A 288,358-nucleotide genomic window follows, 5' to 3' on the forward strand; every position below is an offset into this window, starting at 1 on the left:
AAATAATGGTTAAACAGAAGCAAAACCTCGCCAGACAGTGTGATTTAAAATACTGCCTGTCAGCTGAAGCTTTCTCAGGCATCATGTGGATTGGTTGAGTGATTTTTCTTCATGAACAGATGTTTTAGGTTGGGACACCCATTATAAAAGGTATGGTCCCATCCTCATTTATTCTAATGAAAGTGAAATAGCAATTAAAAAGCCACCTATGGATAGGTGGTGTTTTAATTGCTGTTCCATTTTAGTGCCTTTTGGGGCTGGAGGGGAGGGTTCTTCTGGGAAACTGTAGAGTTGATGCTCCTTTTGTAGAGGCTATTGCAAGTGGCCACACTGGGACTACTGAAGGAACAGCTTCTCGCCCAAACATTTCAGTTTGGAATGGGCTGTCAGATGGTCACTGCCTGTGCCCCAGAGTGATGGCCACACGCTTGCCTGTGGGCTTCACTGTTATTAAACACACAATGGCAGCACACAGGTATTGTCCCATGGTCAGGATGGGAGCAGTCAAAACAAAGCTAAACCCCATACCAAGCAAGCTGAGTGGGACACTTTTATTCAGTTCTGATTCTTTAGGAGGGGTTTGGTATCAGTTTAAAATGAAGCCCTTTGGAGAAGGGTACTTCAGCCTTCTAGGAAGAATATCTAACTTGGCTTACGTGGTCACCTTGCATCAGTCAGAGCTGCTTGGCTCATGCCACCTAACAGCTCTGCAACTGACTATCGCTCATACATCAGTGAGAAACCCACAGAAGTGTCATCACCCCAGAGGCAGAGGCATGCTGGAGGAGAGGGTTGTTTGTGTGGGAACTTCCCCCCTCTTGCTAGATGAATGAAAATGGCACTTGGTTGGTGTGAGCCATGTCTTGCTGTGTACTTGAGTCCCCACGTTCTGCAGGGGAGATGTAGCTGAGCTGGGCCTGTTTGGGTGTGTCTGGGGATAGGGGTGGTTTAGTGGGGTTTTATATGTGGCAATGCAACAGATTGGGTCAGCAAACCTAGCAGAATGATACAGAATACAGAATTAACCAGGTTGGAAAAGACCGTTGAGATCATCGAGTACAACCTATCACCCAACACCAGCTAATCAACTAAACCAAGGCACAAAGTGCCTCATCCAGTCTGTTTTTTAAACACTTCCAGTGATGGTGACTCCACCACCTCCCTGGGCAGCACATCCTCTTCTCCAGGCTAAGCAACCCCAGCTCCCTCAGCCTCTCCTCATAGGGCTAGTGCTCCAAACCCCTCCCCAGCTTTGTTGCCCTTCTCTGGACACGTTCCAGCAACTCAACATCTTCCCTAAACTGAGGGGCCCAGAACTGGACATAGTATTCAAGGTGTGGCCTAACCAGTGCTGAGTACAGGGGCAGAACGACTTCCCTGCTCCTGCTGGCCACACTGTTCCTGATGTAGGCCAGGATGCCAATGGCCTTCTTGGCCACCTGGGCACACTGCTGGTTCATGTTCAGCTGCTGTCAACTAGTACCCCCAGGTCCCTTTCTGCCTGGCTGCCCTCCAGCCACCCTGACCCCAGGCTGTAGCGCTGCATGGGGTTGTTGTGGCCAATGTGTAGAACCTGGCACTTAGATGTGTTAAATCTCATGCCATTGGACTCTGCCCATCTGTCTAGCCTGTCAGGGTCCCTCTGCAGAGCTCTCCTACCCTCTCACAAATCAACACCTGCCCCCAGCTTGGTGTCATCTGCAAATTTACTGATGATGGACTCAATCTCCTTGTCCAGATCATCAACAAAGATATTAAACAGGATGATGAAGCAGAAGATAGCCCAGGAACTTGGATGAAAAGAATGGATGAGGGACTGCTAAATGGGACAAAATGAGAAGTTGAAACAGATATGGAAAAGTCTAGTCTCAGTGGCTGCCATTTATATGGTTCTGTTAGCACAGCAATGTGGTGTGGAGGAAACCTGGAGCCAAGGATGGAAGTTAGCAGTGTTGGGTAAGAGCAGGGAGCACACTGAGGTCCAGCAGTCACAGGAGATGTTACCAGAACAACATGAGTCTCTTCTGGAAAGGTAAATGTCGGGGTGGGGTATTATGAGAAACTGAGCCCCCATGAAGAGCACCTCTGTCTCCAAGGCATGGCAGGAACCAAGCCCTGCATGCCCAAGAAAGAATGACTTCCCTTTCAGTTGTGCACACTAAATACAAGTCCAGCAACATGCTGCTTGGCTGCCAACACCTCTTCACCTTGCGTAGCAGTCCCTGATGAGGGCCAGTCTGCACCCTTCCCTCACTACCGCTGTGGAGCAGAGGGGCTTGTACCTTGCCAAAACCCCCTTCTGTCCAGGGAAGAGAGCAGGTGGTGGGGTTAGTTACACCCTGGGCCATGACCCACATGTGATGGTGTCTCATTACCTCCCTGCACTTGCCCTTGCTGTGACATGCAGGCAGTGCTTCCTATCAGATACACAGCCTTCATTTCTGGTGGGCAGCCCTCTGGATCTGTCACTGTGCCTGTAGATCCTATTCCTGATGCCTAACAAGGAATTTCATGATGCTGTTTCATATAAAAGTTCTGGCTGATGGCCAGCTGGGTGGGAGGGAAGGCTGGGACAGGACACAGGTTCTTGGGAGTTGAACAGGGTGAAGCAAATGTCCAGTCATCCTATATTAAAAAAAACAACAAAAAACAAGGGAGAAATTGTGCAGCATCTGTAGCCCTCTCTCCTGTGTGTGCAGCAGACAAGGCCCACCTGTCACAGCCCACGGCCCAGAGAGCACTAGTAGTGGGATTGCTTTAAAAATAAAAATCCCAGGAGGACAATGCAATCATGAATTTTTGCCTGAACACTGCAAATTTGCTTAATAGAAACAAGTGCTGGAGAGCAGACCTGCTGTTGAATAATCACTTCCACTCTGCGGAGCAGAGCACGGAAACCTTTTGATGGTGTTATAGTCATCACTTGGCATAAATATTCATTCAAGGAATCAGAGCAGAGTAAATGGCATTTTAGACTCTAATCATCTAGTATTAGCAGACAGCCTTTTTACTGCTAAAGATAACCACTGCTTAATCAGTTTAGTGACCACTGGCATATAGCATGACATTTAAGCTTGTGCCTCAGTCCCTGTGTTGAGGACACGGCTGCCTGTGACCCCTCTGCTCGAGTCTTCATCCTTCCCAAAGTTGGTCCCCATGCCACCAGCTGCCAGCCACACGCAACTGGCGTCAACTTCTGCACAATCTGCCACTTGCCCTCTTTATCTTAGATCAAAGTGATATTTAAAATTCTTATTACAACTTTCAGAATCTAGGATATTTTCTCGCTCCCTCTTAGTATTTTTTTCTTTCTTTTTGGTAGTTGGGGCTAATGGCTGATCACAGCACAGTCTGATTTTGAGATTAAAAACAAGCCAGTATTTAAAGGCAATCAAAATCTCAGGCTTCTTCTCCATTCATCTTTAATGCTGGTGTAATTGCTGCACAGATTCTGGCTCTTCTTCCAGTCTTAATTTCTTTTTTTTTTTTCTTCTTTTTATTTTTAGTGCGTGCCTCTGTCTGTCAGAGGGATGTTACACTTCCCTGAGCAGCATTAGCGCTGTGGAGCACTCTGCTATCAGCAATCCAGCTCACCCCATTTCATATCTTGCCAAACAAGTTAATCTAATATTAACAGCGGTTTGTTACCTTGTTGTTAGCTTAATTTCCTTTACAAGAAATGCTATATTTGCATTTCATCCCTCTGCCATTGGCTTGCAATCCCTGCTTCCCAATGCCAAGGAGGGGTGGCTCGCACTGCTCGGTGCCAGTCTTCTCGGCGTGGCCTTGCCACGTGGCGGGGGTGGAGGGGGGAACCACCCCGACCAGGCACGTTCCCTAATTGGCTGGGGGGGTGGGGATGTGAGGAGTTGAAAGAAGGATTTCAGAAGACATAGAGCAGGTCCTGGAAATGCAATATTCACAACAGCACAAACATGCTGCTGCTCTTCCAGTAATCGAGTTGAGTCGTAGACAGTAGTTTTCCCTGGTGGCAAAGAGCTACAGTAAATGTCTGGAGTATGGAAATCAGCAGACATATGGGCACAGCAGCAGACATTTGCACCACCAACAGGTTCCTCAGGCTTTTAGGGAGTGCTCCCATGCCAAGACGTGCTGGTATCTCTCTGCTGTCATTGTAAGGCCCTGCACCTCACAAATTGCTGCAGTGGTGGGGGTGGGGAACTGTGAGTAAAGTCCTCCAAGCAGTCACTCCAAGGGTGCTCCCCAAAATGATCCAGCTCCTCAGCAGCTCTTAGATGGGAAGGCTTTTTCCCAATAGCCACATGGAGCCATGCTGGCTGCTGGGCTGGGAGGGGTGGTGGGACAGGACCGGGAAATGCTGGCTTTCACCCCGGGTGGGTGCCTGGCAGCCCTTGTTCTCAGTGCTGTAAAATGCATGCAAGTCACACCTCTTATCACTAAGCTGTGTCAAAGCAAGACCACTTGGGCAAACCAGTTCTCCCAGTGCAGGCAGGCCAGGCCAGTGCTGGCTGGGCAAGTGCTGCCCACCATCTGCCTGAGGACGGGCAGCTGGAGCTTGCATCTCTTTCTCTCCCTCGCTGGCAATACTGCTGGAAAGAGCTCTTGCTGATGCAGCCTGAGCTTTCATGGGTGGTGTTACTAAGAATGTGACCTTGGGAAGAGCTTTATTGTTAGTAAATACGGAATACAGAATTAACCAGGTTGGAAAATACCTTAGATTCCGGTGTTTACCTACAGGTCTTAACATCCCTGTGGAAACTGTAGAAAACTGAGGGGTTTATTTAATGAATACCATGTTGTTCAAAACCAGCATTTCACTCAGGGGCTTGTCCTGCATCCCCACATAGGTGCACCCTGGGGCAGCAGGTACCAGTGTGTGCTGCCAGTGCTGAGGCAGGGAACTCACTGATTGCCTATTCCAAATTCCCTCCAGTCTGCCTCTCCCTCTGTAGCTCCCCTGGGTGTTCTTACCCTCAAACTACTTCCCTGTGCCCTTTGCCAACAGTGCCCATCCCACACTGGTGCTGCCCACAGCAGACTGCTGGAGCTGAGGACAGATGTACAGGCATGCTGCAGAACTCCACAGCACTTGGGCATGGTGCAAACCATGCCATCCTTACCATCACTTTTAAGAATGGCTTTTCTGTAATGTGTTATTTAATATAAATAACCCCTTTAATGTTCAAGCCCCAAATTCTCTCTGTAATAATGGCACTACAGAATTGAAATTTAACTGAAGGCAGAAAGGGGCTGTCTCTTTGTGGTTTGGTTTCCTGAAACAGCATATCTTTGCCTTTGTCCTTTTAAAAAATTATTATTATTGTTTATTAAATTCTTGCCAATGGCAGCCCAGAGATTCTGTGAAGAGCTTTGCCTGGGTAGTACAAAGAGTGCAGTAACAGGAGCCTGCCACACTGGAGAGGGAAAGGCATCCCAAAAATCCTTATGGGAACACAAAGGTTCAGGACATGGCATCCTCCAGAGCAGGGCACCCAAGGAAGCTCTGGGAACCCCTAGCCTTTGGCAAGAAAGAAGCATCCACAGTGCTGCTCAGCCACGCTCTGGCAGGCTCAGGGCTGCCACCAGCCACACCACGCTGCGTCCCCTCACCCCGGTGGGGAGCAGCAGCCACATAAATAATTCCTCAGTGTAATAGCAATGTTGTAAAACATGAATATTTAGTGCATGCATAATAGTTGTTTATTCAGACTTAAATGTCAGCTGGTAAAAACATATTTAAAAGGCTCCCTTTCCGGGGAAGCACAAAGCACTGGAGGAGCTGGCTCTGAAAAGTCACACCATTTCTTGCCATGCTGAAGCCCAGGGCTGGAGTGATGGACCCCTGCCACTCTCCAGCTGTGTCATGACTCTGCTTGCTGGGGACCAGACCTACAGGAGCCACCACAATCACACCAGCTCCATCTCCCACTGACAGAGGGATTTGTACTTGTGTGGGGGCTAAATTTGGCCCAAAGGATGGCAGTCCTCCTGGTACACTACACTTGTGTAGCCATCATGGTTGAGCCGTGGGGATGCTGCTGGGGTGGGCTAGGGGCGTGAGTGCATCCCAGCACAGGCTGTGTGGAAGCAGACATTCTGCATGACAGAACTGCTGCAACAGTGGCTACAGGGATGCAGCTCAGGCACCAGGCAGGGTGAGGTGTGAGAGTCTGCCCACCACCTGTCCACAGCCTGCCAGCTCCCTGCCTGCCCCCTACCCACTGCCTGCCTGCTCGTGCTCACTACTAGCACCAACGTTCAACACTTGGGAAGGGGGAAAAACATAACAAGCCAGCAAGAAATGAATTATCAGCAAAGTAAAGCAACACAAACTTATGAAGGACAATTTTTTTTTTGCTGTCAATACAGACAAAGAGGCAAAAATTGGAAGCTTTTGAGGAAAAGAAATGTGTCTGAACTTCTGAAGCGAACGAGAAAGTACTGAAAAGCCCTGCACCGCCGAGCTCCTCTGAGGTAACTTCTGTGCTCGGAGAGAATATTTCAGAAGACATTTTATTCTTCAGAAGATGCCAAAAATGCAAGACTTGGCACTTTAACAAAACAGAAAAAGGAAAACACATAATCTTCTTAACTAGTAAGTCTTTGAGCCCAGGATCACATTGTTGCCATATAATAAAAAGGGATGTTATGCAGTAATTTGGGCAGTTAAGAATTCTGTGCATACTCAAAATCATGACATTTCAAGGACAATAAAGTTGGCTGGCTCGTGGCCATTGCCCATACGAAGAGAAAACAAAAAAGCGGATTGTCAGCTGGTTATTCATACCGCATTACAAAACAAGCCTCCCAACAGGCAAACACTCTTTATTGCTTGTGTTTTTTGCTCCAGAAATATATTTTTTAATTAAAAAGGGGGAAAAAAACAAAAAAAAAAACACACCAAGAAAAAGAAAGGGTTCTTGCAGCATTCATCTTACAAATGTTAACCCCTTAAAAGACAATTCTGACATACTTTGCCGCTGGCTTTTCCACTTTATAAATGTTCTACAGACAAGGAGAAAATTAGAAAGAAAAATTTATTTCTCACATGGCACAAGCTGTCTATTTCTTTATGGGGGAAAAAAAAGAGCAAAAGAAAATAAAAAAAGAGAATAAAGGCACTCAAGGCAACTTTTTTTTTTGCTATTAATCATGTGAGGTGCTTTGATTTTGGGGGCATCTGACTTGAAACAACACCTTAGGGACTCATTTGCCAGATAAAACGTCTGAAATCCGTGAGTGTGTGCCCAATGGTGCCCCCAAGCCTGCAGCCAGGGCTGAGGATGGCCCCAGCTTGGCAAGGGGTTGCAGTGCAGAGCTGGAGGCATTGGCATACTGAGGAGGTGGAGGGATCAGCCCCTCCTCAGCCAGAGCTGGTGGCTGGGCATGGCACAGCAGGGAAGGGCAACCACTGTGGGCTTGTGGGTGCATAATATCACTTTACTGGGTCGTGCTCCCCTGATGCCATACCAGCATCCATGCAGGTGCACAGATGATCATCTCTTTTCTAGAGGCTTTATGCCCTGTCAAGCCATGCTGCTTGTCTGTGCACTGCCCTCGCTTTCCAGGCACCCTGCTCTGGAGGGTTCAGCCAAGAGCAAGGAAAGACAAGCTCCAAGCCACACACTTCCAAACCCCACACTCTCATACTTTCATAGCTTTTTACTTCCATGATTTAATTTCTCCCTAAATAACTTTATTCTGGCTTTTCAATAATGAAAGAGCTTTCTAATGAGTCCTTTCTTGAGCGTCACTGTCTTTTCTGGAAACAGCTGAAGCACCATGATTAGTACATCAGTGGCTAGAACTGTGAAGTATGTAACCACAGCATCACAGAATGATAAGGGTTGGAAGGGACCCCTTGAGATCATCTAGTCCAACCCCCCCTGCCAGAGCAGGTTCACCTAGAGCAGGTTGAACAACATGGCATCCAGATAGGCTTTGAATGACTCCTGAGACAGAGCCTTCACCATCTCTCTGCACAGCCTGTTCCAGTGCTCCACCACCTTCAACGGTAAGAAGTTACTCTTCATGTTTAGATGAGGCTGCAGAAGAAGGACCAAGCCATGTTATTGTGGTGGGAGCTTTCCCTCCCAGCATCTGAGTAAGTGCCTCCTGACCACAGGTCAGGGGAGATGCTTGGCCAGCAAACTTTTATAAATGCTTTTGGGGGGAACTGCTTGTTTGTGGAAATGCACCAGGGGAGATTCTGCTCTCAAATCCTCCATAGCAGCTCATACTTTCAGCATCATCAGTGTCTACCCACTGCCTTGCTCACTCCTTGCATTTTTCCTTTTCCTCACATCTTCTTGACCGTCGCTATTTGCAGTGTGATTTAATGCAAATGCACATTGGTCTCTTCCCTGGCTCTGCCTATATCTGTTGTTGGCTCTATTTACCTTGATTTGATTGCACCTTCTTGAGACAAAACACAATGATACCATTTTTGTGGATAATTAAATCTGCCTGGTTGTAGCCCAGCCAGCAGGACAATTCCTGTCATGGTGCATGGGAGGGTATAAACTGGCCAGATTTGGAGGCAGCGTCTGTCATCTGCAGTGAATCATTTTGGGATGCTTTTGCATGAGAGAAACTGCTTAAAAATAAATTGTATTGTATTAGGCTAATGGAAGACAATAAATTTGGCTGGTCTTTTAACTTGAAATTCATCAATGTCTGGAGCTGGAAGGGAGGAAGTAGCTGAAGGATATCAAGCCACTGGGCAATTGATGGCCAGGAGCTTAGGACTTGCCAGGCTGCAGCAATGCCCAGCTGTTTCACAGTGCTCTGGTGGAATGAGGACAGTGTCAGCATTAAACTCCCCTTGAAGAGGCCAAAACTACCCAAAAAAATCCTCATCTATACATCAGTTAGCAAGAATCAAAGTCTGGTCTTATTGCAAGACCAAAAAAACCTTTCAATTATTGAAGTCTTTCAACCCTGATGATATTTTCTGTCCCCACCCTGTCCCCTGTGCTACAGCATGGAAAGCCCTTGGTTCTGGCTGTAACTTCCCCCAGATCAGAACACTTGGGTTCCATGCTAATTTTGGCCAGCAATGGGTGAGGGGAATTGCAGAATCAAGCCCAAAGCCTGGCCAGGCTGTCCCTGGGCAGTTCTGGGGAGACACCACAGAAAGAGCAGAACCCACCTCTGCTCTGACTTGCTGCTGTGTGGCAGGGCTCCTGGGACAGGGTTGCCTTGTGAGCTGTGCTGCAGCACTGTCCTGGCTGTGGGGGTGCCACAGGGAAGGAACCTGTGATGGGGATGAGTCACATCCTGTTGGAAAAACCACACCAGCTCTCAAGTCAGGTTTATGGTTATTCCTGAGCATCACCACCTGCTCCACACACCAGCGTCCCACTCCTCTGTCCCCCCACGTTCCCCAGCATATGCTCCCTTTGGTTTCCTGCTATGAAATGGCTGCAGACAGACCATGGCACCAGGTGGCTCCAGCATGGCTCCAGAACAGCATCCCTGAGGCATGATAGCCTGTGACAACAAGCCCAGGGCTGTGGCAGAGGCTTCTTTGCTTATGTGAAGATCTGGGGGATCTTCCCCTCACCCCCAGTTTAAGGGGGTTGGCACAGTTGTAAGTTTGGGGTGACTCTGCTAATACCTGCAGAGCACAGCCTGGTTGATAACCATGCTTGTGGGAGGAGAGGTGAGCATGAGATGTGGGGGAAGGCAGCTCATTAGTAGAGCAAATAATTCACAGAGAATAATTTCTTCAGCAAACATGGCTTCTATTTCTGAACATCTGTGAAGGGGCTGTACTTCCCCCAAACCTGCTGCTGTCCAGAATTACTGGATTTTGCTTTTTTTTCCCCCCTTTTTGGTTTGGGATGAGTGGGAGCATGCTGGCTGTGCTCAGGCTGTCCTGGCAAACTGCAATGCCTCACACCTGTTGCCACTCTAGTACCTCATTAGAGCACCCCAGCTCTATATAGCAAAGGTCCTAGAAACATCCCATTTCTCAGCATGCAAGGCTCCTCACTACAAGAAAGACATTGAATTGCTGGAGAGTTCTGAGAAGGGCAACAAAGCTGCTGAAGGGACTGAAGAACAGATCTGGTAAGGAGTGGCTGAGGGAACCGGGGTTGTTTCTCCTGCAGAAAATGAAGTCAAGGTCAGATAGTCTTGCTCTTTACAACTACCTGAAAGGAGTTTGTGGTGTGGTGGGGGTCAGTCTCTTTTCCCATGTAACTAGCAATAGGGTAAGAGGAGATGGCCTCAGGTTGCACCAGGGAAGGTTTAGATTGGATATAAGGAAAAACTTCTTTGCTGAAGAAATTTTCAGCCTGGCATTTTAGGCATTGGAACAGGCTGCCCTGGGAGGTGGTGGAGATATCCCTGGAGGTGTTCAAGAAACAGGTAGATCAGGTACTTTGGGACACTGTTTAGTGATGTTGATGATTAGACTTGGTGATCTTAGAGGTCTTTCCAACCTTAATGATTCTATGATTTTATAATTCTATGGCATCTGTGGACAGGCTTCATATTCACCTGACATAAAAGACCACATAGGCAAACCTTGCTCATTGATGGAAGATGAAAATAAGACAAACATGTGACTTCAGGACATGGTTTAACGGCCAGGGTGGTGTTGGGTCAGCGGCTCTTCAGGGTCTTTTCCAACCAAAACAACAATTCTATAATTTTATTCTATGATCTAAGCAGGGCTGCTGCAACCTCATGTTTAAACTCACCTGAGTGTTTGAGAAAATGCCCTGGCTACATCTGCTCAGTCCTTTTTCATTTCATATGTTTGACCCAGTACAACTGGAAGTTGTCTTTTGCATCTTCAGCAGCACTCAGCTGGGCAGGAGGAGGAGAGGGAGGCCAGGAATGTAATTTATGGCAGGAAAAGCTGCAGCAATCAGATGTTTTGTCCTCTAGAAAGTACTGCTGCCACTTAAGTGTTCATTTCTTCAATGGTACTTTTGGTTTTGTCATTTATTGGCTTTGTGAGCAGCTTCTTCCAACAACTTGCTAGGAGGAAAAGTGTATTTTTAAAACTGCATGTGTATGGTCTGAAACCTGCTGTTACAAGTGCTCAGGCTCTGGGTCATGGAAATTCAATTCCCTTATTGCTGGTAACATGACCTAGCAGCACTCCTGAAGCCTGCCTCTCTCACCCCCCAAAAGATATGGGCCATAGGTGAAAGGAAGGCTGTGAGAAAGCCCCAGGTACAAACATGTCATGCTTTGAGCTCTTGTCCTTCCTCACACACAGATCAGTGGTGGTGCTGATCTGGCCAGAGCTACCTCTGCCTGTTGCTGCCCACCTCATCCCAAACCAGGGAGCCAAGGTGGGTGGAGGCTTATTCAGCAGGAAGGTGTGATGGGCAACACCTGCTGGTGGCAGGTAAAGTGAGCTCAGATCTTATCTCCACTAGCACTAGTTCAGACCAGCACATCTTTGCCTTGGCTAGTGATGGGCTGAAACAGGAGTGGGCTCCAGGACTGCTGAGAAATGGAGGAATTTGGGATGCAGGGTGGGTCTTGTCCTCCTAGTGTCCTTCCCCAAGCTGGCATTCCCTTGTGTGGTCTCTGCCATGGGTTTTGCAGGGCTCTTTTGCACAGTCACTCCTGGTGACATCCTTGTTGCAGCCTAAAGCTCAGCAGTGTGACGGCCCCTTCAGCAGCACCACACCAATTTTCCTAGTGTATGCTGGCAGCACAAGAGCTGTACCCAGGGGCAGCACAGCAGATAAATCTGTGCCTGTGGATGAGGGAGAGGCATGGGTATCACTGTCCTGGTAAATCACACTGCTCAGGAGTTCACTAGATTAACTTTCTAGTCATCCCAGGTCTTTTAAAGGGTTCTTCTTTTTTATTATCCAATTAACTATACATGTTAATAAGAAATTTTCTTCTATATAAAACCAAGCAAAATTTTTTTCGCTGCCTGGAGTGACATAAATAGACCTTTTCACATATAACTTCAGTGTCCTGGGACTGATTTGTGGATATATATTGCTGCTTAGAAAGACTGTAATTTACAGGTGATTGTTTGGAGGACTTCAAATTACCACCACTCATATATATGGATATATAAATAAAAAATGAAGCTTCTCAGGAGATTCTGCATAAACAATTTTCTTGGGAAGAAAAAGTATTCTCAATAAAAAACCCAACAAACAGTATTTTTTATATCTCTGCCACTGCATAAAGTATGGGTAGATTATTTCAGTCCTTCATTTCTATTTCAGCATTTCAGGACCATTTCCTCTAGCATTTTATCTTTTTTTCTTCCATCATATAAATCCTCCTATATTCTGCTCTGGAAGGAAGGGGCAGGTTTGGGGTCCAGCCCTGCCTGAGAAGAATAGGGATGGGAAGGATTAGCTCCAGCTACCTTAATGAAATATCACTTCAGCTCCTAAGTCTCTCTCACAGAAAAATGCACACAAGCACAAAGAAGAATACTTTTGGAAGCTGCTTGTGATTTTTATTGCCTTGCTGCTGGGGAAGCTCCACTGGTTGCAGCTCACAGGCATCTCTGCTGCTGGGAGCTGCTGACGCTGCCTGCTCTCAGCAATCAGGCTTTCTGCTAAAGCTTGGTACCCTAAAGTCACCATTTCACTTTGGAAGATATTCATATAACGTTTGGCTCTTCTGGCCCACCACAGAGCCATGGCTCACCCAAATCAGGACTGGAGTGATGACACAGGTCTGCAAGAGCAGCCCGGCAGCAATGAGCGCCCAGGGCTGTGCATCTCCTTGCCACATTTTTCCAGCCTCCAGGGTTTGTGCTTTGGGGGTAGCTCTAAGGAAGAGTTGTATAGTAGCCCTTGAGGGACCTTTTCTATCATTAATTTGTCCAGTACCTGCCTTATTTGTTTGTTTTCTTTAACGCATATGAACTTTCAGGTGTCTATAACACATGACTGTGTGTTCTGGGGGTTTTTAATTTATGTTTTTTCAAAGCTGTAAACACATTAATGAAAGTCTATATGACTTCACATGACCTGAAAGTAAATCATTTAGTGGGAGTTAGTGCTCCTTCCCACCCATCAGTAAACAAGTTGTTTCCAGTCCTCTTATTAAAGGCAGCAGCAAAATCTGCCCTCAGCTGCCAGTGTACATTTCCAGTATAATGAAGGGGCTTAAAAGTGGCTACAACTTGTGTGGAGAAAAAGGGGTCTCTATGTACAAAGAACAGGCCTTTAATTGAGATTGGTTGATCCACATTCCATTAACAAATCTGTCCTGTGGACAGTGTCCCTGCACAGCCAGGTGGGATTTGTTTGCCTCAGCACTCACAGGCTCCCTTGCGCTGCTGTTCTCTCAGAGAGCCGTGAGAGGAACCAGGCGGGACAGGCTGCTCTATATCTCCCATCTCCTGGTCGCCAAATGATGATTCAGATTCACACCGAGATCTATAAAAGTCAGTGGTTTATTGCTGACTTGTATTTCTGTATTAACCAACTCATTATCATCCCAAATGGAGCATAAATCCAAGGGTATCCAGTTGCTCTAGCCTGCATGCTCGTGCTCCCCTGCCTCCCGCCATAAAAAAAAAATCTCGGCTCTGGGTAACAGGAGGGATCCTGCGGTTCCCCGGCTCAGGAGCAGGCAGTGTTTATAGAGGATGAGTTTCCTGTGCTCGGGGACAGGCCAGGCAGCATTCCATGCTCCTCTTGACTGTGCATCTCTGCTTCCATGGTTGAGCCACTGGTGCATGTGGACACCTCACAGACAGGAAGTTCTACTTTCTGCCACTCCATGTGTCTTGTCCCTGTACATCTGGGAGGTGTGCTGGTCCCTTGGAGAATGGTCTGTCTTTGGAGACTGGGGCTTTTCAGGTGTGGGGTGTTGGCTGTGTTCAGTCCTGTGGTTGCCAGTGTAAAGACAGTTGATAAATAGTTGGGAACCAGTTGGGATGAGCTCTGACACCCTAGCCTCAGCCACACGCCACCTGCACAGGAGCTTGGTTCAGCGTTCCTCCCAGCTACTCCATGTTTGCACCATTACAGTTTGATTTGATGGAAAGTCCAGCTGGGAGAAGAAGAGTGAGGGCTGAAGCTGCTGCTATGGTAGTTAACACAAATCTGTATGATTCTGTATGGAAACAGTGGGCCAAGGCATGCAGCTTTTCTCAGAGGGCTTTTCTTTTTGGTTTGTCTAGTGAGAGGAGACCAAATGAACGCTAGGGAAAGCAAAACTATTCTAAAACCAGCTGCTTTCTGTTTCTGTGCAATACAGGACACTTCCCGAGTAGCTCCCTCTTTTAAAACATGCACACCACCACAGGCTATTTCTGCTGCAAGTTCCTGTCCAAGGCAAAGTGATGAGCTTCCCAGAATTTGATAAATTACACCCCTCCCTTGCAAATTATTCTCCTTCAATCTTACAGCACCTCTGCCCTTGACACGCGTGCGAGAGGGTGACAAGCTTTTAAACCTCATTTAGTGCTTGTACCCAGGAGGTGCAGAGTTTTCTGGGCTTCTCAGAGGTCGGGTACATTTCTCACACTCTGTGTGCATGCATTATTGGGTTTTAATGGTTATTATTATTTTCATCACAATGCATGTGCTGGCCAGGGATATATGCTACTCCTGCACCCTGCACTGGAAATGCAGAGGAAGGCTGCGAGGGGGTGCACTGACCTTTGGAATTAGGAGTTTAACTGGGAGATGTTATTTGAGAGGTCTGTTGGAAATTCATGCTCACAAGTACAATCTCATGCATTTCAAAGCCTTGGTCTTCTTGTTGTATTGTAATTTTAGTCTCCTGAGGCAAAGTCAGCACCAGGAGAGGGTTAGAAGAAAGTAACATAATCAGAATTGAAGACATTTCCCCAAACCTTCATTCATTTTGGGGGTGTATATTTGTTGGAATGTCCCTACCAGCATGCTCAGCATGGCTTTGGTCACTGTAGACTCCTCTAGATGGAGATGACTCACTCTGACTTTGGGTCTGTTGCAAATGAAAGGCACTTAACAAATGTTTCTGAAATAAGAAAACCTCTGTACTCCTCTCCTCGTCATTCATTTTCAAATTGATAAGTTAAATACTGTACTCCAGCATAAACATTTCTCGGGGACAAAGTATAAACATTTCTAGTGGAGTGCACTTAATAGAGTTTTGTTTGCCAAGTGGCGCTGTCTCCTCCCAAGCTATGACTGCGAGAGGGTTTTATTTAAATGGAGATATAAATTAATTGCACTCAGCACAGCCTCTCATCCCAGCTCTCTTCTGCATCCGTGCCCTTGGACTCTCTGAAGGAAAGAGCAGGTGGGAGCTGCTGGGGCACAGCCTTGCTGAAATGCTGGCAGGACACTGCTGCAGCCGCTTCCCCTGCCTCCCCAAGACAATTTTTTCATTAGAAGAGACGTGCCTGGATTTGCTTTAGTTAGATGCAGATGCAGTTTGATAAAAGATATCCTTCCCAAGGCAAGGGTTAATGCAATGTTTTGTGACCTGGCAGTACTGAGGTGGGTGACACTGCCTCTGAGATAGCTGGATTAGATTGATATAGGCTAGATATTTTAAGGTCTCATTCGGGGGAAGAAAGGCTAATTTTAGACTTTGATTGAAAGCCCATCTTAGGCTTTCAAAAGCTAATTTCCTTTCAAAATTGGCAAAATTTAAGGTTCAACAATGTCTTAAACTGGGCTCAGCTACTAAGGAGTCTGAGCTTTCTGTCCTTTCTCTACCTGAATTCCCATTCAGGTGCACATGATACAGAAGCTGGTGAAACCCATCTCTCCTCTGATTCCTACTCACATATGTATGTACTTTGCTCATTCCTGGGAAGCCTCCCTTATCCCCAAAGGAAGGTGGGCAGTTGTGAGCTTAATACCTGTTTTGGGGCTTGTATTGTTTTCTATGAGATGCTAAAGTTGCTACCTGGAGGACTTTGGCAAAAAGGTTTCCTTCACAGGAATATGATCAGCTCACTTCAAAAGCCAAGAGGAGGCCCAGGGCAAGAGATGGAGGCTTCAGATCCAGCACTGGAGGGTCCTGTGACCCCAGCCTCCTTGAGGACCCTCTGAAGCTCTACCCAGTGAGAGGGGTATGAGGAGAGGCCACCTGTGAGGGCTACAGAAACAAACACATTCTCCTACAACTCGCAGCAGTAATTTTATGGTGCAAGAGGAGAGATGTACAGCCAGAGTCTTGTTACTCATCAGAAAGATGGCAGCTACCTTTTGTACAACTATTGCTTTCTCTCACTTTTTTCTTCTTTTTTTTTTTTCCTTACCTTTAAGATTAAAAACCTTCCTGGAGAAGGCTCACAAGGTTTATGGCAGAGGGCTACAAGAGGCGAATTAAAATTCCATAAATATATTTGCTGGCTAAAATTTATCTATCCTGTATTCCTCGGGTATCTAATTAGACCCAAGCAGAAAATAGCCCGGCAAAGGATAGGCATTTTGTTCAAATAATTTAAAAAAAAAAAATGGAGCTAAATAATGGCCATTTTATACTGCACACAATATAATTGTTCCTCCTGTATTGGGGAGCAGTTATAAATTATCTGGTATCCCATTCAGTCTCGTTGCCACGCCGAGTACCACACAATTGTGAATGTAGTTACTGGGCACGTAAATTCCCAGCTCCCTGACAGCTATACCGTTACTGCCGCCGCTAACTAACCTTCTGCATAAAAAATGCAATCCCTGGGAAAGAAGGAGCATTTATCTAAGTGCTGACATTGAAACATTCTGAATAACTCTTTGAATCATTTGTACTATTATGGGTAGAAAATGTAATTATTGTAATCAGCCTTGAGTCTGAGGCCATGTTGTTTCAAAAAAAAAAAAAAAAAAGAGGGAGAGAGGGGGGAGAAAAAACCAGATCTGAACAACGAAAATGAACCTTGATAATGGAGCAGCCTTGAATTCCACTTCATTTATCACACTAATGGATGTCAAGATGACCTCAATCAAACATTTTGTTTTCCAGTTTTAAGCAATGGAAAATGCTTTCTTTCTTTTTTTTTTTCTTTATTTTTTTTTTTACTGGGAAAAAAAAAAGTTATTTAAATTGTTCCTAGTAATTACATTAGAGTAGAAGGTCAAAGTCAATATGAAATAATATCCACCAACCTTTTGATGAGTCTAGTCCAGTCTCTTTACTGGCACAGCTCGTGTTTCTCTATAATTCTAGTGCGAGTCTTCTGTTTCTCCTTCCTTATTTCTTATGGGTTTATATTTAAATAGAAATTACATTTCTTGGTGGTTTTATTACTTTTCATTTGCAGTCCCAGTAGTATTTCACCTAATATTTTGAAGTAAATGGTCATGTGGTTTAACCACCACCTCTCTGACAGGATAGGATATAGCTGTACAAAAGGCAGAGAAAGCTAAATGAAAGAAAGCTTATGACAGCAGCACTTCATTAAAGTGTCCTGATTCACCTAGACCAGTCTTGTGAAGAACATTTCATGGGATCTGTGGTAGGTCATGGCCAAAACATTGTGAGCATGGGACTTGTATCCAGATTTGAGTATTTCAGTTCAGCTACATCTCTGCAATGCAAAAGAGCATCCAGACATTGGCACTCCCTGCTTCCCACAACTGCTAAAAATGTTGGTTGGATCTAAATTCAGCCAGGGCCCTGAGCTGCCTCTGGTGGCTTGTACAGCTTAGTTCTGGACATTGAATGAAACTGCCTGCCTGCTCCTTAGAAAAGGGGTAACAAGCTGGTTCTTTTATGTCACTGTGCAAGTGTAGTCCATAATCTGCTCTACTGTCACCTGCAACAATCCAAAGCAATATCTAATAGGTGTATTTTGACTCATTTAATTTGGCAGGCCAGCATTTCTGTGGATGCACACAGTGTCTTGAGTCATCGAGGACCTGCTTCACAGGTTTCCAAATGTGACTGTGAGCTGTAGAAATCTGAATTGCATAGAAGCAACAAATTAATTCTTTCATTGAACAGTGGCAGTTTCATCTGGAGGGGGGAAAAAAGAGAGAAAAAAGGGTAACAGAAATTGATCATTGTGAGTGAGAAACTATCTGTGAGCATTCACCATTCTTGAACCCACCTGTAGTTGTGGCAGGTACAAGCTTGTCCCTATTGTAATCTCATCTGTCCATGTGGGATGAGGCAAAAGTGGTTTCACTTCTGGAAGTACCAAGAAGCTTTTCACTAGGTTGGTTTTTTTGGTAATTTAAAACCATATATATTTGTCCTGGTGCATTTACACAATAGAACAGAATTAACCAGGTTGGAAGAGACCTTCAAGATCATCATGTCCAACCCTTCAGCCAACACCACCTAATCAACTAAACCATGCAACCAAGCACCCCATCCAGTCTCTTCCTAAACACCTCCAGTGATGGCAACTCCACCACCTCCCTGGGCAGCACATTCCAATGGCAAATCACTCTTTCTATGAAGAACTTCTTCCTAACATCCAGGCTAAACCTCCCCCGGTGCAGCTTGAGACTGTGTCCTCTTGTTCTGGTGCTGGTTGCCTGGGAGAAGAGACCAGCCTCCGCCTGTCTACAACCTCCCTTCAGGTAGTTGTAGAGAGCAATAAGGTCTCCCTTGAGCCTCCTCTTCTCCAGGCTAAGCAACCCCAGCTCCCTCACCAACTTTGTTGCCCTTCTCTGGACACATCAGAGAAGGAGAAAATACGTGCCCTAAAAGAAAACAGTTAGAAATTCCAGGTCTCAGTTTTGAGCCACACTTGCTACAGCAGATTATGCAAATCCTTGATTTGGACACAAGAAGTAGCCCTCAACCCAGGTGTGTGGATTTACTTGATCTGCATGCTCACTTGCACCATAACAATTGCATGTTTTCTGTTTAACATAAGATTATTTCTGTCTTTTCTACTTCTGGCAGGATAATGATGGTCTCTATGGACATTTTCTATTACAGCTTGTAACACTGTAAGAATATCTTGATTTTTAACTCTGGAACTTTCAAGAGTGCTTACCTTAGTGTCTCAGATATGCTGTGCTTTATTTCAGTGGCAGCCTGCTTCTTTAGGAAAAGATATGATGCAGTAAATGATCTGTAAAAAATCTGCAACAAACCCTTTGCTGCAGTAACAGCATCATGCAGGCCCTTGCTCACTTATGTGTGAGGCTCTTGGAGTGGTCTGTGCCAAATAAACTTCTTTGAAACTGTCAGAAATCCCCCATATGGTAAAATACCACCCCGGCTCTCTTTACCGATAATTCAGTATTCAGAAAAATCCCATTGGGGGGAAAAAAAATGTGAACTGGGTTGGTGTCTGCAAAGGACCCTCCTGCAGGAAGTTCAGAGATCAGCACACCCAGGTCCCCTGCCCTTCCCAGCTGGGCACAAAGTACTTGCGTGGCAGAAAAGAGCAGAAGCAAACAGGTGAGATGAGAGGAAGGATGCACAGTGCTTAAAAAGGATGTAGAGAGGGGCAGGGCGCAGACCTCAGTGTCTTTCCCAGGAATAATAATGCAGCGAGGAGTAACCTCAGGCCAAAAGATAGACCAGTGAATCATAAGGGGGGGGGGGGGGGAAGGCATGGATATTTTTAAGTTAAGCTTTTAAGAATAAATAAATCTGTAGAATGCAACATAAAACAGCTGCCTTTACCCCTCCTTTCCTCCCCCACCCCCTAAACACTCACTAAAGCGATTGGAAACATTTGGGCCTGGAAAGGAGACGGCCGGGGGGGGTGGGGGGGGGGGGGAAGGGAAAGCTATAAGTGCTTTTTCTTTCTTTTTTTTGCCAAATCATGCAGAAGATGCTGGCAGCTGCAAAGATTCAATTATACACAATGCAAAAAATAATTTAAAAAAAAATAATGGCACTTGAAAAAAAAAAAAAACAAAAAACCAAAAATTGCCTCTCCAGAAATTGCGTGGAACAATAAATCTGTTAATTAGCTAATTAATATTCAATTGGGGTCAGTGGGCTTAATAGAACCTTTTTCTGAGACCCAAGAAATTTTCCAATCACAATGTTAAGTCTGCCCACTTTCATTATCATCTAAGCACAGGCAGCCCTTATCTGGCCGCCAGGCGCCCAGGAACAATGCGGCACCATTATCATCTCGGCGCAGTGGGTGCGGGTACCACAGTCGGATGTTGCAGGCTGTGAAGTAAAAATGCTTGAGCATTTAGGGTAATTGATATATGGGTTCTGCTGTATTGTTTAGGGCTGTTTGTTTGCTCTACTGGTATTTAAGGCAGCGGAGCATCAGAAGATTGATTTTCATTGGCTGTCGGGTTTTCTTATTTTTTTTTTCATTTAATGAAATCGATGACAAGCTGTCAGCGAGGGGCCCAGACCAATAGCAGCTGGCAGGTCCATCCCACAGTGCCAGGGCTGCCATCAGCCAGGGCACAGAGGTGCTGGGGCAGCGTGCTCCTCGTGCCTTCCTATGGATCTTGTCTGGCAGAGATGCTGAGCCAACGCTTGCCTCTGCGGGGCGGACACTTAAACCTGCATGGCTACAAAGCAGGACGCGTTTAAATTGCCATCGCTGCCAGAAAGGATGAAATGCAAGAGCTGTGCTGTTAATGGTGGGAGCTGCTTGTATTTGTTTTTCCAAAGGACTGTTGTTTTCCACCACAAGACCTGCTATCTGTTTCTCCTCTTGATATCAAAGTATGGAAGAGGGGATTGCTTGGTTTAGGTTCCCCCTCCACTGCCTTCCAGGTTAAGAAAAAGCCATAGATCACAGCTTTTGGAGTTCACTGGACTGAATACTGTTGTTTATGGTATTCCACAACATTTCATAAAACAGTTTGTGACTGAAATTACATTTGTTGTGTGGCTGGTAGTAAATCCTCCGGCTTAGCTTTGAAAGGCCATCGAGGTCCAAGCGATTTGACACAGACTCCTTAAATCATTGTGCCAGGCCCCTGACATCTACCATACTCTTCCCATGATTAGGTTGTAAATGAAAAATACAGTTGGCATTAACTCTACAGAATGGGGACATGATCTACAGGACCCACCTGCTCCTCCACTTCTTCACTGAGCTTCATCTCAATGCACTATTGCAACTTAGGCTAAAGAGGGCTGCAGTTGCCTGAGTACTTTGTAGTTGCCTAATTCAACTATTTCAAGTTTCTACAAAAACTTCTCCGTGAAGGAGCAATTCTGCTTTCCCCGCCCTGCATGTCTCCCTCACTGGCCCCTGGGAGATGATCTTAGAAAGCTGAAGAAGAGGGCAAGAAGATTCTCACTGAAAATTTGGAGACTGGGAAATCCTTTTTCTTTCCTTTTTTTCCTCTCTTATCCCTTTCTTGCAAAGGATCCCTGTTGCTGGTGGCCAGGGGAGAATAGGACTACTTCAAAAGAAAAACTGAGAATTTAGCAAGTATTTCCCAGGTGACATGCCTGCCAGTTATTTGTGTACTTAACTTGAAGCTAGAGACTCCAGGGTCTGGATGGCTTATCCCCAAAACTGCTGGAAAAGAACATTTCAGGTGATTTCTTGTCAGGGAAGATATAGGTTAAATGATTTACAGGTGCTGGCCTTTCATGCTGGTGGCTCCTCTGTCCACTGCCCCCTCAGGAAGTTTCCTACCAGAGCTGTCAGGAGGATGCAGGTGTTTGTTGGACAGGGAGATCTCTGGAGGAGAAGAGAAGGTGCTGTACACAGGGGACACAATCAGCCCTTCCAAGCTGTCAGGCAGATGTTTGTATTCTCACTTCAACCTTGCTGTGGTTTCTTAGTTAGCTTTTCCAGCCCCTCTTCACAGGGCCCCACACACTTTATTTTAGGAACACAGGCTGCAGAGTGGGAAATTAGTTTGTTTTTTCTTTTCTTTCTCCTTCAACTTTCTTGCAAGTCACTGGACTTTCATATTTATTTCCTGGGTAGCCTATGTGCAATTACTCTGATTAGATCCCACTCGCCACCTCTCTGCTGTAGCACACGCACACCCGAAACCTTAAAGGGAAAATAAAAGCCGCTGGTTCTTATTTTCATAAATGAAAAGATGTTTCAAGTATTGGGAGACACTGAAAGAAATTCTGCAGTTTGAAGATACTTCAACTTAACTACTAATTGCAGAGGACCAGTGGGCGTAATTTTGGCACTATATTAGCTTTGCCACTCCATGAATAATTTGCATACAAAATGCTTTATTTTGGCAATCTATTAAAGAGCTATACAGTATTTGTGGCTTATCGCATTCACGCAGGAAGCAGGATCCTTGGCCATCTCGTTAAATTCTGTTGATGCATAACAATTTAAAGCATGGCACAAGCTGGTATGACATTTAAAGATGCCTTCACTTAATTATATTACACAAATATTGGGTTGTTTATCCTTGGGAATAAAGTCTTTTTGAAGTCAAAGTTGGCATGCGTATAAAGGAGTAAATTTTAACTGATCCCTCAAGTGGGCCTCCTAGCTGCAAATTGGGGTTCTTGCATTTTTTAAATTATTTGTGATAAGAAGCATTACACTTTGAATAGAGCCACACTGGAGTTTGTTTGGTACTCCCCCCCCATCCCTTCTCCTCTACCAGAAAATACGCTCTTTAGCAATAAATCATCGCATGAAACCAGAGGGGTAAGCGTAAGTGGGGGAGGGGTGGGGTGGAGAGAAGGGGCAAATGGTGGTGATCGTAACAGCTTGTGGCTGCCAAAAATCCTCACTTGTGTCTTCAACAGGAGGAAAAAGTTGTGTGACTGTGTCTACAGATGGTTTGCACAGAAGCAATGGGGGAACTTAGGGTTAAAGGAAGAATGATGCTTTTTTTTGGTTTTGAATCCCTAGAAGGATGATCAGCATGAAGCAAACACTGGAGTTTGGGTTTCTCTGTAGATATTAAATTGAAAGTCTGCAAATCTGAAATTCTCATTGTTCACTTTACTGGGGTGATTGCATTTTTTTCAGTAGTAAGGATACTTTTATATATGTCACATGCAGAAGCTGAAGAGAAAAAGACTGAGAATGGGCTGGGCAGAGGAGTCTCTAGCCCAGTAAAATGCACATACCTGAAGACCCTAGAAAATGAAATCAAAATAAATCCATCCATTTGCCAGTGTTGGGAAGAAAGTGTGATCATCGATCACATTGCTTTGTAGATGATGTTAACACTAGAGAAGAAATCAAATTTTGACTCACTGGGCAGTAAAAGGGAAGACTGCTGTGTGATGAAACCCCGAGATGAGAGCAGGAGCTTTCCTCCATTCCCTGCCCTACTTTGACCAGCAAAAAAAACCAAACTAAACCAAAAACCACAACCAAAACCCAGGGAACATTTCTACTTAGGCTTCCTTGTAAATTGACCTCCAGGAGTGGACAGACCCATCACTTAGAAGTCCACTGCATATCTGGTGAGTCTTTCTGCCCCTTTCTAGACTTTTTAGAAGTAAAATGTGGTGACTTGAAATGACTTCGTATTTGTTGGGTAATCAGACCCATTCAAAACACAGTGTTTCACACTTGCCAAAACCAGTCATACCAGAAGCATTCATAAAACACAGGTTAGAGTGCTTGTCTGGGGAGTTGTAACTAACATTTTCCTCTTTTGGTTTAGCTAAGATATCCACTCTCACAGAAAAAGTAATTTTATATCTCATTGCTTAGTATACTTGTTTGGCTGGTTAGAGTTTGGGGGGGGTTAAAATGGTGTATATTTATATTGAGTTCAATTCTGTAGTTTCTCTTATTCAGCCACAGTTCTGCCAGCTACAGCTCTGAGCTGTGATTCACCAAGGAACTACCTTGTCCCTAGTCTCAAAAAGCTGAAAAGAGCTGGTCCTGGCATGGTTGCCTCATCTCCTCCTTGCTTCTACTTTGCAAAGCTGCACTGCTGTGAATAAGTATCCTGAATAAGGATCCTGAAAAGCTGAGGTTGAATGAGGCCTTGAGCAACCTGTCCTAGTGGAAGGTGTCCCTGTCCATGATGGAGGGGTTGGCATTAGATGATCTTTAAGGTCCTTCTGACCCAAACCACTCTGTGAACCATTCTGTGAATCTCTCAAAATCATAGAGGACAGTGGGAGTTAGCATCACTGCAACACAGGCAGAGCTGCTATTTTCATTGCAAGGCGAGTTTGGGTCCTCAATCTTCTTTTGGCTTTGTTGCGTGTCCTCCTTTTATAATTAATTAACTAATGAGCTGATGTGAAGTAATTTTCTGTATCATGGACTATTGATAAAATTAGTATTAAGTATATTAGCAATTAGGAAGCTGAGAGGATGTTAGGAATCCTTAAGTCCAATAAAGTGCTATGATTTAAATTACTGTCTTCCCATTATCCTCTGTTTCAATCTATAAACTGTCCTTTATTGGTGATGGATGTGTATAGATGCACTCCTGCAGATGCTACACCATGTCTTGGACTATCTGCCAGGGCAGCAGGTTGGATCCAAGCACAGGCACTCTCTCCCAGGCCCCAACCAGCTGGTCAGCTAGATTCAGGCACCTGAATATCATCAAATGCACAAGCCTTCTTGTCTAAATCCCGTTGACTTTTGGCAAGACTTAGGAGCCCCAGCTTTGAGATTGAGTCCAACCTATCATCCAACACTATCTAATCAACTAAACCATGGCACAAAGCACCCCATCCAGTCTCTTCTTAAACACCTCAAAGGATGGTGACTCCACCACCTCCCTGGGTAGCACATTCCAGTGGCAAATCACTCTTTCTAGGAAGAATTTCTTCCTAACATCTAGCCTAAACCTCTCCTGGTGCAGCTTGAGTCTGTGCCCTCTTGTTCTGGTGGTGGTTGCCTGGGAAAAGAGACCAACCCCCACCTGGCTACACCCTCCCTTCAGGTAGCTGTAGACAGCAAGAAGGTCTCCCCTGAGCTTCCTCTTCTCCAGGCTAAGCAACTCCAGCTCACTCAGCCTCTCCTCATAGGGCTTATGCTCCAAACCCCTCCCCTTTGTTGCCCTTCTCTGGACATGTTCCAGCAAGTCAACGTCTTTCCTAAACTGAGAGGCCCAGAACTGGACACAGGACACAAGCTGTGGCCTATCCAGTGCTGAGTACAGGGGCAGAACGACTTCCTAGCTCCTGCTGGCCACACTGTTCCTGATACAGGCCAGGATGTCATTGGCCTTCTTGGCCACCTGGGCGCTGGCACATCTGGTCACTGTATCTGTGGTCAAAAACAGGGACATGCTCCTGAAATGGGGAGACATGGAGTGGCTTTTAGTACCGCTAGTGACCTCAAGTGGCATGGATGTACCAAAGTGGCCTCAAAGGCAGCTTGGGACTCACCTGGGTGCTGTGTAAATTAGCTAGCCACATTTCAAAATCTGGACTCGAATCCTGTGGCACCTGCCTTTAACTGGTTATGGCATTTGCAGTAATGAGAGCATGGGCGACCAGCTCCCAATGGTGTAATTTTTTGAATGGGAGTTGGACGTACCTAACTAAGGCTCTGCACCAAAAGACTGGCTCAGCTTGCTGTCTGGAAGTATATTGAGTATTTTCAAATACACATTTGCCCTACAAACTATTGGAAGACTAATCTGTTACTTAAAATCAAAAAAGGTTCTACTTTTAAGTTCTTACAAGGCAAACAAACAAAACAACAAGCTTTGCACAGAAATATTCTTAAGTGTCAGAGAGGAAAATTCTGATTAAAGCTGTGCTTTGCAGCAATGCAGTGAGGTCTCCTCCTGCAATCACTTTGACACAAACAGCATTCACTTCTACCCTGGTAAACAGCATTTCCTTTACTGTTTCTACCAAGTGCAGCTCTAATATTTATCTTCTACTTTCTATTTGTTGTGTGATTCGGTTGAATACATTTTAGCTTCATAATAAACATCTCTGGGAGTTAATGGACCAGCAGAGAGGCTGCTGAGCTCCAAGCTGCACCAGCAACTCCCAGGGAATTACTTGCAGGTGCAGGTACTTGGCAGTGCCTGGGGCTTGCCAAATGCAGGCAGTTAATGAGTGGCATAAAAGTTTGGCTGGTGTGTTAGATGAACTGGGCACGCTGCAATGCCAGGGCTCGCAGCTCTCCTGCACCCAGCTCGGCAGTGCTTCCACCAGACATCCATCTGCCATCAGAATGAGCACCTCCTCACTGTAGCTGTAACACCCTGGAAAGCACAGCCTGAGGACCTGGCTAGGATGACTGGGGACAGAAAGAAAAACCTGCAACATCAGCTCACACTCGGTAATACCTCTTGTGAGGTTTTCTCTTTTTCCTTTTTCTTTATCCATTATGTAACATAAAAGGGAGAGCACCAGTTTTTGTACCTACATCAGTTTTGAGTCCTAGGAAATTAGGAAACACAAGATGTACTTGGCACTGCTGTGTGAGCCCCAGCCCTCACAGCCATACTGAGCTGAAGGGTAGGTGCCTGCCCTCTTCAGGTTTTCAAGAACAGTCATCTAGGGCACACCCATGCCACGGCAGTGCCATCTTGGTCCTCAGGGGATCAGCTAACTGCCTTTCTCTGTGAATTTTTCAGTGTAGCTGCATGTGTGAGCAGAACCAAACATGTGAAAGTCAGCCTGAGTGGCCAGGACCAGAGCAAGCAGGATAAGCAGGAGGTGGGGAGAGGGGAGGCTGCTTGGGGAAGACAAGCATAGTGTGACTGCCAGACCACACAGCTGGGCTGATCTTGTGCTCTTCAGGGGCTTTTCCATTTCAATGGAGGATGCCTGATTGCAAGGTAGAATTTGGGCCTTTGGGCTAATTTTATTTAATCTTACAAGATCTCCTGAGAGATTTCTAATGGGAACTCTGTATTAACCATCCCTATAGCTGCACATCCAAAGATTATTTAAACCTGAATGTCTTCTCAGCCCTCAACACTGAAAATCACAATCTACTGTTTCTATCCTTTTTTTTCCCCAAACCCTTGATTCCTCCTTCATCCCTATGTTGTTGCAGCTACAGTGTCTCTCTTTGAAGCTCCTCTAACAGTTTCTGAGAGTGGAACCTTTTACTCCTTTTCCCATTTGTGGGCACCACCTATCAGCAGTAGCAAAACTGTTGTGTTCAGAGCCTTTGACTAAGCTCTAAACATATAAAGTGGGAACCACAGCTAAGCCCTGGTAGCAACTGGAGGAAACCAAGCAAACCTAAAAAAAAAAAAAAGGCTCAGAGTGGTTGAATGATTTAAGTAAAAACACATGGAAAGTAAGTAACTACCCCAGAAATAACAAGTCCTGTGTGACCTCTGTTAATGTTCAGTTCTTTGATCTGCCTGTCTTCTGGTGACTCGTCCTACCTGCACTGCAGAGCTGAGAGGGATGATGTGCTGTAGGGAGCTGGGCTGTCCGCACCTTTCTTGCATGAGAAGAATGTCATTTTAATCACACCCCAGAGTAATTTGCACTTGAACTTGTGTGGGAGGTGCATGTGCCTTCAAAGGCATAGGTCTTCACTTCTGAAAATCACCTTGGTGATAACAGATGACTGTGCACACCCCATTGGTCTTACTCTTCTAGCTTGTTTCCAGCACTGTCATTGTTGAGGAGAGGGTTCCTCCAGGATCTCGTTGGAGTTTTATGGTCTGTGCATCTGCAGGCTCTCAGGTATGTGCATAAGAAGTGTTTTACCCCTGATATTTGGCTGTTTCTCATGTGTGACAGAAACCTGCTGTGCTCTTTTTCTTCCAGTTCTGCTGCCTCGCACTCCATAAGTACCTGTCCTGTTTAGTATTAGCTTGTTGTTGTTTGTGTGTACAGTTACACCTCTGAGCAATATGGTCTGTGACACCTATGCTGGCACTGCTTGCGTTAATGACAGCATTTCACACAAACACTGAATTAAATTCTGAGTGGATATAAAATAAGGAGGCTCTACTCACTTGCAGTTTTCAAGCCCTGCTTACCTGACTTCTTACATGCCAGCATAGTCATGTGATGGACTTCACAAGGCTGGTTGGAGTGCTGCTTAGTCAGAAATCAGCATGATTTATACTTTTCTTTTTTCCTAACAGGATAGAACCTGCTCTTAAGTGTTGACCTGTCCTACAGGTGCACAGTTTAATATGTGGAATGTTATATTTGAAAAGTTATTATTTAAATACCTTATTTATGTATATTGTTGTGAAGTCTATGTAATAAATTGAAAAGCATAAATACTGGGGAGGTTCTCCACAACACACATCAATTTCCTGATATTTTTGTCACCTGTATAATGCAAAATACTGTTACCAGTTACTTCCTCATCATCATTCACACTGCAAATTAAAAGTAACTGATATATATTATCACACAACAACTGCCTTTCCTTCTTGTACCTTGGTTACCTCCATCATCACAGTTGTTACACCTCCTTCTCCAGCACCCACCAGTCAGGTGTGTAGTGAGTGTTTTGTGACATGTTCCCATGCAGCACGGGGTAGGTATTAGCACCATCTAGGAGGGATGCAAATGATGTAATGTGCATGCCCATAAGGCTGTAAAGAGCACTGGGGTGCTGCTGCTGTTACAATAAATGAGGTTGCCGTTGCCACGGCTTTCCACAGACTCCTGTGGCTTGCAAAAGATGATGTTGACCAGCCAATTACGCTATATTAATGCTGACTACGAAACAAGGATCTAATCTGAATCTCATTGATGCTAATGAACAGTTTTACACCGACTTCAAAAGGTGCTGTTGGATCAAGCAGCAAATTATTTTCCTCCGGGGTATTTAAATTTTCATTGTGTCCCACAAAACCGGAATCTCTCAGGTCTAATGAGCAGTGTGTAACTCTTGCCCTATTACAAGGAAAATGCAGAGGCTGACATTGATGAAACAAGGTGGATCTTTCCTTCTGCCAGCTATTTGACAGTTGCGACAAATTGTCTTCTGCCGCGAGTTCCTACCAGAGACTCAGTTGTCGGTACAGAGGGCAGGGTCAGCAGTATAAACTTTCAGAGCTTCAAAAAAAAAAACCCTCAACCACAAGGTGTTTCTATAAAGCACACATTTCTGGCCTACTTGAATCCAGCTGTGTGACTTTCAGGTCAGGAAGAGGAATTACAATACAATCTTCACTAACTTTTGATTCTCCACAAAAGGTCTTAACAAAATTGGATGAGTTTTATATGAATATGTTAGCAGGGTGTAGAATAACTCTTTGCTTGCCTTCTTCTCACTGAACTGGTAGGTAGCCTTTCTAGTGTGAATAGAGCCTTTTTTTCTTCTTCTTCTTTTTTTTTTCCTTGGTAATGAAAGACTTAGGAAAATATAATAAATGAATGGAAAGAGAAGCACAGTAAGTTCTGCATCTTTTCATTGATCTGTTATTTTTAGTAAATCACATGTAATCATAACACAAAACCCCAGGAATGTGATGTGACAAAAAAAATAATCAGAAATCAAGCTCAACCTGAAATTAAAGGCATCAGCTTACATGTTTCATGAAAGCCAGAATACCTTTCAGATGGTCTAGTTAGCATATTGCAATCTACTTAGCAATGTAGTTAGCATACCACTGCATCTGGCGCAGTGCTCTGTTCCTTATTAATTTTCAGTACGTTTATTCGCTTGTTTTATACTTCAGATCTGCCAGCTGCTGCCAGATGTGCTATGCCATTTCCTCGGATTGAAGCCAGGGTTTACTCTCTACTTGCCTCCTACTCCAACTCTTGCAACACCTGTGCTTATCCCAGGTAGGGGCAGAGGAGATGGGTGTTTGGAGGGCAGTTCTACATCCACTGGAAACACGAGAAGAAAAAATTAATTATGGCATATACTGTATGTGAGAGAAATGAGTTACTGCCTAATTATGTCTCCTGTTTCCATTCAGATGAATTAACGTTTGTTGTGAGCCCTTGGGAAACCAGACACACTTTAAAGTTGTAATGAGTGCTATCATTATTGCTTTTGACAGTCATTGAAGTCTAATTATCTGATCATCTATTAAAAAAAAAAAAAAATCAAACTTGTTATATATGAGTTCTGAGCTGGCAAATTACAGAGCACTCACCTTAGAAGCTCAGCTGCTCTGCTATTTTCTGTAGTGGCACTGCCATCTCCTGGAAAAACTGAAGCTGTGCTTCCAAATTTTTCACCTTGAGGTTAAACTTTTTAAGAGCAAGTACAAAAGCCAACAACCTCTAAAATTTAAGGTGTAAAGAGCTGCTGTGATACCTCGTTTCCATGACATGGCTGCTCAGCTCCTTGTTACCAAAGGGGTTTGCTAAGGAACAAGAATGGGTGAGTTGTTTGGGCTGTTGTGGACTACTCCTAGCAAAAGGAGCTGGTGAGAACAACTAGGTGCTCCAGTGGTTTGGTGTTTCTTTACAAAGCAGAAGTGCTCCAAACACATCATGAATTGCCCACCAAGATATGGTGCAGCATTACTTCACTTGTTCCCAGCTGTCAATAACCCAGAAACAGATATTCTCAGATGATGGGGTTTTAGCAGTAAAGAGGTTTGTATTGCAGTTTTAACTTGAAAGGAGATGGTATTGAATCAGGTTGTCTGCTTTCTTGGCCTTTTCTGAGCCACCCTGTGATAATTAGCCTTGACTACCCAGCGGTTCTGTCTGCAACCAAAGGATTTCCCCCAGTTCCAAGCATGCCTCCTGTGTCTCTAGGCACTGTGATACTTTCAAGTTTTCTCTTAGACAAGAAAACTTTTCCTGTTTTAGTGTAGGCTATGTACATACCAAGGTCAGCTATTTAAAGCTCTTCCTACAACTGTACCACTGAACAAGGAGGAATATTTGCAAAGAGAAGAGGGGCAACAGATTTTTTTTTCCCCTCCCTGAACACATTTATTCCCTTCAGCACCAAAACTTTCCTGTCACGCTTAGGGCAATGTTTGATATAGGCCTACATGGGGAAAGCATCAGCAATGCAGAGCTTTAACCTGAGACAGACTGCAAAAAAAAATTGCTTCTGTTTTTCCAAGCATTCAAATGGGCATCTGCCAAGGTTCCTCAGCCACAAGCTACTACAAGAAACGTAGCTTGAACTGGCCTGGCAGACAGGGACAGGAATTCCTAGGACACTCACAAAAAATACTTCTGAAGAGCTGAGGTTTTTCTAATAAGCCATTATCCTCCCAGCAACCCTGTACTGAGTAGCTCATAGCAGTCCCAAAGCAAAACAATAACTAGAAAGATCCTCAGCTCTGAAAATAGGCCAGTTCATGCTGCTGACCAGTACAACACTCCCTTTTCTCACTTCCCACAAGGTTTCTGAAGTACTGCCAAACATAAATGTGTATGTAACAAGAATCTGAAGCCAGGAACACGAATTCACTTCTTCGGTCTCATTCTTACACAACCCCCAGCATTTCCATTGCCTTGCTCTCCTTGGCTTCCCACAGTAAAGGGCGCTCCCTAAAACTGACCATGCGGACTTGATTTTCACCTTTTCAACAGTGACAGTCCTGCCAGTCCACCACATGAGAAATACTGATCCAAATCGTACACCCAGGAGATAATACAAAACATGTCTGCACTGAAGTTCTGTCGACTTTAGGGTGAATTTACACATACTTAAGCAAGCTGGGGTCCACCCTGGCGCACCTCCTAAAGACAGTTAAGCTCATCACACATGTGACTGCCTACAGCCACCAAAAGAGGATGGTTCTGTGAGGCTGGCACCTTCCCCTGTACAATGACTTCACTAAGAGAGGCTTTTAATCGCAGTTAGCACAATAAACACTCCCTGAATTATCTGTACCTGAGCCGTAACGAAATCAATTCAGGATGAAGAACTTTTATGTCTAAGTAAAGTGAAAGTTTTGCCTGGTAATAGATAAAATTGTAGTTTAACTAGCCCTAAAGGTGGCTGGCATGTAGTAAAGAGACCATGTTCTCTGGTTCCCACTGTACTAAATGCATCCTCTAGCTGAAAGAAAACAGCGATTATCAGAAAGTCAATTGTCATTCTGCCTCTTTAGAAAAATTCCCATTAAAGATAAAGCCAATTTTAATTAGATTAAGTATCCAATTACTGTAATTACATTTTAAAAAAATTCACATCATGAGGATGACCCTTTTAAAAAGGGTTACAAGAATAATTAGTGTATTCATATTAACCAAAATGTATTGGATAATATTTATACCCAGAAGGCAAAGTACATTACACATATTTCACCTTTGGGGAAAGCTTGCAAATGTTTTGGCAGTGGTATGAATATTTATAGAGAAGAGCGTGCTTTAGCAAGATTATATGAGAAAGCATTTATATGCTCACAAATTTTTACCCAAGGGTAAAGTATACATAAAATGTAGTGCAGAGATTATGGATATGCAAAGTACGATTTAAGCGGCGAATTTATATCAGTTTGTTTAATTAATTGGAGCAGAATACTACATCCCTTATTTTATTTTTGTGACAGAAGGGCCCACAGAACTCAAGTCTGAGCTTGCTTTACTGCTGATCATCAACAGGAAGAAAGATGCAGGAAAAGGGTTTTTGCTCTGCAAGTCATCACCTTGTTTATAGGTTAAAACATCCCCCTTAATGTGTTCCTGATCACACTGTGTAAGCAACCCCCTCTGTTGCCTGATGTTACCTTACCAATTCACCACAACGCTGGAAAACACAAAGGCAGCCTCTAGTCAACACTGCTCATTTAGGGGCAAATCCAGTTCTCAGTATGGAGAAGACTTGAAGATATGCCAAGATATGCTCACACACACACACACCACAGCCTTGTTCTACTACCCACAGAAGGCACAGAGGATGTGACACATTTTTACCTGGCTGCACACAGAACCCTTATTTCAGGTAGCCAGTACAACACACCACAGAGGTCATCCCAGCAGGTACTGCCCATGCAGTCTAACCACTGATTCTTCTCTGTTCTGCAGCTAATCAACAGATTTGGCAATTACCAAGGCATTACAAACTTCCTCAGAAAAAAGCTCTCAGGCTTCCTGCTGCTGTGTGCATTTACATACTCTTGTATGCATTTACCTAACCCTGCAGTACTTGCCCCTTGACTACCAACAGACTCTGCACTAGGAAGTATGCTTGCAGCATGCACACAAACACCTTCTTAAATTAGGTGAGAGGAAGCTGTGATGGGACAGCTTTTGGCAAGATCTAGACATATGAGAAGGTTCCCAAGCCATTTGTTAGTTTGATTAAGTTAAGAAATTTGTTCCTAATTTACATTTATAAAGCTTGTTCATTTTTCTAGCAATTTATGTATGGTAAAGAATGAGCAGACAAAAAAAAGAAAGAAAAAAAAGAGAGACAGGCTTAAATTTATCCATTCAAGTTCTTTCACATTGATTTGCTTTTCACTGAATTATCAGCAATTGTACTCAAGCACTGATGCCTTTCTTGGTTTTCAGAATTGTTGAATATTGGTTTAAATAATCCATAGTTTGGTAGTCATTAAGCCACAGACTGCAGATCATAGTATCATAGTATCATTCAGGGTTGGAAGGGACCACAAGGATCATCTAGTTCCAACCCCCCTGCCATGGGCAGGGACACCCCACACTACATCAGGCTGGCCAGAGCCTCATCCAGCCTGCTCTTAAACACCCCCAGGGACGGGGCCTCGACCACCTCCCTGGACAACCCATTCCAGGGTTTCACCACTCTCATGGTGAAGAACCTCCTCCTCACATCTAGCATGAATCTCCCCACCTCCAGCTTCATTCCATTCCCCCTAGTCCTGTCACTACCTGAGATCCTGAGAAGTCCCTCCCTAGCCTTCCTGTAGGCCCCCTTCAGATACTGGAAGGCCACAATTAGGTCACCTCGGAGCCTTCTCTTCTGCAGACTGATCTTATGCAAATATTTACCTACACACATAAAAAGGTTCTAGCTTCTGAAGATGACCTTCCTCTTAAAGGAAAAAGTTGCAATATATGGCAAATATTTGTGCAAATGGACAGTAGCTTCAATGCTGATACTGCCTGCATAGATAATAGTATGAACAGGTACAATCTCCTCAGCTTACACTGTCATTTCCTGAGATTTGAGCTTTCTTGCAAAATACAGTAGGCCAAGAACATCCTCAGGAAAAAGAGAAGAAAAACAAGACGGGAAAAAAAGGCTTTAAAAACCTTTTTCAACATTAGTCCCTTGAGAAGGAGAAACTGGGAAAACTGGGAAGCATGGGATACCAAAAGGGCAGGTAAATGGCAGACTATCAGGGTTAAATAAATCGGAAGAAAATGGAATTTGTTTCTAATGTTCCTTTCTAGAAGTTCAAAATGAATCATTTGTTGGAGATTGCTACAGATACCTGCTGAATAGCTATTATAGTACCTGGCAGGCATTTTACCATGTAAGTGCTGGTTTTGAATACTCTAAAGGCTGTACTTATATAAGTTTGGAAGCATAAATCAAACAAGACATTTATGGCACTTATGAGAGAATCATTCTATGAAAACATCTCTTCCTATGTGATAACAAACACAATTCAAAGCAATCTAAATACAGCAAAATCCACTTCACAAGGGTGACCTTTTTGAGGCCCAAGTATGCAATCAGTGCATTTGTGGTACTCAGACTGTAGTCTGAAAAACACATGCTCAGATCAGAGTAGTTTTCCCTTTCCAGGAAGTAAAATTATTTAAAACATCCTCTTCATCTTCTTTGTCAGGATGCTCTTTTCAACAGTTATTTTGTATGACTAAAAATGGATTCCACAGCAAGCTGAACCAGGAGAATTTGACCTGTGTCTTCCACAGAAAAAGGACTGGACCTGTCCTTTTTGTGAAGCCCAAGACTTCTACCCTAGGCTTCCCCTCTAGGAGTTCTGTGTTTGATCTTAGAAGAAAAATAGGTTTATCAAGTATTCCTTTTTCAAAAACCTAACTCCTGATGATTGAAGACTTCACAAGAAGTCATGACAACTGTGTAGTCTTTATGTATAATCCCAGTATGAAATGCTTCATTCAGACCTGTTCACCAAGGCAGCTCCTAAGTATCAGTGTTTTGAATCAATGGCCTTGATGACACCTGTGGCTCTTAAAATGGTGAAACTATCCTCTGACAGCTGCAGCTAATGCCTGAAAGGCTCAGCTGGTGGCACAACTCTTCCAGTTGCTATTTGTCCTTCCCGCACATCCCAAGAGTTATAATGGAAAGAGAAATGATTCCCTAGGAGTGCTGTGCCAGGCCAGTGGTGGTCCCCTGTGGTCAGGGAAAGTGATTTTGCTTTCGGTGGAAGAACTGATGCTTTGGGTAACTTCAGCATGGACAGATACTGTCCTAAGCAGTTGCAAACCCACTGCTGTGCTATGCTAAAAAAGTTTTCTCTCCTGACTGAAGAGACAAAAGCTGCTGCCCATGGTAGAACATCATTGCCAGACAATGCAACATATTTTTCATGACATATTGAGGGAATTGTTGTTTTTAGTGGACTGACAACTCATTTCCAGTCAGGAAAATGCTCTTTTTGGTGCCCCAACCTGCTAACTTTGCTAACTGCAGGCATCAAGAGCTGCTGGCAAGTTTAGGAGAGACATAGCCACTGAAACAAATAGCTCCCACAGTTCTTATTTTCAGGAGCAGAATGAGGCGCTTTAGAAGTCCTAACGTGAGTTGCCTGAGAATAGTGAATGAGTGGTGGATGAAGGAGCTGTGGAAGCAGACAGTCCAGCCTGATTAGTCCAGTAATGAATGGCAGAATGTAGCCAAGGGCTGCCACCTCCCTAGGGCTGAGGTGCTCAGTAAGAACAATTTCTGGAATCATCCACCCAGTTTCAGTTGTTCAGACAGCAGATATCCCTTCTCTCAAGTGTCTGTGGCATTTTGCTGCCGTAGTGGTCTGCAGCATTAGTCAGAGAAATTCCGCCTTCAGCTCAATTCTAATTAAGAGCAGCTCTTGCGTAAAGTTGAGTTAAATTCAGTAGTCACAGCCCAGACCCCATGGAAAATAGTCTAATTCAACTACAGTAATACAGTGCAATATAAATATAATGGAAATACAAAACCATATAATTTAATTTGACATGACTGGCAGTTTTTTGCTTAAGTCGGTGAAAATGAGCAAGTACAGACAATGAACACCCCCCTCTTTCATCTTTTATTGTTAATACAGTAGGAAGGTGGTTTCAGGATGACGTTCCACAGCAGCAGCCTAAACAAATGCTGCAGCAATAAACAAATTTCAAGCTCTTTTATTGAAAACCTGTACACACTTATAATTTCTAAACTCCTTAGCTACTTACAGCAAATTGAATTGATTTTAAACATGATCTGGGCTTTGTCCCGTGTGCTCAGACACAGTAATTCTGTACTGAACCCAGGTGAGCCCTGGCTTCAACTAGTTCCTTGGGCCTAGACACTTTCCTGCCCCTGTATCCAATTGTCCACCAAGCAGCTGTCCCCTCGCTGGCAAGGCTGTGCACCCAGGTACCCGCTGGTGCTACCGGATGCCGCTGCAGCTCTCAGCAGCCGGGGCCCACCTGCTCCATCCTGCCATCGCTGCCACCAGCAGAGACCATTTGTGACACCAATGCAACCCTTCACTGGGAAGGAAAAGGGGGGAAAACCGTTTTCTTTTTTTTTCCCGTTTTCCCCCCGTTAAGTTTGCAGGGCTACAGCCACGTGAGGACGGACGCAGTCCGGTAAACACTTATGGTGGGAACGGAGAGATGGGTTCCAGGTGCCCCCCCCTGCCCTGCGCTTTGTGGTTTCCGGGCCGCTTCCACAGGACACCAACGCACCCCAGACACCTCCCGCTCCCCAGCGCCCCCTCACACGGCTGCCCAGAAAGACCCCACCATGCCCGCCCCAAGCCTCCCTCAGGCTCCCTCCGGCCGCTGCCCTGCACCGCGCCTGCGCTCTGCCCGCACCTGCGCAGAGGCCGGCGGCGCGGTACCGGCACGGGGACAGCTCTGCGCCATGGCGTACTCGACGTGCTGCAGGGTGGCCATGGTCTCCTGCCTGGTACTCTGCGTCTCCCTCCTCCTGCCGCGGACCTTCTTGTCTCGGGGCGGCGGGAGGCAGGAGCCCGGGGCTGCGCCGCTCGCAGCGCCCGCGCCGCCCGAGGGTAAGAGGCTGCCGCGGGCCGCCGCCGGCGGCTCCGCTGAGGCGAGGGAGGGTCGCTCCTCGCTGCCCGGCCCTACCGCCCTGGAACGGCGAAGTCTCTGTTCGGGGGCCGAGCGTAAAGCGTGGGCGGTGGCTTGGAGGTGAGGCCGGGAGGGCTCGCCGGGCACTCGGCGGTGGGCCACGCTGGATCCGGCCCCTGAGCGCCGCGGCCCCGGCGTGCTGCTGCCGGTGGCCAGGTGGTTTGTGAGAGAGCCTGGGCTGCACAGCGCGGCTGCAGATGCTGTGCCGCCTGGTATGAAAGCGTAGTGTGGCTCATTCTTCCCGTTACTGGTACCCGGGTCATTCACTCCTGCCCACACTTCAGTGACGTGCGGAGTGGCACAGCTGCCGTGATCTGCCTCTTTTCTTTTGCTTTAAACTCCCGGTAGTTAAAAATACTGCAGTTTTAATTTTATTTGGTTTATGCCAGTGAGGTACTAAAGCTGCTGAACAGAGACATACTATTTATTTTTTTTCCATTGTGATACATCCTTTTTTATTTGAAAGCTCTATTATTTTGTTATTTTCTGTACGGAGTGGTTTTGTTGTTGCATATGAAATAAAAGTTCATTTGAGTTGTCTTCATTGTTTAGTTTCCTATTCTAGCATTTAAAGCTTGGCTTCCATGCACCAGATTCTCCTAAAGATGTGCCACATGGTGACTCATTTAGACCCTCATCCTTACCTGTCCAGCCCTCCTGTTGTGTCCTCCCTCTCCACATATCCCCTCTTACGTTCTAGAAGAATGAGTTCATACAAGCATCCCCCATTCTTTTCATGCCCATTGCCTTTTAATGTATATTTTTCTACCCAAGACACTTGACACAGGTAGGTAGTGTCATAGCCCCAGGTCTTGGCAGAGAGTTTTGCCCAGGGCTGCCTGCAAGCCAGAGGTGAGGCTGGTGGAAGTACAGAGGACTTGCAGCTTGTGGTGGCCCACAAGGACCTGTGTTTGGTGGCTTCCATCTTCTGCAGGCTTGCAACAGCTGGTTCTTGTGTGACCATATTCTTCAATGACATTGATATAATTTGACCAGGTTTTTCTAGGACATTGAAGCTGAAGTTACTGCTGAAAACAATGTTATGTTGAGCTGAAATATGTGGCTGCCCTTCCACGGTTGTGTATATTCCTGGTCTTTAAGAACTTGAATGTGAGTTGTAATAACAGCAGAAGGGCAAGGAGGGTTGTAAATAAGATTAAGTGACTTTCTGCTGGGGTGTAGAAAACTGCTATCATACTAATGGTTGTTTACTGTTTAACAAGTAGAAATCGTTTCAATAAGATACATCTGTGATAGACTTTAAGCAGTCTGTTGAACATGCTTGAGATTCTTGCCCTGCTGTGGGCCAAAGCATAGTGATAAAGTACACCTGTGTGAATCCTGGTAAAAGGTAGAAATGGCAGGTTTGGTGATCCTCTAGCATGGACCATGGTCTGCACTGCCCACATGCCTGCTTGTGTGCCTGCTGGGGTATTGCTTCAAGGATCCCCTGGTTGGTGAGGTAATGAAGACAAATTTACTCTGCATTTCGTCCTGTGTTGGTCCTATGCCTGGCTTATACATAGGTTCATCAGTACTGTAGGTCTGCATGTTTATAGTTTCACTACAGAATCTCGTAATGATGAAAACCTGAATGGTGGCCGATTTTTTTGGCAGCGTATCAAGAGCCGTACTGTGAAAAGCTCTACAAAGGCCCAGCAGAGAGCACAGGGGCTGTAGAGTCACCTGCCAGAAGCAGGGATGGGAGCTGATGCTCTGGGAGGTGATGCTGGCTCTCCCTTAACTTCTGCCCCTCTTCAGCTCCTGACTCCGATGTCACAGGGATACCAGATGACAGACATTTGACAAACAGGAACAGGCTGCCCAGAGAGCTTGTGTTGTCTCTTTCCAAAACAGCCTTGATGTCTTCCTGTGCAACCCAGTCTAGGTGTACCTGCCTTAGCAGTGCAGTTGGACTAGATGATCTCCAAAGTCCCTTCTAACTCTCACCATTCTGTGATTCTCTTTTCCCACAGCAGTGCAGTCTTGGGCAGTTATCACTTAATGTTCTGGTGCTTACTTCTTTGGCTGCAGGATGGACTAGATGAAATTGATCTGGCAGAAAAATTAACTTAAAAACAACCAAATGACATTCTTTGCAGTGTCATCTGCCTGATGAATGATAGTATCTCTTCTAGCACAGCCTGCTTTAAGCAGTGTTGTCATAAGCTGACTAATTGCTGCCACAGCTGAATGCTTAAAACAGGTAACATAAACTCTCTTTACATCATCAATATGTAGTATAAATATTTTTTCCATCACCCTGAAGGAACTGACAGCACAGCAGAGGGTGTGCCTAATCCAGAGCCAGTGCTCAGTGTGCTCTGCTGCACCCCAGCACCTGGCTGAGGACGTAATGCCTCACCTCCGCTGATCTGTTTCAGATAAGAATTTATAGTCCATATTTTCAATTTAATAGCAAGAATTTCATTACACCTGCTCTGTAGAACAAACTTTATTTCACCTGAAGTTATTTTTTTATTGGAAGAATAAATCTTGATTGAACAGTTCAATTCATATCTCTGTCATTAGTTGTCCTCTTCAGTGAACTGATAACTGCAGCTACCTGACAGAAGTTTCAGGGCCTTGAAGTAATCATGTCATTCTCGAAGTTAATAAAGTGCTTATTGTAGTCTTGGGGGCAAAATGCCTCTGAATAAAACATTCTTAAAGTTTACTGCCGTTTGTTAGAACTCGATGTTAACAGAAGGCTTTTTATTGAAACAGGCTTTAAGCTTGGGAATGCTTCTCTAATAAAGCCATTTTCCAAGGTCTCTTTTAGGGAGATTGTGAGCATAGCACTATAGAAGTTAATATTATCTTGCAGGCAGGGTTCTTCTTTTCCCCCAGTAATCGTTTCATGTATATGAAAGAACTTATTTAAAGAACTTGCTGTGAATGTATCACATTTGTCGTTTACTTCATGGGCAGGCATTAGAATTTTATTTTTTTTTAAATCTTTTGGAAAAGAGGGGGGAAAAAAAAAGAGCTACTGGCAGTTAAAAAAGTTCTTTTAAGTCTAATGTTCATAAATATATGCCATGCCATTTTGTAAAGCTCCCCTCTAAGTTGGTTGTTTAAGAAGAACCTTACAGTTCCGTGACAATAGGGGTATAGTCTGTCTGCATTCTGAGGAACAATCAAGTAGCATCTGCTTTTTGAGGAAAAAAATGCATGACTGTTCAGGTGTCACCTCTGCCCAGCTTGGATTTGTGCAGTGCACACATCAATTGCCTGCAGGAGTCCTTATTTAAGAAAATTAAGGTATTTCCATTTTGGGTAGTTTTTATGTATGCGGTGGTGTGGGGTTTTTTAAAGTCCACCTGCAATATGCAATTAGAAATGTTCAAACATTTGACTGGTCCATTAAGAGCAGTGCAGTGGTTCAAAGTAAGGATTTCAAACCTCTCATTCCTTGTGACCTTTTCTGTTTGGCTTTCTGAAGTTTTGTTGTTGGGAACGTGGCTAGGGCTGTTTTGTAAATGTCAGTGAAAGAGCAAGAACTAAACAAATGCATACTGTTTGTCCAGTTCATCTTGGTGGTACACTGTATGCCAGAATCTGAAGTATTTATAAAAAAGATTAAGAAGAGAAAAATACAAGTGACTGCAAGTGCAAGGAATCTAAAACCTGGCTCTTGTGGTGTAATACTGAAATACTTGTGTAATACTGAAATAGAGTGGCCTCAACAACAAACCACATGTGAACTTGTAGTGCAGAAAATGGATTCATTGGTTGGGCTTTCTGTGGGAAGATATGTCGGGGAAATTAGAGGGCTTTAAAGAATAGCAACAGAAATTATATAGTGGCCTGAAAGAAAATTTAGATTATATGTCAAGAAAATAGTTTCTGTATAGATTATTCTAAGCTATGATATTAAACATGGTGGTTATGCAAGAAAACCTAGGAGGAGACTTTCAGTCTGCAGATCAAGTTACTTTATCCTGGAGTCCGTGTGTCTCTCAGTCTGTTGCCACTTGCAGGTTTAGAACCCTTTGGCCAATTCATCTCATTGAAGTGAGAGAGAAAATAAATGTTTTATGAAAATACACTGCTGAGAGGGGCTAAAGATTAATTCAAGTGTCCTGAGGCAGAGGCTTCAGTATGACTGCCTCTTTATTGGCACCTACCAGAGAGAGGAGTCTAGCATACCCTATTTAACAAAAGCTGTGCTTAAAGCACACATCTTCCTTAAGTATCAAGTCCAGCAGCGCACAGGAGAAAAATGTACTCTGAGTTCTGTTTGTCACAGAAGTGTGTTGTCATTTCTGATCCCTGTGACTGTCTGAAAAGGCAGCAGTTTGCTTTTTCAGTCACTACAACAAACATTTTACCAGGAAAATGTAAATGGTACCTCAGCATCCCTAATCATAGGAGACAGAGTTTGAAGATCAGTTTGAGGACTGGAACTTGTATTGCTGAGCCAGAAGGATAATTTTGTGTCCCTCTGGCAGGTATTTTTCCAGTTAAAGCTTTTGTAAACCATCCAGCTGCTTTGCTGTTAGACTGTGAGTGTTTTGTTTAGTTGGTTTTGTATGCTCAGTAAGGAATAGGAAACCTCTGTCTCAGAAAACCCCACAATATTAGCATTTCCAAACCAAAGCAGTGTAACCATGCTGTTGGGATGGGGACAAAGGAAAAAGGCATCGCTCCTACTGCAGAGCACGAGCTGAACTGTGGGTGCTGTCCCACTGAGGAGCAGCTTGGTTAAAGTTTGACAAGCAATATGAAGAGTATCCTTTGCTGTCAGCTTGGACAAGTCATGCACACTTCCCAGACTGCCATTTCCCATCTCTAGCCCTCCTCTTACACTTCCTGGGATCTGAAGAACATGCACAATTTTAAAATGAAGTCCTGTATCATAAATCTCCTGATGAATGGAGTGCAAACTTGATGTAGCAACAGCCCATATCTACTGTATGTCAAACTTCTCTTTTTACTATATATCTATGTGTGTAGCCTAGCTTTTTACAGCAGTCAAGATGTTGCAGACATTGTCTAGACAAAGAGTTAAGTACAAAGAGTTAAGTACAAAGAGTTAACCTTTATAAATAGTCAAGTTGGGCTCAGTAGCAATTCCTAAACTGCATTAGGTAGAACTTGTAACAGCTGCCTTGGCAAAGAAGGCACTTGGATGGTCTGAGTATGATGGTTGGCTGTTGTATTGGGTGTGCTATAAATAAGCTTTCTAAGATCAGCTTTTTGCAGTTGAGTGTTGATATTATTAAAAGATGAAAAATCAGTAATTCTGAGGTGATACTGATATTAATTACTTCATCTGCATTCAGAAACCCACAGTCTCTTAACACAGATGTCAGGTGGGGCATAATTTCATTTTTGGATTTAAAGCTATTCGAAGGGACAGGATAAGACAAAGCATGCTGTGCTCGCCCTCTAGCTGGTTTGCAAAGTTGACTGAGGGATTAAACTGACAAGTTATTAAACATCTTGGGTAAACCTCAGGTAAAAATATTGCAAACCCAGGTTTGGTGAGGTTACTGTATGCAGCAGTCAGGTCTGGGAGAAGTCAACCCCGAGGCTGTCGTAGGGGAGTTGGGAAACATTTCAAAATCAGAGCAGCACTGTGACATCCTTCAAAACGAAGTGAAGGTTAGTGCTCTTCCCTCCCCATAGCAGGGAAAATGTCCCGCTGAAGCACTCACCATCCACCCTGGCAGCTGCAGAGTGCAGTGAACAAGGATGCAACATGTGCCCTTCTGTGCTCACACAGAAGTGTCCCTAGATTTTATTGATGGAGAGGATGTGGTTGCTTTCAATTGAAATAGGTTTGTTTCTTCCCTGGAAATGTGGACTCCAGTCACATCACCTACCAGTGTGTGTGCTAGGCTTGGGTTTTTTAATAGCACAAGATACCTTGTTTAATTGGCAGTGGCATCCAAATGGCTCTGCATTTCCATTCCTGTACTGTGCACTTGACAGCTTTGTGCGTGTGGCGCTTTTAAGCTGCCTGTGCCATCAATTTCCTGGATAATTTGCTTGGGTTCTTTACAAAACAAACAAACAAAAAGGGATCTGGAAAGCAACATTTATTTTTTACAAAATGAGAAAATAATTATAAAACTTTAAAGATTTAGAACTAGAAGCCATGAAGTTCCCTTTTAAAACTGTTTTGGTAATGAAATTACTAGTGTGTGCCTCTTCGGCCTGAGTAATTGAATTGAATCTTTTAAAGCACAATTGAGACCTTGTGGATAATACAGAAAACTATTCTCTTTAAATACAGTTTCACCTCTTTCATATTTTTTCTTTATTCATATTTTTTTTTAATGTTTTCTGGTTTATCTTTATTTTTTTTTATAAAGAGTATTTGCCTAAGATGTTTTCCAATGTAGGTTTATCTACCCTGCTGTTTCATCCCCATCTCAGTGATGCAGCTCACTACACGACATCACGCTTATTTCCACAGTGACCTACTGCCACAAGGCATTCCTGCTGCAGCAACGAGACTCTCTTGTAAATAAGGTGCTATGCTTTCCATCACAGACTTTGAATAATTCACTGAAATTAAAGTGTATCATAACAGCTTCCTCAAAGTTGAGCCTGAGCTGCTCTTGAGAGGGGTTTTGGTCAGTGGTGGTACACCCAGGCACTTTCACAAATATTGATACCACTCCCTGATATATATTTGCTGGCATTCTCTGTGCTCAGGAATTGAGCTGCCTATGATGGTATTTCCTAGCAAGAGCAAATGTTGATTTAATCTAATTTCCTCTTGTCTTGCTTCTCATAAAAGTATTTGCAGCTGGGTACTCACAGAAGTAAATTTAGTTGTTTTCAGTGCTATTTCAAACCTGGATTTTGTTTTCTTTATGCAAGTATATGCAGCCTGCCCCAGCACCACTGAGTGGAATAGAAGTAGGAATAGAAGTAGGAATAGAAGTAGGAATAGAAGTAGGAATAGAAGTAGGAATAGAAGTAGGAATAGAAGTAGGAATAGAAGTAGGAATAGAAGTAGGAATAGAAGTAGGAATAGAAGTAGGAATAGAAGTAGGAATAGAAGTAGGAATAGAAGTAGGAATAGAAGTAGGAATAGAAGTAGGAATAGAAGTAGGAATAGAAGTAGGAATAGAACTAGGAATAGAACTAGGAATAGAATAGAATAGACCAGACCAGACCAAGTTGGAAGAGACCATCAAGATCATGGTGTCCAGCCCATCATCCAACACTATCTAATAGTGTCCATGCTGCCTGGCTTTCCTGCTGCATGTGCCAGGGGTGAGCTGCAGCCTAGCTAGCTTGGCAGTCCCCATCTCTGGTGCTTCCATCCAACACCTCCTGCTGCCATACTCAGAGGCTGAGTAGCTGAGTGATTCAGTTCAGGCCTAATCAATGGGAGTGCAGGTGCCAGTCCAAACTGGATGTGGAGACAGAAAGCAGGGTGTCAAGTACACAGAGGAATAAAATAGTGAATTTCATGGCAAAATTACTGAATTGCTGGCAGCAAGAAAATAGAATAATGTGTGAGCTTAAATGTATTGCAATTGTAGTAGCTTTCTGTTGAATGAAATCGTCCACAGTACTGTTTCAGGCTCTCTGCAGTCTTACTCTAGCATCCATGCGTGCATTTATGCTCACTCCCCTTTCTTGTGTCAAATTACCTCTGCCTCTCTCAAGGCTAGAAACCATTTTTTTCCATCTAAAATGCCAAAGACAATGTGTCCCAGGCTAGAGTCAATCTCTCTTTTAATAGTGTTTTACCTCTCTCATTTTTAAAGAGAACAGTTGGAGGTGCACCACTTTGTTTCATTACTCATTTGGTAAAAATCAGGTAAAATACTACTTCTTATGCCAATAGCCATAGCAACAGCCAGAGCTGTACTGGGCAAACACTGCAGTCTTGTATCAGGATGTTTCATGGGTAGTAGTTTATACATTGACCCCCCTCACAGCAGAAAACAGATAGGATATTGGGGTGGGTTTTTTTTGATTAGAGAACCAGATGCAGAATCATAGAATTGTTAGGGTTGGAAGGGACCTCAAGGAGTATCCAGTTCTGACCTCCCTGCCATGGACAGGGACACCTCACACTGGATCAGGTTGCTCAGAGCCTGGCCTTAAAAACCTCCAGGGATGAGGCCTCCACCACCTCCCTGGGCAACCTATTCCAGTGTCTCATCACCCCCATGGTGAAGAATTTCTTCCTAATATCCAATCTGAATCTACCTATTTCTATTTTTGTTCCTTTCTCCCTAGTTCTATAATGACAGCCTAAAAAGTCCCTCCCCAGCTTTCTTGTAGGCCCCCTTAAGATACTGGAAATCCACAACAAGGTCTTCCTTGGAGCCTTCTCTTCTCCAGACTGAACAGTCCCAAATCTCTCAGTCTGTCCTTGTAGGAGAGGTGCTTCAGCTCTCTAGTCTAAATCTATAGTAAGAGTTTGGGTTTTCATCCTGCTAGGGATACTGATACCAGATCTTCGAGGACATATATCTCTATAAAAAAAGGAAAAGAAAAGAAAAGAAAGCAAGCAAAGAAGTGTCTTGTTAGTTGCCCTGCCTGTTTTTCTCAACATTAAGAGTAATTATGCATACCTAACTCTTAGCACTGTGTATAAGAAGTGACTGAAGATTGAGTTTACACACTTAGTAATTACAGTCACACAAGTTACTTTATTCACCAGTGGGGGTGCATGAAAAAGTAGAGAAAAATAGGTCAGTCATGCCTGCTGCAGCTTTAGAAGATAGAGAGGAAAAGTAATAGAAGATAATAATGTTTGTGTGGTTTTTTGCAGGGAAGCTGGGTCGCTTTCCACCAAGGATGCATTACCAGGCCACTCCCAGCAGTCCAGCTGCCCCTCACTTTCCAAGGTCTCACCTTGCTGAAGCAGTTGCCAAAGCCAAGGCAGGTGGAGGTGGAAGTACTGGTGGAACTGGGAGAGGTCTTGTGGGGCAGATTATCCCTATATATGGATTTGGCATCTTCTTATATATCTTGTACATTCTATTCAAGGTAAGACCAACTTCAATTGAAATGTCAAGGAAATAACTGAAAGAAACCTTGAAACAGAAATTATAGTCTCATTTCTGTGCCTGGTTCCATATCAGCCATGCTCAAAATAAAACCACCAGCTTCTGCTGGACCTTTGACTGATGGTTGGAAGACTGAAGTGTGCTGAGGGCTTTGCTATTGCAAAGACTGGAGCTGAGAAAGCAGGGCTGAGTTGTTGTGGTCCTGTATTGACCTCTGACCATTTTTTTAAGGGCTTTTGTTTTTTCCCCCTGGAAAATGTGCATGTCTAGAGCAATGTTATATTAATTTTGAGTGTATACATAGTCTTCTTTTCTATTAGGTGTGGCTACATGTTATGTATGCTGTATATATCACATACTGTGTTAGGCATTTAAAGTGAGAGAGAAGGAGTACAGTTCTTGTATACCTTCTGGAATGAAAACACCACCACGTTGTTGAAGGGGAGTTTGTAATAATACAGATTGTATTGACCATGCTGGAACTGCCCCAGCTGAGGAGCTGGTTGAAAGCTAACTTAAAAAAGAAGCACAGCCCAACCTCCTCCCAAGTGTTTCACACATAATTTGAGCTTCTCATAGCTTTTTGTTACAGAGTTGTGACTTGCATGTTGGCAATGACAGTCAGCTGTGTGGGAGGAGGGAAAAGTGAACTTGTGAAAATGATTTTTCCTTTGAATGAGAGTCCAGAATGAGCAATGTCCAAATGGTTGAGCCTGCTCTGGTCAGACAGAGGCAAGGACAAAGTGAATTGGGTAAACTGATAAAACACAGAGAAGACAAAAGGACTGGATAGCCTGCATCTGCTATATAGAGCCAGGCAATGTGTTTGCTGCAGGTACAAAGTTGGTAAGGAATAATGGCAGAAAGCCCTTCAAGAGAGCCAAGCAGAGTCCCATAATTCCATCAGAACCTGTCCCTTATTTCACAATAATTGCCTGGTGTGTTGTGTTCTTTTGTTTTGGTTTTTTCCCTCCTGTAGACAGAAAAAAGGAACAGATAATTCTGAAACAAAATTATTTGTGATGCCTTCACTGGGCTTAAAAATACAATTTATTCCAAGTGTGTTTCAGGAGTTGGCAAGATCTCCCAGGCATTTTTCATGGTCATCTGGTTTCACTGTTGGGAATGCATTTCTGTGGTTACTTTCTGGCATATTTTAGGGTTTTTAAATGCTTTTTTCTGTTGCCTTTGGGGCTTATGTATTACTCTGGTGGTAACTCATATAAGGGTCATCTGTTTTCACTCATCAGTTGGCTTCCAAGGGAAAAACTACTGCTGGAGAGCGGAAATGCCCTACTGCTGCACCTGGAAACGCGAAGAGGAAAATCAGTGAGTATGAATTCTGAGGTATAATAGATCTGTGTAGCTATTGACCCTGTAGAGGCGTGGCCCAACTGTGTTCTTCAAGTTCTGGGCACACTGTAAAGCTGCTGTTCTCTCCCATGAAGAGCAAGCCAGAAGCTTCTGTGATGGAATGATCAAGATTTCAAGTGAGTTACTGTGTGGTCACTTTCTAATCCCGTTCAGCTAATGATATTCTGCAATAGTAGCCTGATCTCAATCCCTCCTGGAAGCAGTGGCTTTTCATGAAGTTCACTGAATTAACTCTCTGGATTTGCTGAAAAGCTATGTAGATAATAGTTGAAAATGGATAATAGGATGTCCATCTATAATTATTCCATAATCCGTGATAGTCTAGTAATAGTATATATAAAGATATTATTAAAAGCTTGTTTCATCTGTTTGAATTTGTGAATTCTTAGCCATCACCAGGCATTCAGGAGTTGATCTGCTAGAGGGTAGAGAGGCTTTGCAGAGAGACCTTGACAGGCTGGACAGGTGGGCAGAGTCCAACGGCATGAGATTGAACACATCCAAGTGCCGGGCTCTGCACATTGGCCACAACAACCCCATGCAGTGCTACAGGCTGGGGTCAGAGTGGCTGGAGAGCAGCCAGGCAGAGAGGGACCTGGGGGTGCTGGTTGATGGTAGGATGAACATGAGCCTGCAGTGTGCCCAGGCAGCCAAGAGGGCCAATGGCATCCTGGCCTGCATTAAGAACAGTGTGGCCAGCAGGAGCAGGGAGGTCATTCTGCCCCTGTACACTGCACTGGTTAGGCCACACCTCGAGTACTGTGTACAGTTCTGGGCCCCTCAGTTTAGGAAGGAGTTTGACTTGCTGGAATGAGTTGGTCTCTTCTCCCAGGCAGCCAGCACCAGAACAAGAGGACACAGTCTCAGGCTGCGCCAGGGGAAGTTCAGGCTGGAGGTCAGGAGGAAGTTTTACACGGAGAGAGTGATTGCCCATTGGAATGGGCTGCCTGGGGAGGTGGTGGAGTCGCCGTCACTGGAGGTGTTCAGGAGGAGACTTGACAGGGTGCTTGGTTACATGGGTTAGTTGATTAGGTGGTGTTGGGTGATAGGTTGGACGTGATGATCTTGAAGGTCTCTTCCAATCTGGTTTATTCTATTCTATTCTATTCCCTACCTTTTTCCTCCCCTTTTTGCAATGCTCAGAGTTTCATGAGCACAGTAAATCAAGCATTCTGAAATATTGTTGACTTTACCTAAACATCAGTGGGATAGATTCAACTATTTGTAGACATGTATTAGATAAATTAATAAGCTTACCATTGAAGAGTGGATGAATAGTTACTGTAACAGGATCTGAATGTGCTGTGTTTGGCTGGCTAAATTGTAATAGGGAAGAAAAGTACTTATGGCTTTATAAACGTGCTAACAGTAAGGTAATTCTCTTAACATAGCTGTAATTATCCTGACATTAATGTGTATATTAGGAATACCTAATGTGCTCAATGCTATAGATTGTCTTTTCAGTGCACTTACACTGCACTCTGCCTGGCAATTTTGTGCAATTTATTAGCAATGGTAATTGTATTTTTTTTCTCTGATGCTTAGTAAGAGAAACTAACTTTGCAGCCAGTTAAACATTTATCGTTGTTATAACCCAGAGAATTAGTGATGAGAATTATTTTGCCTTTTTCTAGAGCTCTTCATTTGTATTCCTAAAGCACTCATGGCAAGCTGTAGCAGAGCAGGGGCCCAGTCACTGCTCTGGGAACTTGAAGACTGAGTAGCCACTTACTTAGTGACCTGAAGAGAGTAACTTCCTTTCACTTTGCCATTTCCCTTCCTCTATTTTTAAGGTCTCAGACATGCAAAATCATGGTATCAGTGATGGCATTCTCTGCAGAATAGAGATCTTTCTAAAGGCAGGCAGTGTGTGGATGTCTTTCTCCATTCCTACAATATTGCAGTTCAGTTGCACCTTTGTGCTGCTTAAATGAGTATGCCTGGAGCAACTAACCCAAGCTGGTTCATTTTGTTTTGCAGTGGGGGACAGCAAAGTCTCAGTTACAGAGTTTTGAGTGTGAACTACAAAAGCCAAACAAAGAGCTCAAGCATTTCTGTGGATCTCCATGCTGTTGCATCCTTACTATTAATGCTTTAGGCTAAATTAAAGTTAGTCTGGATGTCCCTGCATATATGCAGGTGTGTCTGCTACTGTACTATGGAGACATGTTTTGAAAGAAGTGCAGCCATGGACACCCTGTGCTTTGCTTCCCAGGCAGGTGCCACACAGCTCCTGTTCATCCCAGTCAGCCTGGCAGATCATTAGCACTCACTGCTGCCCTGACACACCCATGCAGGGCTGGATGCCAGCAAGCCCATGAACCTCTTTGACAAAGATGTGGTTTCTCAAACATTACACACATTAGAAAATGCACAAATGACCTTTTGTCTCTCTTCTGAAGGACTTAACAGGGAAATTCTTTGAGAACTGTTAATTTTGCAATAGACAGTAAAGCACTATAGCTTCCTTAGGAGAGAGGAGATAAAAAAAGGGGGTATTTTCTTTTCCCCAACTTTAATCTCCAGGGCATTTACAGTGGCCCTCTCACTCTGCTTACTGGGAGGTTGCTCAGGAGCCTTGGAAAAGAGGTGCTTTATCACTGACAATAGTCTCCACTTTGTACCAAGAGAAGCAGGTAGAACTCTTAAAGTGGAGCGCTTTAGTTTCTTCACGACCAGTTTGGTTTGGTATGGGATGTGTTACCTGTGAGAAGGGCACAAGGATACATGTTCAAAGCTCCTACTGACAGATCTTGGGACTTTGCTTGTTTTACAGCTGATTATGAACTCAATCAACTCCAGGAAAAACTGAGAGAGACAGAAGAAGCTATGGAAAAATTAATCAACAGAGTGGGACCTAACTGTGACAGGTATGCTTCAAATAATGGCCTTTTAAGGAGAGATTCTGCTCTGACTAGTTTAGGAAGGATGTTGACTTGCTGGAACGAGTCCAGAGAAGGGCAACGAAGTTGGTGAGGGGTTTGGAACACAAGCCCTATGAGGAGCTGGGGTTGCTTAGCCTGGAGAAGAGGAGACTCAGGGGTGACCTTATCACTCTCTACAACTACCTGAAGGGAGGTTGTAGACAGGCGGATGATGGTCTCTTCTCCCAGGCAGCCAGTACCAGAACAAGAGGACACAATCTCAGGCTGCACCAGGGGAGGTTCAGGTTGGATGTTAGGAAAAAGTTCTATACAGAAAGAGTGATTGCCCATTGGAATGGGCTGCCCGAGGAGGTGGTGGAGTCGCCGTCATTGGAGGTGTTCAGAAGGAGACTTGATGGGGTGCTTGGTGCCATGGGTTAGCTGTTTGGGTGGGTTGGATTGGTTGATGGGTTGGACACGATGATCTTGAAGGTCTCTTCCAACCTGGTTTGGTTTATTCTAATAAATGGTTTATTCTAATAAACTTTAGTACGTTGGCTGTATTAAAATGGCATTTTTATTGCTGCTTCAGAATGCAGAATTTTGAAGCATCACAATTTTTGTTCTGCAGTTTTTCTCTTTTCTGCATCTGCCCAGGGAGGTGGTGGAGTCACCATCACTGGAGGTAGACTGGGTGGGGCGCTTGGTGCCATGGTTGAGCTGATTAGATAGTGTTGGGTGATAGGTTGGACTCGATGATCTCAAAGGTCTTCTCCAACCTGGTTTATTCTATTTTAGTCTAGTCTATCTCTATCTAAAATAAATAATTTGTTTCCAGCTTCATTTTCCTTAAACAGAATTGCAAATATCCCTACCCCCCACCACTGTACAGTGCCTTACTTGGAAGATAATGACAGGTGTGTGTAAATAGGAGAGAAAACATCTGCACTTAAAGTATATAAAACAGCCTGTCTTGTGTGACCCAAGTAATATTCTGAATGATTCCTAAGAGACCCATTTGTTTTATGGTATGTTCCACTTCTCTGGATTATTTTCTAAATAGAAATGCTGTTATAATCTGTGTAAGTGCCTGTTAGAATACCCATAAATATTTCTTTAAGAGCAGGACTGTATAGTAATCTGGTTCCATAAGTTAGTTCCATCCCATAACCAGTAAATCCATGCATTTGCTTCTAAATATGAAAGGAGTGGAAAAAAAAGAGTAGTAAAATTAGGACTTAAAAAATTTGTTATGTTCATTAATGGTTGCTAAAGAAACACTGGAAACAAGTCTGTCTTTTTCATAAGGACTGTAGCAATGCACAGCTGCAGTGGTGGCAAATTTAAATACCATGAATATTAAGATGACATTAGCAAGCAAAAGAGATGTCTGTTCACGTTGGAACACATGAGCTTTGTCTGGATCAGCCAGTGCCTGTTGTAACCCATTTTGTGGGAACAGTTCTGTGCTAAACTTGCAGGTTTTGTTTACTCAAGCTTCAGACTGCATTCTCTTGGAGCCTGTAGTTCTGCCCACTTTGGCCCATGCTCTGTATTGCAGCTGTACTTGTCTCAGCAAGACCAGGTGCCAGACCTGGCTGCGTTAGGCCAGGGTCTAGCAGGAGAACCCCTAAGCTGCCCTGGTTTTGCTAGTGAAGCTGAAGGATGCTGTTTTGACTAGGGCTCATCTTTGGTTTGGAGAGCTGTGCTCTACAGACACCTTTAAGCTGCCAGAAACAGCCTTATGAGCTGCCCAGATACTGTGCTAAATCAGAATAGGATATAGTTTTTTACTGAGAAAATGGGTTTAGGGTCTGATCCAGTATTTGTTCCACTCTGTTATTGGCTTGGAGCCTCTATTTAGTAGAACTTCCCTTCTTTGTTCACCAAACTATTTATATAGATGGATCTAAAGGTCTCAGGGGAAATCAGATTCTGATTCTAATACAGAATTTTGTATATAGCCTCTGTAAAGAGAAGGGGAGGAGAACCTCTAGATGGAGCAAATAGCTGTTTTTCAGATATACCCAGGCTTGAATGTTCTACACTGTGAACTTGTCACGTTCAGTAATACTGGATGAATGTCTTAAAATGCATGGTTAGAAAAGTGTAACTAGAGCAGAGTACAAGGATAGGTTTATTCAACCTGGATGTTGATAGGTTTAAATAAAAAGGAAACAGGAAGAGAACAAAAATTACTTAAGCTCTCTTTATTAATATGTTCTGATCAAAGTGTAAGAATAAGAAACCTTTATTTTACCCTTTGGTGTGCACTTTGGGACTCTACAAAGTGTAAGCATTATGAAAATAGCTGTGTTGAAGCTACAAACACAGCAAAATTCATGACCTTTCCTCACACTATAAATACTTTGCATCTATTCTCTTGGTATTCAAAAGTCCACTATGCCCTGGTAAACCTCCCATGTGCGGGCAGCAAGGTCTTACACATTGCCAACATCCTACAGAAAGTCTTTTTAGAGGCCTTAAAGGAAGTAGAGATAGTGCATGGGCTTTGGAATAGAATGGAATAGAATAGACCAGACCAGACCAGACCAGACCAGGTTGGAAGAGACCTTCAAGATAATCGCGTCCAACCCATCTTCCAACATCATCTAATCAACTAAACCATGGCACCAAGCACCCCATCAAGTCTCCTCTTGAACACCTCCAGTGGTGGTGACTCCACCACCTCCCTGGGCAGCCCATTCTAATGGCCAATCACTCTATGAAGAATTCCTTCCTAACATTCAGTTTAAACCTCCCCTGGCGCAGCTTGAGACTGTGTCCTCTTGTTCTGGTGCTGGTTGCCTGGTTTTAACCTCTCAGCCAGGCAACTGGTCTTTTAAGCAAGGTATCTGGAGGAGGAATTCTCTGAAATAGAGAGACCTTGTGTTGCAGTAAGACAGCGGCACTTTCTAATGAGGGTATCCCATGTGTCAGGAATTTTCCTGTATGAAATGCTTGAGCAAGGCAGCAGCATTGATTGATCCCATTGTCTGAGCTCACCTATCTCCCCACTGTGCTAAACAGACAGGCCTCTCTGTTTGCATCCAGGTGATACCTATTCAAATTACATACACTTGTCTATAAAGGGTGGATTCGTGCAGCGGGTCTGTTACAGCTTCTGTCAAAGTCAGCTAGCTGATGGAAGCTGATGAAAGCATTTCCTTTTGTCTGCCTCCTAACTCACATCTCAAATTCTACATCTGTATAACCCAGGTTTTTGAGAAGTTACTGCCTCACACCTTCACTTGTTCTGCGGCACAAACTGTCACCACAACGTGAGGGTACTCCCTGCAACCTCTATACAGCATTGGGACCTATCAACTTTTCAAGCTGTGGGGCAAACTCCCCCCTCAGGGAAAGTGCAGAGAAGAGTTTAGCCTTGTGATCTCAGTCAAACTGTTTAATCTGAGTAGCTGCTAATGAACCCAGTGGGCCTGTTCCTGGGCTAAATTCAGTTGCAAACAACTCTGTGTGTGCAGCGGTGCACAAAATCTAGCCCAGGGTCAGCACCTTTGATCACCATCAAACAAACCAGCAGTGTGAAGCTAATCTTTTTGGCTTTAAACCACTATGACTGCTGTCTTTAATGGAGTAACTGTCATGTCACCATCATTTCCATACATGTGGAGTATCAGAAAATGCCTGTTAAAATGCTGATCTAGTCATGACAGTAGGAGGAGGAAAAACTGAAGATGGGTGCTGCAAGTTTTTAAGTTCCTGAAACAAGGTTTAAGTAGATACCTATGAGCTAAATCAGAAATCCTTTATGCTTCCAGCTCCTCTCTTCCCATCTCACCCCTGATATTCAAAGAGCAGCTGTCTAATCTTGAAGATTATCTGTCGATCTGATTGTCTGGAGATCACCAGAGACCATCTGTCTGGTCTCCCATACCACTGTCAGTTCAACATTCTGCCTAGGCCGGGGCCACTCTCTCTGAGAAACTAAGGTTAATAGCTCCTACCAAAAAGACAGTGAGATACAAAATAGCTCCAGAGTAGTGTTTCAGTCCTCTGAGAGGCCTGACCTGGCATTTACACAGAGATCAAACACTTTCTCAAGATCAGCTTGAAGCTCAAGATCAAACAAGCACAACAGTCAGGACCATTATCACCCCTAACTTGAGCCAGTGTGTTTCTTATTCTGACCTATTGAGTGAGTTATTAAAGCTCAGATCACCACCATCCAAATATTTTGCTTTTGTCCATAGACTTTTAGGAGACTGGGTTTCTTTCCAGAGGAAATAACATGTAATGATTACATGATCTTATCTGTTGGAAGCCTTTTTGCTACAACAGTAAGCAGCTGTATTACCCGAGCAGTGGTAATTACTAGAATCAGCAGTGTAGAACAGTCAAAATTATAGTTTGCTTTTAGTCTGATGAAAAGCTCAGTCCTCTCCCACACTCCCTCTGATTCTGAAGGACTTCTGCTTCTCCCCCCACTTCCCTGTTGGGCAGCATTGTTGACTCTGTATGACAGAATGATCTGTCCAACTGACATATCTTAATGAGGCTTTGCAGATTTAATACCTTTAATGGTCATAATTAGGGATCATTAGACTCTTGAGCCTAATGTCTGTGTGAGACACTTTGATCAGCCCCAAGTTGTTTTAAATGTAGCATAGGTTCTGAATTACATTCCCTTCTAAAGCATCAAACAGGGCATGGCCATCTAATTCTCTACCACTCTTGCAAAGGCCAGAAATTTCTGCAGTGTCTTTTGTCCCCCAAGTCTTGCTTGTGTGTCATTTCCTCATGCTCTTGTGTTGGCTGTGCCTGCCTTCTTCGACCTGTTTTGAGTTTGCAGGCTTTCTGAAATGGATAAACCTTTATACCAAGTAGCGGTGCACCCCACGTGCAGATACTGAGTAGTGATCATACTCCAGCCATATTGCTTCAGACTGTTGGGATGAACCAAACAGTTGGGTTCAAACTCTGCTTGTAGTTTGTAATAACAGTGAACTGAATTCTGGTGCCTTAATATCTTCTAGCAGAACTCAAAATGTTACAACAGACCAGGAGAAAAGGTTACTTCAGCAGCTCCGAGAAATTACTAGAGTTATGAAAGAAGGAAAATTCATAGATGGCATCTCTCCTGAGAAGGAAGCTGAAGAAGCTCCTTACATGGAGGACTGGGAAGGTAAGCAAGAGCCTTTCTTACCATTACCATGGTGAGATAAACTGAGTAAGGATTACCCTTTCCAATTGTTTTGTTAAATTTATCCTTCCCTTTCAGAAGTCACTGTTCAAAACTTTACAAGAGGTGGTTTGTTTTCCCCACCATAAGAGAAAGAAAATAGATTTTTGAGGCACTGAGCATTTCCTGTAGCATAAACACTACACTGTCTGCTGCCAAAATGGCATATGAATATTCACATATGCTCCATCTGCTGCTGGGTCTTGGCTGCTCTAGGTTTATCTCTTTCCCTTTATTTGCTGGGCTAGATTTCATGCACAATCCTAGAATCATAAAACCCTTGGAAATCAGACTGGGTATGTTTTGGATAACTTACTACAGTTTTTACTTTTGATTACTCATTCTTTCCTTTGCTCCAATGATGTAAAACTCAACTCCAGGAACTCTGTCTTTTAAAATGTACCTATTTTCATGTCCTTCCTGTTCCCTGGTGTTTATGTGTTACATAAGTGTGTTTTCAAGCTCTCCTAGTTGAGCTGCTCGCTGTCATCATTTTAAATGCAGACTTAATTCCTTGCTTTTGAAGAACCTTTCGAAAATGATCCAAAACATACAGCACAAACAGTGGCCTTGAGCTCTGTTTTTGCAAGTCAAGTTTCATTTTTTGAAATGAAATGCACCAAGTCATTGACATACCTGGTTTTTCAACTTGATAAACAATGTTGTTTATAGCAAAAGTCTTCAAAACTTTAATGAGTCAATCAGTAGACAGAAACACAGCAACCCAGCAGAAAAGGATCTGTTTGAAGATCTAAAATGCATATTTTCACCTGTTAGCTCCCATAGTATCATAGTATCATAGTATCATTCAGGGTTGGAAGGGACCACAAGGATCATCTAGTTCCAACCCCCCTGCCATGGGCAGGGACACCCCACACTAGATCAGGCTGCCCAGAGCCTCATCCAGCCTGGTCTTAAACACCTCCAGGGACGGGGCCTCGACCACCTCCCTGGACAACCCATTCCAGGGTTTCACCACTCTCATGGTGAAGAACCTCCTCCTCACATCTAGCCTGAATCTCCCCACCTCCAGCTTCATTCCATTCCCCCTAGTCCTAGCACTACCTGAGATCCTGAGAAGTCCCTCCCCAGCCTTCCTGTAGGCCCCCTTCAGATACTGGAAGGCCACAATGTGGTCACCTCAGAGCCTTCTCTTCTGCAGACCGAACAGCCCCAACTCCTTCAGTCTGTCCTCATAGGAGAGGTGCTCCAGCCCTCTGATTATCCTTGTGGCCCTTCTCTGGACACGTTCCAGCACCTCCACATCCCTCTTGTAATAGGGGCTCCAGAACTGGACACAGTACTCCAGGTGGGGTCTCACCAGGGCTGAGTAGAGGGGGAGGATCAAAGCTTAGTCACTCCTGAAATTTGGAGTTGATACCCTTGCTCCCTAAAAATGAGTGGAAATTTCTCATCATCTCCCAAGAAATCCTGTTTTGCACAGTCTTGCCATGGATTTAACACTGTGACATATACATGGCACGAAATCTATTACACTTACTGGCAGTGCTAACAACAGCTGTTCTGAAAAACTTGTGCATCCATCACTGAAGTCAGTACTACTTCTAGATGCTGGTAATACTTCAAGCTGCATATCACTTTGCTCCTAAGGTTATCCAGAAGAGACCTACCCTGTCTATGATAATTCTGATTGCTTCAAGCGCAAACAGGACACCATCCTGGTAGATTACCCTGACCTGAGCCAGCCCTCTGCAGAAGAGCTGGCAGAAAGAATGGAAGGCATGGAAGAGGAGTATCTGTGCAATGAAGGCCTGCTCTCTGATCTCACCATAGGAAGAGTCAGTCACGTTTTAACACAGAAAAAGGATGAGGTAACTGACAACAGTGAAGAGGAGAGGGACCTTCAGCACAGCCAAAGCTGTGAGGAGTGCTGCTGTTGTTCTGAGGATGATGATCCTGCTGTCCAAGCAGAGAACGCTGGATTCCGCTCTGAAAGCTGCAGTGAAGCAGAAGAGTCAGCCCAAGAGGATCTGTCTTTGGAGTCAGAAAATGAAAATGCAGCACTGAAAAAGCAGCAAGCAAGTGATTCAGATGAGACAGGCATGCTGAGAAAACGCACCATGAAAGCACTTGAGTAGTAGGGACAATAGTGGATGTTATTTAGATTCTGAAGGTAGAGGTCATAAACTGTCATTCCTGTGGGTTTTGTTCCCAAAGATGTCTCTGTGTTTATCTTCCTGTACCAATTTCATTCCCATGGTAACAATCAGTTGCATTATCTACCTGAACTGCAAGCTGTTAACTCCAAGTAATATCATCTGTCCATCCTTCTGTCTCTGTAACAATGCTCTCAGAGTGTAAACACTCCTAAAAGCCACAGGAGTAGACAGACTGAGTGCCAAGGATGTGAAGATGGACAGTTCTGGTTCTTCTGCAGAAACAGTGAGGCTGGACAGATTCATGCTGCTATGTAACTTGCCAAGCGTACGGCCTGCCCTTATTCCATGCCAGTGATCTATACTATCTATGCCCCATGGCTGCTGCAGGTGGAGCAGTAGTCCAGCCCATTGCCACGAGAACACATAGATGCCATCTCAGGTCTACTGCAGCCAACAGAAAGGCAGACTCTCAGAATTTTACCTGTCAAGGCAAGTATGTGCTTGTGGTGTACTTCAAATTCCTGCTGCTTTTGAAGGTATGTGAAATATAAAAGGTTTGAGTGTTTTCATTTGGGCACATTTGTACATTTAATTTTGTGCAAGACATAATGGTAAAAGCATGAAAAAGTGGCTTTCCTCATTAAATATAAGATAGAGTTAATCTATCTTCATAGATTAAGAAGCCAAAACACAGTAACTCATGAATAACAAAGTCCATGCTCCAAAGTGCAATAATATTAAGACTGCCACAGGCTGCATCCTAAGTCAAATCTGGTTTTTGATTTTGCTGTCTTCCAGCCTCCCTACTAAAAGGTCATTTTTGACACACAAGTTGAAGTCCAGAATTTCTTCATGGGCCCTTTAGCACAGGTAGCTCCAGAATTCAGCTGTGTCTTGTGAGTGAGTGTGGTGGGCCAACACAGTCCTCACAGACACACCAAGCACATGCTGCACTGGGGTGTGAGACAAGAAATAATTCTATCACAGCACTAGTGAGGAAAGCAGAAATGAAATGAAAACCCAATGAGTTCTCCTTCACTAACACAGAGACCACTTGTTACGACTCCTTTTAAAACCTGTGGCAGAGCTAAAGGCTTCATATTTCTTTGTACCACCAAAGGAGAAAATGACGCTGGGTGCAGGTTGATTGTGTGATGTCAAAGAGTCTCAATAGCACAGTCCTGAGGTCCCAATGGCCTTGGCAGCTCCACCCCAGGTACAAGAAAATGCTCACTGCATGTAGCCAGCCATAGCTTGTACAGCTTACTAGCAGCCTTCAAATTGATATTTCCCATGTTGATAGAACACTTCCTTTCCTCACTTTGTTTCAGCTTTCCCCTCTCTGAAACAGAAATGTTCCTTCAGATAAACATATTTATAAAGGATCATCTCATAGGGGTGTCCAGCATTCATCATTATTAATTGTTCACTTTTAGCAGAGAGTGTTCCATCATTTGGAGAACTTTAGAATCATAGAATAATTTGGGTTGGAAGGGACCTTCAAAGGTCATCTAGTCCAACCCCTGTGCACTCAGCTGGGACATCCTCCACTTGATCAGGTTGCTCAGAGCTTTGATGATCCTGACCTTGAATATCTCCAGGGATGGGGCCTCAACTACCTCCCTGGGCATCCTGTTCCAGTGTTCCACCACCCTCATGGTAAAGAACTTGTTCCTAATATTCAATCTAAATCTGCTCTTCTCTAATTTCAAACCATTGTCCTTCATCCTATCACTGCAGGTCTTTGGAAACAGTCTCTCTGCAGCCTTCTTATAGGTCCCCTTCAGGTACTGGAAGTCTGCTGTTAGGTCTCCATGGAGCCTTCTCTTCTTGAGGCTGAACAACCCCAGCTCCCTCAGCCTGTCCTCATAGCAGAGGTCAGCCCACCCCTGACTATTTTTGTGGCCTTCCTCTGGACTCGCTCCATCAGGTCCATGTCCTTCCTGTGTTGAGGGCTCCAGGACTTACACGACTGTGACAGTTTTAGGCTGTGCCTTTAAAAAGATAGCTGCAATTTTTGAGGAGGAGACTGGAGAAGTACAAACAAATCCACAGCTGGGTGTAAAAAGGAAAACAAGAGATTATTCTAAATGAATTTCATTGGTCAGATGTGTGGGATGTATTTTCTAACGAATCTCACATCTTTTTCTGCTGGCACGTCTGCTTCACTGGAAAGAGTCTCTTATCAGCTAACTTTGCAGATAAGCATTACTGACTTTTTAACAATGCTTTCAGCTAACCAGAATTCTTTCTAACATTTCTCCCTTTCTCTTTTCTTCTAATTAACCAGAGGAAAAAGGGGAGGGAGAAGTTAGGGGGGAAGCGAGGCAGTGTCCTCCTGGACAAGGAGGATTTCTGTGCTGTTTGCTCTTTGTAAATACTGTGTATTTGTACATATTCATTGCATTCCATTGTAGAGTGTAGTTGTTGCTTGTATAATACAGCTTTTTCATTTGCTTCCCTGACTGAGTTAGCTGAGCTTTTGTTAATGAGGGTGGGTTAAACCATCACAGTGACCAAAGTGGCAGAATCATCCCTCTTGATCTGCTGGCCTTGCTTCTGATACAGCCTAGGATGCGACTGGCCTTCTGGGCTGCAAGCGCACATTGTTGGCTCATGCCCAGCTTCTCATCCCCCAGCACCCCCAAGTCCTTTTCTGTAGGGCTTCTCTCAATTTCATCATCCCCCAGCCCATATTGATATCTAGGAGATGATATGTAGAAGACATCTTCTGGAAGAGCTTATGTGAACAAAATCAAGTTTCTCAACTTAACTTCTGTTAAAAAAGTAAATCAAAATCATAGGTCAGAACATCAGCAAATCCAGGCCTTTGATAAAGAAACTGTAGCAGCTCAGGTGGGCAGCCAGTGGAAGCAGTCAGGCTTATTAAAAGCACATGCTCCTTTACTTCTAATGCTTCCCACCTAGCAAATTAAATGGCTATACTTTTTATTAAAGCTAAAAGAAACAGCACATGTGGTGTTTAAATTAAGGATTCTGATTAAACTAGATTGGAAAACCCCCAAAAGTGCTTAATTCTTCCTGGATGTTCATTAATGGTTACAGATCTTTTCAAGCATTCCATGGGATCAGGGAAACAAAGCAAACAAAAAAAAAGGAGTACAAGGTATAAGATCAGTGCTGGTCCCACAAATACTGTAAAGAGGATTAATTATCAAATAGTATTTGGAAAACAGTTAAACAGATAAGAATTTTATGACCTAAATCATTACACCAACAATTAGTGTGCATATGCTGGATTCCTTCCTTTTCCAGCTGACTTTCACTAAGGACATTATGATTCACTTTGAGGTCACAGAACCAACCAGGTTGGAGGAGACCTCCAAGATCATCAACTGATCACCCAATCCTAACTAATCACCTAAATCATAGCACTAAGTGCCTCATCCAGTCTTTTCTTAAACACCTCCAGGGCAATAGCCCCTGTTTAAAAGATCTTTACTGGCACATACTAAAAAGAATATTGTTTCTGACCTCATGTATCACAAACACTTGATAAGAGAACCCAGGGAAGAGTGAGGACTTCAGAAATGTAGCCTTTAGCCTGTAGGTGCTGAGCTTTGCAAGTACAGTTCAAGAAGCTATTGTAAGTCAGAACTGCCACCCTAAGAATGCAGAAGGGTGAATCCTTTACATGTGCTTGTCAGTATCTTGGTCAGAAGCTGAACAACCTTGAACTGCACCATGTGATGGCTGCCCCCATGGAGGATTATGCAAGTAGAATTGAAGGCCACCCTACTTTGAAATGAGAACATATACAGAGGGATTTAACACACTTTAATTCATAGATATTAACTTCATAGGTTTCACTGACTAGCTTCCTGGAGTGTCCCCATATGGAAAAACCTGTGCATATTTGAAACAAGAGGAAGTAATAGATGGGAAAATCAGAGAGCTTAAAATAAAACAAGGAAAATACAAATAACACAGATTAAAGAGAAGCTGAAAGTATTTGAAGTGAGATCAAACAACATTCATCCTCATGGACTCGTGCTCTGTAGTCCAAAAGACAGAATAACCAGAGCTTTTGAAAACAGAGTTGGGTTTTAGAACAAAAAGAAAAGCAACAGCAAAACCCCTTGTCATAGTCTCACCAAATTCAGCAGCTTGAGAATCCACCACAGCTGAAGAGCTACATTCCCAAACCAGTGTTCTACATTGCAGAACACTGACTCTCCAGATAAAATGGACCCCCACTTAGGAAAACACGGTGGGCCCAATTGAATATGTTTGCTGAGCAACTTTGTAGCTCCTAACACTTGCACAGCACTCTCATGCTTGCTCTGGGCCATCTTGATGAATTAATGTGCACAAAACTGTAGCAATGCTGGTTTTCCAGTATTCCAAACTGAAGTGAAACAGTTTAGTCTTCACAATAAAGACCTCTGTCTGCTAGCTGCTCACCCACAGCAGTAGTTAGAATACAGGTTTAGGGACTAAGAACTGAGTTTTAGTACCAGCTCTAAAAATAACTCTTTGCTTGTTGTTTTTTCTGTTGGCCTTCATAAGCTGCAAATCACAGCTCCACTGCCATTAAAAGAATAATGACACTTACCTGCTGCTCCTGGGCTGCTTGTTGTGAGGCTTTACTAGCTGATGTGTAGCCTCCTTGTGAAGCATTTGGTTCAGTTTGTGGATGTTTAAGGCTGGTACTTACACAGATTGGCCCCAAGGTGGAAGAGACTGCACTAAGCATAAAAGAGTCAGCAGAAAGCACTCCCCAACCCCCAAAAAAACCAATCCACAAACAAAACAAACAAAAAAGTGGTGCCACCTTGGACCAGGTCCTCACACTGTGTCCCAGATGTAGTATGCAACAGGGTTATCACAGGATGTTTCCTAATCTTCCAGTAGTTAAGATTTCTGGTTAAAAGCAAAAGCCCTCTGTCAATTCAGGCATATAGGACAGAAAGTTAATAGTTTTGCCTAGAAATCCTGGTTTTTCTTAGATGAAACTTCTATTTTCAGTATCAAATATCACAGGTAAGGCAGCAGAAAATGAGGCAGAGACATGAGTAGGAAAAACTGCTCTATTTGTGTTTAGCACTGTAAGTACTGACCTTCAGAAATAAAGATAGTGGTGCACAGGAAGCAGGATCATAAGGCAAAACCCCGAGGAGAGCACACTGTAAGAGCTACATCTTTTCACAGCAGGACTATCAAGCACTCCTCTATGTCAGCTGAGAAAAGGCAGCTGCCTCTCTACCAAATCATCTTGGTACACCTATAGCTGCTTCACAGACTCCTCTGAGCTCAAAATTATCTTGAGAGCATTTTTAAATAGTTAAAAAATACCATATTGCTTAAAGACACATCAGGTTCAATACAGCTCTACTTCTAGCTGGTGAGGACAAGACATTCATCCTAGGGAAGAGAACAGGATTGTAATGATTACATCTGCACCGGGGAGGTTTAGGCTGGATGTTAGGAAGAAATTCTTCATAGAAAGAGTGATTGGCCATTAGAATGGGCTGCCCAGGGAGATGGTGGAGTCACCATCACTGGAGATGTTTAGGAAGAGACTTGATGGGGTGCTTGGTGCCATGGTTTAAGTTGATTAGATAGTGTTGGATGATAGGTTGGACTTGATAATCTCACAGGTCTTTTCCAACCTGGTTAATTCTATTCTATTCTGATGTCCCCCGACTGGAATGCAAACCTCCTGTTCAAGGTGTCAGAGCTCACAAATGTGTTTGAAGGCTGAACTTCATAGACTGAGCAGTGCCCAAAGCCCACTGTCACAAAACATACTGGGGTTTTTTGTACTTGTGAGACTGCACTGTCAAAATAAGCCACTTCATGACGCAATTTTCCAAGACATCAAGGCTGAACATCTGATAGAGTCACCCATGCCTGGACAGTAAGGATAGCCTTTAAATATTCAAAGGGAGTGAAAATGCTGCTGCTGTTATTTGGTAAGTTAACATAGGTAAGGTACATGAGGTCTTATGTGATGTTTGAGAATCAGAAGTGCAGTCCTGTTAGGACTTTGGAAATCCCATCACTTACTGTGTCCTGATCATGCTGACAGATGCCTGCAGCCAAATCTGCATAGGCCAAGCTGAATTCTGGTTGCACAGATGGAGCTGCAGGATCAGGAGCTTACTGCTCAAATGAGAGCTCAAACTTCAAGACAAGCTTAAGAAGAAATAATTTCCTTGCCATTTTACCCAGTCAGCTAAAAAGAGTTACACAAATGTCTATAAACTACATTCTGTTCCTCTGAGGGAATTCACTTTATAAGTTAGTGATACTTCTAATGGCATTGTGCCAACTGGGATAACCTCAGCAAGAAGCTACAGACACAGGGTCAAAGGGGAGAAACAGATGGCACTGTAAACATCCCATGTGAGGATAAAGGTAGCTATGAATCATGAGACTCATTGTTTTCAAATCAGATGTGCGTGACAGTCAAAGTCTGCTGTAACAACAATGCTGAGCAGCAGAGTCCCAGCCAAGAAAAAACTAAAACATCAAAACCAACCCAAAGGTACAAAAAGGCAATCTGCAGCCCTGTTGCCAAGTGTCTGAGTTGGCTACAGAAAAGACTAAATAGGCAGCTGCATTAACTCCAACTTCTGCAGTGTATTCAGGAGTAAGTTTTAAAACAGCTGATGGTGCAAACTAAAACACAGCCACCACCACATCACTGGTAAAGAAAAATCTATCAGATGGATTGCCCTTACTTTTTTCCCCACACACATTTAGTGATGAAAAGTGATAGTAGGTAAAAAAAAATTCAATGCTCGCTGAAATCATTGACTAAATTTCCATAGAATCCAACAGTGTCAAGTTCTGAGCCTAAGAGACTGGTTAGCTAGTCAATTCCTACATCCCTGGCAGGAAACTCTTCACAGATTACTGTGGTTCCTTCAGTGAGCATTAAATAGGATACTCAACATGCCAACCTGCCACCCACCAGCCTCAAAACACTCCTGAGAAGCCTCTCAGCAGAACAGGGACAGACACAGGCAGGTCTGAACACTATTATTTCAATTCAGTTCATTGGAACTGAGGCACAAAGAGGTTACAAGATTGGCACAAAGTCACAGTCAGTGGGGATTAAAACCTGGGTGACCTGATCTCCAGGCCAGCTGCTGGATAGCCTAAAAGAATAGTCTGATTTTATCACAGATTTGTGACTCTTCAGCACTTTTTTTTGCAGGCAGGGAGTACCTAAGCAGAGTAGATGCAGGAGTGTTCACTGGCTAGGTTCTGACCTGCAGGTAGGACTTCATGCCAGTTGTGCTATCAAACTTTAGTCAGAGTAATTTTCAAACTGCTGTTGTAGACCAAAATAAAACCATAGTAAGCTTCCAGTGTCATTGAGCAATCCAGTAAGAGTGATTAAGAAGGGGGTTTCCTCCAAAATGCAAGCATAACTTTTCTGAACTGTATCCTCCTCCTAAAGCAATTTAGCAAACCAGTGTATTGGTTCCATTAAACAGTCTCAAGAGAGCCAGTTCATTCAAGTCTTCCCGAGTGAGGGTAGGGATGAAGGGATGAACACATCCTGACTGAAAAAGGGGAGCTGGAATTTTTTAGGCAGTTAAATAAAATACAACGTATAAAATAACCTTTAATGCATTTTCATCCAATACACAGGCATTTGTGAGTATCAGCTACTGAGCTAGGTAGTTCACAGCAAAATACCAAAACATCAAGATAGTTGTGCAACAGAAAGAGCCCTGGAAGGTACATTTCACACAGGGAGACCAACAGACCTGTTTTCACTAAGTAGCACATACATGAGTGGCCTGCATCTACAACTAGAGGAATTCTAGAACAAGATTGGCATGTATAAAACTGTTTTCTTTGAGCCAAGTGAGTTCTTTTGAGAAATCTGAGAGCTATCAGCCTATAATTCTAGTAAAGGTGACGTGCTGGCCTTATTTGCCAAGCAGGGATATTTTACTGGTGAGTACAAGCTTCTCTAAAATCAGGGAAAATCTTGCAAGTGATGTTTTAGGAGAGCAACAGGATAGTGTGTGGGAACTAGTTAGGCCAGCACAGAATCAAACCCCCTCTGATGCATGCCACACATCAGGAGAGACTCTTTCTGCCCCAAACACCAGGCAAGCCCTTGTCTGATAACACCACAACAATAAAAGAGAAAATATTCTGGTACTGGTCTAGAGGGGTCATCTCTTCAGGACAAGAGCTCTTGTTCACCTTGTGACATCCAGTCCTTGTTGTATCCTTATGTACTAAAGACTCAGTTGTTTTCCTTCTTTTTTAATGTCCAGCACTCAGGTAGGGGTAAGACTTTTATAGGTAGAAAGTATACTCAGTACTTCTAGAGACCTCACTGATGTCTCTGCTTGTTGAAAGTCCCTGCTTCCCATTACCAAAAGGGAGCAAAAACCCAGGAAGTTCAAACTGATGGCACTGGTTGACCATGACTGGTGAAACTCAGTGGTGTCATTTGCCTCCACAATATTTTTCAATGCTGCAGCTACCAGATTTTATTACAGAGCCCTTCCACTAAAGCTCCTTCCATTCCTGTACCTCATGAGGACAGCCCACTAGGAACACCAGCACTAAGGCAACTTGAATAGCGAGAGACTTGCCCAGGAACTATTACAGAATCATCCTCACAGACTTCTTAGCATCAGAATTTGCACTGATAGGCTGTGATGTTACTATTTTATGTGCCATATATTATCCTACAAAAGGAGAGGGGGGCATGTCTAGCTAAAAACTAAACTCTGTTTTAGGACACCAACACACAATCACTTTCAACCTTTTGAAAAAGGAAAAATAAGGCAGCACTACAAAGGCAATCTGTCTAACAGGCTGCCTCCAGGCTTGTGGACAGTTCTGCTCATTACTTTGCAGCCAATGGCTTGGAAACTCTGATTATGGAATGTTTACTGAGAAAAATTCTGATTACATTTTAGGTAAGTTTTTTTTGTTGTTGTTTGGTTAATCTGTTACCTTTTAATATGTTAATTCACTCTACTGAAAAGCCAAAGGGCCAAATTCACCCTTCTGATAAGGCTTCTATTGTAGAAGCATCACTGGATGAGCACCGAAGGCATTATTCTTCTGCAGAGAGATCACTGAGTAATGTTGTCAAAATAAACACTTTTGAGTTGCACAACCTTGAAGAAAAGATAAAGGGATTGTGAAGAGAATGAGAAGGAACAGAGCATCAGAGATGAAGAAAATTAGATAAAGTGCCAGGAAGAAACTGTTTGATGTATACAAGTGACAAGTTACATTAAGAACTCTCATTAAAGCATGCAGTATTTGCCTATTAGCAATTCAGGCAAGGAATTTGTTTACCACCCTCTGCCAAAATCAACAGCAGCTGCAAAGAAAAAATAAAACCATCAATACTGGAATTTTCAATAATATTAAATGTACTGTAGCTGAACACTCACTAGGACTATGTGAAGGAAATACACAGCTCAGTGCCATTATATTGTCATGCTAAGTAAACAAGGTTATGTCCAGCTGCACATTGACATGCAGGCCCTGCAGAAGCTACTACTAATATGAGCATGCCAGCTACTTCTTGGTTACTTTAGCACACATGGTGCCAAGATTTTACTGCTGTGCCAAGCTTGCACAAGCCTAATTTTGTGAGGACAGTGTAATCTCAGCTATGCCTCTATGTTAAGATAGAACTTGCTGTGACTTTATCCAGCTAGGAAAACAAAACTTGGAGATGTGCTAGGAAGCTTGTGGTAGCACCTTGCATTGACAAGCAGTAGTGACTTTCACCAGAAAATGTCCGTCAGATGTTATGTAGATGCTACATTAAAAGCAGCTGCTTCTGGAGCAGATGGTGACAGGCAAGTGAAAAGAAAACACCACCTCACTCAAGGACAGTGAGGAATCAGTATTTGGGCAAAGGCCACTACACACAAATCCTATTAGAACTGAATTTGCTTCAATGAGAGCTCCTCGTGTCCCAGCTTAACATCCCCCTCTAGTGATCCCAGTTTGTGGTGGGGAATTTTTCTCTCAGCAGCTCATTGGCTGATACTTCTCTGTGATTTTGTTCAGATGATGGGAATTTGAGTCACCCTTTCCTCCTGGCATGCTTACAGGTTAAAAAAATACCTGGCTGGGAAGAACATGCAGTGAGAGTGAAGTCACACAATGTGCTGGCAGCAAAACTGTCCCGAGAAGCTGAATGCTCTGCCTTTCCCCAGGCCCTCCTTCTCACCCTTGTGCAGGAGTTCACTGCACACGAGCTTCCTTTTCGTGCCAGCTCCCTGTGGGGCCATGACACAAATCAGGCCATTGTTAGGATCCACATTAAAAATAACTCTTCCTGAAGCAACTCCACTCCTTGTGTATTGTGTATTTGCACTTGGTTCCTTTGACACAGTGTTGTGCACAGAAAGAGGCAGAAAACTATGTCAGGTGCCACTCTCTCAGGCTTTAAAGAAAACAGGTGACCGGTGAACCACTGAGTTAAAACCAAGCAGACTCAATAGATCCCATGCTGCAGAGCTTTTGAAATCCACATCACACCTAAACACCAGCAGTGGGAACTCCTGCCTGGTTTTGCAGTAGTCTAAACAAAAAAATTCTGGAGCTAGTTTTTGAAGACTGACATGAGGTAATGAAAGGCCTAAGAGCCTGCTCTGTTAAAGTACAAAATGAGTTCACAGATGGAGATGTGAAGTGGTGGGAAACCACCAACTACAGAGAAAAACAAAACACCCATGTGCAAAGCCAAAGTATCACACTACAGCTCGTGACTCATTGTTTTAGTAGCTCAGGAGGGAACTGCCTGCTCAATTCTCTCAAACAAAAGGTGAGGTGTCTTTCCATTTTATGCCACTGTGTGGAAGAGCTTCCTGCAAAAAGGTCTGAGAAAAGGTCTGTTATTTAAAGATGACATTTGACAGGCTGAGTCCATCAACATAACACTGTCCAAAGCCAGCAGATTAATTTTTTTCCCATATATCTGTTAAAAAAAAATTAGCAAAAATGCTGGCAAGTAGTTATGTCCATCTCTTATCTGAAATTGCCTTTTCCCCATAGTGGGAAGGAGACCTGGAGGCTAACATGAAGAAGAGAGCATATTTCTTTTATTAGTTGAAGTTACACAGTCCAAACGGCACAACCTCTCCTCGTGGCCTGTCCCCTATAGTCACGAAGGGACTGACAGCTATGAGACAAATAGATCTGATCTCATTTTCCCATTACATAATCTTTGGTTGTGCAATGCAAGAATCTAGAAAGAATAAAAAGGAGGATCTGAAGACAAGAGTATAAAACACAACTACTCCTTCACTCACATTTCAATACCTTTCTGGTGAACTGCATATGAATTCTATAACTCTGTGTGCTGTTCAGGGGAACATTTTACAGAATGATGGCAGACAGGCTCATTTGTAAAGGTGTTTTACAGTGTGCTTTCAGTTGCAGCTCTTGGCTTGTGAGATGTTCAGAAGAGAAAGGAATGCCTTGTTCTTTGCTTCTCTTTTGAAATGGCATTTGTTTACATATTCCAGATAAAGCAGGAAAAACAAAACCAAAACCCCAGACTGTTTTAAGGCATTTGCTGCCCTGCCAGTGTCTCATTTGTATGCAGCATACACTAGATTTGCCTAGAAGGATTTAGCTCAGTAGCTGGCACGTTTACATTAGAGAACAACATACACGGTTTCAATCGATACCAAGTGTTCTTACAATGGGAAATAAATATTAAAAGTGGCTGTAGCTGAAAAGGTCAAAAAATACAATCAACAAATTGTAAAATCGCAAAGGCCAGACAAATTTAATAAAATAGTTCCATTTACCTTCCTCAGCTTTACACAGTCTCTTCAAAATAGTAAGATTCTCTGCAGAGAGCCTTTATCCAACTGTTTATATCACTTCATACAAAATATGTGCCTGAATTCCCACAGCAATACAAGGATATGAATTCCCCACGCGCTCAAGCCAAATTCAACATAAGTTATGCTTTCTTGGCATCTCAGCGTTTTCCCTTCTCCTTTCCTGCACTCCAAACGCATTTTCATTTGAAACAAATCAAAAAGCATGTAGATGTTAAAAACATAATGACAGCTCAGAATTCAAGTGACCTGTGCAACATTGTTTTGTGCTTTCTACTTCTCCGTTTCCTCCTACTGCAATTACAATTCAGCATGCCCTACCACGTACACAACAGCAATGCATCGAGTCCAGTCCCGTATAGGTTTGCTACCTTCAGGCTTGGCTTTCTACTACACGAGACCCTTGCACGTTCCAAAAAGTGCACCTTTTCTTGTGATCTTTCCATTACATTGGATGATGTGGAGCTCTGATTAGTGGATGTAGGAATGCAACCTTGAGGTATGATTGCAGCCTTGGAATAATTCTTAAAACGTAAAAAGAAATCGTTTGAGCCTGCACGCCCCTTCTGGATTTAAAAAAGACACCATGGTCGTGGTGCTGCTAGAGCCACGGTACAGTACATCATGGCACATCTCCGTAACAGAATCAAGGACATGATAGAGAACTTCTATTTACACAAACTGATGCCACGTCCAGAAAAATATGACAGAAAATAAAAGGAAAATATCTTTTTTTTTGTTTCCTGAAAGTCCTGGATTTTCAGAAGATTCCTTTGCCTTTCTCTTCAGCAACAGAGTTGTCCTCCACAACTGCATTTTCCCTGACCTGTTTAGCATGAACCATATGTGACACCAGGAGGAATTGGGAACCATGTGGCAAACTGCTTCCTTTGAGAGGATGCTCACCCATGCCCTTCTACTCACAAGCCAGCTTGCTGTCAAAACTGGAAAGGGCAATAGCAAAGGCTTGTAGTGCGCACATTGGGTAGTTGTAGTCCATGGTGAACACATCCTCAGCCACGCGGCCAAACTGCATCACTATATAGTCAGCTGCAAGAAAGGTCATAAAAGGTGATAAAGCATTTATTTTGTTTGCAGCCCTTACTAAATAGTTATGCATCCAACATAATTTTCTAGGCCAGTTCAACAAAATACAAACTATGCTCGCTCAATCAAGCTCCACAAAACATATGCAAGTGGGTGTGCTGAGACCAGAGGGAGAAGCAAGGAGAGCTTGAGCAAGGAACAGCTGAATGATGAAGGACTGCAAGACTTGTTACTGTCAAAAAAATTTCACAGATAAAAAGTGGGTTCTGCAAGCAGAGAGAAAAAATTGCTTTTGTGCAGGTTGCTCAAACCTTTTATATAGACCTAGTACCAAGCTTCACATGTACCAAGAATGAATTAATTCTCTTCCTACTTAACTTCAGACAAGTGGACAAGCAAGGATAACAGGGGAAGAGAAGACATAACTCTAATCTAGACTTAATCATGTCTAGTTTGTCATATTCAGAAATTCTTCCTCTTTTCCCTATTGTACTCTTTGTCAGCAAGAGGAAATCTCAGCCTCATTCACAGTTTGAACTGTTCATCTGCAGAAGCAGGTGTAATTGTTTCACCTTATAAAATGCAGCAAATGCATACAACAGTTCCTCAAATTCAGTGTTGCTCCTTGGAGAGTGGCACAGCCACTTTCATCAGCTTCCACTCTTCCTCTACAGTCTAAGCTTAGCACTGGTACAGCCCAGTGTGCTCCAGCACTAGTGACCATGCCTGCCGGAAGGGAGCGTAAAGTAGGGCAGCATCACTCCACTCACGCATGTGTCTTTAACCCTGCTCCAAGAAGTGTGCTTAAACTTGAGAATAAAAGGGGCTGGGCATTGCTGGCAGAGAGCAGCACATCAGTAAGCTCCCTGTGATGGTGTGAAAGGCAGTCCTGACATTTTTGGGGTGTTCTGATGGGCTAAGGATACAAAGACAGTAATGACAAGGTAATTGTGCAGTGGGACATGAGTGCAGCTGTCTCTAGCTGGGCAACATATGGGTCCCAGAGTGAAGCAAAACACTAAGGCAGGATTGTTTGACTCAAGTGCTTGAGCAGAGTGATACTGCCTCATGGTCCTGCTGACTGGGAGTACCACAGCTCTGAGAGCAGGAAGGACTCCAAAGTGTTCTTCAGTTCACATTTTGAGCAGCCAAGGGAGGAAACTATGATAGCACATAACAGAATGAGCTGCCTCAAGCATGAGCATTTGAACACCCAACTTGGATCAATGTCTCAGCCACATGGCTGAATTGGACCCATGTAATAAATTAAACTTGCTCAAGTAACAACAGCAAGAGCAGAATCACTGTCAGGCTGTGCATGGGGTACTGGTTTCACACACTACAGACCGAGAGCTGTACTTACGATCATTATCATGAATGATTTGGAAGTTTTTCACTGAGGCCTGTGTGACTCGTCCATGGAAATTTAAAACATAGGACTGGGTGTCATCATTCCAGACTGGTGTTTTGTTATGCAGCTCAATCACACTCTCTGTATTTTTGTTCTGCCATCTTGCAAGAAGTGTCTCATGTTCCTGTATGCACCACAGATACACAATGCAATTGAACACTCTTGCAAGGCAAAAAGAAATTCACCAAAGCCCCCAAAACATTCATAAATCCTAGCCCAAAGATTAATTGGTCACACTCAACTCTCAAAACAGCAGCACTGAATGAAACAGTGAGCTCTGTGAATGTGCATTTTGATCTTTTCCAGAGCTTGGAAAAGGTTAGGTGCATCTTTTGTTATCGAAAGACATTATTTGTAGTGCTTTTGTGAGTCATACATCCCATTGTTCTGCAATTTTTCAAATACTCTCTTCTTTTAACATCTAAACCTTCAGAAATGCAAGAGCCCCAAATGTCACTGAAAAAGAACTCAAGTCTGGCCTGCATTAGGAATAGTGTGGCCAGCAGGAGCAGGGAGGTCATTGTGCCCCTGTACTCTGCTTTGGTTAGGCCGCACCTTGAGTACTGTGTCCAGTTCTGGGCTCCTCAGTTTAAGAAGGACATTGAAACACTTGAATGTGTCCAGAGAAGGGCAACAAGGCTGGTGAGAGGCCTTGAACACAAGCCCTATGAGGAGAGGCTGAGGGAACTGGGATTGTTTAGCCTGGAGAAGAGGAGGCTCAGGGGTGACCTCATTGCCCTCTACAACTACCTGAAGGGTGGTTGTAGCCAGGAAGGGGTTGGCCTCTTCTCCCAGGCAACCAGCACCAGAACAAGGGGACACAGTCTCAAGCTGCGCCAGGGGAGGTTTAGACTCGAGGTGAGGAGGAAGTTCTTCACCGAGCGAGTCATTCGTCATTGGAACGGGTTGCCCAGGGAGGTGGTTGAGTCATCAACCCTGGAGGTGTTCAAGAGGAGATTGGACGTGGCACTTGGTGCCATGGTCTAGTCATGGGGTCTGTGTTGATAGGTTGGACTCGATGATCCTCGAGGTCCTTTCCAACCTAAGTGATACTGTGATACTGTAATTTTTCTTGTTGGCTGATGGTGTGACTTACGTTTCGTGGTCTGATGGAAACTCTTTCATGGTCCATATTCATCCCTGGTATGATCACACTCATTTTACGAGGTCCTTTAAACCCCAAGACGTTTGTTTCCTACAAATGTTTAGAAAAGAGTTGATCATGGCCTGTATTTTTGAAGTTCATTTCTTCCACAGAAAGGCACAGTGACAGCCCAGGGAACCTATTATGTTAGTCAACTCAGAAAAAAACCTCTTGCAACTCCTACCTTCACTGGCACTGCCAAACATTCTAGCTTTGTCTTAGAAGCTCCAACAACAGGAAAAATGGAAACAGAGAGGTTTCCAAAAACACTCCTAGCACTGGCTGCCAGCAACCTTAATACAGTTTCATTTTTTTTTAATCAAACCCTTTGTTAAAAAAGAGGATATGAACTAACCAGATTGCTTGGCTACTGCTAGCTCCCAAAATAAAGGAGCTATAATTTAAAAATCATAAAATGCAATCACACATTTTGATGAGAGACAAAATTAAATAGATGGAACCAACTCCATTTATTCCAGAGCCAGCAGAAAAGCAAACAAGGAGAAACTGCCAGTAAGAGCATCTGTTAGCAGTGCTGTGGTTTTCAAAGTCTTCAGATATGTTATGCTTAGAGATTTGCACGGTGAAAAACAAACACATTAGCATGAATGTTAATTTTCAAGCTATGAAGGCAGGGAAAGTAAAGAAGTAACATAAGCAGCAAAAATAAATCCATGGAAAGTACAAGTTCTTCCATTAAACATGATTTCACGGCTTGCTGACCAGCTTCTCACAAAAGTGCTCCAGTATTGCACTGACCTCTCAAAACACAGCCACTAAAACCTAAACATGCCTAAAGTCTTCATTTTATGTAACAATTTCTTCCACTCAGTAGAAACCCTTTGCCTATTTCAGCATTAACTCCAGTAAATGAAACAGTGACACCTCTGAAGGTCCATCTCCTCATGGGCTGTGCTGCTTTTATTCAGTCACACCTTTTTCCCCTCTGCCTTTCCCCAGTGAAGGGCTGTGGGGACACACTAAGGCATCTCAGGTATGAAGTTCCCACTGGCATATTCCCAGCAACATACCACAAAATGCCAAGAACTGGACACCCTTGAGCTCCAGCTGGTGTAGCTCTACCACCAGGACATTTAGAAGTGACATATTCAGATCTTTCTGCTTTTATATATTTAATTAAAATGTCTTAATTTTATAGCAAATTAAACATTTTAAAGCACCTCTGCTTTTGCAAGCAAAAGCCCCATGCATCTCAACTCATTGGTAACATCTGAAAATACCCACCTAAAATTTACTAATGCAGAAGTTTTGTCATTCGTCAGACCTTCGAAATAGCTCTGGTTACTGCACCAAATCATCTGAGGATTTTATACAACTCACTAAAGATCTTAATGCATGCAAGAAAATTTCCATTGAGTTACTTTACTGAATAGAGTTGAAGCAATCCAGGTATATTCATGCAGCTTCACAACTGCATTAAGGGGAAGAGTCCACCTCTTATTTGTATCATTAAAGTCATGGTCTTTGGCAGAGGAAACCAATATTTTCAATTCATCTGGAAGTGGATACTTGGATCTGCATTATGGTGAGACTCCAAACTAAAATGATTGCCAGCAGATTTTATAAGAGAGAATCAGCACATCAGAGCATGATTTCTAAGAAAAGATTCATGCTTATGCTTATTTCCCACTAACTACTGCTCAGTTCGGTCTTCTCTGTAGTGCCTTATAAGCTTTTCTTCTCATCAAGCTGCAATTATGCTGTATACAATTAATTTAGATGTTGACTAGTTGAAGACATAGTTCAAGATAAAATTCAGTAACAGTGCTGAATCACTTCCCTCACAACAAGCAATGTTATCACTTTGAAAAAAAACAGGGCTATATTCTTTGGATTTACTCAGAAACACTAAAATCAGTACTTCTGCTCAATGAGGAGGGAATGGTTCCTAGCTGCACATCACATTAATCACCAGTTATGTCAACCTTTTCATAGGCAAAGGCTACCCTTTTGCTCCAATCAAGGTACAGAACCAAAATTCTACAAATATAGAACAGATGAGGAAAACACTTAGGACAAAAGAGAAGCTAGAATTGAAAGCAGACCTATCCAATCTATCTGTATCCAAATAAAATGAATTCTCCTTATGTCCTGCTTCTCTTTTATTTCCCTCCTGACCTATTTCATGTGTGTAAATTCCAGACCACACACGGCATTACTAGGGGAATGTAGGCCAAATTCTGATTTCACACTATTTTAGTGCCCCTGACAATCTTGGATTACATGGGAACTCAAAGTCAGTGTTAGCTGGCAGAGCCCTGTTGACTCAACCAGCACACCAATGATTTACATCAGCTGAGGACTTGGCCCAGCATTGCTTAGAAGCTGCACTCTGCCCCAGCCCCACCAGTAAGCTGTTCTGTGAGCAGATGTCACAGTAAGATGGACTGAAGGAACAGAGAGCTTCTCCCCAGGGCTGCTTCTAAAATCTCACACACTTTCATAAACTTCTGTAAGCATTTGCCATGGTGGAAAGAGCTGCCGCAAGAGAAGCAGCAAGGTGTGTATCCCAGCAGCTCCCAAGAGATTCACAATTTGACTATCCCAGTTTTCTTCCAGCCATTTCCCTTTCTGGATGTGATTTACACAGCTGTGCCTTGTCCTTAGTATCTTCTGTACAAACTGTCACTCTGTAGAAAGCCCAGACCACAGGACCCCCTGCACTGGATCACACCACCAGTGATGGAGACCTGAGTAGTTTTATGGCTTTACTGAAATCTGAGTCACACCTCTGATATTCAGCTGAGCTCCCAGCCTGCAGAATCTGATGCCCATTGAATTGTGAATTACTGTGGAAATAAAAGCATCCAGCATAGAAACCCCTGGTACAAATGGTGCAGTAACTTTGCCAGGCGATTCTGAAGGCAGCCATTAGGTGCTGCTGCAGGGTTATTAATACACCAGCCAGCCATGGTGGGAGAAGAAAAACCCTCATAGCACCAGATAGAGCTCTATCCCTGCATTAACTTCATTGCTGTTGCTTGAAACTTGCCCTAAGGTCAGCTCCACATTGAGAGTTCTCAACATATTTATTTCAGTCAACAACAGATGCATTACCAGCTTCTGTCTGCATGAACTAGACCTGAGGAGATGATCCAGCAGCCAGGCTAAGGGAGCTGGTGGAAGCAGGTACTTGAGCAGATGAGCTGGGAAGCAGTGAGAGGCATAGTGGTGCTTTCAAAGGATTGTTTATTACAGTTTTTGTTTCAGGAGTTAAATGTTGTCTTAGGCCAAGGCTATATTGGGAGGCCTAGCTGTTCAGCTACCTGTGTTTAGCATCAGAGAGGCCTTCTCCAAAATGTCATCACAAATGTTCATACTTTAGTGCATTAATTCCATATGCACAATTCCTTCCAGTTCAGGAGGTTCCCTGAGTGGTATCTCCAGGCTATGAAGCATTCTACCCAGTTGTGAAAATACTCCAACACCTTCTGACCAAAAGGGCAGGTGTCAAGAGGATGGGGTAGAATTCTTTTCAGTCATGCCCAGTAATAGGACAAGGGGCAACATATACAAACTAGAACACAGGAAGTTGCACTTAAACATAAGGAAAACCTTCTTCACTTGGAGAGTGCTGGATCACTGTACCAGGCTGCCCAGAGAAGTTGTGGAGTCTTCTTCTCTGCAGATTTTCAAAGCCCACCTGGACACATTCTTGTGCAACCTGATCTAGGCAAATCTGCTTTTAAGAGTGAAGCTAGAGTAGATGATCTTCAGAGGTTCCTTCCAACCCCACCATTCTGTGATTACATCAAAGTATGAATGCTGATTTACATAATCATAAGTGAGAAGGAAATTCAGTGTGCTATTTCTGCAAGTGAATTGGCCTTTCTTGCATGTTTTGCCTGTGAGCAGTACTTACATAACAAATAGCAGCTAGCTCCTGACGCAGGATACTCGCCTCCAGGCTTGATGTTGTTTTCATTGGATTTACTCCATTGTCATAAACTGTAAACTTAGTTCCCATAAGATTTGATCTATCAAAAAAAAAGAAATTGGAAATTCCAATCACCATTTGTCACTAACATTGCCTGAGACATCTATCCTTCACTGCTTTGTAGCCCCAAAGGGAAGAGAAATAATACAGAGTACAAATAGTGGTTCATTCTAATCCCAACTAAATGGCAACTTCTGGATTAAAGGCCAGAACACAAATGTAAAGGTACAGTAAGGCAGAGTATACTAAAGGTTCCTTATGATTACACTCATGGTATCTTGCAAACCACCAAATTCAAGAAAGCAATTCAGGAGACACTCAGGTGGGGCTCATTTGTTTGCTTGGATTTTAAAACATGTCTACTCTCTGCAAACTATATGCCTGCTTACCTGACTGGTAACTCCATTAGAATACAGAGAGTGATTTTCATAAAGGTATAAATGAGATCAGCCTTTATTACTGACATGGAGATGACACCAAGGAGTGCAAAATACAACTCTCAACAACATACTAAACCCACATGAAGTTTTTAAGGCCAGGCTGGATGGGGCTCTGAGCAACCTGATCTAGTGTGAGGTATCCCTGCCCATGGCAGGAGGGTTGGAACTGGATGATCCCTGTACTCAGCACTGGTTAGGCCACACCTTGAGTCCTGTGTCCAGTTCTGGGCCTCTCAGTTTAGGAAAGATACTGACTTGCTGGAATGTGTCCTGAGAAGGGCAACAAAGCTGGTGAGGGGTTTGGAACACAAGCCCTATGAGGAGAGGCTGAGGGAGCTGGGGTTGCTTAGCCTGGAGAAGAGGAGGCTCAGGGGAGACCTTATTGCTCTCTACAACTACCTGAAGGGAGGTTGTAGACAGGCAGGGGCTGGTCTCTTCTCCCAGGCAACCAGCACCAGAACAAGAGGATACAGTCTCAAGCTGCACAGGGGAGGTTTAGGTTGGATGTTAGGAAGAAGTTCTTCACAGAAAGAGTGATTGGCCATTAGAATGGGCTGCCCAGGGAGGTGGTAGAGTCACCATCACTGGAGGTGTTTAGGAAGAGACTGGATGGGGTGCTTGGTGCCATGGTTTAGTTGATGAGATGGTGTTGGATGATAGGTTGGACTCGATGATCTCAAAGGTCTCTTCCAACCTGGTTAATTCAATTCTATTCTATTCCATTCCATTCCATTCCATTCCATTCCATTCCATTCCATTCCATTCCATTCCATTCCATTCCATTCTGTCTTTGAGGTCCCTTCCAACCCTGACAATTCTGTGATTCTGTGCCTGCACTGCAATAACTAGTGAATGACATTGCAAGATCCACACAGGCAAAGGGCAATTAGCAGCACAGCCCCTTTGCTCAGGCACAGACAATCTAAACACACATTGAGAGGTTCCACATAGGTATCAACAGACTGAGGTTTGATGGGGTGACAGACAAAAGAAACATGTGGTGCTGAAAGAATTCCACTACTTGCAGATAACTCTAATGAGGAGTTGAAGAAATGGGGGAAACCAAATAGATTTTCAGACTATGTAGCAGACAGGACTTCCCTTCTAAGGTGTTCATATCCATAGGGGCTAGACACAATCTACTTGTACGCTTCTGAAAAGCCCATCAAGACAAACTGTGTTCAACCCTTGAGAAACTGGCCTTTAAACATTCATTCTAATAAACTTTTAACAAATATTACTCTCTTTAATATTATTTGTATTAACTAAGCATTACCTTTAATAAAATGTGATCTTGTAAGTACTTGAGACATTTTGAAAACATGCATTGGATACTGGTGAGCTTTAAGACCATTATCAGATGATGTAGTGAAGCCTCGAATGAATGAAGTCACCGTGGCTTACAGGCTCATTTATTTCAAATGAAGTTTATAATATAAAGAAAATTCTTAGATGTATCAGTGTTTACCTCAGTTTACCAATAAAACTCTCTCCACCTCGAGACAGGTCAGTTGGATCTATGGAGATGAGGTAATTAGAGGTTTTACTCTTCTTTCGTTTCCTTCCAGCTAACAGAAACACCTAGAGCAGTGCAGAAAACCAAACCATATTTGAGAATGCCAAAGGGGTTAGCACACACCACTCCCTGCTTTGATATAAGGTAAACCATAGGCAGTTTTTCTATCTTCCAGCATCATTAGCAAAGTAACAGAAGGTCTCCTGGGACTTAGCAAAACCAGATAAAAATCTGGAAAGGCAAAGTGACTTCTCGACCACTGAGTCCATTATTTACAGCTTTATTAATTAAATCTGACCTATTTTATTGAATTTTTCATTCTAAGTTGCTCTGTTGAATTGCAAATAGATGCTTTTCAATGCTAGAGGATGCAGAGAGCCCCAGATGCTGACTGTCACATAAAGGTGCCATGCATGGATTCTTTAAGGCCAAAGCTTAGACGAGTGAAGAAAGGCAGTAGAACAAAGTGCTACTGTTGTTTTGCTTTTGGAAGACCAAAGGGTAGATCTCAGTGAAAGTGAAAATATGTTTCAAATATAACATTGTATTTCATTTGCAAGATGTTTTGGGTGTGTGTGTTTTTAAATATTCAGATGCAACTGGTATGCCATTCAAGTTATTTTATGACCTTTTTACCATGCTCCCTTTCCAAGTGGAGGTAATAAGTGGGGTACATCCCTCGGTCCATTCCCTTCTTGTCTCTTGTGATTCTGCATTTGACAGTGACACCCTGTGGGGCAGGTCTTATGGCAAATTCCTCCAGATCATCGACATCTATGAGAGGCTCATTTGTGGAAGGGCTGGGGGCTGAGGCTGCTTCCTAAAACAGAAAGCAAAAGTCAGGTTTCCCCCATTCTGATTTACAAGACTACAAGCACACAGGAATAACATTTGTCAGTGTGGTGGTGAAACTGCCACAGTCAGAAGCTGCACTTGAAAAAAAAAAGTAAAACAATAGGCATATTGTCTTCTCCATTCTGACCCCTCAGCAGCCCTGGAGGCACCTTATCATACTAGGGATCTCTTCCCATCCAGCTGGTCAAGCTCTTGGCTGCCGAAGGCCCAGGGAGCAGTTCTCTGTGCCACTGATGCTCAAGAAACGGACACATCTGGCAGAGCAGAACAGTGCAGCTGCACAGGAAGAGTGCTGTAACGTTAAGAAGCAAACCCTGGCTCATACCTTCCCATCTCACCACACTTCTTTTTTCAGAAAGACCATACCCATGGACAGTGATGGTCTTTGATGAAAAGAAGAAATAGGAGAGACAGATTAAGCTAGACAGAGATACAACAGAGACGAGAAGTTGGTATGGTATGTAAAAGAGTGGGACACCATTAAACTGGTTTAACAAGACCTTGTGATTTAGAATATTTGAACAAGCCAAAGTCTTAGTTTATGTTTTGATGGTAATAGGGAGAAAAGGGTGGGGAAATGCTCAGAAAAAGGCAATAGAAACAAAAGATTCTTCTAAGCACCTGCAAGAAGCAGAAAGGTAAATACCTACTGTTTACCTTTTTCTTCAATCAGGTTCAGACAATATTTGTTATTCTTTTCTCCAAGTCATTATTTTCCTTGTTTCCTCCTATGAACCCTGGGAGCTACCACAATAATCACCTTGGAGATACTCTAGTGCTTATTAAAATCAAAACTAGAAAGCCAGGCCTATCCTGACTGCAGTCTGAAATCACACAGCATATAGCAGCCTGCATGCTCCTTCTCTGGCACTCAGCCCCTACCTTATTGGATTTCTTGCTCGTGGCAGAACCAGGCCGGGTGTTACTGTTTAACTGTGAAGAACTGGAGCTGTCTTCATCCTCCTCATCTTCTTCCTCATCAAAATTCATGCTGCTTGAAATGCCTGAGGAGAAAGCAGCACACTTGTATGAAATACTAACACATCAAAGCTGCCCATACTTGCTGTAAATCTTCACTGATGACACTGCTGCCAGGGTGTGTGTGAGGGAGTTCACTGTGAGAGCAGTGTACAAGGGGGTGAGAGTACCTGCCCTGAAAAGCCAGAACATTTCAGCAAATGAGAACAGAAATATCATGGTTTCAGTCCACAGAGAGGTTCTAATTACCCAGTGATACAGGAGCAATATCCAGTAAGGAATTCAATTCAGACCTTCTTCATCCAATAGAGTGCTTCAAACACAACACAAAATTCTAAACCTGAAATTGGAGCTGAGTGGACAACCCAGCACAGCCATTTGGAAACCTTAACAATTAAAATACAAGCCCTTCTGCAGCACACTTTTAAGTGTTCCCCTGTGATCTGATGAAGAGCAGATCTTAGACTGAAAAATGTTCACATCAAGGAAATGTTCTCATGCATATTTATTTAATGTAAAATCAGTATCAGCCCAGGCCAAAGGAACTGCCTTACAGCACTTAAAACTCTGACTTTAGAAGATTTCCAAACCTCAGACATTTCAAAGGGAAACACAACTTTGAACATCAAATAGAACCTAGCAGCAGAAAGCATCAATAGTGGGACACAGGCCAGACCTAGTTTTTCAAGGAGTATCATGCAGATGAAGCCATCCTGTGTGCAGGTTCAAACTCTTAAGTTTCACATATTAGAGGCTAACTACATAATACTTTTTCCCTAAAAACCCCAAACAAACAACAAAATCCCCACCAAAACACTCGATTCAGAATTTCCACTCTCAGTAAGTTCAATGCAGAAGGATGCAGAGATTTCCAGAGCCAAGCAGCATGGGCGCCATTAACTTTTTCCTTCTGTACTTACCAGGAACATGATCCAGGGCGACAAGACTGGATTGGGATGTGGAAGAGGACCAGGATGTATTTGCATGGGGATCTGGGAAAGGAAAAAATCCATGGGCTTGATTTTGCAAACCCTTAACTGAGTGAACAAGCCTAACTTGCCAACAGGACTCCACACAGGGCTGAAGGTTTACTGGATGGGGCCATAATGCTGCTGCTTGAATTCTCAGTCTTGGATATTTATCTTTCTGCACAAAAAAAAATATTCACCTTATACCTGCTGCCACCTTCTTTTTTAGTACTTTCAATCAAGTCAAAAAGCTGAAGCTTCAGAAAACATCATCCACACTAAGCTGCTGTGCCACAAACCCTTCTGTGTACAACGTGAACGTGCCCTGCACAGGAGTCCTTTGCTCTGCTTCTCAGTTCTAACACACAAAATAAACCACCTGATAGACACAAGAGATATACATAGATTCCACACAAATATTCACCCAGTAACATTGAAAAAAAGTATTCAGATGGCCCAAATCCCTGTGCCCAGCATCATCTTGGGCTCTCTAAGCTGTTCTCTAACTTCCAGGGTTATGCAGAGAGATTTTCATAGGCAGAGACTGAACCAAAATAATGTACGGAAATCTAAACATTAGAGATAGTATCAGTAATGGTTTTTTTCTTCAGTTAAAATTTGGAACAGCATAAGAAAAAAGACACCAAAAAAGGCATTTAAGCACTTTGTATGTTATTGCTGGATAATGAAACAACACCAAAGCAGTGAGAGTAAGTGTATAAAACAGAAGCACATGTAATGCTGGTATTCCCTTTAGCTGCATCATGAATGGTCTTGTTATTCACTTCTTCGGTTCCTCCACTCTGGACATAAACCACACAGCATGACAGCAACAACTTTCAATAGGATCTGGTTATGCAAGGGAGGCCTGAGTTCACAGGTCAACAGATATTTTCAAAGCCTGTAGAACTCACTCATTATTAATCACATACTCATTAATCACAAACGTTATTTCTTAATAGTGACAACCACATTCTAGTCAACTAAGCATGGGCAACAGAGACAGTCCAGGCCCTCAGCTGGCAGTTGTGCAATAAAGCCACGCTTCATAGGCAGAGTTTATTTCTACTGTCGTCGCCAGCATGTTTGTGGTGAAAATTCTGTGCCCGCCTCAGAAAAGTCTGCATTCCTGACCTGTGGGGAAGAATCCCTCAGAGAGCCCTGTTCTGGTTTTGAACTAGAAATCAAATCTGTTCCTTCCCCAAATCTCAAAGCACTTGTAACTTCAGGTGGTAAAGAAGAGCTAACACCACATTTTTCTTTCCAGAGCCATATTGCAAACTGATAAATGTGAAGAATAAATGTTAGTTTTCTGTGTTAAAACTTAGGGAAGTCTGCTTCTCTCCTTGTGACTCATTTGCTAGAGAGGAACTTGACATATTAAGAGTTCTGAAATCAAAAGGCTGAATATTTGCTGTAGGAAAAAAAATTCTTCTAGTATGGCAATTTCCAACAGATGGAGAAATCAAAGAAAACATTTGGCATTTTCTTGCAAGTGGTATATTCTTCTCACACTCAGGTAGCCTATAACCTCTTGTCTCCTAGCAGAACTTGGCTCACTGGGGAAGCAGACATATGCTGAGAGAGGCTTCTCTCCACCAAGTTAGTGTCAAAGAGCAGAATGGGCACGAATCAGCGCTCCACAAATCTGATGGGAGCTGACCTTTCCCATTAGGACAGGGGGACATTTAGCTCTTGTGCTCTGCTTTTGCTCCTGTTCCATGCAAGAGAATGACTGATGTGAGACAGCAATTCTAAATGCTTTTCAGACCTAGGGGGACATGCTAGTAGGGACCCCCGGGAAAAGCCTTAGCTCAACATAAAGTTTCCCATAAACACCTGGATATTCAAAACTTTCTAACAAGCCTTCTCTGCTGGGATGAATTCACAAACCACATATGCATGGTAAAACCATTTTATGGTGGTGTTGCTAGTTGCAGTCTTGTCTTAATACCTTTCTTAGTGTCTCATAGAGCGTAGCTCTGTTGTTAATGAAATTAAGAAACTTCAGCATTCTTTCTCTAAAAAGAACCCTTCCACCCCTCCATGACCTGAAGCATACTCCCCTCAATGCCTGTTCTGCTCAAGGAGTATGCTGAGGCCTGGTGAAAAAAGGTCATATTGTATGTTTAAGAATATGAAGCGACAAAGCAAAACAAAATCAAATCAAAACAAACACACAAAAAAATGCCCATCCACTACTTCTGTTAAAAAGCTAACCAAAAAAATAAATAAATGTGGGGAATAAGAATATATCTTAGCCTGGAAAACCCATCAAAAAATAGAAAGGTTCCCCAGAGTAAAAATCTGAGTGTTCTGACCTAATTTGAGAAATCTGTTGATAGGTTTAAAGTCAATCAGCTTTAGTAAGTAGTGTGCCTGATGATTAAATATTCTGAGCCACAGTCTAAGGCAACACAATCACCACACAGATCAGAACCTGTTAGTCATGCCAACATCCCTCTGACTCAAATGCCCAGGAAATACCACACTTGAAGAAAATCTGTCCATTTCAGCTGAAGTTGCTCACATCTGCAGAGTAACGTCCCCCAGAAAACGAATCTTAGTGACAACTGCTCTGCAGACAAGAGGCGGGCATTTAGGTATGAATGGTCTATTCTGGGTGAGTCAAGTTTGCACTTACATTTTGCTCTTTATACACAAAGAGTTGATTCTTAAAGCATCAGAGCACTCTTGGCTTGAGCCATCTTTGCTTCAAAAGCAGTACACTGAGGAAGAACAACTCCAAAGCAAATGCCTTCAGAAAAAGCTTTGTGAGGATTTTAGGATTTTCTCTCCTTCCTACTGTTAATGCCTAATGAGAGATAGTAACAGTACAGGAAGGAAGAGACAGATGCATGAATGTGTACACACACAATCTCTATCTCCCAAATCATGCATGCCTCTAGAGAGAAAAAAAAAGACCCAGAACATTCGAGATCTATGCATAGGAAATGCTGCAGAATACATAGTGCTGTAATTTTCACCTCTGAAGCATGAGCACACATCATAAAACCATGAACAACATTTAACTGACAACACAACTAAAAGGAATATCCTGAGTGTTGCTATTCCATACTCTATTCAACCCTGAAGGAAGTGATTTCCAGAGTTGTACAATACAAAAATGTGAACAGATGGGTGTGAGCATTAGCATCTGCCTGGTACCTTAATAGCAGTGCTGCAGTGCAGATGGGAAAATCACATCCCTGAGAGCCTGAGAGCTCTTGTTCCTTGGGATGAGAGAGAACTTGATTATAATTTTTTGAGATAACAGAATAAACCAAACAGGCTCTAATGAGAAGAAACACAGAGTAACAATGTGTGCTTAGGCTAGGGCTGACAATAGGAAAAGGAGGCAACACACATAAAGCAAATAATGAGAAAATGAAGGCAGCCTGAGGGACTTACCTTTTTTCTGCATTGCTGTTCTAAGGTCTTGTTTGCTTTGCTGTTGTTGGCCACTAGCCATTTTCTCTCCATCATCCTCATCGTGGCTAGACTGCCCAACAGTAAGAATCTGCACTTGACTTCCTATCTTCTGAACATCATCTTGAAAAGCAGCTGGGCCATCAATCCCTGTCAGACAACAGCAAAAGCCTGTGTCAAGAAGTTAATGAAAAGAGAATTGCTCACTCCCCAAATCCATCTTTTCTAAGAATCAGAGGTTCACATTCAGTAGCATTTCTAAACAAGCCTGAACTAGCCTCCAAGGCAAACATCTTACTTCCCACATATTGCACTTGAGACTCTCCAAGAGGTAATCAGGATTTCACTGCTGCTCTCCTCACCCCCAAAGCACACCCATCCATGCACCAGAAACATTGAAAATTAAACAGAAAAGGAATTCACTGCAGAGGAATGACGAAGAAAACAGATACAGCTTCCACAAGGACAAAGCAAATGGTCCAGAAGCAGATATACCTGAGTCCCAGATTATGCCATATCCCCTAATAAAGAACATGGCTATTATGAAATGATGCTTCAAAGTTTCAGAAACCTGGAAAATTCTCAAGTAGGTCCAGCAGTGCATACAGCAGGAAGAGCACCACATTAAAAAGCTCAAATGTGCTCACTGAACTAGTAAATTAATATATAGTTAAACATCAGTGTGAAACTATAAAGAAGATAATATATATTCCCTGGAACATCTATCTTCTCAAATGTTCAAATCTGGAGCAGGGACAGTCCTGGGCAGCCCTTGACAGGGGCATGCGACTAGACAGTGCCCAGAGGCACCTGCTAGCCTCAGCTATCCTGGGATTCTGTGCCATCTGAAGACAGAAAAATGAAAATGCAGGGTGGTGTGTGTTCTTATCACAAGCCAACTTCATTTGCTTCTTTGGGAAAGCAAGTTAAAACATCAGATTGCAAATGTACTTCCTCTCTTAGTTAAAACTTAGTTCTGGTATGTATTACAAAAATAACTGTATGAAAAGGCACTTTTGCACCAATACAAATGGTAATATTTACATGTGCAGATACAGTAAACAACATAAGCCTGCATAGTGCTGCTCTTCTGAAATTTTTGTTAACAGGCAAGCAACAGTGTGAAGAATTAGCAAGCATTACAAAGAGTTAGCTCACTACAAGAATACTGTGCTGCTCACACCAAACAGACCTAAATAAATCCTGTAAGAAGAAGCTGCAGGGATTTGGATTTTTTCAAACTGTGGCCTCAAAAATAAGTCTCCAAGATTACCGTTTCACCCTGCTTTATGAGCAGCTGTCAACTTGCATTAAAACACAACTGGGTGATACATTCAGCACACTTAACGGTACCTTGCCACGCTTGCTGCCACTGCCACTGCAATATGAAGCAGAAGGGGAAAAGGGAGCAGTCCACACCCTCAGGAACAGGAAGAGCACTGGCTGTGTAACTACCTAACAAGATGCAATCTGACAATGCAGAAGTATTAAATTCACAGAGCTGAAAACTACAAGGATTTCTTGACTCATCTGTATCTTATTTGGCAACTTCTGCATCAGCTCTGTAAATTCTTATTTGTTTATAGTAAAAGTAACAACAACAAATAAACAGTATGTCCATCCAACCTTGAAGGACTAATTAAAGTCCATAGAAACGTTTCTCATGTCTTTGTAGGATGTCAATTTCAGATAGAAGCTCTGTGTGCTGTAGAATGAACAACTGAATTTCCTATGTTGCAGGCATAATCCGGCAGTGAACAGAATTGCATTTTATTTTATCTCAGGATATGCATTACAGCAAAGGTGCTCTAGAACAGACAGGTTGCTGCTCAGATCCATTGTGGTATTTATAACAGCTTTAACCATATTAAACATTACCATTAAAGTGGCTGCCTAAAGTTAGATTCTTACGTCAGCACTCTGAATTTCACAAGCATCCATGAGCTAACAAGATGCTCATACCACAGGCATACCTGTCTAGCCACTGAGTAAGCTCTGGACAACAAAAATCTAATTTTGAGAACCTATTTCAAAAGAAACAAACCACCTTAATTATTCTTCTTCAGAGTAGACATTGATCTGCAGCAAATGAAATGCCTTTGACAGTGTTAGAAATTGCACTGAGGCTGCTTTTTACTGATGCTTGTGGAACATCTGCGCTCACATCCCGTGCTGTCAGGAACATCATGTATTATTAGGTGTCAGGACAAAGGCTACACTGGCAGGTCACACTTTTAGAGAAGAAAAATCAATTTCACTATTCTAAAGAGTGCATCACTGGTACAGTGTGTGATTAAGCATTATGAATGGTTCCACTGGTGACCCCATTTAAGGCAACGGAAGATGTAGCCATACAGAGAGGAGGGAAAAAAAGAACTTCTGCTGCCTTAGAATACTGTGGATGGTTCATGGTAAAAGCAGCAGGAACTATTTAATATTTGTGGGTGTATGCACATCTTTGTAGCTACACATATATGTGCAAAATAGTATTAAATGCAAGCATGCATACACACTCCTTTTATTCTATCATGCAATATAACTCATAGTTTGAAACAGAGCTTTACCTTCACCTACCTAATGGCTGAAAACACTTCCAAGATTGCATAATTAGGATACTCAAGGTGGATCTCCACCTATGTTCTCACTTTCTTTGCCTCAATGACTCCCTTTCACCCACCCACCAACTGGAAGGGTGGTTCGCTGTGCAGTAAAGCAAATCATTAATGTCTGTAGTTGTGAGTTTCCCAGTTTAAGGACAGGGTCAAAAGAGGCAAAGAACCTGAGTGGGCTGTGCCAAAAAGCAAGTCTTTATCGCTACAGTCAGCACTTTTACATCTTTTCCCAAAATACAGGTAGGAAAAAATCCTGACAGAGATGTCCTTGAATACTTGCTAAGATAAAAACCAAAATTTTTATGAGGCAACTGTGAAGGAGGGCAGGGAGGAGAAAAGAAGACTGAAACAATCCCCAGAATATCAGTCCCTTCAGTAAAGGCCTTCTGTTAAACTTTGACATGGCCATGTCTCAGATTTAACCCTGAGGTACCAGAAATGAAAAACAAGAGATAATGGAAAAATTGCAACAGAAAACTGGCATTCACTGGCATTTCCATCCTATCAACTACTATTTATCAATGCCTGTATTCTGTCACCACCTAAAATCTTCTAAACGGTATTTATGATGTGTGAGAAACAACTCTAAGCTTTTGTTCACTTCACGATACCATAATATGCCTGTCTGGAATTTCAGCTTCTAAATTAACCCAAAATCTATTCAGTCTCACTGGATTTAGTAAAGACAATATATTTCAAGGATATGAAGTCAAGACCTTGTTTTACTCTTCCAATCTAGCTGTTAAGGAATTCTCTTCATGGCATACAGTTGTCTGTCCTACAGCTTCAGCAGCTTTCTGCTGAAGTTTCCAACCTTTTTGATATGTCCTATAGTTAGTTGGTAGAATGACTGTATACAAAGACTATTGCTAACACCAGATCAGGTCACTAAAAACAAGTTCTTGAGCACCCAGCTCTACATTCTCTTTAATGCAATCTAGACAGCTGCGGCAGGAACTGTACTTTCATAAATCTATATCCTAGGGAGGCCAGAATGACTTCTTCACAGTCAAGGTCATGTGTTGCCAAAGCACAACCTGAAGGGGTTGTCAGATCTAGAAATAACAGGACTTTTCTTGGTGAAAACTCACTTACTGTTTCTCCTAGCCTTTCTCTTTAACATGTAGGGCTGCCAAGATAAATCCACTCTGCATGAACTTCCCTCCTACCGTCAGAAAGGAAGTGTTGTAGTGAGAAATGATGCTTCTTATCCAACAAATGGCGCTGCGTTCTTAGTCAGCCAGTGTTAATGTAGTTGCTTGTTTCATATAAAAATGGGACAGGATGCACAAATCAAAACAGACAGACAGGCGTGAAAGGGAGAAAAGAAACACGGAAGAAGCCAACTAAATCAAAACATGAAATAGCCATCCTGGCAGGAAAAGTGCTGTGTGCCAGAGCAGCTCGTTTGCTTTCTGACTCTCATAAAGACGGCAGGGAGTACCCAACGCACTATTTACATTTCATGTGCAACATAAGAGAAAAACTACTGGGAAAGTGTTGTTTATCTAGCAATTTTAAACACATCCAGATTCCTGATTTCAGGTGATGAAACTCTCCATTCATAATGCCTATGGCAGTGTGTGAAGCAGTGCACTTCAGAGCATGTTTTCCTATGATGCACTTACATGCTAGAAGCACAAGAGTGCTAGGAAACAAAAGAAGACAAAACAAAACACACAAAGCCAATCACAATCAACTTTTCACAGAATGCTTCCTGACTTTTCATATCACAGTTCACTTTCTATTAATTCCTGACTTTGCATGGTTTTCTGATTTTTTTTAAAGGTTCCATTTTATCTTCCTGATTTGTTTTTGCCTCTTTTATTGCACACAGCCCAAACCAAACACTTTTATCCAGTGTATTTTTTAATTTCTTCACAAATCTATACTGTGGGGAAAAACAAACAAACAAACAAGCAACCTCACAGCACTATGTAGACTCCTAGAATGGTCTGGGTTGGAAGGGACCTCTGAAGGTCATCTAGTCCAACCACCTATGCAGTAAGCAGGCACATCCTCAACTAGATCCCCTGCTTACTGTAGCTGTAATACTTTCAGGAATCTCAGTTTTTAAAGGCTCATCAAGGTATTTGACACCCAAAGATGCTCTGGGTTTGTATTTGTAATACTATGCAGAGTGCATACTTTTCAAAGGTCCCTGCTGCAATTGTTTTCCCTTTACTCTTCTATTGAACCAGATTCACAAATATCCTTATTCATGCCTTACAAGCAGCACCAGAACAAGAGGACACAGTCCCAAGCTGTGCCAGGGGAGGTTTAGACTGGAGGTTAGGAGGAAATTCTACAGAGAGAGAGTGATTGCCCATTGGAATGGGCTGCCTGGGGAGGTGGTGGTGTCACCATCATTGGAGGTGCTTAGGAGGAGACTTGATAGGGTGCTTGATTGCATGGTTTAGTTGATTAGGTGGGTTGGATAATAGGCTGGATGTTATGATCTCGAAGGTCTCTTCCAACCTGGTTTATTCTATTCTATTCTAGTCTAGTTCTATTCTAGTCTAGTTCAGTTCTATTCTATTCTATTCTATTCTATTCTATTCTATTCTATTCTATTCTATTCTATTCTATTCTATTCTATTCTATTCTATTCTATCTCAAACCAGAATTTGCTCCACTATCTCCATTGGAAAGACAACCATTTTACATCATAATTTGTTACATTAGGATTTTATTTCCAGTATACTGAGAATTATGTCAAACAATAAACTGAGCGACCAAAGCTTTCAGAAATACCAGTTTAATGAGCTAAGCTACTGGAAAATGTCATTAATTTACTGCATATGTAGGCTTTGTCCCACAGAAGTGATGCTTTGGTTTAATAATAGGCACAGTGTATATTGGATACCATCATTAAGAATGAAATACCAGGAATAATCACAGATGTAGGAAAAAAAATGCTGAATATCATACTAACTATCACGGAATTACAAAACGCACTGACCCCAAGCTTGAGAGAGACAACCAGCTCTACATGAGCAATTAGCCACATTCTTTTTCTTGCTTTATGTCAGCATAACCTCATTAAACCTAATATTTCCCTCGCATTTGTCTTTAGCACATTGTTCTGATCAGAGCTTCATCGTTCTCCGAGCCACTTAAAAAAGCATTACACATCTAAGACCAGCGTATGATCATTATGCTACGGCTTCAAGAGCTCCTCATGTATAATTCAACAATTTTTGCTCTGAATTAGCTTATTATTCATGGGATCTGGTCTAAAGGATCCTTTTTCTTAAAGCAGAAGGAGCTTGGCTGTGCTTAGAAAGGTAATGCTAAATACTAACAGAAGCCTTTAAAATGCTATTTCAGCACGTAAAGTGCATTCGCTCCCCAGCGCTCATCCTGCTTGTTTCCAGGACATACAAAGGTTACAGTGAGAGTAGTCACAGTGGAGATGAAGCCCTAAGCCACTGCAAAGCTAAAAGCAGAACCTAAAACCTCCAAGATGTGGTCTAATTACCAATGAACTTCCCCCAGCAAAATCTCTTGTGCCACAAAAATGGCAAAAAACCATTTAACCTTCATCCATTTTCCTTAGTTTAAGTCATTAGCAAATCCATCCAATACTATTATAAAATCTGGGGGGTTTAAGAGTCATTAATCTTAAAAATAGAGTAATTTTAAAAAATAACCAAAAAAAAAAAATCAAGTTCCACTGCAGGGTTCTGCTACCACTTGCATTTTCTTCCTTCCTAAATGATACAAATCATCTGTGTCTGTAGCGGATTGATCAATAAAATTCCTCAGCATTTGGTTTTACTTTCTCATCCAACAATAAAAGATTTTCCTAAGGATTAAGGATGCAAGACTAGAAACCCAGACGGAATCCTCTGCAAACAGTCCAAGTTTGCAACACTATGAAAGGTAAAACAAACATGATTCCAAGGGTGAAATGATACATGAATGAAGGGTTAAATATTAATGTCTGGAAAAAGGTGAGCTGGATGAGAAGGTGCTACATGTGTACTTTGAATATCTTGTAACTGAGAGGGATGCTGTTATTTTAGATTTATTGGTCATCATCAACATAAACTTTAGGAGAGGAAGTACTCAAAATTTTCTTTAGTATAATTGATGAATAGCACCTCTATCCAGTGGAAACGTCCATCTGATGCAACTACTGGGCTGAAGGCTGAGAAAGACAATGCACAGCATAGCAGAGCAGGATGAGCAGCCGGAGCAGGGGATTCTACAGCTCACAGCACTGGTTTCCAACACCCAGAGCAGGGAGGTGGTAGAGTCACCATCACTGGAGGTGTTTAGGAAGAGACTGGATGGGGTGCTTGGTGCCTTGATTTAGTTGGTTAGATAGTGTTGGATGATAGGCTGGACTCAATGATCTCAAAGGTCTTCTCCAACCTGGTCTGGTCTATTCTATTCTATTCTATTCTATTCTATTCTATTCTATTCTATTCTATTCTATTCCATTCAGTATGCAAAGTTCTTGGACTGCATGAAGTGGCCTTGCTTTCACTGACACAACTTGCTTCTATTAAAATATCCCAGCATTCGCCTGCTTGGGGAACTTTCCAGAGAATGAATCAAAATGTTATTGTCATATGAGCAAAATACTGGGTGTTACCTGCTGTGAGATGATAAAAAAATTGTACAACTCCTTCATGTAAGCACACATTGTTCATGGACTAATTTGCTTGTATCTAGCAGGTAAGTTTGAAGAGCTACCCAGTCAGCACACCACCGGCATGCACATGAGCAGCGTCTGCCTAACAGCCCTGGAAATCACACCTCAAATGATTACTGCCTCCTGCTATGTGCCTCACTAGGCCTGCAACTAGGATTTTGCTCATGGAATATTTTAGTCAAGAGTTCATCAGAAAACTGCCTATAAAACACGTGAACACATGCACACATCGGTGTTATACAATGCAAATGTGTCAAATCAAACCTGCTGTAACTGACCTGCACAGTCTCTTAAGTTCTATGCACAGCATGAACACAGACGCCTCATAAAAGCAAAGCAGGCATTATACGAGATGAAACAGCCTCAAGGTTATGCAGTAACCATGATTTAAGAACTACCCTGCACAAGGTTCAGTTGCATCCTAAGGTTTTCTTCTAAACTAACAAAGAATTTTCATTCTTCAGCAGGACGTAGTTCAAAGTAAAATTCAGCATCATTCCCTTTCTCTTCACTTATTTTGCCAACGCTTTTTACATTCAGTTTATTTTACCTTTGACTTTTACTTTTACTTATGATTTTAAACCTAGGAATTGACACACACCATCTTTTTTTTTTCCCCCAAATATATGAATAAAGTCTTTACTTCAGCACCAGAGTCTAAAGCTTGGCTACCCTAGGGCTTCCTTTGAAGCCAGAGAGGCACAGAGACACTGTAGATTTGGATTTCAAGAATTAAACTGCAATATGCAAAGGATGTGTAAAGGATCTTGATAAAGTAGGGTTAAGTCCTGCAAAATCACTACAGATAAGCCTCAGTATTCTGACCTCAATAATTACTTTTGTTAATCAATGTTATCTTTAAATACACTTGTCAAGGACATACAATTTTCTTACATAAGCAGCGATGAACAAACTGTTGGACATACACAAGACACGCATACAGTACCATTTGGGCAGGAGAATGTTACAAGTGGCCTTATCCAAGAATTCTTGGAAAGGTATTTGTTGTTAGTCATTCACCATCTAATAAAAAGAAACTGTATGTGGCACAAAAAACTTCTCTTATTTTGTGAGTGTAAATACATACCTCCAAAGCTGCACATCACTTCTTTGATCCGGTCTGTGCAGCTGAAATAGCAAACCTAATCATGGCAACGTCATTTCTACCTACCTTTTTGTCAATATCAATAGTGCACTTTGCTTTTTTAGCTACCTAATCTTACCCAAAGTCATTGCAGAAGATTTTTTCATACTAATGTATTCCACAGGATGGGGTAGAGCAACACTGAAGTAACAGCTTGAAGAACCCCTTTGAGGATGTTATCTCATTTTTGTTCCAATGCCCACTTGACCTTTAATTTGTATAGTTTAAACCTCAGTAAGAGCCTGATTAGAAATGACTGCAATTTCAGGCTGTTACTCCAAATTATATTGCATGCAGATAATCTAAAGAACCACACCAGGGTAAGATGGTTCTCATTTCTTTTAACAGTGCAGAGAAACACCAGCAGCTTTCCATCAGTACTTTTCCCCTCTGCAACATGAAAAAAACACTCTCCTTTGGAAAAGACTCAGTCTTACAGGTTCTAGTCAGCCTTCACTCCCAGGCTGTATAAGTAGAGACAAAGACCAAGTCACTCCAATCTCATACACATTTCAAGAAATTACTTTTAGGCAATTTTCAGAAATTCAAAGAAATTTTAAAACATTAAAGAAAAATTAAAAGAAGTAATTTGCAATTAATTCAACATCTGGCATTGCGCCACATGCAGCTAACCTTTGTGCTTCCCTTTTTTCTCCTTTCTGGTGCTGCCACTCTGGCAGCTCGCAGCTGCTGCCTTGGTTTTTTTAGCTGGTTTCGGAGCTTGGGCATCCACTACCACCTTTACATCCTCCTGCTCGGCCTCCTGCACTGCTTGAGAGATTCAGGGTACCCCACAAAAAAAGAAAAACAGAGAGAGAAAAAAGAGAAACAGAGAGAGAGAGAGACAAGAGAGAATGAATTGAGGACGCTGTGAAGGCATAAAAGAGTAAGCAGACTTTGGTTGGTATTCCAGAAATTCATGCAAAGAGGAGAATCAAATACATCAGAATTTGCAAAGCTACTGTAAAAAAACCTGAAAGTGCTAGGTTAGCTGGGATGTATTTCCTACTTTTTTTTTACCTCCTTCCAATAAAATACCCACTCTTAACTTTCAGGCCAAAAGTGACATCAGAATATTAACGTGCTGTCGGGCTATTACAGGAAGCACTTTTCCTCATAATAAAACTCTGCCAGACTGGTCGTCAAAAGTGGCAGCACAAAGGCAGAAAAAAAATAAAAATGTCTGTAGACTTTGCAGCTAAGCCCTTAAAAAGGAAACAGTAGAAGCTTCTTTTTGAAACACATCTTGCACAGCTGTATCTGACAAGGTACGAGGGGTAGAATGGCCAAGCCTTTATGGGGAAAATGAAACCCACGATGCAATTAAAAATTCCTCCTACTTTGTAACATACACAAATTCGTTCCTTAGAAGTCTCAACATAATATGCTTGGCATAAACTGTCAGTGTCAGTGCAATTGATGCAACATGAGCCGGGTTTTGAAGTAAAAAGCAGCTTTGTAATTTTCCTAAAAGCATGACACACTTTGAGGTCAATATTTGAATTTGTAAAAGCAATACGCACACAGGAACTCTTTCTTCTGGCCAGGCCAAGCTTTGAAGTGAAATAATACTGAGTTTACAAAGGCAATTACCTTCATGAAATGCATAAAGGAATCATCAAACTTCATGCCCCAAACCAAACAACCTGTAGGTGGGCACTGAGAGATTTTGGTGCTAGCTGCTGCTCCCTCTTTATTGCTAAACCCCACTGCTTTCACGTGGCAACTGTGGTTTGTCTCAAAGGAGTTAGCACTTAGGGCCTCCCACCATCCTCTTCTTTTTACCAGAACTAAAGTGCTTTCTTTAAAAGGATTTTAAAAATCCACTAAGGAACCTTACTGGCAAGAAATAGTTATCCCTAAAATTACTTCAAAAATATCCCAACAAACTTCATGAAGCCCCAAAACACCAACTGATGCTCAAAGACATGGGGACTGCCAGTAAGCTCTCTTTGAAGGGGGACATTCTCCCCAGGCTTCTGCTCTGTGAGGCAACTTTTCTGTTTACCAAATCCTTCACGAGCCATGAATAGCAACAGAAAAACCAAGAAGATTCTCAGAGGAGGAAGATGAAATGGATTTAGCCACGTCTGTATAGACTGTGGCTTACAGACGCACAGCTACCCACCCCAGCACAGCAATCTGTTATCAACAGTGTCACATTCACAACACAACGAGCATCTGAGGCACTCAATAAACACACATACTTTTTCCTCATTATGCAGAGGAAGAGTTCACATTTTATAGGGGATATACATTACATTAGTAGAGGAGTAACAAAAGCCCAAAGAAACAGATCATCCCTGCCCAACTCCTGCCTTTATCATACACTAATCACAAGACCACAGTCCCATCGTAGAGCGTGAAGGAGCACTGGAAATTAGTAAGACATAAGCAAAGGAGTGAGCACACATGTGGCAGTTTAGGCTGGGTGTCTCCTGTTACTGCCACATAAGCTACACCTCCAGCATCCCAAGGGTCCAACCCAGTAGGTAGACACAGGAAATAGTATATTTCATGCCAATAATATTCTGCTCCCTATAAATCCATCTGCAAAGAAGGCATTCTCTTCCTCTTTCTTCCCTCTCTGCTCCTGTGGGAGATGCTGCCTATTGGGTAACATTGGGGAAGTTATCTCAAGGCCTCCTGGGGGAGGGAGCAGCCTCAGACCAGGCCAGCCTGATATGAGCCTAACAGTGGGGGGAGGAAGAAGGAGCCCGGGGGTTTTGGGTATACCCTCAGGTGGGGAGATTGGAAGTGTTGGGAGGCTTTTGGGTGTGCTACAGGGGACTCTGTACACTTTAGGATTCTTTTGTCACTATGCTCGTAGCTTCTGTAAAACACTTGCTGCTTTTCCATTTAAACTTTCCATCACTTCTGCAATCCATTTGTGAGAGTGTCATTCTTTTGCCCCTTTCTTGGGGCAAGAGAGGATTTGCCTGGTCTCAAACCAGGACAACATAGTGGGGCGGAGAAAAGGGCACAGAAAAGACAGTACACCAGGTCCCAGTTTCCTGGGCACAGCAGCCTGGGACTGAGCAGGAAACCAAAGATTCTCCACTCTACAGTGTTTAAAAACTCTGTGATCTGCCAGCCCAGAAATCTATCCTCCAGTTGTGGCTCAGTCGCTCTTCAAAAACTAGTGTGTGCTTTTTATTTGTTTAAAGATTATCATCCACATTATAATTAAATTCAGTGCATTACAAATTACCTATATTAAATAACCAGACAGTTCTCCAAATTAGTTTAAATATGGCCCTATTCATTCATTTAGATGAAGCATCATTTACTTGGTCCAAAGCAATGATTAATCAGCAAAGGATGAAACATTCTGACATTGTTAATTGAAGACTTAAAGACTTATCTTCACTATCTTGTCAGCCATCCTTTGATCTAACATGTAAAAGCCTGAAGCTTTTTTGAATTACTTTTGTCTCATAACTTTGAGCAGGAGGTGTCTCAATGGGTTTCTGGTACGGGGATGGAGGTCCAAAGGGCAGAGAGGAAAATGTTTTCATTGCTTTACTCTCTACAAGGCAGAGAACAAAATTTCAGTCCAGTAGCCCTTTTGAGCATATACCATCACTGCTGTCTATAGTAAACAGGACCTTCAGATGTAAGTGATGGAGACTGCAAATAAGATTTAAACTGTAATGTGCAGATATTGCAGCTGGGCACATGAAAGGGATAAGCACAGAATCTCCTGTTTCTAAAGATGCTTTTTGAGCTTTACCATTACATTTAAAGCACTGTCTAAAATAATTCCAAATCTAACACCAAAATACCATCTCCACCACAAAACTTAGCTATGAACTATTCACCAAAGAGCAGGCCTCAGCTAATGCACATCCAGTCACTAATGTTTTCTCTTGTGACTGTACATACCAATGAAATGATGTAGTTTTGCTACTGGAGGTACAAATTCAGTTCAAGACAGCACAGAGTCCCAGGGGACTTGGCTACATACTTGCATTTAAGCACAGGATAAGCACTGGTCTCCCCTGTCTGTAAGTGCTAACTCCTCACGTGTACAGGCTGCCCACTGCAGTGCAGTGCATAAGAAGCTTAAGCAGCACAGCAGTTCTGTCAACAGGGAAAGACAACACTTTGATCCTTGCTGAGGAGCAGAAAAGGCAACACTTGGATCTTTGCTGAGGCATGGGCAATGAGCTACCTTCTGAAGCCTGCTGACCTCCAGAGAGAGGTCTATGGACCTGGCTTGCTCAGTGAGACCAACAGATTTACATATGTGGAGCAAAGTAAAAAAAATCTGTTTTCTGTTTCCAGTACTTTCTCCTGCCCTGGAGAGATGTGAGAATGACCATTTCTAATACCCTCTCTGTACTCACTCGGCAGCTGGTCATTAGCATGTGGAGCTTTGAACTTACTGAACCATCACTCCTCCTAGTCTGCCTTTGTGGAGATGAAGCAATTCAGAGAGGCAGTGTTTATCCCCAACTGTTCTGTCAGGGATCAAATGTCTCCCCCTCTGCCCTTTGCTACATCTTTGGATCACTAAAGAATAGTCTGACAAGAATTCTCTTTCTCAGCAGGATAGGAACCTTGAGGCAAACTCTAACCTGCATTCTCCACAGGCTCTAGATAGCCCCATAAAACAATTTACAGCTCCCCAACAAGAAAGCCTGAATAAGGGAAATGAGATAAACTGACCTCCCTAGATAATATTCACTGTTACGAGAATGATTGTGTCCTTAACTGGATGTGAAAACCTTAAATGCAGCTGTACAAGGATGGCATTTCAAATACTGTCATTTAAAAATCCATTAACTTCAGTACAAAAAAGATGACTTTGTAGGCAACTTTAAAAATCCCTATTGGTAGTTATCTTAGAATCATAGAATCAGTCAGGGTTGGAAGGGACCACAAGGATCATCTAGTTCCAACCCCCCTGCCATGGGCAGGGACACCTCATACTAGATCAGGCTGGCCAGAGCCTCATCCAGCCTGGTCTTAAACGCCTCCAGGGATGGGGCTTCAACCACCTCCCTGGACAACCCATTCCAGGGCTTCACCACTCTCATGGTGAAGAACCTCTTCCTCACGTCCAGTCTGAATCTCCCCACCTCCAGCTTCATTCCATTCCCCCTAGTCCTATCACTACCTGATATCCTATGAAGTCCTCCCCCAGTCTTCTTGTAGGCCCCCTTCAGATACTGGAAGGCCACAATAAGGTCACCTCGGAGCCTTCTTTTCTCCAGACTGAACAGCCCGAACTCTTTCAGTCTGTCCTCATAGGAGAGGTGCTCCAGCCCTCTGATCATCTTAACAATAGGAAACTACATTTGAAAATCTAGCCCAATACTCCATACACCTCACCTTAAATTATTAACATCTTTACTTAAAAAACACCCCAAACCCTACAAAACCCTAAGATTTTCCTTTCCTATTACATTCTTTGTTTTTACGAGAATTTGCATTTACCCAAGACAAAAATGGAGAAGTATCTGCTGTGGTGAGAGAGAATTTCAAACAGCAAATAACACTGGACTCTTGGATCTGGTGTTTTACTCCCATTTGGACTGCTAAATTGTAAGAAATAGTTTTGAGACGTATGGCAAGCTTTCAAATAAAGCACTAACATGCTTTTAGTCTTAGTGTTATTCATCCATGTTTAACAACTCAAGTGCTGACTACCAACCTCGCTACAGTATTGGAAAGAAAGCATTTTGGAGGAGACAAAAAACACCAAAAATTCTGCTATTAATTCAGGATCTGAGCTGGAATGAAAAGAGGAACAACATACAAGAAATAGTCTATTAACAGAGCACAGGTGAGTAAAGAAGAAGCAGAAAAGGGCAATGTCTTGGCCTAACTGCTATAAGTAAGAAAAAGAAGCCTGAGTTGGACAACACTGCATGTCACAGGGTTAAAGCTACAAAGCACTACCAAACAAAAGGATGCCATTTGTCATTAAGTGAATAATCTGAGATGCAGACAAATCAGAATTGAAAATAATATTGAAAGATACTTATCCACAGGTATTTATATAAATGAATGAAAATTAAAAGCATGGGTTTCCACCTGGCCTTCATGATACCTAAACTCCCTGCAGTTTACGTATCTAATACTGTCTTGACCAGACTGGTTTTGCAAAGATGAAAATATTCCAAAGTTAAAATGCATATGAACAGGCTGAGAAAAAGGAACAAGTGCATGAGAACCTGGTGGTGCTTAAGGACATTTTTAAAAGCTCATTGTTGTAAGGAGATTTCCTCAAAAAGAACAAAGGGAACAATAAACAAAAGATTCATCTTAACCCCTACATACCTGGTCTCTGACCCTGGGGAGAGGGAAAGAAAAGGGAGCATGTGAAATGGAGAGTTAATAGCATTGAATTAGACTCTTTAGGAAAGCAGACAACTAATGAGGAAAGCTAAAATTATCCATGAAAAAGCTATGCCTGGAAGATTAAGGACAGTGAGAAATTACATAATTATTTTGTGTTCCAGGGCTCCGAGGGCACGATTAGGCTTTAATTGCCCTGATGAGCTTCCCTAAGAGCTTAGTGATCCACTGGGGTTAAACCACAATGCATCCAGTCCCTGCCTATGGGCCACAGACTCTATTTCAGCTCAGCCCAGGGCTGTGCTATACCTATGCTGCTTCTCAGCTGTCTCTTGGGAGGACCCTATGCTGTGCTGTAGGGAGCTCATCTGCTTGATGGACCCTTTATATGTATACTGCAACCTTATCTCCTGGCCCCATTCCCTTTCTGCCCAGACTGAGCACCGTGGAGGGCTCTGGCCCCAGTTCATCCTTTGTCATGTGTGGGACTGAAGAGAATCCCATTAGCAGGGGCAAGCTGTGTCCACCATGTTTGAAGCCTGTGGGATGGAGCTCCATCTGCGAGGGCATTGCTCATGCTGGGGTCACCCTCACCTCCTGGCCACTGCTGCCCCTGCATCCTGAGTCTGTCAAGGACAGCTAGTTGTGAAATAGTAACTGAACATAAATATACCTCAAGTGGAACTTGAAAGCAAAGAGAAGGGAATTATTCAAGGAATTTTGAGGAATTGTCTCTAAACTAACTTCTGAAATCTTTCAGTACCAAGGACCACAAAAAGACCTCTAAACCATTTGTTACCCACTGCGCTCTGATCCTTGCTGCCAAGTTAGTTTCGTTTATTTTGGAAATGTACTAGCACAGCAGTCCTTACTGCACTAAAATCAAAAAGATGCTTTAAAGGATGAAGGTGAAGAGCTGAAAGGGAGATTTCAGAATATGTGCTTATTGGAAGTTAAGTATCTTGCCCACATGATACTTGGAGTGCTGCCTGATCTCTCAGTATTAATAGTCTGGTGCACAGAACATTGCTTGCTATCTTCAAAAAATAAACTAATACCTTCTCATTTCAAGGTCACTGGGAAAGAGAGATGGCAAGAGACTCTTTTGATGAACACACAAATATCTGGGTCTTTAAATTAACGGTTAACTGATGTAATTTTACAAAGTGACAGCTTGATACTCATCAGAAAATTCTCATCATTCATGGTAAGGCAGCAGAATGACACATCAAATTTAACAATCCAGAGCTACAGCTTATCATCAGAAGCCTGTTCCAACACACAACCATGACATCTAAACGTGCTGCCAAATGTCAAAGAAGGAAAGCACGAAAGTAATTTTGCCTTTCTTTTTTTCCCCATCGTTAATCTAAATCTCTAAATTGGAAGTTGCTGCGAAAATTACTCTGAATAGCTAAATGAAAACATTTTTAATTTCAAGTCTTTAAAAAAAAAAGAAAAAAAGAAAAAAAGAAGAAGCCACAGCTGCAACAAAGTATGGTAATATTAATGAAAGCATCTCTGGCACTCATTCAAATCTCTGCTGTCCTCAATGCCATGAAAAGAAAAATCACTCCCCAGTGGAAATTCACCTTTTCCACCGAAGCGAAGTTACTCTTCTCTGTAAAAATTACCTTTCATCATCTACATTTAAGGTAATTAAGTGACGTAATTAAATTGTTGCAGTAACCAGCATATCTGTGCATGCTGTTTGGCTCCAGGAATGCTCAGCATGTATTTGCAATCCAAACTGAAAAGCAGCGTGCTCATAGCGCAATTTCGCAATGTCATATCAGGCTAAAATGTTTTGTACAGGTTTTCAACAAACTTCTCAAAGTGAGTGGTGGAGAGCTACATGAAAACAAACCAGCAGATATGACTGCAAGGCATTACAGAATGGCAGCAATATGTCCTTATGAAGGACACTGAATTTAAATGAGAACACAAGAAAGAGAAGACAAACCAATTTGTAAGTGATCTCTCCTTCACAGTGGGATTAAATTTATTCCAGTGAATAAATGACTTTGTGGCCTTTTAGATGCAATGTGAACTTAACAGCAATACAAAATGTTGTTATTGGCTCTTATTTCACCATTTATAATGATGAGATAGTGATCAGATTGCATTTGGTACTGCAAGAGACAGAGCTATGATTTGCAATAGTAACAACTGGAGTCAAACATCATGGAAGTTAATGGAAGGATATCTATTGCTTGAAATGGCAGGCAGATAGTTTAGGCTCTTATCTCCATGTGTGATGCCCAAACTAGGTCACTACCTTCATTTCAGTGGGGGAGGGGGAAGAAAGAAAGAATTCTGCATCCATCATGTTACACAAACACTTCCTGTTACCTCCATATGCATAAGTTTGTCCTGGACTTACCCAGAAATGCTGCCATGAAACTGTTTCTCCTACTAGTGTGCCTGTGCTCCCAGATGCAGAGATTATAAAAGAAGAGGTTCTGTTCCCACGAAATATATCTTTATAATCCTTTCCAAGTAACAAAAGCAATTTCCTGCGCACTTAGTCTTACCTGATCTAAGGATGCTGACATGCAAGTACTGTGTTACCACCAGCTAATGCTCCAGCTTTGACTAAGTGCTCACAGACCAGAGTGCCAAGGATTCATCTTCTCTCCCGTTGGCCTGTTCAACCTAATTCCCGTTGGTTCCCACAGATAATTCAAAGGCTTTTGTTGTTATTAGTTAATTAGGCATTATGCCAACAATTCTAAAAAGATGTACTACATGCAAGTCATTTACAAGCTACAGTATCTGAAAACCTTTACCTGCAGGAGAAATATGAGCAGGAACTTAGAAGAAATGATCCCTCTGGAGACTTGTGCATGGTGAATTATGCAGAGCACTTCCTCAGTGCAAGGGCACCCATTTCCTTCAAAGTCTCAGGGCACTCAGGAATTGCTAGTAACACTTGGCAGGGAACAGATACCATTTTATCCTACTAACATGTCAGCTCTCTGCTTTGAAGGTATCCAGTCAAAAATTATGGTCATCCTGGCAATACTCCTCTGTGGATACATGCTTTCAGCAGAGCCATTTTGTTATTTACTAAACTAACCAAAAAGAAACATGTTCAGACTAAATCAAACTGCTCTCACCATCTTCAATCCTGCACAGCACAAACGTAGGAAAGCCACATCTGCATTATCCCTTTTGTCAGCTGCCCCAGTTGAGCTCAGGCACAGCTCTTAGTCAACATCCCTCCATCCTACTGCACTTTAGATCTATTTGCACTTCCCTTTGGCTCCAAGCTAGATGAAGTAAAATACACATGCAGCCAGAGGATCAGCAGCAATCACACTGCAACTCCCTGCAGAGGTTCAAAAGCAGCCAAGGGCTCTTTTATATGGAAAAACTTAAGATTGGTTCATCTAGCAAAATATGCTGTTCCACTACCTACAAATAGCTCACCAAGCCCATCTTCTATTCCAGAACAAAAGTGGCTAACTTTTTACTCCTCACTCTGCTAATTACTCTGGAATGAAATGAATTTTTATTCCAGAGCAGAGTTGCCCATCAGGGAACCATTGCACCAAAGATAACTGCATCAGAATATGCTATGGCAGCGTATGAAAGAAAATTTTCCAGTGCAGAAAGCCTCACATCTCAGAATCGCTGAGATGTTATCTCTGACCTACTTTGCTCCAAGTACCATAGGCATATCTCCACACAGGCATCCAATTATTTGTCGAAATCAACAAGTACTTTTGTGCTACACAGAATTAGTACAAGCTAAAAAAAGAGAGTAGAGGAGGATGATAGGTGGAAAGAAGTGTTCTTTTTGTAGCATTTGCAGCACAGGAATTGATTTCACAATCATGCTTGTCCAAGCAATGTAGTTCATTCAGCAGACCATCGACTCCCATCAAAGAGTCATTCTTAACTCAAAATCAGCATGCCCATAACAGCAACAAATGAACGGAAAAGAGCAGAATAGTTCTTTAGAAACAGCCCAGCTGTCTCATGCATCTGACACTCCCCCACACAAATGTTTTCATTGAAGGGGAAAAAAAGTGCCAACCCTGAAGCTGAATGCCACAGTTAAAAATGGTCATTGAAACCTATCTATGTACCATGTGAACAGGGTAACCTAAGACACTAAGCACATTCTCAGAGAAAACCACACCAAAAAGGGCACTTTTAGAGTTCTTATAGTATTTTCCAAAGTAACATTCCTAACAAAGGATTTTATGAGGCAATAAGACACTTCATTAGGTAATTAAATTCTCCTAGGTAGGCTTTTGCTAACCAAACACTTTGTTACAAGGACAGCTGTTCCCTGGGATGAACAAATTCTGGGTTGAATATGTGAAACATCAATATAGATTTTTTGCTTATCTGAAACCCTGTGAAATATTGAAAGGATTTGAGAGACAATCTAGTACAAACTGATTTAAGGAGAATAAATTAATAAGTATTCCTGTAAATGGCATGGTAGAGTATTACATGAAGGGTCACCTTTACCTTAAGAGCACAGTTAATCTCACTTAAGTCAGAAAGCCCACTCTAGTCCAAACTGTTGCAAAATGAAGATGATTTAATACAGATAGGAAATCTGCCAAAATTAATGGGATGATAGTGTCTGCTTCTCATGTCTGTGAAATTCAAAACCTTCATCAGATGACAATACAAAAGGTTATACTATATGACAGCACTTCTGTACCAGATACTGCTCTTTAAAACAGTTCTGTGCCTCTGATAATCTATTGAGTGAAAGAGGAAAGAGAAAAAAATCTGGTTTGTCTGATTACAAAAAAGGAAGAAAATATAAGGAAATTATGTGCTAAATCAAATTCCTGGGTCAAACTGGAAAGAAATTTTCCTCCCAGATCCTGAGAAAAAGACATTTTAATATTTATTAGAAAAATAGAATTAAAATAATACTAAGAGAAAAATTAATTCTCTATCTGAAATCACTTAGAGTAAGCTTGAAATGTTCTCTACCAACTCACCTGTATTAATGAGCCTTGCAGTACCTTTGAAATAACTACATTCAGTCTTAGTTGATATTGGTTAACAGGTTTCAGACTTATTAACAACACTGTCAGGCTCAAGTAAAATTGTATATAGAGGAATACATAGAATAGAAGAGCATCAGCTTGACCTCAGTAGGAACCAAGGCTGAAGACACTTTAATATTCATGGCAGAAGGGACAAGTCATTCTCCCTCCCCAAAGGCACTGAAATGGCAGCTAGCTAGCCCTCTCCTTCCTGTCAGGCTAGCACTGCAAGTTCCCATGTCTTCATCTCCAAACACAAGTGAAGATTACCAATTATATACTAAAAATCCAAAACAACATTCTCTTCTCAACAGCATCAATTTCAGGTGGAAAGCATCAGACAGTGACTTGCAGTAAACATACATGCACTAGATCATACTCATATACCATGATATATGGTGCTGCTGTTACTGTTAAGATAGGATTCAACCAGTGGTGCTTGTTCCTCTGAGTGCTTCGTTCTGCGAGTTCTTGTGCGACTGTCCACGTTGGACTGAACCATTAACGGCTCCTGGCGCTTCTTCTTCTGCTTCTGTTCAAGCAGTGCTCGCTGAGGAAAACACACAGGAAAGCATCTGTTAATGGACTCCAAGCAATAGCAACCTGTGATGAAGGCAATGGCGGTCTTTGCACTTTGTCCAGTTTTTCCAGCGGCAGCAGTTGGCAAGTGGGATCTTGGGCTATCAGATTATAGGAAAGCTTTCCAACAAACCACAACCAACCCACCACTAAAACACCTTCTGCTGAAAACAGCAAATCATGAAAATAGATCTTTCTGAGCAGTCTACCAGCTGTCAGAGCTTGCTTGGAAATAACCCTTGGGAAAACAAGTGAGTGCTGGCTGTGAAACAATGGGAGGGTAAGCAAGGGCATGCAGCAGAGATGCCAATTAAAGTTTCTGTAAATTAAAAGCAGGTAATCTGCAAACTAGAATCAAGTGATAATGCTGGACATGAGCCTCATTTAGCAACTACACAACATGAAATTGAATTGAATGCTTCCATTTCTCAGCTAGACCTTCTGAAAACCAAACCCTTCAGCACTCAGTGGCACCACAGGCACTTCCCTTTGAGCCCTCTTCCAAATGAGGGAACTGAACTGCTAATTTCACCATCCATTACCTCCCCATTTCCCTGCTCCTATATAGTGGGTTTTTTTTTGCTTCTAGAAAGGAGATGCTCTGAAACTGAAGAATGAGAATGGACAGTGGATTCTTTCAGCTCTATGAATTGCATGGAAAACCTCAACATGACTTCAAAGCAATCAGAATCCAGTATAAAACTATGATATAAGTAGAAAGTATTTGAATTTGAAAATGAGGTGCTGGTAGACGGGCAAGTTGATAAAATTAAGGGAAAAATAAATGCATAGAAAAACATTAAACTCACAAGACTTAACTATAAACATTGCAAAGCTTTGTGAAAAGGGAAACACAGGGAAACCCATTAAATCCTGATGGCAAAATTCCCTGAGATTTCATGGGAGAAATTCTGATTCACCTTCCAGTACAGGTCACATAGGAATACAGTAACTAAACAGGCAACACTGCACACAGTGCCACTTGTTTACAGCCACAAGGGCTAAAGATGTAAAAACCTTTGTGGTAAACCTCTTTTGGCTGGCACGTATGCCAGAACCTCTCATCCTTTCTGGTCCATCAAAGAGTTAAAAAGCACATTGTAGGTCAGCCTATACAAGTCCAGGGCAGTGTAAAGGAGAATCACTCAAATTATAGTCATGAGAAAAATTTTAATGGAAGTTAGGCTTCTAAGTAAGCTGTAACCTTCACAGGCTTCTCTTTTGCATTCCCTAATCAAAGGATGCAATTTTCTATCAATTAGCAGATGCGTGTGTCAGTGATTACTCCAAGATCTAGACTTCAGAGAGCAAGAAGGTGCCCCTCCAAAATCTTACCTGTCTGTCAAGCTTCTGCTGACGCAGGCTGCTGCCCTCATCATCCAGAACACTGCAAAGACAAGGAGTACGTAATTGGAACACAGTTATCACTCAAAACAACACCTACGTGCAATCACTGGAGCAAATTCCTGCAGGAATTCTCCATATAAAACTCTCACTGTGGTCCACGGAATTCTGCCTGCCCTAGATGACAAAAGTCAGCTCAAGAGAATTCAAGTGCGGTCCTTGAAACAACTCTGGCACACATAAACATCAAGAAATATATACCCAGTCAGTTCACACACACAAAATCCATAGTTTCTCTTTTCTTCTCCCCTGTTTTCTAATACAAAATGTCAAGGTGTACAGCAATGGGGTTTGACTGAAAATTCGCAGGTAAAAAGAGAGGAGTGGAAGAGAGCTGCTTAGCAACTCAGCACGCTTAAAATTGCATTAGGAAAATTAACTGTCTCATCTTTTGCACACTGAAACCAAGAATTTATTCCTGCACATCCAAAAAGTCACACTTACTGCAAGACAAAGAGCAATGCACACTGCCATATTACTTTCTGCTAATTGTTGCTAGTTGGGAATTAGCTCCTGTGCATTTCATTATTTTCATTAATGAGCTGGTAGAAACTAATAAACCCAGAAAGTTAGGATAGAATAGAATAGAATAGAATAGAATAGAATGGAATGGAATGGAATGGAATGGAATGGAATGGAATGGAATGGAATGGAATGGAATGGAATGGAATGGGATAGGATAGGATAGGATAGGATAGGATAGGATAGGATAGGATAGGATAGGATAGGATAGGATAGGATAGGATAGGATAGGATAGGATAGGATAGGATAGGATAGGATAGGATAGGATAGACCAAGTTGGAAGAGATCTTCAAGATCGAGTCCAACCCATCATCCAACACCATCTAATCAACTAAACCATGACACCAAGCACCCCATCCAGCCTCTTCCTAAACACCTCCAGTGGTGGCAACTCCACCACCTCCCCAGGCAGCACATTCCAATGGCCAATCACTCTCTCTAAGAAGAATTTCTCCCTGACATCCAGTTTAAACCTCCCCTGGTGCAGCTTGAAACTGAGTCCTCTTGTTCTGGTGCTGGTTGCCTGGGAGAAGAGACCAGCCCCCGCCTGTCTACAGCCTCCCTTCAGGTAGTTGTAGAGAGCAAGAAGGTCTCCCCTGAGCCTCCTCTTCTCCAGGCTAAGCAACCCCAGCTCCCTCAGCCTCTCCTCATAGGGCTTTTTTTGTGAAGCCTTTTACGAGCGTACTGACTGTGCTTAATTTTTCCAGAGAACAAAGGTCTCTGGTAAGAACATTATGGTTAAACATTGAACCTAGATAATTAAGTCTTTTAAACTGTAATATAAAATCTACAAGGAAAATAGTGCTGTAGAATTAAAAAAAAAAAAATAGCCTCTTACAAGTAGAACTCCTTTTCTCTTGCACCACATCTTTATTAAAAGATTAGCCCCTCTTCTTTTTTTTTATAATGAGTGGTAGAAATCAAAGAGAAAAAAAGAGAACAAATCCAGGACATACAAACCTGGATTCTGACCTACATATAACCGAAGAGCATTGAATGGAAATTTCATGAAAAATAACCTCCCATGTATTATTCTTTGGGAGATGGTAACATTATAGTAGCATTGAGAGGCCTTGAACACAAGCCCTACAAGGAGAGGCTGAGGGAGCTGGGATTGTTTAGCCTGGAGAAGAGGAGGCTCAGGGGAGACCTTATTGCTGTCTACAACTACCTGAAGGGTGGATGGAGGCAGGAGGGGGCTGGTCTCTTCTCCCAGGCAACCAGCACCAGAGCAAGAGGACACAGTCTCAAGCTGCACCAGGGGAAGTTTAAGCTTGAGGTGAGAAGAAAGTTCTTCACTAAGAGAGTTGTTAGCCATTGGAATGGGCTGCCCAGGGAGGTGGTAGAGTCACCATCCCTGGAGGTGTTCAAGAGGGGATTGGCCGTGGCACTTGGTGCCATGGTTTAGTCATGAGGTCTGTGGTGAGAGGTTGGACTTGGTGATCTTTGAGGTGTCTTCCAACCTTGGTGATTCTGTGATTAGATAGGGCATTCAATAACAGCATGCAGAATGCCACCTATCCAAGGCCACCATTGTTAAAGACCTATCTCTAAGTCTTTTTGTTAGAATCAGCCTCTTACAATTCATACTCAGGTTATGTTACAAAAGGCTACCGTGGCACAGAATAAAACTATGCTGTACAAGTACCTTGGGCATGAAATTAGTCTCTTGCATTACTCATCGTTCACAAAATAATTAAAGAAAAGAAAACCCCCTTACATTCACCAAAACAAATATTCTTCACACCAAGTGTTGTTTGATAAATTACAGAAAAGATACAAATTGGAGACACCCATTGCTCCATGGTATAGAATAGCAGGGTTTTTCAGGAGTACTTCATACAATTGCAGTACATATGAGCTGCACTGCTAGAAAGTAAAACTACCCTTATGGGTATCTGTGGCCAAACAACTGAGTAAAAGATGCCGAAGTATAAAGTTTCAGGCTTAATGGCCTGAACAAATCCTCCTAATTTAAGATAATGCTTGAAGAAAAGCCAAAACCATGTAATAATGCTAATACAGACCATAAGAACTGCAGAGGCAGCAATGCGTACTCTGCTGTAAAACCCCGAGAGGGCAAGAGCCAATGCTGCTCCACTCCACTGGTCATTTGCAGAGCTAAGGAGAAAACTCTGATCTCTCATCTTCTGCTTTGTAAATCAGACTATGCTGCCTCCCTCACACATGTTAAAAGATCTATAAACACTTTTCTAACATCCAGTTCAGTAATGATTTTAATGTGAATATAATGGTTTTCAGTACCAGCTATAATTCTAAATTCTCTACCACAGACAAGGCGTCAGAGCACTCTGGATGACTCTAGCTCCCTTTGATTTCCCATCACACCATATCCTGGCATAACACTGCACACAAGAGGACAGGGAAATGTCCTCTGTTAGGTTCTATACCTTACCTGAGACTGTCTGGGAAGCCACAACAAGATACATTCAGGTCCAGGTAAACAAACAGCTCCCTCAGATCTCTTTATGGTCTACAACTACCTGGAGGTTGTAGCCACATGAGGATTGGTCTCTTATCCCAGGCAACCATCACCAGAACAAGAGGACACAGTCTCAAGCTGCACCAGGGGAGGTTTAGGCTGGATGTTAGGAAGAAATCCTTCATAGAAACAGTGATTTGCCATTGGAATGGGCTGCCCAGGGAGGTGGTGGAGTCGCCATCACTGGAGGTGTTTAGGAAGAGACTGGATGGGGTGCTTGGTGCCATGGTCTAGTTGATTAGATGGTGTTGGACAATAGGTTGGACTCGAGGATCTCAAAGATCTCTTCCAACCTGGTCTGGTCTGGTCTGGTCTATTCTATTCTATTCTATTCTAACATGGTAAATCAGGCAGTTTAACTAATACCACAGCAAACAACCAGTCAGAGGTGGGTTGTGATTTGCACCAAGCCAGCATTCCATGAATGCAAAGCAACTGACACACCAGAGGCCTGACAAAGAAATGAAACCCCATCCAATAACTATGGATGCTGTAACACTGAAGCACCTCTCCCTGTTGCCCTTCGACTGTTTTTAAAGTCTCTGAATATGCAATCAAAGCTGGCATCAAGAGCAGCATGCTGACAAGCTCATCTGCAACTTCCAGGTCCTTCATTCTCCTACTTCATATTTCATAAAGTTCTGGGTAGTTTTCCACAATCCTTTTGTAAATATGCATCAGCTGCAAGCTTTGCATTATTTAAGCTGCAACATCCAACAACTAAATTTGAACTCCAGCTTTCTTCACTGATACTGGGGTTTAGTAGAATAGAGCTCAATTCTCCCCCTGCCCAGATTACTGGATTTGTATGAGAATGTCTTACTCCCAGCCAACAGTCATACCACTCTGAATCCTGCACAGTGTAAAAAAGGCCCCATAACCACCAACTGTCTATTTTAACATGTACTCAGTGCCAGTATCACTGTAAAGCTGCAGTTCTGCCCTTCCTTGAATGCCTAAATAATGCTTGTGCAAATCCAAATAAAAAGAGGATCCAATGTAGCCTATACACACTTCTGCTATAATAGCAGGGAATTCCGGTTTGAGACCTTGTACTTCAGTGTTTTCTACAGGACTAGTGGACCTTGGGGTTGCTGATTAGCAGCCAGTATGTCGCATTCCCTCGTTTTCAGTGGAGGAACTCCCTTGACACTGGATGATTCCCATGATTTGCCATTAAGGGCTATCTGAGTTTTAATACACACATGTATACATCAATAAATACATTAATAAAATAAGTTCTGTTTCCATAGCAATTCCATTAAGTCCTCACTCTTGCTTGAAAAACAGCTGCAGCAGACTGAGATGCAAGGGTGCAACCACCACTGACCCTTTTCCTCACACGTCAGTAAAGCCTTGCAGAAAGACTTATCAGATGATCTTGCCATAGCATCTGGCAGTCATGCACTCTGACAGATGCTCCAGGAGTCAAAAGCTGAAATCCAGAGAACCTACCCTTTTCTTTCTTTGGAAACCACACAAGTCTAGGAGCAGAAACACAGCCTTCCTGGTCTTTGAAAAGCACAAATGAATTGCTCTTTTCTCTGAAAGAGTTGGGTACTTGGTGAGGACCCAGCCTATCCTGACCAGTTTCAGAAATGGCCATGGTTTTGTTGCTCATTGGTCCAAGTTACTGGGATGTTCAGAAACTAAAGGCCCAGTACAGAGGAAAAGTTATGGCTCTAACATGGCAGGGCCACCACAGGAACTAATCTTAGAGATTGTGGCTGTTAGAACAACTCTGCCCGCATGTTTGATGTGATGCTAGAAAATCCCAGCAGAATCATGAAACTCAGTCTTAACTGAGAAATATAACTTTATAATTCATAAAAATGGAATTATTAAAGAATATGCATAGATATGGGCAATCTGCTGAGCATGCTAAAGCATCCTATGCCTCCAGCAAGGTTCATTTTTCACTCCTATTTGATCAAGTATCATATATCCACCTGGCGTCGTGGCTAGGACTTTGATCAATTTAAAACGAAAAGCAATTTTACACTGTATGCAATACAACAGGTCTGCAGTGATACTCTTGTCCAAATTCAGTTAACAAATCAGAGCTTGTATGTATTTCTTTGCAGATAATTTTCAAGGGAAGACCCATTCATCCAAACACAGCAACCTACCCATTAGAACTTACTGGATGTTGGCCTTAAGAAGTCAAGCCTATAGCTCTGTATTGTGAAGACTGCTATCAGCAGCCTGGACAAAGACCCACAGAGATTTAAGTATTGAATTTAGACAGCATTATTTTCAACTATTAAACACAGCATTTGACTCAGACATCCCCACCTGCTATTTTCTAAAGGGAAATACATTAAATGAACAATCCTCTTTTTTGTCAAAGCAATGCTTCTTTGTGCTACCTTTTTAAGGCACAAAATAGATTTCACAGTGATAGCTTCAACATGAATTCCAACCAACACAAAAATAACCAGGCTTGCTATACTGCTGCATGTCATCAGACAAAAATACAAGCAAGAATTTTAGTATTCTAAGCTCTTCCCAATCTTTATTCCTTCAAAATAATGTAGGAAGAAACCCAAGACCAATCAAGTCTTAAGGATAAAGCTTCATGATTGCATGAAACTCTGCAATTCACTTCTGAACATGCAAAATGCCTCTATTTCAGGAAGCCACTGCAAAAGAAAAGAACTAAGAAGAAATGTCTTCAATCATAAAGTGCAAGATGCATGTAGTCACTGATTTTACTTATTGTGCTAATGTCTGACACAGTAAAGCAGCTCTATTGTTTCTGCCTGACATATGAGGCAATGGTTTTGTTCCTTCCTGACATTGCTTCATAAAGGAACGTTGTCCATTACAATAACGTTTTTTTACCAGGACAAAGGTCCAAAATCATATCTATCACATCTCTGCAGCCCAGTATTAATTGCAGTGAGAAGTGCTCCTGGTCAACAGACTTGCACTACCACTAAGCTTTCATAGACTGGGTTGCATTTTCTCTTTCTGCTGCCTCATGACAATGCATTACTAATAGCAGCACCCAAAAACTCTAGGTGAAATCAGGGACCTTTGCACAAGAAAAATGAGTGTACATAGGGAAAATTACTGAAACAAACATTTCACATTATAAAATGATGAGGATTTGTGTAAGAAAATATGATTCCCATTTGTAAGACCAAACCAGAGGCAGTGGCAGATTAGAAGAGGTATTTTCATCCCCGGTTTCTTCTGCTATTTTCAACTTCAATTCAAAAGCAATGGATGATCAAACTAAATAGAAAGAAAAGGGGGGGAAAGCCCTACACTACATCAGACTAATCTTCCACATCACTCAGATCTTTTCCATCCACTCTTGCTGTGAGGGAAGTTGATACATTGCTGTGGAAAGGTTATGGGAGCTTTCAGAGCACAGCTGACTCAAAGGGACAAGCATGGGTGCAATGTGCCATTTAAACATCACAAAGTCTCTAAAAACACATGAAATAAAATTCCTGCAAAGGGATAGCACTTGGCTTAGTGGATACCATCTGTCATTTCACCCAATTACATTTCTCTATAAGCTCTATACTTCCACAAGGTCTCTGTAGTTTCATAAAACCCAACTGCTCTGGATAATGCTACTGTTAAGCCTACAGGAACAAGCTTTCCAGCAGCACTGATGAAATGCTACTGTAAAAGCCCATTAACAGGGTCAGGAACCTGCAGGCTGAAGTCATGCTCCAGAGGGAATGGCACACAGGCTCTTCAAACAAGAGACATTCAATGAATTCACAACCAGTGAAGTCAGCCATCTCTATAAGGTGCTAATATCTGCAAAGCCCCACATCTGCAAGTCCCCATATAAAATAAGGTCTGCTTCCCTATGTATGCCTTATGCTGAGCTCACCAGAAGCCCTTGGGAGAGCATTATAATGTCAGACCCTAATCAAAGACCTTGAAATGAAACAAATCACTCTGAAAGACTATGCGGGCTCCTGCTAGGAATCATCAAGGTTTCCTGACCCCAAAAGCAGCTGCTCAGTCATCTGACTTACACTAAAACCTGCAGCTCCTATCTTTGTGATAAAATGAGTAACTTTCCTGGGTCATCTAAGCAAGCAAAAGTCTGCCTGTGTTTGTCACTGAGGAGCAGTCCCAAGGACATTCAATCCTAATTTGCCCTTCTACTGCCAACAGCAGCAAGAGAACTTGGATTTCTCCCACATCATATTCATATGGCAAGGAGGGCAACAGCCTATAATTCTTGGTGCACACACCAGTTACCACTGAACTGACCAGTAAAGTCCAGACACCAGGAACTGCTGCAGAAATGAAGACTGCAATACCTTACGTGAAGCTTCAGAGGAATAAAACTGTTTCGCTCTGAACCTCACACAGTAAATAAAAGCACGCCTGTCCAGGAACACAGAATTGCTTCCACTGGCCATGCAGCTGTTCTGAAGACCCTTAAAAAAACACTAAAAGAGACAAAGGAAAAAGAGCAGGAGTATGAACACTGATATTTGTATCAGAATTATCAGCACCAAGTCATCCACATAACACACGAAGATGCAGAGGATCACACACTGTGCCAATGATCCAAATGGCACTAAAAGTAATGCCTGCAGGGCAGATGGCTGAAAGCAGAGATTGAATTTGTAGTTGCACAAATAATTACAGAACCAAATGCTTTATTTTCAAATCCTGGCTAGCAAACTAGCTTAAAAATGAGAAAATGAACCAGATGAGAGCTTCCTGAACCGTTGGTCCTATTTGCCTCAGGAAGGGTTATCTAAATGTCTGGTGCACATTAAGGTCTATGATGCTTATTGTGTCTGTCCAACAGTTCTGTTTTGGAGGTTTAAAAATCACCAACCCCCCCAACTTTCTAGAACTTTTCTCTTTTTCCAGTAAGTCAGTGCAAAACATCATTTGTTAATAGTTTTTAATTCTATCCCTCCTCAATCATATGGTAAGTATCTGCACCTGGGCAAGAGATAACATCTTTATTAATGGACTGGAGGAGACAACTGAGTGCACTCTTGTCACATTTGCAGAGATGACAACAAGCTGGGGGACCAGTCAATATACTCGGGGCAGGCCTGCTGTCCAAAGGGACCCTGACTGGCTGAAGGAATGGGTCAGCAGGAGCCTGAAATGATACTGGCTGGGAGCCATCTGGTCAAATAGGATGCGGGTTCCTGATGGACAGCATGCTGGAGATGAGCCAGTAGTGTGTCCTGGCAGCAAAGTGCACTCTGGGCTGTACTGACAGAGCCATGGCCATTAGATAAAGGGAGTGTTTAACATCCTTCCTTTTCTCTGCACTTGTGAGAGCCCTTAGAAAATTGCATCCAGTGTTGACCCCTTTGTACAAGAAAGATGTTAAACAACTGGGAAGAGACAGCTTTGAAGATACCTAATACCAGGCAGTCCAGAAACAATGTGCATTCATTCATCCTTGGTATTTTCAAAGACCCAAGTATATAAACCTCACAGATGACCACGCTGTGAGCAGGACATTGCACTGGAGGACTCTAGAGGTCCCTTCCAGATTCTGTGAATTGTGCCCTCCTTTTTGACATCAGACAAAACTAAACCATCAGTGTTGCAAATGAGCCACACAGCAGACTACACCAGCACATTAGCTGACAGAAAATGTAACAACAGGCGCACACATTCATGTTTTTTTTTCCTTAGTTCCATGCAGATAATTGTTAACACCAGCCAAAACCTCAGCATGACCACACAGTACTACTTTTGCTCTAATTAGCACATTTAATCAAAATAGTTACAATTCCAGTGGTATATCAAACCAGCAGAAAGTGTGGAAGTCAAGTCTTCTATATGTTTCACTCAAAATAAGTTGTGTTTGTTTGGTTGTTTCAAACTAAATCATCAGAGTCAGGTAAAAATCTGTTTGAGGATGGGAGTATTACAGAATATAGAACCAAGCACTAACCAAAAGCAAACAGTCCAACAGACTTGGTGCTGAAAGGAACAGCAAGTACTCCACAGATCCTGTAGCTATGCTTTGCATTAATGTGATCCAGCTCTGAGTTCAATCAGAAAACTGCTATTCACCTTTCAAGAACAAGATTGAAGACCAGGGGAAAAAGAAACTACAGTTCAGGATCCGCAATGTCTAGGCTGACAGCTCTCAGTGAGAGTGGTGAGAAGTCAGGAAAAGATCTAACAAGAGGAAAAGCAGACCTATTCCCTAAAGCACATTGCATGTTTTAAATAACCTGAAGTACAGGGCTGCCACTATTGGCCTGGAAGGATCAGTTGCACCAGTATTTGTTCAGATTCTTTCTCTGCAGTTACACAGAGGCGAGTAAGACAGCACACAGCAGTAAATGGCAGGTAATGAAAAGAACACCTAAGGGTAAAGTGGATGGCTGGACTATTTCATACACAGAACAAAATATTAGAAAGAAAGTCCATATCCCAAAAGAGAGAGATTAATTTAATAAACATGAATGATGGAGTACACACAATAGCCTCTGGGTATTATGTGAGCTACGCTAAAATTGTATTTAAAGTAGATCGATGAGAAGTGCCTGAATAGGAGCAAACTGAGAAGTGAAAAAAAATCCAGCCCTGACCTGGAGATACACTACCTGCAATGCAGATGGATCCAGATGACAAATGACATGACTTTCAGGAAGTGCATTTATTGAAAACACATCGCTGCCAGCCACGGCAGAGACCCAGTCAGCCTGATTTCACTCGCAGGACTAAAGCTGAGCTAATCTCAAGCACTAAACCAAGAAAATACACACACAAACAAAAACAACCCAGTAATGTACAAAGCATCTGACCACCACAAACAGTAAATTAAATGAGCAGAAACTAGGGAAAAGTACTCTCTGGATGAGGAGTCTGCACTCACACATACAGCGCAGAACAAGAGATCTCCACCTGGACCTCAGAGGACCATGACACCTCTCCTATTCCACTACTACTGCAGTGGTAAAAGACATCATTTAGAAGAGACCTCCGTGATTCTGACATGGGAAAGACTGTGAACCACTGCAGTCAAGAGAAAACCTGCATCAGTAAACTGCTGGCTCCTTTCCTTCCCTCTCTTACACCTGTTCTATGAAATGTGGTTTTGTCCACTTGGCAGCACACTGGACCTATTGTACATCAAACAGTACAGCAAACAGTATAACTCTCCAAGACACCTGGAAAATGAGATTAACAAACAAGTCTTAACTCCTCTTGGAAACACCTTCATTGAAGCATTACAGGTACAGCATCTAACTTGAAAATAATGCTGGTCTTTAAAATAATAGTATAATCATGAAATGTTTAACAAAGAAAGCCCTGATCCCTAGAATAGGGTCAGCACTGCAGGTGTTCAGTGGGGTTTCTCCCTGCAGTAAGCATGCAAACAGGCATAAATGTGTGGGTCAAATACTCTGCTACTGAGAAAGATGGTATCTGGGGTAATTCACCAATGCAGCAACTTATTAACAGTTCCCACTGCCCACCTATGTGTTTTGGGACAGGATAGGAGAAAGATATTAATGTCTACAACTACCTGAAGGGTGGATGGAGCCAGGAGGGGGTTGGTCTCTTCTCCCAGGTAACCAGCACCAGAACAAGAGGACACAGTCCCAAGCTGCACCAGGGGAAGTTTAGGCTTGAGGTGAGGAGAAAGTTCTTCACTGAGAGAGTTGTTAGCCATTGGAATGGGCTGCCCAGGGAGGTGGTGGAGTCACCATCCCTGGAGGTGTTCAAGAGGGGATTGGATGTGGCACTTGGTGCCATGGTTTAGTCATGAGGTCTGTGGTGAGAGGTTGGACTTGGTGATCTTTGAGGTCTCTTCCAACCTTAGTGATTCTGTGTGATTTATTGGTTATTTAAAGGAATAGTAAAATTAAGCTATCAATTTATTGAAAATGTGAAGGTTAAAGAGAGAATCTACCTGCTCTAACAATCAAAACTGAAGAAAACAGTAAGAATTGTAACTCTGACAGAAGTTAGTGAAGTGAAACAGCTAAGCTCCTTTTTCCTTTCTGCAGGTGGTTTTACAGTTTCTATGGAATACAGTTTCTCAGGGAAGACATGTCATTTCATGATAAATACTAACCCTTAGACAAAATATTTTGTCACTTTTTCCCCCACACACATACAGTCTTTACAATCCAATTTAGTATTCTTTTGCTGTAACTGAAGAAGGCAGGTTTTCCATTTTGGTTTGAGTTCATTCTCGGTAGTTACCTTCCACACAAGTAGCAAAGTTTCCAATCTTGGACAACATTTTCAGTGGAAACGTTGAGTTTGTCAGATCCTGGTGCCTGAGTACCTGACACAGATTCAAAGACTGGTAAGATGTTGATGACTGGAAAAAGTAACAATCGCCATTTGGCCTACATTTTGTACCAAATAATGAAAACCAAGTCATTATTTCTAACAGCACTTCATGTTGATGAGGTACTCCATATACTCTGACGCCAAGGAAGTTGCACCCCCACAACCACGTTTCAGCCTGTGTCCATTTCCAACTTTCTCTAGTAAAAGTAATTCTAGAAAGAAAATAAACAGGAGAAGGGAAAAGTATAATAAGGAATACTGTGTAAAGTCTTATGCCATAGGACCTCTCCTATGGAGACAGACTGAGAGAGTTGGGGTTATTCATTCTGGAGAAGAGAAGGCTCCAAGGAGACCTTATTGTAGCCTTCCAGTATCTTAAGGGGGCTACAAGAAAGCTGGCGAGGGGCTTTTTAGGATGTCAGGTAGTGATAGGACGGGGGAATGGGGTAAAACTAGATGAATCAGATTAGATGTTAGGAAAAAGTTCTTCACTGTGAGGGTGGTGAGACACTGGAACAGGTTGCCCAGGGAGGTGGTGGAAGTGCCACCCCTGGAAGTTTTTAAGGCCAGGCTGGATGTGGCTCTGAGCAAACTGATCTAGGGTGAGGTGTCCCTGCCCATGGCAAGAGGGTTGGAACTGGATGATCTTTGAGGTCCCTTCCAACCCTGACAGTTCTATGACTCTATAATATATGGAAAAGGGAAAAATACTCCCTCTTTGACACAGTTTTGGGGAAAACAAAAACCCTGACTTGTCTCATTAAATCCATAGTTCAGTATTCTGACCATACTTTATTTAACCCCAAATATATTGACATGCATTTTAATATTTCAAATTGAGAAAGAAATAGCCCTCTTAATAGGCTTTCACTACAAGCACTTGGAAGTGTCACATCAAGTAATGATGTGAACATTGCTATGCAACATACCCTTTTGTTGCAGACTAAGATATGTACATGGAATATATTTTAAACATTTGATTTTCAGAACTCTTTAAGTGATCTCACCCATTTGAATTTCTATACCTAGTTCAGCATACCAGCTTTAAGTATTTCAAATATATTTGTCAAATTTAAAACTGACCAAATATGTGCTACCGGAATATTTTCATTGCCATCTTCATGATCAATCACTGACATCCCAACTATGTTTCTTGACTACATTTTGGTTATTTCTGACAATTATGAAGCACCTTTTACCCAAGTAAACATACTGGTGGAAATCGTATTAGGAAGTACAAACAGGCCTGGGCTCTCCTTGTGCCACTCAACAGGAAGATTTCAGCTATTTAAGTCTCTTCAATCATCAAATTTCTTTCACAAAACAACCATCCAAAACAGTAAATGTCCACTCAGCAAACTCCCTGCGATCTTTTGACTCCATTACTGATACTCCCTTACACAAAGCTTTAGTTTCTAGGGTTGCGTCAGTCTTTCTTGACATGAGAAAGATTCCAACAGCTAGAATTACATGCCCTGATACAAATGATGAGCACACATGAATCCACCTGGTGTGTAAAGTTTTAAGTTCAAATCAGCGGTCAGGCTAATACATTAAGCCAGGAAGTCTTTAATCAAATCTTTGATCAGAATCTCATGGCAAACACAGCACACATGAAAAACAGTTCACAAGGCCAGTACCAGAAAGCACATGTACATCATAAACTGAAATTTAGGGGAAACTATAGAAGGCAGAGCACATGAAACACATAGAGGGGGTGACACCTCTGGATTTCCCCACTGCTGTTCCAGGTGCAGTATATGCCATTAATATTTCAGCAGGTAAGAAACCCAAAATATCCTCCACAGCTAACCAGACAAGACATATTTAACTGTATATACATAGATTATGTGTTCATAAAAAACATGGGAAAGAAAATCTGGAAAGCTACTACTTTATTTTTTAATACAGTTTGGGAAACTACTATCATTAACTGCTCCAAGTCAAATGTTGGATTCGTTCAGCCCTGGGTAGTTAATTGACATAGCAGTCCTTCCTTTAAAGACAGGAGATTTTGCTCTAAAACATGTATGAGACATGCAAGAATGTGTTCTGCCAGCAAGAAATGAGGTTGTGGCAGAGCAGTCAGAAAGCACTGAGACTCGGCTCCAGCGAACTGGGAAATGGTGTCCCTAAAAAGCTTTGGATTTACAGTCAAAAATCTCTGCAGTATACAGCTTATACTTGACATGGTTATCAAATTACAGGAAACTTAAAAGCTAATTATCATGACCCAACTAATTCATATTTCTAACTATAACTGTCTGTTCTAGGCTTGAAAACATCCCCACATGAACAGCCTGTGTGGTTCTGTTTGTGAGCTTCCATCAGCCCCCCACGCAAAACATTTCAGACGCCAGATCACCATTTTCACTATATTTGAAGAAGAGATAAAAGGGTTGATATATGCATGCCACCTCATTTTTATGGTTCTGAGTCTGAACAGACTAATAAAACTTCTTATTCCCAGGGAAAACTATGGCAATCTGAGCCCACTCAAACGGTTAAGGATTTGCACACTAAAAGCTTACAGCATGTGAAATGGTGAGCACCAAAAGAAAAGGCTGACAAGAAAGAATTTTTATCTTTGTGCTCTAAATTGTTTGTTAAATATTCACCACTTTTGTCAAACAGCAACCAAGGAGAACAACAACAACAAAAAAAAGAAAGACCAAAATAAAAGTGGGGTTTTGTAACTGTTTTGAAAACTCCTAAGATTTGCAGAAACATTTCACACACACAAGAGTCACCCTTTCTTCAAAACAAAGCATGTATAAGATAATTAGATTTTTAAAGGCATGTCAACTCTAGCTTGTATTTCATCTGAAGCTGGCAAGCAGCTGTCATCCATAACTGTACCAACATATCTACAAGCATTAAATCAAAAGAAGCCTTCAGCATTTATCCAATCGACTATTTTTCAAACTGTTCTTACCCAAGCTGAGCATGATTTTCCTCTTTCACCCTCTGATAATTGCTAAGCAAATAGGTACCATGCTTTATAAAGCAAAGAAGAGCTATCCTACAAAACCACAAGCATGTTTTGCCACTCATGCACTACCACAGATTTTCAGTATAATTTGACCTCTCGAAATAGATAAAGGATACAATAGCAGCGTAATAGCCAAGGAATTAAGCAGTATCACTCTCATTAAGTTTGTGCCATGAAGCCCTGCACAGTGTACTGAAAATTTACACTCAAATGATGTATTTCTAGATGCTGGTAGAAATTATGGCTCTCTAAAATCAGATTACAATTATATAGGATTGCAAATTGTACGTTTGTCAGTTCCCAGAAACAAAATGGAGAGCGAAATCTGCAATTCTAATGGCTGTTTTCACACTAAATACAGATACCGAGAACACTGCAGTTCATTTACCAATTAAGACAAAATCATTTCCCTTGTCTTTTTTCTTCTCTTCTCTCTAAGATTCAGGCATATTATGAACCCACTGAAAGAGAGAGATAAGGTTATTGGCCAGAAGTAACAAAGGAAAAAAAAAATCTACTGACTCATTACAGCATAGAACAGAAACTCTCCATTTTAAAACACGGTTAAAGCAAAGTTGAATGCTAGTCCTACATTGAATTTCAACCTGTGGATTCGACCTGTGGAGCTTAAATGAATCTTCAACACTCTATTATATTGTGAGAAGTACTCTCTCCTACGTGTTTATAGCTGGAGAAAAATAGCTTTGAGACATAAAGAACAGCCAGAATCTAGACTTTTGCCAATGTCACATTCTATGTATTCAGAGGAGGTGGAAATTGTTTCCCATCCCAAACATTTTAATAGTAAAATAAAAAAAAGTCTCTGTTTCTAATTTCAAATACAGCACAGGTCTAGAGAGACATCACTGATGAGAGCCATGTTCTCTGTAGCACGTCTGCTACAGAGACAGACACACAGAAACAGGTCCTGAGGCAACTCAAGACACTACAGATCTGGGATGCCATGCTTTCCATTTTTCAACAAAGAAACCAAAGCATGGTCTAATTTGCTCCAGCCTGTCTTTTAAAAAGTCTAGAGATAAACCATCTTTGGTTCTGTGTAACTAAAAAGATCACAGCTGAGCTAGATCAGATTAACACTAAAGAAAGATTGTGTTGACAAGCAGGATAGAAAAGTTTATCAGCACTTTTTGTGGACACAAAAAACCACAGTAAAGCACACAAATCTATCTGCCAGCAGGCTGTCTTAAGCTTGTGTTTAACATGGTAAAGGGAAGGCTGGAAGAATAAGATGTAAAGAGTCTTTATTGAACAAAGAGCTGTTCAGGTGCTGTGACATCGGTAGCAATCCATTACAGGCAAGGGCTTTTCACCAGCCTTTTCATATTTTTTTAATATGCCACTGAAGTTGCCATTTTAATTATTCCACTTCACCTGCCAGAATGCCTGTTAGCAACAATTACAGCAAAAGCAATCTCCACTGGGGACTGATGTGCCACATGCAACCTTGTCAGAGAGCACACTGCTAAGCCTGCTATTTCCCTCCTATGAAACATTTTCAGTGAAAATGGGGGTAAAGAAACGAATAAGACTACGTGATTATCAGACTGATTGCCCATTTTCTAGCACAGGAAGCACATCATGCCATGCAAGTAAAATTAAACTCAAAGCACACAGGTCTTTGTCCAAGAAGTATTTAAGTTGTGTCCCGCAGGAAAGACGTACGTTAATGCCACAGTTTCCACAAAGGCACAAGACATAAAGCAGGGAATAAGTGCACCTCTGGAAGTTTCAGGAAGAATTCTAATTTCCACAGAGGTTCTGTAATAAAATTTGATCAGAGCAGCCAGACTTCAAATTCCTTCACTGACAATTCAGTACCCACGTAATGAGAGGGTTTTGCCTGGTTTCTTAAGGAAGAAAGGGTTGTGTATTTATAATGCCTATGTGGGTTTTTTTTCCTTCAGTTGATTAATTTCAGCTAAAATTAACAGGGACTTTCTAAGTCCAAAAGATTTCATGATGAAGGCGGTGTCTAGGTAGAGGCAAAGACCTCAAATAGCCTCACTGAGGAGAGGAAAGTTTAGGACTTGACTTAGTAATATTATTAATGAGAATCCACATAGGGAAACATTCTGAATGACAGCTTTAGGAATTCTGTCCTCAAAAGCTGTACTGGTTCTAGGACCACTTCTTACAGGTATGTGCAGAAAATCCTTTCCAGCCCCAGCATATTGTGAAGGCATTGTACTGGGCTCATTTATTTTTTTCATACCTGTAAATGCATATCTTAATTTGGATTTCTTAGAAACAAGACAAACAGAAATAAATAAAAGAAACAAAAAAGATAATCTGTTTCAGAGGCAAGAAGGGCAGAAATGGAAGAGTGAGCAAATATAATCCCTTCCATGATCTCACTACTGATTTTTCACCCTGGAAAAGCCACCCTTCTGCTGTACACACAGTGTTGCCAGCTGTGACACAGGGCTCATACACCTCTGTCTTTGCAGCATCTCCCAGGGGCCCAGGCAAAGCACAGCAGGTGAGGGTGGGACCCCAGAGGGGCAGTGCACCAGAGCACCACACCAAGGTCCAGCCAGGCCACCAAGGGACTTGGAACACAAATAAGCAAGCAAAGGTATCACAGGTAGAGGAAACTGGATCAAACAAAGCTGGAAACCTCTTTGAACCACAGCAGTGTAATTAAACCACTTCTGGCACTGTAGGAAGCTACTTGCAAATGCATTTGAGTAAAGCAGAAAGGACTATTTTAAAAGAGTGAAACTAAGATTCCACACACCCCCTCCCACCCCACCCCTATTTGGGTATAATCAGCACTCATACACCAGCAGATGTTTTTGTATTCCTCTCATATAAATATATATGACAGTGCATTTTCTCATTTCCTTATGGAACACTAATTGCCCACTGCACAAAATATCCAATTGGTGCAGCACACGATCACTTCTACTTGCACATTCTTCAAAGATCTCATAGTTCAACACAACCCATGAGCTAGTGTTTATTGTAGGATACAAGCTGAGCCATTTCAGCCTGCAGGCTCATCCACTGAACATCACTCAGCTTCACTCTGTCACATTCTGAAGGTTCCATTTTCTAGTTCTTTCAGGACCCAGCCAGAAATGGAACAGGATGAGGCAGAGTTTGCCCCAATAATTATGGAAAGAAAGCTGGCTGGCACATGCAAGCTAGAAATGCACAGGGCAGCAACAGCTTCCTCTATGTGTGTATTGTTCTGGGATAGTGTTGCAGCGCTACCAAAGCATATGAGAGTTATGTGTGACACTGTGCTTCCATGGCCTACCAGTATCACTATAGTGCCTGCAGCGGTGACCAGAGACTGCTCACTTGCATTGCTGAAGCTGTGTATGCTTATGAACCATGCTGCTCCCCAGGGAACACATCTGCCTGCTCGCTCTTGCTCCCACCTGCTGACAGAAAGACCTCTGCTTCAATTTCAAATCTACTTTAGAAAGACTTTTGATGACAGTTCCTGGATGGAAATAGAGACCTGGAATCCTGCTTAAATATTTATCTGCTTCATGATTATGAAAAGATTTAAGAAGAGCAAGAAGATTATAAAGAAACACTGCCACTGACTTACTGACAAATGCAACTCAACCCATATTATGTCCAGGCACTCTCCTAGCAGCACATATGATGTTCTCCCCAAACCCAGCATCTGCCATTTGATAGTGTGGCAGGACAGAGCCTCACACTCACAAATCAGATTTTCAGATACAGAGGAATTGCACAAAAAGGGTAAGAACCACAGAAAAAATAGTAATTACTAAGTTTCCTTAAGTATCAAGTATCATTACAGCAAGGAGGTAGGCATTTTGTGTTGCAAAACAGAAACAAATGTCTTTTATTTCCCCAAGTAAATAACTTGGGGAATAATTGATAGTGACACAGTCATTGTTAGCTGTAGATCTGTTCTAATGGAGTGAAAATAAATAATGCAGAAAAAAATATCAGAGCCATTTAGATGAAAAATTAGCAACACGGTAGAAGTCATCAAGTGCAGAGTGCAAAGCAAAACCATACAGCACACCATCTTTCTATTTGCTATTAATCACAACACGCAGCCATGTTTTGCATTGTTAATCCAAGCCCACAGTAAATGCAAAACTGCAGAGCTGGCTGTTAACTAAAACGGTTTGAGCTGAATTTTCATCCCAACACACAGTCTCACTCGGAGGACTCCTCGCAATGTCAATTGGATGTATTTACAATTCACCACCCAATGCACTGAAAGCTTCTCTGCCTCCGACATATCTTGCTCTTTTCTTCAAAATAAGCTTTTTCAGAGGAGAATGAATTGTTCTTGGCGAAGAACACGTGAAAATTGTGATACTGTGATGCTGTGAAAACCGCAACATATTATATGCTGTTTGTCATTTTGACTAGGCAGCACAAGAGTCATTCTGCTCCATTCTCTTTCCACCACATTAGGGATTTTCAACAGAAACTTGAGATTTTTCAAAGAGGTTCACAATTAGGAAGTAACATGAGCAGATAATCAGAGTAACCCTGAGCACTCTTGAAAATCCAGCCATAGACTCTTTAAGGCTCCCAGCGTGTGATTACGTTTCATCCTTTGAAAGGCCTGTCCCAGCCTAATGCTAAAAGGCAGCTACCCTCCACATGTTTTTAAATCCTCTGTTTCAAAATATTTTTATTTTGATGGAAGGCCTCAATCAATAAACTAAAAGCCCAGCAACTGGGTAGCCATTTCCAATCAGCTCCTAGTTGCCTTACTACCTCCTTCAGTTGTTATGGCTTTGTACCACTTCAATGGAACAATGGCTTTCAGATGTCATAATGTATTGTAAGTAAAACTCATTTTCTAAGGCCTAAAATCTTTCCTTCCATGCCTAGAGTCCACTGGATTATTTTGCCAGAAATCTTTGTAAGAGAATGCCAATTTGTCAAATTCAGATTTTCAGGAGAAAATTTTGGGGGGGGGGGGGGGGGGGGGTGTCAAGGAGAGGCCCAGCCCACACCACCAAATAACCTGCAAGTCCAGGCAGTCATCTGAGGTGTTACAAAGACCTTGTAAGGAATTAAACACACAGGGCAGAGACCTGAATGCTTGAACTTGCATATCTCACTTTCCAGGCTATGCAAGCATAATTTCACATTATTTCCAACAGAATAGTCTGGAAATTGTTCCGACACAAGATGTGCAGGATTGGAAAACTTTCGTTCCTTCCAATACTACTGAAAAAGCCTCTATCTTGCAAAGCCTCAGGCATACAGCATTAAATTATTAAATCACAGAAGGTGCCTCTGAATCAAAAGGGGAAGGAAAATGGGAAGAGGGGAAGGAAAGGAAAAGGAGAAGGAAAATGGGAAAAGGGGAGGGAAAGTGGGAAAAGGGGAGGGAAAGTGGGAAAAGGGGAGGGAAAGTGGGAAAAGGGGAGGGAAAGTGGGAAAAGGGGAGGGAAAGTGGGAAAAGGGGAGGGAAAGTGGGAAAAGGGGAGGGAAAGTGGGAAAAGGGGAGGGAAAGTGGGAAAAGGGGAGGGAAAGTGGGAAAAGGGGAGGGAAAGTGGGAAAAGGGGAGGGAAAGTGGGAAAAGGGGAGGGAAAGTGGGAAAAGGGGAGGGAAAGTGGGAAAAAGAAAGAAGGAAGAAAAAGCAAAAAAGGAAAAGAGAGAACCTTTTATTTAGTTTAAATTTCTCCTGTGCTGGTTTTTCTTGATCATTAAAATCTGTCAGTGATATTCAAGCCCCAAGGAAATAATTAACAATTTTTCAGGCTGCACCTATACTGCCATAATACTACAGTGAAGCATTACTTGAAATAGCTAACATTTAAAAGGCATCTTCCAGGATGCCTCAAATTGCCAGCAATGTCGTGATTGTTTTGCACTGATCTGATGGCCCACTTCCTCTGGGTATTACTATAGTATTTCATAATTAATATATCTGGCATATCCAAGAAGAATTACCATTGTATTCTGAAAAGCCAGAGCCTAGATTAGGTCATTTATAAGTGGCTAGTGCTCTAAATAGCCAAAATTTAACATTCTTCATTTGGAGCAGCTAATGAATTTTTCATTGTTACATGTCCATTGTGGACTGTGCTATGACAGATAACCCACACTGCTGTAAACAAGCCAGCAACTGCAAACAATTTAACTATGGCAGTCCCTACCTCCTCACAGGCTGAACTTCACTGCTCCTCAAAGGAGTCAATCACTTCTGCATTTTTGACGTTGTTGTACAGCTTTCAGTATCTGTGTTACCTCGTATGCAGCTTGCCCAAGTGTCTCTCTACTGCACTGCAGTATGCAGCATGGACATACCACAGAGATCAAATACAGAAAGAAAGAATTTAACCAATTCAACACCAAGCAAAGCTACAGAGTTCCCCATCTCTCCATCCTTTCATAGATTTAATAATACACAATATGCAGAGGCACCTGAGCTCTGCTCTTACAGGCAGGCAATAACCTAAGGCTAGTGCTATTCTAGGGCAAGGACAAAAACTTTGTCTAAAGCCTTGGACTTCACTTTTTAAATCTGCAACAACAGCTAGTGAAGTGATTTAAGAGTCAGTAACCTGAAAGAATCAATTATTGAGGTCTGACTCACTGGTGTGTAGAGACACCATTAATGTTAATTAAGCACTGCTCCACAGATACAGCATCCCCCAAGATGCATTATTTATGCATATAAGTAACCTAAAGTTTTAGGTAGGCATACGAGAGTTCCCACAATCCTTAAGTCTGCAAAACATTATTTAATGGAAATTCACACTCTTGGCTTGAGTCTTGGGATTGATATCTGCCAAAAATAGTGGGATGAATTCCAAAGCACAGTAAGTGTGTTAAGTCTTTCAGTTGCCACTCAACCCGACAGGAGCAGTTAGTCTAAGTCATTGCCTAGACAAGTTATATCCTTTCATTTCTACAATTCATCCAACAATTTACTCGGATTTCCAGGAGTAAGAATTGCAACATGATTCAATACATTAACTTTTGTTGTTGTTGTTTCTGCAGAAAAGTGAAAATGCTACTTCAATAGCATTGGTTCGCAACAACCTGCTCCAGGAAAAACCAGAGATCAATTTTCTTTATGCTCCTTGCAGTGGCACAGGGACGATTAGTGGAAATCCCTAACCTTTAACTTTATTCGTTTTGCTTTCAAATTACTACCAAATTTGAAAGACAGACCTGTTTTGATCCCTTCCCTACAGATGGGTCAAACACTGATGTATCTTATTTCACTTGCAGATACAATTTCCAACTTAGTCATCATTTGAAGTTAATCAGGGAATTTCTACATCTTGTAATTTCTCACCTGCAGGTAGTTAGAACTGTGATTACAATTAAAATTACCATTAAAAACTTCGTGCTGTGGCTTCATTACCAGTGTCAAATACGTTATATTAATTACAAATTATGATATTCACAGACTTGTGTGAACATGCATCTCAACAGGAACCATGAGGTTTCCACTGAAATATGCAATTCAAGACTTGATCTTGGTAAACATCTGAGAACTCAAGCTAAAGCTCAACTTCATGAAAGAGTAACTTGGGCATTTGCACTGTCAGAGAACAAGGAAAATATGTCACTCACAAGTAAAGTGCCCTCATGCATTCATATTAATGTGTATTAGACCACTTGCCCTTATTTGCTCAGCTAAAACATGACCTCAGAGAAGCTTGTGGAACCAATCCAATTCCCTATTAAGTCAACAGAAAGGCTCCTGCGGCACCTCTTTTGTGTGCTTCCTGCAAGCAACCACACAACTACACAGAAGGCAGAGAGTGGTGTTAGACACTACAGCATCCCTGCCTCTCTCCAGGTGCAAGGGTGGCAGTCTAACTGCCCAGAACCAGCATCCAAGACCTGCAAAGCTCTAGTATCGGCAGAAGCAGCTATTGTCCTCTGCTGTGTAAGGCCCTGCTGCATTTCCCCACAGTGCTTTAAATTGGGTCACCTTTTCCCTTTAGGGATAAATAACAGATAAATCTGTGATCTCCCATTTTATTAGCAATCCTAAAGTATGAATGCAACTTCTACTGTAACCACTGAAAGGAAAAGTAAAGACATATTTTAGCTTCTTAATAATGTAAAAGAAGAAAATAATAATACATCTAGTAAATCATTTAATTACAGAGCAAACTGAGCATTGAAACACCTTCCTGAATATCACAAAGCCACACAAGGTAGATATAAAATTATTCAGTAGATGGCCTGCAATGCATCTATGGCTAATGGGAAAAAAAAAGCCATGTTACCATCAACAATCAGGTAAAACAAGTTGGTGCAAAACAGCTGTGACAACTATGTAAGCAAAACATGGTTTCATCTTTTGTCATGTGTACTCACCCTGGTCCAAAATAACTACTGCGATCTTTCTGCCTTCTCTCCCATAGTTACTTTTGCACACTCCATACACCCTTCTCTGGGAGCACATTTCCTTCCCTAGTTAAGTCACTATCCCCTTCCCTACAATTTTCTTAAGAAAAGGACAGTCAAAAGAAGCTGATGATCATAGGTCTGTAAACGAAAGTTACAAGCAGCAAGTATGCCAACATCTTTCTGTTTGTATGTTGTACCTATCTTCTAAATGGAAGATTCTGAAGACTGTCTCACTGTATATTTCCACACAAATAATACAAATGAAAACAAAGTCCAAAGAGGTGTTATCTTCTCAGCTCAGAGTCCTCAAAATTTGCTGATATTATCCTGCCATTATGTCATGACAAAAGAGAATGCAAAGCTGGGAGAGACCAGCTCTTCAGTTCCCCACCAGCCCACATTTGCATGAGACAGACTGTCACTGAGAAAGGCATCTCCTAATCCCAGTTACTGGTCTTCCTACACTGCTGCAACCAAAGCTTCAGCAATAAGTGAGATCTAAAACAAACACTGATTTTAACATCCACGCTTGCTTAAAGCTATAATGTTAGAATAAACTGATGCAAACACTGAAATTGTCTCAATACGAGAAGCTGAGATGGATTTATTCAAAAGTCTCCAACAAAATACATTCTGCAGGTACCATATAGCTTGCAAGGGAAAAAAAATCCTATTTTCTTTAATAATCTTGAAGGGATAAAGAGAGAAAGCAGGCAGAACATGAGGCAAGGAGAGCAAGATGTAGGGACAAATGGCAAAAAGGAATCTGTTGGGAAAGAACAGAAAAGCATGAATTAGAAAATAAGATAAGTCATTAGTATGAAGGGAAGAGGAATGAGGAGGAAGTGTGAAAAGAATCCAGTTCTCCAGAATGGCAATTTTTAGTTACTGATAAAAAGTACCACCTTCCAGAAAAGCTGCTGCTTGCATGTCTAAATGGATGCAGCTTTAAGAAAGTCCAAAAACCCTCAGGCATAAGAGTCAAGACTGCCTGACTCAAGGAACAGTAAGAGAAGACATATCATTTTATATTCACTTTCCAGCTGTGATCCAAATCTGGCACAGATGGCTTGTCAATGACTGTCACTGCCAGAAACCTGCAAATGATTGTTGCTACCAGAAACTCATTGGGCTATTCTGAAATGAGTTTTACTCTCAATCTGGGTGTTAATACTGCAAAGGTGGTCAGGGTGACAATACTCTAGGACAGCTGGCACAGCCATTTGTCTGCCACAAGGCCCAAAGAACATCCTGCAAGAAGTGGTAAACCCCCTTCAGCCCCTCACTTAAACCAACCCTTGGCACACTGTAAAGCACAGGACAACTAGGTTTCACTCTCAGCTCTGCTGCTGATCTCCCATGAGCCTTGTCCCAATTCCATTTAAGCCAGTTTCTTGCAAGTTCCACAGATCTCTGCTTCCCTCACTGGTAAAACTGAAGTGATATTTCATTTTTCTCATCTCTCTTTTCTGCCTGGTTGATTTAGGCTGTCAGCTTCAGGGTAGCAATTGCATCTGACCATGTGCTTGTACAGCTCCCAAACACTGATGCTAGGCAGAACAGGACTTTGATCTCAGCTGGAGTCTCTGCACTATAGCAGTAACACCCTGTATAAGAGTATAGACCCCCATTAAAGGAGGGCTCTAACTTAAGTGCTGTAAAAGCACACAACTAGGCTAATTTTATACATCACAATAACCTGGCAAGACAGCCTAATTTAGAGGAAACACATGCTCTTTGTACCCTTTTCCTTAGAAAAGCAGCTCTCCTAAATGATCAGTGCCATTCCCCACAGCAGGCAGCTCTGAGCGAGCCTGCATCACAACACACTCAGTCACAACCGCACCTTGCAGCGGGGCGGGCACTTCACCTGCACTGCTGCCGTCAGACTGCCAAGGCTTAAGGGGAGGTAATATCCCAGTACCTCAAATAAATGCTTAGAAACAAGTGTGGGACACCCTTGCCTTCAAGCCTGTTCCTGTTTGAGGACTTGTTTACGCATCCCACTTTCAGAAATCTTCTTATCTGCTCTAATTGGCATGATTCATGAATTTACAACACGGCTCTGCAATTTTCATCCAACTATAATCCTGCACTTTACAAATAACTGGTGACTGGTTATAGCTGCAATATCTAAGCACAGCCTCAAAACTTCAGAGCAAACTCATAAAAGCTACAAAACCCTGAACATAACAAATGTCACAAATAAAATCATGTACATTATTATCATCATTGTGCACATACCAAGATGTATTATGGCACTGCAAATGCATGCTGTGTAATCTGTTTGATGTGGCACCCTGCACGCAAAGTGCCAGCTCTTCCATGGCACAGTTCATGGGCTCCCTTTGGGCTATGGCCGCTTTATCCATGCAGGCCAAGTCCCAGTAGAATTACACAGAGGGTTTACAGATAACCCTGGGGACCTGCAGCAAATTTATCCCTATGTGGATTGGGCTTTTCAGCTGCCAGTGCTTTTATATTTCTCATTAAATAGGTTAAATGCTGTTCTTCAAGTTAAGATTTTCTGTTAGAGAAGCAAGTGAAAATATAATAATAGTAGTAGTAATAATAATAATCATCATCATAATCATCACCATAATAGGGAGCCAATGGGACTTTACTGTTTATTAATACTTCTATCTTAGCTAGCAACAATTTCATTTAACTTTACTTACATAGTATGAGGAATGAGTTTGCTTATTCAAGCCACGCCAGCACAAAAATAAAAATGAGTGTGTCAACTCGAGAAATTCTATATGTTAAAAGGGAAAAGCTATGAAATCAAAATATATTTAATAAAAAACCTGAATCTGGAATGATTCCCAGAAATTTATGCTTTGTATTTTCTCCTGGAAACTGCTAAAAGATACCGAAGGAAGACTGCTGTACTTGAGAACATAATTCCTCAAGAAGCTACATCTTACTCTTAACTACCATCAGAAACCACCTTTGGGGTTTGGGGCAGCTACAAGAACTGCAACTGCCGTTTTACACTAGGGCAAATTACTTTGTTTCTTTCTAATAAAGGACATAAACATTGTTTAAAATGGGCTCAGTTTAAAGACTAATTCCTAGCTCATTGAAACCTGGTGTGTAGCTTCATAGAAATTCAAGCTTATGATTAAGCATTTATATATATGAAACAGTTTCAAGATAACAAATGCAATATATTTGCTTTTAAAAAAGCTACTTCTTAACTGTATTTCATAACATAAGCAAACCCAAATCCCCTATGACTACTAGTGTTTCAAAAGGAGAATATACAAAAGAAGAAAAAAAGACATAAAGGGCAAGATGCCAAACTCACAAATATGAATTTTTCATCCACTTCAGTATGCAAAAGCTAGCACTGACACTGAAGGAATTCCCTGCTATTTTTTTCCTTAACTCACTCAAAATATTCTCAACATCTTAGAAGTGGAAAAATAATATGTATTGTGAGTTTTGGATGTGAGGATTGCTTAATGAGCTGTGCACAATACAGAAAGAACTGATTCCCTCTGTTTTATTTCACTTATAAAGACAAATATGGCATTTTACCTCAGAAAAACAAACAAACAAACAAACTTCTCTAATTGAATTAATTCAGGTATACAGCTGCATGTGTTTGATTGCTAAGAGGAGCAACATAGGTTTAGGAGTTATGCCACCCTTTTAAGGCCCATGCTAAAACTGAAATAGCTTTGCCAAGCTCAGAGAAGGGCTTGCAGCGTTTTCTAGCACAATGCTCAGGCTATATCACATAGATCTTTACAGACTTCATCACACCCAACAAGCCTGTGCTCTGTCTCCTATGCTAACAGGAGGGACGTTGTTGACTATCACATACCACCCAGGCCGTAAAGAAGGTGGGAAACAGGTCTCTAAGCTTTGAGAGTCAGCAATTGTTGAACTCACTACAACAAGAATCTGAAGCAATGGAGCAGCTAAGTGACAGGCATCTTGCTCTCAGAGAGCAGATGGACTATTCCACAGGGGACACATCAGGACTCTCCCTCTTTGACTATTTCACTCCTGTAGAATGGTACTTGGATAGAATTTACTAATACAGTGTTTCCACGTGCAACCTCAGTCACACAGGCATTCAGAAACTACTGTTCCCTGGGCAAGTACCTTTAAGGGATCCTGGAGGATACTTTAAATGTGGAAGTTTAATGAAATTTGCAGTGATACACCTCTAACAGAATTCACTCTGAAGACTGAGAAATAATTCAACTTCTTGAGAGACCTCTGTTAGAAGTCTAAACAAAGACATTTCAGAGCATAAGCTTGGCTTGTTTGCCTTTTGGTGTGGGGCAGTCCTCAGTAGTTTCTAGACATAAAAGTATGGTTAATACTGAATAATATTATATTAGAAAAGACATGAGTGTCATCAGATCTGTGTTTATCTGGAGATCTACTGCTTTGTTTCCCTTTGCTTCTCTGAACTGCACTGAGCAGGAACGAAGAGATGTTTTATTCACTCCTTCAAGGCCACTACTACAAATCCCCGCAGCAAACTTTTGGCATTGGCCTCCGCAGAACTTCGTGTACAGCAAGAGAACAGAGAAGCAGTTCCTCTGCTGCTGGGAAGAGCCATGAACAGCTGTTCTTCTGGTATTTTTGCCTTCATTACAAGGCTTCAAATTGCATCAGAATGCACCCGCTAGTCATTTCTGAAGCCTTATTGCCAATTCCTTACGCCTTTTCAAAACACGTGGTCTGAAAGAGCTTCTGGAGAGAGACTGGATATTCTCGGGTTTGCTGTCATCAGATTCCTTTCTTTCCAACTCCTCTATTGAACAGAACGATCATGCACACAGATTAAAGCAGCAGGCTTCCACTTGTGCATCTATATTTTTTTTTCCTTGCATTAAGAAGTGATTTGTTTATACTGCACTCATTGTGGCACATGGTTGATACAAATGCTGTCACTTAGACTGGGGCAAACTACAACTGACCTGCTTGAACAGCTGCCTTTGTTTTAAAACACACTCTGTATGTTTCATTTTAAAAAGCTTGATGTTACGATATCTGCCTTGTTTTATTTACAACCAAAGAAATGAAACAAACATGCTTTGCTATCTTGTCCGGGACACGTTTTGAAACGCCCGTGATTTCTTTCTGCACGAATTTCGCTTGAAAAGGTGACTTTAATGACAACTAAACCCCCTACAAGTTTAACGGCACTCCGAAGGGCAAGTTGAGCAATGGCTTTATTGCTTTTCCCCAACAGAGCCCACGCCACCCGGAGCGCTATCTTCTCGCTCCCTCCTCGTACCGACAAGACACAGACAAACTATCCCAGCAGCGCACGCCCCCGCGCCAGAGCCGGGTGCTCGGGGCAGGCACTGGAAAGGAAGCGGAGGGCCGAGGCGGCCCGCGCCCCGCACGGAGGGCTACGCTCGCACCTCGGGCCGGCTCCCGCCGCCCGCTGACGCACGGGGCTCCCGGGCAGCAGCCACCGCACGGCGGCTCCCGTAGTCCATGGCAACGGCGGAGCCAATGGCAGCCTCCCGCCGGGCGCTGCCATGGCGATCCCGCTCCTCGCCATGGCGGCACCGCCGGCCGAGAACGCTCTGCTCCCTGCCCGCCGTCCCCCGCCCCACTCCCGCTAGCACCCGACGGACAGGGGCAGCGAGCGCCCGCCAGCGCCGGCGTACTCGCGGCTGAGGGGCGCCACCCGCCACCGAGGGCGCAGCGCCCCGGGTGCTGCCGCCTGGCCCGCTGTGGGGGCCCTGTGGCGGAGGCAGGGAACAGAGCTGTCCCTGTCAGGAGATCTTCCAGCGGCGCTCCTGCTCTCCGCGGGCCTGACAGCTCTCCCCAGAGAACAGCCCCTGAACTTTGCGGAGCGGGACCGGCCCGAAGTTGGGAGGTGGGACCGGCACACCCTCTGACAGGAGCCGCCGGCCGGCAAGCACAGGGCTGACCCACGCCCCGCTGCCCCAGGTGGGACCTATCACCTCCCGCCGCGCCCCAGGTTCCGGGTGCCCGCCGAGGGGCAGCGGCTCCATCCCAGGAGCAGCCCCGGTGCCTCCGCCCGCACCGCTCTACCCACCGCCCCCCAGCGGGGCTCTCCGCTACCTGTAAGGGATCCAGTCCGCCTGGTGCCTTGAAGTCATCTCTCCCCGGCGACGCTGCCCGGAGCCGAGGAGGGGAACGCGGCCGCTGCTGCCCGAGACGGAACCCGCCACGACGCGGGCAGCATCCTCCGTCCGGGGCGGGGGCGGACGGTGCGCCGGTTATCCCGGCAGCGGCCGCAGAAACATCCTCCCGGGGAGGGCTCCCAGCGGCGGGCCGGGCTGCATGGGGAGGGGGACGGCCGGGGGCAGCGGGAGGCGGCTCCCAGCCCTTCCTCCCTGCCCGGAGCGGCAGCTGAGTCGGGCACCGGAGCGGGGGAGGGGGGGCGCGGGAGGGGGCGGAGGAAGGGCCAGCGGCGGGCAGGGAAAGGCAGGGCAGCAGCGCCGCGTCCCTGCTGCCGCTACCCGCCTGCCCCCCCGCAGCCGCTGCCACCGCCGCCGCGGCGCTGAGGCATCGCCCGTTCGAGGCGGGCCGGGCCGAGCCGCCCTCCGCTCCGGGTCCGCCTCTGCCCCGTCAGCCGCGCCGCCACTGACTCACGGCCGGCGTCCGCCCCGGCACTGGGCATGTGCGGGGCTCCGCGGCCAGCGACGGACGGGCAGGGCTGGGCTCGGCAGGCTTAACGCGGAACGGCCGGGTGCTGAGACAGGCAGCGGGCAAGCACACTTAGTAGTCGACTGAGGCAGGGCTGAGGTGCGAGGAGAGCTCAGCTTGAGCCTACATTCTCCTCAGTCGAGGCCTGTCGTCAAAATCTGTAAATTTCAGCAATTCGACCCAAAATGGCTGAGGAGCCGCGACCTGTGGTCTGCTAGTAAAAGCTTAACGCGGCTCTAGGGAAACGTTCGCGTTCTCCGTGCTAACACGGTACCACGCAGTGATGCAGAGCTGCTGGACGCGGTCGCTGCAGCCAACCTGTGGTGGCTCTGACCCCCCAGGAGAGCCAGCCTTCTTGGGGAAGCCACGGTGGGAGGTTAATGCTGGCTGGGAGCAAAGCACAGGTGTGGCTCCCCGAGGAGCCCAGCTTTTGGCACACGAGTGTGCTGCAGGCCACCATCTGCCCAGCCAGGCAGGAGCAGCTCTACTACAGCTCTGCAACCACAGTAGAAGTGAAGCCCATTTACACTACTGACCATATAAATCCCTTCTCCTCTTTGTGTCAGACCATATGTGTGCAGAAACAGTTCTTGACTTAGTGAGAAAAAAAGATGATGAAACAATGAACTAGCAAGAGAGAAGGATTAGTGAACAATGTTTGCTTTGACTAATGGCAGTCTGGCCCCTGTTATTACAAAAGCTTTGTTGTAGGCAACATTTGTACTGTGTGTAAAGGAGATACATAAAAAACTGCTATGAGTTAGCTGAAGTCACCTTTTTGAAAAGGTACTGGGGAATAAAACATCAGAGTTTAGCGTGCCACCCACTGTACCCCAGAAAGGCTAAGACAGAGAGGAGCACCCAGGTGCCAAATACTTGAAGCTCTTGCCATCCTCAAATGGCAATGTAGCTTTTCTGCTCAATGATGTGAACTTTTGCAGGGAAAGGGTGATACAGGTGATCCCATTTCAAGGTATCGCAGAACTAAAAGGATGAATGATTAAGACTCAAAGGTTGCACATCTGAGTAGAGAGCCAAAAAAGTGCCTTGGAATAGTATAGCAGAACAGTAGGAAAGGAACTTTTGTTCTCCTCCTTTTATAGCAGGGGAAAAGAGAGAGAGACAACATTATAGTATAGCAAATTAAAAACAGATTGAAGGAGATACTTTTTACACAGTTCACCAAAGAACATGGCTGGAGGCAGAAAGTCAGCAAGTTAAGAGAGGATGGCACACTTAACAGAAATGTTACCATATTCTTCTCTGTCATAAACATTTCTGATAGTATTTTGTTTTAAAACAAGAAACTGGAATGCAAACATTTTGAAAAAGTCAAGATGAGATCTGTCTTTGAGGAAGAGCTATCTCTGAGGAAGAACTATCTCACATCCATGTGGATAAGGTGTCCATGTGGATGCTGCTGTCTTGACCACCATCAGGCACTGGACTTGACAGACCTCAGTTGCAGTCGGGCACAGTCTGGAACTGTGAAATAATGGACTTCACTACCTGGCAGTGTTATCAGTGTGAGGAGGTAGCTGCAGGAGAGAGATCCTGTCTCCCAGTACCAAGCTGTGTGCTATGTAAGCAGGCCCATTAACTGAGGCTTCTATAGAAAAGAGAAAAGATGAACACTAGCAGTTTCATGTCTTCAGAGTCAAAAGCTCTCAAGGCTGATGATTAGAATGGCTGTTTTCAAACAGCTGGAAATGTAAAGTCTGATGGATAAGCTGATGTACACACATTAAAAAAAAATCCCTCTGAACCTCTGAGTGGTATACAATATGGAAGTGCTTTACAAGCAAGCCCAAGGCCATCTATGTGTTAACAAATCCAAAACATACAGAGTTCCTAGATGTTCAAAATGGGAGCCTGCCAGGGTGTCCTGGAACATGGGGGTGCACAGAGCAGGATGTCCATCTAGGGAGAGCTGACACAGGAGAAGAACAATCAGGAAAATGGTATGGGGAGCAGAGAACAGTTATCTGATTTTGTACCTGCTTGTGTAGGGTTTATTTATGTCTGCAACCTCTTCCTCATTCTCCCCCACTTTATTTGCTTCCTTTTTTCACTGCCTCACTCTCCAGGTCTGGTTCTTTCTCACTGGCAATGCTCTGGCCCCATTTCTGAAGCAGGTGAGCTGTGCAGAAAGATGAACACCAGCCTTCTGCAGCTGACAGCATTAAGAGAAAGGTTACTGCACATCTCTAGCTCTGAGCAAGGTCCTGACTCACTGGCCTATGGATGTCAACCCTGCAGCACACTCTGATAGGAAAATAGTGCTTTAAAGCACTATTCAGAGATGGATGTACAAAACAGATGGAAAACACGTGGTGGATGCAAACGTAGCTCCTCCACTGTCAAACGTCTCACTGAGTACCCTCATCCTTGATGTGCAGCGTGCTACCTTTCCAATTATTCCTGGTTTGTCCTCTGTGTAAAATAAGTGTCCTACTAATACATTTCTTGATTGAGATGATGAATAATACAACACAACTGTGTGTGACAGCTGAAAACACCTGCATTTGCAACTGAAAGCCTGCTGGCAATCTGGGTAGAGAGCAAGACATCAAAGCAGAATTCTGTTGAAAGGGAGATGGAAGAACCTAAGCAAGCAGTAAAATAAGAAACAGATGTAAACCCTTTCCTAAACATACAGATTAATAATTTTGGAAAGCTTAATTTACCCATGATAGAGGAATTAATTTCTTATAATTTAGCCCATAAAATATTAAATCAAGTAATAAATATATATATATAGTCATTTGGAAAAGTACACACAGTATCTTTTATGGAGAGGTTTTATCCAGGTGTGTTCCTATTGTTCCTCTTGCTAGAGCCACTGTTGCTTCTGCACTAGTGAGCATGGCACTGTGCAGAGCTACCAACAAGAAGCTCAGCGTGTTGTGTGGCTTAGGAGGTTTCCTACTCTTCATACCTGCTGCAGTAGGCTTAGGTTAGGTATTGAATTATATTCATGTCTTATTTCCCTTCTTAGCTGACCTGAAGGAAGGCTGATTTCAGAAAAAGGAAAAGTATAGTAACGACCACCACAGATTTTCTTATTTGAGGACTCATCCTGGTTTTATGCTGTGGTGTAACATGTCCTAACCAACAGTTCTGACCCATTGAAATGACATCCCAGAGACAGAGTAGGTCTTTACTTTTTGGGTCCTTTAAAAAGGGCAAAAGCTGACAGTTTGTTGTGTCTGGATCAGCTCAAGCACAATGCACTTCTATCCAGCATTTTAGATCTTACAATAGCACAAAAAAAGACAGATTTGGCACAAACATGTAAGGATTCTGGGCTTTCCTTTATTGGCTTGGACATTTCTAATTTTAAGCTCTGTATGACAAGGAATAAGGATGTGTTTGTGCTGGCATAACTGCACAAGTGGTTGTGTTTAGATTTTTCCATTCCAATAGATCTAAAAATCAAACTATCATATCTGAAGTAAAACCACGCCAGAGAAATCTTACTGACATTCACTACAAACCTGGAGTTCCTGACAGAGTTCCTGAACTTTTCTGTATGAAGCTCAGATCAGTAGTGAGCATATCTGGCATATTTTTTGTTTGTTTGTTTGAAAATCAAACTGCAAACTGCAACTAACCAGGACCAGATGCAAAAGCTGTGGTTTTGTATAATGAGCTGAAATTCATCAAGTTCAGTGGATTTCTTCCCAAGCAGTGAGTTCTGGAATGTGTTGAAACAAAAAACTCAGAATAAACTCCAGGGATGATGGTAATGGTGTTAAAGCATTCAGAAACCAAACAAGAGGAAGATGCTTATAAATGAAACAAAATCGAAGCCCTAAATGGTAACTTTAGCCATAAACACTTTAATTATACAAAACATGAGAGAGAGAATTCTGCTCATTTTTGTGGGCTTTGGATGAGGGACATGCTAAGTTCCTTGCCTTTGTGCCTTAAACAGAAAGAAGCCCAGGTTAAAGCTTCTTTTCCCCCAGTAAGTAAAAAATGCATTGCTTTTTATATTCCAATTTCAACTATACCAAGGAAATTTTGTGGTAAAGGTGAACAATTTGGAGATGAAACTCTGAGAAGGACACAGATTGGTACATGAAAGATTTATTGCAGCCTTTACGTGGTTGATCCTCTCCATCTCTCCCTGAAAGCTCACTTTTCTGTACTGCATTTCATCTATTCTCATTCCAATAAGTACCTTTCTGTTTCTTTATTGTGAGGCTCTGAAGCATAAATACCAATTTGGTAACAGACAGAAATAAAATCTGCTCTGCAATAACAGAATAGAGTTCCCTTGCCACCCAGAGGGATTTTTTGCTTTAGTCTCTTCAGTTGGAACTCTCCTAGCTCCACTGAGATTCTGTCTAATATCAGATATTTTACAATTAATATCAGGCTGACAACCACATCTACATATTCCTATAAAATAAGTAAGTATGAGAACCATTCAGGAGTGAAAGTTGTTAAGCCCACTTTGCCAGTACCAGAAATCAAATCTTCTGTGCCATTGTCCAGGTGTTTGCCACTGGTGGTCTGCTTTCTGTGTCTGCCAAATAAGTTTTCAGCCCAGTCTGACAGCAGATCCTGTAACAACACTTGGCTCTCTCTCCAGATCTTCCGCTGGATACATCCAAAGCTCTAATTCTCCTCTGGAAGTGACAAACCCTGTTACTAAGGTGTAAACAAAGTCTCACACATGGAGACAGACTAACCTACGTGACTGCTGTATATAAAGTCATTGAAACTTGAGTAAGAAACCAGTATAATAACCAGAGCTCCTGTTATCTTTGGAATTGCTGTCCCACTGAGCACTTATCTAAATCCAGTGGGACTGCTAGAAGTAGATTCTGCTATATATTCCCTTCAGACTTTTTACTGCCCTCTAACATTATTCTTACATCTTAATACCTAAAATGATTGTTCATGAAGGATGAATCTTCCTCTGATAGTCCTAAAGTACAAAAGTGGATAATCCTATCCCATTTCAGCATGCCATTTCACATAGGTTTTGCTTTTAAAGCTTTCCCTTCCCTTTGAAGGTTATTATTAAACCAAATTTCACAGCGTAATTTTGCTCTCATCTCTTGCACTGAAGCTTTTTGAACTATTCTGAACCATTCACACTATTTACATGTCACTCAAGGCAGTTAGAACACCAAATAAAAAACCAAGATACATTTTAAAAGACTTTCTCATCCAAAGTAGATGTCTCTCTTCTCTAAGACAGGTATAGACAGAAGACCTGGAGCTGTCCTTTCAGGACAAAAGCAGGCCCTTCCAACTCAACACTGGGAGAGCCACGCTGAAATTCTCACAAGCTGCTAGCTAACAGTAGCATGCCTTAGCCTACTAAAAGGATAACCCCATACTGCTTCTTCATATTAAACAGTCTTTCCTTTGCAGCATGGTGAGTAGGCAACTGTTCTTAATACTGCAAAACCTCAGGATTAATGTGGCACTAAGCATATCCTTCATAACTGTTCTGTAAAAGGCAGAACACAGATAGATGTTACCTCCAGTAATGTATAGCAAAAAAATTCCATTGAAATTATAGCTCTAAAACTGCCTGCCCCAGCTGAAGATATGGTTTTAAATGTTCATGCTTAGCTATTGGGGAGCTAAAAAACCCCGATGCAAAACGATGTCTCATCTCAGAGATGTTTCCAACTCACAGATGGTTCAAACTCAGACGTGACTTATCTGCCCTTAAAAGCTGTTAACGTCACCTGACAATGAGCCAGAAAATTGAAATGCTCCCAGCAGAACTTGTAAGTAGAACCAGAAATGCTTTGCCATAGGTGCTCATTTGGATCGTCGTCGTAATGACCTTTTCATTTTTTACCCTCTAGATTACTTCTTCCATCAAACATCATTGCTCAAGGAATTCAGTTTATTTTTAAAAAGGGGGGGGGGGGGGAAAGAAAGTCAGTCAGTCACAGCTTTTGAAGGAATTAACATGAAAGAATTAATGTTCCATTACACTTTAGCACAGTTGCAATCAAATTCAAATGAGGTTGAGTTCACTGTACAAGGGGGGAAAAAAGATTTGAATGGTTTTGTTTGGTTTCAAACTGCTAGAAAAATAGGAAACTAGCTTTAGCATAGCTGAGCACTTTTATCACTAGGTCTACACTTTGAAGAGTCTTTAGGTAGTAGTTAAGATTAAATAGTTATTGTTTTCATTTGCTTGTTCTAGAATGCTCTAGCTAGTAAAACTTTTCAAAAAGAGCAGGAATAAGTATTTAAATTGTTGGTTTTCTGTGCTTTCCAATAGAATGGGTTAAATATATTTGAGCTTGCAACTGAAACACCTGATTTTCCTTTCAAATTTATGCAGCTCATTAGCTTGACTTACTGCAATCATCTGCACTTCTGGCCAATATATGACACTATTTGTAATACGACTGCTTTACATCATCTTTCTAATGCAATAAAATGCTGCATTCACATTAGGAATGATAAACTGAAGCAAGAGCTAGACTGTTTAGTTTGCCTACAGCTATATAGAAAGTCTCTGGATAAGCTGGGAATTGATCCGTTGATCTTCACTGAAGCATCCATCTACAGTGCATATGAATTGTATTTTGGGCATCATGTGCCAAGCATTTTCTGAGTCCTCCCTATTTGCCAGTACAAGGACAGGATGAGAGTGCATTGCTTACTCAGTGCTTTCCTGAATTACAGTCTAATGCAACTGGTAATAATTTCACATATACAGATACACTAAATTAACTGAAGCAGCTGGCTGAGGATTTCTGTTCACAAGAGCTATTAATGTTATTGATTTCTCCACACCATGTTTTCACTTTACCTCCATAAAGGACTGAACCTGTAGCCAAATAGTCCAGCATAAGCTAAATGTGAGACACTGTGTTCAATAACCTAGTCCAGTATAAAGAGACCTTTCTTTGTTATGTTTTAGAGTATTCTTTTTAAATGTTTCAGTTCACTGCTGACCAGGTTCTCAGTGGTTTGGCTGTCAGACACTTGCTAAGCAGCTCCCAGCTTCCACTGGAGACTGCTAGGGCAGTTTCTTTTTGACTGGTGAAGAAGCTCCCTGTGCAACCATCTGGGCACTCCTGCCTACAGTCTTTGAATCTCTGTGGGCTCATCGTGCAGCCCCTGTGCAGCCCAGAGACCACCTCCAGCACACCTTCCCACCACTAATTCACTCCCTTCCTTGGCAGAACTCTCCTGCATTCACTTGCAGAGGCGCCCCAGGCACTCCAAATGGTCCTTTCTGGCTGCACATTTGCCAGCCCTTCCAAAAGATAACACCTGAAGGGTCTGTCATGAAGCAGGCAAAGTCCTGCTACCTCAGAGGGGAGGACAACTGCACCAGACCAGACCCTGCTGTGCTGCAGCCCTGAGCACACCACTTTTCCTTCAGAGAGGGATAACTCAATGCTGAATTATTAACAGTTCTTCTGTGAGAACTCTATCAGCTGCATCTGGCAAACCATGAGCACATCTATATAAAATCTATATTATTACATTTTCCTTATTAACTTCAGTGGTGTGAGCAGAGTCCCCTCACCAGCAAGTACAAATCAAAGCAGTGTTGTTTGTTATTTTGTTATATATATATATAAAAAAAGGAGTTGGAGGAACTGTTGTTTGCAAAATATATTTCCTCACAGCCAGAGAGGAAGATAAGCTTTTAAAATTTCCATTTTAGACATAAAATGATAAGTATTTAAGCACCAATTAATTACTAAGCAAAACACATATTCATACCTTCAAAGAAGACTGCAAAGAAAACACAAAGAATGCATTAAAATAAGACTTCCACTCAAAAAAAAAAATGTTACGTTCTTCAAAGAGACTTTTCTTGCATGGCAGAAAATAAGGTAAAGCAACATTTCTTTTAAGAATTAAACATAAAGGAAAGCAAATCAAATAGTTTACATCTCTGTAGTTAATATTGTATAAAAAAATACATGGATGTAAAATTGTCTGAGCCTGTGCAGATTTTCAAACAGGGAGATGACCATATGAAACCTATCCTCTTCCTTTTGCTTTGCATAAACCATTCTTCTTATCTGGCCTCTCAGACACTTTTCAGACAACATTTACTTTCACTTAAATTACTGTTGGTAGACACATCTGCTTGTCCTGCTCTCTCCAACTTAGGAATTGCTACACTGACTACTTGGAATTTCTTCATACATTCTTATCGACAACAGTTCCATGAAAGGAGACCTTATTGTGGCCTTCTAGCATCTGAAGAGGGCTGACAGGAAAGCTGGTGAGGGACTTTTTAGGATGTCAGGTAGTGATAGGACTGGTGGGAATGGAACAAAACTAGAAATGGGTAGGTTCAGATTGGATGTTAGGAAGAAGTTCTTCCCCATGAGGGTGGTGAGACACTGGAACAGGTTTCCCAGGGAAGTGGTGGATGCCTCATCCCTGGAGGTTTTGTAAGGCCAGGCTGGATGTGGCTGTAAGCAACCTGTTCTAGTATGAGGTGTCCCTGTCCATGGCATGGGGGTTGGGTCTGGACAGTCCTTGAGGTCCCTTCCCACCCTAACAATTCTATGATTCTATGCTTTTCTTCTAAACCAAATCCTGCTGCACCTTGTTTGTACTGATACCACATTTCCCACTCTATCCTTGCAGTTGCATGGTCAGCTGGGTTCACGTCCCTGGTTCATCCATGTGCCAAACACAATTATTCAGCTCTGGATCATAACATTGGTTTGCAACCACATCCTTCAAGGCCCCTTCAGGAGCAGCAAATTATAAAGCCAAACTGAGAGCAGACATAATTCCAGATTCATACAAAATGTCTTATTTATGACTAAACTAAAAGGAGACTCTGAGATCAACACAATATTCCTTCAGTGAATGTGTAGATTCAGTACATGCTATGGAGGCTGTGAAACAGGGCACATGATCTGAATGGATAAAAGATATGAGGCATTCACTTTAAAATATTGTTGTGGTAGATGCTTAGTCACAGGCCTGGTTGGGGGGTGGAGAGAGGGGGGAAAAGGGCATGAGACAGCTCAAGACATCAGTCTGTTACTTCCTGGCTGGTGGTACCACTAATCATTTCCATTTCTGCATGGATGGTATGGCAATGTCACAGTTTACCTTTCATCCTTACGCAGATCTGCCTTGTTTTCTTGAATTTAAAGAATCTATTAAGATTCTTCAGGAAAGATCAAGGTTCAGGTCTTCAGGAAGGGATTTTTACTGTCTCTGCAGTATTGCCCAACCTGCCTCTGGACAGCAGCACAGTTAATCTCCCAGGGACAGCACACTTTGACTAGAAGATAAGAAGGAAATCTGAAAGAGGGAAGAAGTAGAATAGAGCTGGGGGGGAGGGGGGGCAGGGAAGCATATTACAAAATGGGAGTGGAGATGAAAACAGAATACCTGATTTTCTGCATTCACTCCAAGCCTGCACTGATAGCACTTTTTCCAGAGAACATGATTGCGTTTAGATATGTTCCATTTATGTGTAATACACACACCTGTTGCACCTCTAGTAGCCATAAAGAAGCAATTGTGCATGCTGCTACATCTGCTGTGTGACTCTGCTCCCTGTCATGGAGTCTGAACCATTACAATGCCCTTGAGAATCCACTCTGCAAAAAGCTCTGCCTCTTCCTCAGGAACTGCTGAGCAGTTTCCTCACTCTGACATTTGCTATTTATTGATCCTTGTCTACACTGTCTTCCTTCACATTAAGAAGGTGGTAATGCAACAATCCATTTACAACTGGTGCTGTATTGTTCTGTAGTATGAGAAAGCTGTGTTGAGACACACTGGCTCAAAGACCTAGTGAAATTCTCTTCTGGGCCTTTTGGCATGTTTTCCAGTTTAAATCTCAAGCAGACCCTTCCTTCATACAGAAATGTCAAAGCAAAACCAAGACTCAAAGAAGGAAATTAAGTCAAGGTGAAGCAGAAAAAAAGCATAGCCAGTTCAGAGAACACTGAAAAATGGATGTAGCAGAGGAAATGTGGAAAAGGAGAGAACAAGTTACAGAGGAAAAAAATACATGAAAAAATAAACCCAGAGAACAGGAGATTCAGGTCTACAAGCAGAGATCAGAGATGGGGTTAATAGACTTAATGCAGCCAGAGAAAGTGCAGGTAAAAGGTTTCTATATCAGCGGGCTGGGGAGAAAGAAAACAAAACCAAACACAAGCAACCCTGCAACAATGAAAACCCTCCGAAGCCACCACATATTGTATCAGGATGTGCAGTAAGTCTGTCAATTAGAAATGAGTCACAGATGAAACACATGAAGGTATGCAGCACCTGAAGTGGTACACAAGCAGATGGTAGGTATTGATACTTCCTTTCTATTTGCTAACTCCTTGCCACTTGACGGCAATGAGGTTTGTTGCACAAAGCATGCCAGCCGTACAGCAAATGAGCAGCACTTGAAAGGAAACATATTGCACAGCTTTTTTTCTGAATGGCAAATTTGACTTCAAATCCTCTTGTAAAAACAAAAGGGCCTGTAGAAAAAAATATATTGTGGTGCTAACTTCTGCTGAAAGTACCCAGCCTCACAGAACACTCTTCTCGGAGGTTATGTTTCCCTGCTGTGCAAACAGCAGGGAAAGAGTTCTTGTTCTTGTTCCGTTTCTGTTTCTCTTTCTATTCTATTCTATTCTATTCTATTCTATTCTATTCTATTCTATTCTATTCTATTCTATTCTATTCTATTCTAATTCTAATTCTAATTCTAATTCTATACTAGACCAGGTTGGAAAAGACCTTTGAGATCATCAAGTCCAACCTATCATCCAACACTGTCTAATCAACTAAACCATGCAACCAAGCACCCCATCCAGTCTCTTCCTAAACACCTCCAGCAATGGTATCTCCACCACCTCCCTGGGCAGTCCATTCCAATGGTCAGTCACTCTTTCTATGAAGAACTTCTTCCTAACACCCAGCCTAAACCTCCCCCTGTGCAGCTTGAGACTGTGTCCTCTTGTTCTGGTGCTGGCCACCCGGGAGGAGAGACCAATCTCCACCTGGCTGCAACCTCCCTTCAGGTAGTTGTAGAGAGCAATAAGGTCTGCCCTGACCCTCCTGTTCTCCAGGCTAAACAACCCCAGCTCCCTCAGCCTCTCCTCATAGGGCTTGCATTCCAAACCCCTCACCATTTATTGTATGGTCAGCCTAATCTGACCGAGGTAGGCGTGGAGAGCACAGTTATACCAGCCAGCCTCAAGATGTATTATATCATGCTCTCCTAATGTCAGTAAGTGTCAGGTTTCTTTGACACAATTTTTGATTAATTGTAATTTAATCTAACTCTGGATATTTAGAGAAAATTGTTCATTAATTCCAATCTTTTGAAAAATCAGTGAATATGATTTCTCTTAAAAAGGAAACCTTTCACTGAACTGTAAGTTATAAAAGAATACTGGAAAATGTTCAGGTTTTCATACTGGCATCCAGCTCAACAAAACTTCACTGGAGGGGCCTCTGTGCATATTGTCCCTACTCTGAGATGAGTCTACCTTCTTTCTTCAGTATAGCAGTTGTTAAAAATATCAAGCAGTATGAGCAGTCCTGCCTGCTTACGTGACACAGACACATATTGTCCAAACATAAAATGGAGACTCTGGTCTCTTTTAACACCTACCAGTCAATGATTTGTGTCCCTGTCTATAAATTATGTCCTTTGCACAACGCAACATGAAATTAGTTCTGTGCAGATGCAAAAGGAGATGTGCTTCAGTCCCAACTGCATCTCAAGAGCAGAATTGATTAAATAGATTTATCTTGAGAAACATTGGGTTTTCAGCATCATAAATTTATTTCCAGAGACGTTCAGGTTATGTTTCTTATCTTGTGATCAGCTGCAATCCCTGAATCAATTTACCACCACTTTATTAAAAGAAAATATTTATGGACTAAGGTAGTGTTATGAACACCTGTAGCACCTGAAGAACAAGAGAACTCCAACCATCAAAGCAAGGCATCAAAACAGGCAGCAAATTAGGAAACAACAATTTAACAAGAGCTTGTAACACTGAGTTTCAGCTGACTGAGGTTCTCAGTCCAGGGCCCAATTACCTGATTTTGATGTCACTTCACCATTAGGTCTCTCTTTCCTTTACAGTGTAACATGCAAGGGAGCAAAAGTGTGGTACAGCACAGCCCCCAGATATATCTGTCTGCCCTAGCAGTACCATTATGTGGATGAGGAGCTCTGCCAAAATAAACACAAATAACAAGCTGGGGGTGGCGAATCTAAATCAGTTGATACTAAACTGAACTTGTAAGCCGTCGTAATATAGGTTGGACTCGATGATGTCAAAGGTCTTTTCCAGCCTGGTCTATCCTATCCTATCCTATCCTATCCTATCCTATCCTATCCTATCCTATCCTATCCTATCCTATCCTATCCTATCCTATCCTATCCTATCCTATCCTATCCTATCCTATCCTACTCTACTCAGCTAAAATATGTAGGATTTTTAAGAAGGCTAGGTCACTAAAGTGCCTACTGACCACTCAGTCTCAAGGTACTAAGTATACTGTTTTCCATTACAGGAATATTCCTCAGTCCTCACGAGCATGAGGAATTTATCTCACTGCCTCATAACAAGCATCTTCATCAAAGTGCTTGAAGAAGACAGCACAGAGGTCTAATCCAAAATTTTATGCTCTAAATGAGAGTCAGTTAAATAAACTTAAAACAAACTGCTCTGCGGTGAAAGAATGAAAATTCCTTTGTTAAACCAGAGGGAATGCAGTGGTTTTAATCATATCCCTAAAGAACAGCCAGGCTGCTGACTTATGTAGTTTACCAGCACTGGAAACACCAGAGTTCAGAAGTTATTCCAGAACATACCCAGTTTGAAGTGGCAACTTCTGTTAAAAGCTTTGCAAAATTCCAGCAGCAGCTGCTGAGCACGTTGGACTGAAGACAAGCTAGGGTTTAGACTCCTTCCATACTTCATTTCAGAGACCTACACACAGAAAATTCCTCCAGGCAGGAGATTAATGTATGCAGTGCATACAAATTACAGTTTGTGTGCATTGAAATAATGCAGAAAACTAAGATGGAGAGATAACTGCTACAGAGGTGAAAATTGGTTTTACTGACACCACTTCTGATAATCTGTAACTTTGTTAAGTCAGCTTAAAAGAAGCACAATCCCCTCCTGTTCTGTTATATAAAGGCACATGGAAGCTGTATGACTCCCCAATTCCTTACATGTCTCCAGAAGGAAAAAAATGGTACTTCAGCCTTATGTCTGCCATGAGAAAAAGGTGTCCTTAATTGTATCCAAAAAAATGGAAGAGGGGGAAAAAAAAATGTTCCATTTGGAAAAATGTTTCTTATCCTAAGTGTCTGAGGAGGATACCTGAAGAAAGAGACGTGCCAGCCTGAATTTGTGAGGAGCTGTCTTGCCTGTTCAGTTGGCAGTCTCAATTTCGCCTACTGCCTTCCTTATTGCAAGATATCTGTCATTGGCCAAGACACTGTCAAAGGTTTATCTGAAGATACACAGGGACAAGAACTAAATGAACTCTTGTAAACTGTATTTGCATCAGCAGATAACAATTCCATGTGGCTACCACCCAACCTCTGTCATCCTGTCATCCAGAGCTACTGCCATGTACTTTCTTTCAGTCCATTCTCATCTTGCACTTCAAACTGATTCATTTTTCTCCCAAGTGTTTCCAAGTGTGTACATGCACATGGAAGGAGAGTGGACTGACTTTTGAACAAGTTGAGATGTTCCAGGGCAAGATCATCATTTATTTATTGGTTTAAGTCTGAAGAGCTTCATCTGAACTAATAACTCTCCTAAGTTCATTCTGTGTGTGATTTACTCTGGCAGACAAATTAGTAACTGTAACGAGATGGCTAGAGCAGCCAAAATCTTTTCTATTTCAGTTCCCAGGGAACATAGCTGCTGCATGGCAGCAAAACATAGAATAAGAGAATAAAAGTTCAAAGCTAAATAATTGAAAACTTGGTTGGGTAAAATCATCTCTTTTGCTAACCAACCCTGTGTGTTTTATGAAAAATACAGAGCTGGGCTCAGTTCCTGGATGAAACCTATAATTATTTTATAAAGACATGTAGTAATTGAGGATGATTCAGAGATAGCTGGAGAAATAGCAGCTGTATCAATCTTCAGGGAAACAGTTCACAGAGCTGTATTTTTAAAGACTCCTCAAGGGCAACTGCTAGCTATAGTCCATCTGTTCATAAAAATCAAAATGAAGAAAAAAATCAATTATGATTTAAATTTAAATCAGATTTCAAGCCCAAAGCTTTCCAATTTCTTTGTCTAGGATTGCCAGCACACAGGCTCTAGATTTAAGACCTGCATGATGTATTTGAAAGAATGGCTGGCAGGTCACACTGTTACATGTTCTCTCCTTTAGGCCAGCTTTGTGAACGTCAGTGATTTTTCTCCCCTTTTGCTCCCAGCCATAATGATATCTTAAACTTTACTTTCCATAGCCTGTCCAGCGTAGCAGCCCATGCACAGTCTTTCTTTCTTCAGATCCCTCCAGGAAGATGGTTTGCCCCCCTGCCCCTCTGCCAAGGCAGGCTCCTGCCCCTCAGGGAGACCAAGCACTGGCTCTCTGGATGTTGTCTCTGTCCCTTCACATTTCAGAAGCAGAGGGCCCTGAAAATCAAGTTCCACATTGCTAGCTCAGATCAACAAACTGTAGGAAGAAGTTGGATGGAGAGATAATGACAGAAGTGAAACAGAGGTCACATTAAATATAATTTTGCTAATGAAGAGATCAGTTCAACATCTCAGATCATAAGACACTGTGCATAGATATTAGTAGGAAGCAGAACTCATGAAGACAAATTGCTGGGTATTCTTACATTCAGGGGATGCAACTTGGGAATTAATAGAATTGAATTTGCTGTGGCAGCATAAACATCAAATTACATTTTTGCTGGGAGAACTGCAATTCTAAGAACTAATACCATAGCTAGACCTCTTCAGTTGGCTTAATTGCATTAGCATTGAAAGGCCAGGCCCTTGTCCTTTTGTGAAATCAGCTTCATGTTATTAATCTGCAGAGAAAACTCTGCATTCAGATGGATTTATCAACATTGTCTAGGTTATTTGAAATATATACTGTAAACCCTGTGGAAGCAGGGAAAAGACTGCATGTGACAATGAAACTGCAAATCAAACTCCAAATTTCCATGGGGACTAGCAGATCTTCACTGAGCTGGAGTGAGCAATGGAGATTTACATCAGCTGAGAGCTCGGTCCATTATTTCTGTAATACTATGTAAATCATCGTAAACTGTGACAGATGCAGTATTAATGATGAGCTGCTGAGAGTTAACCAGGGTCTCCCTCAAGCCTTGCTGCTTCCATCAGTGCTATACATAACACTTCTGGAATAAACTGCTCCTTCATTCCATATCCATCAAATTTTATATTTTGCCTCTCCTTGAAGTAATGGATTTTTGGCGGGGACAAACTTTATAGTCAGGTCTTTGCTGGCCCTGGGCTAGAGTTCATTTTGAGAGTATAGCCTTCCTCTGCTTCAGAGGACATGTGAAATTTGTGTGAGAGTCAGGTAATCTGATGGGCACACAAGTTCCCTCTCACTGAGCCTGGAGGGTGAACAAGCTGATACTAGATGAAGATGAAGGGGAAATCCAGAATAATGAAGAAGGTAACTCCCAGAACCAACTTTCCTATCCTTTGCCCTGCAGGCAGCTGGAAGGGTGTGCAGAGAGCAGAAACCGTGCTTTCACACGCTCCAGCAAGACAGGAGCGCTGCCACAGTACTGCTGAAGAGAGGATGGACTCCTCTCTGTGCAGGGACAAACAGCACCTGCTTTTGCAAGGAGCCACTCTTCAAGCAGGCACTGACCCCCTTAGGAAGTGAAAAAAAGAAAATTACACTAACTGTTCCTCACTGCTTTGAAGTAGCCTTGCAGCACACCCCCTCAAACACAGGGAACTTCTCTCCTTCTCCCACTGCTCTCCATGAAGTCAGAGAAGCCATGTGGTGAAACCATCCTTTGAGGCAGGACCTGAGACTTTCCATACAATTTTAGAAAGGCATGTGAGGGAAGCAAGAAAATATTTAGCCTGCTTTCCAGCCTCTTGAGGCAGAAACCCATGCCATCTAACTGCTGTGCTCAGCCACAGTCTTTTCAAGATCTTGGGACCTCAGGTGCCTGATTGTTCTATCACACAGAAGTGACATCCTTTTCCAGAGGAGTTTGGGAGGCGCTGTGAAAATGGTATCTGCACAGAAAATATGCCATGCTGCTCCAATGCTGCTGCAGCAGTGGCTTTAAAAGAATCATACTTTTCCCATATAAACTGGGGCTATTTTGAGCCTCCCCTTCAATCTTTATCTTTAGGATTCCAGTTTTCACATTTTCTCTACAACAGGCAGAGCTGGAAGTGTTTCCCCTAAGAATAGAATAGAATAGACCAGACCAGACCAGGTTGGAAAAGACCTTTGAGATCATTGAGTCCAACCTATCATCCAACACCATCTCATCAACTAAACCATGGCACCAAGCACCCCATCCAGTCTCTTCCTAAACACCTCCAGTGACGGTGACTCCACCACCTCCCTGGGCAGCCCATTCTAATGGCCAATCACTCTTTCTGTGAAGAATTTCTTCCTAACATCCAGCCTAAACCTCCCCTGGTGCAGCTTGAGACGGTGTCCTCTTGTTCTGGTGCTGGTTGCTTGGGAGAAGAGATCACACACACACACACACACACACACACACACACACCCCGGCTACAACCTCCCTTCAGGTAGTTGTAGAGAGCAATAAGATCTCCTCTGAGCCTCCTCTTCTCCAGGCTAAGCAACCCCAGCTCCCTCAGCCTCTCCTCATAGGACAGGCTTAAGAAATTGCAAGTACTGAGATTTCAGTCTGCATCTCACAAGAGTCTCAAAGTGCTGCAAAAACAAGGAGTAAGGTTGAACAGACACTTAAGAGGTCCAGCTGGTTTCAGAGGAAGCATTCATTTTGAAGTGGTGATTGTGTGCACAGGTCTCCATGAGGTAGTACCCATTGTAGTCACGTGTGCAACTTCAGCATATTAATTCTGTTGCAGAGACAGTACTGATATGGTCTCGAGTCACTTACTGATCACTAAATAATTACATTTTACCACAAATATACTTCTGATTAATCATTTTTCTGCATAAGAGTGGAAAGTGGATCAGACCACAAACCATCAATGGAGCAACTTCTCCCAGTACTTTGCATTTCATGTGAGATGAAATAGATAAATTAGCTAGCTTTTTCTCAGCTACAGTATTCATCATTTGGATGAAAGTGTCATATAGATCCACAACATTCTCCATTCTCATAGTTAATGTGAAAAAGCAAATTGAAATTAAACCAGTTTTTCGAGCTACTTGTTATGAGAAGTGTTGGCACTCTTGAGCTCAAAGATGCTGACTCAACAGCACTTTCATAGATGAGAATTTCTTCGAGTAAATGGAGAAAAATAGGGAACAAGAAAGAAAAACAAAACAAAGCAGCAAACAACTTATATCACAGGGCCAAATCTTGGCCCACCACAAAGCTGTTCTAGGAAAACACTGATGATGAAGAGTTTCTAGAGAAGCACCTTACAGTTGCCAGAACGACATTACCTCAGATCTACACCAGTGCCAAGCATCTGAGGGTCATTTATCAAAGGCTGAGTCACCTATTCAGACCCAGGCATGTGTGGTCTGTTTGGTAAAAGGCTGCATTTGCTGTCAATTCCAGGGTCTGCAAGTTGCATAAAGCTACACCAAAGACTGAACAGGCCCAGAAAGCTCCCTGCTGTTTGTTGCAAGGTGAAGGACTTTTGCTGTAATAGGCAAGCAGATCCTGTAACAGCTATACCTATGCTCCTCAAAATTTACATGCTGTCTTTTTCCTCCAACGCAGACTAAGTGCCTCAGAGAAACAAAGCTTCTCCTAAGAACGGTTTCCTCAGAGGACAGTAGCATTGCTAGAAATTGTTGCTTGTGTGACTTGACCCACAAAGAACCTAAATGGTTGCAGATGGAGCAGACTTTGCGTTTTCATTTGATTTCTCTTACAAATTTGTGAGGGAAATATTAATAGCACACTAATGGTAGCAATTACTATAATGAATGTACCAGCTGGTACCAGCAGCTGAGCATACGTTTTGGTTTCGTACTTTCCATGTACGGCATGAGGTGGCTCTGAGCAGTTGCAATCACTGTCTCTCACTTTTCTTCTCTGGGGATTCTATTTTCAGCATGTCTGTGCTTGTGGCAAAAAAGATGGAGAGCTACTTTTGTAAATATGTCACCTCTCAGAAGGTCACTCAGAGATGTAAGACACAGGCAACATGTTCAAAGTACGGTCAGTCTCTCGACCTGCTAAGGTTCTTTCACTGAGTATGGTTTCACCACCAAAGCAAATAGCTTTCAGTTGTGTTCCTCCTCTTTGAAAAGAGAAAATGGGGTGGAGGAACTCCTGCAGTGGAACTAAGAAGCAAGAAACAATTCTGCTCAGTTGGAAACATTACAAATAAAATGCATGCCTGGGCTTCTGCAATCACCACGTGCCTGCTCGCCTCTGAACAGCCCCTGTGAGAGTTAATGAAACAGAAATGTAGCACAGACACTAAGAAAGGGCAGAAAGGAAATAAGAAAAATGTTCTGGCCCATCATCACTCAGATTAAAGCCAGGATTTTAATTAGGATGCTCTGCAGGACATGAGCATCTAGCAGGCATGAGACTGGTAGGCTTTAGTCAAGCCCATATGATGATGCCAACCTCCCCAAAGGCATTCAGTTCAGGGGTTTACCTCCAAATTCCCAAGGGCTGCCAAATTTGACATTCAACATTCCATTTTTTACGCTTGGAACTCAAGCCTACTGAAATGCTTTACTGCATTCATATGCTCTTCATGATAACACAGTCTAGGTACCAAGGAGCCTGAGGCACTTCCAAGCTTCAGCAGGAGTGTGCATGAACAGAATAGAGTTCAGGAAGCAAAGGAAGTGTGAAAGACAGTGGGCACTTCTAGTATCCACTTTACATGGTGTAAAAACTTAACAGGCTTCAATGACAGTGTCTGTTAGCTGTCATCTACCGAACAGTCAAAGATAATATTAATTGAATCAGAATTCTTTCCTTCTCTAAGAGTTTTCAGATTTCTCATTAAACCAGGCCTTAGACTGTTACCCCCTTACTCAAACAAATAGTGTGGGAGTAATTTGTTTCTCCTGAAGAGGTGCATGTTCTGAAATTACATCAAATCTTTCTCAGAACAAAACACTTTCAGAATTCACCAATATCCCAAGCTAATGTCCTCATCTATTATCACATTTGGACTTTGCCTCATGGAAACTCGAGTCAAAGTTGACTCTTGTGCCCCATCTTCTAAACCAACAGTCCTGGTTGCCCCTTGTTCTTGTCGTGAAGGACTTAGACTGACATTATGAAATGTAATGACTGCATTTTTAAAAATTCCTCTCAGTCAAATGCTTAGGGGTGAACAAAACACAGGTTTTACATTTAATGTTTATGTGTATTCAGCAGGGAATTATGCAGCAATCCTCACTATCAAAAATAGAAGAGAGTGTGTAAGGCAGGGAGTACACAGAATACACTGAGACTGTTGTTCATAGAATCATAGAACCGATAAGGTTGGAAGAGACCTCAAAGATCATCAAGTCCAACCTGTCACCACAGACCTCATGACTAGACCACAGCACCAAGTGCCATGTCCAATCCTCTCTTGAACACCTCCAGGGATGGTGACTCCACCACTTCCCTGGGCAGCCCATTCCAATGGCTAAGAACTCTCTCAGTGATGAACCTTCTCCTTCCTCAAGCCTAAACGTCCCCTGGCACAGCTTGGGACTGTGTCCTCTTGTTCTGGTGCTGGCTGCCTAGGAGAAGAGACCAACCCCCTCCTGGGTCCAACCACCCTTCAAGTAGTTGTAGACAGCAATAAGGTCTCCTCTGAGCCTCCTGTTCTCCAGGCTAAACAATCCCAACTCCCTCAGCCTCTCTTCATAAGGCTTGTGCTCAAGGCTTCTCACCAGCCTTGTTGCCCTTCTCTGGACACGTTCAAGTGTCTCAATGTCCTTCTTAAACTGAGGGGCCCAGAACTGGACACAGTACTCAAGGTGTGGCCTAACCAGTGCTGAGTACAGGGGCAGAATGACTTCCCTGCTCCTGCTGGCCACACTGTTCTTGATGCAGGCCAGTTCAAGGGAAATTAATTTCCTGGAAGCAACAGAAGACAGAACACAGTTCTATGCTAAAACAGAGCTTTAGGTTCTTTACTGTTTCTGACATTGCTGGAATGCAAATCTCAAAGTACAAGGCTCAGATAAAAACAAATGCAAGTAGCACATCCATTAAGGTCTGCAAAAAAAACCCCACAACCAAACCAACAAAGGGACAACTTAAAGGCATTCTGTCAGTGTAATAGCAAAAGAGGCATAGTTGCTGACTTCAGCGAGGAAGCAGACAGCTGCATTTTGAACAGATGAGAAGCTCTGAAGAAGAATTGCTGGCAGCTGTGTTAGAAGGACATTAAAATAATAAAATCCTGTAGTCACAAGGGCAAGCATTGCAGATACAGGTGAGTCATAGGCTATTTCAAGACAAGTTTTTGAACTTCACAACTGTAAAGAACACCAGCAATGTGGCCTCGCACATCTCTTTGTGGCAAACACATGATCAAAGAGAGAGAGGTATCCTCAGATGACACAGCTGCCAGATTCTTTTTTAGACCCCTTTGTCTGTCTTGCTCAATCCCAAAAAAGTCCTTGTGATGAAAAGCAAAGAAGAAGTCCTGTTTCTGCTCAAACCAATGAAAGAATAGAATAGAATAGAATTGAATTGAATTGAATTGAATAGAATAGAAGAGAAGAGAATAGAATAGAATAGAATAGAATAGACCAGGTTGAAAGAGACCTTCAAGATCATCACGTCCAACCCATCACCCAAATACAGCCCTTGAGAGTGTTGGCTGCATGTCAACATAGCTACAAAGTCTCTTTTCTTTAGTTTTCCTTTCTTTAAAGGCATGGAGAAAAGATCACATTCTTACTCAAGTTCTGGAACATCGTGGAGAAATGTTGTGGTAGTGTGCCCCCATTGCAAAATTGTGGTAAGAGCTGTACAACAGCAGCAAGTGTTCTAATAAGGCTTAGGTCTTTGAGAAAGTGTTAAAACCAAGATCAGTAAATGCACACTGAATTGTAAAAGGTTAAAAAAAAAAATGCACTCAACATTAAAAATCAGCATAAGATTCAAGATCATTTTGTATGGCCTTTTTGATGTGTTTTAAAAGCACCAGCCATAACACAAGCAAGCACACCATGGGACTCTGTCTCACTGCACTGTAACAGGAGTTTACTATTCATTTAATGCTAGACAGGAGGCAGTTCACAGTTCAGGTGATATGGCATCCATATTTCTTCCCCCTTTTGTTTTTTTTTCTAACTGCATTATCTGCACACCACAGAAGATGTCACAGCCTAGTGGAAATGCACTGTACTGAGCATCAGGACATCTGAATTTCTCTCTTGACTCAGCCACTGCCTGACACTGACCTTGAGTGAGTTTTTAATCCATATTTTCTTGGAGGACCAGGTTGGTTCCTGCCAGTATTAGGAATCTAACTTGCATGGGATATTATTTTAGTACTTTTCTAGAAACATATAGATTTTTCTACCTGAAGGGTGGTTGTAGGCAGGTGGGGGTTGATCTCTTCTCCTGGGCAGCCAGCACCAGAACAAGAGGACACAGTCTCAAGCTGTACCAGGGGAGGTTTAGGCTGGATGTTAGGAAGAAGCTCTTCATAGAAAGAGTGATTTGCCATTGGAATGGGCTGCCCAGGGAGGTGGTGGTGGAGTCACCATCACTGGAAGTGTTTAGGAAGAGACTGGATGGGGCACTTGGTGCCAAGATTTAGTTGATTAGATAGTGTTGGGTGATAGGTTGGACTCAATGATCTCAGAGGTCTTTTCCAACATGGTTAATTCTATTCTATTCTGCCGTGGATTGTGTGGTCAAAATCCAAACACAAGAATATCTTTCCCTGAATATCAATGTTTTAATTGTGTTCCAGTGACTTAATATTGAAACATTTAGGAAGTAACTACTGTGGCATTTTAGAAGGTTGGTATGAATGGCAAGCTGACAAGAGCTTGCACATCATTCGAAGTAAAACTGCTTCACATTGTTCTCCTGACTGTAACAACTATAATTACTCTTTTATTCAAAATGCTCAACATGTTTCAATAAAGAATACAAAATCTTCCCTTAGTGTTCTAGTGAGCATGCTTTCCACAGAAGAACAAATCCTTAAGTAGTAGAACATGTAAATTAACAACATGCCAAGAGCTGCCCTAAATAAATATCATCCTGTCATTTGCAGTTAATTCGACTCAGTCTGACAATCTTGACTTCTAGGTAGTGAGCTAACAGAGGGGAAGGTATCAGGGTGACAGGCTGTTGATTGTGCTTGGCAAACAGAGATCTGTTCTACTCACTGGGCCTTTGCTTGGTTTTGTCAGCGTGGTCGCTGTAAGCCCACGGAGAAGAAAGATAAACCAGGGTCAAGCTCCTCATTGTTACTTTGTTTGCAAGTTGCATTTGAAGATAGCTACAATGTTCTGAAACAGATTCAGTATTTTGTAATTACTCTGCGGCTCACAGGGAGTACATCTGTGGAAACAGAGGAGATATTGCTGCTCACTTCACAGAGCCAAGAATTTAATTCCTGGTCTGCTAATTTCCTATGAAAAACTCATTATTGAGCTTCTGCTGCTTGCATTAACATTAGAGAAATACTTAATTGTTTTTGCTTAAAAATAGTTACTTGATGTAAATCAAGCATAGGAACACAGACTTTATGAACTAAATAACATGTTCAGAAATAAATAAGTTCACAGCCATGCTTTTAGATGAGTGGGAGGTAGAATAAAAGCCTCAGGTGAGCACAAAAGAAGATGTAGCAGTCTCTTCAGTGTCAGAGCAGCCTGTTCAGACCATGAGCCCTAGTGGAAATTCATTTCTGAAAAGTACTCTGTTACTTACACTGACAATTACACTTTAATGATTAGTGAAGTTTCAAAGAAACTTTGTGGAGGAGAGAGACAACAAATGGTTTGAACTTGGAAGGAAATAAATAGAGCACAAAATACAACAATTCAATACATATTTCACCTGTATTTCCAGTTTTGTGTGCAGTCCTAATCTTTCCATTTCCAAAAGGATAGAGCAAACTAGAAAACACACTGAATGGGAAACAAAAGTCATCAGTAATTCTTTTATGGAGTGCTGGGTGACCTTGTGCAGGACTGTGCCTCCCTTTCCCACTGGAGGGATGTTTGGGTGCTTCAGCCCCTCACAGCCACTGAAGCAGGTTACCCAGAGAGGGTGTGGATGACCCATCACATTGGAAGCATGCAAAGCTAGGTAGAATGGGGCTCACAAGACCCTGATGTAGCTGAAGATGTTCATGCTTACTACAGGGGATTGGACTAGAAGACCTTTAAAGGTCTCTTCCAACCCAAACCATTCTAGGAAAAATATGTAACTTTTTGTAAAGAAAAAAAAAAATCCATACAGCCTAGCTTCTAAAATATGGCAAAAGGAGAGCTGAAGCTGGCAAAGGAACAAGTTTTCTAACTGTGATTGCTGTGGAGAATACAAGTGAGGAAGGATGTGTTTCCTCTCCCTGGCATTAGCAGCTGTTGCATTGCTTGCCTTGGGATACTATGGGATGCTATGGCTTCTAAAAGCTTACACACGTTCCAAACCTGCTTAGGGAGGTGGAAGTAAAATCCACTGTGTGCCACAAAGCTGCTGCCTCCAATTCTAAAGTGCCTAAGGGGCAAATGAGTGAAGGCTGGAGAAGGAGTACAGCCTACGTGACTGGTGCAGTGGATGTGAGCAGAAGAGCAGGTGCCTTCTGCAGGCATGCATTTCCTACTCACCCACTGCTGACAGCAGAGTAGACTCAGTTCACCCCAGGCAGACCCTGCACAGCCTCCCTGTGACTATTTCACACTCATTGCTCAGGTGAAGAAATGTATTTTGAAATCCCTGAAGGACCTCATGCCTGTTACTGGCCATGAGTCAAACTCTCAGTGACTTTGCAAAGCCAGTATTTCATTCCCATGCACACACCGTCTGCCCCTGGGTCATGCCCTGAGAGCAGCGGGCAGGTACACACTCAGGAACCAGCACGTTCACTGCACTGTAAGAAGAGATCCCTGTGGTCCATCACTCCAAGAAGCAAATTTACCTTCCAAAGAGCCACACCAGATTATGGCTTTTCCTTCCTCCCTCCCAATAAAAGAATAATGGTTGAGTTGAAAAATGCTAGAATTTGTTTCTGCTCTCTGTCTCTGAAAATCTAAGTAAGAAAAAGGACTTTAGTATTTATTATGAAACTTTGCTTGCCCTGATAAAACAGTGAAAGGCAGCCTGAAAAATAAACAAACATATTTAAGGGCAAATTCAGGCCCTTAGCTTCTCAGACATAGTGAAGCAAAGTGGAGCATTTCTCCTACCTCACTTGTCAATTGTGAAAAACAAACAGGGGTGGGAAAAAAACCCAAACCACAAAATTTCATCCAAAACCCCAAATGCTTTGAGTTCTTTCCCAAAGAAAGTATTGATTCCATATTTTTTTTTAATGGGCCAACTAATTATGGGAATGAATCACTACAAATACCAAGGCCTCAGCATTGTTAGGGGGGTATTAATGTTTGAATTGGTTTTTTACAAACACATCAGCAAACATTTCTCCTCTGCACGCACTCTAATGGTTTTCACTGGCATGGACAAACATTCCAGGTTCAAAATCTGTCTAGTTTAAGCTCAGTATTTTCTACTTTTGCCACACTAAGCAATCCAGATGAGCAGTTAAGAGACTAATAAGCTTTCAAAAATATCTAGCTTCATTAATTTCTGTGCTCCCATTTATCACTGCCAGACTGCAAGGAGGAATGGGAGCAAATGAAAAAGTGTAGTGCACAGAAGAACTATGGTCTGCTTGCAGGATTTGTTTCCTCCTCCCAAACTCTACTGTGGCTATAGAGAGTAAATAATCAAGTGGCCTGATTACCTTCTAGAGCTACAGCAATCCAGTTACTAAATCAAAATGATACATGCATGATAAAAATTATATACCAGACAAGATCAATGCTACAGAAGGTACCCGGCAAAAACTGTCCCTCCAGACAAAACTGAAACAAAAATACTTCCTCTGTTCCCAGCAACACTGAGTCTAATTTCCTTGCAGGTCAAGGTAGCCTAATTAGCACTAAATAAGGAACTCCCAGAAGAATTTGCTCTATTGTACATTTTGTAAAGCCTTTAAACACAGGATTCGCTTAACTGAGCTCTGGCGTTTGAAATTCAGGCTGGTTTGGTGACCATGGTGCTGCCCGCTCTCCCAGATGGGAAGGTGTACCAGCCCTTACAAAACTCCAGCTCCTGAATGATGTTTCCTGGATGAGGTTTAAGCCTAATGAGTAAATACTTCTGCCACATGTTTTAATTGCAGATCCTCCACAGCCTTTCAGCTCAGCCCTTCACCTGATGAAGCAGCATCAGGTGGCACAGCAGAAGGAAAGAACAGGCTGTATACCAAGTAGAGGAAAGCATTTCTGGAAGTTGAGGCTTGAGGTGACAAGAAAGTTCTTCACAGAGAGAGTTGTAAGCCATTGGAATGGGCTGCCCAGGGAGGTGGTGGAGTCACCGTCCCTGGAGGCGTTCAAGTGGGGATTGGATGTAGCACTTGAAGCCATGGTTTAGTTAGTCATGAAGTCTTGGGTGACAGGTTGGACTTGATGATCTTTGAGGTCTTTTCCAACCTTATTGATTCTATGATGGTTGTCTGAATGAAATCAGCACAATACTTTTAATCTTGAGGATTCTGGAAGTGCAGCAAATAGGGACTCCCTTGCATTACGTGCCTGACCTCCATGCTGCACAACTTCTGCTCAGGGCTCTGCTTTCTTTAGCAAAAGCACCTCCTTATCAGAAACATTCAGAAGTTCTGCAGGAAACAAGCATGCAACAAAACCTCACCCTACATTTCAACTTGTCTTGTGACAAGATATCTACACAGCTGGCCTCTGCAGTCCTGACTGCAAACAGCAGGGCTGCTAGTTAAGGGCACAAATCTGGACACAAAGATGAGCTGTGGTGTTCTTCCTTGGCCACAATTGCAAAATCCAGGTGTATCACAGGATGTCAGGGGTTGGAAGGGACCCAAAAAGAACATCAAGTACAACCCCCCTGCCAGAGCAGGACCATACAACCTAGCTCAGGTCACAGAGGAATGCATCCAGATGGACCTTGAAAGTCTCCAGAGAAGGAGACTCCACAACCTCTCTCCACAACTTCTGCTCCAGGGCTCTGTGACCCTTACAGTAAAGAAGTTCTCCCTTGTGTTGAGGTGGAACCTCCTGTGCTGCAGCTTACATCCATTGCTCCTTGTCCTATCACAGGGAGCAAGTGAGAAGAGCCTGACCCCTCCCTCCTGACACCCAGCCCTCAGATATTTATAAACATTTATTAAATCCCTTCTTCTCTTTTCCAGACTAAAAGCTGCAGGTTCCTCAGCCTCTCCTCATAGGGCATGTGCTCCAGTCCCCTAATCATCCTTGTATGGTATGGTGTATGGTGTATGGTATTTCAGGCAGTGCTCATGCATACAGTATACCACACCAAAGGAAACAATCACACTAGTTGCCATATGCTGGTGTCTGGATTAAAAACAAGAACAAAACCAAAAAGAACAGCAGCAGACTGATAAAACTCTTTCACATCTCTATATCTAGAAGCATGCTCCAAGAGCTCATAGACCAGTGGTAGTTAAATTGATATGGTTCAGCTTGGGCATCATCATGCAAATAAGCAAATGCAGTATTTTAGTACTTGTGAAATGCTGACAAGCACACATAACTCAGGAATCCCTTTGCCAAGCTCTTCTCCTGCTCTTTCAATTTGAAGTGGTAAGAACCTTATCTAGACAATCTGACAGTAAGTATCTCTGGCCACAGATAAAAACTGTTTTTCATAAACATACAATGTTCTGAGAAAATGCAGTATCATCCAAAGTATGGCTTTTAACTCCAAAGGCTTAGATGGTTTTTGAATCAGCACACTGAAAGAAAGAAAACAACAGGAGGAATCTTTAAAACCCCAAAAAACAACAGATGCAGGCTTTTGTAACTGATTTTTGCTTTCATTCCTACATAATGCTACTGGCTATTACCAGTTTACAAGTTTCTGATGTGTCTCATCAGAAACCTTCTGGGGCTGTCCTCACATTTTCTTTCAAATCTTTCTCCATAGATTAAGTAATTAAAGTTGTTTTGTTTAAGTTTGTTTTCCAGGATGCTAATTTTCCCAGTGTGCAACAGTGAGAATAAGTGCCTCCATCCTTTGGTAATAATTCAGTTGATACTTATCTGTAATTTTGGATAGTCTTTAAGATAAAGGAAGTGCTATCATTCCCTGAACAATTACAGTTTTCAGCAGAATCATTACAGTTTGTCCTTTAAATCAATTACATGTGAGAATGAAGCTCAAAAATGAAAGCTAAGAATACCCAATTGGTATGTAGCTCACATTTCTTTGTCTGAAATCCCTAGGAAGGAAAGAAAAAGGCAGAAAGCATAACTTCCATTCTAAAACCTTATTGTCTCACTCTAAATTCCTATTGTCCTCCATTCCAAACATCTGTAGTCTACATTATCAGGTGTTGACTGAAGATGTATAAATTAAATGTTTTAATTACATTTTTTTTTCCTGACCTGCAATGCAGCACCATTTTATGTTATGTTCTTAGATTAAGAGAATTAGACAAACTACACAGCTTGGTTTTCTCACTTGCACTGCATTAGAATGTCCCAGATAAGGATTTTCCCTCCCAGTGATTCAGTGCTGGTAACCTACACATTTTGTGACCTGGCATACAGAAAATCAGCTGTTCCACTAACTTCTTTTAACCATATTGCATGTCTAAATTGGCCCAATCAAATCTCTCCAAATGCTCTTCATTGTTAGAATGGACTAAAGGAACTCTTAACATGGCTTTCCTCCAACTGACTACAGTGATTAAACCCAAGTTATGGGGCTTAAACATGCTTAGATCTTCATCCACTCTGCCTAGACTAGTGCTCACATCTTGTTTCTCCTCACATATGTAATAACTTGTCTCAAGGCAAAACTGAGGGGGATCCAGACACAAAATTTGCCACAGTCTTAGGTAGCACAATTAATTTGCAATTAGTTAACTGCCATTGACAGAAATAGAAGTTTTATATTAGTTTGGCAGCAAGAAGTGACAAAATACATGAACAGAACACTAAAAGCTCTGGTGGCCTTGGTGCTATCTGAAACTTTAGATGTTGTGGAGACATCAGACCCAATCAGAGGACAATTTTTGCCTTCTCCACCACCTCTGGCCACTGAGCCTGATGAGGGATGTGGCCTGAAGCACCCAGTCTGTGGCTGGACCTTGGAGGCTCTCTTAGAGCTTGGCATGCTGGCTGTCCTGGACTGTGCAGGGCTGGGCTGGCCAGAGGAGCCTGTGGCACTGGTGGAGTGGACAGAGGGGGAGGATGGGCATTCACACATTCACACCCCCGGGACCACACAATTCCACCTTCCTGGCACCATTGCCTTGATCTCAGCACAACTGTTTGCTATGGTTAATGTCCAATAATCATGTTAAACAAAAATACAAGTAGCAGAAGCAGAACTGTGAGGGAGACATTTCCAACAGAAGAGCCAGCAGTAAGTTATTTTCACAGGAAGATAATGCATATCCCTCATTTCTTTGAATAAAAACATTCCCACCTGCTGTATTTATATGTAAGATTGCTTTGGGATTACTTAGTTCAAGCCATGTTTGAGAAAATGCTAAGAGCTGTCATCAGAACCAATGACAAGTATTTATAGAAAACAATTCTTAATACACTTGAAAGATAAAGACAGCTGTGGAGAGATGCACAGAAACTGGATAGGAATAGATCTTTTGAATCTAGACAAGACTGAATAAACAGTTTTATCTGTATTTTCTGACTTTTACAGTCTTTTCAAGCCACTGGTAACAAAACCACAGTATCAAGAGAATAATTAATTTCCACTGTTTTCCAGTTTATGGAAATGGGGAAAATGATTCAGTAACAGAATAGGACCAGAACAGAAATCAGGCTCTAAAAATGTCATCTCATTCTCCTCCTTTTTCTTTCCTTGTCATCATTTCCTGAGTATTTTCTCTATTAACTTTAATCACTTCATTTGAACTGACATTAGCCAAATCATCTTGTTGCTGATACTTCTTAATAACCACACTAAACTTTATCCTTGCAGCTTGCTTATCTCTCTGGTACAGTTCTTCTAGCTCCAAACTGACTGCCTCCCTTATCACATACTGCTTTCTAAATCAACATGAAAAGCTCTCTTTTTTCCCCATTATACACCTTCCTTTTTAATAGCCTGGCTGAACCCCTTTTCACACACTCCTCTTACAGATAGGGATCCTTCTGTTTGTGCCAGCTTACCTGTTTCACCTACCCTCACTGGTTTCTTCCTACTTGAAGCTTCAGCTTAATTTATTTTAATCCTTAATTATAGATTGTTCCTTGTTAAACTAGAAGAGCAGATGAGGGCTTGTAAAACATTCCTTCAGTACTGAGTATGAGAGATGTCATTATTCAATTAAGATGTCCATTTAGCATTTAGAATAGCCAGCAAGTTGCTTAATTAGGAGTAAAATAAAGTTCTCACAAGAAGTCCATCCTTCCTCCAAAATCCCAAGTAAAAACTTATTTCTATTCAAAAAGATCTTTAAGTCTTTTTGGACAAACATGAGAAACCTAAAACACACAGCTTGTTCAAAAGCTGGTTTGCATTTTACTTCCAGACCAACTGGAAAAGGAAATAATTGGGAGCCTGTGTGAGCAGCCTTCAGAAGTTCCAAACCCTAGAACTGCAAGCTTATTTTACCAAACAGGATCGGCTATCAGGGTTCAGGTTCATTTGTAACAGCTATTTATTCATAGCTATGCACCGGCTGTGTCATGAACTATCACTCTTTCAGAAAACCAAAATGACTTGCTCCACTTGGACACTGTGCAGGACGAGATGAGAGGCTCCTTGACTTCTGAGGAGAGGCTGAGGGAGCTGGGGTTGCTTAGCCTGGAGAAGAGGAGGCTCAGGGGAGACCTTATTGCTCTCTACAACTACCTGAAGGGAGGTTGTAGCCAGGTGGGGGTTGGTCTCTTCTCCCAGGCAACCAGGAAGAAATTCTTCCTAGAGAGAGTGATTGCCCATTGGAATGGGCTGCCCAGGGAGGTGCTGGAGTCACCATCACTGGAGGTGTTTAGAAGACGACTTGATGGGGTGCTTGGTGCCATGGTTTAGTTGATTAGATGGTGTTGGATGATAGGTTGTGATGATCTTGAAGGTCTCTTCCAACCTGGTTTATTTTATTCTATTCTATTCTCCACTTGCCTTCCCAAAAAGTCAAGACTCACCACTACATAACCCAGTACATTATTCAGCCCTGGCCTGAGGTCTAGAAGTTTTCTGGTGAAACATCATGGGATGGCCTTCTCTACCCCCCATTGCAATATCCTGACTCATGTCCCCTCTCAGCATGCAGCACAACATCAGCTTCTTTCTGAGGGTGCTATAAAGAAGGTTCAAAATCAAATTCCTGAACCTTACACTACAGCAGCCATGATAGGCTAAGATAGGGTAGGAAAGCCACTGCCACCAGTCCTGTCCCAAAAAGTCCATCAAGGAGTGAGAAAGGTCTGATGGTTGTGTGTTCCCACTGCCCTGCTACACAATGTCTACTCCTGCCTGAAGTGGAGGTTTAGAGACGTGAGTGCGGGCACGACTAGAAATGTTTTTGTAAGGATTTAGTCAAAAGCAAAACATTGTCAAAGCAGCTAAAACCAGACAAGATGTGTAAAAGGATTCAGGACATTTGAAGGATATTGCATTGTTTAGGTAGCACATTCAGGTGATGGATAATGGAGTTTCCATTGCAGAAAAGCTGCCATCACACTTTCCTTTGAAACAAATAGTACTTGATTGACAGTTTGCTAACAGACCTATTAGTGCAAAAGACTTGGCAAATTCTGAGTAGGCTGTTTTCATAGTCTGGCCATAACTCAGCTTTATCGATTACAACAGTGGAGATAAAAGGATCAGGGGACTTTGGGGTGGGTTTGGTGTGGTTCAGGATTTTTTTACCAAGAAGACAGTTAAAGGCACAGACAAGCTTTGAAATGCAACCAACTATTAATTGTTCTCTGGTTACAGCAGTCTGATAATTCAGCCTCAGTTTTAAACCCGCAGTTATGACTAAGAAGATACTGGGATTGTGGGTTGAATACTTCCACACTCATCACACATGAACTGAAGAGCTCTCCCACTGACCTCCACACATTCATTAGCCCCAACCCAGACTGCCCATTTCTTCAGTCCAGCTGACTATCCATCCCAGTAATAAACCTCTGGGCAATCCATTCTGAATTTTCTGGCCAGTCTCGTTTCCTCTGCTGGTCAGGCTGGAAGAAGCTCAGCATGATTCCAGGCACACAAGCCACCAAAATGGTATCAGTTCTGTACCACAGGGTCCACTAGACTTAGACACTTTTGTTCCTCATCAGGACAAAAGAGTCCAAGCAGCAAAGCCATGAATATGCCATCTTGTATACTCTTATCTATGTTAGTTCTTTAGGTGCTCCATGAGAATCTCAGCAGTGTATCACATGGACATACCCTTGGTGTAGCATTGCCTCTTCCTTGCCCAGTGGAAGGGAGCCTTCATCCTCTGGAGTTATATTAGCAGGAACTGGGTCCCTTAGTGTAGGAAGGACACAAAAAAACCAATGAGAGGTGGAAAAGGGAAAAAAAGCAAATCCAAAAATCCTAGGACCCAGGCAACCAGCACCAGAACAAGAAGACACAGTCTCAAACTGACCCAAGGGAAGTTTAAGCTCGAGGTGAGGAGAAAGTTTTTCACAGTGGGAGCTGTTAGCCATTGGAATGTGCTGCCCAGGGAGGTGGTGGAGTCACTGTCCCTGGAGCTGTTCAAGAGGTGATTGGACATGGCACTTGAAGCCATGGTTTAGTTAGTCATGACGTCTTGGGTGATAGGTTGGACTTGATGATCTTTGAGGTCTTTTCCAACCTTATTGATTCTATGATTCTAGGGCCTTTGGAGCCACCTTACAGGCCTCTTTAGTTAGTATACATTGCCCTTGATAGTTGCCAGTACAAGGAGCAATGCATGCAGGTGACTTCTCCATTCAGCCTGTGTACCTTTAGTGTTCTGCACTCCTTCCATGGCCAGCAGTCTACTGCAGGGGCCTCTATCTCCTGTACTCAAATACTTTAAATTTAGTAATTGTAAGTGGAAATATTTTGCCACCAGTGACTGGAAAAGTTCTCCTTGTGTCAATCACTTCTCCACTGAGGAGTAGTGCTTCAGTTTTGTCTCTCCTTGAGGAGCAGTCAGATAACATCCAGATGCCTTTTTAAAAGGTAAATGCAGATGCTCCAAGACATTTCAACTTTGCAAAGGCTTAGGCATAAAAGTTCCCGATTTGGTCACATCTTTCATAGCCCTCCAAACCAAAAATTCCTCCACAAAACTTCCTGATAAGCCCTCTGCATCCTTTATTAATCCCAATGTTCATCTTATCTCGCCAACAGAATGGCAGCACTCTCAGAATGACAAATGCCATCTCACTTCTGGAAGTTGACATTCAAGGTGACCGAGAGAGACAGGAGGAAAATTAATTTTCTCCAGTATTGTTATGGCTGATTTTTAACTCAGCAGCGACACACAAATACCCTAACATCTATGTAAATGCCCAAGAGAGAAAATCAGATTCTTGCCTCAAAGAATCTTTCTGAAGGTGGCAATAAGATATTGGATGGAAGACACTGGTATCAGTACCTGAGCAAATTAATTCATAGATAAAACAGCAAGTTGTCTGATCTTTACAGTCTTTATACTTTTAAAAGACAGCTATTGTCAAGTGGCATAAAAATGGAATTGCTCTGGGTGAGTTTACAAATGCCAGTTCATACACAATATGTGTAGCATCGTACATTCAGTTAGGTTTCTCTTTGGACTTTGCTCGGTTTCAAACTCCTACATGTTTAGTGGCACTCATTTGCTAATGTGGCTCAAGCCAACAGTGTGACTTGGACTACTTTAAGTTGTATAGAAGATCAATCTGGCAGCAGTGAGTAAACATTTAAGAACAAACCTCAAATTTACAGCCAGCTCCTGTTCATGGAGACAAATCAGAGTTTCATGCAGACATGCCTGCAGTTTCTGAGGCTACAAATCAATGTTTTCTCCTTATGATAGTTGTTGCAATTTGATGACAGATTAATGAGTCAAAATTTTGAGTCAGTCTGAACTGAAAGTAATATAGGCACACCTGATACTGTGTTTTTGCACAGCAAGAACTTTGCAGCGTGTTATTAATTACCATGCAGCTGACACTTCATTACAGGCAAGGAGCACATTTCACCAGCACTTTACTGAATGCTTTTCCAAAGTACAGTTTCTAAGTGGCAGAGTGACACTGAAAAACAGACACCAGCCCCCAGGATGTTAAGTAACACTGTACTTAGGCTGAACTTGATTTCCAGAATCAACAGCATGTAGATTACTTGCCTTGCAATTAGCCTGGCAGCACACCAGGCAGGTCACATGGCCTCTTCTCCTGAAAGGGATCGGCATTTTGTAGCACAGACAAAAGGTACCAGGCTGAGTTCAAAACAGAGAGGAGCAGCAGGAGGATGTGGAGAGTAATCAGCTACGTGGGCTTTAAGCATTTCACCTCTGAGTATGCAATCTGACAGCAGATTTTCTTTAGGATACAGACACACAGTTTGTCTGCAAGCCGTCTCGGTCTTTCACAGACGCCTCAGGGCTATCTCCCCACTTGTGTTTTTCTCCAGCTCTTTTTTCTAGGATAAGCTTAAAATAAAAGCCTGATGCTGATGGTACAGGGTGAAAAGAAGGTGGTTCTGGCACTCCTGAGTAATGTGAACTGGCATATGATTTATTACATTAATTTGATATATTCCCTTGTGCTGAGCTGCACTGTGTGTGTGACTTGATACAGAGATGTTGGAGTGCTGGGAAAGAAGACAGGCATTTGTGACAGATGGGTGGATGTTTTGCAGTGTTGAAAAAGAAATTACATCCTCTCAAAATGTCATTTTCTGTCTTGTGCTGGCATCCCCAGGCGTCGTGTAGCTGCTGGCAGAACAGCCTCAGCAATAAGACCCCGGCTGAAGGAAACCGCAGAATACAAATAGGTGCTGCAAACTGCGCAGCCAGGGAGGTCAGGGCCGACTGGGATGGCAACAGTTGCTGGTGATTTGTTACTCCACTGCTGCTTCCTCATCTCGAAGGCACTTGCAGACTTCCCAGCTTCACAAAATGAGGTAATTTTGGGACTGTACACAGATGCCAGAAGTTCAGCTGGCTACAAGCCAGGACTCCATCTGGAAGGCCAACTCCCTGCCTCTTCCAAATTGCGCTGTCTTAATTCAGGCTTTTGACAAAGGAATGACATGAAAGTCTCAGTCTGGAGCTTGGTTTCATTTGAAGCAAGTGGTGGAAAAAGCATCGTGGCCAGCAGGAAAGACCTGCAGAGCTCACTAGTTATCCAGTGGTATCCCACAGAAGAATTTCAGTTGTAAAAGATCTTTAAGATCATCTCTGGTGCTAAACCATGTCCCTCAGCACTGCATGTCTGTGTCTTTTAAACACCTGCAGGGATGGGGATTCAACCAGCTCTTGTGGAGTCCCATCCCAGAGCAGCTGCATTTTGTTGGTGATACTGTATTCTCTCTCTGGCTTTAGATCTTGTTTGTATACTAGTTATTTCAAAGGAAATATTGTGCCTTGAGAACAATGTTTTGCTCTCAGATATCCACTGCTGTAAGCAATAGTAAATCAGAACAATGTCACTAACAGTCTAGGTAAGCTAAGGCTTGTGGGCTGTGAAACACAAGTCTTCACAGCCCAGGGTAAGTGATGCTGTGTTGCTCCCACAGAGCAGAGACAGCTTTTGGTGTAGGACACTGACTTCAGAGAGCCTACCTCGTGCTCAGGAGGTGCTATCCAAAATCACAGCAGCCCAACACATCCTCTGAGAACATAAAACCAAGACCCCCCCCCCAATAGCCATTAAAAGATTCAGGAGCTGTTTGCCTAACTAAATACCATATCAGTGCAGCTAAGAGGCTTCCCTTGGAAAAAAAAATGCATTTAAAAAAAGGACCACAGGTATTTAAATGTTACCACAGCCCTGGAGAGTCAATCTGACCTCCTGCCCAGAGAGATCCAGAAGCATCACCCAGGAATTGCTGCACCAAACCCAATAGTTTGTTGTTAAAATCAAATCTGTCTTTCAGAGAGACAGCCAAGTCTTGATCTTGGGCATGTAGTAACACGTGGGCCATTACACAATAGGAGATGATGTGCTGCTTCTTACAGCTAGGGTACTTCACTTTGATAGTGACATTAAAATTGCCACAATTAACTCTAATGAAATCGACAATTATGTCTTAATGCAATAAGAGGCTGTAACACAATTAAGCAGAAGTTATCTGAGTGCTTTTTCCTAACGTGCACGTTCAGGTCTGTACTTTGATCTATAATTTGGCAAGAAAAAATGCAAACCCAGTGGCTTGGAATGAATATAAATAGCACTGCACGCTTGGCTTTCTTCCTCCCCTCCTACCTTTGCCGCACCGCCGGTGCTCTCAGGAGGCCAGTTTCTCGCGTTTGTAAACAGGCTGTATCTCCACCTATCTGTCCTCAGGAGGAAAACACTCCCATGCTAGAAATCTCCTCAGCTAAAAGGACAGGAACTAGCATTAGCTGGTTTACCAGAAGTCAGTAGCAGGAGCCTCAAACCAAAGCATGAGCAGCTGAGGTACCAACATACTGTCTGCTACCATGGTACAGAAAACTCTTATTAGCCATCAATGAAGTTTTACTCAGGGCATCATTAGTGCATCATCATTGTCCCCCACTGAACTCAGACAAAGCATCTGAAGGACTTGACCAAGGCAACAGGGAAGTCTGAAACAGACCACAGGCTTATGCTAAACCTCTGGTCCTCAGTGCAGTCCTTTGAGATCCCTCAGTCTTTGTGCTGACCAGGAGAACATCCAAACACATCTAAGAGTCAGCTCTAACTAGAGCAGAATTAGCCTGATCTATGAGGAGTATGCATCATTTCCTTTAAAGGGTAAAAAGGAAGCTCAAAAAAGTCACAAGTATGGGCAGCAAGATATTTGTGCAGATTCTCAGGATGCTTAACCTTTTTTCATAAAGAATGGCTTCTGGTTAGGCAGATTCACTCTTCTGTAAAGGCATCCTCCTGATGGTTTGAAAATCATGACCAGGAAGGTTTGAAAATCATGACCTCTGAAATGTTGAAAAGTCTTGGAAAAAACTGAAGTATCTAAACTCAGTTTTTAAATGGATTTTTTTTCTCTTAAAAACACACATGCACACACGCAGCCACCTTACTGTTGAGGTGTAAACTCTCAGACCTGTAAATACTGCAGCTTAGCACAGAATCAGTGCTTGCTGTCTGAAGGGCACAGTCCAGGAAGAGCTGGGGACTCAAAGTTTCCCCTGACAAGGAAGAAAACAAGAACAGAGCAGTAACCAAAGGGCTAGGTCCATTGAGTTTATATCCTTTAAAATGACAGATTTCTCTTATTTAATTCATAGACTCAATAAGGTTGGAAGAGACCTTAAAGATCATCAAGTCCAACCTGTCACCCAAGACCTCATCACTACTAAACCATGGCACCTAGTGCCACGTCCAATCCCTTCTTGAACACCTCCAGGGATGGTGACTCCACCACCTCCCTGGGCAATTCCAGTGGCTAACAATTCTCTCTGTGAAGAACTTTCTCCTCACCTCAAGCCTCTTTCCACAAGTTAGTTCTGCATTACTCTGACTTCTAGGAGCAAAAGGTGGGGGGGACTAGAAGGGAAAACTGAGTCTCATCTGCATAAACGTGGGTCTAATCTTAACTGTGTATCTAAGACAATCACAGAATCTCCACCATATCTGGGACAACAGCCTCAAAAGACACAGCTCTCACTCAGAAGTGGCTCCAGTCTGTTTCCAGGCACTCATGTCTCATACTTTGAGGTAATGAGAGCTCTGCCATGGACCATGAGCAATTTCCAGCACATTCCAGAACCCTTCTGTGCCACCTCCCAGCCAGCACTGCTCTTGAAAATAGATACTCGCATTTTCAGTCACCTGCCATCCAGTATGTTCCAGGGGCTAGAACTAGCACACAACCAACAGTGGCAGAGGAAGGCCATCAGAAAAATGGTTTGCCCCTTTCTCAAGCTAGGCTTGATCCATTTTGAAAGGGTTACTACCTCTTCTCCTTGGTTTGTAATGGTTCCAGTAATGAGGATGCATATTTTCTACCCTTTCACTAGCCTATCTAAACATAGCTTTTTGTGCTAATGCCACCTTCCAGTAAAAACTGTTTTTCTTTTAATTACATGCCAGGAGGTTATTCTTGGCATGGCCAAGTTATTTTTTTAATCTAGCAATAAAGTCTTGTGTACATGAATACAGATAAATGCATGAATATGTCCACATTGCTCTTTTAACACTAGACTTGAAAATCTGAGTGGAAAAATAAGTGATGAAATATTCTTGGCTGCTTTTAGCACTGTTCCCTTTGGATCTTCTACTAGCTGCTGTCAGAAAAATTAGTGGACTAGTCAGACCTCTACCCTGACCTGAAACAACCTTAAACCTTTTGGAACCAGGACTCCTAAAGCTTTTATTTTGAGCACTGTGTTTTTTGGTTTGTTGCTCTTTTTTTTTTATATAGAACTACAGGTACTAAATGGAACATGGAAGAAATCCATTCCCCATTAAAAATAAATCAAATCACTACATTTATTCCTTACAAGTCTGATAAACACAGAGCAGAGGGAAGGAGAAAAGCTGGTCCATTGTAAAATCCACTATGGTTTATGTATTGCCATTAATTCTTTCCCACAGACTCTGTCTCAAAGCCAGGATACTGGTTTTGTTATGCAGCCCATAAAAAAAACCTGCTAATGTAGTACAAAGTATGCACACAACCCTACCTGCTGGAATACAGAATTCCTCCAGAAGTAAGATGAATCCCTGGTGTTACTAACATCCAGCTGGAGGCCAGTCACTAGTGGTGTCCCCCAGGGAACAGTGCTGGGCCCCATCCTGTTTAATATATTCATTGATGATCTGGATGAGGGGATTGAGTCAGTCATCAGTAAATTTGCAGATGACACTAAGTTGGGAACAGATGTTGATCAGTTAGAGGGTAGGAGGGCTCTCCAGAGGGACCCTGACTGGCTGGACAGATGGGCAGAGTACAACATGATGGAATTAACAAGTCCAAGTGCTGGGTGCTGCGCTTTGGCCACAACAACCCCATGCAAGTGCTACAGGCTGGGGTCAGAGTGGCTGGAGAGCTGCCAAACAGAAAGAGACCTGGGGGTACTGACTGACAGCTGCCTAACCATGAGCCAGCAGTGTGCCCAGGTGGCCAAGAAGGCCAATGGCATCCTAGCCTGCATCAAGAATAGTGTGACCAGCAGAAGCAGGGAAGTCATTCTGCCCCTGTACTCAGCACTGGTTAGGCCACACCTTGAGTACTGTGTCCAGTTCTGGGCCCCTCAATTTAAGAAGAACATTGAGACTCTTGAATGTGTCCAGAGAAGGGCAATGAGGCTGGGGAGAGGCCTTGAACATAGACCCTACAAGGAGAGGCTGAGGGAGCTGGGATTGTTTAGCCTAGAGAAGAGGAGGCTCAGGGGAGACCTTACTGCTCTCTACAACTACCTGAAGGGGGGTTGGAGCCAGGAAGGGGTTGGTCTCTTCTCCCAGGCAACCAGCACCAGAACAAGAGGACACAGTCTCAAGCTACACCAGGGGATGTTTAGGTTCGAGGTGAGGAGAAAGTTCATCACAGAGAGAGTTGTCAGCTGTTGGAATGTGCTGCCCAGGGAGGTGGTGGAGTCGCCGTCCTTGGAGGTGTTCAAGAGGGGATTTGATGTGGCACTTGAAGCCGTGGTTTAGTAGTCATGAGGTCTTGGGTGACAGGTTGGTCTTGATGATCTTTGAGGTCTTTTCCAACCTTATTGATTCTATGATTCTATGATCAGCAGCACTGACTAGCTCAACAGAGGAGGTTTTGAAAAGAGTGCAGTCAGCACCTGTTCAGCATTCCAGAGCATTGCAGTGAAGTCTCTCAGAGGACCATCATGGAGCAAAGCCTGCCTTCCCCAACTGGCCTGGACCTCCTGCCAGTTATTGTTATTGGCATCCACACAGCAAAGCCATTTTCTCAGAGCATTCAGCATTAACCATGGATCTCATCTCATTTATGCATTTCAGTCATCTCCTTTATGGACAAAGAAGCTAGAACACAGGCATGCAGCAGCAGGTTGAGAGTCAATCAGAAAGCCAGTGGCCAGGTCAAGATCATAAGAAAGAGTTATGAAATTACTCCCAGATGATTTTTTTTTCCAGTTTCATCTGGAAGCCAGCTTGCCTTTGAAGTATTGTGAAATTCTGTTGTCTTCAGACCCTCACAATTTGTGCTGAAATTATAAGGATTTTAGGGGGGGAATCAATATTTGACCAATGTTTGTTTTCAGTTTGTCCACCTAGGTCTTGGATGATTTAATTCAATATGAATTAGGAGTAGGTAAGTATTTGAGATTACATTCTTCTGTCCCCTCAGCTTAGCCCATCAGAAAACCATCCCTATGCATACAATAGATCAGTGTCAGGGTGATGAACAGTAGAACCTTAACAAGGTTTTTTGGCTTTGGCTCTTGGCATAGTAGAATTTACACACAGTTACAGTTCCCAAAAAGAGAATCAACTTGCACAGTCAAAACACAAAGTGATAACAATTACCAAGACCCTCAATCTACTGTGGTGTTACACCTGTAAAAATGAATGCAGATTTTTTTTATATGAAGGTACAAGTGGTAGTTAGGCTGTCCTAAGATTAAGAAATGTTTAAAATATCACTTAGACTTCTTTCCCTTTATCTAACAAAAGAACACTTACTATTTGAACAGGATTCTGACAGCCTGACAAATGCTATTCATCAAGGTTGAAAGAAAAGGTACAGCTGAAGAACAGTGGCGTTTTCTCTACTGCAGTAACTTGATTTTTGTGTTCCATTAGAGCTTTTCAAGCAGAGCTTAAGATACTTTATTTTTCATCAGTTGTAGCTGAGTGTTGCTCACACTGCCTTGTCACCATACAGAACAGGAGCCTCAAGATGGCGATATTTCTCTCTTTTTGGAGGCTGATGCTACTCAGGCTTCCTCCTTCGTTCTGAGGGCAGCACATGCACACTGAGGTGTAGCTACCCCCAGAATTTTCTGCATGCCCTCTGATAAAAGCTTGTAAGTGCCATTATCAAGTCTTGCAGTGAAAGAAAAGTGAATTTCAACTGTATATAATATATATAATATGACTATAAAGTCATATTATTTCCAATTATTGAGAGCTTCTTAAGTGTTTGTGTTTTCCTCATAATTTGAAGTGAAAGATAATAATAATAATAATAATAATAATAATAATAATAATAATAATATTTTATAGGCCTTTAAAAATAGTTCTGAATAATATTCAAGGAAGACAACTGAAAAAAATTGAGTCTGATACTTTTCCTCACTTAGATGTGTATCTAGACTAAGCCCCAAAAGATCTGCAAGTACTCATCCTGTTCAAATGTTAAAAACTAAAGGAACACACACACACAAAACTGCTCTCCCTCACATTTGCTGCTTCTCAAATGCTAACATATGAGCTCCATGCTCCATGGACTTCATTAGTAATAGGTGACCTGGAGATAGAAAGGGACAAAAACTATTTCTCATTCAATGTCTGATAATCTCCAAGAGAAGAATTCTTCTTGAAGAACATAGGCAGAAGGAAGTCCTCTATTTGAGGAGATGTTATGGAGCAAGTGTAATAACTATAGTCAGTTACTTCAGAGGGCAATTTAGGAGACACTTTAATTAGTGTGTTTGTTACAGCTGTTGCCGTGCTTGTACTGCAGATGTGCCTTCTACCCCCTGACAGCTGATGCAAGGACTCCACACAGGGACTGGACCCAGGGAGTCTTTTTTTGTTTGAAAACAAAGATGAAACAGTTTACACCATATGAGCTGGAGCCCTGGGGAGCTAGCTGAAAGTCTCCATGGAACTCTTGAAATGGAGACAGATAAGGAGTGAAGACCAAAAAACAACAGGTAGCCTGGAAACAGAGACCTTTACATAACCTGTAAAGCAATCTCTTGCTTCTCAAACCCAGTGCAATCAAGAGAGTCCACTGCAAAGCATGAAAAAGCAGAGAGCCTCCAGTCACAGCCAGAGGCAGCTAGTGAGGATTCACCTTTAGAATTGGATCCAGCACTCCAGGTGGGGATGGACACCTCCCCTGGTCTGCTAAGGCAGTTCCTTCTGCTGCAGCCCAGAACACCATCTGCCTTAGCTGCAAGGAGAGCAAACTGTTAGCATAGCTTCTCATCATCAGAGCTGATACTCAGTTTACAGAGGCTGGGACACACTAACCTTCTCAGAAAAACAGTCAAGGAGCAGCTGGGCATGGGACATGCCCTCAGAGATGCATGATTTCAGTCCATTCCCCATGTAGCTTAAACCACCAACACTGTTGGTCTCTGGCCCAGGAGCTGTACCAAGAATATTTAAAATCATCAACAACATCATCATCTTATGTAGTGACCATGCTAGCTCCTAGCTGCTTTGTATGCTGAGGAAAGGCTCAGAAAGCAAGGCCAGGGTTCCATTTGGCCAGCTTCTCTAGGCTCTTGAAACGGCACCCTTTGGTGAATAGTCTTGTGCCAGCAAAGCCAAACCCTGGTTGCTCTTTACTGCATGTCACTTCTCACACCTCTTGGCTAATTGCTCATTCTTTCTTCCACCTCCTTTACTTCAAGCTCCATCCAACTGTCATCCCTTGGGTGCCATACATTTACTGCACAAAAAACTCAACACATGACAACTAACCTCTCTCAGTGCTTCTGTCAAGGCAACTGCTGTCTTTCAAGCTGGTTTCACTGACTAATTAAGCATGGAGGCACACCAGACTGCAAACACTGCATGGTGGCTGCAGCATCCATCACTCCAGCAGGATTCAATCTAATGGGCTAAAAGGCTAAGCTTGAAAGCCCAGAACAGCTTGTTCACTGGAATGGAAAACCCATTGTTTACTGTGCTCTAGAATTCCCCAAGTTATAGAAGGGAACAGAAAACAAAAAAATGCCTGCCTGCCTTCTCCAGCCTTGAGCACATTAATTATTAATGATGAAGAGAGAGAAAAAAAACACCTGCTCCCCTTTTATCATTAACATTTTATGTATTACATTGTTTGGTGTCTTTCCAGACATTAAAGCTCCCAAGGTCCTTCAGAAGTAGTTAAGAAGCACTTGGTCACCCTAAGTCCCATTTGCCTGCAAAAATGTTTCATCTGTTGCTTTCACCAGGGATGAAGTTTGTTTTCCTCCCACATGCATGCTTGGCTTTCTTTGTACATGTCCACATGTATTTCGGATAAAGTGGCTTCCTTGAGAGTTAGGTAGAGCATTCCCCCTCCTGTTCACTGAACAGTTCATAGAAACAATGCAGAAAATGGCTGTGAACCATAAGATGTTATTTGTATGGTATCTTGCCTTCTGCAATGACTTGGACCATCATGAAGACCCTAAGAAACAGGTCACAATCTAATTGGCATTTAGTTACACAAGGTAGAAAGCGACTATAGACAACAAAAAAAAGAAAAAGGAAAAGGGAAATATGTCAGGGACAAGGGTAGTAAACCCACTTGTAGTGCCCCACATCGCTCCGTGCCTACATTCTCACTTCAGCATCATCCTGGCCTGCATCAAGAATAGTGTGGCCAGCAGGAGCCGGGAAGTCATTCTGCCCCTCTACTCAGCCCTGGTTAGGCCACATCAGCGGAAGCTGCACCAAGGGAAGTTTAGGCTTGAGGTGAGGAGAAAGTTCTTCACAGAGAGAGTTGTTAGCCATTGGAATGTGCTGCCCAGGGAGGTGGTGGAGACACAGTCCCTGGAGATGTTCAAGAGGGGATTGGACATGGCACTTGGTGCCATGGTCTAGTAGTCATGAGGTCTTGGGTGACAGGTTGGTCTTGATGACCTTTGAGGTCTTTTCCAACCTTTCACAGGGAGGAAATAAAATCCCTTAAACAGCACAGAGAAAACACTACTTATGTTTATTAAGGATTGTAAGGTTAAGATTCTAATCAACGATGCTTATCCTGATCACATCAGTGCCTCTGACTATGCTTGTGATAACAAAAACAGCAACAGAGTGGACATTTCTTGTAATGAAAATATCTTCAGGCTAAAGAATGAAGGAAAAAAGAATTTCCATCATTTGGCATAAAAGGACTGGAGTTGCAGCTCTGTTCAAAGAAAAACACCAGAACAGAAAACAGAAGATTCACCAAGTGCTGAAATCTGAGCCCAGTGTATAATTGTAAATCCTTTGAGACAGGCACAATACTGCAAAAGTGTCCTTTTGATTCACCACAGCCAAAGATCTTGCAGTCTGAAAAAAACCTCACAACATGCTGTTTGTTAAGCTGGCTCCTAACAGCAGATCTCCTCACTACAGCATCTGCGTGCAGCATTGCCTCACTTTTGTAATTTCAACCACAGTCTCAATTAAGTTGCAAGAGACATTAGGCATGAATTCAGCTCTCACAGACTCACTACAGGCAGTCTCCACGGAGAAGAGAAATTAAATGTCATCGATGACAGACAGCAACCAACGATCCACTGGTAAACAAAACCAGTGCTCTGTCACTAACTGAGCACAGCAGAGCATTTCTCTGACCCTGAACAGGTGTGTGGTTTTTTTTCCATTTAAGCCTGCAGAGCTGGTAGGAGAAGGCAAGCACACAAATCCTCATGCTTTTATGGGTAGTTATTTGAGCTGAAGGCTGCGAGACACACAGGCATGCTGCAGGGCAGGCAAAGAGTAGGGGTGGCCGTGAGGAACCAGTCCTCTTTGCTCACAGCTCTATGCCCACCAGGGTTCTAGGGATGGACTGGTCCTGTGTACGTCCCCACTCTGCCATTATGGAAACACTGCATTTTATGACAGCTTTTTTTGTCAGGATCCACATATTGCACTGGTTCCCCATCAGGTGGGAGCAACTTCCCAGTCTGCCCTGCCTATCCACTGAGCACAGAGCTCTAAAATGACTGAGAACTGAGGCTAAGCTCAAAGGCTCATTGTTTATGTCTAGAGAATGGGAATCTTTTATTGTCTACACAGAGATTTCTAGGTAAGAGTCTTATCAGTTTCAATTATTATTTCAGTGGGACTTTTATGAGCTATATAGAACACCAAGTGTTTGCTCCAAGTGTGGATAGCTGCAAAAGAACTGCTGAGAGTTGTTCCCATTTATTGGTCTCTAAATCATTTCACTGTCTCATCAGAAGTACTAGGTTAGAACATGACTTTATATTTACTTACAGAGCTCCTTTCATCTCAAAGGGATTACATCAGCAAATGCTGAGGTGCAGCTGCCTCTGGGGTGTTATTCTGTTTCCTTAAGAGCCATGGAAACATGAACAGAGCAAAGTGTGAAATCCAGTGAGACCTGCAGAGGAGTTGTGCAGGCTCAGCTCAAGGGGTTGCCTAGTTCCATCTCATCTTTGCAGCATGTGGACACCCAGAGAAAAGAGCCCAGAGAATAAGGCAAGTAGATGCCTTTAAAACAAGATACTTCTTTTTTCAGCTTTCAAGTATTTTCAATTCGGGGTATTCCCTGAGTCAAATCTCCTGAAACCATATAAACCCCTTTTGCATCCACAGCTTTCTTTGGTAAGGAGCTGCACATGTCACTTGCTGTGCAAATAAACTTTTCCTTGTTTTAATTGTGTCTCCCACTAGCTGCATTCTTGTACCAGAGAATAGTTTGAGGCTTAAGGACATGTTTAAAATGGGAGGAAAGAAAGAAGCTCATCTTATGAAGAGCTGTTTGTTTGTTTGGTTTTTACCAAATAAGAGAGGGAAACAGACCTTGGCAACCCACACACACACACAAGTCCTCTGAGAGCAAGTATTTGTACACAAATATTATGTTTTCTTAAAATACCAATGGAAAAGAATGAGGCGGCGAAAATTCCCTTTCAGTTTCTCAAGCTGAAGTTTGGACTAAACATTCCTTTCTAACAGCCTCAGGCACAGAGAGGGCTTTTAGATATTTAGAATAATTGCCCAGAGCTGCAAATAAAACAGGCTGCCCCTTACACTCCCTTCCATGCCAGCACATGGATTCACTGCAGCCGCCAAAGGTGACTGCCACTTCTTTCCCCCCCCAGCAGTGGGGGGACTCAGTTCAGTGGGTTCTACAAACAGTTCTGCCACAAAGTTGTAGGCACTAAGCTGCCTGATTATTTACTGGCACCTTCAACTACCCCTTGAGTGCATGGTGAAACCAAATTTGTTAGACAGAGTGCCAAATGCTCCAACTAAAACCTTTCTGGCAGCACATTCTGGCTATAATGACAAGTGATGTTTATCTCAATTAGGGGAAAAAAATCAATTAGTTTTTGTGCTGGCAGTTGGAGCACTATGGAAGAACTTGGAGACATTAGGAGAATCAAAGTATGGATGTAAGTTATTTGCTGGGTTTTAATATGCTCCTCTAGCCCACAATGAAAAACTGGCACCACGTTTTCTTCTCCTGTTAATAGAAGCATTAACATCTTAATTCTGCAGGGAATGCAGATTGCATTTCATGTTACATTAGTCACTAAAAGCCTGTCTTGCATTATGTATGTGCAGAAAACTCAGCACTGGTTAGGCCACACCTTGAGTACTGTGTCCAGTTCTGGGCCCCTCAATTTAGGAAAAATGTTGACTTGCTGGAATGCGTCCAGAGAAGGGCAACAAAGCTGGGGAGAGGTTTGGAGCACAAGCTCTATGAGGAGAGGCTGAGGGAGCTGGGATTGTTTAGCCTGGAGAAGAGGAGGCTCAGGGCAGACCTTCTCGCTCTCTACAACTACCTGAAGGGAGGTTGTAGACAGGCAGGGGCTGGTCTCTTCTGCCAGGCAACCATCACCAGAAGAAGAGGACAGAGTCTCAAGCTGCACCAGGGGAGGTTTAGGTTGGATGTTAGGAAGAAGTTCTTCATAGAAAGAGTGATTGGACATTGGGATGGGCTGCACAGGGAGGTGGTGGAGCCACCATCACTGGAGGTGTTTAGGAAGAGACTGGATGGGGTGCTTGGTGCCATGGTTTAGTTGAGTGTTGGATGATAGGTTGGACTTGATGATCTCAAAGTTATCTTCCAACCTGGTTAATTCTATTCTATTCTATTCTAAAACACAACCGATAGCTGACTTACAGCATAGGCTGGATTTTAAAATATTTCCTCCTTCTGCTTTATATACAGCAAATTCCTCACATAAAATCATAGAATCAATAAGGTTAGAAAAGACCTCAAAGATCATCAAGTCCAACCTGTCGCCCAAGACGTCATGACTAATAAAACCATGGCACCAAGTGCCACATCCAATCCCTTTCTGAACACCTCTAAGGGCGGTGACTCCACCACATCTCACCTTGTCACTTGACTTAGTTGATTGCCTACTATATCCCACAAATTATACTTCTACACCTAACTTTTCTTCACAGAAGTTTTCTGCTAGAACAGTTTAAACTGCTACTGATCAAGAAAACTGCAACGCTCATTACACCTATGGAAAACAATACCGAAAACCAGAAAATAATACAATAATAAATTAAAAAAATACATAAATATATAAATAGAAGGGAAAAGAGAGGAAGGGAAAAGAGAGGAAGGGAAAAGAGAGGAAGGGAAAAGAGAGGAAGGGAAAAGAGAGGAAGGGAAAAGAGAGGAAGGGAAAAGAGAGGAAGGGAAAAGAGAGGAAGGGAAAAGAGAGGAAGGGAAAAGAGAGGAAGGGAAAAGAGAGGAAGGGAAAAGAGAGGAAGGGAAAAGAGAGGAAGGGAAAAGAGAGGAAGGGAAAAGAGAGGAAGGGAAAAGAGAGGAAGGGAAAAGAGAGGAAGGGAAAAGAGAGGAAGGGAAAAGAGAGGAAGGGAAAAGAGAGGAAGGGAAAAGAGAGGAAGGGAAAAGAGAGGAAGGGAAAAGAGGAAGGGAAAAGAGAGGAAGGGAAAAGAGAGGAAGGGAAAAGAGAGGAAGGGAAAAGAGAGGAAGGGAAAAGAGAGGAAGGGAAAAGAGAGGAAGGGAAAAGAGAGGAAGGGAAAAGAGAGGAAGGGAAAAGAGAGGAAGGGAAAAGAGAGGAAGGGAAAAGAGAGGAAGGGAAAAGAGAGGAAGGGAAAAGAGAGGAAGGGAAAAGAGAGGAAGGGAAAAGAGAGGAAGGGAAAAGAGAGGAAGGGAAAAGAGAGGAAGGGAAAAGAGAGGAAGGGAAAAGAGAGGAAGGGAAAAGAGAGGAAGGGAAAAGAGAGGAAGGGAAAAGAGAGGAAGGGAAAAGAGAGGAAGGGAAAAGAGAGGAAGGGAAAAGAGAGGAAGGGAAAAGAGAGGAAGGGAAAAGAGAGGAAGGGAAAAGAGAGGAAGGGAAAAGAGAGGAAGGGAAAAGAGAGGAAGGGAAAAGAGAGGAAGGGAAAAGAGAGGAAGGGAAAAGAGAGGAAGGGAAAAGAGAGGAAGGGAAAAGAGAGGAAGGGAAAAGAGAGGAAGGGAAAAGAGAGGAAGGGAAAAGAGAGGAAGGGAAAAGAGAGGAAGGGAAAAGAGAGGAAGGGAAAAGAGAGGAAGGGAAAAGAGAGGAAGGGAAAAGAGAGGAAGGGAAAAGAGAGGAAGGGAAAAGAGAGGAAGGGAAAAGAGAGGAAGGGAAAAGAGAGGAAGGGAAAAGAGAGGAAGGGAAAAGAGAGGAAGGGAAAAGAGAGGAAGGGAAAAGAGAGGAAGGGAAAAGAGAGGAAGGGAAAAGAGAGGAAGGGAAAAGAGAGGAAGGGAAAAGAGAGGAAGGGAAAAGAGAGGAAGGGAAAAGAGAGGGAAATAAAATTAAAACAAATATAAAAATAAATAATAATAAACAACTAATACAAAACAAAATTATACAGAAAATAGAAAATAATACTATAATAAATAAAAATATTACATAAATATATAAATATAATACATATAAAATTAATAATAATAATACTACAAAATAAAACAATACCTAAAAATGGAAAGTAAATAAAGCTGCCAAGCAATGAAGTGAAACTGGGGAAATATCAACTACTGAATGTAAATAATAATGACTTCCATGGTTACAATAACTAACTTTAGTAATCCTTAGTACAACGTGCAGGGTTTCAGAGTGTTTGTGATAGCGGACCAAAAGGCACAGCACATTCCTAGGCAGGGGCTCCAAAAGTCTCAGCAGATGTGATCAAGAAAAGGATGAAGATGTTTTTCCCACAGATGTGATAAATATATTATATTGATCCTCAGCATTAGTTGGAAAACTCAGTATATTTGATCTAGAGCCAATAGTATATTCTTACAGGGCTTTTGCAAACACCAATAATCACCACTTTAAGAACAAGTTTTCTATATCCGTTGGATATAGTTGGTTCAAATATAAGCTGAAGAGGAAAGAAACTTATGAGCTGGAATTGATTAGGTAACAATTCTTTACGTCAGAAAATCCAAGGTTTCTTCTAAGAACTCATTTGAATGAAGAACCGAGAATGTTGAATTTCAGCTTTCAAAGTATCTCGTTGCAAGCACCAGTGATTCGTTTTGACTTGCATTCTGTATTCCCTATAAATCAAAACAAGATGTTTTGACGGCATTCTGTCAAGATTATTAGCAGCAATTAATCTATTCCCAGGAAACATTTCAATTTCAACAGCAAGCTAAAGCTGTCAGGATTGTTGATGGCTCTGGCAGAAGCGCTGCTACAGAAAGCTCTTCTGTCTCAGAGGTCTCAGGTGACTCTTTCTACACGTTCATACAAAACGTGCTTCAGCTCTCTGTATTGACACATGTAATTTCTTCCTGTGGCTAGCTGTGGATGGAGTTTATGTTCCATACAACAGCTTGCAAAAGTCAACATTGTAAGGGAAGAAGCTTCAGATAATTTTGTAGTTATGTTAACATCTGCAACCCTCACCTATCCAGGCTTCACAGACTCCCAAGAAAAACTATACAGAAGCAATGGACTTTGCCCTGCTAGAATACAAAGCCACAAGGTTTTGATTATATTCTATTCTCAAAGACTACTCTTTTCTGAATTTCTATTACTCTCTTTTCATGCTTGTTAGTGTCTGTTAGGGTGAGTGTCTGTCTGGCCACACAGGTTTTTAAAGCAAATGTAGAAGACAGACATTTGGAGGCTCCCATAAATAGTGACAGATGCTTCATACTTACTGGGAGAAAACACAATGGAAGCTTTGAAGTTCCACTCAGTAGCAGCTTAGGTTTTTTTCCTTTTTCTTTCCTTCAAGCCATGTTCCCAAGAGGCAGAAGGTAGCAGCAGATTCCCTGGAGATGGGCTATGCAGGGAGCTTCTGCAGGGAGCTTCCCCAGGGAGGAACCTGTTTTCAACTTTTACCAGATGATGATCTGGATATGGGTTTTTTTTAAACTCTCATTTACCTGTCTTCCTGTGTTTCACTCCTTAGCCTGCTGTCTTTATCCATCTTCTCTTCCCCAGCACCTCTGTTTCACACCTAAATTCTCCAGTACAGACCACAGGTGTATCCTTACAGGGAAAGCACAGGTCTAGAAAAAGACATTCTCACCACAGCCATAAATCCAGGGCAAGGAAGTGATGCTTTTCACAACTTACACAAATTCTGGAAATGATCACTTTGTCAGATCAGAACATTGGTAGATCACAGAATCACACAATCACAGAATGTTAGGGGTTGGGAAGGACCTCCAGAGATCACTGAGTCAAATCCCCCTGCTACAGCAGGATCACCTAGGGTTGGCCAGACACGAATGCATCCAGGTGTTCTAGCTTCTACCCATTGTTCCTTGTGCTGAGCACTACCAAAAGGAGCCTGGCACCTTCATCTTGACAGCCACCTCTCAGATATTTATAGATGTTGATAAGATCCCCTCTCAGCTTTCTCTTCTCAAGACTAAGCTCTCTCAGTCTTTCTTCATAAGAGAAGTGTTCAAGCCTTAAAGCCAGAAAGAACAATCAAAGGTCAGTGTATACACACACAAACACACTCCCTCCCTGTAAATTTCCCATGCTCAGTACCTCTGGTTCATGCTATTTAGCAGCTACCCAGCTGTGCCCTCAAATGTGTGCACAATGAGGTCTTCATATCAGAGCTGATTTCACATAATGATGTATGAGCAACTTTGCCACCTCTGTGTTAGAAACAGCAAGTCTATTTGAGACCTTTTCAAAGATGTGGGTACCAAAAAAGAAGAAAATCTATTTGTACTATCATCTTTCCTTACCCCAGCATAGCTCCCAGACTGAAACCTGCCATAAAACACTGCACAGAAGTGAGGTGCTGCCTGCATCTACACCAAAAAGCCAGAAAGAGCATTTTCTTTGTTTTTCTTCTTGAGAAATATGCTGGCAATCCTCAAGAGCGGGCAGCAGCACCCATCAGTCAGGCATAGCTGTTTGTAAACAGTCTCCCCCTCCATTAAGTTACCAAGCAGTGTCTGTGCTGGACCTTATCAAAAGTTGCTCTGCCCAGCACAGAAATTTTAACAGCAGGGAAAGAGTTCAACATTCTATATCATTTAGTGAAGTGCCAGACATGTGCAAGGCACAGGAGGGCACTCAGTGTTCCACATCCACTTGCTGCACCACCCTGCCCCATCCCTGCACTGTGGAGGAGGCAGCAGCTCTCCACTGCAGCACATCATCTGTCATTTCTTGTTGCTGCCATATTCCCCCTGATGTCCTCAGACTGTGTCTTTATAGCACATGCCTGTAAAGATTAAGGTTTAGAAGAGCCTTAAGTGTGATGAGATGTGGTAGTTTTAGGCACCACAGGAGACCACCCTTGGAGACCTTGCAGTTTCGAGGCCCTGGTCTTAACTCATCGTTTTCCAGCCGGAGCTTAAGGCAGTTGCCTAGACAACAGGTCTGATTCATCAACGGGGAATTGTCAGGGCAACCAGCTCTGGTCATACCTGGGATGTACTGAGCAGTATTGTTGTGCAGTAGAAACTGCTGTCAGGCATGCAAGGCCACCCAAAAGCTCCCACTGGGGTATCTGTTCTCTAAGCCAGAGGTAGATACTTTGCACTAGTTCACATCACAAAACTGAGTGCAGTTACTCCACAAAAGGAAAATAAATTATTCATTTTTTGGCAAAGGAAATAAACCAAGCTCAGCATACTATGTATCAACACAAGATGAGTATGTGCAGCCCTTCAATGGCTTGTACACAGCAGCTTTTGCTTGCAGTCAACATTTTTTGGGGGACATCACTGATGTAACATGGGAGAGAAGATCACTGTGTGGTTTCACAGATAATTTGCTCTCTGTTTCTTGCTGACCTGCAGCAAGGCACTGGTGGTGATTTCCAAGTGTAAATATTAACTCCATTGTGTTCTCTTTTACAGCACTTTCTCTTTAAGAAGATTAATACATGCCTACAATGTATTTGGACTGTAGAGCAGAAGGGAATTCACAGTAATGTGGCCATCTATTATTTAAACTACTTTATATAGGCTCTTGAAAATATTTAAACTTTTTTTCTCCCTCCACATTCAGCCAGTCTTATGAGAGATCAATTATTCATTTCCCCCATGTATTTCAAGCAGTACAATCATAACTTAATAAAATGCCTACTTACTCTATTTAACCAAGTGTGTGGAACAATAAAGCAATCACATAGCACAAACTAGAATGCTGGCAGAGCTCTTTGGGTCCCTCACCTGCGCTCTACATGCTGCAGATTCTTATATCTCATGTCTCTGAGAAGTTGGTTAAGGAAGTAGAAAATTATAGCTGAGTTTGGCTTTCTCTCACATACATTAGAAAAACCTTTTTCAGTTCCATGATGCAAAATGGCTCCCAGTCAGCACCTGCAGGCTTGCTTTCAGAGCTGTATCGCTATGCCTGTCCAGGTTATGCCAGGCTTCCTCATTCCTATACCCATTCCATCCATCCCTACAGTCTTTTTCCCAACAGTGTTCCCTCTGCCAAACATAGCTGGCTGTCTTACCCTCAGCACCAGGCTCACTGCAAAGACTCACTGCTTCTGGCAGAGGGACTGTTGCAGGTCAGACAAACCTTTATGCCTTTCATTCTCCACAAGAACCTCAGGCTACCTTTGTATTTCTTGCAAAGAAAATCTTGCTGGCTCATAAATACCAGAGTGGCACTAAGTCTGTGGAAAAATTGTTGGCTCAGCTATTTTTTCTGTCCAGTTCTTCTGCACACAGTGTAGGAAACATCAAAGTCAGAGAAATCAGACTCAGCTACCTACAGCAACAGGACTATTAAACTGCTTATCCAAATCCCATGTCCAATTCACCAAACACAGCCCCCATGCTATACAACAACATCTTAAGTCACAACGTTTGTGCTGTGGTCACTGTGCCACATAAAGAGGGAGCATCGGCCACCTGCACTGTCATTGCTCTGGCATGCTTGAAAAATGGCAAACATTCATCAGTGCTAAAGACAACAGACAGAGCCCAGGCTGAAGGAGACAACCCAGACCTCACCAACCTTCCTCTGCCTTGCAGCATAAGCAACAGAGCCTTGACTTGCTTTTCTAAGAATTACAGAATAAACCTTTATTAGAATAAACCAAACCAGGTTGGAAGAGACCTTCAAGATCATCGTGTCCAACCCATCAACCAATCCAACCCACCCAAACAGCTAACCCATGGCACCAAGCACCCCATCAAGTCTCCTTCTGAACACCTTCAATGACGGCGACTCCACCACCTCCCCGGGCAACCCATTCCAATGGGCAATCACTCTTTCTGTATAGAATTTCTTCCTAACATCCAACCTGAACCTCCCCTGGCACAACCTGAGACTGTGTCCTCTTGTTCTGGTACTGGGTGCCTGGGAGAAGAGACCATCATCCGCCTGTCTACAACCTCCCTTCAGGTAGTTGTAGAGAGTGATAAGGTCACCCCTGAGTCTCCTCTTCTCCAGGCTAAGCAACCCCAGCTCCCTCAGCCTCTTCTCATAGGGCTTGTGTTCCAAACCCCTCACCAACTTTGTTGCTCTTCTCTGGACTCGTTCCAGCAAGTCAACATCTTTCCTAAACTGAGGGGCCCAGAACTGGACACAGTACTCGAGGTGTGGCCTAACCAGTGCAGTGTACAGGGGCAGAATGACCTCCCTGCTCCTGCTGGCCACACTGTTCTTGATGCAGGCCAGGATGCCATTGGCCCTCTTGGCTGCCTGGGCACACTGCAGGCTCATGTTCAGCCTACCATCAACCAGCACCCCCAGGTGCAGAAAGATAGGAGTTGGAAGGGACCTCTGGAGTTAATCGAGTCCAACCCCTCTGCCAGAGCAGGCTTACCTAGATCAGGTTGCACACAATGGCTCTGGACATGGAGACTCCACCACTTCTCTGGGCAGCCTGGTCCAGTGCATTACCACCCTCAAAGCAAAGAAGTTCCTCCTCGTATTTAGATGAAACCTCCCCTGTTCAAGCTTCTGCCCATAACCTCTTGTCCCGTCACTAGGGAGCACTGAAAACAGACTGGCCTTGTTCCACTGACACCCATCATTTAATTGATAATATCCTCACCTCAGTCTTCTCTTTTCCAGGCTAAAATATCCCAAGTCCCTCAGCCTTTCTTCATAAGGGAGATATTCTAGTCCTCTAATTATCTTCACAGCCCTTTTCTGCACCCTCTCAAGCAGTTCCCTGTCCCTCTTGAACATTCTTGAATGCTTTGTAGCAAAACATTGTTGGCTGGGAAGGGCTGGAAAGGGTTACTGGAAAAAAAAATTCTCTCTCTTTTAGCAGGCTCAGCATTAGTTAAATTGCATACACTTCTGCACTACCCTCACATTTCAATGTGATAGTCTCAATTACAGATGACAGTTTCTATTAACAGAGAAAATGCAGAGTGAGAAGGGGAAAAAGAATAAAAAAACTATAGTTTCTGAACCTGGCAGGTCTCAGGAAGAAATCCCATCCACATGTTCATAGCCTCCTCCCTCTTGCACACGAAGGCTTGACCTTCCATGTCATTAATCACTGTGCCATTCAGATAGCTTGGTCGCAGAGAAAAACAACCTGGAGGCCTCTGACGAGCAGGAGCAGCACACCATCACACTTTGGAGTGACTGCATGAATATGACACAGTTGGACAAAAGTGCCTTTTTTTTTTTTTACCCCCTCCTACAAGAGCCTCAGGGAATTGGGCTTCCTCTCAGTGCCGCATGCGATCGACGTTGAGCTATTTTCTGCCGCAGGCGCTCGGTGCTGTGTGACTGAGCTCTTTGGAGTAACACTTCTTGGGAACACTTATTCTTGGCAACCAAACAGCCGCCCAGGGGCTTGCTCATAAAACAGGTCCAAAATGGGGGGACACATGCGGGAAAACTGCCTGGGACTGGCTTCCTCAGAGCTTCAGAATAGCTGGAGGGTAAAGCACAGTCCATTTTCCAGAGACACAATCCCTAACTTTCAGGCAACTCTGCCACCAAGAGTGCTGAGCAGTTCCAGTACTGGCCATGCTGTGTGCTGAGGAGCTGGGCTGCCTGTCTTAGAGCCTGTGGGCAGCTGAAGACATAGACTACATTTTTCATGTGTGAACTCGAGGGAATGAGATCTAACTTCCAGATGGGAACAGTGTCTCTGATGAGTGCTATAAGTCAGAAAGTAGGATTTAGGAGTATTTATTCAATTAAATAGAAATGGATTGAATCAAAAACCATGAAGGAATGATGCCTTGCAACAGCCAGCAAAGCAGCTGAAAGTGACAGACATCGCAGGCAGAGGGAGAAAGAGAATACACATACATACAGGGTTTGAGGCAGGGAGCCACCTAAGCTTACGCCAGCAGAATATACGAGCAGGATTGGTTTGCATGTTTGGGAGGAGGGTCCCTCATTCCCTCTACCCTTTAGTAACACATTCTGAGAGGGGGAGAGGAAAAACAGGAAAATGCCATCAAGCACCTCTCCCCACCTCATTTCAGGTCTTTCCTCTGATTTTCCTTTGAGAGCAGCACTGAGGATGCCATCTGCACTCCCACCCAGGCAGGCTCCACAGTGAAAGACAGTGCTTGAGAGCACAGAGCAGTCTGCAGTTCTGCACACGGGGACAAGAGAAAACCTGGAATGAGCTGAGCCTATTCCTGCTCTGGAGCCAGGTCCTCAGGAGATGGCTTTGCTGGCAGCATCTACATTGCTACTTACCTTCATATGGAAGTCACTATTTGCTGGTGCCTTTTCCTGCTCATGCTCTAGTTTAGATGGCATGGTTAAAAGAAACAGAACAAAACAACACAGAAAGGAGATAAATTAATCATCTGTACACCTCAGAGCTAATACTTCAGAAAGAGTTCCAGTATGCATAGTGTCCTCCCTTTTCTGCAAAAGAGTTCATCTAAAAAGAAGCTTCTCCTGGAGCAACAGTACATGCAGTGTAAGTAGGCAGCAAAGAATGGGGCTGAGACCTAAGAAGCATTTCCACCAAAAGCAGGTCCCCCGGGAGAGTGTGTGTGACCCATCAGCACACTCAGATGCCATCACCATCATGTTATCAGTTACTCATTGCTAAGAAATCATATTATTTCACATTAAACTTAACCAATCAGGTACACCAGTCTGCCACTTCCAACATCTGGTGCTGGGTATTTTGGAGAGACCTCAAGAGATCTTCTCTCTGGCACACTCTGCCATTCAATTTCTTATGCTGAGTAGTGCTTCATGGTGCTCACCTTGAGCAGCTGCTGACAATCTCTGAGCCATCCAGGCCCCACTGATGGTTTCCAGTTACTGCTACCTGTAGAGCTGGGTTGCTGGCACAGGTACCACTCCTCCTCCACTTCTTATCCAGACCAAGGCAAGCAAGGGTGCATGGCTCTACAATCTGTGCCACAGCATCTCTAGCTTTACAAACCAGGGCTTTTGTCTGAAATTAATCTGATTTTCCCTTTAAAAGAAACAAATCTTGCTTAGTGTTTTAGAACATTTTAAATTACAAGACCAGAAGGATGACTTTTGTTACTAACCCATCAAGAAACATTTCTAATTAAACAAAAACAAACCAACCAACTCAAACAAACAAACAGACTCCAAAAAGGTCAGCCATGATAGAAATCTCCCTTACTACAGAGATGCCTGGCTGCAGCCCCACCATTGCAGATGCCAGGCTTTCAGCATTGTAAAGCTGTGCTCACTGCACAACCACCACAAGGTAATACTGCTTCAGAACATGATTAATATCTCAAAATAACAGCTCCTGTTGCTCTGGCCAACTGTCAGATAATAGGCTAGTAAGACAGCAAAGATTTAGTTCTGAGGGCACTTGAATCCTCCATGCAACAGCTCAAGCAGGAGCTAAATCAAGTGCACAGCTGTGAAGATCCACCCTTGCTTTCCCTAGCCCCATATATCCTCTGCTAAGGTGCAACACAAGCAATGCCTGATTTATTTGGTTTGGTTGTTTAGTTGGGGGGTTTTGTGATGTTTCAGAACTGCAGTAAAACTTGAAGGGAAAGAGAAGACAGTAAAATAGAAGGGGGGAGGGGCAGGGAGGGAGCAGAAGGCAAAAGATATGGCTCAAAAGAGATGGGGAAAACCCAAGTAATCTCCCTGACTTCAATGTATTTTTTAGAGGAGTATTTCCTGCACCAACACTTTTCCAGACTGAGGGATGAGAATATGGGTTTGGGTGGAAAAAAAAAAAGGCTCTAAAATTCCCCTACAACACCCAGAGAGTGTCTGAAAAGTACTGAAGGAAAGGTAAAATGCACAGTTAGAGGGCAGACAAGATGGCAGAGATAGCACAGAGCATACCAGCAGCTCTTGGAGCATCACAGAGAGAACTTCACTGTAAAAATCTAATTCTGAAGACTTTCATCTTCTGATATCTGATAAGAAACATCTCTTCCATGCCTGAGCAAGCAAAGGATGAAGGCTGGCTCACCGACTTCAGAAAGCAAATTCCCTAAAATATAACACTTCTTACTTCCTCAGCAATGCTCTGTGTCTTATATTCTGAGATTGTTTCTCTTTTTAAATCCATAAATCCAAGTGTTCATCAGCCCACCTGGGACCAGGATGGAAAGCACGAAGCTGCAGGTAAATGTCAGCCCACAAGGCTGCAGCTAAAACAAAGCCGAACAGAAATTAAACAAATCAGCAGGGCTGCAGCGAAATGTTCCCCTGGTACCTCTGCTCTTCTTGCTTCTGCTGGCACTGCCAGGCAGCAAGGCTGCCCTCGTGCACAGCATTCAGGTGAAGCTGAATTTTCAGTTAGCCCAAGAGTCTCATCACTATATCACAGTCAGTGGGATCTGAGTAAGTATTTGAATAGTTCATTGCAAAGGCTTGGGATTTCTGTTATCCCAAACAACGACAAAAGCTATTCCTTATAGATGTGCTGTCATTTATGCATGGACAAAATTGACAGTGCATAAATTCTATCTTTATAGCTTACAGACCTCCTGTAACTCCGGCATGGAAAAATTTGATGACACCCATGGACAGAATCCAAGGAACATTAGGAATTTCTTTGCATAACTTCTGCACCGTATTAAAATCCTGAATCTTAGATACTTCAGAAAAGGCTCATTAAAGGGCTCTACTATTGTTCTCTGCTAAATAATCTGTTTTATCACCCCCTCTCTCCTTACCTATTATTATCAGTCACCTACCCTGACTTTCCAACAACCTACACATGAGTGGTGAAAAGAAACTTGGGGGGGGGAAATTCTCTGTATTCTCAACACTGACATACATTTCATTTACTCTACACAGAATTTAGAACTTGTGTTCAGCTGCATAATAACTGAGATGACATCTGAAAGACAAACTGATGTTAGAGCTGTAGGAAAAGAGCAAACATGTGGCAAAGAAGCCAGTCCTGCAAAGGCACTTGGAGCCTCATGGCACCACGGGAGCTTTGCACCACTACTGGAGGCACGAGCATTGTTACACTGCACAGTACATGGGAACAATAAATGCATGAAAATACTAGCAGCTGCTCTTTGTGAGAAAGCCTGGACCAAACAAGCAGCCAGGAAGATAGCTGGTGAGATGCTAACTAATACCCTTTGCCATGTTTTTTCTTGACAAGGTTTATAAGATGCATGAAAAATGGACCTAGGCACGTATTTCAAATCACACAGACAGTGTCAGAGTTTAATGAGGCAAAGGGAAAGCCAACAGAGATTTTCAGCAGAAAGATGATTACCAATGCCAAAACCCAAGATGAGTCAAAGATAAATGCATAGCTGCCTCTAAGAAGCAGGAACAGCACTCAGCATCACCCTGCACACACCCCAGATCCAGGACTGTTCTTATGACACAGCTACCCCAGGCTGAGTGGGAACTCTTCACATGGGGAGAGCAGAGAAAACCCATCAGAGCACCCATATTTGTTAATCAGTGTGTTGAGACAGGAACAGGCACAACTTGTCTCCCACACATACAGCATCCTTGTGTTTTACTCTTAATTTAGCATCTCTTGGATTACGTTAGCAAATCTACAGCACAGTCAAGACAACAGAAAAGCCTCACTGCAATGGACAAGAAAATCAAATGCTCCTGCCTTTGCAGACAATTTACTCTAATTATGTTTTAAAACAACCTATTAGTCCACAGACATTTTTCCAGTGAATTAATCAAATGTACATAACATATGGTAAAGACACTACAGTCAATAAAACACTTTCAACACCACATTGGAGCTTCAATTGCCCACCCATGCACAGACATGCTCGTTTGAGATGCCTGCAGTCCCAGTCTGGTTTGGAGGGTGCCTGCAGGACAGATTTTGGGTTCACTTCTTCAGGGGCACAAGAATGGCTGCAAGCAACAAGAGCAGTGTTTCCCTTTGCCAAGAGCTGATGCCCAAGGGGAGACTGTAAATAGATACTGTAAATGCCTTCCCCTGCAGCCTCCCAAGCAAAAGGCAGTGTATTTACACTGAATTGCACCGTATTTAGGATGGTGGATTTAATAACCCCTGCAGTCAGGCTGAAGTTCAAATCTAGAGGCTCAAAAAATCATGAACAGAAATAGCTGTGGCTTAGCCTCAGTTTCCTTGCAAAGAGCAGCCCACCTGCAGCAGCATCTGACAAGAGGAGTGCACCTTGGCAAAAAGGACAATTCAGACACTGACAAAATAGTGCAACATTACTTGGATAGTCATTGATTTTCATAAAAGAAAGCAAATCACATCTGCATGGTATAACTCCTTCCAGTGAGAGCAAAAGCTCTGGCTTTTAGCAAGTCTGGATCATTGCATTTCAGCTCTAAATCAGAGGCTGTTTCTTATTTTTGAGTTGAAAGTTCTTTTTCTTACTATATATATGCACACATATTCCAAGCATGAATAAACTGCTTCGGATCTCAGCTAGCCTGTTGCTTTGGAAATCATTTTATATTTGCAAAAGGATGCATGAAAACGGCCCAGAGTCTGATATGAACATCTCTGACTGTAGTATTCAACATCTCATGCTCTTGAAGTTAATCTTCTTACTGTGATTAGCAGAAGAACAGAAGGGTTGTAAGGAGGGACTTAAATGGGCTTTGGCCTCAAGCTGGGTTCGTAGCCTGGACTGGCTCCTACGCTTTATGTGTGAGTGGCCCAAACTGAATTTCAAAATCCCCACTAATTAAATACGTTTAAGGCATTTCTAGGAAGGAGAGAAGAAAACTAAAGCATGCCAGAGAGACAAAAAGAAGTTTAGGGGTGAAAGGGGTGAAATTTTAGGTGGTGGTGGTGGTAGTGGTGATATGGATGACACAGTAACTGGAGAACTGTGAGAATGTGTTTGTACACACCAAACAACACACCTGAGAAAAAAGCCACAGCCCTCTCCAGGGCCCAGGGCAGATCCTAGCTTCCAAGAGAAGGTAGCACTTCTCTACCAGTGTCTGGATTTAAGTCCTGCTTGAAGCACAGTTTGTCATACAATGAGAGCTGCTGCAAATATCTTAAAAGCTTTTGTTCATGCAGTATGTTGGAGCCCAGCTCCAGTCACATTGCTTCCTGGTTCCCTCTCAGAATCCTTAATATTATATCCCATCCTTACTCACCCATTGCTAGTAAAACCAGACTGTAAACTATCCAGAAGGCAATCTGCACTGTGTCTGAGGTTCAGTTAGACAACTAAATCCACTGACCACTCATGTCATTTTTGGTAGCCACCAGTACATAAAAATCAACTCACCTGCTCTCTGTTGAGACACAGCAGAGGTTTAATAATGAACAGCTACCAGTTTCCCTACCGGTCCCTCTCTTTATTTCCTCCTTTAAATTTATTGGCACCTTCCTATCAAAAAGTCTGTTCAGGTCTGAATGCACTGTTTCACCATAATGTCACTTCATTTGTCCCATCTAAGATGCTAAAAAGAAATATACAATGGAACAACAAATTAACTTCAAGCAGCAACTTCAGCCCGGGGAATCTCACACAGTGGCACTTCAATAGTACCACATGGGAAGAAACAAAACATAAAAATCCAGAGAGGAATAAAGTACAAATACAGTTTTGTTATTAGAAAAATCAAGCATCCTGCAGACAGGCAAAATGTGCTGTGTGGAGCCAATCCCTCCTGAAATGACTATCTGGTGACTGTCCTCTGCTAATCCCCCTGGCCAGCTGCCCTACGCAGCCCCAGACTCCCTCAGCTTTCTGAGAGCTTTAAGTGACCAGACAAATTCCTTGTGTTGTGGCAGGATGTCAGCTTACAGCTCTGCTAGGTAAGATCCAGAAATGCCCACAGAAAAGCCACATTGGGCATCAAGGAGTTGGCTTTGATACTTCAGAATCATAGAATCAACAAGGTTGGAAAAGACCTCAAAGATCATCAAGTCCAACCTGTCACCCAAGACCTCATGACTACTAGAGCATGGCACCAAGTGCCACATCCAATCCCCTCTTGAAAATCCAGCAGAAGATGCTGGAAGAGGATTATTTTGAGTAGGGTTTTGAAGTTGGAAAAGTTTAACTTCATAAAATATGCTTTAAAGAATTGCCAGTAAAGTCTGCAAAGACAGGAGTGAATCTGGGTAAGCTTGCACAATTAACCAAGCACAGATCAGCAGTTTAAGAGTGCCTGTAGGAGCTCTAAAGAGCTATTACATCACTGACAGCAAAAATGCACAGCATGAAGGAGGATGCTGGGGGTGGCACATGAAATGGTGAGCATTCAAAAGAAACTGGACTTCCCAAAATAGAAGAACACTATCACTGGAGTAACAGAATCTAAGCATTACTGGAAGACTATTGCCACACCAGGAGGGTAGAAAAAATCAAACACACATCACAGCAAGCTTACAAAAAAACAAGGGATTCAATTTTAGAATAGAATAGACCAGACCAGGTTGGAAGAGACCTTCAAGATCATCATGTCCAAACTATCATCCAACACTATCTAATCAACTAAACCATGCAACTAAGGACCCCATCAAAGTCTCCCCCTAAACACCTCCAATGATGGCGACTCCACTACCTCCCCAGGCAGCACATTCCAATGGGCAATCACTCTTTCTATGAAGAATTTCTTCCTGACATACTTGCTAGAACATGTCCAGAGAAGGGCAACAAAGTTGGTGAGGGGTTTGGAACAGAAGCCCTATGAGGAGAGGCTGAGAGAACTGAGATTGCTTAGCCTGGAGAAGAGAAGGTTCAGAGGAGACCTTATTGCAACTACAACTACCTGAAGGGAGGTTGTAGACTGGCAGGGGCTGGTCTCTTCTCCCAGGCAACTAGCAAAAGAACAAGAGGACACAGTCAGTCTCAAACTGCACCAGGGAAGGTATAGACTGGATGTCAGGAAAGTAACTTGTCTGGCCAATTGTCCATGTAGTAGACTCCTAGAGACATATTACAATTTAAAAAAAAACAACCTGCTTTTTAAATGGATTTGGAGCTGATTTGTGATAATTTTGCAAATCAAAGACCTGCATGCAGTCCACTGGGAGCATTTTTGTTTCCACACCAGCTGTTGAAGTCTTGTCTTTTTCTTGACCTCAGCTTTCAGATATATCCAAGTGTTGTCCAACTTCCCTCTCTTCTAAAATCACAGGTGAGTACTGCAGAACTCGGTCTGGTCACCTCAAAGGTTCTTAACACAGTTTTTCATGGGCATAAGAACAAAGAGAACTCAACAGGTATAAATTGACACTCTTGGATGGCCTGGGGCACTTGAGAGTAACTGGGGTACCAAGACTCTTTCTTGTGAGCAGTGAGCTCTCCTTCTTGCAGCTTCACTTGAATGAAGAAAAAGAGCTTTGGCCTTTGTTGGCAAAGAACAGAACATTTATTGTTTTCTCTTCTTGGAGGAACACCCCCTGACATTAGTGATGAGCAAGCTTTCCCAGACCCTAAAAGCCACCACATCCACAGCCAGGTCTGCTTTTCTGTCCTGATTAATTTCTGAAGGACAAAAACAGTCTCTGTTGGTTCTTAGCCATGAACATTATTCCTCAGCCTGCCATTAGTAACAGTTACTCAAATTATGTACCAGAGAAAGGAAAATTTTTCTTTTTGCAATAATGCAGATGATGAGAGACATGGTTGATTTTTCTTAAGGCATAATCTAATTCTGATAGCTGCAGCAAGAGCAGAAAGAGCATCTGACAGCTCAGGGCTGTGGTGTTCAATCTTCCTTGTGTGGTGCACATATTCAGGCACAGAAAGGACCATCAATTTTGTGCCCCAGCACTGATGACAAGGCCCTTAGCATGTACTTTAGATGTGGTAACAAAAGGCATTCACACAGAGCATGCAGTAAGACCAAAGAGCAAGGAAAGAGAAAAGTACTAAAAAGAGATACCAGAGCAGCATTTCTGATACCACATCACATTTCATTCTCTTCACAGTCATTTGTGCTGCTTTCCTGTTGCCCCTATTGCACTGCTATACACCAGCTAATGCTATACGTGAGCTATACATGAGGTTTAAAATATTTCACCAGGCTGCTTCTGTTTAAGAAGCTTTAAAATTTCTTTTTCAGCAAAGTGGGATCTGAAGTTTCCTCTCCCACACCCCTCTCTCCCACACAGTCTCTGGAGAATTCACACCCCCCCCCAAAGGATGTGCCTCCAACCAACGCAAAATGTTCTCCTGAGCATGGGAGGATGCACATGAATGCTCCTGCAGATTACGCCTAGGGAGCTGACTCAAAGAAGGAAACATCTTTCCCAAACTCTATACTTCATTATGAAATAAAATTGTGAAATAAAATTAAGGAACAACAAACTAAATGGGTGATATTTATATATCTATATCCTCCTAAGTTTATTCATTACATGAATGTTATATTCTGGCTTCACTTGAGAGCTGTCTGATTCTACTGCTTCTTTTGTCCCATAGAACAGTTTCCACTTTTTGCTCCTCCAGGTGCTTTGTCCAAAGACTGCAGCTATAAAGGTTTCTAGTCCAGGAGGAAACACCTGGGAATGCAGGATGGCAGAGAAGAGTGTAAGTGGCTAAAGGACTTTCTCTTTGATTTGCTTCCTTCCCCTAAGAGCAGAATTAGTCATCACTATCAAAAAAGGTTCAGGGCATCATGTTCTGTCCATCTCCCAACAGCAGATCAGCAGACAGGGCTGCTGGAGAGCAGCTGCTCTTTGGTGTGGTCAAAGTGTGCTCACTGCAGCAAGCCTAGGAAGGTAAGATGTGTATGTGCTGCTTCAAAGAAGAGAAGGGAAAAGTTACTTTAAAGAGAGCCCTTTTGGATGAGGTTTGGAGGACAATTCCTATTTACTTATTGATGATGGCACGCCCCAGAAAAGATCAAGGTAGATGAGTTTAAAACCTTCAAAAATGAGATCTAAGATTGAATCTCCACAACACCATGACACAAATACAGCCACAGGATAAAAAAAAATGCAAACAGGATAAAAAAAGGCAAAACAACAGCTTCAAAAAGGAAGCTGCAAACAATGCTGATATCCAAAATAGATCAAAGACACAGATCAATAGAAAAAGTTTTCAGCTGTCTCCAACAGCTGAAACATCCTGGGAGTAAGTTCCCCAAAATATGCTGCCAAATGTCAGTGGATAAAACCTACATTTATCACAAACAGGGCAATTTGTGAACCTGATATGGCTGCACTAAAGCCCTCCAGGAAAAAAAAATAGAGAATAAGTGTGGAAACAAAGCAAAGAGGATTAGGGGAGAAAAACTGTGAATGCATGGTCTCAGGAAGCAATGTGAGGAAAGAGTAAAGATACTGGGGCTCTTACTGCCTCCCCAGATGGCATTTTGTGGTTTGCTGCTTTTTAAAAAAGCAACACTAACATCTTTGCTCATGCACAGCTGCAGCCTGCTGCAAAACTTTCTGCTGCTTCTGCCAGTCAGTTGTGAGCCGCCCTGTAAAAGCTAAGCATAATCCAACGACACCTGAAAAACCTCGTGAAATCCTGCAGTCCACTGCTGCCTTGCATTGTTTTTCCAAAAGCCTGCTGCAGATTCCCAGTCTGCAGCCTTTACCCCTGTATTTGCCTTCATACTGGTCTCCTGTGTCCACAGGCTGACTGAATTCTACACTCTTCCCTGAACTGTGCTCTTCTGGAGACTGGATTCAGCAATGTCTCTCGGCACTGAAAACAGAGACCATGAAAGGGCAGGTTTGGCTCTGCTCTGGAAGACAAGCATTTTGCACCCCCAGGGGCCATGGACAAGATGAGCAGGGGGCACATTGCTCAGGAGGGAAAGAAATGAATAGAAATGAGTAGCAAGTGTCCAGAAAATAGAGTATCACCAAGGGCAGAGGGTGAAAGATGGCATTATCTTACTCTAGGAATTAGCCACCTGGCTCCGTGAGTCCTGAGTGTTTCTAGGACTTCTCAGAATATCCCTAGTTTTTGTTTAAACTGCTGCCTATCCTCTGCTTTTGGAAGACAGCATTCAGAGTGACAAGAAAATTGTCAGAGCACTGAAATGGTTGGAAGGCAAAGCTGTGCCTTCGATAAGGCTGGCCTTCTATGAAGGCCAAAAAGTCAGGCATGGAAATGCCACATCTGATCAATAGGACCCTTTTAATTTCATGCTCATTTCTTTTACACATGCACACTTGTCTAGTTTGTGGGAGGGAAAAAACCATTATTTTGGTTGGGAGAAGAGCTGAGGTGAACTTTATTGAGCAGCAGCTTTTCACTGCATGGTGCTCCCCCCACCCTCAAGTTTTGCAGTCAGTGTTTGGACTTGGTCTTCATTACACAAGCTACTTACAGGAAAGAGCGGTGGTTCTCCTATAGAGAGATCCTGCATAGCAAGCCTAAGAAAAGACCACAATCACAGGGCCAAGCACTGAGATACACAACACATGCTGGATAAACCTCAGTAGAAAACATCTGCATGCCACACCCAAGTGCTTCACTCTACAAAACTTGGACATGTAGAAAGGACACAGCAACTCTCCTCTTTGCCATGGGTTTCTACCATCATATCTTACAGAGTTCAGCAGCCAAAGCCTTTATTTAACTGCCTTCATCTGATTTGACAATGAGCACTTTTTACCATGGTACATGCAGTGGTATTTGTGGGAGGCAGTGTTCCATTGGCCCTGTCCCTCTGTAGCTGCAGTGCTGATTCACAGAGGACAACACCGAGAGAAGAAACCTGGGCATGCATCCAGAGGAGCAGTTACTGGCTTCTGCACAGCCTTTAGCTGCTTATGGTGCTGCCCCACACAGCTGTGCAGACAGGGATGTGCCTAAACCTTGCTGCCCTGGGGAAATGGTGGGGACAAGCATAAAAGCACAATAACTTCTGCAGGTCACATGGTAATGAGTTACAGAGCTAAGAATTGTAAATACTATGTCGTTAGTCAACAAGATTATACCAGTTGTGCTCTCTTTGCTGCCAACCAGTGTTGGAGGATCTCTGGCCTGAGGCACTCAGCCACAGGACAACTACCCTGTGAGCTGCTGTGACCTTTTGTGGCCACTGGAGAAGAGGAATAACCCAAACATTATCACTTACTTTCACAAGATTCTTGTAAATGAGCTAAGTATCATTAATCCTGCATTAAATTCATTGGTGTTGCTCGCCCAAAATTGCAAGGGTCCCTCAAGGAAGGAGCAAATCATGTTATTTACCTTGAGCAGCAGAACTCCTACAACCTGCTACACTAGAGTACAACTTCCATGAAACCTTGCAATAGGTTCACATTCCTGTCCATGCCCCAACAGTCACTTAAGTAGTCACAGCAGGATTGCAGCCTGCAGGTCAGAAACGCATCCCTTGCCTAACGGAGCAGAGGCCAAGGGAGACGTTGTGTCCATGGGCTTTGGTGCACACCACAGATGTTCTAAGATGCTCAAGAAAAGCACCTCTCATTTCCTTCCCTCCATGGCAGAAAGCTCCCCTAGGCCTTTTTTCTGTTCTTGCTCAGTGAGGCCAAAGATGTGGCAGTGAACATGCTCCAAATACAAACAACAGCCATTGGGGTTTGGGATACAAAAGAGATCCTTCTCCTGTCATAGGCCTGAAGAAAAGAGGGATGTGGGAGGAAAAGCTGAATGTGTAACAACAGCTCTGCACCATTTTTCAGAATGGGAAGACTGAGAGTCACTCCTCAGCCTCCTGGCACTGGAAAACAGCGTGCACATGCATTGGCTCATGGAGCTTGGATTTATTAGGAAAAAAAACCCAAATCTGGGAAATGACCACCAAAAAAACCAGCCTGGGTGCTGAATATACTACATTTCTGCCCCAAGATGCAGGATGAAAGCCAAGCAGGGCAGACACACAAGTGCAGCATGGGTGCATGGCTAACAGGAATTGTCAACTGTCAGGGGAAGGATGGCTGAAAACTGGGAAGCAGATCACAAGCAGTTTGTGAGGTTAAACCATAGGCCACAGCACTGGGAAAAAGCATCCAAGAGCAACGTCTGTGACATTTCTGGATTGTTTACTGTCAGGTTAGGACATCAAACCTGCTGCAAACTTGGACTGCATGGGACAGACCCAAGCACTACCTACAGCACTACTCAGTGCTGCTGCTTCTGAGGACAACACATCAGATGGGAAGCATCTGCTGTGGGAGAGCACAGGCACAGAACCACAGCTCGTTGTGTAACTCAGCTTTGCATATACATAAACATATTTCTTTGTTCCTGTTGCCACCTCTGTGAGCACCTGTATGTATTTTCTGCTGAGGCAATATGCATGTACCAAAGACAAGTGAAACTCTCTAGATGCACATATAAACCATATAATCCCACACACCCGGGGAGCGTGGGCGATTCAATACATGTTTAAGCACTGAAAACCACTTCCCAAGGTTATTTCTTCAGAATATTGGTGGTGGCTTGCAGCAGTGATTCAGGGAGATGCTAACACTGCTGAGCATCTGGCTCCATTTCAGCTCTTAACATTTACACAGGCAAGAAGTAAAAAAGTTTGTCCCTATTCTTTTTAATCCAGGCTTGAAGAACTTGTCAGTCGCAACTGTGAATCACGAAAAAGCAAAACTAGCACTACCATAATTTTCTGTTCCCCAGAAGAGGGAAAACACACAACCACAGCTGCAACTTGCTGTGCAACACAGTGTGAATGTTTCGGCTGTTTCAGGGTGATTCAGCCCCTCAGCTCTGTGGTACCTGGGCTGCCCACAGTGTTCTTACAGCTTCTGTGTGTAAATAGTACTCCTTAGCCATATTCTGGCTTCCTGCCCCTTCCTTTCTCCAGCTTCAGTGGATCTTGGTAAAAGACATCTAGGTGCCAGCTCTGAACAGAGATCACCCTTCAAAAGTGTTCTGGCATTCACTGCATCCCAATCACCCTGCTCAGCAAGGGCAGCCAGGAGAGCCTGGTGTCCCAACTGCTCAAGGCTGGGAGCAGCCCCAGTCCTGCCACATCAGTGTGGAACTACTAGCCTGGCTTCCAGTCAAACACAGCAAACACCACTGCTTCAGCCACTGGGAGCCCAGACTGCCCAGGTGTCTGGCACACTGCAAAAGCAGAAGCAGGAGAGGTTTGGGTTTTCCTGAGGACAGCTGTCTGGCCCAGTTCACACTAGCAGCTTCCCAGTTTTACAGTATCAAGGAAAACAGGGAAAAATAAACAAAACAAAACAGTGCCAAAACAAGTCAAACAAACAGCAAGAATTTCAGATAAAGCATCAAACAAGCAAAAAACCCACAAACAAACAAAACCCCACAACCCAACCAACCCCAAACGGCCAAACCAAGAGAAACAATACCTGTTGTAACTCCATCTACTGTAAGACATGGTCCTGTTACTGCCGACACCATCCATCTCCAGCTCGGCTACGGCACCTCCAGCATCGCTGGGCTCCCGCAGGCACTGGCCGCTGGGCTGGGGACCCCAACACCCACCCGAGGACGGGCCCAGCACTGGGGAGCAGACGGACGGCTCTGACCTGGCGCGATGGGGCAGGAGTCAGTGCCCAGCAGCAGCTTCGCATCGAGCTCGGGGTGCACGGACCAAACCACTACCCGCACCGGGGAGGGACGGAGGGATGGATGGAGCGATGGAGGGGTGGAGGCAGCGGGAGGCTCCCGGGGATCCCTGCGCAGGGGCCCGAGGCGGGATGCTCCCAGCCGCCCGGCGGGCACGAAGGCGCTCAGGTGACAAATTGGAGCAGGGCTGCTAAGCAGCTTAAGAGATATTCAGCGGAGGCTGCCCGGAGCAGCGGGCCCGCCCTCAGCCCCGCACACGCGTGAGTTATTTATTTATTTGTGCCGGTTGCCACAGATACGGGTCCAGCGCTCTGACATCAGCCGGCTCCCGCCCGCCGCCGCCGCTCCCTGCCTCTCGCCACTGGGATATTCCAGGCGGTCAACGATCACATCCCCTGCGTGCAGGGCCAGCGATAGCACCTGGCTCTGGTTAGGCAAAGCCACCCCCAGGCTGGGGACAGGGTCCCGCCGGTCGCCCCACCGCAGTGCCCACTGCAGCTCCTGCACCTGCTGTGCCGCACAGGGGCTGCTCCAGGGCCATTTGGAGTGCAGCAAAAACGCTCTGCGTACCCCAGTCCAGTCCCTGCTGCTGCGCAGCACACAGCCCCCCACTTTGCCCCAGAGTGGGGGCGTCAGTGTGACATCCAGCCAGCTTCCACCTGGCTACACAGAGGCCTGAGAACCAAACCACGCTTCGTGGCTCCCAGACATATTACCTGGATGGGACGAGAGAGCCTCAGTGACAGGGCTGCGCCAAGAGGTCAGGGGTCTCTTGAAAAGGCCTTTCCCACCTCTGCCAGCTGCAGGCAGCACAGGATCTGCTCTGCTTTCAGGTTCCCCATCCACACCTGCACACTGCTGGGAATCAGACCCTGCTGGCTCACTCTATTTTCTGACCAGTTCTGAAAGTCTCAGCACAAGGACACCGTGACACAGTTGTTCATCACTTAAAACACAGAGACATATAAACCTTCCTTCAAATCTATCTGGGGTTTCCCTTTCAGGAAGTCACAAAGTTCAGCAGAACTTGCCCAGCATCTCTGCCTTTTCAAGTTGCTTTATTGAACAAGACTACCTTCAAACCACACAGTGGTTTCTTGCCTCTTCAAACATTTGCGTGCTCTTGGTTTCCCAGGGCCACTACCCACAGGTTTAGCTGATGAGATGCACAGCTGAGCAAGGACACATAGGACTGTGACCCTCTGGACAGGGCACCCACCATAGTGCTTACCAAAGAGTTGAGTTTGAACAGTAGATCCTGAAAGCAAGCCTTGCTGATGATGCTTGGTGGATGTTCCGAGAACAAGGACATGTGCAGAGTCAGGTATAGGCAGGCAGAGTTTTGTCTCTCCAGAAGCTGGTTCAGAGCTCCTCAGACTTCATCATGCACAGCTGTGCTGAGGGCATTCTGTCCTGCTCATGGCACCAAGGCACCACATTCTGCCCTACACTTCATACGCCATTAAAAAGTTAGTTTCCCAATGTGCTATAACACCATGGGCACAGGGGTCTGCTGACCTACCCACACTGTGACCAAGAGGTGCTACCAGAAGCAGTGCTAGATCTGCAGTCAGCCCAAGGCATGTCTACCTACACACACAGAGGGGATGGGGGAACACTTTCAAACTATTTCCAGGCAGCTTTGGCATTTTGGCCTGCATTAGCATCTCCTGGCCCTTTCCCTTACTGCAAGGCCAGCCAGATGACTGACCCTGCTCTTAAGCCATATGATGCATTCTCAGCTCCTAAGTTCTCCCAGTAAAAATGATGGAAAATCCAAAATATATGTAAGGGGTGGAAGGGACTTGGGTTGATCAGGCCCAGTCCTACACTTCACAAACAGCCAGATCTGATGAAAGGTCTCAAGCTGAGGCTCCAGAGACTGGTAGTAAAGAGCTCCTAGAAGTTCCAGAAAGTAGCTCTAGGAGCTTCGCCTTGCAGAGACTTTTCTGTTTCTAGCTCAAAAGTATTCACGAACTTTTGAGACCCATCTGAGAACCATCCTTCAGTTCAAGTTAAATCCTCCATCAGTCTTTCAATTTCCAGTCTTTATTTTGCAGGGGTGAATGGGTCAAGCCTTAAAACCTTCAAGGTAGCATAGGCAGAACCAGCCTAAGAGCTTTTTGCATGTACCAGTTTGTGTTCACATCAAACCTGCTCTGATTATCAGTGATATCTGGCCACACTTCCTTCAAACAAGGAAAACATCCATGTCTCCTCAAAAAGGCAATTAGAATGCCCAGGTCTGAGCTTCATTCCTTGTAACCATGTCCACCCTGTGAGTTCATCTCCCTCCTGTTTAACTCCTATTACAGAGGCTGATATTGATGTTATGTACAGACAGCATGTTCCCATCTATTTCATTTATAACCTGCTCTGAACAACCTGGACAAAATGAACTGTCTGGAAGCAGAGAGTTAGTCACAGCCCACCTCCTCTTACCTGCATCTGCTCACTGCTGTGCTCAGGCTAACAAAATTGTTAATGGGCAAACTAAAACCTGACCATTTACTTGGTGGTTGGATTACTCAGACCAACATTTTCCCCAGTGGAGGAGTTGAAAATCACCCTGACAAGTCCCCGCATCCCAGGGATTCCTCCTTTGGAAGCAAATGCTTCAAGGCACATCAATAAAAGCAAGGAGCAGGAGTTAGCTGCTGGAGCTAACATGCTCCTCTTAATGTGCCTCACTCAAATCTTATCTTGCTGGCATCTTGGGCTCCTTCTCACTCATTCTGGACCAGAGCACTGAGCATGGGAACTCAATCATAGTAGCTCATGCAGTGACAGAGGGAAATGGTAGCTGTACATCCAGAGCTGCCACGTCCCAACAGCCTTGCTTCCCTATACAGTCCTCAGAAATTAAAACTGCCCTGGCATGCTGTGGCAGGTGGGTTGTGAAGATTTCAGGCTGACCCTGCTGAACCTCACAGCAAGTACAGCAATGCTCCAAAACCCAATCCTCACATCCAGCTTCCAGAGTGCCATTTTGCCAAAATAGTGCTTTGAGTTCTTGCCTGACTCAGGAAACTTCAGGTAAGTGCAGCTTTGTCACTGCTCTGCTGCAGGTGCCCAACAGGCTGAGAAAATACTCTGGGTGGCAGTTTTGCTTCCTAGCACATAAGTGCCTCCCTGCTTCTTGCACAGGGATGGAAACTCTCTGAATGCAGGCATGCAGAATCTTCCCAGCTCTTCCTCCCAGAGGTTCCTCAACTCCAACATCACTAATTGAAAACAAACACTAAAAACAAACACTAATGTCTGACAGTGAAGTCTTTGCACCTACAACTCCTGCTGGGCTGGGACTTGCTTGTGCAAGGCTCCCAGCTCCATTTTTTGCCATCTGATCCTACAACTTGCATTGCTGACCTTACTGTAAGCCTGACATTTTCAGAACAGCTTTGATGGGGATAATGTGTCACTGGGTAACTTCTGCAAGGTAAAGAGACAGAAATGAGACCCCTGCTGGAGCTCAGTCAGCCATAGAGATATTTCTCCTGCTGTTAGCTGCACTGTGTTAGCAGTGCCACAAGGCATGTGCTGTCATGTCTTTGCATGTGGGCATGTCTACACCCATCAGGAGTGAGTCACAACTGCTCCCTGGTTCAAGATATTCCCTCTGACCACAGAGGCATCTCAAGGAAGGTATGTTCAATCTAGGAGGAGCAAGGGAGCTAGGCTTTGGGATTACAACATGTTAAGGCTGGAGCAGAAATAAAATTCTATCTCTTTGCTAGAGGTGTTGGGAAACTGCATCACAGAGCTACCATCCAAGTACCAGCTGGGGGAAAAGGCTGGAGCTGAGCACCAAGAACACACAAACCCTTCCTTTTCCCAGGTGTTGAGTACATGGCAAATGACCTTACCACCCAAGTAAACCTGATTTGGAATACTGACTCGAGCTGCTGAAACAGAACACAAATTTAACTGCCAGCAGTGCAGAAGCCAACAGCCCATTCCTGCATTTTCATGCCAGTGCAGACCATGCTGCAAACAAATGACAAAATATCTGCTGAGTCACTGGATGGTGCCTAACACATCTAACAGCACAAAGTCAAAAAAAACCAACCCAACATAGAACATCCCCAGATTAGGTATTCTGGAAATACTATAAGGCTTAAGTGCACGCCAATCAGGTCCTGGGCTGCATCAGGAGAAGTGTGGCTAGCAGGTCGAGGGAGGTGATCCTCCCCCTCTACTCAGCCCTGGTGAGACCCCACCTGGAGTACTGTGTCCAGTTCTGGAGCCCCTATTACAAGAGGGATGTGGAGGTGCTGGAACGTGTCCAGAGAAGGGCCACGAGGATGATCAGAGGGCTGGAGCACCTCTCCTATGAGGACAGACTGAGGGAGTTGGGGCTGTTCAGTCTGCAGAAGAGAAGGCTCCGAGGTGACCTAATTGTGGCCTTCCAGTATCTGAAAGGGGGCCTACAGGAAGGCTGGGGAAGGACTTCTCAGGATCTCAGGTAGTGATAGGACTAGGGGGAATGGAATGAAGCTGGAGGTGGGGAGATTCAGGCTGGATGTGAGGAGGAGGTTCTTCACCATGAGAGTGGTGAGACCCTGGAATGGGTTGTCCAGGGAGGTGGTCGAGGCCCCGTCCCTGGGGGTGTTTAAGAGCAGGCTGGATGAGGCTCTGTCCAGCCTGATGTAGTGTGGGGTGTCCCTGCCCATGGCAGGGGGGTTGGAACTAGATGATCCTTGTGGTCCCTTCCAACCCTGAATGAAACTATGAAACTATTTGAGGCATCCCCAGACGGTGGTTTTGCCAGCAAAAAACCCTCACGCTCATCTGTCCCACCAGTAAGTGCCTGTGGCCACACAATCTGCCCCTTTGTTTCAGCCCAGCCTGAGTCTGGAGCTCTGGAGAGGGACAGACAGGTCTCTGTGTCTGTCCAGCCAAAAAGGCACTGGTCAGCACTAACCATTTGCTTTCCTGCTCCAGAAACCCACCACTAGCATGGATACACTCAGAGACTGAATCACCAGGATCTCCCTTGGTATCAGACAGGGCTCAATGCTGCACCTGTCAGCACTGCTCAGGTCATTTTTTAGCCACAGCCATGAGAATTTCCTCAATGAGATTAGGAGTCCTTCAGCAGTGCTAATTAGTGCTTACGCAAGGGAGGATTTCTCCAAGCCCTTGGGGCTGCTGCCTGCAAAGGACAATGCTCCTTGGTCTGCAGGCAGTGGTTCCTAAGACAGGATGTGTGCAGGGAGCACTAACTGCACCCTTTTTTGACAAAAAAAACCAAACATATAATCCCTCCTCCTGAGGGACTGTGTTCAACCATGTGGCCAAATGATCTCCAGGTGAGGAGATGAGATGAGTGAGGGCAGAGGACTTTAAGCTATAGCAGAGGAGGCCTGGCCTCCTAAGCACCATCGTAAGCCAGGGTTTCTTCAGATCAGGGTAGCATGCTTTGAGACACCCACTGCTTCCAGCATGCTTCCAGGAGGGCATGCCAGGGTGTTGCTCATGAGATACCAGCAGGAGACTACTGCAAACCAGCATGCATGTCAGGTCCAGAGGGACGCAGGCTGAACTGCACAAACACACACACTTCTTCAATAAGCAGACAGCTTTTAGAACAATAGAAAAACCTCAGGTAAAAGCAGATCTAGATCCTCTGACACCTGGGCAGACATCTTTGCATCTCCCTGCAGAACAAATACCTTAGGCTTGCTCAGAAAATGACTTGGGCTTATACCCGATCCCAAACACAATGACCCCCTGGGGTTTAAGCACACCCCTCAGCTATGTCCACAAAGCAGGTTAGCAGAGCCCCAGGGCTACTTGTACCCCATTTAGGAATTAAGAACCTCAATCATTTGTTGGCACCACTTGCTGCTCCTGCAGCTACAGGTACTTTTCCAGTTCCACTGCAGGATGCTAAGCATGTTCACAGGGATGGGTGCAGGACCAGCTCTGCAAAGCCTGCCTCCTGACATGCCTTTGTCTGGGGAAAAAAACAAAACCCACCACATACTTCAAAAAACAATAAATAAAAGTAAAGGCAGGCTGCAAGGTACATCATGTGCTACCACAGCTGAAGAAAACAGCCTAAAAGCATCTAGAGATGCTGGGCTGCTGGAGAGCAGCTATCTGTAATGAGGAGAAATCCACAGCAATGGAATGAGCAGCGGAGACTCCAGGGCACCAACATCTGTGCTGGGGACTAAGAATAATAAAATGCTTTCTACTGGGGGGAGGAGGAATGCTGCTGTTTGTTTTCCCACATGCCCTCAAGTTACCCTGTCAAAATAAAGCTTGTGGAAGTTGGGCTTAACAATTTTGTCTGAAAAGAGAGTATTTACATCCTTAAGAGCATCTGGCATATCTCTGTATTTGATCTTCCTTTCAAAGGATAATGCAGCTTCTAAAAATTCCCTCCAAGAGTCATTATAATTTAACTCTGCTCCCAATATAATAAACAACTTCATCCATCAGTCTCTGAGCACTTTGCAAAGAGGCCAGCATTGCTATTTACATCTTACAGAAAGGAAACTGAAGCAATGTAGCTTTCCCTGCAGCAAACAAGGAACCACAGCAGATGCCCATACTGCCTGTAGTCTCCCGAGTCCTGCTCCAGCACCCCTCACCCAAAGGCCTACATGAGCACAGGATGGCACCAATCCCCTGGTAATCTCCTGCCTGGAAGCATTTATGAAAACGTCACCCCCCCCGAAAGCCATGCAATAGAATAGGAGACCTTCAAGATCATTGCATCCAACCCATCATCCAGTACCACCTAATCAACTAAACCATGCAACCAAGCACCCCATCAAGTCTCCTCCTAAGCACCTCCAATGATGGCGGCTCCGCCACCTCCCCAGGCAGCCCATTCCAATGGGCAATCACTCTCTCTGTAGAATTTCTTCCTAACATCCAGTCTGAACCTCCCCTGGTGCAGCTTGAGACTGTGTCCTCTTGTTCTGGTGGTGGTTGCCTGGGAGAAGAGACGAACTCCCACCTGGCTACAACCTCCCTTCAGGGAGTTGGAGAGAGCAATAAGGTCTCCCCTGAGCCTCCTCTTCACCAGGCTAAGCAACCCCAGCTCCCTCAGCCTCCCCTCACAGGGCTTGGGTTCCAAACCCCCCACCAACTTTGTTGCCCTTCTCTGGACACATTCCAGCAAGTCAACATCTTTCCTAAACTGAGGGGCCCAGAACTGGACACAGGACTTAAGGTGTGGCCTAACCAGTGCAGTGTACAGGGGCAGAATGACCTCCCTGCTCCTGCTGGTCACACTGTTTGTGATACAGGCCAGGATGCCATTGGCCCTCTCAAGCTGCCTGGGCACACTGAAGGCTCATATTCAGCCTACCATCGACCAGCACCCCCAGGTCCCTCTCTGCCTGGCTGCTCTCCAGCCACTCTGACCCCAGCCTGTAGCACTGCATGGGGTTGCTGTGGCCAAACACAAGAAATGAGACTTTCACTCAGATTTCTTCCTTTTGAGCAATTGGGAAGTACCATGGACATGTATGCTATATTTACTCTAAAGAAAATACTTTAATTACCAAACCAGAGACAGTGCTAATCTGTATTTTTTAGCAGACTCTGCCTTCCTCACAGAGCACATTGCTGAAAGCACTGCATGCTGGTTTTGTCCATGTGGACAGTCCTACTTGCTAAGGAAAGCACTTAGCTCTTTTCATCCTCATCTCTGCAACGGCTGCCGATTTCCCTGATGTGCAGGAATTGCTGTACTTCAAACCCAAGACTGTGCTGATGGAAGGGTTATAGTGGCCTCCAGCAAAGCACTGCCCCATTAACAGGAGTAAAAAAATTAAATATGACAATTGTTTTGATCATTCAATTTCCCTTGGGTTAAAGAAAACACAAAGGCATTCTGGACACTGATGCTACATTCAGATGCATCCCATCCCTCTGGGGCACTGGTTGCTCCCCACTGGGGAGGTAGATGTCAGGTAGATAGAGCCAGTCCTTTTTTCAGTGGTTCCCAGTAATGGGCCAAGAGGTAATGGGCACAAACTTGAACACAGAAAGTTCCATCTAAACATGAAGAGAACTTTTTTACAGTGACAGTGGTGGAAAAATGGAATGGGCTACCCAGAGGAGTGATGGAGTAATTCAAAACCTTCCTGGATGCCATCCTATGCAACCTGCTATAGATGAACCTGCTTTGGCAGGGGGGCCGGACTAGATCTCCAGAGGTCCCTTCCAACCCCTACCACTCTGTGATTCTGGCCACAGCAGCCTGAAGCAGTCCCTCAAGCCCCCTAGAAGCCATCTCACAGCTCCACTCTTTGGGAAAAAAATGTGGAAAATTCAACACAGGGCATCAGCTCAGTCTGGTGCTTGCTGCATACAGGCTCTGTGCTTCACTAAGTGTTGTTTCTATTACCTAAAAGGTCCTGATGGTGCCAGGTTGTACCTGGGCAGGCAGTGCTCTGCTCATGTGCTTATTGTTCACATGGACCAGCTAGCAACAGAGATGTAAAAACCACGTGAAAATTAGGAGAAAGCAAAAAAATGGCACAAGAAAGGGCCCAGGAGAGGCAGAATGGAAAGACATGGAACTGCAGCACACTGCTATCCAGGAATAAGCTGGGCAAGCAACCCATGAACCTGGAACACTGCTCAAGTCCAGCAGTCATATCAGATGCTTTAGCTCTAGAAACAGCCTGTAAAGAAACCATCGTGGAGTTTCAGAGGACTGAAAGAGGGACTGAAGTTTTCTTTCATCTTTACGGGAAGAGAGAGGGGGAGGCGGGAAGGAAAGATTAGCTCGATTCCAGTCTCCATCTGCTGGGGGATTTTTATATTGCATTCACTACTCTGGATCAGCAGCATCATGTCTGTGAAAAAAAAGTCCCCAGAATCACCAACAGCAACTCAGATTCAACCAAAACAGTGCAGCCTTTGCAAATCCATACATATTTTTAGACAAAACAGTGATTGTGCCTACAGTAATCCACATCATCTGCAAGGAACAGAAGTAAAAATCCAGGTACCAGAAATGACTTACAACTTCACTGCAGGGAGGCTTGAAGGCACAGCCAATGCATGGGCAGAGGAAGGTACTGCTCTTGACTAATCCCTGCCCACTGTGGTGCCTATGGTGTGCCCTGCTCTTCTCCTTAGCTCCCTGAGCTCCTGCAGGTGCTGAGCCCTTCCCCAGCAAACTCACAGCCAGCGCCTGCCTCATGCACAACAGCTGTCAGAGTACTCAGGCCAGATCATGTCCTTGCTGCTAGGACCAAGCTCCCTGTGGGGAGGAAATCGAGCACCCAGGATGTCCCACAGCAAGAGCAAGGTAAAGACCAAATGATGGTCAAGACTGAGGCAAAGGCATTGGGTACCTTGGCCAGGTCTATGTCTGCTATCACTTGAATCACTCATCCCATTCAGCCACAGGTCCCTGCTTTCCCTGTTTGGCAAGCCAAACATATCTTTTGAAAGACAAAACCAGAGGGCACTATCAGCAGTGTATTAATAATGAAATATGCTGGGGGAGTAAGTCAGATTAGGTCCCAGCAACATGCAGAATTTAAACAGCAGCTGCAATACTGAGGGATTGGCCTGGTGGGAATCAGGTGTGGATTCTCTATCTGCACATCCAGAACACTTCAAAGACATGAGAAATAATGCTGCTGAGAAGAAGCCATCACACAGTAGCTCCTGGAAGCACTGCACAAAAAGAGATCAGCAATGATACAGCCCAGATGTTAGGACTTGGCAGCAGCAGATGCCTTGCAAAGCACCTTACAAGTGCAACAAAATGTGGTATTAGATGCTAACAGTATCATTCAGCTGGTGATTGTAATGAGGATTTGAACAGTCTCAAGTGTTCAAGAGAAAAATAGGAAAGGTCTCACTTCCTTTTAAATACAGAAAAAAGGTTAAGAAGTTAAGATGACTATTAAAGGCATAGTTCATACAGGCACTTGGAACAGAGAGATGAGCAACAGCAGTGGGCAGCTTCCACATTAGCAACTCCCAGGGAAAACAAAACCAAACCAACCAACCAAAAAAAAGCCAACAACACCCAAAACAAAGCCCACAAACAAACAAACAAAACCACACCAAACCAAACATCCAGAATTCACAAGATGCTCTCTTTCCCCCATTCCATAGAAGTAATAGAACAGAACAGAATAGAACCAGGTTGGAAGAGACCTCCAAGATCATTGCATCCAACCTATCATCCAATACAACCTAATCAACTAAACCATGCAACCAAGCACCCCATCAAGTCTCCTCCTAAACACCTCCAATGATGGTGACTCTACCACCTCCCCAGGCAGCACACTCCAATGGGCAATCCCTCTCTCTCTGTAGAATTTCTTCCTAATATCCAGTCTGAACCTCCCCTGGCGCAGCTTGAGACTGTGTCCTCTTGTTCTGCTGCTGGCCACCTGGGAGAAGAGACCAGCCCCCGCCTGCCTACAACCTCCCTTCAGGTAGTTGTAGACAGCAATAAGGTCTCCCCTGAGCCTCTTCTTCTCCAGACTAAACAACCCCAGCTGCCTCAGCCTCTCCTCATAGGTCTTGTGCTCCAAACCCCTCACCAACTTTGTTGTCCTTCTCTGGACATGTTCCAGCAAGTCAACATTAGGGACAAAAAGTTACAGCAGGGTTGTAATGCTTTCTTGAAAAGGTAGCTCTTGGAAGGAGCAGCAGTCAGCCTCAGGTAAGTGGAAGAGCTGTCAGGTTACATTGCCAGTGGGGGACTTCATACTTGCATTAAGACACCTCATTACTTTGTAAATAGTAAAAATCAGCTCAAGGGACAGAATGGCTTCGTCTAATGAGGACAGAGTTAGGACAGAATGGCTTTTATGGTGACACAAAAGTCTGCAGTTTGGGACTGCCACATTCCGAGAGGCAATGGAGGATGGGTGTATTTTACAGCTTGCAGGAGAAATACTAAGAGTACACTGGAGCTTTTACTGCTTAAATGTCACAGCAGGTGGGGGCTGCAAGTTGCAGGTAGGAGGGAGAAAAGCAGTAAAATTTTGTTTCACTTTCAAAGGTCAGCATCACATTCAAGAGATTTCCCCTCCTGAGGGAGATGCCAGGCCTGGTGCCCAGAGGAGGGGGATGACATTTTTGTCATGCTGACAGTGATCCTCCTCTAGATGTATTCTGTAGCTAGTCATGAAGTGTTTATACACAGCTTCGTGACTGCAAACAGTGCATGCTACTAATGATAGGCAGAGCCTACTTGTTTTTCTCTCCTGTATTTGCACTATATTGTAATTAACAAGCACTTGGTGTTTTAGTTTGTGATCATCCTTCCTGCTTTTCACACAAACGTCTTCAGAACCACTATTTATAAATCATTGTTTTTTCCCTAGCTGCTGACCAACCGGATTTGACAGAGTTCACAGAACAGAATAGTCTGAACGGGCACTGACACATGGCCTCGTTTAATTATAGATCAACGGCTTTGTTATGGTTCTTGTTCATTCCAACCCTGCTTGGAAAAATAGGAACTTTAACTCTGTACAAGGGTCTAGGGAAGAGCAGCGCTGCCAGCCCTGCAATCCCTACGGATGCTGCCCCTAGTGACACCTTGTGGTTCTCAATAAAAGAGCTTCCCCTGCAGTTCACAGACAGAAGAATTCAGCGCAGACCCTTCCTAGGTCCAGAGCAGCCTGGCAGCAGGACCCCTCTTTCCCCACAGAGCCTGCTGGACTCCCCAGCCTTCAGGAGTACTGTAGGGACCCACAGCAAATGAGCAACAAGGAGCTTCTACAGCTTGGGCTGAACTTCCCATGCACAGGGTCTGCAGTGTTCTTGAGCATTTCCTCTTGGTTTATCCCTTCATCTTCACCCCACATGGCTCTTTCCAATTTCTTTTTTTTATGCTGCCTTTCATCCCTTCCCTGTGCAAGTCCCCTGCTTTATAAATAATCACAAGAAGAAGATAATCCACCACTGACTTGTAGCTTCTTCAAGAGTGCTTGTCCTACCTATGCAGACAACAGCTTTACACAGTGAGGACAGACTTTTTAAGAACAGAAATGGATCCCTTTCAAGCAGAAGTTCCCATGGTCTGAGTTCTATGACAATACCTGAATATCAAGAACATGCACACGCTTTCTGGCCTTACAACACATACCAAACATCACAGAGAGCAAGACCTTGAACATACTTCTCCTGCACCACTCAAAGCCTGGCTCAAGCTTCCAATTCTACCTTGGCTTTACAACAGAATCAGCTAAACTTGGTAGAAAATGCATTCACAAAGCAGTAAGCACTGCATTTACTGCTCAGGATGCTCTGAACAAGAGCCCATCTCAAAGACCTTAAACCTTCAGGTTTTGGCAGATGGTGGTGCCCTGCAGTGAAGTCAGCCAAATTAGTTGGGAAACACCATAGTGCCCACACACTTCCAGCTGGTTTTTCTGATTTCTTTTATCATGGTTTTGGTACAAGTGAACAAACACATTGCATGTCTAGCAGATCCCTGAGCAACAACCCCCTAAATAGCAAGTGCAGGTAATTTCTGGCAGTGCTTGGCCTGTGGTGACTGACTCAGGAATCCTCTGCTTGGAATGAGCTGGTTAAAGTTTTGTAAAGAGATGACATGGCAAAGCCACTCAGCCAGGGCTGCAGCTACCTCACTGGTGAAACCTTGTCACAAACTGACGTCAGAAGAGCATAAGCTAATATTTTTGTTTGAATCCAGACCTGAACTTTATCAGTGATGACTAACCACAAGGCCATGCATAAAGTCAGAGTTTTCCTTGTTGTTAGCAGGCCTTAGCTCCATCCAAAGATATTTTGCTCTATGAACCCTTTGACAACAGCACACTGCTGCATGAAGATTCTCAGACTTGCTTCAGGCTTTTGTTCGATGGGCTCTTGCTCAAGCCTGAATGCCACAGAGCCCATAGTACCAGGCTGTGTAATCAGGTGGTGGAGAAGCCTCCCTCCTTCTGGAGGAAGATGGCATGCTGCAGGGCACCACAAACTTGTATTACCAGAAAAATGAAAGGAAAACAACTTTGACAAGAAGATCACCCACCTTGTGTGCCTACATGGGGTTAGCTTTAACCTGCAGAGAAGGGCTCACAGCCACAGAGTTCAGACTAAACAACTACTCCTACTTTTGATTTATCTCTTTCCTGCACAATCAAGATCAGTTTACAATTATCAGCAGTGTCTCTACTGCCCCTGAACAGGTCATGCCACAAAAAAGATCAAATTTTAGAGCTGATGATGTAATACTTGAGGAAATTCTCTTCATCTGTGTTAGTTAGCATGTGAGTACTGGTGCAGAGGAGTTGCTAGGTCAGAGAAAGCAAATAAAGAACAGGCATAAAGAACTACACTGTACTTTGATGGAAGCAACTCTTCCTCAATTCTGAACCAGCAAAAAAGCTTCACCAACTGCAAAAAAACCCCAACCAAAACCAAGGTAATTCAAAGAAAGAATGTGCCCTTGAACTAAAGTAAATATGACATAAGCCACAAATTTTTATCTGGTAGGGAAAAAAAATGCTTAAAGTCATAATAAACTTTCTCTCTGGCCATCTCACTGCTCTAAGGCCTGTAGATCAGGGCTTCTACTTCTGAGAAGACTGCCAAGGTCCCTCTTGTGCTTTGCAAGCTTCACACTAGTCAGAAGTGCCACTTTTTACCGTCACCTTCAGGTACAACAATTAGAAAAGCAAATTACAGAAATACCTTAAGCTGTTTTAAACTCATGACCAACACTGGACAAAAAACATTGGACACAAGTACTGGACAAAAAACTGTGGTGTTTTTTTTAATTACTTGCTTCAAGTCAATAAAGCAGGATCAAAATGTCTCCATTTTAACAGCTCCTTGAAGTACCATGTAGGAACCAGCCTCAGAACGAGACCATAATGCTACATGAAGACTTCCCTGCACCACCTCTCCAGCAGAAGCCCTAAAAACATGGGCATGGTCTTGTTTAATAAACTTAGGGCAGGCATCCCTAGCAGCAGCTGGTGGTCCCACTTCTCTTCAGCTTGTTTATAAATTCACCATGTTTACGATGTGGGGTTAGCAGACAGGGTGGGTTGCTTAGCATCAACCACCTCAAAGCTATTCTGCTTTTCAGATGAGGAAAAGCAAGGGTGTGGTGCTCTCTACCTTCTTGGTGGCTTACAGAGTTAGGTATTAAAAAAGCCCTATCCAGCAGCCTGCTATTTTTAAACCAACCTACCATGAAGTGAAAGGTTTTAAAAAAGGGAGAATACTGATGAAACTTAAAGGTATTTGCACGTCACAAATTCAGTCTCAACACATATGCTGTAACTGTTGTCTTAGCTCATTCCAATGCCACACACTCAGGGACTTAACTCCAGGGAGCTTTACATATTTCAGAAAACATGTGGTGTTTGCTACAGACTGTAATTCCTTACATTTGACTTGAAAAATGTAATTCCCCCTCCCAAATGTACTTCCATTCTAACTTCTTGTTTGAATCTTCTACACATTATTCATAAGTAGCCTTTCATCAACCACTAACTTTAAGGGAGGAGAAGCTACACTCTCTCAAAACAGTGTTACACAACCTAACCTAAATTACACAGAAACCCCTTAAATCCCACTGCCATGCATGGCACCAGTGTCACTTGGAGGTTTAATGTTTTGCTGCTATAAAGGTAAGTGGAATTTGAAGCACTGCTTCCTCCAGCAGATGCCTACATTGTGGCAGAGCACCTGAGAGTGAGCACAGCCCAAAAGCACAAGAATTGCTGACTGGACCACTGCCTACATACCTCATCAAAACAAGTATCAGTTATTATTTCAACTGAAAGCTCTTCTTTACTTCCAAGCTTGAAAAAAGGTCATGCAGACATGCATACCTATCTCCTAACCAGGTCATATCACCCTCTTTTGCACCCCACCCTCCAAAAAACTCTGGTTTTGGAAGAGAGTCAGAAAGAGGCAATGTGCTTTCCCCCTGATAATGGTTAGATCATCTTTAATTCTAGCACCTGAAGTTATACAAGGGTTTGCTTAATAATCAAGTTTCAAAGAACTGTTGGACACATTCAGTAAGGTGACAACTGTGCAATACCACTCAGTATTTCAATATCAGGGACCATACTCTTGAATTGTTTAAACACAATCCACAGAACTCAAACAACCATCCACAGTTTAACTAAACAATCAGTTAAAAGTCTTACAGTTTAATAATTCACATAATGGTCAGTCTTTAGTATGGGATACTGAAATCCATTAAACACAACACTAGATTTTACTCTATGGGTGTGTTGGGCAGGCACATCATTTGCCATTCTTGGGTATCACCAGAAGAGTAAGGAGAAGTTTACCACAGTTTGGCAAATCCCACATTTTTTGTCAGTTAAAAGTGAACTGTGAGAATTAAATACTCATCTTTACATATACACAAGTTATGCTGTGAAAGCATATTTGCTTACAAACATATAAAAATACTTGTTAACTAGTTTGATAAGAAAATAATGTATAAAAGTATATAGCAAAAACATTTAATCATCTCTGACAATGGAAAGATCAAATTCATTTTTATATCACATGAAACAAAACCAGCTACAATTTTAGTTTTCCTTAATCCCTTACCCAGAAATACAAAGGAAGACACAATTTGTTTCCAAACAAATGATGTGAAATTTCTTACTAAGCTGAAATGCCTCAATCCAGAATGAGCTCAGGTATTTGGCCATATCCTAATAGTAGTAGTAATCATCCTGTAGCTGTTCTGGATTCATACAAATAAATACAGTAGACTGTTTTGGCCACTGAAAACAAAACTGCAGCATAAATGAGAGATGAAAACTTTTGCTGACAATGAAATTCAGTGTAGGTTTAAGGCTAGCTGAATACTCAAGTCTAATTTGAGGGGAAAAAAAAACCCAACCCAAAACAAAAAGAACAAAGCCAATCCACCCCTTTCTTAAAAAGTATTCTCTGTACTTCAATATAGGTCTTTGTGATAGCTAATGAAATGTCAGAAGTAACAATAAATTAATTCATGAGATACAACTTATGCATGATTTCAACACCTTGTCCTACACGGGTTTGTTTCATCTCCGTTGCGAATAAAACTCCACAAGGTGCAAGCTCTGAAGGGAGAGAAGGAAGGAACTGTGGTTATTAAAGAAGCAGCCTTAGTGTTTTGTTTTGAAGTCTGCCCCAGGATGACTGAGTCTTCTTCAAGGACTATTCTGCCAGCTTCTTGGACTAAGGCTATTCTGGTGACCACTTTTAGGACATGCACATATAAGGCTAGACCAATACCGGAAGTGATGTAAAATGATGGAAAGAAAACAAAACCAAAAAAAAAAAAAGTAAAAATCTGGCAGTTGATAGCTTGGTTCTTGGGATCCTCAGAAAATAACACAATGGCAGCCTTTCTTGTCTTTCTCTTTCCGTGTTGGTTCTGGCGAAGGAGGGCACTCTTGTTCTTGAAATTTCCTGGAAACAGATAATTCAAGTTAGATTCACAGCATCATTTTCAGCCAAACAAAAATAACTATGGCACAGTCACCATTTTTCACACTCTTGACATTCAAAGTATCACAGAATCAACAAGGTTGGGAAAGACCTTAAAGATCATCAAGACCAACCTGTCACCCAAGACCTCATGACTACTAAACCATGGCACCAAGTGCCACATGCAATCCCCTCTTGAACACCTCCAGGGACAGTGACTCCACCACCTCCCTGGGCAGCCCATTCCAATGGCTAACTACTGACTAAATGAGAGGTAATTGGGAGGCAGTTGCCTTTTTTCTTTTTTTTTTTTCTTTTCCTTAAATTAAAGGAATACCATTTTTTAACCAAAGGCCAGTCTCAGATTTAGTTTATCAGGTTGTTTTACTGGGCTATTATTAAATCTGGCTGGCATCACAGTGGCTGCAGAGTGGCCAGGCAGAAAGGGACCTGGGGCTACTGGTTGATAGCAGGCTGAACATGAGACAGCAGTGAGCCCAGGTGGCCAAGAAGACAAATGGCATCCTGGCCTCTATCAGGAACAGTGTGACCAGCAAGAGCAGGGAGGTCATTCTGACCCTGTACACTGCAGTTGTTAGGCCACACCTTGAGTCCTGTGTCCAGTTCTGGGCCTTGCAGTTTAGGAAGGATGTTGACTTGCTGGAAGGTGTCCAGAGAAGGGCAACAAAGCTGGTGAGGGGTTTGAAGCACAAGACCTATGAGAAGAGGCTGAGGGAGCTGGGGTTGCTTAGCCTGGAGAAGAGGAGGCTCAGAGAAGACCTTATTGCTCTCTACAACTACCTGAAGGGAGGTTGTAGCCAGGTGGGGGTTGGCCTCTTCTCCCAGGTGGCCAGCAGCAGAACAAGAGGACACAGTCTCAGGCTGCACCAGGGGAGGTTTAGGCTGGATGTTAGGAAGAACTTCTTCATAGAAAGAGTGACTGGCCATTGAAATGGGCTGCCCAGGGAGGTGGTGGAGTCACCATCACTGGAGGTGTTTAGGAAAACACTGGATGGGGCACTTGGTGCCATGGTTTAGTTGATTAGGTAGTGTTGGATGATAGGTTGGACTTGATCTCAAAGGTCTTTTCCAACCTGGTTAATTCTATCCTATTCTGAGAGATTAAGGCAAAGAAATTCTTCCTCAAATACTTATTACATTCATGTAAACCTCTCTCCTAATAGACAAGAATATTTCATAAAGGAGAGCACTGGTCAAAGCTTACAGGTAAGAGCAGGCAGGATTCTCTCAGGACTTCCCACTATGTTTCAATGCATTTGCTGCAGCTGCCCTTTAAGGCAGGGATGTTAATGATCAGGTCTCAAGTAATCATACCTTATAACTCTGACAAGTTCATGAAAAGCTTGGTCTACATTCAATCTGATTTTTGCTGAGGCTTCCATGTATGTGACTTTAAGTTGCCGTGCTAGCTGCTGACCTTCCTCTTGCGTCACCTGCAACAGACATCACTCAGTCAGTTCCAAGTGCAGGCATGCCCCCAGCAGTAGATTCACATGCATGTTAGGGATCTTTATCCCTCAAACAATAATGATCATTTGGCCACAGAGTAGTCTCCATACTGTCCCCAAAAGTTTCTGTAACAAAGACTGCCCCTCCTGCCCTCACTGCAGCTGCCTCCCTCTTCAGTTCTGAATAACAAGACCAAGTTTTCCTTCACAGGCAGACAAGAATCCTTCCTCCTCAAAGCAAGTGCTTCAGTCAACATTTGCTGGTTTATTACCAGAACTGTGACTACTATTGCTAAACTCACCTCTCTGTTTCAGCTAAATTTAGAGGCTCAGCTTCTGAACCTTTATAAAAGTCACGGAGAAAAAGAATAATCTATGACATAGCAGGATATTTATACAGCCAGTTTTCAAAGCACCTTAAACTACAAGAGATCTAGAATCCCATGAGGCCTTCAGGCTATCCAGAGATAGTAACTCTTGACTCCTTGGGACATGAGAGGAAAGGGAGATGAAGAGGAATTAATGAGCACCAGAAAGAGATGGTGTAAAATTCAAGTGATGATATAGAAGGCAGGAAGCTAGTGGAACGTTATAGGAAGGAGGAGTAAGTCGGTCACAGGACAAAGCAAAGGAGATCACTGCATGTTTTTGGATAAAGTAGAAAGTAGCAAGGTCAGACAACAGAAGGCCACCCTGAGCAGTGCCAGGCATGCAATGCTTCAATGAGGTCAGCCACAGGGCCAAGGAGGAAAGGGCAGGTTTCAGAGATAAAAGGAAGTACAACAGATCTTGCCAAGACAATGGCTAGTGGAAGAAGCGTCAAAGATTACACTGCTTGCACAGAAAAATGTTAAACCAGAATGTACAGGAGTGATATGAGGGCAACAAAAAAACAAGGGTTTCTTTTTAATTTACTTTTGAAAAGGCACTCAGGTATTCACTTGGATGAAGAAGCTACACAGAAATAGAAATAGGTGGGAACAGAACAGCACTACTGGCAGCACTCACCACAGTGCAGGATACAGAAGTACCTTTTAGTTTGCAGAACACTTTCCTAACAGCTACATGCATGGTTTGAGAGCCTTCCAGCATCTCAATGACTCCTCTATCCTTTGCACACCCACTGCTACTACATTCATACATTTACTGCTGAATTGAGGCCTGCTCGCACTAAACTCTCACTGAGCTCTACAAGTTGCACCTAGCACCTTGTACCATTTACAGGAGTAACTCAGGATCTATTGACTGATCTCAAACTCACAGAATCAATTTCAGTGCTACTACTCTCAGCTGAAGCCAAAATATACCCTCAAACCCAACTCAACCCTAAATCAACTACTGGAGCTGCATTTTTAACTGCAGGACACCAAGAAGAATGACTGGGAGCCTTCAGTCCTCCACATGTCTGAAAACTGAGGGATACTCAAGATTTTTCTCCCCTGGGTAGAACAAATCCTCTCTAGCCCCAGATGTTGAAACATCCTTATTCCAATGGTTGTGAAGGCTGCACTTTGAGAAACACTTGTGGTTGTTCTCTGGCACATAGATGACATTGCAGAATACCCTTAGTTTGTATCAAGAGCTTCCAAAATCTCTTCCGTGTCTCCACCTCACTCACCAGACAAAAGTGAGCTAAGGTACAAACAGGGCTGTTGTTGTAACACTCACCCCCTTTACTTTATATCCACCTTCCACAGTCTACTGTAGGCCCAGGAAGTCTAAGAAAAATAACTGATTGGGAAGGAAGGTACAGCCCTGAGGAGAAACTGAACCCAGTCAGTGGGTTCACCTACGTGATTAGTACAGTCTTCCTTGTTGCATCTAGAGCACCTTAGAAGTACAAGTCAAAACAATACCATCATAAAGTCATGCAACACTCCCATAATATTCTGCATTTAAAATATCAGATGCAACACTGAAGTCCTTATTATATTCATTACAGTAACTTTAATTGCTTAATTACTAAATAATCTGTCAATCTTACAAGCATTTTGTCAAGTAGCTAGTTTAGCAGTCAATTTTAGTGACCTCAGAGAACAAAATCAGTTAGAAGCATCTGCAGTGCCCAAACTGTAAACTAGAGCCCAGCATATATCAGTTTAATTTTTAAAGGTGAAGGAAATGTGGTGAATATGAACACAGAAGTACTTCAAAACAAAAATATGAATTTGTATCTTATTCTTCCTTCTTGAGTACTACAAGCCTGTGTTATGACAGGCTTTTCAGTTAAGTGTCATGAGACAGCTCATTAAAAATTACCAGCAAAATCAAAACTAAGTCCTTTCCCTTCCAAGACCACTGCATTTTGACAGAAATAAAGAGAAGCACAGATTTTTCTGGTAGTAACTGTGTGTGTACACAGGAGTGTGTTGGTTCTGCTCTTGGGTTTGGTAAGCTTAAGCCTGAATACAAATGGGAACTGCTTAGGATGCTTGTCCTTTGTTAGAGGGTTTCTTACTGTTTGTTTTGTCTATCATTCATTCACACTGTTTAGACATTTGGTAGAAGTTTCTCAAATTCAACAGCACTGTAGAAGAAGTGATCAAGTCAAACATGGAAAAGCTTATTCCCCAACTCCCCAAGCTAATGGTCTTATAGTGAAAGTTTCCGTTGGAGTATCAGCACGAGAATTCTGTGAACATCTCTCACACAGCCCTCCCTCTACACTGTTGTATCTCAGAACTATCAGAAATTGATTACTTTCTCAAGTTTCTATTCTTTCCTCTACCTGAAGCAACTCTACAAGGCTGCCTAAGCCAGAACTGCATTGGTATTTTTGCCTGGACACTTAGACCAGACTAAGGGTCATGTCGTAGTCCTGTCAGCAGTTTAACAGTGAAGTGTTTCCTCAAGTTTGAGAGAAATTCTACCTGCTTGTGGTTACCCCACAGAGCACTCTGCACAGAAGCACTACCCCTTACTGCTGAAATCTCCATCACTTCCAAAGAGTGCATCTCTCAGCCTGATTTTCTGCCTCACAAGGTGCTGCCTGTTCATGCTTACAGTGGGCTACCACAGTGCTTTCCTGCAGGGCTACTTCACTATCCACTAACTCGATTTTGTCTGCTTCTCACATAACATCACTGCAGCACACACAAACTGTGGTTCTGAAGCACTGACACACAGTCAAACAGCCTGACTCACTATGTTCAAAAGTTGCACCAGATGCCTGATTGCTAGCCACTTCTAGAGCTTGGAAGCAGGCAAGCCATTAGAAAAAGACCTGAAGGAAAAGCCCATCTGCCAGAGCAGAGGCATCACTGTACATGCCCATTAATTCTACCACCTCAAGAAGTTAATGTCACACTTTCAAACAGGGTTACAACAGCTAAGAGAAAGGGCAAAATAAAATGTTAATGAATTTGGGTAGGCCACCCCCCAGGGTCCCTGTACCCATCCACAGCCTGGAATGAGCCACCTCAGGCCAAGCTATTAGTGAAGCAGTGAGTCTGCAAGTGTAACTGCTCCTTTGGTAGCTGATCAAGGGCAAAGCACGAGGCTGCATGCCTAGGATCATCAGCTTTGCTCATCAACTGTCTATACATAACCTGAAGCCACATGGGCCTCTCTTTAAAACCTTGCCTTCAAGGTATCTAGCAGCACAGATGATCTTAGCACTAGGTCATTGTATTACTTCAGTCATGATGCAAAAGCAAAAACTAGAACTTCATGAAACCCAAGCACTTTCCTGTTGCAACTTGGATTTTCCTTGAAACCCTGCCATGAGGGGAATGATCAGACTTGACCCAGTTTAAGCTAGCAGTTATCTACACAAAGTCTGACACAGCCTGCTTTGGTAAGTCTGCTCCTCCATCAGTAGTGGCTATTACTAAAACATCTGGTGCTCTACTGAACTGTCTTACCATAGAAACACCCTGTGGTGGTGTAGGGAATTAACCCAGTTAAGAGAAAGAATGTTACAGAACATCTGTCTGAGGGAAAGAACAATGAGAAGTGGTGCTTCACAATCTGTGACTGACTGAGGAACCCAGAAATGCTGGTAACTTCATTTAATACCATCCAAGAATATTGTAATGATTAAAGACTGTCCTCTAGTAACTCATTTTCCTTTGTCAACCTATCCTGTGGATACTGAGGACTTTGCCTCTCATACCAAAAAGGAGACAAAACTACAAGTCTGCTCAACTCCATTTATCTTTACAGCTATTACCACAGCAAATCACCCTTTCAAACTTCCTCTTTTGCCTCTCTTCTTCCAAAGACACCTGTGAGTCCAGATACAGTCTATAATAGACACCACTGTTTTAGACTACACCACTGGTATGCCCCAATGTTTCACCAAGATCATGCTGTGCCCTTCTGCTCTGTGTAACAGTTTGTGTACATCACCAGGAACAACCTACCACCACACCAAGACTATCAGCTGTGCATCATCTACTGCCAAATTTATGGTACCACAGTAAGAGTGCTCTGTAGTGTGCTCAACTAGACCACAGTTACTTGCATAAAGCTGTGGTCAGACTCTTGAGATACCCAAAATGTTTCTGCATGTTTAGCTCTTTTGTGCTCCAGGAAGATTGCTGTGCTAACTCTAAAAGTACCACTTGCTGATCAAAACAGAGTAAATTACTTTCTTTTAGTTTTACACTCTCAGAAGTAACAAAGGCATTCTCCATTAAGGCAGTGCTTTACCTTCTGTCTTTCAGAAGGGCATGGCAGACTCACACCCAGCTTTGTGAATGCCTAAAAATGCTACTTAAATTTTGAAGCTGAATGTGTGATTGAATCAGTTAGAGAGTAAGACAACTTCTTGTGGATCTGCTAGAGAGTAAAAGGACTGCAGTGTGACTCTCTAGCCTTGGGTGACCACATTCTTGGTATAACCAAAGTGAGGCCTGACACACCAGCTTTTTCATAGCCTTAGGCCACCTCACACTTTCCACTCACCCCACCACTTCTAACCAAGATGAGGGAGTTCTCTCACCTTGCCCCCAGACCTCCCACTGCAGCTGCCTATGCAACAAACCTGTAGCCAGAGCAGCATAACCTTGCTTGTCAGGCTGAAGTTTTTCCATACTTGAGATACAGGGTGGCAGGACTAGTTTTCAGCCAGACTGGCAAGCTGACCCAGCTCCCTGACTGGGTATCTGCATTGACAGTTCCCATGATGGAGCAGAAACAAACCCACCAATGGAGCAAAGACTCTGCAGTTTAACATCCATCTGATAACATCTGACTGCTTGCTGCTGCCAAAAGGCGAGGTCTCACTTTCTGCCCCCCACCCCAACTCCTCCCTGCTCTGCTTCAAGCCACAGTCCCACCCCTTCCCATGCTTTCAGTGCTGGCACTCAAATCTTTCTGCAAGCTGATTTAACTCACAGAGGTCCCAAAAAGCCATTCTAGCTCATCTGGTTTTTTTCCCTGTTTAGAGAGATGATTCAACTCACCAAGTGCTTCAAATGAGAGCTAGGGCCAGCAAAGGAAAGAGCAGGAAGGTGAAGACAAGAGGGAGGGGAGCCTCTCCCTTCTGGGGATCAAATATGTCAGCTCAGCATCCCCAAACCATTCCTTCAGACTGACTTAAGGCTAACTGAAACACACCATGTGCAGGGGAAAGAGTAGGCAAGAGTTAAGAACACAAATTAACTGTTTCAGCAAACCTACAAATGCTTTTTCCAACTACAGCTGCCTAAATCCCATCTTAGGAAGGAAGTCAATAATCCACCAGTTTGCATGCAAATTTATCAAGTGATAGCACCTAGAGTTATGCTCATCCAAGCAATTAAGGCAATTTAAATAGTCATAAAAAGCAAAAGGAGCTTTGGGGGAGATATACTTTTATTTGTGCTCAGATGTAAGCAGCAAAACTGCAAAGTTAAGCGACATGCAAACAGCTGCCTTGAGCCTGTATCAGCCCATCACCAGCTGAAAAAGCAGCCAGCAATCATCAGTACAAAGGCACTAGCAGAAGAACAGGTGACAGCACCTCTTGCTTCCTTTAAAAGAGAAACAGCTGCAGTGTAATAACATTAGGAGGGTGGAGGAGAGAGAAAGTTCCTGTTTCTAGAAAAGGATCTACAGGATTATCAATTACATTGGCACAGATTCTCTGAGAACTGAGGCTAATGCTGATGATGTTATTTCCCTCCCAGAGCAGCCGAATCTTTGTCCTTGAGCAATTAGTTTGCAGAATGGCTTAGTTTCACCTACATGGTTTACACACCAGCATTTGTGCATAAGACAAAGTATGCTGTGTTCCAAGATCTGCAAGGTTTGGGAATTTTGATGGGGGCACGATGGTGACTGAGGAGGCAAAGAGCTTCATTGTCTCCTGGCCATGCTGATGGTTCTGGTCATGTGTGAGCACAGTGAAGCTACTTCTGATGAGCTGATAAGCTACTTCTGTGAAAACTTTTCAACACAGTATGCTTCAGCACAGGTTTTAATTTTGTCATAGTCTTTCTACACAGGTTCTAGGGTTAAGAGGCTCTGACAATCAAGGCAGTAGACTCAGCAGGAACTTTACTGCACTCAAGATTGTATGTAATAATCACAAAACTCACTGAACAACAACATACCAACCTGCTAAAATCTTTAATGTCATTTTAAGCCTATGTCATTTTAATTTGTCATTGTTTAAGCCACTTTTTTTTTGACAAAGACTTTATTAAGCGAAGAACAAAGCCCACGTAAGCACTTGTGGACAGAAACTAAATCATGTCCTCAGACACAAATCAGAGAACCTCTTACTGTTTACATCTGTGTTTTCCATGTCAAACTTACAAATATTTACAGCAGAAGTAAAAGAAAATCAATTACATGTTTGCTAGCAAGCTCTAAGAAACATCTTGCTGCCTCCAGAGAAAATACTAAACTTCTGAAGTAAGTTTCTGAAGAATACAACTTCGATGCCTGTTTCTTTTCTGCTGTTGTATTATTTTCATTTCAGCACAAATCAGACTGCTTCATTAAATATCAAGAGTAAAAGAGGAAAACAAACTGAAAGCTGCTTCTTTAAATCATTCCAAACCAAAGTGGTGAAGTTCTTTTACAACTAGAAGTGAGGCTGAAATCCAGTTTCAACACTTACGGTACACGAATGCAACACTAATTGTGTTGCTGCACTCCCAACTTTTAAATCTCTAAGTCAGTTATGCAGAAGATGAGTGGCCAAACAGATAACAGTGCCTGGCTACTCATTTATACATAACTGCAGTGAAGGGTAAAAGCAACAGCACTGAAGCCTCAGGACCATTAGAGCTCGTGCTGGAATGCACTCTGCTTGGCACAGCGCACTATGGTGAGTAACAGAACGGAGGAATTAGACACGTTCATGCCTGAGTAATCAAGTCATGACAGAAAGCTCTCAACTCTGTACGTGAATAGATTTGGTCTCAACATAATCCCACTGAGTCAGGCAGAAGATGTGCTCTATGTGGAATACCATCATGCTTCTAAGATTGATCATGTACAAAACTGAGTGCAGTTGTGTTTCTTGCACTGGAATTAGTACCATAGGATTTTTTTCCTCACTTGTTCCCACTATTTTGCGGGGGGGAAAACTCCAATTTCCAGAAGAAAGGGAGCAGTAGCTAATAGCAAATTCATTACCTGTCTTTGGTGGTCCAGATCTGCTTTATTACCAACTAGAATCATAGGAAACTCATCACGATCTTTCACTCTAAGAATTTGTCGCTGAAACTTATAGATCTCTTCAAAACTGTAACAGAATAAAAGGAGAGCATCAGTGTGTTAAGTCACAGATTCTTGGGTTCTGCAGAAGCTCAGAAAGGGTGAGTCACCTATTTGAACTTGCCTGGCCATGCCACAAACACACAGACAGCTGCCAGCACTCCACCAGAGCCCACTGTCACTGCATGACCAGTCAGAGAACCATTCAACACTCAAACTAAAATAATTCTCAAGTTAGCAGTGCACTACACCCTGGACTTAGATGGCATGCAGGGTAAGGAAAACACTGTGCCTCGACCTCGGGGGACCTGGATGTCAATGTGCTGCAGAGAATCAAGCAACCACAGTCCATTCTGTAAGTACTGACAACTCTGACTAGAATATTCAAACTACAGTCTAGAGACTCTTGTGTTCAGAATTTCATCTGGCAATCTTCTCAGCTACTTCTAGGAATTTGGGGGGAAGCTATCAATGCTGGAATATTTTACTCCTTGAAGAACACAAACAAGGCAGTTCTGCACGATCAGGAAGCTTTCCAGTTACCAGCTAAGTTACACCAGCTCCTGATGCTCTTCAAGCAGTAAGGAATATTCCAGCAGAGCTTAAGGGAAGGTGAGCAAAGCAGAAAGTTCTCCAAGGACAATATATTGAACAAAGTTAATTCTGCCCTAAAGGAGTTTTGGACAAAATGAATAACTGCTCTCAAATAAACACTGTTTAAGCTGCTTCACTACAAAAGGAGTTTCAGCACAGATGCTTGCAGATAAACCACACATCCTTTGGAGCACAAACTTCCCAAGCACTATATTTAATTCCAGACATATAGTCTGAAGCCATCCACACTTAAATTTGCAACCTAAAATCAGTGAGAAAGTTGCCTTAAAAAATAAATGCCATGGTCAGACATAACAATGCCAATCCACCTCATCCATCCACAGCAATCGTAAGAAGAAAGGTGAAAGGTATCCCTGCCCATGGCAGGAGGGTTGGAACTAAATGATCTTGAGGTCCCTTCCAAACCAGACCATTCCATGGTTCTATGAATCTGAAGGAAGGTATGCCATTAAGCATAGCTGCACCTCCATTTAGGTATGTTGTTTTAATACTGTCCTCAGAAGCCTGTAGCAGCTGAAGGAAGAGAGCTGGAAGTTACCAAGTCACCTAGATTTCTTCCTGCTCCAGAGTTACTTGCAAATACACAAGTGGGACAGACACCTTTAGCAGGTAATTCATTGACAGGCAGGGTAAGTCTTGCATCAAATGGATATCAGAAGAAATATGAAAATGATATGCACTTTAAACGTGTCAAAGCCTGCTTAAAGTCAAGGCAGTCCCTTAACCAGAAGGGCAAACAAAAATTTCCCTTTTAGTTTTTTAAACAAAACAGGGAGTTCACATGATGAACTGAAGACAAAAAGTAGTAATAAGAAAATCTGCAGTTCTCTAGCAAAAATATTTATGTCAAAACACAAGCAAAATCTCAAATCCACAGACCCTGATCTCTTACAGGAGTGTAAGAGTCTCTTCTGGACAGTACACCAAGATAGACTAATACATGGAAGAGCTTAAGTGTAAGATACACATCCAATGGAAACTTAAATATTTCATGGAGCAAGAGTTATTACCAATTCTCATTATGAAAAGAGCTGTGAGATCAAATGTGACTTATTAGAGGACAGACTGAATTTATAAAGGGGGGCAGGAGTTAAATAATTTATTCATTTTGGGGGGGATCTTTTTATTGCTCTTCTGCTGAAACCTGAAACAAATGGAAGGACAGATCCCTGAGCGCTCCTCTTTAGTAATAGAAGATCAGACAAGCTCAATGGAGAGTTTAAGGTCATTTCAATAAAGGATAAGCAGCAATTTAAGATTAATTACAACTTACTTGTTTTAATCACTTGACATCAGGCTTACCTTCCTCTATCAGTCACTGAGAAAACAAGCAGAAAACCCTCCCCTGTCCTCATGTACTGCTCACGCATGGCTCCAAATTCTTCTTGTCCTGCTGTATCCAGAACTGAACACAAGCAAAACATTGATTAGTACAGTTTATGTTCTTGTAGTCTGAGAAAGAAAACCCTTTGTAACAGGATATTGTGAGGGCTTCTACTATAGATCGTAATTAAGCAGAAATCAACGCTAGGAGATACCACTGGATTTTTGCTAAGATTCCCAACAAGTTCTTGAACTGACTGAACAAGACCTACCAAACTTCTGTTAATTCACAACCAGCTGAAACAGCTGGAAAACACTTGAGAAGCCTGGGGATGGGAGGGTTGCTGGTTTGTCCTTCAAAAAACCACTGACAAGGGAGAACTGAAACTTTTAAAGCAAAGCATTTATATTGCACATGGGAGAGGCAGTACACAACAGCCAAGCCATGTGTTTTTCATTCCACCATGTCACCTAGGTAACTGTCAGGAGTTATATAAAAATCTCCTAGCTTCATAGGCACTAAGTCTTCAGGAGTAATTCTTCCCCAAAATGTCCAATTTAAAGAGACACACTAATACAAGGAGTAAGCACCTCAAATCCTGGCTACCATTTTATGCATGGCTGCTAGTGGATGAGAAGCTCAACATAAGCCACCAGTGTGCACTTGCAGCCCAGGATGTGATTGGCTTTCTGGTTTGCATCAAGAGCACAGCCAGCAGCTTATGGGAAGTGATTATCACCCTCTACTCCACTCTGGTGAGATCCCACCTGGAACACTGTGTCCAGTTCTGGAGCCCCTATTACAAGAAGGATCTGGGTGCGCTGGAATGTGTCCAGAGAAGGGCCATAAGGATGATCAGAGGGCTAGAGCACCTCTCCTGTGAGGACAGACTGGAAGAGTTGGGGCTATTCAGCCTGCAGAAGAGAAGGCTCCTAGGAGACCTTACTGTGGCCTTCCAGTATCTGAAGGGGGCTAAAAGAAAGCTGGGGAGGGACTTTTTAGGGTGTCAGGTAATGATAGGACTAGGGGGAATGGAGCAAAACTAGAAGTGGGTAGATTCAGATTGGATATTAAGAAGTTCTTCCCCATGAGGGTGGTGAGACACTGGAACAGGTTGCTGAAGGAGGTGGTGGAAGCCTCATCCCTGGAGGTTTTCAAGGACAGGCTGGATGTGGCTCTGAGCAACCTGATCTAGTGTGAGGTGTCCCTGCCCATGGCAGGGGTTGGAACTGGATGATCCTCGAGGTCCCTTCCAACCCTAACAATTCTGTGATTCTCTGCCACAGGGGGCAGCACCAGGTCCAGGCTGCTGGCACCATGCTCTAGGCAGGCTACTTACTGTCCAAGCGCGCCGCTCGCTCGTCTATCACACACTGCTTGGTGTAGGAGTCTTCGATCGTTGGATCATAATCCGTAACGAAATAGGACTGCAGGAAACAAAGACAAGGCTGTGTAAGACAAGATACTCACTGAGTAAGATGCTAAAACTGAACACAGCTTAGGGAAGGTAAGCAGGGTTTACCTGTGTGCAGCCATTTACTACTTTATCCAAAACGATAATGGGTAACTGTTTACCTACTCTAGTCAACGCTCATAAATTGTAGAAATTGCTAGGAGAGTCACTGAATTTCCTGGTTCCTGCAGAATTTCTACCATTTTCTGGTCACTCCTAGGATGTCCCAGCAGGAAATCCTAGAAACTTCCAGCAGCTTTTAATGTTCTCTAGCAATTCCTCCATTTCTCTGAGCCTCTGATGGGTTTTAGAAGTTTCTTGGAATTCTTAAAAGTTTCCAAGATTTCCTCTCCTGCTCTCAGAGCCAGTAATTTCTAGGAAGTGTCAGGAATTTCCCAGCAGTTTTGTAACAATTTCTAGCAACAGCTCCATGCAGCACTAGTGATGCTTATTTTGTAAGCTGAATAAAGTTCAGCAGATCACCCATGTTCCCAAGGTTTCTCTCCTGGGTATAATGACTTTAAGCACACACACCCTCAGAAAAGAGAACTCCTGAAAGCAGAGTAATCCATGAAATGGCAGTGTTACCCACTACCTAAGCACAAGTGCTTCACCAGACACTGCTAGTCCGGTATTCCTCATCCAAAGTGCAGAGCAAAGCATGTTCTGCTACATCCTTCTAAAGACTGAGTGATCCGGTATTGCATACTGAGGTAACAATACTACCCAAAGATGACAAGAGTAGATTTCAAAGGATGAATTTTTAGCTTGCATGCAGTCACAGCAAACTTACTTTCACCCCAAACTAAAGCACACTGGCAGAACAAATCTGAGCTCTGATCAAACTCCTCCTTTCCTGCACTCAGTGCAACAGGCACTGGGGGGATGTCTACCCTGGCTGTTCAGAAATCAGGCACAGCGGGCATGTGCGCACCCAGGTGAATGCCAGTCACTGAAGGAGTACCATCTGTGTATGACTCAGTCCTGCAAGCCAGCAAGGAAATAGGAATGCTTTTAAATTGCATTTTAGCTTCTGGGAAGGGGGGGAAAAAAGGGGAGGGGGGGGAATAGATAAAAAAGGGGTTTGTTCTGGTATTAAGAAGGTATTGTCAGAAGCAGAGTGCATCTCCTTCCTTGTGTTATAATCAGTTCTTACTGAAGCATCTCTGCCATCACACAAATTCAAAGATACCAAGACACCACTCTGTTCCTCTAAACTTACTGAGGTCAAGTTAACAGATGTCATGGCAGCAAAAGAATACTAATGCAAACAAAAAAGAACTGAGATTGCAGCACCAGCCCACTAGTCTCCTTCAGACACATCACTGTCAGTGCAGAATATTTAACCCTGGTCTTGCAGACACAGTTTTATTAATATGGTTATCACAGAACCATAGAATGCTTTAGGTTGGAAGGGATCTTTAAAGGTCATCTAGTCCCTGCATGTGTTCTTGTCCATTTCCAGTGTTGAGATGTCCATGAGAGCTGGCTGCTGGCAGTACTTCATCCTGACTGCTCTCAGCTAACTCCCACAATTTAGACATGGCCACACCAGGTTTCTGCTTTAACAGCATAGGTTCCTCTGAAGAACTCATCAACTAACCTGCAGTTGCCTTACTGGGAGGAACACACCACCAGTTGTAACACACTTTACCAGCTGGGTAAACTATACATAAGCTATGCTCATATACCACAACCTGCCCATCGTGTGGTTGGCTACAGGAAGAGCAGGTACAGGTTGCTGTTGAATCTATTCATTTAGACCTGGCACCATACTGAAAAACTGCTGACCCCTGAAGCAGAGCCCCTGAACAGCTCTGCCTGTCTCTTTTGCATCTTAAGTAGACATCAGTAACTCATCCTCCCAGGATACACCTACGCAGTAGTCTCAGTCGCTCTGTACCAACAGCACCACAGTGTAACCAGCCAGCTACCTGCAGGCAGCAATGCCATTAAAACAACCACATGCCCCTGAGGAGGATCAAATCCCAGCAACCTGTCCCACCAGAGATGGCTGTGACACATGAGATGCTGTAATTCACTCATTTCTCATAGTGTTTCATGTAAATGAAGTTGCTCATTTTTGGCAAAGAAATGGTTTTTCCTTTATTTAGAACCTTCATCCATGCTAAGCAATCTCCCCTCCAAATCCTCCAAGAACAAAAACCCAAACACTAACCCCCTCCACAACAAACAAACAAACAACAAAAAAAACCTCAAACAAACCAGCAGGCACAGGCTCTTAAATGGAGCTCACAAACAAACATGAGAAGTGCCTATTTGCAAACAGCACAACAAGCCCCCAGAAGATGTTGCTCTGACTACAATTTGTTTCTTTACCTTGCTTCCTCTGAAGATATAAAGCGGGGAAAAAAAAAACCCACAGCCTTCAAACTGCTCTTGCCTTTCCTTTTGCCTGTATCTATGACTCAGGGAGTGCTAACCCCATGCAGTGCTACAGGCTGGGGACAGTGTGGCTGGAGAGCGGCCAGGCAGAAAGGAACCTGGGGGTACTGGTTGATAGCAGGCTGAACATGAGACAGCAGTGTGCCCAGGTGGCCAAGAAGGCAAACGGCATCCTGGCCTGTATCAGGGACAGTGTGGCCAGCAGGAGCAGGGAGGTCATTCTGCCCCTGTACACTGCACTGGTTAGGCCACACCTTGAGTCCTGCATCCAGTTCTGGGCTCCTCAGTTTAGCAAAGATGTTGACTTGCTGGAATGTGTCCAGAGAAAGGCAACAAAGCTGGTGAGGGGTTTGGAGCACAGCCCTCTGAGGAGAGGCTGAGGGAGCTGGGGTTGCTTAGCCTGGAGGACGCTCAGGGGAGACCTTCTTGTTCTCTACAACTACCTGAAGGGAGGTTGTAGACAGGTGGGGGCTGGTCTCTTCTCCCAGGTGGCCAGCAGCAGAACAAGAGGACACAGTCTCAAGCTGCACCAGGGGAGGTTTAGGCTGGATGTTAGGAAGAACTTCTCCATAGAAAGAGTGATTGGCTATTGGAATGGGCTGCCCGGGGAGGTGGTGGAGTCACCATCATTGGAGGTGTATAGGAAGAGACTGGATGGGGTGCTTGGTGCCATGGTTTGGTTGATTAGATAGTGCTGGGTGATAGGTTGGACTTGATCTCAAAGGTCTTTTCCAACCTGGTTAATTCTATTCTATTCTATCCAGGAGCTTATGAACAAGCCTTTTAGGAATTAACTTACTCATAAAATATAAATTAGGTCTCAGGTCTTCTGTGGCCTTTAACAGTCTTTGATACATGGAATAGAAATTCACTTACGTGAACATACAAGTGTTTACTTAAAATCACTTGAAGAATCTGACTCTAGAAGGGATGATTCACAAGGAAGGGCATTTAAGTCCTATGTTTCATAAGGAAAAGTTGGTACTAAATAGAATAAAAAAGGGTGTCTAAAACATAGTTTTGCCAGCAGTGTATCTAGTAATTTGGGGTGCTGATTTGGAAATCAAAGCACACACTCTCAAGTTACTCCCTATGTCTATCCAGCTTCAACTTCCATTTCTCTGAATTCAAAGTCACTCTCTGACTCCTTACATCTCTAAACTGGTAAAATATACCAAGCTTTAAATAAAAGGGAGAATTTGCAATCCATTCACTCAAGTAGACCATCTAAAGCACAAGTTCATAAGCAAAGGCAGCATTTTTTACTGAGAAAGGTCAGAAAACCATGATAATCTCAGAGGATTCTTTATGTTTTCCCTATTATCTGTCCAAGGGCCAAGAACTGCAGCATGTTCTGTAGTCTCCAGGGCATTTCTGTGATTCCCTCCACCCTTTTTGTTTTGTTGTTGTTGTTTGGTTTTTAAAAAAAAGGGAAATTACACACAAAGAGAGAATGCTAGGCTATGTACAGAGACATGGAACAGCTCCTCCCTCAAAAAGGGAACAAAATCCCAGGCACCCTGATCCAAAATCAGCCACATCTCCAATTCAGAACGAGCAGATGCCAGAGCTCCCCCATGTAACAGGCCTCTTCAGAGCAACTTCTTGCCTCCCATGAAGATGTGTTGCCAAATGTGCTGTCACAGCCTCTGCAGGAGAGGTTTGCAAGGCAATTAGCATTGTGGTTTACCTCCAAGCACTGGACAAAACTAAGGTGCCTGAAATAGCTGCTGGTTTTGAAAGAGTCTTCCCAAATTGCACTAGGACTATTTGCCACAGGCAGCACGTCAGCCACAGCTTGCAGACCTCATTCACTTAAGGGTTATTTACAAAAATTGTGAGGCAGACACTGTTTCTCCAGATGAGCAGAAACGGACCTTACCGATGCCATGCAGACTGTTTAAAGAGCTAAAGGATGGCAGATCACACCCCACAACACACCACAAAGCTGTACCCTGACTTTTAAATGCTGTCCTGCAACAGTGGGAAGGTGTCTGCACGCCCAGCAAGCCCAAGACCAAACACCAGCTTAACAGCTTTGTAGAGGTCAAGGAGTTTGTGGCAGAACTGCTTGAAGACTATGAAGAATTCAATTCCAGCAGATGCAAACCACTGCCAACAGACTGGTTTTAAACTGACACCATGTCCAGACAAACTACAGGAGCAGACACACACCACAGTGTTTGAACACTACAGGCCACCCTTATGAAAACTGTTTGTGCAAGTCCTAACGCCTCAAAGCAGCTGACCTGCCCAGCTACAAAACCCACTGAAAGCTGCAGTGGGTGCCTGAGATGCCAGCTGCTACAAAACACACTGGGCCACTCTTGACCTGTTACAGACCAGGCTGCCAGATCTGCCCCTCCAGGAGCAGCTGAGTCTCTATGACATAAAGTCAGAGGAGCTAAGTCTCATTCAGCTGGCTCCAATGCAGTTGGCCATTGCCTGCAGGAAATCATTAGAAGAAACTACATTTCCTCTATGAAGATAGTAATTGAACATACTCTTCTGTTACACCACTCCCTTAATCACTAGTGAAATCAAGGCTCTTTCCACCCACCTCCTAGAAGGGAAATGAGAAGCTGAGCCCAGCAGTCTCATCAACCATTCAATTTACCCAAAATATTATGCAATAAGTTTTCTAGGTTTCCTCTTTCTAAGGCTGCTGAGGCAATCAAGTCCAGGGATGGGAAAGCCTGCCAAGGACACAAGCTCTTTTACAGAGGCAAAAAACCCCAACAACCAAATCAAACACAACCAAAAAAAAAACACCACCAAAAAAACCATCCTCACACCACCTGCAGCTGGGCATTTCACCACCAAAACCCATTCCCATACGTACATTTGGCATCTTAAAATGCACTTCAAACACATTTCCTGGCCCTCATTGGAGTTTCTACTTGCAGTGCTTGGGAACGACGACACTACTACCCGGAGTGCTGCTCTTAGCTGTCTTTCTCCATTTAAGGCAATTGCAATCCCTACATCATTGTTCCAATCACTTGAGTCTTTTGGCAAGGAGAACATGCGAAAACCTGCCTTCAGTTCATCATCTTCCCCCCCTTGTTATGCTGCCTGTAACATACATAAGGAGATTCCTCCATTAGCTGGACTCGTTTACAAGCTCAGGAGTCCCACTCCATAAATTAATAAACACAACTAAGTAAAGACATCTTACACGCAAAGATGGAGAACTCCAGTGCAGTTTCACAGCTCTTAGGCAGCTTTTCTTAGTTACTCCTTGTAAGGTCACCAGCAGTTCACAAGCTGAAAAACTACCTATTACTTTCTTTTGCACCAACAGGTAAGTTTTAAGACATGAGAAGTCAGACACCGTCATTGAAGGTGTTCAGAAGGAGACTTGATGGGGTGCTTGGTGCCATGGGTTAGCTGTTTGGGTGGGTTGGATTGGTTGATGGGTTGGACACGATGATCTTGAAGGTCTCTTCCAACCTGGTTTGGTTTATTCTAATAAAGGTTTATTCTAAGAGGGAGCTGCTATGACCTGCAGTTCAGAGGCTGGTTACATAATGTGCTTACTTTTCTTTCCACAACACCTGATGGACATGCAATGAAAAGCAGCACAGTGAAAGCACACCACTATGAGTAATTTAAGGGAGTAGTACATGGCAAAATATGTATTGATCCCTGCTGTGTCTATAATCTGCCATTTGTATTTACTAAATATACACTTGATGTTTCAAAGAGCCACTAGTTGCTTATTTAAATTTTTTCCCCAAGTTTACATTTTTGGTTTCAACCCAGTGAAGGCAATGAAATAAAAAGGTTTCCACCCTCCAGCTTAAGTTACAGACCAGCTCTGGATTTAAATAGAATCTACAATTTCAGCATTGCAAAAAAAGCCCAAAAAACCCTTCCTAGCTATAATTAAGTTAGAACTTAAACCAAACACACCAAAGCTTCAGCTTTAGACTTGAGTACATTCCCAGATACCTGAAATACATGATCTCAAGACTACTTCTAACACTATAACCTCTTATCCAGGTTTTTCCTTGTTTCCTCTGCACTTCAAGAACATCTGTCTGTTCCTGTCCCACTCAGACGTGAAGTCCACTTTGTGATGTAGAGCGGCATGTCTTCACCGTGGCCACAGAACAAGTAGCAGTACCATCTACAGTCCTACCTATACCACATTGATCAGATCACAAACAAATTAACCCAGAAAAAGACAGAAGCCTGACCAAAGTCTCTGCTAAACAGGTTGCTTTCTTGAAGTACTTCTGGCATTTGTTCTTCATAAAGTGAATCAGTGCCACAGGTAGAGACCAGAACTTTAGTGCCCTGGCCACTTAGGTAGGACCATAAATTAGACAGCTTTCTGTTTGAGGTACACTGTAAATGCTTTCTTAGACCATGAAAGAAGAACTAAATGACTGCATAAGTCAGTTGGTAACCTTCACTGCTTTGCTGCTCATGGAAACCTTACAGCCTCTGCCTTCAGCTCTTCTACCTAAGAAGAGTGACTCAGCAGCCAAGACTACGCTAATGTGACAGAGCATCACACTGTGCCCTTCTCCAGGCCACAGAGGAGGTTAATCAAGGAGTTTTAATCTACCTTTCCACCTCTATCCCTAGAAGGGCACAACAGGTTCAATGTCACCACAGACATGTTCCTAGAGGATGTGTGCCTGTAACCTGCCACCTCACTCAAGCAGTGCACTGGCACCAGTCCAGAACTAACACACCTCATAGAGCTGGTGATCAAGCAGAGCAGTCACTAGCATCTCCACATCTGTAGAGGTTAACTGAAGAACCTTCTTTCACACCACACAGGAGGCTTCTCAAGTAATTTCTTTAGAAATATTTGAGTTGGCAGATGAGGGAACAAGGAAAACATGCAGGGAAAAAAACCTGAACTGACTTCTGGAAGCAAACTTAAACCCAGACTACATTCCAGAATAAAGGAACAGACACAGTGAAATACACAAATTTAGTATTTAGCAGAGCCCAATGCACTTGGACCACAGAGAAAAACCCAACCAATCAAAAAAATCCCAAACCAAACAAGAGAAAACCCACAGTGCTGATTAGATAGCCTTTGGCAAACCTGTTAAATACTTAACTTACAGAGAGACATTGAGGTGGTGGACTGTGCTCAGAAAAGGCCTGCTGAGGGGTCTCAACAACATGTCTTATGAGGAGTAGCTGAGGGAGCTGGCATTGTTCACAGAATCACACAATTGTCAAGGTTGGAAGGGTCCTCAAGGATCACCTAGTTCCAACCCCCCCCCACCATGGTCAGGGACACTTTCCACTAGATCAGTTTGCCCAGAGCCACATCCAGACAGTCTGGTGAAGAGGAGTCTGAGGGGAGACCTCATTACTCTCTACAGCTACTTGTAAGGATGATGGAGTAACTAACAATAGGACAAGAGGAAATGGCCTCAAGTTGCATAAAGGGAGGTTTAGATTGGATATTAGGAAAAATTTCTTTATTGAAAGGGTAGTCAGGCATCAGGACAGGCTGTCCAGGGAGGTAACGGAGTCATATCTCTGGAGATGCTCAAAAAACATATAGATGCGGCACTTCAGGATGTAGTGGTCATGGTAGTGTTGGGTTGATGGTTGTCCTTGATGATCTTAGAGGTCTTTTCCAAACTTAGTTATGCTATGATTCTGTATACTACCCCAACAGCAAGTGTCCACTGGCTGGTGTTGGGGAGCAGGAGACTGATGCTGTTGACAACAGGGAGTGCCACCCCTGCAAAGGGCTGGACACTGCACAAAGCAATACCAGAAGGACTGCAGGAGCTACCTGCTACAACCCAGCATCATATTATACAATCCCGACAAAGAGCTTGAGTCAGCATTGAACATGCTTTGCTGGCAGAATAGAATCAAATTAGCCAGGTTGGAAAAGACCTTCGAGATCAAGTCCAACCTATCACCCAACACTATCTAATCAACTAAACCATGGCACCAAGCACCCCATCCAGTCTCTTCCTAAACACCTCCAGTGATGGTGACTCCACCACCTCCCCAGGCAGCACATTCCAATGACCAATCACTCTTTCTGTGAAGTTGTTCTTCCTAACATCCAGCCTAAACCTCCCCTGGTGCAACTTGAGACTGTGTCCTCTTGTTCTGCTGCTGGCTGCCTGGGAGAAGAGACTAACCCCCACCACAGACACTTTGTAGAATGAAGGGAAGTATTCCAGTGTTGAACAGCAGGGAGAGTGGGGGACCAAAGGTCTAGCATTACGCTGATAAACCCAAGCTGCAGAGATAACAAATAAAACACTGGTCCATGCTACAGAAGGCCAGGTGTATTCTCCTCCAATTATCCCATACTCATACAAATCTCCAAGTGTTATTTTCTTTTGGCTACACAAACAGTAAAAGCACCTTCTCCTCTCTTTCAAAAGATGTAAGTTAAAAGATAGGGCTGGTAAGCAATAGATGATGCTTCTCTCAAAGTAGCCCACTTCCCACTGCTCTAATGTATCCTGCCAGTGTTGTTATGGCTATCCAAGGAAACAGATGGCACTTGTAACTACAATTACTGCAATTATCCAGTGATGTGAAACACTTGATAATTTCATGAACAGTGAAAACTGAGACACAAAGAGAGAAAAGGATTAAGCTGGAAAAGAGTTACAGTGGAAGAAAGATGATGTGAGCCATATACAAGCTACATCATTTGGAAACTTCTAGGCAAATTGAAAAGTCATTCTTTTGTTGTTGCTAAAGTACTCATGTTACAGATAATACTAGTACTTATGATTAAGTAGGTGCTTAATCAAATTTTAATGGTTCTGTTAAAGAATAATAATGGAGAATATAAAGTCCTTAATAACTCAAGGCAGCCTCAGAGTGCATCCACTAGATTATCCCCAACATGCTAATTCTAAGACAGAAGAGACACAAATCTTATTCAGAATCTAAGATATGGCAGGATATAAAAATCAACATTTGACTTAGTTATATCTTTCCCTTAAATTTTTAAGCAATGCAAGCATTGTCCAGAGCTTGTGCTTAGTCTGGACGTGCTAAACAAAGTACCAGTTAGTCCTATTATACAGCCACATTCTCCTCTCTATCCACTGCCTTCCATCCACAGTGATCACTGAACAAGCACATGAAAACATGACTACTGTCACCTGTGTTCAATTAACAGCTGTATTGATTGCACACAGTCAAACACAACCCAGCTCTTTGTCACTGCTCAAAGCACCTAAAAACAAAACTAAACTTCTTCCATGGCAGGTATCGGGGACTGTGAATTAGGATCGAAGAAGCAAGAGGAGAAATTGGATAGGGGGCAAAGTGTCTTCAATCCGAAAGCTAATGCACACATCTGAATTCTGTGGACACAACTTCCATTTTCCTGGTTCTTAAATGAACACTTGAACTTTGTATCCTTATCCAATGATGTTCTTCTAGATAGCTATACACTGGGAAATTCCACAGATTTCACCCAGGGTTCAGCAGAAACCATCCACGTTAGGGATTTAAGAGCCTCAATGGTTCTGGAGCATCAACTTAACTGTGCAGATCACACAGCAGACTAAGATTAGGGCAGATGGCAGACTGAAATCAAACTGACTTTTGTCCTCTGAAAGGGAACATACATCAGCTCTTCACACCTTTCAGCACTCCCAAAAAAACTGCCTGGTAGTTTTTGGCCTTGGCCTTTCAATAATGCAGCCTTACCTTCTCCAACCCCACTTGAGCTGCAGCAGCAAGAAAAGAATCTCTCTTCTTTTTTACCTCATACTCTTTTGCTCACATCCTACCAATCTTAAACACACTGTTCAGGTAACTCTTGCAAAGTGTTAATGCAGCCTCCACACTTGGGTTATGGACAGAGTGGGCACTGGTTACAGGCGCATAGGATCACCACAGATGAACAGAATAAGCCAGGTTGGAAGAGACCTTCAAGATCATTGTGTCCAACCTGTCATCCAACACCACCTAGTAACTAAACCATGCAACCAAGCACCCCATCAAGTCTCCTAAACACCTCCAGTGATGGCGACTCCACCATCTCCCCAGGCCGCCCAATTCAATGGCCAATCACTCTTTCTATGAAGAACTTCTCTCTAACATCCAGCCTAAACCTCCCCTGGTGCAGTTTGAGACTGTGTCCTCTTCTTCTGGTGCTGGTTGCCAGGGAGAAGAGACCAGCCCCTGCCTGTCTACAACCTCCCTTCAGGGAGTTGTAGAGAACAAGAAGGTCTCTCTTGAGCCTCCTCTTCCGCAGGCTAAACAACCCCAGCTCCCTCAGTCTCTCCTCATAGGGCTTATGCTTCAAACCCCTCACCAACTTTGTTGCCCTTCTCTGGACACATTCCAGCAAGTCAACATCTTTCCTAAACTGAGGGGCCCAGAACTGGACACAGGACTCAAGGTGTGGCCTAACCAGTGCTGAGTATAGGGGCAGAATGACCTCCCTGCTCCTGCTGGCCACACTGTTCCTGATGCAGGCCAGGATGCCACTGGCCTTCGTGGCTGCCTGGGCACACTGCAGGCTCATGTTCAGCCTACCATCAACCAGTACCCCCAGGTCCCTCTCTGCCTGGCTGCTCTCCAGCCACTCTGACCCCAGCCTGTAGCACTGCATAGGGTTGCTGTGGCCAATGTGCAGAACCCAGCATTTGGATGTGTTAAATCTCATGCCCTTGGATTCTGCCCATCTGTCCAGCCTGTCAGGAGTGGGGGCTTTTAATATACATTTTGAAATGCATGTGAAGATATTTTTAAATACAATCTTCCTGAAAAAACAGTTGATACCTTAAAAAAAAACAAAACCCAACAAACAAACAAAAAACACAAAAAAAAAACCAGCTTTCACCTATTAAACCCAAACTGAATCTGCACTGTGCTTGTGTTTCCTTTCAGTTGCTAGCTTATAGCTCTGCATGCTGGACATCAGCTCTGCATGAGCAGCTGTACATTTGAAAATTATAAATCAGAGGCAAAAGTCAAACCACCCCAAAACCCAAGTACACTCACGTGGAGACCTGTTTTGAGCAACATATGCATTAAACTTTGGCCTACTGAATGCTTCCTGGTGATGCAGTTTTCATTACTCATGACCAGAGAATGTATGCTTTCACTGCCTGTTAAGACTTTGTAATGCCCCAAATCAATGCCTCTTAAATGCCAGTAAGCACCTACAAAATTCTTTGAAGGCAGCTACACCATTTCTCAAGTCAAAACACGTCTGACTGTAAAATGTACACTAAACTGCAAGCACAGATGTGTCCTGATTTCTTCTAATTTCATCTTATCTTCGTATGTACAAGATATATGAACTTACCAAGTATTTAATCACCCTGATCTTGGCCACTTGCCATTCAAGGAATGTTTAGAATATTCACTACATACTGTCTCTCCAGCCATACAATTTTATCAGGTTCAGATAGCTCTCAAGATAGGAGCTGACACAAGCACTTGAGGATGAACTCAGGTTTTAATCTCATGAAGCCCATGATATCTTTTTAAAAGTACATATCTGAGTTTAGGATCTGCATATAACCAGATAACAGGGAAGACAGCTATGAGAAAAAAAAAACAAACTTTTTTTTGAAGTCTTCTCATACACATGAAAACATTAGAACATCTCAAGATACATGGGGCAATGGAAAAGCTTTTGATTTATATATCTAAAACAGCAACAGAATAAGACAACCAAATAGAATAGTTCTTTGCTTCAGGCTCTTTACCTAGACCAGTCAGCAACACACATCAGGTTAGAGGTTATTAAGAATCATAGAATCAAAAAGGTTGGAAAAGACCTCAAAGATCATCAAGCCCAACCTGTCACCCACTACCCCACGACTACTAAACCATGGCACCAAGTGCCACAACCAAACCCCTCTTGAACGCCTCCAGGGACCCGTGCTGAGGGCATTTACAGTTTATTAAGGAAGAAGCCACTTCACAGCTCCTAGAGGAACTAAAATGCAGATTGGGAAAGTTAATTTCATGGCAAAAAAAACCCAAACAACTTGAGGAAAGTGCAGGTATTCAGGTCAATTCTGACCTTTTCAAATAGGTTCCAGTTGCAAACAAACTGCTTGCTAATTGAACTTTTCAGACTGTCTAGCCTAGGTTATGGACATTTCAATCCATTATGCAGTAAGAAGCCTTTCCAGCCCAAGCAAGCCAGTAAAACAAAGCTTCACTTCAGCAACCAGTGCATTTTACTAATGTTAACTGCTACTCCACATTTTAAGCACCTGAAAACATTCAAGCCCTAGAACTCCACATGAAGGTAAGGTCAAACATTTAATACCTTTCTTATTCTGAAAGTAGGAAGTAAAGATCTGCACTGGGTAGTAAGAGACTGCTGCTACATTTCAGTTCTCTATGAAGCCAGGTGCTACTGGTGGTTGTGTATATTTGTAAGAGCTTAGAAGTAAATATGGGCTTCGACCACAGTCAATTACAAAGAGCCAAGCAGAAAGCCTGAGGAAGTTAAGTTCTCCACATTCTTCTTCCTAAAACATTTGTTTACCATGGAGATAACAGCCAGGTTAACCAGTGTATTCCACCCAGAGCCTCAGCTAGTGATTTATTAGGATTAAATATCTAAATAAACATATACAGATGTAGGATAGTATTTCACAACACACTTGAACTACATTGGCAACATCCTGCTGGTGGAAGAGGAAGGTTTTTTTCATCTCCACCACAACCTTCCACTATGGCTTCCTGCTGCTTGTAGCACAATCGAGAGACCAGACAATTCAAATTGCCAGCTAGAATTTGTCCACCATTCAAATACCAGCCAACTGCAAACCACCTTTAAATGTCCAGACAGTTCAGGAAAGCCAACAGTATATCAATGAAAGTCTTCCAAACTAAAGCTTTCCCCTTAACTCTACTAGGTATATTTTTTAATGTGTGATTTCCATATCTATCTCTATGCAAAGCGACAGATTGAACCAAAAGAGCAAAAGCTTTCAGAAGTTTTTCAGCATACCACTTGTTCTGTTAAGAGACACAGAACACAGGTAATTAAAAGTTCAGATGATCCTTTTGGAGCTGGTAACACATCTCATTTATGGTGTGAGATCATTGTAGCCACAGACAGCAATACATTAGTTCCTGTCCGTAAGTTTCTTTCTATTACCACAACTTGGACAATATCCAACATGAAAACATTCAGCTTCATTAGCAAAGCCTGAAGGACTTTATTTTTCAAAGATTTATTAACTGATCATTAGAAGCTAATTATTTAGGAAAAGGCTATAAAATAGCACTTGTATCTAATGAGAAGTATTGTGTCAGAAGATAAGCATAGTTCCAATAGCTTTATTTGCCCAAATTATGTATTTATTCAACTCCAACCTTTTGCCCTGAGACTAGGCTGTCTAGACTCATTTTGCAGACTACAAGCAATTACCATAATCTGTAAGTTTTCAAAGTGCCATAATCAGAAGTGCCAAGAATGCTGAAATGACAGTTCTAAGTGTTATTTAGCCATCTATTTTCATTAGCAAGCACAATTATTACTAGCCTTTCCCCCAAATCCTTGCCCAACTGAGCAAACTAGGCAAAGCAGCTACCTTTAAGACATGGAAACTTTAAATGAGAATGAAAGAATCTTTTTGCCTACCTAGGAAATAATGAACTCCTTCGAAGTGTGTTACTCCAGAATGAGTGCCAATACATGAAGCTGCACAACACATGCCCAAATCAATTAAAAGGAAAATACACTAGGCACCTTCTGCTTTACAAAAGGGCATCCCAACAGCTTGCAGGTGGTAAGTTATCATCACACTAAAAAAAAAAACTACACTAGTGATCACCTGCTAAATGCATTTTTAATAAAGCTGTTTAAGTTTTTCCTTGCCCCACAAGACACATTCCAAACCTGATTGACTCAACACCTGCCAGCCCCACACTGCAGTTCTGGCTGGCAGCTCAGTCAGGAGCACCCGTCATGCCAAGCCCAGGTCTTTCTGCACATCTCTATCAGTCATCACACTGTATTCTAAGATAAAAATGTGCTTTCCACCTCCTGAAACCATTTCTCAGAAGTTTGTGGCTAAGCAGTGAAACCTCAGATAGAGGGGGAATTTGTACTGGTCAACAAGTGGGTTTTTTTCCAACAAGTCATCTCTACTTTCAGATCTGGCAGCTTCAGGCAGGCCCAGCACAGGGGCTCCCACAGGGACCAAAAAGGACATGAAAGCACCTATGTGCCAGTCACTCCTGAGTCCAGCAACAAGCTCTGTAAGCTTAAATGTCCCCTCTGTGAAGAAAAGTTTCTCAAGAGATGGACATTTCAGCATCATATTTTTAATCAAGACCCATCAATGAGAAGCAGTCATAACCTCAGCTTGGGATTTAGAGCCAAACAGGAAAAGCTTAAGAGTAATTTTTGCCTTGTCTCTAACTCAGGTGTCAGGTTAATCCATTTAATTGTGAGAGTGAAAAGGAGGGAAGGATATCTTTGCCAAGATAAGGCAGGCTGTGCAAGCAGTTTTGTGCTAGGACAGTGTGTCCAGATCTTCCTGTCAGACAAGCAGCACCTTTGTTTTGTTCACCTGCTTGGGTACTGGGTTCAAAAGATCTGATTCTGACAGAGGGGAAGAAAAAAAAAAAACCCACTAGATTTGGTCATTGTCAAACAAACTTAGCAAAGCAACCTGAGAAGTTACTCCACTCCTGAAACAAAACATTCTACCCTATCTCAGCAGAGATACCTGACACAGATTTCATGATGAACCAAAAAACCCAAGCATGTAAACAGAGTCTAGTCTCATAGGTGTAGACATTGCTGCTTCCTAAGTTGGTGTTTCACATTATACTTCTATTTCCAAAACCACCAGGTTTTTTTAAGGACAAAAATTAAAAACCCAACCTACAGACTTCAAGAAACCTGCAGTGTGGACTTGTCTCACTGAAATCAAGCTTCAGCTGGACAAACCACTCTGAACAAAGTAATACTGAGCATTTTCCATTACAGATCCCAACAGAATACAATGCTTTTTCTTCCAGCCTAATCAGTGCTTGCACACAGTCTCTCTCTTACTACCACAGCACCAGCAGCAGATTTCAAGATCAGAGGTTATTACTCCTTCCCATCTGACAGCAGTGTAATTGAGACTGGTTTTCTCATCAAGCAGTAAGCTGCAGTGCCGCACGGGACTGTTTACAATAGGAAATGCAGCATTTCATTTCTGACCTTTCAGAAGCACAGCCACGTGCACTGGAACTTTTATATTACAGACAGTTTGCTGAAGTTCCTAGAAGAAATACAAGGGTAACAGATAAAGTTTTATCCTAAACATAAATGAAAAAAATAACAATAAAAAGAACCTGAGCCACCAGACTGCTGGCTGGGAGCTTAGAAGTTACTGTTCCATGTTTTGCACCAGTGTCCCACAACTCAACCCCAACAGACTGTCCTGTAGGAGCTCCAACCCCTGCATTTTATGTCTCTGAGATCTGTGCCCATGCCTGTGCTACACTTACATTCACACCTCGGTGGCACAAAGCTGACTTCACTTACAAACCAGCAAATTTCCATGCTAACACATGAAGTTTATGTACAACCTAACATTTTCTGTGCACCTCATCTCCAATACATACTTGCTTATGCTTATCCCAAAAGTACCAAATTGGACAGTACCTATTTTATTTGAATCATTTTTAGAGTATGCACAAAGTTGTACCAGAATCACACAAGGGATGGGGACATGCTTTCCTGGCAGAGGATGCATGTATGGCCCTCCTTCTCGTTCCACCGAGCAGCCGGCTGCCCACAGGCACACCCCAAATCATTCATAGCATTTATGAGGGAGGCTGTCAAGAGCAAGTTCTTGAGTGGCATTATCCTTCCAATTAAGAAAGACTTTATAAGCACAATGTGACCGCTATTGCCACAACTGACATCTGGGGAAATATGCACAGGCTCAGATTCCAGGAACCAGAAACTATCTGGTTGCTAATACTGACATGTGAGCAAGATTTCATAGTGCAGAACTGGTTACAAGCGCTGTCTTGCTAAAATCAGCTTGGTAGCTGGTCCACAGGGAAAAGGAAGAGATCCTAAAGGCCCAAGTAAGCACAATTCAAATATTCTTTAGGAGTAGCAGAATTTTCAGCCTCAGCAACTTTAGCTTTTGAAGTCAGAAGACTGCCAAATAGAAATATGCTTATGTTGCCAAATTTTATTAAAAAATGCTTTAGCTTTCAGTATTCAGGCTACATATTTAAGCAAGCAGAAATGTCTATCTTTAAAAAGCCTATTTACCAGCAAAACATTTGCTTATACTAAAACCAAACACAGTGTTTTCTTCCCCTTTGCCTCTGCACCTGCAGGTGTAGTACCACTCTTAGTCAGCACCACCCCAATACCATAGGGCAGGGAAGCACGTAGGAAACTCAGAGGAAGCTCACTTTTTGCTTTGATACTACATAGGAGAGAGGTAATCAACACTGCTTAACATCTATGGCATTAACAGTGTTAAGATGAATAGATCACATGACCTTTGAGACAGAGGACCTAAGCAGTTAGGTGTTAATCCTGTCTTTCACACTTCTAAGAGAATTTATCTTAATAACCAAGACTGTTTTACTTCAGTGAGACTATAATCTCCCCCAAACCAAGTGCTGTTATAAACAAGGCAAATTAAATACCTCCTCCATCCTCATTCAGTTAACAAAACCCAGCCACACAGTATGATGAAGAGGAGGCTTAGCAGACCTCAGTTAAGATCAGCTTCGCACCACACGACGCCACAAACACCAGTTCTATGTGCAAATACCTGCTTTCACATTACAAAAAGCCACATGTTACAAACCACATCAAGAAACTGCAAGCAAACATGCATCAATATTAGCAGACACCACACGGAGTCAACAAATGTTTTTACAGTATGGCCATTTATGGTAGCAGTAAAGAAGGCAAATGAGAGCAGAGCAGTTGTACACCGAGCAGCATCACTTCCCATGGTGGAGCTGACTCTAAGTAACAGTTAAAAACATTATCTGCACTAAACACTACATCCACAGACAATCCTTTTTGTTTAGGGAATTCACATTTTGAGCCATTGAACCTTTGGAGGTCCCTTCCAACCCAGACCATTCTATGATTCTATGATTTCCTAGTTGTGTAGACCTTGGGGTCACTGGAAAGCAAGGTGTCATATTCTCTTCTCCAACATCCTGTTTAGCAGTACATGAGAGCAGGTTCTAGAGTAGTTCTCTGCCCACAATTTGTGAGTGAGGTTCCTCCAAGAGGAAAAAGACCTTAAAGATCAAATGGAGAGTGAACATTAGAGACAGCCTCATTCAGAAGCATGCATAAACCGCCAAAAGGCAAGTTTTGCTTCTTTGAAGAGCTGGATGCTCAAACCCTGAGCTCTACAGTGAAGAGCTTTTCTCAGGAAACTATGGGTGCTGCAATTTGTTGTTTGAAAAACAAGTGCTCCTCATATTGTTAGCCATATATGGCACAGCACTGAGACAGCCATTCTCCACTCCTGGTTCTGTCATCTAAAGCTTGTCAGCACAGCTTTGCTTAAGAGATTGGTTAGCAAGTTAACAATGCAAAACAGGCTTTAACATCAAAATGCTCACCCTACAGTACAGTAGCAAACACTTTGGAGACTATTAAATGACTCTACAGACCTTAAAACCATTGAAAGAATGCAAACTCCCATCAGACCTACACACGCTCATCTTCCTGCATTCTTCCCTTGCTCTTATCTAACCCATCATGACAGACTCAGGAGAATCATTGGTGTTGCAGACCCAAACCCTTCCACGAGGCATTTCTAGTATTGTCTTTCTGCTGGTGTCCCAGGGCTTAGCAGACTCCCCTCTCCAAAGGCCTTTCATTTCTTCTGATACTATTTTATTCTTTCACACAGCTTGCTTCAGGGAAATGCCCCACCTCAACTAGGAGAGGGCAGAAGTACCACCAGTTTACAAACAACAGATTTCAGTTCAGGTAAATATTTTTCTCAGCCTTTTCCAACACTGTGACTTTCTATGCTGATTCAAACATGTTTGAGCCCAGTTTTCTGTTTGGACTTCTTACTAAGAGAGGCACAGCTAAATCTTCATAACTACCCATACCTTCAAGGACAGCTCTTGACTAAATTTCACTTGAATAGATTCAATTATTATCTCACTTTCCTGATACTCCTGTGTTGACTAAAGCACAATCTCGTATTTTAGCAGGCTTAGAAGTTCTAAGGGAAAATATGAGAGGCACATCACTAAATATGTACAGCATTTGTTACTCTCCTGCACTGTACTCATGTTGATCTGTTCATCAGCCCATCCTCAAGGCTGGCAGGCTTTTGGATTTTCAGGCTTGTTAAAAACTAAAGGTTCAAAGTCAGATACTTCAGTTTAGTAACACCATATAGTCAAGATGTGCTCTGGGGGTTTCCAGCAAGGTGATTTCCCTTCTGTCCCCTGTGTGTTCTCACTCTTGCAAAGAATTTACATAATTTCTCAAATAAACTTGTTTTCTAAACTTAAAAGCGGCCCACAACCTGCAGAGAGCCACCAGACCACATGAGTTACCTCATTTGCATTAGAGGACACATGGGAGTTTCTCTATATAACATTCCTTTACAGGCATCAATTGAAGACAACAGCATCACTAGGTGGGGAATGCAGGTGTACCTCAGATGCATGGGGGGAAAAAAAAACCCATGGTAAGGTCATGAAAAGCATCAGTAAGCTATCTAAACCATGTACAAATATGATCAAAGTGAGGACAGAGACACTAGGGGAAAAAACACTCCATCATGCTAGTCTTATTTTCCACTTAAGACAAGCTGGTTCCACCACCTGCTGCTGTTCCTCTCCAATTTTATGATTATTAATTTGTAACAAATATTTAATGAAGTAAGCTGCCTTCTTCAGGGCAGACTCTGCAAACAGCTACTGCCACAACAGCTACTCCCACAACAGCTACTCAAGTAACTTGATCACAACGAAGATATTTTGCTTAGCAAACCCAACAAGTTACTTATGCCAATATTCTTCGAGCAGACAGCAAGCTCAGAGGATACTAGTATGAATCCATCAAGCAGCACAGATAGTGTTAGATTTCTACACAAACTACTAATGACTTACAAGAGAGGTGCTTTTCATCATGTTGACATGACAAATAAAACTTAGACTATCAAATTACAATCAGCTACACTATACTGGTTTACAGTCTTTCAACTTGACAGGTCCCACAAGGTTTTCCAACCTTGCTGCTTTTGGACAACTTTTCAAGCCCTCTAAAGCCATCCATCCATTCCCCACCTCATTTCTGGAGGCCATAATCTGAGCAGAGGCTGTTGCCAAAGTGCAGAAGACAACAGCATCAGAATTAGGTATCCCACACAAAGCACAGGAACAAAGGCAAACCAGGAGTTTCTGTAGCATAAAGTAAAGCAATACTAAAATCCCCAAACAAATCGAGTTCTCCTCTCTCCAAACAAATTCACATTGATAGAAATTGAGCAGCTTAGTAAACAACTGCATCAGCTCATTCATAACTTGTACAGAAGAGAAGAACTCCTGGTGAACTAGCCAAACTCACTGCACACTGCAGCCTTCTAGTACCGTAAACAGGTTAAAAGCACTTAAATAAGTGGCTTTATCATACATCTAGTAAGGAAGATAACTTCAATCACCTTGTCCTGAAGGAAAGAACATACAACACCTAAAGGCACTCCATCAGATATGGCAACTTCTCAATTCAAACTGTAATGTGCAATATTCTTCCCTGGTCATTTGAAGTGCAACTTTAAATGAGTGAGAACAAGATTATCTAATTGTTTTCTTGAGCAATGAACTTAGGCAACCTTTTTGTTTAAAGGTATAAAGAGGCAGCAGTACAATGAATGCCATCTTAAAAACATGAGTGGCAGGCAAAGACCTTCAATTTGATTACTTTTCAGAAGGTTTTAGCACAGGGTTTGATCAGAGCAGTTATTGTGGGGGTTTGGTGTTTTGTTTTTCTTTTTAAACAAACTATTGCTGTTTCCGCTGCCTCGTTCCACCGAGCAGTGATCTTGTGGTAAAGGCATTCAGTGAAGAGAAAACAGAGTGTGGAACGCGGAGGCAGTCAGCCTTCTGCACTGAAACCACAGGAAAGCACATTAGCTTCTCTCATTTTTATAGATTAGAAACAGGTTCTTCAACTTCTTCATACTTAGAATAATGGACTATTCACATTTCCAGTAACCACAGGTGAAGTCTCCAGGCAGGCAGCACATCAGTACACCAAGTAGAAGCCCTGCAGAACACCTTATCTTCTCACTAGTTAACTGGTGCACAGCCAAATGTGAAAGCACCTCTGAACACTCACAGCTCTGCCAGCTTTCAATACACAGCAAAACTCAGGTTATTTACAAGGACAGGGTGGATGCTACCAATTAAATGCAAAGTACTTTCTCTTCTGAGCTGTCTTCCAGCACTAGAAACACCGTGGCCAGCAGGAACAGGGAGGTGATTGTCCCCTGACCCTGGCGAGGCCACACCTTGAATACTGTGTTCAGCTCTGGGCCTCTCTATGTAAGAAGGACATTGAGTTGCTGAAGCGTGTTCAGAGAAGGACAACAAGGCTCATGAAGGGCCTTGACCTTCTGGCTCTCTACAAGTTCCTGAAAGTTGGCTGGAGAGAGGAGGGGACCAGCCCCTTCTCCTTAGTGGCAAGCAACAGGACTAGGGGGAAACAGATGCAAGTTGCACCAGAGGAGATGTAGGCCGGGTATTAGAAAATACTTCTTCACTGAAAGGGTTATCAAATGCTGGAATGGTGTTATGCACTTACGGACATGGTTTCATGTTGACCCTATTGTACTGGGTTGAAAGTTGGACTGGATGATCTTGAAGGTCTCTTCCAACCAACTATATTCTGTGATTATAAAGTATTTCAATTGAAATCGTAAGTCTTGTAGACTCATTTCATGTGCATGTGTTAAAACACCTTTGATAATGACCAAAACTCAAAACTGATGAGGTAGGCTGCATGCATCACAGACTTGAGCAGAACCAAGATCCCATCACCACACCGGTTTGACTTTTTTGTTTTTCCTCCTTCAGAAAGCAAGCCAAGTAACAACAAAGTCCTCTTCAAATATGTTTTGGCACTGACTGCCTACATGCTTCAGGTGTAGGAAAAGATTGTCAGATCTTGAAGGTAAGACTTGCAAACAAACCTGGGGATATCTTCCTGTGAATCACTATGGTAGTTCACTGCTAGGAGAGCAGCCAGCCACTGGTTTGTGACAGCATACACTTCAAAGTGCTAGTGTGGAACCTGCTCCAATAAAAAGGTGTTCAGTCAGCGATAACAGAACTAGCAATCACATGGTGGGGTGCCCAGGGGAATAAAGCAGCACAGGTTGTCTTCACTAACTAGAATACACATTTTCTAGATTTAGGAGAGGGTAGGAGTAGCAAAATCCATTCAGTGAGTAAGTTACAGAAAGATGATAAACACCTAGCCAAATAGTGTTAGGCAATCACAGCAGCACCTCATAATGACTGCTCTCACTGGGGAAAAGCTGCCACATTTGACATTTCTCAGGCTACTCAACTGGCAAAGAAGTCCTCATGTACAAACCAGCTAACTAAAGCCCTGCAGGAAATTTTAAACTTTTAAGATAAGCTGTTCAGCTGTTAGAAAACTCAAGTCTCAATTATCTAGTCTGAAGCAAGTGGCTGCACCTTAAATTATTCATCTTCAGCAATCACCCTGAACAAATTCTTCCGGCTGACCACCTTCCCTCACACAGGGAGGCAGCCAGCCAGTGCCTTTTCCAGATCACCTCAAGAGGTGCAGAGCTTTTATTTCCTTCAGAGTTTTTGTAAACTGAAGAAATGCAGAGAGCACAGAATTTCAAGGTGCAGTTTTAGGTCTTAAAACCCAAAATTCTTCAACCTTGAGCAAAATCCCTAACTCAGATTTGAAAACCCCAGCTATTCAGTCAGCACAGGTCAGGTTACTTTCAAACTCTGCTCAAAGTGAACAATTCTATTACCATCTTCCTTTTTTGGGAGAAGAAACCCTGGTGTTATCAGTTGAAATATTCAAGTCCTCCCACAAAACAAGTCAAAGCAGCTATGGAGGAGGGGAAGCCACTATTAAAAATGTGTGGAATGTAACTTACTTGGAAGAAGGCAGATAATACTGGGACAAGGAAGTTGACTACTTCAGATCTGAGGCTTTTTTTCCCCTCCCAGTCCAACAATATTGGGCAATTTCAAACTTACAAATATTAGTGAATTTCATCAGTCTTTGTAGAATATACATGACTAAAAACTACTGTCATAGAGAAAAACAAACAAACCCACATTAAGAACTCCTTTGGTTATCTGAAACACAGTGTATCTGTCCTAATGGGTGCAAAAACTTCGAGGTAGCAAACAAAGTTTATAACTACTTCCAAATCTGAGCTCTGATGTGTCTTTTTTTAATTCAAAGAATTTGAGATGCATGCATCAAAGGTATACCCTTCCAACAAACTAGAAACAGAGCAGAAACCCCACAGGAGGCAAAATATTTTCTGTTAGTACATTTAGGCCACAGAGAGAGGAATTCAGAAATTTTGTCAGGTTTTAAATAGCCTTCTTCCAAGTAAGACACAATCTAAAAATGTCTCTTCACACAAAGTAATGCTCTCAGAACTCGAGATCAAAAAGCTAACCTACTGACAGGTAGTGAACTAGCTTTCAGCCTTTGTGGTCTGAGAGATGCAGAGGCACCTACTGCAGTTAGTCTAGTGAGAAGACCACAACAGCTCAAAGCCTCAGAGGGGCCTTAACATCGCCAGCTGAACCCGAAAGAAATCAAACCTCCTGCTCCATGGGCTGATCAGACATAGTCTAAAGTCAGAGAGACCATCAATTGAACATGCTCTGATTGGGTAACAGGACTCACTCATCAGTATCATACAGAGGAGGCATTTTGCAATTCTTGTGTTTGCCCTACACAGTAAGAGCAACCACTCTTAAGTCTCATTCTCCCTCCTCTTGACCAGAGCAGGAACTTCCCCCTTGTTGCACCAGGTTTCATGTAGGTATACACACATGTTCAGTGGCTAACCTGCTGCAGGAGCAGCTGCTTGTGCCATCCTTCCATGACTTGTTCTGCCTGCACACAGGTCGCAGCTCCATATGAACTTCAGAGAACTTTATCTGTGTTTTTGTTATTATTTTAACAGCATCACCCTTGATGGCTGAAGTGATGTGACAGAACCAGTTAGGAACTGCACAGCTGCTAGAAGCAGAAGCATCTTAAATTATCCTCACTGCTGAATACTAATTTTCATTTAATGCTTAATGCTAAAATCATGGTCAAAGAGTTACAGTGAGCAGCCCAATTACCTTCTCATGATTCTAGAGTATCTCCAGATGATCAATCCTCTCATAATCCATGTATGGAATGAAACATACACATTCAGTTACTGTAGCAATCTAACGAGATGAGAGGTTTAAGATTTTGTACTTCAGCAGCTGGTAGTATCACCTCTACAACATACAATAATACTGCCCCAAAATCTAGAGAAGTAGTTAAACAATACACAAGATGCACAGTGGTTTAGTATGCCTTTCTCCATAGTTTAAAGGAAGAGACTCTGGACTTGAAAGAGCTAGAAACCTAAGCACGTGAATCAAAGGCTAAGCAGTCAACAGCACTGTTAGTTGGTGAGAACCTGTTGAAAGCCAGCATTAAAAGCAGCAAGGCAGGATATTCAGTGTGGTCCATCCACTGGATGCCACAGGCAGAATACTTCATTGCTAGAAACAAACAAAAACTACCCCACACACACACACCTCCCCCCTCAGCCCCACAGAGATGGAACATCTCTCCCCATGGTCTGAAAGGTCTCATTTAAATACTCTTAGACAGCAAGGCAAGACACATTTAGCCTAGCCTAGACATCTGTTTCACCTTGCTTGTGTACCAAGCTGGAATTTGGCCTCACAGTTAACTTTCAAACTTGAGGGTCTGGAAATGGTTTAGAACATACCAGCAAACTTTTCTGAATTCATTGCAGCAATATAGGAGTGCTGCTGAGCACAGGAAGATATCATCCGTGATATTTCAAGGCCCCAAGGAGGATCTCCAGTTGAGTGAGAATTCTCAGCAAGGCAAGGCTTCGGTTCACAGGGAGTAAGAAGATCAGTTAAAAGGAAGTCAGAGTATGGGAAATCAAAATAATACAGCGTGTGTATTTGCATCTTGGAAGTCATGATCAGGACATATGGTCAAGATTCAGATAACGTTAGGGGGCTGGGAAGAGGCAGGAGAGGAAGATGCAAGGGCAAGGATAGTATGTTTGTGGAGGACTTCAAAGACAAATTGCAAATGCAATTGCAGGACAAAGTTCAAATACACTCACAACTGCATTCACAGTAATGCTGGCTGATGCAAAGCCAGGATCCTTTTAAATACTTCACTGTTACTTTATTTGGTTTTGCTAAGGAAGTCTTCTTAGTGAGCTAGTAGAAGAAAACATCATACACATTTTTAATAGGGTCTTCTTCCTAAGTAGTAGAGTTGGCAGCATGTACAAGTTTATTATCAATAACTACTTTTTACATAAGACTTTAAAGAACCTTCAGAAAGGGAGAGAGAAATACTATCAAGAACACACAATTTAGAAACCTCCTACCTCAAGCAGTACACATTACTATAATCCCACTTACTTACCCTACAAAAGTCTAACAACAGAAGAAATTTAGCACTTTTCTACCCAAAGATGCTGGATTTTTCACACAATCACCAGCATTCTACCTCTTCATGGGATACCTACCACGTAAGAAGGAAAACACTGAGATTTGCTTGCAGGTTTACAGATTTCTCTCTGCTAAAATGAGGAATGCTGAAAATGCTCTGTGATACAAGCTGAGCAAATCTCACGTGGGTAACTGCAGTGATTTCCTAGCAAATATAACTAGTGACTCAATATACTGTATCATTATAGTTACAGAATACTCAGACCAGGGCTGGGGAACCCCAACTTTATTTTCTGGCTTAGCAGACCTGGGGAAAGTGACACATGCGATAGTTATGAATATGTGTACAGCCAAGGTTAACCTGCTGAGAAATAATGCTTCTCATGAGCCCTCTGCATCAGGATCTTTGTAGAGTACTCTAGTTATTCCTGTTACACATTTTTTTGCTTGAACTGCAGCAGTTTTGTGTGTCAGTGCTAACATCTAGTTAATTATTAATGCACGCTAGTCCTAGCAGCTAGTACTTTATGCTCTCTTTAGTAGTGCCTCTCTGCATACATTCCTACCATCTGAACTCACTCTTATCTAGATTCACCAGAAACTACAGTTTACTTTCTGGACAGAGCTGAGAAGCCAGTGCAAGGCTGGCAGAAGGAGCACGACTGGCAGATGAAGCTGTTTGCAGGGCCACACAGCGAAGCAGACAGGGTAACCGATCCTGGGTGAAAACATTCCCTGGTTATTTTTAACTCAGATGGCTTGTGGAGGTCCAGTGAACGACATGGAGTAAATAGCTGGAGTGGTGAATTGCTGTGGCAGAGTGGGGACCTTCTGAGCGTTTTTCCTTACTGGTAGTACTATGGTATATCAAATTAAACTCTCAGTTACAGCAAAGCCCTGTTTCTTCAAAGCCTGAAGAAACAAGTTTCCCTAGCCTTGTGCCTCCCTAATGGCTGCCCCTTCTAAAAATCAAACAGATGATTAACTTGCCCTCACTGTCAAGTTTCTCCAGCCACACCAGCATGCCACTTTGACCTGCAACAGCTTCAGCAGAGCCCTTGCTTTCCACCATGGTTTTGGGGAGTCCCACACAAGTCTCTTCCAGAGGCACCTTCTCTTTTCCAGTCCTTTGTGAGCTCTTGTGCAAACACATTTCTATGTTACAAAAATTTCACCACTGAACTTAACCTTTCAACAGGATCTCCATCTGTAAGGAGAACTGAGGGCAGTTGCGCACCTAACTGAAGAACTGCACTACAGCCCTCCCCAGGAACCCCCACCCAGCTCAGGTTTGAGGCTCTGCATATACTTAAGGACAGCTAAAGTGCAAGTTCTCCAGCCTTTCCCTTTCCAGCAGCAGATAAGAACCCCTGACCTCACTTTAATGAAGGGCAGCCTTTGCGCACAATGCTTGATTAGTCGCAAGATCAAGCACTTCAAACACGAATACGTGACCTTCTTTAACTTAACCATGAACAGCCCATGCAGTGCATTCCAGCCAGCCCTCTAAGAAGAAACCACCTATTAAGAAAACCAAAGTAAAAGAATAATTATAACCTCATGGAAACTCCATCTCAAAGCAGTACTGTGTATCAGGCAGCTTACACATCGGGATGTGACAAACAAGTATAAGCATAGTGTGTCATTGTCAGGGAATAAGAAAAGACAAAGCAAACAGATTAAGTAAACATCCTTTCTGTCTATTATCTGTTTCAAGTAAGGTATAACAAAAGGAATGAAATATCTTCTTGTGTGTTACCTGTTGTCACAAAGTACCTTACAGGCTATCCCACACCATGCTTAAGTTGCAGGATCGAACATAAAAATGGCAGAGAAGAGAAGACTCTGGGACCCAACTCAACTGAATTTGTACTAACACACTACCAACTACTATCTACCATTGCCTGTTGGCATTATTTATAATTAGGCTTTTCAATCTGGATCCCAGCCAATCCTTTCAGATCAAGTTTGTCTTGGTTCGTTGAAGTTGCATCCAGAAACCTTTAGACATGTTATACGAAAGAGTAAAACAGAAAGTTAAATATATTTAAAAACAGTTTGGGTTTTTTCTGAAGGAGCAGTTATAGGCATGATTTCAGTTTTACGTACTTCTTGGAACAGAACACATTTATAGTTAAGTGTTGCTTCTACCCGGACATTACATTTTCCTTTAATAATGCTTACAGTCATATTTGAGGATAAGAATACCAAATCAGAGGAGCTAAGCCACCTGAACCATCAGAATCAATGGAGAAGTTATCCACTTGTTTCAGTCTAGACCCAGACAGTCACTAATTTAGGTATTTTGCAGACCTTCCTATCTTCCTACTAGCTAGGCAGAAGACTGTTAAGATTTCACCTCACGTAGCTGGTATTTATTTTCAGGTACATGAAGGAGGTCAGTCACATCATTCTCGGTGCTGGTAACACTTCTGGCAAATGCAGACAGGTTGCATAAGGTATACAAACATGAATCATTCAGGTCCTTCAAAATGCTCTGAATAAAAGGGTTCTACTTACAAGAGCCACCCCTCTACCACCACTACTGAATACTGGAATTCAGAGGTTCAGCCAAAACCAGAAGCAGGAGCCTCTCCCTCTAGCATGGGAAGGAGGAACAGGGCTATGGGCCAGCGGCTGCCTATTCATCCCCACGAGTGCAAAGGGCATGTCGGCCAATAATCTGGGAAGCTGTGCCAGCACTCCTTGTGCAAGTGGCAGCAGAAGACAACCTGATAACCAGAAGGTACATCAATATTTACTTGCTATATAAAAGCAACTGCTGCTAGGGGTTAACACATGGAAAGGTGCCTTGTGACTGCACTGTGGTTATCCCAAAGGAATTTCACTTTGGGAAAGGCTTGTAAATTCCTCAAAACAGGAATGACCCGTATCTCCATTTAAGCACTACTCCAAATTTATGCCGGCTTTTGAAGCCAGCTCAGTTCTAGCCTACACAGACATGAATCCGCCGCATCCCTGCTGGCTAAGTTACGGTGCATTATACCATTGCTAGCTCTACCAGAGCACTAACATGCAAACCACTCCTGCCTTCTTGCCTGCAAGTTAAGCCTGAAGTCATCTACTAAATTTTCCAGGCTGTAGATCTACAACTAAGCAGAGCGAGACAAATCTTTTGTTTGGTAGCAGTGCTCTAGGAAGCAGGGAGCCAGGCAGCTCAAGTTTCACAAGAAGTGTAACAAGCAGCCCTTATTATTCCAGGTGACTGCATCACAAGTGCTTTGTTTTGATTAGGATTTTTATTTCCCACCTTTAACCTCAACAGATGCCAACAATCAGTAGCTCACTCTCCTAAACTGTGTTTTGCCACCTTGCATTACAGCGTACCAGTTAGGGCAAGGAGGCCCCGCACTTTATCAGAATGTAAGCCCATCGGCGCTGCTGTAGCCCTGCATGAATCTGCTCCCTGGAATTCGTGGCATTTTAGGCCTTTGATTTCGTATGTGCTTACTTGAAGAACATTTTTGTTGACGGTCAGAAACGGTTAGTCAGAGTACCTAGGAACTGCAAAGGGATTTGCACATCCCCCAAGTCTAGCCAACAGAAGTGGTACATGAAGACATCAGGGCCTGTGGAACACCAGCTGCATTTTCAGTTGTTGCTTTTCAATCTGTTTTACTACGGTATTTCAGAGCTTTACCAGAGAACTCAGAAGAAGCTGTTTTTTCTTGTCCAACAGATATATCAAAGATAAAAGATACTTTGAGAGAACTCACCTTCAGCTTTATTGCTAGGTAATGAGAAATAACAGTCCTGTGAAAGTATCAGCTTGGAAAAGTAAAAGGAGGGAAAACAAGTCTGAAACAGCTGCTCACCACCCATCTGCAAGTCATATATGCTTGCTTTCAGACAAGCATCTGATACTAACATTTGAAGAGTCAACAAATCCACATCCAAGCCATTTTGCTACTTACTAGAACAGTAAGTTCAGTTCCCAACAGAACTTGTTACAAACACTTTAGGAAAAGTATTTTATTTCACAAATTGGGCAGTAAAAAAACATGCTTGCAAACACAGCATGAAATCAGTAAAAAACAACAACCCCCCCAATCAAACAAAAGAACACTGAACCCCTGCATACAATTACAATTGATACAAAGTGTTTTAGCAGCTTCAAACATGTCCATGCATTACCAGAGTTAACAACAGGCTGACAAACTAAGCTCAACTCAGCCACATTGAATTACATCCAGCCAATACCCTCTCAAGGTTCTAGTGACATTTATTAACTAATACAGTCTTGTAAGCCACCACAGTCTACTCTGTATGCAAAAATATACATGTCAATGTCATAAAACAACAGCTACAGTTCTACAAAGAGGAAAAAGTGTGACAAATAATTTTAGCAATTCAGATCAAAAACATCCACTGTTTTGTGGAGCAGATTTCAAAGAATAAAACATTAGCAGCTTTCTTGCTGCATACCACTAAAACTAGCTATATATTGTTCAGTTTAACAGAGGGGGAAAAAAAAAGCATGAAGTAAGTGGCAACTGCAGAATGACCAAAAAAACCCAACAAAAAACAGAGGGCGATTAGGTATTTGCTAGGCTGTACTCCCTTTGAGCAAGGAAACCTGAATACTACAAAGGGCTGAGTTAGAAGGGAATGTGGGGTATTTTGTGACAGACCTCTGCATGACAGCTGGAGAAAAGCTATTGTGGCAACAGCTGTGTGCTCTGCACAGCTCATACTCCCAAATACCTCAGCCTGCTCAGGGGCCAGTTAACTGGCTACAAAGCATTTTAAAAGTTTTCTGCCTCTTGGGATGTGAGCGTGATGGATTGTTTGTGTATGTTTTAAATAAAAGAAGGAATGTTTAGTTCTAATCACTCACAGTTCTGCAAAATACTATGGCATAATGGTGAACTACCACTCTCTGCTGCTTTCCTGAATTTTATAGCTGTGACAAAGCTCCCCTCTACAATTAAAACATCTTCACTTCCCATCTTAACTGTGCACAGATTTGACAGCAGTAAGTTCATATATCATATCCTGATTTAAAGGAAATGATTCGGTATTTCCAGAATATCCTGGCCCACCAACAGCAATATTGAGCTGTGTTTATCTCCCCAGAGGAAGAATTTTGAGGAACACACCAGTTATCTAACCACTGAAAGCTTTCATCTGCTAATTTGTACTCTAAAGTTTCTCCAAGTTGTTAAATGAACTTCTGACAAGCGAACCTAAAGACCACAAGTAACTACATACAAGCGGCCAGTTACACCTCATGTACCATTCCTACTGCACTGAACTAATTGGCACAACAATGCTGAACCCAGTACATGAAAGAGCTTTCATTGTACAACATGGGCTTGCTCAGTCTCTTCACAAAAACATTGTTGTTTCAGCTCAGATACAGGCACAACAATCTGTAGGAACTGATACTCTCGCACACAGGAGCCACGCTGATCACTACCACAATAAGAGCTCAACCTCAGCCATTACTACTCCTGTAAGAATGAATGCTCTGTTTCCTAACCAACACCTAAACAAGGCTGGAAAGGATGTGCTGTGCACAAACCCCAGAGAGCTGGCAGAGGAAAGAAGATGAACCGGTTCTTCTTACATGCTCATTCCTCCTGTTCTCATTTATTTCATCTGAAATGAAGAAAGTGTTTCCCCATTTTCAAAGCTGAATCCCTTTTCATCATTCAAAAACACAACGCAAGTCATGGCACATGCTTTCCCATATCCTAGCACCACAATATTCTTGTCTACTGGAAAATAATGAGCAGCACTGAAGTAAAGGCAGTATCTGTATTTGAGTACTGACTAACTGAAAAATTAAATAGAAGATTATAAGAAAGCAAGACCAAATGTGGAAATATTTGCTAGTATCTGTAAGAAGAACCTTTCCTTTTTAAGCTTCAGAACGGAGTTGGTGACAGCCGTATTTTAAACACAAGCAACAAAGAAGCAAGGAAGAATTTAAATCCTTCACTGACATGAAGATTTGTCATGTGGAGAGAGCTAGTGCTGATCCACGTTTCGGTGAAGGCAACAAGTTTGTCACTTAACCCAAAGAAATCCCAAAAATTAAGCATGTGAGTTGTTTGTAATCGATTTTAAAACAATTTGGAGCCATTTCTGTGCCATCTCAAAAGAGAAACAACCTATCTGGCAACTCACTTGCCATACAGAAACTGCATTAGCGGTTGCACAGCACTGCACGCACTTGATAACATCATAGCTTGAAGAACTCAGGAAGGTACTGTGGTATATAAATAATACACCAAGCCTCATCTCTCATTGCCTGTAACTACACAGCAAGCACAGAAACAATATAAGCCTCTTCTCCACAGTACCTGAGATTCTGCTTAGAAGGTCTTTATCTCCCAGCCACTTCTCTTTTTTTTTGGCAGAAGGTTGAGTTTTCTACTAAATGCCACTTTGTGGCAGAAAGATTTTATTTCAAGATCAAGCAGCTGGGAGGGCAAAAAGATGTAGATAACCTAATACAAACTGACAGCAAGTTGTTTAGAAAAATTCACCCTCAACATGTCAGCTTAACACTACATTGCTGTTCCCTCAACATCATCTCAAAGTGAGCTATTTCTTTTTGTGCTATTAATTTGAAGAGATCTTTAGTTGCAACAAAGCAGGCACAGGGGTTCCTCTTTTGCAGATACTTGCTGAAAGACAGGTGTCAAGTCACAGCTATGGAGCCAAACCTTTTATTTCTACAGAGGCACAGCTCAAGCTTTTGGTTTAAAGAATTCATTTCCACCAGCACTCAAATATTTAACTTATCCAGCACTTGGCAGAACCTTACTGCTGCTAAAATAAATTAACATCTCACAGCATCAGGTGTGCTCTGTACTCTTTTTTTTTTCCTCCTCCTTTTGGTTTTAATAGAAATTACAGCTTTTATTTATTTATTTTTAGTGCCATTAAAATTATCCAAATGCCTTTAACATGGCTAGGGCCTCCAGAGACCCTTTTGGCAGCACCTTCTAAGACAGCAGCATCTCAGACCTGAAGCCACATCCAGTTCCACACATTACTGTCAGAACCAATTTAGATGTCCAGATGAAGATGCAGGCAATATCATCTAAAGCAGTGGTAACATATTTGAGTGAAAGCCATTCTAAACCAGTTTCAGTCAACCACAGTAATTAATTATCTCCATATACAAGCAATCATAAATTTAATCCACAGGCAGAGAGGACTGCAGTTATTCTAGCCCCATCACCTTCAAACAGCAGCAAGTCAGTATCTCACCAGTACCTGACCAGCTATCCACACATCTGACAAACACAGCACCTCTACAACAGTATTTCTGATCCACCTCACATGTACCATTCAAGCTGATTTCCAAACAACTCATTCTCCTTAAGTGTCAGTCACTGTAACATCCTGTACAGTACTGGATCTACCAAACATTTAGTTATCCAGTTCTCACCCAGATTCTGAAAGTGCTGTTTTCTACATAGATACTCAGAAACTATGCAGAAAGCTATGCTGCAGAGCTTAAGCTCTCAACGTTACAGCCAAGGAACACAGATATGAACATTGTTGGGAAAAAAAAACACTCAAAAAATAAATATTCTATTTGCTATCAGATCACCTACTCTAACAAAATATTATTTGAGAGTACCACTGCCCTAAGTATTAAATGACAGTTTTGCCTTGCTGTCAAGCAGTCTATCTTAGGGTTATGTAGAGTATTACAGCCTCTCCTCGGTAGAATTAAAACCAAAGTCACTCTCTCTAGATCTGCCACCGGCAATGCCAGCAAGAAGAACGTAAGCAGTTGCCTCCTCCTTCCACCACAAACAGAAGTGGATTAGCAACAGCAGTACAAGAGCTGAGAGCAACAGGGGAGACAACAAATAAAGAGGTATGCCTGCATTAGTGGCAGAACAGTAAAAAAGGACCCTCTCGTCTGACTAATACTGCACAGTTTACATCACCTATTTTATCACGCTTTTTACTGGAAGGCGGATTTTAAAAGTTTAATTATCTAGAAGTTGAAGCATCAACAGCAAGAGCCCAGAGGGCGGTGGGCGCTGGTTGCTCAGCGGTAGCTCAGCGGACCCGCTCCACTGCAAAGCCTTCTCCCCTCCGGGGGGCTGCAATAGCCCCTCGCCGGCCGGCACGACAGGCGCAGTTCAGTCCTGGGGCAGCTATTTCAGAGCTGGACGCCAAGTGTCACTGCTCCCTCGGCCGATTACCGCGACTGTCGCTTCCCGGGCGGAGCGCGGAGCCGGACCCACCCGCGGCACTGGGGAAAGCCGCCGGTCCCAGCGCCTCGGCCACCCCGCGACCCCGCCGCCGTGCGAGCCCGACCGGGCGGCGCCAGGCTCCGGAGCCACACAGCGCGGCGGAGGCCCGCTGCGGGCCGGGGCCGGCGTCCGCCCTTCCCGCCCTCCAGAACCTTCCCGGGGGCTCGCACCGCCCCGGGGCGACGCACCCCAACCGCTGCCCCAGACCCCTCAAGGTCACGCTGCCGCTTCCCCGCCCTGGCTTCCCGCTTCCACGCCCGCCAGCCCCGCCGCCGCCAGCCCGCGGCGCCTCCGGGAGCTGCCGCCCGCCGCGCCGGCCCCGACACCCCCCCGCGCTGCGTGCCGGGCAGCGCCCAGGCCCCGGCGCCGCGACCGGGTGGCGCGGTTCCCCCTTAGATGCCGCGACCCTTCACCTGGATGAACTGGATGGTGAGCGCTGACTTGCCCACGCCGCCGCCGCCCACCACCACCAGCCGGTACTTCTCCTGCCCCGGGCCGTCCCTGCAGCCCGCGGCCATGGGGGAGCCGAACGGAGCCGATCGCGGCAGCGCCGCCGGGTCCGGCGTCTCTCAGCCTCCCGCTCTCCTTCTCTTTCTCGGCACTCCGATGCTTAGCAGCTGCAAGGCCCCGCCGCCGCCCCTGCGCTCCGCCGCCAGCCCCGCCGCACGGTGCGGTGCGGCAGCGCCGAACGGACGAGCACCGCCCGCCCCCGCAGCCAGGGAACCGCGGCTACAAATGGCTGCCGGGGGGGCGGGGCCTGCCTCATCTCCATGCTAATAAGTGCTGGCATATTCATTAGTGGGCGGGGCACCCCCGCCGCCGAGCTAATGAGCTCTTGCATATGCATGATGGGGCGGGGTATCCCCGGCGCTAAGCTAATGAGTGCTCATATATTCATGAGGAGGCGAGGCCTCTGACACCGCCTCGCCGCTGTTCTCCCGAGGCCCTGAGAGCCGGGGAGTGTCCTGGTTCGGCTCTTCGACACCGTTCCCTTGTGTCTGTAGTCCCTGGTGTCTCTTCTCTCCTCCTCGTTGGCTCCCGGCCTTCAGTCGCTGGATGCCTTACTGCGGGCACTGTAAATACCCAGGAGGTGGAAGGGAGGTGTTGCTGCTCCTAAGTAGAGGGGTCTTGCCAAAGTAGCAAGGGGGATTTAAAGCCAAAGCGTCAGATTCACCAGGGGGAAAAGGCGGGGGGAGGGGGAGGAAAGCCAGAGACTTTAACCCTTCTTCACTCTTTATCAGGTTTTCATGTGACCATGAATGGGTTTCCCACCCATTTAGGCCATTTAGATCAAGGCCACCCTGTCTCCGAATATCACAGCTGCATGTTTATCCTTGTACATAGGTGGTCACAGCACTCTAGTTGCAGTCTTGTTGGTCCTTCGTACCTCTACTGTCTCTCTTGGAGGAAGGCTAGTGCTGTGGTGATCCATGTATCTGGGTCATAGTTCACTGTCCAGTATGTTTCTGGACACCATGTTCTGCCCATGTGTCTGTAATACTCCTCCTACCTTGCAAATAACACCAGAAGGAGTTGCCGTGGATGAAATCTCTGCTGAAGGGATTTGCCCTGCACAGCACAGGGGCTGTGTAGGGAGGCAATCCAGGGAAGCTTTTGATTATTTGCCCGAGAAACCCAAGCTTTCTGCCCTCGACGCACATTTTGGCTCTGCGCAAAACAAGTTGAGGGTCCCACAGGGAGAAACCTCCTGGCCACAACAGCCCAGTCAGTCAGCACTGACACAGCAGCTGATGGAGATCCACAGAGAAAGAAGAGTATGGAACTAGTTAAGAGCTAATATGGTACCAGATACACACGTGGGGGTAAATCAATGATGTACCCACATCCTGAATTCCAGCATTTCCTAATTTGTCATGCTGACCTTTGCAATTCTTTCACTGGATTTCTCTGCTTAAAACAAAACAAAAACAAACAAAAACAAACACACAAACAAAAACAAACAAACCCCTTAAAACCAAAACCCAGGCTATGAATAACATCTTTCAATGCTCATTCAGTCTCAGTGGAGGGGAAGAGTGTTTGACACACAGGAAACAAACCTTGTGAGTTAATGGGGCAATTGTATGACAGAGAGGGGAGGGAGACCCTTTGTCACCGGGATTCACAACTGTGTTTTGGAAGAGGAATTCCAGGACTCAGCCCTGTTGACTTGGTATTCTCCTGTAGTGATAAGCTGCTTTTTTCACATCCGCTTCCTTGTTGCCCTGGCAGATCAGAAATAAGGAACACTCACACAGGAGAGAACAGATAGCCTAACATTTTCCAGTTCGGAAAAGAGATAAGTGAGTGGGAGATATAACAGAGGTCTGTAAAGTCCTGAGCAGCACAGAGAAGTTGAACAGTGAAAGTTTCAAAAGAGGAGAACTAAGGGGCACCCTTAAATTTAAGCAAACGAAAAAAAGATACTGTTTTCGGCAGACAATCATCGAAGTGTGGAAGCTACTGCCTCAAGGGGCTGTGGAAAACAAAACTGCATCTGAGTGACAAAAGGATAGACAAAGTCACAGAGCATAAAGCAGCTACTAAGTGCAGTAAGCAGGGACACAGTTTTGACTCAGGAAGTTTCTAAAACTCTGGCAGCCTGAAGGCAGATTGGCTATGAGAAACCAGTTACTTTACACATGTCCTGGTTCTAGTGCTCTCCTGTACGAATCACTAACTGGCCACTGTCAGGATCAGGAGTATTAAGCCAGCAGGACAAGTCTTCTGATTCTTAATTATGTTTTCTTAGCTTAAGAAAAATTAAAAGTACAGACTATGGTGAAGTGAAACTGCTGCTAGTTTGCCAAATATTGGGTGTTTTTTAAGAAGTTACAATCTTACAGTTGGCTACTAGTACAGTAACCAGTGAACTGCACTGTCAGGAGTGGCAGTGACAAGAAAAGCAGATTTCAATGAGTTTAAAGAAACATTAATCTCTAAGTAAACTATTGCAACAGGATATCTGATTCCTTGGTTCCCAAGTACAGAGATGTTAATAGACTAAAACCTCAGGTGTTCAAACATCTATGCGTAAGAGTAATTTTAGACATGGAAACAGTTGTCTTTTACTCACTGTGCTGCCAATGGACAGAAGCTGGACACTCTAGAGGAGTGTACCAGGGCAGCCAGGGAAGAGCCAGCCCTGGAAGTGCTCCCTGTATCCTGAGCCCTGGCAGACATCCAGCACCTATCTTCTATCAGGAGCAGCCCCAGCTGTGAGACTTGGTTTCAGGAGACAAAGAGTATGCATGTGATTAAAGACAAGGAAATGAGGATACTATACACTCCAAATTTCATTTCAGGTCCAGCTTACCTGGGAAAGACTGAGTGGTGAGGTGCCAAGAAGCTGAAGATGAGAAACTCATGATCGATGTGAGGTGGTAGGGGAAGATGTTTCAAAAGGGGTTTGTATGGTCAGTCAGGAAAAGAAGTTTCACTGCACTAGTTTGCATATCCCTAGGGAAGTAGAAATTGCAAGTCTTTATAACAGAAAGGAAGAACTCGAAATAACAAGACCCGAGATGATGAAGATATGACCAAAGTTTTGATGAAGTGCCTGGGAAAGAAAGTAGAGCTTTGAGAACTGTTACACAGAAAGAAGCTGCGTCATTTCAGGTCTAGCCTGAATATGCATATTTAAAAAGAGACAAAATCAAGAATGACATCCAGATGGCAAGCTTGAAAGAAAGAGCACCCTAGCACTTTATATAATGACAGGGGGAAAAAAAAAGATTTCAGGAAATGCTTGGGGGAAAGATCCAGAATTTTATTTTACATTGGCAGTCTGGCAAAGATGTGGGTTTGGAAGGTTAGAAGATGAGTATGAAGTAAGTGACATATTGAAGGCTAAAAAGTGCTCTGTGAGAACATAATAGTTTAATTAAAAGAAAACTTGTTCACAAGCTTATCACAGGGGGGGAAAAAAAAAATCACAAAAAGCTTTGGGACATGAGTCAGTGTGGTAGGTAACTTTAACACTGAGTTAAATTAGTTCCACTAATTTAGGATTATCTGCATAGCTAATGGTGGCACTTGTTTATTTACCTTGCTCAAACAGGCATTAAACACCAACCCTCATACCGTGTGGGTATGGTGACCTAAAGGGAACCATGTGCTGCAGTTCCCACCAAGAATTCCACTGATGACCACAAGAAGATGGGAGGAAACTGGCTTTCTCAAAACCATAAAATGAGTTTGAGAGGAAAGCTATAAACAATTTGATTTGCCTTGAGAAAAGGAATGTAAAATCCAGTTCAGAATAAAACAGGCAACAATTTTTCCTGTGTCTGAAACAAAAAAAACTGTGAAATATTTGTTACACTTACAATGAGCACCCAGAAACTAGAAGAGAAGCCATTTTTCCCTCACACTTACCAGCTTCTGACTAAGAAATAAACCTATTTTCAGCCAAGCACCTACAGCTTTTGATAAACCTTCATCTATTTTTGTATCTACCTCTTCCAGTAAAGTAGACTGCAGTAAGCACTTCAAAACATGTCATTTTCTCTGAGAGTTGAAATTGATCTACAAAGGAAAAAAACAAAACCAGCTATGGCCCCCCTACTTTGGCTTTTGCTGCAATCTGTTAGATGAGCTTGTCAATGTTCATAATTAGTATGATTATTCTAGGAATTTAGATATGGTTATACCCAGTAATTACAAAACAATAACATCCCAAAATAAGAGAGTAATAGACGGTGTATAAATAGGATTTTTAGACAAGACTGCTTACATTTGTGATGGTGTCTGTTTTCCCTAACACTTATATAACTGCACTGTGCAATTAACAACTGGGAGAATTTGTTGGTTTAGAGAATGCACCAGCATCAGTTCTGTAGTGAGCAGGTCAGGGTTTGCACACTCAGACTCTCAGGCAATCCTCCAGCAAAGCAAGCAATCCAATCGTGATTACTTTTTTCCCCACATGTAGCCAGATATTATGTATTTTATATACCAAAGGCATATGTAAAAATGTGTTTATTTCATGGTAATGCTAGGATCAGAAAAAGAAGCAGGAAAGAAACTCAAACTTGTACCTTTTAGACCTTTTCCATAGACCCCAAAATGTGAAAGCAAGCCCAAAAGGAAATTTGTCCATGAAAAACCTCTAAATCACTATTTGCAAGGAGATCCTGACTCTATTAGAAAGGAGAGTGCACCTTTCCTGGTCTCTTTGCAGATGCAGTGAGTATCTGGGGGTACAGCCACTGGTTGTGACACACAGCAGAAGCCAGCTCAGGGCAGATGGCGTTTACTTGCTGTTCAGCCTGAGGGCCCTCCAGAGCAGAGTGGCTGCGCCCATGCTGCACCAGGAAGCACGATGCCTTCAATGCCTTACACAACAAACCTCTTTTCATCTACTGTGGTCACCACTGACCCATCTTCTCTCAGTATGGGACCATACCAGAGCCCATACCCTCAGTCACTGTTCATGTTGCAGAGAGCTGCCCAAGACTATGACAGCAGTCTTCATGGCATCTTCTGAGCCCTATCCCTGGTCTAGAAGGATAGGAAAAGGTCAGACTTTGCTGGCTAGGGGACCCCCAGAAAAGCTTGTGTTACAGTGCCCATGCCGTGGCAGATAACTGTATCCACAATTTCCCGACGCAGGATGTGTTGAGTGCTGTCTCTCAGGAGCAAGCAGCTAGCCCCAGTGAGAGGGCTGCCACAGAGCCCTGCAGCTCCTGACATGCTGCAGTGAAGCTGTGAGTAGTAAATTCAGGGTTGAGAGCTCAGGTAACACCTGGTTGTCTTGCTGTGCAGCCCAATGATGGCACATGCCACATGCATGAGGACAGTTTGAGGGATTTGCAGCCTGGCAGGCTCACGTTCACACCCCAGCGAGCTGCCTCTCTCTCATGTCCTACAGCAGGGGAGCCCCCTCCAGCATGATGGTGCTTGGCAGCTGAATTCACTGCACCCACCACCTCCACAGTCTGAGGGGCTTCAGATGAGAATGAACCAGCAGTGCTATAAAAAACAATCCTACAAACCCCATCTACATGTTCTTGGCCAGAAATCTGACCTTAATCAACGCACATGGGCACTTCATCTACCACAGTACAACCAGAGCCTCTGCTCTGCGTGAGACACAGAAACTGGGGGGTTTCTTCGCTACCAAAAAGGCTAAACACTGCTGGTTTCCTTTCCCCTCACACAGGATGTAAGAAACTTATTTTCCCCTGACGCTCATAAGCCCTTTTGCTTTCTTACATTTATGCTGTTCCCACACAGTGTTGATTGAGAGAGAGGCAGGAGAACAAAAAGATGGTTCTTAGGAAATGCCTGGATACCCAAATCAGCCCCTGAATCTCATGCTTGGGAACAGCCAGATTTTCACATGCCTTTTGTTCACGCATGATCCTGCTGCCCCAAAATGGAAAAGAGGCAGTTAGCTTTTACCACCTGCCCCAAGAAACCTCTGCCTTATAAAAAGCCTGAGGGTTTGTGAGCACATTTTAGCTGGCTTCTGTTGCTGTCCCGGACTTGGTAAGACTGTGCTGCCAAGAGACCTATGATGTCAAACCCCTATTTCCAGTACTCACACAGAGCTACACCATTACTGCTCTTCTAAATCCACTTTTTGTGATAGTTGGGCTTGAATAGAGAAAGAAATGGTGAGAAGTTTCTTAGGCTGGTTGAACTAAATCAGCTGGGCTGGACAACAGTTTTAATAAAGGACATGGTGAGCAGTCTCTGAGACACTTGGTGGTTACCCTTAGCACTCAATAGAAGATCAGTGAGCAGTCCAGGATACTGAAGAGGATAAATATGTTAGAAAGGCAGAAAAGGAAGAGTAGAGAATTATGTCAGTCACTCAAATCTCATTTTCTGGAAAGAAACAAAAATAAAAAGGAGCATTAAAACAAGTAATCAAACTATTTGTAAATAGCTAGAAGAAAACAAGGAGGTAACTGACAACCAATATGTTCTTCTCCAAGAAGGAATTGTGTCAGATCAAAATATTTTTCTCCTATGATCCATTAACAGGCATTTGAGTAGGAGGAAGCAGGATGTGTTCTATATCTTGATTTTAGTAAAGCTTCTGATACTGTCTTTGGCAATGTGCTCATGAACAGGCTAGCTCCCCATGTTGTGTTAGATGGCAGTGCTAAAGCAAGACCAGGGCAGCTGGAGATACTGGACTGGGTGATTTTCTGTGGCTCATTGTCAAACTGAGGATAGTACCACACAACTATCCAGAAGGCCTGACCTGATCTAGTATTATTAAATATTTCAGTGATAACCTAGATGATGAACCAAGCAAGCATATGTCCTACATTCCTAGGAGCTGCATGCTGGCGGAGAAAACAAGCCGCCTGAGTGACCACAGGGATGAAAGAAAAGTTCAAATAAGAGAGAACTTGATTCAGAAACAGCACAAGTGTTGTTCTGTATGCACAATAATTTGTGGTTACTTGATTTTAGTTAAATGTATTGGAAAAGATAGAAAGAAAATAAATATTTACTGCCCTTCCTTGGCACTTTCTCTTTCCATGCTATTGCACACTACCTGAGCTTCAGCAGCGTCTTCTTACTTAAATACTTCCAGAAATATCCTTCCTTGCCTTTTAGTTCTCTTGCTAACTTAGGGTGTAATTTCCATGATAAAAGCTTGTATTACCATTCCAGTGTAACTCCTTAGTATGATGACCTACATTTCATTTTCTGCATGTTTCCTTCTTATGCTGAGATCAAAGGAGTGCTAATGATTGAGGCGCTCTGGTCTTACTAAAATCCCTGTCCTGCTTTTGTGCTAAGGTGGTGCGTGCACGTGCTTCGGAGCATCTCTGGAGCAAACTGCCAACTCTGCTATTTCCCACAGACTCACTTTTTGTCAGGCCACTCACTTGCAGCCTCACCTCTGTTTCTCTTTACCCTTCATGACCCATCCCCATGGATTAATTTTCTGATGTGATTTTTCTAGAATTCACTGGCCCAACATTTCTGCCCGTCAGCCAGGTGCAGGGAACCGTCTGGTTAATTCATAGAACTCTGAACCCAAACAGGAGCAAAACACACCAGGAATTCTTTACTGAAATGCATGACCTTGAAATAGCACAGTTCCATAGCACAGATGGAGTTTGCCAGATGTCTGAGACTGTGAAATGACAAGATTCAAAAGATTCAGTACTTCGGAGTGGTTTAAACAACTGAGATTGCAGTACAGGGCAGAAACACTGAAAGTAGGTTTAAACAAGCACATATACACATGGATCCATGATTTTAGTGGCCAGAGTAGTTTAGTCACCCTTCACTTACCTGTACAATGCATGTACATCCTGAGGACAGTGATAGGTTTGCTCTTCATTGATGTGAGATGTGCCATTCTTTCTTGAACCATCAGAAGTGGTCTGGTGGTAATAAATCCTCTGTTGCTGGCTGTCCAGTGTTTGGCTCTTCAAGATGCCATGTTCTGATCCCTTGGTGGTGACTGAAATGACTGAAAAACCAGCATCTTGCCAGAAAAGTTGCCCTTCAAAACACTCACATCATCTTTTAAACTTCCAGTGCTAAAAATAGGGCAGGTAGTGCTTTAAATCAGTGCTGTTCATACAGCAAGGTCCTGTCAGTGGAGATTTTCACAGATACATAAACATTCTTTGTCTGGCTAAAAGCTGTTTGGGGACATGAATTTCTTTTAAGGAAATGTTTATCTTTCCCCATTCTGTTTTTCGTACAATTCTATCATCAAAGTGCCACAATGCTTCATATTTCCAAGATGCCCCAACAGTTGAAGCTTCCCTTACTGTTTTGGTTGACACTCAGCTACTGACCGTGGCTGCTTGTTAAACGTAACAGGGCATCACTATTGCTAGCAAAGGACAGACTAGTCTGTCTGTGTTTTCAAATGTCACAGCATCCTGAAATCACTGCCATGGCTGTGGCAAAACTCTGTTTTCTCAGCCTACAACTTTTTGCCTCAGCACTGTCATTTCATTATGTAAGAGGTACAGCTAAAAAGGAGAAGATTCAGCAGTTCATTGCCCTCAGACACGAGAATTGAGCCACCAATGTAGAAATCCTGTAAAATGTGTCTCTTTCTCCTGTCTACCATTCTTCCCATTTTTTTCTTTCCTTTCTGTGGCCAACTCTTTGTTGGCCAACTCCCTCCCTACTGATTTCCTCTGCTGGTCTTGTCCTCAGATTCTTCCACCAAGTTCTTCATCCTCGCAGTCTCATCACATCCATATGCATATGAAGAACAGTGAAGTCAGCTCCCTTTCCACCCTCTTCCTATCACAGACAGCCCAAGGAGCCCCTTATCAGGTTACAGAGTATTCTGAAGTGCTACTGAGCACCAGCTTAAACCCTGGAAGGGTTCTTTTTCTGCAGCTCAATAGACATACAGCACCTGAGTGAAACTGTTTTCTGGCTTGCTCAAGTTTAGGTATGAAAAAATAGGCATACAAGAATAATTGTTGGAAGTCAGAAAATAGGCTGCTTCAGAATTTCAGCAATTCCTCTTCCTCTCCTTTTCCTCCTGCCCCAATCTACATATCTCCAGAAAATCCTATATGTGTAGCAGAATACCCCATGTTCAAAATACCTGCTGTTTGGCTCCAGAGGCACTTGAGCTTTTTTTGGTTCAAAGGTGATGTTAACAGACTTTGCCAAATCAGTCATATTTTGACCAGTGAGGCCATTTGCCAAGAGGATGAAAAGCACCTGTTCAAAGGTGTAAAATTACTTTGCACTGAGCTTTCAGCTGAAGAATCGACATTCAGTTTTTCATACTTGTAGAAGTTGGCTTTTGCCACCAATTGAAAGAACCATGATTAGTGGAACATATTGGTGGGTTCTGTAGCAGCATGTCGTAAGACTGAGTTTCTGTCACAGGGAAATTACCCTCTAAATAGACAGAAACAAACATTATTATCCCATTGGCAGACAGGGCACTCGTGGCAGTTTTAGGCTGTGCCTTTAAATTTTAGCTGCAGATTTTGAGCAGAAAAGTAGAAAAGCATAAATAAATCACTATTGGGTGTAAAAAGGAAAACAAAAGATTATTCTGAACAAATTCATTGGGTAAATGTCTGGGATAAGAGAAGCTGTACCATAAAAATTCTTCACACTCCCATTTCCACTTCCCATTCCTTTTCTCTTCTGATCTTGGCTGGTTTTTTGCTTCGCTCAGGAGAAGATAATGTGCTTCTGGCTGGCCTTGGGATAAGTCTAACCCACTGCTTTTTCTCTCAACTCCTTTCTCTCTCTTGGGACAGGAGGGTTTGAGGGGGCAGTGGAACAGGCTTCTCTGGCCTTCTGACCAGGGGGTTTTTCACGTTGTTTGCTAATTGTGAATATTTGTATAATATTGCAAATCCTGTATATTTTGTACATATTCCTTGCATTCCATTGTAGAGTGTAGTTTTTGCTTGTAAATACAGCTTCATTTGCTTCTAACTGAGTTGATCTGGCTAAAAGTTAATGCTGGGGGGGAAGCTTCAACCCACCACAGCACTCAAGCACAAACATGCTAAGGAATATGCCCAAGGATATGCAGAAAGCCTACATCAGTCAAGTGAGCCGTGCTGGGGAATAAACAACACAAGCCCTTTACTTACTCCATCTCCAGACACTCTGTATCTTCCTTTAAATCAGCCTATTAATTCACCACCACCAGCACCACAGGTGAAGAAGCTGTTGAAATATTTTTGTTGTCACTTTTCTGTAGGTGGGAACAAGGGACTGAAGTCAACATGAATCAATGAGACCCATGCCTCTGCTGGAGGAATTCACTCATTTAAAACATATCTGTTTTTCAGAAAATACATTATGCTTGTTTATGTCCTTAAAGCACTGAAAATCAGACTCTATCTGAAAAGGGAAAAATGTACCTGCTGGCTGAAGAATGGGGGAATTAAGGTAAAAACAAACAGGCCAGCTTGATAACAAGTGCACAGTAAACAACCCTTTTACTGCAAAGGAGACTTTTCAGATATTTCCATGACATGTTGTTGCCACTTGAAATGTGGTGCCTTCTGGTGCTGTCTCAGAATATCTGGCAGAACATGTTGTATGTAATCAGACACTATTTTTTCAATGTCTAATTTCTTTTTTTTTTTTTTTGTTCTTTTTAATTCTGTCTTCTCTGATAAGCATCATGCAAGACAAATGTTCTTCTGCTTGCTAAATAATTTCCTTCAGAAAAACTGAACAAATGCACCTCCAGGATTTTCCGGTACTAGCACCTCTGACTCTGATTTTTAAAAGTCCATAGTACAATAAAGCAAATTTTTAGGATGCTTTGGCTCATTCTGAAATCTTCTACTGAAGGAAAAGATAGAATGGGATGGGATGGGATGGGATGGGATGGGATGGGATGGGATGGAATGGAATGGAATGGAATGGAATGGAATGGAATAGAATAGAATAGAATAGAATAGAATAGAATAGAATAGAATAGAATAGAATAGAATAGAATAGAATAGAATAGAATAGAATAGAATAGAATAGAATAGAGCAGGTTGGAAAAGACCTTCGAGATCATCGAGTCCAACCCATCATCCAGCCCTATCTAATCAACTAAACCACGGCACCAAGCACCCCATCCAGCCTCTTCCTAAACACCTCCAGTGATAGTGACTCCACCACCTCCCTGGGCAGCCCATTCCAATGGCAAATCACTCTCTCTATGAAGAATTTCTTCCTAACATCCAGCCTAAACCTCCCCTGGTGCAGCTTGAGACTGTGTCCTCTTGTTCTGTGTCCTCTTGCCTGGGAGAAGAGGCCAACCCCCACCTGGCTACAACCTCCCTTCAGGTAGTTAGGGGGAAAAAAACCAAAAGAGTAAGCACACAAACCAATAATGGAACAAATCATAAAAATCATTAAACCTATGATTAAATCTAAATTTATCTTTCTGTTAGTTACATTGAATAAACAGTGACACTGAAGAGCTTACACAGTAAGCCCACTGAAATGTGGGCATTCACTACTCACTGAATACAGTCCTGTGCTTCAAATGGCACTTCCCTTCACTCCTGTGTAGAAAATGAATGCTGATCACAAATATTCCACCCAACTCTTACCCACCTAAATAATTTCTTGGTTCCCCAAGTCCAACTTGTGTGTGATCAGTTTCCTGAACCATTGGCAAGGTTAGAGCCTCATTTTAACCAGCAGTGGTTTTAAAAGCAGAGAACAAAAAGGAAAGCAGTGGAACTGGAAATCAGCAGAGACAACACCAAATAACAGATTCAGCGGTGACGAGAGAGTCTGTAAGGTGTCTGACCCTGAGGTCAGCACATCTTCTCTGGCTGTGGTACAGCTTCTGCAGGAATTCAGCAACTTTTTCTCGCATTCTCACATCAGTGGGAAGCTGTGTAGGGAAGTGCAGAATGTGACCCCCAGTTTTCCTGGGTTCTGGTATCAAGTCTATACTTCTGTAAAACGGCTTACAAGAGATGAGCAAATATTTGCACACTTGGCTCCCCATAAATGAAAACATTTAAGTTCTTGCTTGAACACTGCCTGCTGTCAAGAAATACCATGAACTAGGAGTGGACCAGGAGATTCAATTTGACCATGCTGAAGTCCCTACAACTGTGGTGTGCACTGCTGTACTGTTCTGGACAAGATGCTTCTGTTTCCTTGGGCCAAAGAACCATGCATGATGTTCAAAGCTCTGCCTTCCTGCAAGTTGTTTTTCCACCTGCCACATCTCACCACAGCCATCCTCTCTGGTATCCTTATACCTCCTGTACACAAGCTTTTTGCTTCTGATCATATTCCTGCCTGTTGAAAGTAACACCATAGATCTGCTGTCCAGGTCTCCTCCCAGTGCTGAGTTTGGTCACAGATGGGGGCTTCACACTGTAATCTCAGTAGCTTCTCTAAGGGGACACACAGGGTGAAATGGCTCTTCTGGACAACCTTTTTCTTGGGTAAGTTAAAGGCACTGAATTTCTGGAAGTCTTTGCCTCTATGATTGTTTTGTCCCTTGCTAGCTGAAGACTCAGCCAGGGAGATAAGCTTGGTTCAGGGGGTCCACCAGCAGCAAGATGCAGAACTTCAAAATGAAACCTGCTAGTACCACCACTGCACTGCATGGTGGTTACACCTCAAAGCCTTGTGAACTCCCAAGTCCCACCAGTAAACAGCCACACAGGCTGTGGTGGACAATTCCAACACAAAGTAAGTAACAATTAAAGATCCTGAGGCCATCCTCCAAATTTTCTCTGCTGGACTGCATGGGTTAGAGGTATCATTGAAACACCCATGCCACCACAAGTTCCTTATCTGGCAAGGCCCACTGTCCCATTTACTATCCATCCCAGGGCAGCTGCAACTGGTTTATAAGTAATCATTGGTGGACCCATCAACAGAGATTTACAGACATCCTGTCAGGCTTCACTGGAAGACCTCATGGTACCTCTGTTATCAACTTCTCTAATCTCTGTTCAAAGGGGATGCTAAAACCTTCTTTCCAAACAGGATCATTCACAGTATGAAGTGGATGAGGCTGAAACCCCTCTCTGTGGTTGGGTGATGGACCCATACCCATGTAACAGTGAAGAACAGGGCCACTTTAACCATGCTAGGAAATGCTATAAATAAGTGGAATGTGCTTTTTCCCTTTGACCACAATATGGCAGGTTCTGATTGACAGACTCGACACAAATGTGCAGACTGCACAAGCTGCACAAATCAGTGCAGCCTTGATGACTGCTGTGGCCTGCATGACTTCTGCAAGGAAGTAGCTGAGTCTTTCCATCTGGATCAGGAGAACCAGGATTAGTTTAGTCAGCAGCTTTATGTCCCCATGCTGCAGTGTGTTAAGTAGCTGGAGAAGCCAGATTCCATTTCCTAGAGGAGGGGGTCAGGTTTGCCTGCTTTGTCCACTCACTCCCCAGGGCAACCTCAACCCACACTTCTTCCAGGCAAGTATGGTTACTATGACTGTGTCTGTCCAGGCCCTCTGTGTCTTTTTTGACCTTTTGAGTATTCTGGCATGTGGCTGTGACTACTGCCTCCACAACCCTCAGGAAACATCACAGACTGAGGGCTGCATGTTTTGCTGAAGTGTGGCTGACAAGTGGCTGTGCCATGCAGTTCAGGGAAGGGGGCAGCAGGAGGAGAGATTTGCTTGCTGTCTGCTTCTTGGGCGGCAGTGGAGAGAGTGGCAGAGGGAATAAGGCTGTGTAAGCAGTAGGGATGGGGCAGTAAGGTTTGAGAAGGGCTAGAAAAACAAGAGGCTGAACCAGCTGCTGGATTCTGCGGGACAAAAGGGGGGGAAGCACCCTTTCACCAAGGAAACCACCTTTCCCTCTCTCCACAGTGACACAGGACCTTCTGTCCTGTCCTTTCCTTTATCTCTAGAGAAACTGGCCATGTCTCCACTTACCTAGGCTTTTTGCCAGCTGCTCCCCTCATTGAGTGGTCAAGCCTTCTGAATCTCATCAAAGGCCATCCACAGCCTCGATCTTTACAGAGAGAAGATGCCCCAATGGTCACTATGTGGTATGGAGCCTTCTGCCGTTTTGTGTCCTTTCAGCCTACTGCTGAAGAGGTCTCTGAAGAGAGTGGGGACACATTTGACGTTACTCTTCCCCAGTTAACTGTACTACTGGGCACTTCATGATAGCAGAACTCAGTGGCTCGAGAGGGAGCCAGAAACTCCTGGCAGAAGGTGCAACTCATACCCACCACCAAGTGCAGGATTTTTTTTCATGGTGTGGTCCACTTGTTCTGAACACTGGAGGAATAGGCACACAGTAAATACCCACCTGAGAGTAGTTTGGGTTCCTCTAAACCAGACATAGTCTGAATACACCAAAACCATTCTGTGTTCCGAACCAGAAGGCAGCACATGGGGACATGAGCCACACCATCACTCCAAACCCACCTACATGTGTACCTGCAGCTGATGGCCAGCATTGCAAACACAAAGAGAGCTGCTGCTGTGAGGAAATTACAAACAAGACAGTGATGTGGTCCCAAGCTTAGACAGAAGAAGCAGACTCCTGGCTATAGCCCTGGCACCAGATTGGATCACAAGCACAGTCAAACCAAGTCTCACCAGGACCATCAGCCATCCCAGAGGGACAAGGAACAGACAGCTTCAGCTGCAGTCTGCAGCAGTGAGGGTTGCTGTCCAGCTGTGGCCAAGGAGTCTCCTCCACGGCAGCACTGTCTCTGACACAGGAGTCAGCAAGCCCAGCTTGCTCATCAAGAGAAACGTGAGAATCACATCACCAGAAATCATTAGACAAAAGAAGTGGTCTGTTCATTTGGTATGGATTTACCTGATGGTAGTGACATGACAGAGACTGATGTTAGTACTGGCACTAAGCTTTTTACGCTTAAGCCCAAAGTGATAAAAAGAAACTTTGCCTTCCAAGCCATGCCTTTGCATGTGCTGAAAAGGCTTCTCAGTTTGTTGAAAGCAAGATTTCAGGCTACAGGTTTGACCAAACTTCTTTATAATTCCCACTCTCAGAAAGATGGTTTCTCATTTCACTGTAGGAAGTCATAAAAACAAGCCTGTCATTCAGCCATGCCCTACAGCCTTTTCAGGCTCTTCTTTTGGCACTTGTCTTACAATTGGAGAATCTTTCTGGATAATTTGGCAATGAAGTGTTAATGCTTCTCAGGGTGGGGAATGAGGGATAGGCTTTTTTTACAGGAAGACACACAACAATGTCTAATGCAGACAAAATTTCAGTTTTGTTCTTTGTTGACCCTCCATAGTGGTATATATCTGAGCTGGGATTCATCCTCACCACCTCTTCTTTTCATGCTAATCTGGATTTAATAGCAAGGTGCAAAGACTATCTTTTCTCACCATTTGGGAATGGATTTGACAGGGTTGTAGTCATTACATCCACAAGCAGCATGATTGTATTATTTTGGTGTTTCAATACACAAAGCTGCCCAGGGGATAACAGTCAGGTCTAAGTAATGTACACATAACATATGGGCTCCTGCTGCCTATTTTTGACACTCCTTAACAGCGAGAATTAAGATCTACGGTGCTCATCTTTCAGCTGATAATGTCAAGACAGGCTGCAGTGACTACACAGAGGCTTCCTAAAATCAAATTGGTGTCTAGGCAAGCACAGTTCATGTGGAAACTACTAAATAAGAGTGATTTATACCTGCTGCTTAAACTGCAGCTTATCTAGAAAGAAGCCCTGTTTACTGCTAGCAGATGAAGCTATAGTTGATATCTCTGACCTGGTTCTGTGATAAAGGGTCATGCTTTTATTGGGGATATGGACAGGAACTCCCAACAGCACTTCATAGCTATGCAAAGATGTAATCTCCAGTGGAAAAAAAACAAAACCCACCAGCCGTCACCAAATAATTAATCTTACATTCCACTTGAGATCTCTCCCACACAAATGGGGGAAGGTGTGTCATGATTCAATTCACTGCCAAAATAGCATGATGTGGCATTTCTTACTTTAATTGTCTCAACAGATCTTTTTCTTTCTTTTTTTTTTTTTTTTTCCCCCTGTAAGAATGAGTTAGGTTTGAGCTCTCATCCTTGAAATACCAGGGTGAACTTGATTAAATGCAGTTAACCTTCAGTGAGTGACTAACAAGAAGTTGGTGCTGTGGAAAGTAGAGCAGACTAGGTGCTCTCTAGGCAGCTAAGACAACACTGTGCACAGCCAGTCACAGCCATGCACTCCTGTGTCCTTCAGTGTGTGGTCAGCGTAGGACAGCAATGGTCTGTGGCAAGGGGTAAGAAGACAAGACTGCTGCCTGAAAAGTCTAGATTTTGAGGGAGAAAGCTGAGGGGAAATAGGGTGACCCCACCACTAGGAGTTTGAATCAGGCAGACTTTCACCTTCTCTCTGAATCATGAGCCATAAGGACAGCCATAAGCATGTTCTTAAGCTTCAGGTGTCTCATGAGAGCATCTGCACCCAGCATAGAGAAGAAACCCTTGCATGCCTGCCACACAACCTTATTTCACACCTAGAATGTACTCTTGTCTTCACTCAGTGCTATTTTTTCCCCTTAGAAAAGTCAGAAGCATCTTTCTCTATTAGCAGTTACAACTCAGCACTTGCATATTAGGGCCATAACATTTTCAAAGAGGTTCATATTAAGTTCATAAAGCCTTTGCAAAATCTCAATGCATTCAGCATGTATTTGTCTTTTATAAGTCAGTCTGGCTTTCTCAACAGTAACAACGAAGACACTTTGAGTACTGTGTCCAGCCCTGGGGCCCTCAGTTTAGGGAAGATGTTGAGTTGCTGGAACATGTCCAGAGAAGGGCAACAAGCTGATGAGGGGTTTGGAACACAAGCCCTATGAGGAGAGGCTGAGGGAGCTGGGGTCGTTTAGCCTGGAGAAGAGGAGGCTCAGAGGAGACCCTCTTGCTGTCTACAACTACCTGAAGGGAGGTTGTAGCCAGTTGGGGGTTGGTCTCTTCTCCAGGCAACCAGCACCAGAACAAGAGGACACAGTCTCAAGCTGCACCAGGAGAGGTTCAGGCTGGATATTAGGAAGAAGTTCTTCATAGAAAGAGTGATTGGCCATTGGAATGGGCTGCCTGGGGAGATGGTGGAGTCACCATCACTGAAGGTGTTTAGGAAGAGACTGCATGGGGCACTTGATGCCCTGGTTTAGTTGATTAGATAGTGTTGGATGATAGGTTGGACTCGATGATCTTGCAGGTCTTTTCCAACCTGATTAATTCTATTCTAATTCCTGGTTAGACAATTACCTCCTTAAAACACTGGGTACACATGCAAGGCACTGAAATGATTTTGAGAGAAATACACAGGTGCCCACATGTGGCTACTAGCAAGCTGTTGGATTTTCTAACCATGCAATTACCATATTAAAAGAAAAGTACATGACACTACAAAGTCAGTTGTAGAAACAAATCAGAGTAAGGGGCTACAGATTCCCAGAATGAGAAACATGTATTTGATCACTTACTGATATACTACATGGAGATCAAGATGAATTTGATTCCATATCAATACTGAGCTCAGGGGATCCACGGCAAGCACAATGAATGAGAAAGCTGGAAACTAACTGCAAGGTAAGTCAAGTATTCAGCAATTCACCCTGAGAGTGCTGTTTTATCTCTCTCTTGTTAAGGGATTAATGCAACACTGGTTGAAATTGGTGAAGATTTTACTGCAGAGTTAATAACAGTGGTGAACTATATATTATGACAGGGAAAAAAAGGGCTCCTGCAGTCACTGTGGAGGGCATGTGAAGAAACAGGAAATAAATTTAGCTTTTAAGTGTCCTAGGGTTATCTGCAAGTAATTTTGCTGGTTCACACAAAGTGCATTAGTTCTCCATAACTGATGAACAGAAGCAATTCCCTTTCACCTTTACACTGCACTTCATCAGGGCAAGCCACAAGTCACGTGCAAGTGAAGATTCCTTCAAGGCAACACAGTGTCACTCACCTTATCTTAATCATCAGAAATGAACCCTGCTCTGTGTTAGACAGCCCTCAGGTCCTTCCTGTGACATTGCCACAGGCTGAGTTCCAGCTTTTAGAAGTGATATTCACACTTCCCTGTTGCAATGAAATGCTTGGATTTATTTCACCCTTTTATTATTATGAAATGATACTGATAGATGCAGGCACCCAAGACAGGAGGCATTCTGAAATCCAGCAAAACCCATCAAGATATGTTTAACATGTGTGCAGGCTGAGCCTAGGAGAAGTGAAGCAGGAAAGAGTACAAGGGAGACAAGAAAAGTCTAAGTGAAATGGCCCTTTCAATAGAGATCCATTTAAGGCTATTCTCAGTCGCACTGAAATAGATCACTACGAGCAAGCAGCATTTTCCAGAGGGAAGCTGGCTATTAAAAAATAAATAATAAAATAAATACAAATATTATCAGCTCTTGCTATAAATTATCCTTGTCTCTGTGCCCAGATATTTTGCCTTTGGGAGCAATGCAGGCTTTCTCCCCCCCATCTGCTCTTCTTGGAGAGATTTTCCAGCATTCCCTCCTGGTGCCTCCCCGCCGTTCCGGTGAAGAACTTGGTGTAGTCTGAGGCTATGGACAGATTGTGCTAAATTTTAGAGAGGGAGGAAATATGACTAATTTGGTTCTAGAAAGTCAGTGTTCAGATCATCTGCTGCCAGGTTCCATATGTTTGCCAGGTTACTCTTCTAGTTAAGGTGCTGCCTAGGAATATCAGACACAAATTAGAAGACCATTTCTGAGCACAAAATAGAGAGAAATAATGCAAATTTCCAATGGGGAGGAGGGGAATAAATAAGGCTAGCCAAATCCAGTGCCCAGCTGAGATATTTTCATTGCAGAAGCTCAGTTCAGGAGTTGGTTCTGGCATAGGGGAGACACCCAGCAGAGAAGATCAACAGGGGTAGGCAAGAAAAAAGGGAACAAAAAGTGAATGGCTGCCCAGGGAGGTGGTGGAGTCCCCATCCCTGGAGGTGTTCATGAGGGGATTGGACATGGCACTTGGTGCCATGGTTTAATCATGAGGTCTGTGGTGACAGGTTGGACTTGATGATCTTTGAGGTCTCCTCCAGCCTTGGTGATTCTTTGTGAAATCTATCAGGAAAGCAGGACTGTGAGGACAGCTCCTTATTTGCTCACCTTCTACCTTATAAAAGCCATGATAATGGTCCCTGCAGTTCAGTTTGCCACAGGGCCTTTTCATTTGGTTTTATTCACGCGGAGTCACTCATGAGTTGGAAAACAGGAAGGGATATTAAAGGTTATGAAGAAAGCATGACAGAGTTCAAATTTTAAACAGACTTGCAAGTCTGCTTGCCCTTAACTCCTCATTGGAGGAGAAAGGTGGAAACTCCTATTGCATACTGCTGATAAAAACTCACTGGATGCAAGGAGGACTGAACCAAATTCAAGTCAACCATACTGAGGAAGTTCACTAGAATTTTCTGCCTTTCTGTTAAAGGGCCTTCTAACTAACTTTTGCAGTTCATTCAGTATGGGGTCCTATAGATCTACAGACATTGTATAATCTTCCCTAATTACTATCAACCATTACTTCTTCACTATTCATCATTTTTTTTTCCTACTCTGGTAGATTGCCTGTCCTCATTTTAATCAGTCAACTCATCCCATGAGTCAGAATCTGTATAAATGTCAAGTCAATACTTAATTCTGTTAGGGTTGAAATTGAAAACCTTATCTCATAAACTAAACTACATTTTGCAGTCTGGGCTCTGAGTCAAAGCCAGGTGACAGGAGGGGAAGCTCAGCAAACCAGAATAAATTCCTGGAACATTTTGTAAGCGAATGACAATAAATTGTGTGTCTCACCAAATTCCATCTCAGGTAGGTCCTTGCCACCCTGCACTACAGGGCACTGTTTAAGACTTATCATTTCCAGTAAAGATTATTGTATTTTGTAGGCACTTGAGGGATGTTCTGCATCTGTTACTGCTCTGCTCAGTGCTGAAAGGCTTAATGAATTTCTTAAGATATCTAGAATAGTATATTATCACTCACTTACTGGAAAAGTACCAGGCAGATTATCAAACTATTCCCTTGTCTTTTTTAACATATATATTTTAAATTAATAACTGTGGAGATGCCACTTCTAACTGCAGGCAATTTCAGTACTCATTAAAATCATGGAATCATAGAATCAACAAGGTTGAAAAAGACCTCAAAGATCATCAAGTCCAACCTGTCACCCAAGACCTCACGCCTACTAGACCATGGCACCAAGTGCCACATCCAATCCCCTCTTGAACACCTCCAGGGACAGCGACTCCACCACCTCCCTGGGCAGCCCATTCCAATGGGTAACAACTCTCTCAGTGAAGAACTTTCCCCTCACCTTGAGCTTAAACTTCCCCTGGTGCAGCTTGTGACTGTGTCCTCTTGTTCTGGTGCTGGTTGCCTGGGAGAAGAGACCAACTCCCTCCTGGCTACAACCTCCCTTCAGGTAGTTGTAGAGAGCAATAAGGTCTCCCCTGAGCCTCCTCTTCTCCAAGCTAAAAAATCCCAGCTCCTTCAGCCTCTCCTCATAGGGCTTGCACTCAAGACCTTTAAATACATAAAGATCACAAGCTGTAGAGCAATTAAAAGAAAGCATATAAAGGTACTTTCAGAGAACAGTAGATCCTGACTCTACAGATATTTTCTAATTGCAAAGCTCCAAGAGGACACCATTTAGCCTGGAGAGGAGGAGACTCAGGGGTGACCTTATTGCTCTCTACAACTACCTGAAGGGGGGTTGTAAACAGGCAGAGGTTGGTCTCTTCTCCCAGACAGCCAGCACCAGAACAAGAGGACACAGTCTGAGGCTGCGCCAGGGGAAGTTCAGGCTGGAGGTCAGGAGGAAGTTTTACATGGAGAGAGTGATTGCCCATTGGAATGGGCTGCCTGGGGAGGTGGTGGAGTCGCCGTCACTGGAGGTGTTCAGGAGGAGACTTGACAGGGTGCTTGGTTACATGGGTTAGTTGATTGGGTGGTGTTGGGTGATAGGTTGGAC

At 43.2% G+C, this 288,358-nt stretch overlaps 3 protein-coding genes across 15 annotated transcripts; 1 reads left to right on the plus strand and 2 right to left on the minus strand.

Moving 5' to 3' along the window:
• The first annotated feature begins 29,411 nt into the window (after positions 1-29,411).
• RIC3 (RIC3 acetylcholine receptor chaperone) lies at positions 29,412-93,215 on the plus strand. Of its 7 annotated transcripts, none has more exons than XM_068148051.1 (6): positions 29,412-29,478; positions 45,623-45,840; positions 47,111-47,189; positions 50,011-50,104; positions 55,096-55,244; positions 56,913-69,968. In XM_068148051.1, exons 2-6 carry the CDS (start codon positions 45,649-45,651, stop codon positions 57,398-57,400), a joined length of 1,002 nt encoding a protein of 333 aa, XP_068004152.1. In that variant the 5' UTR covers positions 29,412-29,478; positions 45,623-45,648; the 3' UTR covers positions 57,401-69,968. The 7 variants fall into 7 exon arrangements, with proteins under 7 accessions (XP_068004152.1, XP_068004154.1, XP_068004157.1 ...); XM_068148053.1 differs by lacking the exons at positions 29,412-29,478; positions 56,913-69,968 and adding exons at positions 36,623-36,791; positions 92,288-93,215; XM_068148056.1 differs by lacking the exons at positions 29,412-29,478; positions 56,913-69,968 and adding exons at positions 36,623-36,791; positions 81,516-82,821.
• TUB (TUB bipartite transcription factor) lies at positions 69,159-204,803 on the minus strand. Of its 7 annotated transcripts, none has more exons than XM_068148042.1 (13): positions 204,429-204,803; positions 106,650-106,701; positions 105,123-105,285; positions 94,042-94,179; positions 84,972-85,139; positions 81,513-81,584; positions 80,497-80,618; positions 79,388-79,579; positions 78,712-78,824; positions 76,729-76,843; positions 72,798-72,896; positions 71,654-71,825; positions 69,159-70,293 (listed from the first exon to the last, which is right to left on the minus strand). In XM_068148042.1, the coding sequence occupies exons 1-13, from the start codon at positions 204,482-204,484 to the stop codon at positions 70,160-70,162; spliced, it is 1,596 nt and encodes a 531-aa protein (XP_068004143.1). In that variant the 5' UTR covers positions 204,485-204,803; the 3' UTR covers positions 69,159-70,159. The 7 variants fall into 7 exon arrangements, with proteins under 7 accessions (XP_068004143.1, XP_068004144.1, XP_068004145.1 ...); XM_068148043.1 differs by having other exon boundaries at positions 94,042-94,176; positions 204,429-204,802; XM_068148044.1 differs by lacking the exon at positions 204,429-204,803 and adding an exon at positions 135,435-135,790.
• A 14,763-nt stretch (positions 204,804-219,566) lies between these two features.
• Positions 219,567-267,649, minus strand: RRAS2 (RAS related 2). Its single transcript, XM_068148057.1, has 6 exons — positions 267,342-267,649; positions 233,477-233,564; positions 232,116-232,218; positions 230,118-230,226; positions 222,412-222,530; positions 219,567-221,058 (listed from the first exon to the last, which is right to left on the minus strand). The coding sequence occupies exons 1-6, from the start codon at positions 267,444-267,446 to the stop codon at positions 220,971-220,973; spliced, it is 612 nt and encodes a 203-aa protein (XP_068004158.1). The 5' UTR covers positions 267,447-267,649; the 3' UTR covers positions 219,567-220,970.
• Between the last annotated feature and the right edge of the window lie 20,709 nt (positions 267,650-288,358).

This window comes from Melanerpes formicivorus, unplaced genomic scaffold, assembly GCF_026170545.1.
Source record: "Melanerpes formicivorus ecotype bairdi unplaced genomic scaffold, bMelFor1.0.p_v2 SCAF_16, whole genome shotgun sequence".
Classification (NCBI taxonomy): Eukaryota; Metazoa; Chordata; class Aves; order Piciformes; family Picidae; genus Melanerpes; species Melanerpes formicivorus.

Coding starts and splice junctions, on each gene's coding strand:
- RIC3 (XM_068148049.1), top strand. CDS start 36,644: ATGGCGTACTCGACGTGCTGCAGGGTGGCCATGGTCTCCTGCCTGGTA. Junction 36,792..45,622: donor AGCGCCCGCGCCGCCCGAGG/GTAAGAGGCTGC, acceptor GGTTTTTTGCAG/GGAAGCTGGGTCGCTTTCCA. Junction 50,105..55,095: donor GTGGGACCTAACTGTGACAG/GTATGCTTCAAA, acceptor AATATCTTCTAG/CAGAACTCAAAATGTTACAA.
- TUB (XM_068148042.1), bottom strand. CDS start 204,484: ATGGATGGTGTCGGCAGTAACAGGACCATGTCTTACAGTAGATGGAGT. Junction 81,585..84,971: donor AACAGCAATGCAGAAAAAAG/GTAAGTCCCTCA, acceptor TTCCTTTCCCAG/ATCCCCATGCAAATACATCC. Junction 79,580..80,496: donor CGAGCAAGAAATCCAATAAG/GTAGGGGCTGAG, acceptor TTTCTGTTTTAG/GAAGCAGCCTCAGCCCCCAG.
- RRAS2 (XM_068148057.1), bottom strand. CDS start 267,446: ATGGCCGCGGGCTGCAGGGACGGCCCGGGGCAGGAGAAGTACCGGCTG. Junction 222,531..230,117: donor ATCTGGACCACCAAAGACAG/GTAATGAATTTG, acceptor TGTCTGTTGCAG/GTGACGCAAGAGGAAGGTCA. Junction 221,059..222,411: donor GAACTTGTCAGAGTTATAAG/GTATGATTACTT, acceptor ATCTGTTTCCAG/GAAATTTCAAGAACAAGAGT.